Source organism: Lepisosteus platostomus, chromosome 3 (assembly GCF_059453375.1).
Source record: "Lepisosteus platostomus isolate fLepPlt1 chromosome 3, fLepPlt1.hap1, whole genome shotgun sequence".
Taxonomy (NCBI): domain Eukaryota; kingdom Metazoa; phylum Chordata; class Actinopteri; order Semionotiformes; family Lepisosteidae; genus Lepisosteus; species Lepisosteus platostomus.
The window spans coordinates 55,067,350-55,355,707 of record NC_142613.1 but is presented as its reverse complement, the minus strand read 5'-3'; the positions used below and the strand labels follow the sequence as shown (position 1 = coordinate 55,355,707).

Below are 288,358 nucleotides of genomic sequence, written 5' to 3'. Positions count from 1 at the left end.
AATACAATGTACTTGTAAATAATTTTGCTGTCAAATAGTTAAGTTGAGCTGTAATAGTGATACCCAATGTTTCTATTTCTTTAAACACGTCTGTTGCATTTTGCTTTCCTTCAAAGAGAATCCTTTCCCTCCCCTTTCCTTGTTTGCCTAAAATCCCCTGACAGCAGTTCTTTCATCTTGTCCTAATGAAAAGCAAAGGGGTGGGAACAGATCAGTATTAGTGCTAACATCCTCTGTCCCAAGTAAATTTTAGGAGAGCACATTCAATATTAAGTTATATTTCTGTAATTTCATCTTTCAAAATATGCCTTCCTTAGGTATTCCCTGAATGAAACAAGGACATAAACAGTTACGTTTTTATTGATGTGGAAACAACAGATGGAGGAGGATTATGAGTATCAGCAGGGGGTGTTAACTAATCAATACCTCTTTAAGTGGGGTAATTTTGCTGTCTTTCTCATTAGAAGATAACAGAGACCCTTAACCAAAGAGGTAAGTTGGAGCTCAGCTGGACTAGAGACCTCTGACTGATTCAGAATATTGCACAAAAATACATTGTTTGTTCATGTTTACTCATTAATAAATACTCCCATAAATTGGACTGAGAGAAACATGGAGCCTGTGATTTGGAGACCAAAGAAGTAAAATTACCAAGAACCTATTAAGTAATATTTTTGTAGTAAAGTTTCAAACATAAATTTATAAAACTAGTAAATACATAATTATCTTGATTATCAATGTCTTTAAAATTATGTATTAAAATTGTATTAATCCATAATGTACATTTAACAGAATTTCCCTGTAATTAATGTGATTGTGATGTCATGTGGAATTAATAACCACCACACATATAGTTTCAGTTGATACAGATGACATAAATAAAGGGAGAATCTTACAGAAATTGTCAACGTTGTTGGGGCTATAATAGCAATTGAGACCAAATCATTATGTAAAGAGGTAGGTTTTAATTCCTTTGCTTCTCCAGACCCTTAGAGGAAGTTACAAGCAGAACATTAGAACACAAGAAAGGTTACAAATAATGAGCTATCTACTTTTTTTAGTTGCACATGTTACACAGAGATCCCAATACTGTAATGCTCAATACCGTGTATAATAAAGAACACTATTTCTTTAAAAAAACAACCAAGATTTTTTTATAGCCTACTATTTTTTCATTAACTGCACATCCTGTTGCTGTAATGATTAGGCTTTAACTAAACATTTGAAATTATAAATAGATATAAATCAGACCGCAACAGCTGCACATCTGGATCAATATAAAGATCACATCAGGAGAGCATTAACAACAAATTAGATGTTTTTAACCCCAGTGATATAACATGTTATTAAACTCCAGTTAATTTGTGCTAAAGACAAAGCCACCAGATCTTGTACCCACACATCTTTCTTGACTTTGACATATGAGTCCACAGCCATTCCTGATTAGACTCAGCCTTTTTTCCTAGCTTCAAACACCTGGGCCCAATTACCACCATTCCTATATACTGTATGTAGAGGTGTTACTGGATAATTAAAGTTCATGTAACATAAAAATGGAACATAAAAATGGAAGGTGGGAAGAAGTCACTTGAATGAGAACTATGGCAGTAATTCATTTGAATTAGTTTGTGACTCTAATAGAAAGAAAAAGAACTTTTGTTCTGCACTTAATGCCCGTTTCATGACATACAGTATGTACAATATGCACATAATGAATAAAAGCTCCATGTTTTAAACAATAATCTATTTCTTTTCAGTAGAGGTCCCAAGGGCCTCATCAAGTAAAGTTTCACATTTGTTATGATACGATACACTTTATCAATTCCTAAAGGGGGAAATAATTTGTGCACAGAGCTTATAAACTTAAAGTAGAAGATCACAAAAAACACTACAAAGATATGGCATATATTCCAAAAACAGATATATAACACAGTACATTGATACAATTGATAACACAATGCAGTGCACTATTCTTAAAACAAGAAAATAAAGTGTTGTGAAGTGTTAGTGATAAATTGAACAAGAACTGCAGAACAGAACACAGCTGATTTGCACGTTCTCCATACTTTGTAACTACTGTAATGCCATCAGACCCACCTGACTTATTTGGCTTAATGTGCCTCAGCTCTTCTTCAGAGGTAACCACAAAAGGAGATCCTACAACTTCCTCAGTCAAGTTGGTAGAAACAACATGATCCTGTGAGTTGAATCTGTTAAAAATGTATATTTTAGTTCATTTTCTTGCACTGTTATCATCCAAAGAAGACAGCCTACCTACAGCACAATAGCCAGTAATAAGTTTAATTCCTTCCCAGAATTGTTTAACATTATTATTCTCCAGTTTACTAATTCTCAAGTTTCCTCCTATGATCATTTTTACCCTTAATTTGTATTTTAGCTCCTTCTGCACCCTTTTCATTTCTTCCTAGTTTTGATCACAATAAGCCTTTTTTATTGAACATATCCTTTAGTTTCTTAATGATTCACGGTTTATTATTTGGATTACAGCACACTTGTTTCATAGTCACAGCCGTATGAACCCAGAAGTTTCTGTAATCCATTATGTCTTCAATCAGTCCATCGATATCCAGGTTCTGATCCTCAAAGAATTTACTCCAGGCCGTGTTTTGAAAGTAATCCTTCAATCTTTCACATGCATAATGATGAGGTGCCTACAAAATACTAACTCATATATAAGGAAGTAAAAGAAACATACTGTATTGTGAATGAAATAACCCAGAGAAACCAAAGCTTTTGAGATATACTCCCTTTTCATGTTGGCCTATAATAAATCCTGAGTGTTTTCTTATTATGTTGCAGCAGTTATTGTTTAAAAGATGGAAGTATCATTGCCAGTGAACAGTGATTAAAATCACCAAAAAATGAACACTAATTTGAAGCAAAGAATGAGGCCTTTTGTCCACACATCATTGGTTCCATCCCAGAACATGTCATTATCCATGCTGACCAGGCCAAATACACTGAAACAATGACCCCTGAGGCTTGCCAGTTGCATGTGGGCTTGAGGAGCTGTCAGTGAGGACTGCATCTCTTCCCCAACTAATGCCACTTCTCCCCTGTGGGCAACATGGGGCTTGTAGCTTGCAAAATTATGGTCAGAAATGTGGTTCTGACATTAGAACACAAGAGAGGTTTGATGTTTTTATGGTCAGCTGTCTATGGCAGCTGAAAGTTTCTCCTGGAACATTTGTGATGAGTGCAGTGCAACCTGCCCCCGCCTAGATTTGATCCCAGTTGCTCATGGTCTTTGGGCACACACCTCCCTTCCAGTACAGTGGAAAACTCCACCACTCCAGAAGACTAGTCCTCTTTCATGGCAGAGTTTCACTGCCTATATTTCAGAGAAGGTAAAAGTTTCACCTCAATATTTCACCTCTGTAAATGACTCAGTACACTGAGCCTTGTTTAAGAATATAAGAAAGGGGCAATTCCTCCCATTTCATTTGTTTGGTACTAATCGATCCAGCCATTTCCTGAAAGAAGTCAGGGTATCTATTTCAACAATATGTACTGTATGGGTAGCCTGTTTCACACACCCACAACCTACACTCTGACATTTGTACAATCCCTTTTCCCTCTCATGCTGGTCTGGGAGGAACAGTGGTAAGCTGAGCTGATAACATCAGACAATTCTAAATATAAAAAGAAAATACCATGTTTTTTTTTTAAATGTATTTTTTCCATTATATATTGCATTATATACATATAGAATGATATGCACTGATAAATTCAACCCAGTGCTCATATTTGTTTACGATGTACATGACTCTTTAAAAAGAGGAAACAACATTGACTGCAATCCTAGTGCATATTGGAATGTGCTATTTCAGTGTTTCTTCAACCACCTTACACCATGTCTTATGTACAGACAGTGAATCAATGAGGTGGTCAGGAGGTAATATTCTTTTCCTTTCTGTGTATAACCAATTCAAGTATGATGAAAGTTATTTACAGAGCAGCTGATAGAGCTTCTGTGAAATTGTAACAGATATGGGCCTGATTATGTTTAGATTGGATGAGTTGAAGTAGATCATTTGAAATGGAGTTTAAAGTGTGAAGATAAAAACACCCTTTGGACAAGAAGTAGTTTCTTACACTAAGCCACCCATTTTCTCTTTATTTGTCACTTCACTTCAGCAGCTGTTCAGCATTCATAAACTCATAAACGTTTAAGAGATAAATACCATACGACTGTAGGTGTTAGGGGAGACGGTGTTATTACATTTCTTTAACGTACTGTCAAAAACTTGAATTTCCATCTGGCCTCATATCGGCGTGTCTAACCTGTTCAATAATGATGTCAATTTGAGCTAGCCAGGAGCCACACCAGGGATCAAAACATGTACACATGGTGCACTTTGAAGTTTACTTTGAGAGGTCACTAGAGGTTCATACAGTTCATAAATTGCATCGAATCAAAAGTTTACAATTTCAGGAAAACAAACTTTATAGGAAAAAGACAGAGTTTAAGAAGAGTGAAATGGAATAAGACAGATATGGAATCAGTTGGAGAATGAGACACAAGAAGTTAAACAGATTCTGCTTGAAAGACAAAAAAAGATTTGTCCCGAGAATGAGTGCAGCAAAATCTAAACCACAATATCCCAAATAGTTCAACAAATCAAATAGGAAAACATTTTAAATGAGTTAAGAAGAACATTGTTCAGAAAAAAGAAATGGAATATAATGAATTGCGGGCACAGGTATAAAACAGAACTGGAAACGCAGAGAGAGAGGTGGAAAGGAACATTGCTACTGTATGTAGGCTAAAATATATAATAAACAGTTCTTTCAGTATTACAAAAAACAGAAAAAACTTTAAAGAATAAAGTAAAATGTATCCAGGAGAATAACAGCAAACATCTAGACAATGAAAGGAAAAAGACAATTTAACAAAATCAGTATTTCACTGAGGTGTACACTAAGGAAGAAGTTAACAACATCCCTCAGACAGCAGAAGGACAAAGTTCTTTACTAAAGAGTATCTGCAACCAGAGTTTAGATAATGGTGTAGTGCACCCAGTGAACTGAAATTCTTTAACGAAACAAGAAGATCCCTATGATGGCTTGCAGTAGGCAGCACAGTTAAACACAATTAAAGGAAATGAAAGATGTCCCTCTCTCATTTATTTGTTTATATTCTATGCAGGTGGCAATCAAAGTGACAGTGAAAGCAATTATCTTGATCAAACACAAAATATCGTAATCATGATGTCAGCAGAGCCTCTTAATGTCTTCAGCTTTGGCCTTATGCGGGCACACAAAAGACATTAAATAACTCATATTGAAACTCTAAATGAAATTCTCTAGAGCATAGAAGTCCTAGAGATGTTAGAGGCCCCAAGGTTGGCAAATTACAAATAAAAATAAATAAGTCTCAGTTTGCTGTTAGAGAAATCATTTCTTTTATTAATTTTCTTCTTATTGGACACCTGTGCCCTTCATTTATAAGCTCAGGCCTAGAAGGCATGTGGTTTAGATTGAATTCAGCATGTCCTATTAGACAAGTAACGAATGCAAATTGTGCAGGTGTTCAGGGAACACATTTCTTAAGGGTATATACTGTACAGTGGATGAGCCACAGCAGAGGTTATGTTTTAATCTCTTAGCATAGGGCATAAGAGATTTAACATTTGGCAAATACAGTTGTAGTACCAGTAATAGTAACACTAATAATAGTAAGAATAATGAAATTTACATTGCACTTTTCATCCTAAAACTTGCTAGAGTGCTTTACGCATAGAATAGGATCCACTTCAGCCAACTCTGAGGTCCTGACCATAGGATAGTGTACACAAAATATAAACTTTTACAATGTATATCTTACATGCATATATAGAGAAAGACAGGCACTATTCTCAGTGTCTTCTAACAGGTCTTCATCTTCTGATGTCTTACTTGGATTTACGAATATAAATGTATGTGGGGATATTGGCAAACATTTTACATAACTTATTTATTTGAGAGACACTTTTACCATGCACAAATAGTATAGATAAACTTCAGGGGTTACAAAATGCCATTTACACTTCTGATAAGTTAAATATATCGGTATACTATAGGTTGCCTACTATGTAATATGTAGGTGTACTGCAAATGACATCATAATCAACCTCTACTATAGACTCTGACTGCAGACTAATTGCATGTCAATATCAAAGTCATAACCTTAACACTAATTCCAGGGTCATTTGCAGAAGGTAGGTAACATCTGTAATATTTTAATCATTTAAAAATATATTTAATAATATTTTAGAAATGTATTAATTGGATCACTTATTATCAATTTATACCATATAGTTTTGCGACCTCTTAACCAATATTCAGGGAATCTTCACTGAAAAATACTTTTAATTTGTTGTTTCTCCCTTTACAATGCTGTATTTTTTTTCCTGACAACACAAGTCTTCACAAAAGAACACAACATTCTATCTTCCTGAGAAAATTCACTACATGCTATCACCCTAATGACTCAAAGCAAACACAAAATGCTGAAATGCCTCTTCTAGATCAATTCTAAATGGTTGAACACTTACAGTAAAGCCAAAAAGACATCTGATACCTTAAAAAGGTGCAGGAACTTAAAATTCCATTAAGAGGATAAATTGCAGGGAGAGGCTTGAACTGAAAGGGGAGCTTATTTTAGGTATGTAGTGCTATATTTATTCAAGTGGAAATCTGCCTCTTCTCTGTCCTGCTATCCTCTTGCCTTTAAGCAGTTCTAATCTGAGTGTATTCTGAACAGAGATCACTTCATAAAATAATTTTCACAGTTACATTTCTTATATTAATGTATCTGCAGAAGTCTAAAAATTTTAATAAAATGTTGCAACACCAAATTTCAGTAGGACTTGCTAGTAAGAAAATTATCACGTGCCTTTCCAGACTCTGCATTTCTATATTATTGGATTTAGTAAAATTAGAAGAAAGATTGAATTGTGTGTGTCAGTTAAAACAAGTATTGAACTACTTCCTACTAGTCTCCAATTTATTTTAACTGTTAATGTTTGACACTTTTTCAGAGACAAGGATCCTGGTGAGTCCAATGCTAAAATTATTACTTTGAATATCTTGTGTTACAATTGGTTAATGTGAGCTCAGGTTCTAATTTATAGAAACCTTTTAAAAGCTCTACATACTGTAATTAATAATACCCAGAGCACCAGTATTTCCAATAATCTGCATTATAAGAAAATATATTTTAACATGACAAACAGCAGGTGACCATTATCATACTAGCACTGATCTCTGTGGTTGTGGCTCAAAGGTGAACACTGTATTGTAATCGGACTAAAATTATATCAGTTCCTCCTACTATTTACTACAGAACTTACTAAGAAAGTTCTCTTCAAGGGAAGTGAATGGTGTTAACGGTGTAAGGAAAATCACAAAGCAATAAATAAAACAATAAAGCATGCATTTCAATTGCAGTTTCATCAATGCAGTTGAGTCTGACTAGTTTTCACTGCAGTCTTTCAGTACCAAGATGTTTGATGGCAGAGCTCTTAAGGAGTTCTGCTGAATATTGCATATTTTAGAGCCACTTAAAAATATGCAAAGAAGCAGAACTATTCATCTCCCCAGTCTGGGTGAGTATGTACTGTCTGTGTCAGATCTGTTTACAGCTCTGGTGCATTTGTTTTCAAGGGTCATTTGTTTTTTTTATAAATGCTTCAGTACAGGAAATCTATCAGAATATGTGCTACTTTTTAATAATAAAACAAAATGATATATTAAAGTTACAGAATATTACAATTTCAGTGAGCGGATCCTATTGCTAAAATAAATATGAAAGTTAATTTTGGGACCCCTCTAATTTACAAAAGAGTTTGAGAATAAATTCCTCTTTCATGGATCTTACAGGCCATGATGTATTATTACTGGTAATAGTATATCATTTAATATATTATTTTAAATATTATTGTGTACTTGAATATCTACTTGATATGTTACGACATTACTCTGGAGAAAGTACACAGATAACTAATTTCATTTTCTTTCTTTTAAATTTTCGCCAACTATTCTGGTATTTGAGCTTGAACAAAGAGCTTGCTCATCCTGCCCAGAAAGGGGCCCCAACTCACAACTGCCTTATTCTACCGTCATTCAGAAACTTGAGATGAACCTAAAGATACTGATTAGATTTGTGGGTGAACAACTTACAGTTTTTGAGTTAAGCCAGATTTTGAGGTAAAGGCTATTGAAATAGTCCCAGGAACGTAAGTGCTATGGTGTGGAAGAGGGAGAGATGTGAAAAGGTGAACAGAGGGAAAGGAGTGTTTGTTATTTATACTTGGATGGGCTTGGTTCCAGATACATTCCCAGACTTCAAAGAATGTCACATGCTGACAGCCTAAAAGAACTAAATCTTTCTTACTGTTGAACAGGGAAGACTATGACGGCATCTGATTCAAGTAAATAATTCTAAAATAAAATAATCAAGTAAATAATAATAATATAAAGTTTTTAAAGGCACTGACAGCATCTATGGAATTGTAAATGAACAGTGAAACACAAACCAGAGGATACAAATTAAAATTAAAGGGAAGTGCTTTTTAAATCGAGAACATGAGGCACTTTTATACAAAGGGTTGTGGGAGTATAGGACAAGTTACCCAGCCATGTTGTTGAAGTCAACATGTTGGCTTTTTCTGAGACATGGATGGATGAGATCCTTGGATCAATAGCAGCTAACAACCAAGTGGGGCAGATGGGCTGAATGGTTCTTATAGTCAAAGGTCTGATCTAACTCTTCATGTGCTGTTTAGAACTCTAGAAATCTTTCTCTTGTGACACACCACAAAATCTCTGAAAACAGCTCTCATGCCCTCATCCATCAATCAATATGTCATGACAAACTGTAGATCTATACTGTGATTGTGCAGACACATTGGAGTTGTCCCTATGGGACATGCCACTCACAGGCAAACTTATCCATAGAATATGTGTTAAAATGCATATATGTAATAGGGCAATGCATAAAACATTCTGCCTTTTACTATTAAGTAAGACAAAGTGGGTGTAGGGACAGCTGCCACTCTTGCTCCTAGTTTATGTGGAAGTACTGTACTTGCTGGCATTAGGAGTCTTGAAAGAAAAACTCAAATGGTATGGTGGGTGTAGAGTTGCTTGTTTGTGGTTCGAGTCCCAGATGAATGCAATGAAGGTAAGATTCCAGCAACCCCGAATCCAAAACAAAGCACCTGCAACAAAGCAAGACGCAACATGCTAGAAATATGCACTCACTCCATATTAAGCCAGAGAGCTTTTATGTGCAAGAAAGCAGAAGTGCAAAATTAGAATTTAACCTCCATTCAAACTTTGATAACATTGTTCATTTGTAAATTCAATATTATGCACTTTGCTGAAACAGTCATATTGAGTCAACTGTTGAGTAATGATACTGAGTCCTTCAAAAGTGTCTTTTCAGATTAGGGTTTTATTGTAAACAGCTGATCAAATTTACATACTTGCTGCTCACAGACATTAAGCACCAATTCCCATCTCAGCAAAGTCATAATGCTGAATTTACAAATCAATAAATTGCAGTTAAATTGCAGTTTTAATTTCCCGTCCTGCCTCATAAGAACATAAAAACATAAAAAGCCCATTTGGTAGTCAGTAGTTAATTGATCAAATGAACTCATCCAGCCTTTTCTTTAAAGAAGCTCAAGTATCAGCTTCAGCAGGATAGCTTGTTTCACATTCCCACAACACTTTGAGTAAAGAAGTGCCCCCTTAAAGTTATCGGTTTTAAATGCACTTCAGCATAGTTTTTATAAGTGTCTTCCAGTTTATGTTTCACTGCTCATGCAGTGAAATTTTGTTCATTCAGTTTCAAAGTGTCCAAATGATTTTTTGGTCATTGTTTTATTTGGTAAACAAAAACAATATGCATTCTAATACACATTCATGTTCTGACTGCAAAGTGTTCATAAAACATGGCTTCTTTTTATGTAGCATTTGTGAAAAAAAATATACAGCATTCGAACAGGTTGGAAGTGATGACACAATTTGTAGTTATCCTCCTTTATGATTCTGTAGTTTCACAAAACTGTAATTTGTGATGGAGTAAAGGCATGATTTGAACTGCTTTGGCAAATTAATTCATTTGAAATGTTGGCTGAGAAGCATAACAATGTGAATGTAATGATGAGACAACCAGGACTCCTCAGGAATGAGCCAGGAAGCTGCTGCAAGGGTGCAAAAAAATTGCAGAAGTAATCTGGAAAACTGTTCTTTAGACATAGGCAGAGTTGGAAGAGATTAGGGTTTGACTTCCTCAATGTCATTCCATACAAATTTCAGAAAACATAAAATAATGTAAAAAAAATTAGTAATATTGTTACTAATCATGGGAACATGATCAACTGTATAAACATAGGCAAAAATTGATAAGATCAGAGTTTGACCTCTAGCTCTTTTCAAATTTATCATATCATTTATCAAATTTATCAAATCACAAATTCATGTAAATTATTTTAAATTTCGACCACATAATTAGTCTTTGTTTTTATTATTTAGGGTAGGTTTAGTTTTCTTTTTCTTTTTCCTCTGTGACATTGTAACTACTAAATAAAGAACATAAGGAGAAAAATAACAGAAAGGTCAAAGCATGCAGGATTTTAATAAGACCAGGAATTTAGATATTCTTAAACAGTTTCCTGCCCAACACAGACCATCTAAAAGAGGAGTGAGTGACCGAGGAAAGTGATTCATCATTCAGTGTCAAACTAAAATTGACGCTGTGTATCATAAATCTGGATTTATCTTCAAGATTTCTGAAGATTTTTTTCATTGTCACCGAAGATTACTCATTGGTTGTCCTTTGGATGGCACATTAAATTGTTTCATTGTCAGCCATATGGGCCATATGTCAGCCATATTGTCCCATTTTGTAAATGGTACTGTAATAATTGTGAGTTGTGTTATTTAGTTAAAGAATAGACATCTCTTGGTTACATTTCTTGTGACATATTGTCTTCTTCATCTAACAGCATAAGACAGGAAATTCAAAAACATAAACCCATAAAATACAAATCACTTCATTTTTAATGACTACGGTGAAGAAGGACCTTGGTTTTACATCTCATCTGTAGGATGGTGCCATTTTTACAGTGTAGTATCCACATCACTATACTGAGTCATTAGGATCCACACAGACCGCAGGGTGAGAACTCCCACTACCACCTCTTCCAGCAGCAACCTTAGCTTTTCCAGGAAGTCTCCCATCCAGGTACTGGCCAGGCTCACCCCTGCTTAGTTTCATTGGGTTACTGGTTGTGATTTGTAGGTTGATATACAGTACATGCATTCACCACAAATGAGTCTCTTGTTTCTTTAATACCAGTGTTCTAAATAAAACTTTGAAGAACATGGAGCTGAGATAAATTTTTCAATGTGTGGAGGCCACTTTCATTCAATATTACTATAAATATTTTTTCTTTCTTAAGTTACAGTGATTTTTGAATCAAGCACATGGGCTGCAATACCCCTGAATTATATCCAATCATCATGTCCATTATGATACTAGTATGCCATTCCTGTTCTGCATAATGTACCATAAAAGCAACTTCGTTTTGACCAATTTCACAGGGATAATATATGCAGGCAATCAAAATATATTACCCATTCATATTTTTGAGAGAGGAAAATGCATACCTGCTATATTTAACCTTTTAAAGACTAGATCGGAAGTAATCATTGAGAAATTGCATTTAAGCAGACATAGAATGGTTGTACTGGTAATTATTTTATAATATCCTCTGTCGTAATATATCATAAAATGAAATTTACTGATGAAATTTCAGGTTAAATATGTTCTACTATAACAATTCTCTTCTTGTATCTCTTCGTTGCTGTTAAGCTCTGGTGCACCTTGCAATTTCTCATGTTGTTTTGGAACAAAGGTATCATTTTACATTGTTAATAACTAAGTAGTGTATCTCAACTGTACCTCTTTGAAAGTACGCAAAATAAATGAAAATGAAAGCTGTAAATGAAAGATGATTCACTGAATACTAATGATAGGATCATCATAACAGTTATGAACAAGAAGAACCCATTAAGGCCCATCACACTCATTAGACTGTTAGCATCATATTGATCAAATTCATATTGATGAATCTCAACAAACTATTTATTGAAGGACCCTGGGGACTAAGGCTTAAAAATGTGGCTTGATAATTTTTTCCAGACACTTACATTATTGCATAACAAGTGCCTAATTTCTGTAGACATTGTTTTGAAAATACTTGAATTTCTTTCTTCTTGTGTTGTATGAAAAAGACATATAGGACTGTCACTGGCCAAGTGACCAGGTTTGGCTCAAAAGAAAAGAAACTCCCACACAGTCTTCAGTCTTCGAATCCAAAACTGGATTTATTGCCATCAAAATAGGGATAAGACACACACCCCCACACACCCCCCCCACACACCCCCACACACCCCCACACACCCCCACACACCCCCACACACCCCCACACACCCCCACACACCCCCACACACCCCCACACACCCCCACACACCCCCACACACCCCCACACACCCCCACACACCCCCACACACACCTTTCATCCAAGGCACCCTCCCCATACTGAACTCTTCCAGTCCCTTTTAAGGGCCATCCTCTTAAAGGGACTCGCTCACATTTTCTTAACAGAAGTAGGCAGTTTGACCAAATTAAAGTATTTAACCAGAAAAAACTTATAAATTTTATCAGAGTCATGCAACCGTGATATATTCATTTAAACAAAACAAGTAACCTTACATCGGTTATTTATAGATGGCTCACCAGTACCCTTTCCCTTTAAGATCATTTGTGTGATACTACAAACAGGAAAGGTGACTGGTGGCCATCTTGATCAACACAATGCAATACTCCAATGGGGAAACCACTGCAATGATTTTAGGGAAACAACAAAAAGGGTAAGTATCATGCACACTCTCAAACATACCAGAAGGGTAGTGGGAAATATTGGAGTATTTCACATTCAGTAAAAGAAAGAAAAAATGACAAGCACTCTGGCACAAGGACAGTTAAGACATATAGTTTAAGGCACAGAATCTAAAACAAGGGATGTTACGTTTAAATTGTGCAATGCACAAGAATGATCTCATTTATATATTGTGTCCTAGTTTGGTAATCATGAATCAAAAATGTATTGCTTCTCTAAAATCAGAGAAGAGTGTCCTTCTCATATTGATATTTTACTCTCATGGATTAAAAGAACAAATAATGTATTTTTCATCCAGAAAAGAGAGGACTAGAGGACTTAACTGATCCAAGTGTTCAAAATCTTTAAGGGCAATCACAAAGTTATTCCTTTGGAGGTCTTTAAAATCATTGACTCATAACAAAAAATATTTTGTTATGTATGTACACTTGTCAAATCCCTGAAAGTATGATAATTCTCACTGAATATTGCTAAAGGAAAGAGTATTTTTTTGGCTGTATTTTTATTTCTTAGTTATTCATCATCAAGTTGAATAAGAGGCAATAATAAGTATAGGTGGCCATCCTTAGAATTCAAGACACCAATTAATTGTTGACCTCACACTGTGCTTATTACTATTCAGGGCTACAGCAGTTCTGAAATGTTCCATTATTTAAAAAAACGTACTGTACATGAGTAAAGCAGAGCCCATTATAGTCTTGATGTTTCTTGTTAACTGGTTTAATTCAAAGAAGAAGAAATATATCTGTAGATGGCTCTGTATTTGAACTTTAATCCAAATTGAAGAACACAGGGATGTTATTAGATCCAGGCGTAATGTTTAACCCACATGTGAAAAATACTGTAAAAATATAATTATTTCACTTCAGAAATATCACCAGACTACATCCTATGTTGTCTCTGAATGTAGCTGAAAAGCTGATCAACACATTTATCTTCTCTAGAACTGATAACTGAAACACCTTTTTGTACATCCATTTTGAACAACTCAGCAGCCAGAATCCTGACCAGATCATGCATTTATGGACTGAATCAGATATAAAGTCTAAACAATGAAGCAGATCTGTTAAATGCCTCAATTTGCACCTGAAATAAAATCCAGCAGACACAGTGGTTCCCTGGGATCAAGATTGAGAACCACTAATCTAGATGTTTTCCATTACTATCCTGGACACATTTTAATTCATTCTCTACAATTCTTTTGCTGTTTAAATAAATATAGCCCTGCAATGTTGCCTTATAGTATATCTCTTTTTTAGCCTTTGTACAGCACAGAGAATAACACTGTGAAATCTCAGATTAATTACTGAACAACTTATCAGTAATGATATGCTTTAACCTTGAAGCTACACCAGCGTAGCTTGAACTGGCAATAGATCAGAAACAGTCTACTGTATATGGTTCATGTCTGAAAGCAGCAGATTCTCAGGGTGAAGTATTTACAGACAAACTCTACAGTTAACAAAATATTCTGAGTGAAATGGGGAGCCAGCTTCAAGTCATCTGCACACAGCCATTTTCCATTCTCCTCGCCTAAAAACTCTCATGTAATTCACAATAACAAAAGACAACAGACCTCTTCCTCTGTGCAGTACAAGATGCCTCATCAGCTGTTTGTCACACATGGAGATCTTGGAGTGAGGTCATTGATTTGGTTTAAATAATGATTACTTCATTTTAAGTGATCAGCATTTGATGGTTTTAAGCACCCAAGGTTTTCCTTTCCCTATTATAGTGAAGTGCGGCTCTATCCTTACCATTGTCCTGTTCTATGAACATTCCAAAATGTTTATTTCAGCCATAAATGCCTTTTGGCATGTTGTACTTCAAAAGGTCAGGGCAACAGGCCCGGTAAGAAGCATTGCACAACAAATCTGTGTCTAACTATAAATGACATGTACTGTACATACTCAAGGGATATTTTTTTTTAAAACCTCTACTCACAGAACAGCCTTTTAAGAAACAACAACAGGATTCAGGAATATTATATAATTTTTAGAAAATATCAAACAAACAAGATATGAAAGTAGTTTTTGTAAATGCAGCAATTTTTCATTTAATACATGATCAATAATACAGATGACCATGATTTTGTCCCTTTTTAGTTATTTTCTACCTGTAGTTTTAAATGTGCTTCTACAAACGTTGAGATAAGATGTTTTATTCAAAAAGGTGTAATATGGATCAAGAGATTTATTCCTTTGTTTGAATGCTGTGGGGGTCCTCATGAAAAGCAGACCACTTGATTCTTGACCGTTTTCTTTGGCCTTGGAAATGATTAGCTAGTATTTCCCTCTCCCATGCACAGTGGGATTTTTCAGTAACACCCTCCCCCACCTACTTACAACTTAGACCAAAAATAAATAAGCGAAACAAGGATTAGTCATGCTTTATATTGGATTCGGAATTGGAATGATATGAGGCTATAATTCATCTGCAGCAGTGGAGCTTTTTAAAATCCTGCGTGGAGACTCTGCATCTGGTTAAAGGGAGAGTTGGACTGGATAGTGCTGAGTGAGGTTGATACGGCTGTGGAAGTGGTTTGGAAGGAGGGGGAGGGTTAAACTGTGGGTGTGTAGGAATGTGAAATTGCTGTGAAGTACTGTAGCCCCTGAAAAAATTTCCACTGGTGCTTGTCAATTCCTTCAGGAATCCCAAAACGAGCCCTCCTATCTCCCTGGGCAGAGGGATTTTAAGGTTACATCCCATGTTCAAGATTGTTTGAGTTCCATCACACACCAGATGTTGTATTTTGAAAACCAAATGAGGGGAACAGGACTTTTGCTTTGCTTTTCTCCCTACATTCACATAGTACAGAGCCCAATAACATTAACTCTGGTGTCCTTTTTCCTTGAAATATGTTTTTTTTTTAGAAATAACGTGTAAACTATAACAGGTTTCAAATGAACGTTTTAAGAGGTTTTATTGTATGCTATTTTAACAAACCTTGGAATTCCTGTTAAAAAAATTATTAGCAAAATGTTAGAAGAGGAGACCTAAACTTAGACCATGTATACTGGATACTAAGTAAATGTGTCACATGTTTTCAATTAGATCTCCTATCCAATGGTTGTCACTCAGGCAGTTTATATATATATATTTCAGTTTATGATTACAGGCTCTGTTATCATAGGAAAGACATTATGTTTATGCTAATAATGAAAAGAAGTATACAATTCTGATTATAATTTATCTCACTCAGTGCTAATATTGAAAGAGTGATTGAAAGCTAATATTGTGTTTACACCGTGTACATAGAACTCAGAAATGCAATTTAATATGGTATACATTTTTGGATGCGTTGTTCTGCACTCAACGCTACTCCATGTTGACATACAGTAGTGGATATTGCTGCTACTATTACTGCAATACTAGGCTCTTGGGTCCAATTCATCATGAGGTGCCTTCTGTCTGGAGTTTGCATGATTGTCCCCTTCCTTGTCTAAGATCTTGTTTTCACCAGGTGTTTCTGTTCCCTCCCAGCTGTCAGAGATATTCAAGTAAGATTTGATTTGCTATTCCTACTTGTCCCTTTTCAGCTGGGGATTTCCAGTGAAAATTAAAATTCCAAGGCGGCTGTTCCCAGTAAAACCACTACTGGCTATGGGACTCCAAAGAAATAGAAAGAAATGAACTGAATGGCCTCTTCTAAATCTGGTTTCCACTGAAGTCAGCCATTAGTTGAATTAGACCTCATGTGTAATGCAATGTTTTTTCTGAACAGATGTATATAAATAGAGTATTATTTTAATTAATACATTATATTTAATTAGAAAATAAATATCTTTTCTGATTTCTGTAAATAAATGTATTTTCTGACATTGCTGATAAAAGTCTATAAAGATCAGCACTGTAAAAAATGAAGAAAGGTTATGAATATAAAATCCCTCCTCTCTCTCACACGTACATTTTTGCCTTTAAGCATTGGTATTAATCAAAGAACTGTTGCAAACTCTCCAATTTTATTATTCTGGGGCACTCATATTCCCTTTTGATGGTTTTGCTGCTATTTCAAAGCGCTTGTTTTTACTGCAAAATTCACACAATTCCACTTTTACAAATTATGCTTTCATTTTTTAATAGGCCTTCAAACACATGACCTAATAACTGGATCATTTCTACATTCATTTAGAGATCCAGTTATTTAATGATTAAGTGAATATTTTGCCTTTCAGCCTAATTTCATTTGGGGGTTAGGCACCCTAAAGTTTTAGTGTTTTTTTTTTGGCAGGAACATTGCTAATGTCTTTCAAAGGTCAAAAGAAAGTCATTCTCTCTTTATACCCTCTTACTCCATATTTGTGGGCTTATTAATGTATAAACACATTTAATTTATATTACTTATTATTTTTACAACTTTCAGAGGAGATGCATGAAAGGGTACAACTGTTTCTGTGTTTAAGTACAAATACAAACTGGCAGAGTTGTATTAATCTTTATTTTCTATACTTAATATATAAACATTTTAACTTAATAAAAAATACCAAATGTAACAGTAGAAGAATTTATACCAATTTTTCATTTTTATATATTTTACAGTTGTGCCAGGCAGGCAGCATGAGTTTCTACTTAAGAGGTATCAGCTGTCAGGCATCTCAGTCCTGGGTTACTGATAGCAGAGCCCCTCTCTTATCCTGCCTGTTTCATAGGTAGATGTGTGAGGGAGCAAAAAGAAAGCACTGATAATACACGCTGGGGATCTTTCGGATTGTCAGAAGGCAACATTTTGGTTTTCACAAGACAGTCACTAGTATAGCTGTACAACATAAAAATGTGTGAGTACTATATGCATTGCAGTCAAGATGAAGCAACTGAATTAAAAGACTAATTAGCATTTTAAATTACAGGATTATGTAAAATGTCTAAGTGAGTTGGAAAAGCACAAATATCAGCAGGCCCCACAGCAGTGCCGGCAGACATAATAGAACAAGACTATTGAAACTGGGTGAAAACAGCAAAGAAGCAATACAGCATTAGAAATGGGGTAAAAGCCACTAATTCCAGAGTGCTGTGAAACTGGTATTAACTTAGTGACACCGCTATGTGCATGTGTAATTTCTAACACCTGTCACAAAGTTAAGAAACAATCTCAAACAACTGTTTTAATAGAGCTTACAACAGACATAGGGGATGAAGGTTAGATCCTAATCTTTTGCTAGCCTACAGTACTGTATATAAGTCTCTCACTGGTTCTTCCCTTGGCATATCTACACCCTTGCAGCAGCTCCCTGGCTCAATCCTTGCAATGAGGGAGGGGGGTTGGGTGTTTCAGCTGCCATACTGCCTATCCCTTAGTTATGCAAGTCATGCCAAATGCTTTCTATATGTCATCCCTTTATCATCACCCAGCCCTCCTAACTAACTTGTTCATTTTGGAGATTTTAATATATACTATTGGACGTTTCAGTTTTTTTTTCACTTGTATAGTCGATCATTAATGGCTGCAGTCGTTGTGCACTATTTGACAAAAGAGAAAATCCAGTAAATGTATATTACAGAAATTGTGAATTCATATGTATTATAGGAATCTTTCACTAAATTGTACATTTCTTTGAAATACGTTTTGAATAATAAGCATCTATAAACTACTATTAAGATGTTATTATGAATGTGCATGGCTCACAATGTTTAATTCAATAGCCTAGAGCTAATATAAATAGGAGGCCCCTGTAGTTAGAATGTCACCCTTGAAGGCTGTTTACTGTAATTAGATTTTGGGATTCTAAGTAAAATGTGTTTTTTTTTATTTTTTGTCTAACAAGTTGATCCTTGGATAAGCCTCTCCTGCACAGATACTGTATAGTTTGGCTGTCATTTTCATCAAATGATTGATGCTTGTTTGTGATAAATGTATAGAACTGGTAGAGTTTTACCCATTCTTTTCAGATCTCTGTTTTCTGATAAGAAAGTAGGTCACTCCTCACCCTCCATTTTGTGGAACAGGAGGTAAATAGGACCATTCTCAGCTATTACACTACAGCAGAAGCTTTGAAGAATGTGCTTACAGCCACCCGTAGAAAAATATCCTTATGTTAAATCATGTTGCAACCATATAGTTGTGTAGTTTTGAAATTTAAATGATTTCCCTTCCTTGCTTTTATTAATTTCACTGCAAAGGACTCTCAACATGAAGGCCAATACATATGTTGATTTCTTTGCCAAAGATCTGTGCATTAAGCATGAAACACACAAAAAATGCATCATAGATTTGCTTTATACATGTTGTTTGAGTATATCTAGGTCAGGAATTTCTACATACAGTATGTTAAACTGGGATAGCAATATCATGGACTGGATTAGTGTGGTGAGGGCACAGGCGAAAAATGGCAGAACTGGAGTTAAATAACAGCAGATGCAGGGAGGCCAGCAAAGAAATACAAAAGAAAAAAACATACAAAATTATAAAGAAATAACTGTATTACCTCAGCTGGGGTACAGCAGCTGAATGACAGAGATGTTGCTGTTATCACTGTTATATAGTACTTTATATACAGAGTATATCAGTCATGATGAATGCTTGTGTATGCCCCCATGTTCTATATCAATATCAAACTTAAAACCAAAAATGGTTTTGGAATAGAGAGAGTGTGTGCCCCACACATCTTATTACTTTTACTGTTTTGTGTTGGATAGCACAAAAACAGCTCTGGGTGTTAATTGTTCCTTTATCCTTGTCAAAAGAAATGCTCTCTTTCCTGGATATACTGTAAATAAACATATACTGGTGTGCTCATTTGCAATTCAAATGAAAATGATTGTACTATATAAGACAAATTTTATGTACACAAAGATGTGTTATGCTGCCCTGTTTTAAATCTAACGCGGATTTTGTTAAAAAACGAAAGCATTAGCAGAATCTTAATCTCAGTCTCTGAAGGCATTTTCTATTTCCAACAGTGGGGTGAATCTTGATGATGGACACAGTGAGACCACATTTTTACTTCTTGATTCTCATTAACATATAGGTAATTATTTGTAGACACGATTTCCCGATAACAATTTTAATGCTTTTCCATGGTCTCTTTCCATATGGCAGCAGCAAAGCTATTTGTTTCTAATAAATCAGGTTAGTAATCTCTTAAATTCTCTTTGAATTGAAATTGCTGCTTTGTCCTGTATAGACAGCCTTACAACAGGTGCTGTTAAGAGAAATATGTAAACATCCTGGAACACAGATGAGACCGGTCTGTAAGTGGGTTAGAAACTAAGACTGACCTGACATTGTGAGAGACGTTTATCTTTCATCATGTGGTGGCTTACTCATTCTGTTGAAGTACGTGACTTGCTGCCACATCAATAAGGTCCACCAAAATGAATGAACAGACTGTGAACTTGACATATGGCTAATATGCAATTAATGGCACACCACAAAAAGAAAGCTTCTTGTGACAGTAAATTACATTTTCCTGCCCTGACTGTAGTGTATTTGGAGAAAGCTTAATGTCAACAAAATTCTTCGTAGGACACCAGAGAGCAGTTCTGTTTTACTTTATATTTCCTGACTTTGAATTGCAGCTTCACGGGAGAACTTGAATCTTCCTTCAGACAAATCAAAAATTCGAATTGTATTGTTTTGAACAAAAACGTGTTCCCCACTAGCGAAAAAACCGGGTATTTGAAAAATGTACAGTATTTTGAACAATTTATAACAGACATTATTTTTTAATTTGATTTAAGACAGATGAAATACTGCTGGAGACTCCTACACTCGTGGTCAGGAGATTGCTAGTGTGCTACCCCATGGGAGGTGTCTGTTTTTGTAACATCCTGTAACACCACTTTGGCGTTCTGCTCAGTTTTGTTTAAGCTGCATCTTTTTTACTTCCTGAAAGTTGCATAATGCTTTTGGAGACTGCAACCTTTCCTAGTGATTGCCTGGGTTAATAACCACAGATTGACTAACAGATGTTTTATAATTTCTTGTCCTTTAAGGATAAATAGGTCTGAAGCCTTCCCAGGATCTAGAGGGTCATTACAGCAGATTAATTTTCCATGCATGTTCTCCACAGTTATCCCCCAGCTCCGGGGAATCCTGCCAAGTGTTCGATGGACTTGCACAGTTCTCAACAGCATACACTGCAAGAACCACGACTGTGGTCAAATGTCATTTGATGTACAGCCAACACCGGACGTGTGCTCAGTCACAGAGAGGTTTCAGCCAGATCGCTCCATTAAGAATTCACTGCACTTGAACATGTCTGGTGAGAGAATAATAAGGTTATACAGTATTATGGCTTCCTAGTGTTTTAATAGGAGAAAAGATGCATTCGCTGTGTGATAAAACACAGCATTCTAAACGTTTCAAACAAAAAAGCAGCAATATCACACAGTCACACAATCACACAGTAAGATTGAAAATGAAAAAAATTTAAAGCTTGGTAAATTGTCATTTTAGGTACTGTATGAGTGTGCATTGTAGTAACAGTTATATACATATACAGTTATATACATGTCACAGTACATGTATACTGTGTACGCAGTGTCTTCTGAACAATCAGAAAGTGCCACACCAAGGTAAGAACTGCAAAAGTACAGACATTATACCATTGTAAAAATATTACATAATGAAGGCTCTTCGTTCAAAAGACTCCACCACAACTTCCATGTTTTAGTACAGTAGTTGCTGTATGCAGCACTCTGACTTAATGAGATATACATGAACATAAAGGGTTCTCAGTGTGGTTCAATTCTGCTGTCATTTTCAGCCTTTTTTGTTTGGTTATCTCTACTTGTCAAAGGTTTTTGGATTTTTCATTCACTGTGCACCAATGGATATTTCACTGTTACATCATTAACAAAAATAACAACAGTGTCTTTATCACGTGGAGAAAAGGCTTTGAGGTACTTAAGCAAAATTCCAGAGGAAATGATGCATTCAGCCTAAATGTGGCCTGCTCTGAATATGACTTTGGTGCCTAAAGGACACATAACATTTATGCTACAAGCCCAATATTACAATGACTACTCTTACCATTCTTGTACATGTGCAGAATTTTCAAAATTATGACAAGGTGGCCAAACTAAAGAATTGCCATTGTTCTATATGAATTTACATGTGTGGTGGAGGGAAAAGGAGATTGGCCAGGGAATCCCAATTACATACAGGTGTTTTAAATCTAGTAGAACTGGACAAAAGAATCAACAGTTTACTTACTAACTGAGTGGTGAAAATGTGTGAATATTTCTTTCCTTTTCCAACAGCAATGGCTAAAGATAACAGCATGATAGTTAAGAAATATGTTTAAGAAGATACACAGATCAGGCATTTGACTCGGGTCCACAAAGGACAAACTTCTTTTCCTGAGGGGCACCTGGTAGCCACATTTGTGACTAATTTCTGATGCTTAAACCACAAAAGGTAATTAAAAAGAATTTTTAGGGAGAAGCGGACATGCTCGTTTAAGAGAACAGACATACTCTTTTACACCATGTACTATATTACCACACTTTACTACTGCTAAGAGACATAAAACTACAACCATTGTGTACTGGAACCAACAGCATTTAAGCATTTGTTTTCAGTGCCTCTCTGTATAAATTAAAATATAAAGTCCTATGGTGTATGTAAGTGTTAAGGCTGAGATGGGATTCTTTCTTGTGTAATATATTTATGCAATAAATTCCGGGGAAAAACCTGCCTAACTACCACAGGAGGAGAATTATCACAGAAAAGATTTCACTTTGGTTTTTGTTTGGGCAAATTCTAAAGAAATATGGACCACCATATTAGCCTTGCATTTCAGTGGTGAATGAAGTGTCACCTAATTTAGTGTTTAAGGATCATTTTGGCCTCAAACCACAATACAAATGTGTTTAATTACTATATTACTACTCCGAACTGTTCCAAACACAAAATAGCACAGCAAAGTCTGTCACATTGAAAGGAAAAATGTTTACAACTTTCTTGTATGTATACACATTTTCAATATAAAAAAGCACAGAACAGGAACAAAATAGAACTTAAACATTGATGTCTAGTTTTAAATGTTTAACCAAACAAGGTGTTTTGTTTCTGTAAATCTTCAAAATCATACATCTATGTACTGCAGGTACTATACACTTTAAGGAACAAAATAAATGCTTCTACTGTTTCACCTTGACTGAGATTATAGGATAAGTATTAATGAGTTAATTATAGTGGGTAAATACAAGGTTATTATGAATGTTTGGTAACTCGTTGCCATCCAAAAATGAGTCACTACCCATCTCCATACAAAGGGATATAATGTTCCTAATATAGTATAAAAAGATCTTGCATAAGCAAAGCCATGCAGTGTCTTCTGTTCATTGTTCAGCATATGATTTCATGTCATTGTTTAGTTGTATCTTAGCAATGGAAATAAAGCCATCAAGACTGCTAGAAAACTCCCAGTATTAGACATGACAGATGTGATTACAAGGCTCACTAGATGACAGAAGCCAGAAAGATCTTTAAATAATCCTTAAATGCGAAAATCAGGTATTCAAGGTAATAGAAAACAAATCCTACTATTAGTTCATAGGTTGTTAGTATTATTATGCGAATGGACATTGTCCTGAAGTAATCTGACTGAAGGACCTTTTATCAACAGTGCCCCACCTGGGGCTGGAGCCTGCAAATCTGTCTTGTTCACAGCCCTAACCACTGCTAGCTAGTAAAGGGCATACACACATTAATTACAGGGACAGAAAGGGCTATTTATGCCTAAAGTTAAACTTCATTGCAGCCTTTTTGTTTACAGCATTCATTACAGAAACAGATCCATGTTTGAGAAAGCCTTCCTTTGCAGAATTAAAACAAAATCAAAACCAGGAAACAGAATAGTATTCCAGTTCACTCAATTATTAAAGACTCAAGGCATACATGTACTACTGATATACAAATCTTCAAGAGTATTACTTTGAGTAATATTTGCAACAGAGATTCCAGAAAGAAATATACATTGTACTGTAAATATGGTAAAGTGCAATTCATACATTATATATTGTACTGAATTTATTCTACATCAAAGCAAGCTATACTGTAAGTTTTCAAATCGAAATTCAGTAACATAAAAAGATTATACTAAACATTATGTGTGCTGCTTATAGTTTTTACCTATCCTACTGTAATTCAGCTATCCATTTTTAGGTCCAAGATACAGTAGTATTCTTGCTGTGGAAAGAAAACCAGGTGCTATTTTATTGAATACTGTCCTACAATTTGAAATTGCTCGATTCTGAGTTGGTTCTTCAACCAAGACATTCATGCACATCAAATAAGTTTACAAAATATCAGCATTCCCTGATTTTGGGTTGATCTCTCAAATTAAATGAGCTCAGATCATAACATAAAGATTATAAACAAAAAGAGGACATTTGACCCATCAAGCCCCTTTGGTAGTTAGTAGCTAAGCTTAGGACCTCATCCAACCATTTCTTGAAAGAAGCCAGGATATCAGCTTTAATAACATGATGGGGCAGCTTGTTTCAGACTCCCACCACCCTTTGAGTAAAAAAGCTCCTCCTATTTTCAGTTTTACATGCACTTCCATGTAGTATCTTGTGTCCTCTGTTTAATGTTTAACTGTTCTTTTTTGGAGAAATCTGCTGGGTTAACTTTGTCAGATCCTTTGAGAATTTTGAGCACTTGTATGAGGTCTCAGGTCAGGTAAAATAATACAAAAACTTTTTTGATGTGTATTGAATGTCTCAGCAATAAGCACATGTTCTTTAAAAAAATCAATTCAAGTACCAGCTGAAGAAAGCAAGCAGATGGAGAATCATTGTTGTGTAAAGTATATTGATGATAGAGATTAGACCTACTGTACATGTAAGTAATCCAACACTTCATTAGTAATGCACGACTCTTCATTCTGAGAAATAACTACATGCTCAGTTTATAGACACGTTATAGATGTGACAACTTATTCATGTTGCCTTTTGCAGGGTCACTTTACACTCTGTGAGAGTGGAGTCCTAGTTCCTAAAGTCAAATTGGAAGTCAAAGTTAACTCTTTGGGCTGTTAGGAATTTATTATCATGTGTTCAAAATAGGAGAGATACAAAATTAAAAAAACAGATTCAAGAAGAGAAAAATCACAAGTAACACATATCATATACCCAATACACTATGATTCTACATTGCAGTGAATATAAAACCCATTTGTTTGCAAATAAATACTTTAATATATAGTTTTATAACAGTGTTGAGTTGAGAGACCAAGGAGCCTCAGGGTAAGTGCTCTTCCAGTACCACTCCGTTTTAGATGTGATACATCTTAGTCTTCTAAGATGTATTCAAACAGGGAAAAAACTGTGTGGGAGCAGTCACTGATAATCTTCAGAGTTTTCCAATTTAAATGTGTTGTGTATATGGAGGCAACAGATGGTAAATCACAGCCACTTATTTCAGAAGCAGTATGGACCACTCTATCCAGCTGTTTCCTCTCCTGAGTGCCTTAGTTCCCAAACCACAGCATCAAAGAAAAAGTTCATATGCTCTCAATTTTTGCTCTGTAAAAATGGACCATGGCTTTTTGACTCACACCAAACGTTCTGAGCTGCCTGAGAAAATAAAGTCTCAGATGGGTTTTCTTCATTATCTGGTGTACATTGGTCTCCCTTTTCAAGGTAGGGGAAATTGTTGTGCCAAGACTCGCTCCGTCTGACCATCAATCACAAGAGGCTGAAGTTCATTCTTGTCACATCTGAAATCAAAGATTACCTTTTTGGATTTACTAAAATTGAGTTGGAAATGCACCAGCTCACCTTCCTGCTCAGAGATTTGTCATATTATGTTGGATTTCTTTGGCACTGGAATAACAACAGAATCGAAACAAGCAGGAACCCTAGACTGTTGCAGCAACACATTAAATATCTTAGTAAGGATGGGTGCTAGCTGACGTGCACATTATTTTAAAGTTGCACCTGAGACATGATCTGGATTCCCAGCTTTCCTGCCATTTTATTTGGGAAACACATGTCTAACCTTGTGTTCACAGATGATAATGGAAGGGAAAGAGGGCCTTAGAGGTACATTAACTATTTGTTCAAGGCAGTGCTTACCTCAATTAGGATCCTAGGATTAGGGGGATGACTGGAAATAGACAAATTATTTTACATAAAATGACTATTATGAAATAAATACCTATGATAATGTGGAAAATTGTGTTGTTGCTAAACATTCATAATCAGAAAGCTGCATATTCCTGATAAGAGTCGTGGTAACCTGGAACCTATCCTGGAAACGTAGACCAAGAGATGGGATTATACTCTGTACTGGATGCCAGTCGCTCGCAGAGCATACACAGGGACAAGTTAGCAATCAACCTAATGGTGGCTATTAACCTACCCAGCATGTCTTTGAAATATGTCAGCAAACATGGGGACAACAAGAAAAGTCCACACAAATGTGCCACACTGCAGAATCGAACCCAGGACCTGGAGCACTGAGTGGTACTACCGCTTGTAAAACAGCTATTTAACTTAAAAGCTATAGGTGGACTTGGAGACCAGCATAAATCCATAATTTACTCTGTCTTAAAAGAATTATATATGTACCTTATGAATACAAAATTCTTGCCTGTGGATACTTTGATTTATTTTATCTGGAACTGCTAAATGCATTTGTTGTATGTCTATATGAAAGCATAATAAAATGCAATTAAACTCAATGTATTCTTTCAATAAGTAAGTTGCTTATTAAAAATGTTATTTGTTATTTCTTATACCAATTTGTTAAAGCTGATATATGTTTCTTAAAACATGAAATTCTATTATATTGATTAGGCGTGGACATGAGATTTTACTAAATAATACTGAGAATACAATGACGTGTTAATAGTCAGCTTAATGTACAGCTTGTGAAATGATCATAATGTACTTAGAAATATAATACTGTTGGGCTTGAATTTAGTCAGACATTTTTAACAATATGCAAAATATAACACATACAGTATCAACCATGATGGAACTGGAACATATATAAAAGTCTGTAATGTTTTAAGTCCTTGGCTGTCAGCTGTCACCGGCGCAGAGTAAAGTGTGTAAATGACAGACACTTCAAATGGAACCAGCTGCAAGGCAAGCCACCAGCTGTTATCTCGGCTACATGAAAGCTCTTGAGCTCCCTTTTAAGTAGTCACAATTCTCAAAGACATTTCTGTGTTGAGTCAAGGGGGTGTTTCCTCTTATCTCACATCTCATCATGACTACCTAGACAACAGTAAAACTCCAAGTCTAGGGATGATAGTTCCACCCACTCACAGGGACCTTAGCAACTGGAGAAAACAGACGTAAATCAAAAGGAGATACATAAATCACAGGAGATGTACAGTACTGCAAAAAATAGATTTAAAACCAAAATGCACATGGCAGGTGGCGTTACAGACTATATTATAGAAATATAAATGTTTTTAAATATGATTCTTTGCAACAGAAACAATAAATTGATTGCTATTCACACACACTTAAGTTAGCTCATCACTTTTTCTCGTCTCCTGGGTCCAGAAATTAGAGAAAATTATCTTGGAAATAAGAGGGTGAACTTTTAAAATACCCAGCAAATACAGAAAAACAAGGAAAGCAAATGAAAAGAAACATATCTGCAATTATTTAGTGAATAAAACAGTAGTTTTCTTAGGTGAATAACAAATTAAAAAAATCAAAGGCTTTTGATGGGAACAAAAAACAAAACACATTTATTTAAAAAAAACGAGAAGTTTTCTAGCTCAATCTACCGTATGCCAGTATTTTCTGATGTTCAAATCTTTGAGTATTAGCCTCTGAGAGAATAAAATAAGGATCTGGCCGTTCCTGGGGAGTTTTGGCAACAAGCCCGGATACCAGAGCTGCCTGTCAGAAGAAACTCAGGTGCACTTCTGCCTTTTACATGTCAGCTAGTGATTGATGTCCAAATAGGTTTCACAAGAATGAGTAATGAAAATTTAATTTTGGATCTAACTCTTAGAAAGAAATATTTCAGATATTTGAAAAATAATGTGCAGTTTATTATGGAAAGTACAAGGGACATTAATTCAGCCATGAAAAGGGTGCACTGATGAGTACAAATACTGAACTCAAGTTGGGAAACTGCAGAAATAAGCTTTACTATTGTCCATGTGGAATAAAGGGGATGTGAAAGAGCAAAATTAATAACTTTTAAATTGACAGAAATACTTGACTCGTCATTTTTTTACAAAATCCTGTTGGAAGTACAATGTTTGCAATGTTCAGTTTTCAAAACAGAGACAAACGTCTAGGTCTTTTCCTAACAAGGAAGTCTGGTTAGATCAGTAGTTTATATTATTAGGATGACTGTGCTGTACTAGCCTTTGTTTCTCAGCTCCAGGGGTCATGTGGTCATTTCTGTTTCTAAAACATGTCTTAATTTCCTGCCAGTTGTCCTTTAGGCTTCAGACCACAGACCACAATGAATCTCTTGTTAACTTTTCTGATAAGAAACTAAGTAATTTGGCATAGTAAATAAATACCAGGACAACCTATTCCATCTGATATCTTTGGATATATCTTATATTTGAGATTACTGTAAATTAAATTGTAAATTTATTTTTGTTGCATTTATTGCACTCTGCTATAAACAATATACCCTGATATTTTCCTGATTTCTTTCTATTTTAAGTGCATGTAGGTTCATTCAGCTATTTTCAAGGACAGTACTAGCAAAAGAAGAGAAATATACACTACATTTCTGTAGTATAGTGGTTATCACATTCACCTCACATGCAAGGCTGGTCCCCGGTTTGAAACCAAGTGGGAACAAGTCAGCTTCTTCAGGGGCAGGGCAGTGGCTCTGTGGCTAAGGATCTGTGCCTGTGGCTGGAAGGTTGCAGGTTTGTATTCTGCGGCCGGCAGAGGAATTTTACACTGGTGGGCCCCTGAGCAAGGCCCTTAACCCCAGCTGCTCCAAGGGCACCATAAAAATGGTTGACCCTGCAATGTGACCCCAAGCTTCTTTCCCTGTCTGTGTGTCTCATGGAGAGCAAATTGAGGTATGTGAAAAAGTAAAACTTCTAACACAAGAAATTGTATAGGGCCGATAAAATGATCTTATATTAAAAGGTAGAAAACTGATAGAAACATCTGACATTAATTTTGTACCTGAAATACAAGAACAATAAAAATGACAACTAATGTGTCTGCAATTCCTTATTGTGAAATCAATCATGCTTATGCTTAATTATATTTTTAAAACTGAAGCAAGCAGGTGACTCACAACAAAAGCAGTCAGCCACTAGCTCTTATTGTCTACTTTCTCTGGTTAGTTGTGATTACCTATGCTGGAGAGATGGACCAAATGGTCTCCTCTCATTTTTAAACTTCCCTGCTAGAGACAGCCTTAACACAACAGATATGGTAGCCTGAAACCCTTATGTTTCCCAGCAGGCTTCAATTTCATTTTCACCACAGTGAGCTTTTCACAGCATGTTCTCTTAGTTCCTGCACTACAGTCCGCTACAACCAGCTTCCTACAGTGTCTTCTGTAACTGTAGCTCTCACACCTCAGTGCTCCATCCTGGATCAGAATGGCTAGAGCTACTTCTTTTTACTGATATTGCCCTAAATAAGTATGGCAGAGACCCAAACCCACATTTCTGCTGAAGGAATGAGCTGGGGATCCCATTTTGACCAGTACAAGTTTCCAGCAGGACTGATTATTTTTTTGACTAGCTCTACAAACAATTCACAACATTTTCTGTGGGATGGACAGTTTCTTTGGTACAGTGTAATATATTAATAACCCATGTGTTGTATGTGACGTGAGCTCACAAAAGCACTGGAATGGGCCAGTTCCTTATTTCAGGTCTTCAGTATAGAATGGAAAACAAGAACAGATGTTCACGTTTATGTCTTATGAAAAGCCTTTTTGCAATGATTTTACATTCACAGAGGCTTTCTAAAAAATATTTAAATGAAAAGAAAACAAGGTGTAAAGGTGTATTCAATAATGCAGCTGAATAAATATCATTGTATTAACTTGATCTTATCTGAACTTGTGACTTTACTGTCTCTTGAGAGCAGCATTACCATCTTTTGGTAAAAGACCAGGTGGATGCTGCACATTGGTGGTGGTGGAGGGGAGTCCCCATTACCTGTAAAGCACTTTGAATGGAGTGACCAGAACCGTGCTACAGTATATTAGTGTAAGCAATTTTTTTTTTCTTTTAGCCCTGAGATATGCAAGCAGTGTAAGTAGACCAGTAGGTGGCGCACTTCCCTCTGAAGCCATGTGCCTGTTTTCTAACTGCTTTTTCCAACACAGGGTTTCAGGGGAGCTAGAAGCCCATCCCCATAACATAAGCAACAGGTGCAAGGCAGGATACACCCTGGACAGGACTCTAGTCCTTTACAGGGAAAAAACAAACACATGCTCATACCATGGCTAATTTTCTCAGAAACCCATTTACTTACCACCAAATTGGTCAACCTATTTGAACACAGGGAGAACAAACTCCAGGTTGATAGAGCCCCAGGAACCAAACCCAGGGCCCAGTATGCAAGGCAGCAATGCTGACCAGTGCACCACCGTGCTGCCCTCCCTCTAGGACTGGATTTCCAAACCAATGTCTTAGTAAGGTCGCAGGGGACACTATGCATTAAGAGTATCAGCCTTCGGATGTTACATTAAAATTAGGTCCTTGCTATTTTGTCATTTAAATTCCTTGGCTATTTCCACAAAAACAAGAATAGGATTATCCTTGGTGTTGCAGCTAAATTGAACAATGGATTTGCACAATGTGACCTCTCTAAATCTTCCATTAATTCAATTGGTGAAGAAATTTCTGACTTCTCTGCCTGCTATTCTATGATGTGGAGTTGCTGGCACAAAATGGCTGCAGCATATTACCCAGCTGGGCAATGCTCTTTGGTATGGGCCCCTGGCAATATGTGAAGCACTTCAAGATCCTTTGGGACGGAAAGCTGTTTATATAATTGTAATTTTGACAGATTCTCAGCTGCTATTACCATTACTGAAAATGGAAAACAATCATGTCTCATGGGAGTTCGGGCTATACGGTATATCCTGGACCTGTGAATGACAGGAAGAAGTCTTTTAGATAACTGGAGAGCTGTTTGTTCCTGTTGTAGGGATGACAACTCTAAATTTAGTACATGTATTCCCTTAAAAAAACTTTAGATAGGGTATTTCTAAAACATTATGTTTGGAACCTAAAAACAGTTTCTTGTCACTGTTGTGCAGGATATTACTTAACTGTTGAATCATGGCAACATGAAGTCATTTCCACCACTATCCTATTTCCATAAACATATGAAAGAACATGACATCCATATGAAACAATAAGATACATTAACCTGAGAAATACTGCTGACTGATAGTACATTTCTTATATTTTCATATGAATAAATAAAGCTTGTGAAAGAAAGCAGATCACTCAGTGCTTCTACTTCATTAGCTAATTGACATAAGGATCTCATCCAGCAATTTGTTGAAAGACACCTTTTGGCTGAGTAGCTTGTTCTGGACAACCTTTTTTGTAAAGAAATGACTACTGTTCTCAGTTTTAAAGGGGAACTGCAATGCTATTTTTAAATGTTGCCGTTAGAAAGAATCAGCGTTGATGAATACATTTCAAACCACAATAAAAGTAAATGTACACAACTTGTAATTTAAATTTCAAATAACCTAAATTTCCAGGTATGCACGGTGCCATTGTCTGCAATTCAGAATGAGGCAACAAAACTTCCAGTGATGTGTTGCAGCCTTATTACATTGTAAACAAGCAGGTTTGTGAATACATCTCTTTTAATCCAATACAAACATTGCTCTCAATTTTGAAATGGTTTTGCCGACAAATATAACTTATTTGTTAACTCTGCACGCAGATCACATTGGAACATTTCTACGGTTATATGTCTGCTGCACAGCTTGTACTTATTCGCTGATACATGTACATGACGTTACAGTAGCCATTTTGGTGACTAGTGAGCAGGAAGGGCTGCATCTCATTGCAATTCATAAGAACTCATTTGTTTCAACATGGCTGCTTGCATTTTTTTCACAAAGTTAATGATTTTGTGCCTAATTCACAATTTGTACAATTTTTCTATAACATTGATTCATTAATTTTTTTACTGGGATTTAATAACTTCTGAGAAATTGGGACTGCAGGTCCCCTTTAAGGGTACTTGTGTCCTCTGGTTTGTGTTTCGCTGTTGATTCTAAAGTCCACTGAGTTGACTTTATCAATGACTTTGAAGGTAGAACGTGCTAGAATCTGGTATCCCAGCAGTAAAATCTGGGAAAGACTGAACATAAAGATATAAACAGATACTGTAAGTGCTAATAAACTAACATAAATGTGTCTACATCAATATATATGTATATGTATATATAATTTCTTGCTCTTAAAAACCACCCTCAACCACAACCCTCAAGGATATTCTGTTGTAAGATATATTTGGAGCTTTATCTGTTAATATTGTTCCAACAAAATTATTTGTTGTTTTCAATCTACACATACAATACACAAATGGTACCTCTGTCCTTTTACAGACCCTTGATGATTATTTTTTATCATCACTTGTAAAATGAAGTTATGAAGTTTATGGAGTAACAAACTTATCCACTCGAATGTTGTTAACTATATGTCCATCTACAGTACACATCAGTAAATGATCCTGTACAGACTTTAATCAGTTTTCCTTTTGAGATAAAATTACAGAAAAACAATATACTTAAATCAGATTTATAGAGTTGCAAGCAATAATGTTTACTTATTTTCAACAATTTAACAAGCTGTCCAGTGCATTTTATTTGTTGTAAAAGATAAAAGTTTTCATGTTAAACAAATTACCCCAAATCTTTTGTGGGTAACATAAGCCTTTAGTTACCTTAAGTAACTTAATAATATTCCTTTTATTTATATCTAGTACCTTACTGTTCCCAATAGTCATAGAGTGGGAGCACTGTGAAGGTTTGTGTACTAATATAGACATTTAAATAAATAAGAACTTCAACATGTTGAATCTTGAGGGATCTCGCAGCAATAGCTTTTTACATACAGTTCAACATTCTGGCTGAAAAAGTACTTCCTATTTTAATTCATAATTATCCTCTCATTTCTGTCCTTTTGATTGGTTTGCTACACTTTTTTGTTAGTGAGTCAAGGAAAGCAAGAGAATTTTCATCTGCAAAATAAAGGCAGACTTTGGTATCCCCTCCGCATTTTATTAGTATTTTATTTCACAATTGTCACTCACCTTGTTATTAATACTTTAAATTACCCACTGTTATTGTTTGTGCCTTGATTATTTGTATTGTTAAAACATATGTTTATTCAAACATGACTTCTGAATTCTCGATAGCCCTGAAAACAATGGCTATGTGCTAATAAAACTGAGACATGTACAATCACAAGTCCATATATAGTAGGCACAGTGCCATGCCTTTAGGTCTTCAGGACAATTGCTGAGAGTTGTGAATTTTCATACAAATGAAACAATGTGTTTCTTTTTATTTTAATTTTGTTTTACAGACTTGTTATTATGCATTCTTTTAACTCCTCTTCCTGTTCAACTCAGCAATGCTGTTTTTCTAGTAGAAACAGCTGAGTAGAATGAAATCACGCAAGGGTACACTGTAGATATGCAGTGAATTTTACCAAAAGGACAGACAGCATTTTAGTTTTGGAAACACAAAGTGATATGCAGGTTAATGGGAAAAATAAAACAAAAGGCAGAAACTTTATTTTATAGTAACAATCCAAGTTTATTTATAAGTGCTTTTTCAGAATCTCAAAGTACAGTACAATAGCACACTCGCAACACACAAAAGAAGCAACAGGAGAACAATGAGATATTAACAAGCATAACACAATCAAACCTAGAGTAAGGCCTAGAGTTAGAAGCTTTAGTAAAAAGATAGGTCTTTTGATGAGTCGATTGCCAATTGCAGAGTCTCGAATGAGCAGTCTCACAAATTAGTTTCTGCTCATGTGAGGCTCTATCACCCATTGTGTGGAGCTCTGCCTCTGGCAGAGTGAGAGGGCTGGAATCAGCAGAATCTTGCATTAAGACACGGACTATACTTCAGCAGTACATCCTTGGGCTGACTTGGAGCTAGCCCATTTACATGTAGGCAGGAGAGCCATAAAGTGACCTGTAAATTTCACTTTCAGCCAGTGGCGTTTATTGAGTACAGGAGTTATATCCTAATCGATAATATGCCCTAAACAGACAAATTTAAGTGAACCCACTTTGTCAAAACCTCAAATTTGAAAACCTCCCTGTCTCCATCTGTACAGAAGATAACAAGTAAACAGAAGAGTTGTCAGCACAGTATGTAACTCCTTGACAAGGCCAGAGGGACAATAAGTGGACACGCTCTGCACATTCAGGCTCACAGTACGTGCACAAGGCAAGGGGGGAGGGTACACATAACATTGTGTGTAATCCTTTTGGATTGCATGGATGCCTTACTTCCACAAGAGGGAGAGTGCAACTTTACTATGCTACCCTATATTTCACTGTACGGTGCTGTGCTTTATTTTAACTATATTGTATACCTCTGTAATGTGTTGCATTGTGTTGAACTGCAGCACGTTACTGTATGCACAATGCTAATATTCCGCATCACTATTCTATTCAGCACAAATGCTTTGGCAATACCTTTGTAAAAGCCAATAAAGCTTTTGTGTATATTATAAATCATGTTGCTAGAAGAGTATCTAAATCATGTCTGCCATTCCCATTAAATACTGTTTAAACCAGCAGCGTGCGGCAGCACAGCAGAGCACCGGGACCCATGTCGTGCTCCGTCTTTATGCTCCAGTTCTGTTTTTACGCGTCTACGCAGTTAAACAGAGTTCTAAAAACACAGAAATTACCTGTACAATGGAATTTAGAATTTTCTATGTTCCACAGCCTGAATATTGTCCCATTTATTCAGTATGTATTCAGACCTACAAAGGTACATACCAGTGATCCCAAAATAAATTTCTATTCTGTCTATAGGAAGATGTACAGTAATTAACAACATCAAATGCTGCACTTCATTCTTGAAGGAAATTAATATTAAGTGAGGTAGTTTTAGGCGTCACCACATCTGTGGACTTCACTGGACAGATTAAGACTCTCAACGTTTTTAATAATCGGTTAAAGACTGTCAGTCAGTTAAATCGTTTCAATATAGCTTTTAGCATATAATTTAGTTGTGCTCTAGTTTTTTTTTTTTTCTGGGGTGATTTGCTGTGCTTTTCTCCTCTTTTGTATTACAATATACATAGGCTATTGTACATCATTTTGAATCTTTAAAAGCAATTCTATTCCTATATTTATCATTATTTTTTTTACTAAAATGCCTCCTTAAAGGATGCATCAGTTCTACACCTAATGATACAGCATATCCTAGCAAACTATGTTTATGTCACAAAAATGTGATGCTGTAACAAAAACTGTAACAAACACTAGTGTTCTATTCAGAGAAATCCTGCTGTTCACCCTCTTAATCAATAAGATATTGCAATAACATTTCTTTACCAAAATTTTTCAATTTTTCAATTAGATTTTTTAATTCCTCTTATTGTTAATACCCAATTAACATGCTGTTAATATTCCATGTTTTTTTTTTTTTTGTTGTTGTTGTTGTTGTTGTTGTTGTAGTTATAGTTCTGGTATAATTAGACAGTACTATTACAGTATCAGTTGGTCAGTTTTGTGTTGTGTGAACACAGTCATGTGTAAATACTGTAATTAGCTTAGCAAATAAAAACAGTTAACCTTATCAAGTAATGCATTTCATTTGCAAGACTGATATGAGACTAAAGAAGACAATGATGAGATAAAAAAGAACACTTCAAAACCAGATGCTAGAAATAAAATATCCCATTAAACAATACAATAGTGTTTATTACTCCTTCCATGATGAAGAAATTAGTTTTAATGTGATTGCTGTTGCTCCTGGTTGCTTAAGTGACTTTGTTCTGGAAAGCACTGATTCAAAAGTAGGCAATTAGCTTTGGCAATAAAATCTGAAAACACTTCAGTTTTTTCCATTTTGGTTAACTAAGTTCTTCCTTAACTATATTGGCCATCCAAGAAAAACATATCTTTTTTCAGAAATGTTCTTGCAAAGATTCACTGGAATTGACACAGCATCTGATCCCCTGCTGGAAGTCTCTTGGATTGTTTTAATAAGGAGATTTATTTGCAGTCCAATGCAAAGCCCAGTACTTGAGTGTTTTTATGGTCATGTGATGTGTAATTTTGCAATCAAAGTCATGTCTTTAACACCCATCGTCATCTAGGGAAATCACATTTATCTTAATCACATAGCTAATACTAAAAACCTGCTGCCTATATGTTGATTAATAGCAGATGGCTAGGGCTTTCATTATTTTGTCTAATATGTCATGCTGTACTTTGGCTTAAGGAAAATAATGTCATATGTCACTATAACCCAATTTTAAATAATATTAAAAATAAATCTCTCATGACATTTTAGGCAGATCAATCCCACATGAAACCCAGTAACCACTAAATGAGAGGCACAGCTGTGTGGCTACGAAAAAAATCTCCCAAGTTTGCAGCCTCCATGGTCAAGAAAAGAGCCAGGTCAGAGGTTGACCAAGAATGCAAAGTTCTCAGCTAATTGGCCGAAATGCAAATATCCCAAAGGCTGAGCCTGAAGTTGTGTCACACCATCAGAGCTCTTGTCTCCTAAACTTCCCCCACCACCAATTTAGGAGTGAAATTCCTGACATTCTTCAGAGTTGTTATGACTGCTTCCAATACTATACAAGGAAGCATGCCTTTGGGTTACATTATATTGTAGGAAATCTCTGGAGTAAATAGATGGGGATAATATCCTGTTTGGATTATAATACACAGTATATAGCATACACCATTTCACAGTAAAAAATATACCAAGTAAACCCTTGTTTTCTGAAGATTACAAAATGGCAAGATAATTTACAGAAAAGAGACAAGGAATGACTTTAAAATGTTGGTTTTAAATGCAATGAAACCAAATCAGCCTTTTATCTGACTGAGTATGCACATTGAATTGGATTTTATTACTATAAGAAAATATTAAGCTTTAATTCATCTGTTCTTTACCATTATCCTAGAGGATATGACACTCAGAATAGGCACACTATGCATAACACAAAAAGCACCCAGATCAAAAGCTTTAAACAAGGGGCAGTAGTGAGGAATAGTTTTCATGGGTCAGGGCCAGAGTATAGTGAATTCATCTCAAAGGTGAGACACTGCTGGTCTCTTTTGAGCTAAGGCACCTCATGTAAATTGATTCAGCAAATATCATACTGTATTAATAATTCTTTATTATAGAAGATCAGATTAAAATAAATAAATCACAGAATGGTTAATATGCTGGTATTCTGATCTAATAAATTAAATACAAAACTGGATGGGATCTGCAAATAAGAAAATACTATATTAATGTAACTACTTTAAATATAAGATCACTTTATTAGCCCTATACAATTTCTTGTATTAGGAATTTGTCTTTTTGCATACCCCAGCTCTCCATGAGACACACAGGCACACAGAGGGGGAGAGAGAAGCTTGGGGCCAGAGCGCAGGGTCAGCCATTTATACGGCAGCCCTGGAGCAGTTGGGGTTAAGGGCCTTGCTCAGAGGCCCAGTGGAGTAGGATTCCTCTGCTGGCCACAGGATACAAACTGGCAACCTTCCAGCCACAGGTGCAGAGCCTTAGCCACAGTGTCACCGCTCTGCCCCAAATAAAAATATAAAGGTTTGCTTAAAAATATTAATTTATTTTGCAAATCTTTTGTACATATGGCATGGGGACACAATGGTTAGCATTGCTGCCTTACAGCTCTGGGGCCTGTATCTGACTTGGGGTTCTATCTGCCTGGAGTTTGTATGTTCTCCCCATGTTCATGTGGGCTTTCTCTGGGTACTCTGGTTTCCTCCCACAGTCTAAAGACATACTGGTGTGTATGTCTGGGAAAATTGGTCCTTGTGTAAGCGTGTGTCTATGTCAATGCGTGCCCTGTGATTGGCTATCATGTGTGCCTGTTGCTTGCTGGGATAGGCTCTGGCTCCCCCACAACCCTATTTCGAATAAAGCAGTTAGAAAATAGATGGATGGAAACTTTAGTACATCATGATGATATTATTATGGGGGTTATTTTCATTTTAACATAAAGTGTCAATGATAAACCTTAAATTAGCAAAGATATTACAATTGCTGGAGTAGTTCCCAAACTATTTTATGAATTACAAAAAATATTACTAATCCTGTACAAACATGTATACTGTATGGTGTGGTGCAAGAGATAAAAAAGCTAGGTGTTTAAGTTATGCTAGTGTGCTTGCGGTGTAGTGAGCCTTGCATTCTAATGTATGTACTGTTCAGTATATACAGTGAATAATATGGAACCAATAAAGGTTTATTCCATGTGAAAAGAAAAGATCAATTCCTTTTCATATCAATTTGCAACTCCATACTCCAACTTCTTCATATAAATAACATACTGGAAACAATAACCTACAGTAGATTGTTGCTGTAAGCAGATCAGGTGAAGCAGTAGGTGGCTCTCTTCCCTCTGATCCAGAAGGATCAGTTACTGGGGATGTTGTTATGTGCCGTCCTTCCAATGAGATGTTAATCCCATGTCCCATGTACTTTGGAATTCATGATTTCACAATCCAAATTCAATCTACCTAAAGTTACCTAAAATTTCTTACTTCTCCACTTGATTTGCTGTATAGTGGGGCTGCTGGTGCTGTATGTTTTCCAGGTGGGTTCTGCATTTCAGTGGTAGACAAAGTTTCACGCCCTCTGCAGCCAGAGGGCACTCTAACTCTGTCCTGTCTGTTGTTTCCGGTGCTTTGCTGTCCTACCGGTGTCTCTCTCTCTCTGGGGCTATATATTTCTGGGTCTTTCATTTGCCTTTGCTCATCATTGACGTTCGGATGTCCTGGGACCCGCCTAGCACCAGGTCGCCCCACGTCCGCTACCTGAGGGCATAGGTTTCTATACTGCATTTCCTGAACAGCTGAGCCCGGGCTAACCCCTGTTTCGCGGCTATGCATAGGGTCTTTCACGGTCTCCTGCCATTCCACGGTTCGTCCTTTCCAACATCCGTGACAGAATGCTGAGCCATTTTCGACCCCGCGAGCGGCACCTTCTGTTTTTTCCGCAGTTTTTTTCTTTTTCTCTGGTTTTTATTTTTCAGTTCTTCTATTCTAATCACGGGATGCTACTCCTGACTTCTGTGTCTGTGAGCAGGTCAGTCTGTGTCATGCTGATCCGACATACACTCCTGAATACCTGGCTTTCCTCGGTTGTCTCTCCCGGCATCCGTGATTGAATGTTGAGCTGGCTCTCCCATCCTTTTTGCTGGATATCACTCCGGTTTTCCGTGTCTGTGAGCAGGTCCTGTACCTGTCTTTCCTTGGGTTGTCCACTCCGATATCAGCGTTAGTTTGGTGAGCTTTTTGCCGTTCCTCCATTCTTTTCGCTGGATATCTCTCCGGACATCCGTGCCTGTGAGCGGACTACGGTCTGGCTTTCCTCAGGTTGTCCACTCCGATACCAGTGTTAGAATGTGAACGTGCCTATTGCCCAGTCTGTGGTATTTTTCCCCGTGTTTTTTGTTTTTTATTCTTGTTTTTGCCTGATGTTTTGATTTTTCACTTTCTGGTTTCCCCTCCTATTTGGTACCCCCTGCTCCCTGTGTCTCAAAACTTTGGTTCCTACCTGTTTTTTGTCACCCTGGTCTCCCAGGTCTATGTTTGTTATGGTCTTGTGCTTGTGTACTTGTCTTTTTTTTGTTTTAAGTCTCCGGAGCTCTACTCAACCCCCCCTTCCTCTACCCAATAAAGGTTTATACCCCGGAGGAGGGGGCAGCTCTCAACCGTGGACTCCCAGAGGTTTCCTTTCAGTTAAATTAGGTTTTTCCTCCCCCCAGTGCTGTGCAGCTCATTTATTTGTTTGGGCGTCAGGAGCCGCCCATTAAGGGGGGGGGTACTGTCACGCCCTCTGCAGCCAGAGGGCGCTCCTACTCTGTCCTGTCTGTTGTTTCCGGTGCTTTGCTGTCCTTCCGGTGTCTCTCTATCTCTGGGGCTATATATTTCTGGGTCTTTCATTTGCCTTTGCTCAGCATTGACATTCAGATGTCCTGAGACCCGCCTAGCACCAGGTCGCCCCACGTCCGCTACCTGAGGGCATAGGTTTCTATACGGCATTTCCTGAACAGCTGAGCCCGGGCTAACCCCCGTCTCGCCACTACGCAAAGTGTCTTTCACGCTCTCCTGCCATTCCATGGTTAACCTGTCAGAAGCCTCACTACCACCTCACACTGGCACCTTGGACCTAACTGATCCTAATGGACAGCCATCTAACAGATGTATAGAACAAATTGTACAGTGTATGAATCCAAAATGGATAGATTTTAGATTTCAAATTTTGTCAACATCATTAAAAAGGATGCATCTGTCACTCAGTGGATTACAAGTACAGTATATAAAATCACTTTGAAAGATACTGTAAGTGTGGAAGAACATTGAAATGTAAATTGATGTAAAGTGCAATGTATGGTACATTAAATGCAAAAAAAGTCTACCTTTTCAAATGCTATCTAGAGTATATTGCCACATAATGTACTAACTAGACTAATGTAATTTCTTTTTTTAAGATACTGTATCAGTTCTGTCATTAAACTATACATTTTATTTGGAAGGAATCTTTTCATTGAGCAATGAATATGTCTCAAAACCCCTTACTATGAATCATGTTATGTCAGCCACAGTTTATATAGAATATATGATCAAAGAGTGGCTGAGATGCAGAAATAAATTAGATGAAGGTAAAAAAACCACAAGTGGAGATCTTAACAGATAACACTTAAAATATTTACTCTTACAGAAACTGAGTTGCACAGTGACGCTGCAATAGAGAGTAATTTTGTAAACCAGAAATTATTATTTCTTCATAGAAAGAAAAGCTTGCACAACTTCTTAAGTATTTAAAATACTTTGTGGCCAATTTTGCTTTGCATTTTATAGTTTATTTCATCACATTGTGAAATAATAGAATTGTTCATGTGATGTATATCTGAAAAAAATCAATGTCTATATTATTTATGATTTGGAGATTAAACAAATAATCAGACATGCTCCACATACAATATACACTTGTTAAGTCACTTTTAGTTTTACATTCCCAGTCGCTGCTCATTTAAACTTAAAACACTAAAAACAATGGGTCCATTTATTGCTTATATGTGTTTTTTGTATGTGCTATAACAGGGTCAGACATTTCCAGCTGTGAAAATAAAAAATCGTGGTATTGGTTAAGTGTGATGCACAGTAAATGAAAATTGTCTTTAGCTGCTGAATCTGATGTTAACTGGAATATCTAGAGCTGTGGGCCTAAATGAAAGTGCTGTGACAACCTAATATTTAGACAACTTACATTACAATCTTTGACCCACATCTTTATTTTTGAAAACTTTTTCATGGTCTCTGAATTAGCAGAGAATGCAACAGAAAGTAGCAGCAAATCATTTACCAAAAGCAAAAAAATGTTACATTTTTGGAGCTTAAAAGCTATTCTTCCAGCGTGAATAAAAAACATTAATTTTGCTGCTAGGAGCCATACACTTCTTTATTAAAATATGAGCCTTATTTTCCACGTACTTGGTTTCCCCTAATACAGGTTGATTATATTGGAATAGCAGGCCCAGGGGCTGCTAAGGCAGTCTGGGCTTCAGTGCACTTCTAATGAACCAGATTACAGTACAGAATTGAATGGAACTAAGGCTGTGAGTGAACTGTTCAAAGATCTTGTGCTTTTATTTAATGATAAGGGATATATCTTGCCTAACTAACTTACTTAAATTCCTTGATCAAGCAACAACAGTAATGGCAACAAACATGGCACATTTAAATTCTTTAATTGCTTTAAAGATAAAAAAAATCCTCAAATTGTAGGTGACAGGGGTTGAAGGTAATGATTGATTTTTGATTTGAGAGCTGTGTAATGGACAGAAAACAAGAGAGAGTACAGATAATAAGTGAATGCTCAAAGTGGGATTATCTCAGGAACATGATAACTTACAGTATATAAAAGACTTAGATTTTTGTATAGCTAGTAACCAAATTAATTTACAGATAATACCAAAATAAAAGAATCAGCAAACATTGATGCAGAAAGGAAGTTATGAGTGACTTAAACAAAATTCAAGACTGGGAAAATGCATGTCAGATGGTATTTAATGCACAGTATTTAATGCACATAAGTGCAGCCGAAACACTGAGTTTTTACAAAAACACAACATTTGCCATTTGGATATGTGGGAAAGCAATATAAGATAAGATCACTTTATTAGCTATATACAATTTCTTGCATTAGGAATTAATCTTTTCATATACTCCAGCTTGCTCTCCATGAGACACACAGGCAGGGAGAGAAGCTTAGGGTCAGAGCGCAGGGTCAGCCATTGTACAGCACCCCTGGAGCAGTTGGCGTTAAGGGCCTTGCTCAGGGACCCAACGGAGTAGGATTCCTCTGCCAGCCGCAGGATTTGAACCAGCAACCTTCCAGCCACAGGCACAGATCTAGGGGACAATAATCATTAAAATATATATTATAAATAAATGTCAAACCAAGGTAACCGATTCAACTATGCAAAGTCCTTAAAGACACTGACAACGTCAAAGCAACAGACTTCTTCAGAATCAATAGTAAAACAGGAACCAGAAGACACAAATTTAAACTCTGGGGAAGCATGTTTAAAATGGAGAACAAGTGGCATTCTTCTTTCATAAATCATTGTGGGAGTCTGGAATTAGCTACTGAGCCATGTTGATAAAAATGATGCTCTTATTTCAGGGAATGGCTGGATGAAATGCTTGGATCACTTAGCTCCTAGCAACCAAATGAGTTAGATGAGCTGAAGGGCCTCTTCTTATCTGTAGCGTTTCTTGTGGTTAATGCCATTGTTAATGTTAAATGTTACTACTCCTCAGGCTTGTGTGCTGAGACAGTGTAAAGTATAACATTGGAGGTCGGTCCCTTATCCTTCGTGGGGTATACAGGAAGTGGGGAGAGATGTGTAACATGTCACGATAGTGTTAGATGTATTGTGTGAAGAGCTCTTCATGCCAGGTGTTGCCAGCTATAAAGAATGTGCGGCTGAAAGCTTATTGGCTTACACCAGAAAGACTATACACACATGTTACATTACACATGGTACTTACCTATTTGGCAGACCAAGGAAACCATGCATTAAGTCATCAAGGACCCAAAAGGAAACAGATGTACAGTATCTTAGCATACACTACACACTTGTAAATAGTTGTGATTTGTGTATACCTTTTACTGTGGGTTTATGGTGCTTTAGGTATAGGGGTTTCGGTGTTTGGTTGTTGGGGAGTGTGCTGATAAAAATGGCTGCCAGAATGAATAAGAAAGCTTAAATAGGAAATGGTAGAATTAAGCAGGGACTGAGAGGGAAACCCTGTAGCTAATAGAGTCAATCCAGCCTCTCCTGGCTGTGAAATGATTGACCTTAGTGGTATTTGGTTTTGTCACTAAACTTTTGTTTGCTGGAATTTGCTGTAGTGAGTCCTTTCATAGGCTTGGGCCTGCTCCCACAAAGGCCTAACTCAAAGAGAATTTCAATCCAGCATGTCTTATAGGTCATCCTTAACAAATTTCAGAATGTGAAGAAATGGAACACATTTGATCAATTTAGAAAAAGACCCAGAATATCTGTTGGACTGTAACACTTCCAGAGCAGAACGGACCTGTGCACTGCCACATGGCAGAGTTGTGATCAATCCTTATAATTTAATGATTCCACTGCTCTGTGGAAGGAAGAGAGTATTGGACATTTGCAGAAGAACCTACTTCCATGAGACTTGGAAGAAATCGTGGGCAGTGAGCTGACAGGGAACACCTGGGCTGTGGTGCACATTTACAGGAACCAATCTGATCAGGGAGCGTGCACACTGGAGAGAAGCTGCAGGTTGCTTGCTGACAGGTGAGCTGAGTAAGTCAAGCATGCAGACAGATGTGGTGCCGTAGCTAGCTAGGGACCCAGTGGTGCTACAGACCTGTGTTAAATATTCCTGACTCACCTGGAGCTGCAAGATGGTAATTGCCTCCAGGTGATCTGGGTCTCCTGTGAGTTGGTGTCTATGGCAACTCGGGCAGAGTGACAGCTGGGTGAAGCTGAAGCCGTTTTGATGTTCATGTTACAAAGACATCCTTCCTTTAAAAGCATGTCATTAAAAGTGTCATTAAAAGTGTCATTGTGTTTTCACTAAATTATTTTTTTTATTGTGAGCATGAATGAGTTTTAAGATTCAGCCTTCTTCAGCAAGCGTTATTTCTTTGTCCTGTTTGTATAGGATCATGAAATATTTTTGTAATTAGTGATATTTCAAGGATTCAATGATTTATATGTTTATCCTGTTTTGACTTTGATTTACATGGTTGAATTTGTTAGGTAAGGGGGAAGAGTACCTTTGGTACATTGCATGCTGAAGAAAGTTGAATGCCAAAATGCATTTGTTCTTACAATAAAAAGAACAAAAAGCTCTATAATTTTAATCATTTTCGTTAGTTTTTGTCAGCATGTAGCACCCATTATAAATAATTTGAATAACAGAGTTGAGCATGTTTATAAATGAAATTTAATTTGATTCTGTCTTAACCAGATACCACTTCAGCAAAATTTACACATCACCTTCTAAGTATGGGGTGTTTTGTAGCATTTTTTAGCACTGTGCTACAAGACCAGGTTCTAGAATTTTAACACTGTCCCCAGCTTTCAAATGGGGGAGACGTCACTCATCTAACTGGCTCACTGTTGCATATATCACTTGGTACGTTGCAAAACCAACATGAAAGTTATAAGAACTTTAGGCTTAGTGATCAATATCACCTGTATATTCTGCTTGAGTGACTGATAAGGCTCTAACACAGTGTCTGTGATAAGTGAGAAACAATTTGCCTTGTTTTGTATTAATCAGAGAATTAGTGTTTTTAAATGGAAAACAGAAGTAGAACCAAAGTAGAACCAAGCATATCAGATTTCTATTCACTTTAATGAAGTGTGTGCACAGCAGGTCCAGACAACATGGCCACTTCCTCTGGACCATGGGCCCCAGAAGATTTTGCCAAATAAATCACTGTCATCTGATCAGTTACAAGATGATTGGTCAGGTAAATATTTAAAGATCAGGAAACTGAGGCTTTTGAAGTCACTTAATTAATCTCCTATCTAATGGTCAAAAAGCAGATATGCTGTGTGAGCTTTCAGAAGGTGAAGGACTTATCAAGGACTCAAAACCTTAGACTGGAGAATGATGAAACCATGAGTGATTGAGTTTTAGAAGTCTGTGACCAGTGACCAGACTCTGAGAGAGAGAATTGGACTTTGTTTGAAGCCGGTAAGCAGTTTAGTTGCCTAGCTAGGAGAGTCAAGGCCTTGAAACAAGTTAAGTAGTACCTCAATTGGAGCTAAGTTTTTGTTTTTCCTCCACTATATAAAGGTGTGTCTGCTGTCCTGGACCTGCTGCCTATTTTAAGAGACCCTGTTATGATACAAACACGATGGAAACTGTGGATGCTGTGCAAGAACTTCATTAAGCAAATTTTTTTCACAATTCAACGAGCCTTTTCTCGCTTTCTTCACTATCACTATGAGTCCATTCATATACCCAACTGAGTCTAAATTAAACCCATGTGAGAATGTGGCTTTCTGGCTTTCACCAATTATCTAATCTTGTAATATTCTGCATGTGAACCTATTAAGATGCAATAGAGGCTTAAGTAACCACTTATGGCAGGTCAGCTGAAACTAAAACCCCAATTACTATTAGATTGCCACATTATCTTGAACCACAGTTTTTTTCTTCTCTCTTACATAATTACAAGGCCTTTATTACTGCATTCAAAAATATCCATTCAAGCTCATAAACTGTTAATAGAAAGCAGAGCAACCTTGGTGAATGAACCACTGTTGGGCTCACTAGTTTTATATTTTCCAAAATATGGAGGAAGTGTTTGCAGAGTGTCAGTTTTTGCCCAGTGTTTTCATGCAAATACATGCCACTGTCAAACTAGATCTGTGATGTCACCAAACAGGATCTCTTTGATTTGACAGAGGTGGAGAACCACAGAAGGGTGTGTTCTTTATGTGAGACAGTGACTGCAACAATATGCCTGATTCATGTGTTGGCCAAGCAGGCTCAAACAGGACACAAAGTGATGGCTCTAACCGCAATTGCCACACAGGTTTAACAAGTGTGATTGGCAGGGCAGACCCAGCCCAAGGGCTCTATGTTTTACACCCCTGACTTAGTCAGCTATGCTGTAGTTGGGGAGATTGTGCAGTGCAGGGACAAGGCAGTAGGTGCTCTCTGAACAAAATTCCTGGTTGCTGGAGATGTGGTCGAGATCCTGGTCGAGCTGGGGCTGCAAGGTAGCCTCTAATTTTGGCATTGGTCCCAGACCCCCTGGGATGTTTCGGGCTCATTACGGATAGCCTCATTAGGGCTGATCAGACTGTGGCCTCTCTACTGGAGGCAGGAGGCCAATACAGAGGTTACTTAACAGTCCCCAAACCGGAGCTGCATCAGACACAAGGGGCATGATACCTATTTTTTATGCAGACTTAATACTACAATTATTGATTACAATTAGCAAAGTTGAAATGCTTACAAACTATGTGAACTTAAAACATAAAATGAAAGCTTCCTATTTACATTAAATATTCTCTGATAACTAACAGATTGTGGTGTACCCCCTTCATTTTAGAAAAATATCAATTAAAAACCATGTAAAATTGAAAAAACATTTAAAAAAAATTAAACTATTAAAAAAGTCTACCTTTTTTTGCTGTAACTGCAATGTTTCAAGGACAAGAGCTTTCTTTTTACATGTGAATGGCATAAAGAATGAATTATCAAAAGGAATAAGTCCAACATTATATAGGAATCCCATACCAAAACTGTTCTTGACACGACCTATGCAAATTCTGCTCCAAACCTTTGTAATGGTGTGTTTGTATTTCCATCTCCCCATTTCTGTTTGCAGTCTTTGTATTGGGCTTTTAACCAGTAACAGTCAAATCAGTAGTAGTTCAGTCAAATTTTAATTAGCATGACCAGTCAATGAATATAAAATAATAGCTTACTTAATTATTTAACGTTTGGCATTACATATCTTGGCTGAAGCAACTTGAAAGGCATGATCCAGGGATATTGCAAGGGTGAAGATGAAGTGGAGGGAGGAGAGCTAGATAAGATATGCACAAAGGGTGGTCAGCAGCCAAAATATTTATGTGTAAGACAGCACAAGTGAGAGTGCTTCATTTCTTCATTTCTTTCATTTCTTGGTTTTTAACAGCTCCATTTCAATACTTTAGTCAAAGGCTGTAAGAAGACTTATATAAAGGGATACCATATTTTAAATTTTAAGATTTGGCATTAACTTGCTGGCTGTGGAAATTCCCCAAAAAGGATCAGAGGAACTCCAAAACACTGATGCAGAGTCCAGTGATGAAGCTAGCGATGTCAGAGCTTTGTTAGATCAAGTCAATTGGAATTACAAGATTTTGGAGGAACGCTGAGCAAAAGATGTGCCATGTAGGGTGGAGTGAGTGGACCACGTATAATGTAGGTGATGGAATGGACTTCAGTGCAAAGGTGGCAGACACTGAAGCTCTGAGGTGGGTAGCTGAAGACAGCACTGACCTGGAAAGAGTAGCTTGAAGTTGTCTGCACTTCGTAGAATGTAGAAGTAGGGTAGGAATCAGTAGTGAGTAACCACTTGTTTCTCAGTGATCAGGCAGAATGTTAGACTAAGAAAAGCCCCCCCCCCCCACTGTAACAGAAAAGCAACTAAATCAAATGTCCTAAGGGCAAATAGGAGTCCAGGGAGCTTGAGAGGCTGAGGGTGGAAGCTCATGGTGGGAGTGAGGGAAGGGAGGGAAGAGTCAAAGGCCTACACCACACCAGTTGGATACCAGCGGAGCAGGGGGGAGTAGAGTTTGAGAATCATAGCTTGAGCGGCAACTGAAACAGTGAGCAGAGCCTTTGGGGGTTGAGAATGAGGAGCCTTGGACAAGTGCAGATTGACTCTTCTATGGGAACGGTTGGGGAAGGGTGAGAGAAACAACTGGGGCTGCAGATGTGGTGTGTTGGACTATCAAGCAGGTATGGAGGGAAAGGAGAAGTGAGAGAGAGCAGAGTGAGTGTGGAATGAGGAAAAGAGGGGGTAATGAGAGAGGCTGAAGTAGGTGGAACTTCTTTGAAAGCTGAAACAAACTAATTTGTAAAAAAAATTGCACAAAGGATTCTCAGCAGACCAAATATTTGTGTAAAAGAGAATGGAAGTGCAAGATTATATTTTGGCCTTCACCCGAAGTTCTGTTTAACAACTCGATTAAACATGCTGCAGCTGACGTTTTCTAACCTAACTAAACTTCTGCAGTTTAGTAAAAATAAGAAAATAAACTTCTATTTATACATCACATCACATATCAAAATAAAGAATGATTAGTATTTCAAATTGTTTACAAGTTACTTCCTGTTAAAGTTAGATGAAGAGATACTTTCTTATTTTCTATTTCTTTCTACCACTAAATCTGGGGGGCTTGTTTTGGGTTTTTAACAGTTACCAAGAGGTTAGCCATTATTTAATAATATCCTTTCTGCTTTAATATTTAGCAGTTCTTTTGGTATTTATGCTGGCTGCTTTTGCTGTTGCATGAGCTGTTGTGGGTGTTTTTTTTGCAATTGCAGGTGACAAACCAACTTGCCAAACACTTAAAGTTGCAAAATATATTTGCAAGTGATACTTCCCTATTAAGTAGAAGGGATGAGCCACTGTAACACACCCATTTTCTTAAATTGGCAACAACTGTGTTTCATTATTCAAAACATATGTGTACACAATTAAACCATCCGTAGAAGACTTAGAGTTAATGTTTGTCTACTAACCTCACCGTTCACAATTACTCAGTGAGAATATGCACATCATTAACTCCCTAAACGTGTGCAGACTATAAAGTATTTCTAAATGTCTGCCAAAAAATGTTATAGTTTGCCACTCCCTTTCTTGTTCTACAACTAAACAGATATGAAAATATGAAGACTTTATTCAGTGTACTCGGATTGCTCTCTCGACTACGCCTTTGGATATTGTTCAGGTTTTCTGCATAGGGTCCTCACTACTATTTCCTAATCCTTAGCATGTGTTACGCCACTCCCCAGGAGGACTCATCATTCCACCTCGTATTCCAGAACAGTTCCCAATTAGCCAATTATTCCCAGCCTATTTAATGCTGCTTCACACACTCCTCTGGGCTCAGTATTAGGGTTTTCCTGGCTTGAGCTACTATCTTTCACTGCGACTTACTACTTGGTTATTGGCTTCCTGACCCTGGTTTGTTCTCCGACTATGTTTCCTGGTTTTGGTTTTGGCACTTTACTGATCCTGGTCCTGGTCTTGACTCTCGGCTTCCTCACGGCTTGTGGTTTTGTACTTTTTCCCTGCCTGTTTACCTACGGCTTTCGGACCTCGGATTGGTCTCTCGACTACGCCTTTGGATATTGTTCAGGTTTTCTGCATAGGGTCCTCACTACTATTTCCTAACAGCATGCAAACAACCCAACCTCATGCCCAACCTCAGGTTAACAGTCTGCAAATATTGTATGTGCCAAGATCTTCTTGTTTTTACAGAGTTTCACCATGTGGAGCAAGTCTGTACAACTGGCTTATTGATAATGATGTACACTGGCAACAGCACACAGCCCTCCTCAATGAGGAAGCCTTTCTGGACTCCTGAGAGACAACAGGCAGGTTGAATATTTCCAGCTGCTGTGTGCAAGTGAATCAGAGTGCAGACAACCTTGCTGAGCTTGTACGTAAGCAGGAAGACGCACTACGTTCCAGATGTTGCACCCCCTTATTACAGTGTCTTGCTTGTTTAGTATGCCTTTTTCATGCTATGCATCCCTAGGGGATATCATGCCTGTGAAAAGCGCAAAGTCAGCTTTTTGCAGAATGTGATCATTGGGTCCCTGCCTGTTAATAGATATGCCCCTTAAGCACAGCTGACAGCTACTGTATTTCCACCTTTCCTATTGCTACCGGATGAAAGCAAGTGTAAGTGAAGATATTTTATTCATTTTTATTCACCAGGCATTCGGCAAGAATGATTTTTTAAAGCAATGATAAATTTGAGAACCTTATAACTTTTTCTTGCCAGAATAGGTGCTCAAACAGTGTTTGATACTGAAGCTTGTTTGAACCAAAAAGACAATATACTGGCCCAATCCCACTTCTCTTTAAGGAGCAATCCATATTTTTCAATAGATATAACAGTGGAAAACAGCTAATTCTTTGGATTTTAGGTGCGGCATAATCAGTTAATGAAGTCAAGTCATTGATTAACTTGTTCATTCATTTCATTACCATACAATCTGTCAATTAGAACAAAACATAAAATAAAAAGGCTACAGTAGAAAATTTAAAAGAAATAAATTTGGACATATATTTTTCTAAGAACACTGTATTTTTAATACAACAATATTAACGATGATAGTCTGAATGAAGAGAACATTGTGACTTGTATATTAACAGATGGCACTTAGGACCAACATTGTGTAATGGTATAATTATTGAAAGGTATCCTTGGAGACCTACTGGCAGCAAAGGTAACAAATTAAAATTATTTCAAGCAAAACACATGATTACACATATAGGAAAATACATTAAAACATTGGTTGCACAATATCGCAATTCACCAAAGATATCAAAGTCGAATTTTGGACATACACAGACTTGATATTATTAGAGGACAAGAAGGAGGATGAAGAGGCCTAATATAAACTGAAAACACATACAAAGCAACAACTATTGATGAACTTCTCTAGGCAGTCTACAAGCACGAACAAAACAAGAATAGGCTTCAAAAAGGCAATAATATCTCAGAGAATTGGATGTAAATCCAGGTGAAGAACATTTGCTATCTGCATGAGGAAAGGTCAGAAAAACTAAAAGGAAAATTAAATAAGTCCTACAGCAACAACTGCCAAGTGAACTGGAAGAGAAATCAAATGCAGGGGGCTTACCAAAAAACAGAAAATAGCTCTTGACAAAGCAATCCAATCAGTAAAGTGCACCAGACTAAAGGCTGAAACAGAAAGCTTCATCATAGCTGACCTAACATAATCTAACATTGCTCTTTAATGCAATTGCAGAAGTACCTTTCATTTCTTCACATGTGGGACGACTGGCTCATAGTGTTGACCAAGTGTCACCCAGGTGGGTGCTGCATTTCAGTGGTGAATAAAGTGGTCACCATCCTTTATGTAAAACACTTTGGTATTCTTTGGGGATGAAAAATGCTACACCATATAAGGAATTATTATTGAAACATTATAACATTACTCTCACATTTCTTATTAAAGCAATTTTTGTATATTAGCACGGCTGGTTGCCTTGAAATGAAATCCTTTGCACATTGTGAAAGGTAATTTCAGCAGTTCATTGTTAGGAATCCACTGTTCCCTTAAGCGTCAACATGATTCGTAAAGGCTGTAGATAACATAATTAGTTGAAACCTTATAAAGAGACTTTAAGTAACCACAAATTCAAAGAAAAGTTCATGGAGTTTTTATCATTCTGTGTTATAAAATGTCTATATTATTATAATCCTGATCAAGTGACATTTCATAGATTAGGCTGCTTTTTTACGTTACCTTCAGACCATTTTGACAGACAAATGTATTTGTTGTTTGAAGGCACTTTTCATATATTTCATTCAGAAAATTATTTTCCCTGCAGTGAGGAATACTGTAAATCAGCAACAGATTTTGATCAATAACTAAAATCTGTCAGAAAACTGTACAGATTACTTTTCCAAACCACAGAAAAACCAATACAAATATATAATTCAGTGTCAAATCATCTTTTTACTTATTTTTTCCATACAAGATACTTTTTAATATGAGTAGTATTAAAAACAATAATATGGTACTCAGATCTACACTTTAAATGAAGTTAAGGACTTTAAATAATACCAGTGTGATACTACAAAAACATGTTTCAAACTACTGTAATTCTGCCATAAATTTGGCAGTCTGAAAACAATTTCTAGATTTCTTATTATATCATTGTTATATTCTTAGACTACAATTTTAGAACAACATACTTTTGAGTTGAATACTTTGAACTTAGATGACTGCATAATAGCCTTGTAATTATCCTTTACTGTTTTAAGATGATCACATATAAAGGGGATAATATCACTCTTAAACAACAAAGATGGGAACTGACTGACCCACACTGTTTTGTATCGGCATGCAGCTGTTATCTGAACAAATGTTTCATAGACTGTCTGCAGACATTTGCTTTGAAATACCCTATCAGATGTGCATTTCATCACTCTCCGAACAAAGGCTCCACTATTTTCCTATGGCATATACAATTTAACCCAGTGAGACATTAAACAGGAGCCTAGTGGCAATGCAACAGATTATTAAAGCAGTCCCTTTCTAAAGGAAATGATATTCCCTTTAATGTTGCTTGGGAATCAAAGAGCTAATTAGGTTATTTGTAACGGACTCCATTTAATATTCACACACATAGCCATCAAAGAAGCTTTGTGCCTTGTGATGGCTATGCCTTAATTCTGATGTCACATTGTAAACGAAATGGAGATGGGTTACAATTTGGCCTTTTGTTACATTGAGTGAAGGGCTGACAGCACATAAACACAGGGCTTTTCAGATGCTATGCAAATACATCACTGGAGAGTGGCAGCGATGCAGATTGTCTCTACTCTCAGTGCAGTTTAATTTATCGGCATCTATTTTAATTGGAATTGGAGGCATCTCACCTCCATCTCTCCTTCATTTCTGCTATTCATACTGTTAAAAGGGCAATTATTTTGTTGTTTAATATGCTCTGACCATGACTCTCCTAACAATCCTCTGCACTGTACTCCGTTTCCCCATTTCATTCTTCATATTGCAACTTTTCCACAGTATTCCTGTCGTAACGTTTAGATGTTGCGCGGGTGAGTCATTAATTGAATATTGATTGTTCCTCTGCTGCTCGGATACTGGATTCACTGCACATCCATTGATGTTTCCATATATACTACATAAACCATGTTGTCCTGCTAAGCTGTAAAAGATTGTGCTGTGCATTGAAGCTTACTATTGATATTTGCTCACCAACTGAACACAAAATGTTAAACCCAGGACAATCCTGGAAGCACAGGACACTGCGGCAGGATTGCTTCCGCACACTTCCAGGATTTATCCACACAAAGGCCATGCACACACATGAGCAGGCAGGAAACATTTAAAGTCACCAATAAACTTAATGGATAAAAGCATTTGTAAGGTGGTAAGATAAAAGAGCACATTGGACAAAGACGATGGGAACTGATTGACCCACAGTGTTTTATATGGGCATGTAGCTGATCCAAAACCCACAAGAACCTGGGAAAGAACATCCAAACTTCACAAGGAAGGAGACCCAGTACAGAGCAAACTAATAGAAACAATACTAATCTTCAACTCAAACTGCCACACAAAAATATTTTATTGTAGTCATTTACTTATAAAAAGTAAACATGATGCTAATGTTTCCTTCATTTCCACAGACGATCTCTATTTCTTTGAGTTTGTTTTCTAACTGTTTAATACAAGACTTGGTTTCCTTCAGAATCCTCACTTGCTCATAGTATTTACAGAGGTTATTAACCACAAAATTAACAATAAATGGCTTGTGTTGCCTTTCTCGTGTTCTCGTCAGAGTGACTAAAAAAAGTATTTCTATGAAATAGTTATAAATACATTTTATGGTTGTGCTCCATATTGATTGACAAATATGAGCTTGAGGTCAAATGCATTCATTCATGTGAAAATGAAAATAAAACACCTCATCCCCATGTGTTTAGGTCACTCTGATGCAATTTTTCTTGGCATAGATTAAAATGTCAATCTTTAATCCTTAGCAGATCAATGAAACATAAATCTAGGTGTTGAAATTTGCTTTCCATAACAAAACAGCAGCAACAGGGAATTATTTTAGGAATCACATACATCTGAAGATTGTTATGAGCATGAAATATTCATTTACTTCATTCTGTATTGACTTACTGATGTGCTTCTAGTTGTTTCTACAAGACACATTTCTGATTTCAGAGTTAGTTGCCATTCAAAACATTGTATTTCTTAATGAATAAGGGCCACCTTGAACTATCAAAGACATTGAATGAAAAAAACAGATACAATAAAACTCTAAAATAGCTCCCAAAGTGAAGGTAGTGAGTGTTCTAGCCCTTGGGGGTTCTCAGCTCTGTAAAAGCGCCACAGATTGAGGCAGTATTGAATTTTTAATGACCACTGCAGCGAGTCTAATGATTCAGACAGAAGGCACTTCCTAATGGAGTCAGCATCTAAATTATTTGTTTTCAGTGCAGGGGGACATTTTCACCTTTATAGAACTTCACTTAAGTCTGTCCTGGGTATAATATATCCCCCTTAAAAAAACCTTTTTTTCTCATACACATTGTATTAATGAGGTTTTGGTTAGGCTTTTAAGACAATCCTGTAATATCAGATGAATACTTTTTAACACTTGAAAAAACATACTGCACACCACTTACACCAACCTGGCATAGGAAAAATTAACATAGTTTTGCTACTACAGGTAGCATTGTGCCTGTAATTACATGCAGCATCAATTTGAGTAAAAACCCACACACATTCCTTTTATTATGTTACACAGTACAAGAGATTTAAACTAACATTTTCAGATACAGTGCCTAGCAAAAATACTTGTTCACTTTTACTAATGTCCCTTTTTGTTAAATTACAAATTATGTACACACATTTTATAATTGGAAAATTGTCAAAGTGTAAGTTTTTGTAACAAGAAGGACCAAACCACATGGCAACTAGCATAAGAAACCATCTTAGCATTAAAAGTATTCAAGTTGCTAACACAGAAACCTGTACATCATAAAGTAAAAAGAAACACACTTGTATGCTGACGATGTACTCCTGTATATTTCTGACTATGTATTTTCCCTTCCCCATCTGCTGGAGTTGATCCGTGTTCTTGGGTTACACTATTAATTGGGAAAAGTACAGTATACTTATACCTCTTTTATCAAATACAGATTCCAATATTCTGGAGAGGCTCTTTCAAAGTTGTACAACATCATTTCACAGATCTACTGTATGTTTAACAATTCCAAACAATCCAAAGTTAATATTATCAAAATTAAATGGTTTCAAAGTTAAAACAAAATGTTGATAGTACACAGCTCTGCCACTCTTTATGATTGGATGCAAAAATACTACAAAGATGACTTCCCTTCCCAGATCCTCCTACCTGTTTCTGAATTTACCTGTATTTCTTATGTCCTAATTTTTCAAGATGTTTGAGTCCATAATTCCATCATTCGACTGGAACTATAAGACTTGTATTTCTAAAGCTCATTTGCAAAAACAAAGAAAGAATGCAGGAGGTTATTCTTTATTATTATTGGGCTGTAAATGCAAAAGTCTTCACATATTGGCAAACTGGCCTTCCCCATAAATCTGGCATAGATGGAAAACACTCCTGTATAGCCAGACATAGAAAAACACAAGCCAACACTTAAACCTCTTTCCCTGCTCTGCTTCTTTGTGTAAAATCTAAACACCATATAAAATTCTTGGATAGAATTGATTATCCACAATATTGTCATAGAAAGAAATGGATGCATACTACTGTACCACCCAATAAAGAGCTCAAACCCCACAACTCTGAACTGAAGAGTTACCCATCAAGCTAGGTAGGATTCATATCACAATATAACAGTAGATACAGTATATGTGGTCTGTATATTGTGGTTTCTTGTTTATAGCTAAAATTGTATTTCTGCTGTTTTTGGAAGGATTTAATTTCCTTATTTCCACTTGGCCTTTGCGTGGTACAATTCACATATTATGCATCTGCTCAGTCTAATCTAAAATCCCACGAATTATTCTTCATTTTCTGTTCAGAAATCTGCACAATACAATACTAGTAAGTATTTCAACATTTAATTTTTTGATGTCATAAAACCATTACCATTTAAAGTTTAAATTTCTGACATTCAGAAGCCATTCTTCTCATAGAATCAGAAATAAAATAGATAATGGCTGGATATTGTAAAATGAAAAACAAAACAATGTTTTGACGAGGAGTTACTGAAATAAATCTAGTTATGGTATAAGTCCATAGCTGATCCCTGAGTATTTTATATTTCCTAGTAGCCTTTAAAGAATGCAGTGAACTTGGCTGCCTTTATAACATATTAAACATTTAGAATTGATAAATATTTCAGCTAATTCATCTTTGACCATTATCAGGTCTTTCTAATATTTATATGCTTGCGCTAAGAGCATAAAAGACACTTGCAGTTATTCTGAGTTTGTTATCATTTTTATTTTGCAGTGTGTACAAAAGCCTGTAGAAGAAAGAGAGGCAAAGGAGCTTTAAAAAGAAATTTTGATAGCTTCTCAAATATACAGTATAAATTATTCTCTACAGAGATCTATGTTAGACAGCAAATACAGTGAATTTTAATAATTATTTTAATTCATGAACTGTTCTGATTTGTAACATACTCCAGACATACAGGACCATGAAGTGGATTGGTTGTGTATGTTTATTAAGTTGTGTTGAATGGGCATTTTCTGACAAGACTCTGATTTCTTTATATACAGAGCATAGCTGTACAGCATCTTTAAATATTTATACATTTAACAAATAGCTAGAAGTGTGTTTTCATGTATTCCTGTCTTAAAGAGCAAAGCTCTTTTAATTCTGAGGTTTCATGGTTTCATTCATTGAGAGGATGAGAAGTCTAAGCTTTAAGCATGCTAATGTCTGTATTATACTGTAGCAAATTCAGGTTCTTGGGCTTGTGCCCTCACTGCTCCTGCCCCATCGCCAGCATCGCTCAACAGGGGTCTTGCCAGCTGAGGTAATGAAGATCTTCATTAGCCCAAGGGGTCAATATCCCTGTTATGCACAGGGTAATAGAGGGTGGTGCCATCACTGCGCTTTAACCGGCTCGTACTGTATGATGGCCGTTTTGTTACAATACACTTCTCTATATACACTCTGTTTTTGTCCTGTATCACCAATGCCTCAGTAGCAGATCCAGGTTTATCATAACAAGTCATGAATTTGATAGGTTTCTCTGTGCCTTCTTTTTATTAACACATGTTTTGTGATCCAGGAATAACTATAAAATAAACATGGTAAAATCCTGGTGGAGAAGTCAGAACCTTGAATATCTGCCACTGCCACAAATTACATCATTGTTTCATTTCATGATATGACGTTTTGAAATTTCAAATGTTTAGGATGTCACTCCCTAATCTTGCACAGTTCCACCTACCAGTGTCCTTTTAAGACCCCTTCCTCTACGCCAGCTTCACCCTTGTTGCTGCTTCCTGGCTCATCCATCATGGAAAGAGAGGGGATTCTGACAGCCTCGTCGTCACAGATGGGTTGTCATTCTCCTTACTTAAAGTTCAATGTTTGAATGCCTCTTCTCAGCCTTAATTAGTGTTTGACTAAACTCCTGAAATTCGACATGGGACCAACATTAGCTTTCAAATGCTGTTAAGTGCTCAAGATGTGCAGCACTGTAACAGTAGCTCAGACTATGTATGTTTCTGTCCCCACACTGTTAAATTTTCATAGCATGATTTAGAACAGGGATTTCAAATAGACACATCTGTCCTCCACAGTTTAACACTAAGATCCAATTGTGTGGCTCTAAATGGAAAGCTTTCTTAGAAGACACATAGTCTTGCTTCAGTGTAAACAGATGACAGAGTAGTACAAACACACACGTCAGTGGAATAAGTGCTCAAATAACATAGGAGAGTCACTTTGGTTTGCAGAGTGTGTGAGTCGATGGTCACTTTAGCGTGGCAGCCATGTCTGTCTGCTCAGTCCTGTTGCCTCTGAGTTAACAAGTCTGATAATGACAATAAAACACTGTCTTCATTGAAGCACCTTTAATATTTCACACAAATGTGCAGAACATGACACTAAACTAGGAAAAACAACAGACCCATCAATGACTTGACACTGACTGACAATAAGTAGGATGTGTCACAGCAGTATGCGGATCGCCTGTCTTCAGGCATAAAACTTCTGAAGTCTGAACTGTACTAACCTCTGTTAAGATTCTGGCAGCCTATTATTTGCAATAGCAGTGATGCGTGTCAGTACGTATTTGAATAGTGCACCTTCCCTATGTTAAGACCTTTCATTGTCAGAGAACAGAGATGAGTCAATTTTTAACAATGCAACTCTCTTTAACCATGCAAGCAAACCTTTAAAAACATGTTTTTGAATCCAGTACAAATATAATCATGAGATTGCAATAAATAATATTGCTCATATACACCAGGCAGACGTTTTTGGTGTTTGCTGTCAGGGAGGGAGGTGTTGGGAGAGGTTCACCATAGAATATTCAGTGGATAAATTATGATTCCTTTTCTATGGCAAATGAATTAATCATCATTCTTCAGATACCAAAAAGAAAGACTTGATGTTTCTTATTTGAATTATGAAAACAATTATGCTCCACATGTTTTAAATAATTCACAAATTATTGACAGAACATGCCTCTTCAAGAAAGGGCAAGGTAAAATTTTGTTTGTACTGATTTTAATATGTTCTTCTATCAAGATGATTTGTGGATTTTCAACCTAATTCAATTTGTAGGGTTATGAGAAACACGCTTGAAAGTGAGCACATCATTCTACACTATATACAAAATAGTTTCTGCAGCTAAAAAGAAGTCATAACATTTTAAACAAAACCTTTTGGTTAAATGAAACTCTCATAAAATAATCTTGTGAAATTTGTAAGGGCACTGCACATGAAAAAGAAAATAAGTTAAAAAAGGTAGAAGGACAAATAAAATTACAAATCAAAAACCACAATTAGAATTGAAAAATGCTATTTACAACACCATTTTCATTTTTTTTATTTTGAAAGTTCCGTGCTTGTACATTTCAGACACACAATTTGCCTTAGGCAAAGCAATGACTAACACTAAGGACTGCACAAAGTTCTAAGAGAATCTTGGCCATCAAGGCAATCACAGCTGAAGATTTAAAACTAAGATAAACAAATGTCTAGAATGCATGATTACTTTGATGCTATACATTTTCAACTGTGTGTAAAACAGATTGCTTAGCAATACTGGATGAGTTGCACTCTGTTACCAACAGAATATTACCCTCTCTTTTACAAAGCAGTAAGGTTCCTTATGACAGAGGTGAAGCCGAGGTTTTATGCTGGTCAATAAAATCCATTTCTTCCCTCTATTTGTTAGCACTTTCTCAATGACCTATGAAGAAAAGTGCTGAGTAAATAACACACAACAAAGTGCATTTATGCATTATTTTCTTCCAAGTATCAAGAGGCATACTTAATCAATTTCATTTTTATTTACAATAACACAATTATGCACTGCTAGTGTTGGGAACAGTATACAGTACATAGTACATACAGAGACCTCCAGATTAATCTGATGAAGAACAAAATATATCATATATTAGAATGTGTTATGTATTGGATAATGTGCCTCACCAAAAAATCTAATAGCACTGCACAGAACAAAGTCTTATTTCATATACTATAAAGTATTAATTGAATTCCAGAAAATAAGATGTTGACATTTATACATACCTCCAAGTATTCAGCACTTTGGAAGTGCAATGGAAGCCTGTGGATCTATCTAGTGGTTTCCTTTTTCCCTGGGATATAAAAGGTGATAACGCAGAAAAGACATTAAATAGTAACAAGTATCATCATGGTTAAGGTTAGGGAGGTCTTTAAAGACTACAGGCAAATTGTGACTTCCACAATTAGTTAGGGAATGGCTATAAAATAATCAAGAAAAGATTCATTTGCATTTGGCATATTGGACAGGGATGGTATAGTAGTGCATTAGCTAGCATTGCTGACTCTTAGCACTGGGGCCCTGGGATTAATTCCTGTAGTGTTTTCTGCATGGAGTTTGTATGTTCTCCCCATATTTCCATGGGTTTTATCCAGGTACTATGGTTCCTTTCCACAGTCCTAAGACGTATTGGTAGGCAAATTGGTTTGTGGGAAAACTGGCCTGATGTGAGTGTGTGGTGTTTGTGTCTGTGTGTCCTGCAATGGACTGGTATTCTGTCCAGGGTGTATCCTGCCGTGCACCCATTGCTTGCTGGGATAGGCTCTGGCTTCCCCATTACCCTGTATTGAATAAAGTGGTAGGACAATAGATGGGTGGAGGTACAGTATAGTAACCACACTGCAATGAAGAGGATGTAAGTGCATCTTGACTGTCAGGCAGGCATTCTTTCCAGACCCTATGCAGACCACACAATCCAGGGTAGAGTGAGGAAACACGGGGAAAACAGCATGCGGGATTCAGGAATGAAGACAGGGGGTGTCCATGGTGTGCTGGTGGTCGGGGGAGGTGTGGCCGAGGCGAACAGTCCGGAGCTGAGTCCAAAAGGGGAATCCAAAAACGGGGCCAAAGTCCAAAGCCAGGCGTTCCATCCGAGACAGACAAGATAAAAACAAGGACAGGGTCGGAACCGGCATGGGAACGGGAACAGGAAGAAATACGGGAACTAAAACCTTAACAGGACCAGGCACTGCCAGGTCCTGGACTCGCCTGGGATGAAAACCAATGCAGAGCCCGGAATAGGGTCAGCGTCTGGCTTTTAAGGGGAATTGAAAAAGGGGCTGGAACAGGGAGCAGGTGTGGGAGATGAGTAAAAAACAAGCAAGGGCTGGAGCTCCCTTAAGAGGAGGGGTTTACGATCGTGACATTGACACTATGAGCTATGAGATAAGTGATATGGGAGGCAACTGGAAATCCAAAGGCAACAACTGGAGATCTCCAGTACCCACTGGTACCTTCAGGATACAAATTGTCAAAAACTAGTATTGAAAGTCACCTTCATGAATGACTTTCATAGGCTGGATTGTGTAGAGTGTTTTGTATCTATGGGCCAGGGAGGCCTTGTGAAGACAAGGGAAATCACAAACTCTGAAACATACCTGGACATTTTGGCCAGACAGTTCAAGATTCAGAGAAAATTGACATTCTAACATGACAGTAATCCAAAGCAATCACCCACATTAATAAAGCAGTGGTTAACTACATACAAAATACACGTTCTTCTCTGGCTTTCTCAGTCTCAAGACAAGAAGCATTTGTGATCCTAACTCAAGATGGCAGTTCACTAACTGAAAGTAAAGGGTCTGAACGATTTAGATCAATTCTACATGGAGGAATGTTAATAAATTTCCCAAATGAAGTGCTGGAACCTAATAACCCACGTAGGAGTCGTCAATGCAATCTCTATCAGTGGGGGATTTATTAAATGCTAATATAGGGGAGTGAATAAATATGATCTCTGTGTTTTCTGGACTGAAAATAATTATTTGAAACAAATGCTCTTTACAAGGAATGAAACATTAAAATCACTTCTGTATAGTTTCCATCTGTGTCTTCTGGTTTATATTTAACGGTTAATTATAAAGAAGCCTATTGGGTTAATTTTGGCAATCCCATTGAATACATATTTGAAAACGTTTTTTAAGTAATAAAAAACAAATTACTGTGTACTTTCGCACACATAGCCACTAGGATTAAAGTAGGGTGTACACTAAAATCAGAGATAGGGAAGTGTTAAATAAAAGAGGCTGAGCAAAGATGTAAAGCTTGCCACAACAAAATTGCACGTTTAACTTTTTAAACTATTTAAAATGTTCACAAACTCTCAGGGATTAAATATATTGAGCCTTTTCAGAGACGAATTTGCACATTTGTATGTAACCAGGAATTTGCTCCATTTCATTTGTTATGACCAGACTGTAGTCTGCTAAGTGAGACTTATTTTTTTAAACATAAAAACAATATAATAATTTACAGCTGCTGGCATAGACACACTCTTATTGGCTCAGCATCAAGTAGAATGAGTTCCCATGTTTCTGGTGATTATGAAAACAGGACATAATTTAAGGGAAATCAAGGAGTATGCATTGTAACCTAGACTGTTTGAAATATTGCTCACTATCAATAAGAGATGTAAAATCAAGACCGATTTATATTTACCTCTATTACATTAAAATACATATACTCTCATCTACAATTAAATTTTGTTATTGTGATTGAATAGATGCCAATTGATTTCATGCGAATGTGTAAATCAAGTGTAATTTTGCTCTGTCCTGATGTGGAGAGGAGAACATCCTGCTCCTCTTCTGTTGAATTCTGTTTAGAGAGATAGGTTAAACACTCTAAGGAAACAGTGTGGAGGGGTGATTAAGGTTCTGAACTTGAATCTGGCAGGTTTAATTCCCAGCGATACCTTTCAGCAATATACTTCACTCAGATTGCTCAGGTAAAATACCATTAAAAATACATTTTGGATCACCCAAATTTACGATAGTGATATAGTGAAATCTAGGTCTTACAAAAGTGTCTTCAATAATGCTGAACTTATTTTTCAAAAACATAGCCTACCTTGCTTTCCGTCTGGAATCTGGACAGAATTTGGATATCAGTTTGACCTTCCTGTTCAAGGGGAAATCATACTGCCCTCAGACACATTTTGTCCTCAGGATATTACACAGGAAAGCTTCAGCGTTCAACGTCTTGGAAAACAGGGACAGAAAAGTGTTGAATTATTTGAGATGTCTCTTTCTAATAATATAAAGGAAATAAAGGGATACTATTGCCTCCTGCAATACTAAATGATGCCTCATACATCCTATAATAGAGATTATGGCGTACTTTCTTATTATCAGTTAAATTGCATGGAAATTTCATTGAAAGTTGAGTAATTATTGTAATAATTGCGTAGCTTAAATTTCTTCTTATGAAAAATGACCTGGTATGCCGTTTTAATCCTCCAGCCTCTAGGTATGGCTGTCAATTAGTGAAGAGAGCTGTGATCTGGTACAACATTAGAATCAGTTATGGAAAGCACAGAGAAAACACAAGCAGTAAAAATGTTGTGTAGCTTCTGCCTCTTCCTGATAAAGGCTGTTAAATCTAAATCAATTTAAACTCCCTTTCGGAAACAAACAAAACAAAATTCATCACATGGTGACAATAGCAAACAGTGTACAATTCTGCAAACCTAACACCTAGTCACTGCATCATACTCTTATACCTTTATTTCCATGTTACTTGATAACTTTGTAATCAAGATGCTTTTTACTCTGAATCTGAACAAATAATTGATTTGATAAGTATTCGCCCCCTTTGCTGGGACATTCCAAATTGAGCCCAGATGCATCTAATTTCCTTGTGAGATCACTCTTAAACTTGAATGGAGTCCAGCTGTTGCCGATTGAACTGGTTACTGTGAGTTCAGAAGAAATGCACCTGTCTGTACAAGGCTGCTCAGTTCACTGTACATGTCAAAGTAGAAATTCAGCCATGAAGAGCATGGCAGGGTTTTAAAGCTTTTCTGTGACAGAATTGAGAGGAGGCATACTTCTGGGGGAGAATGCATAAAAACATATTTTGAGTGTTGAAAGTTCACAGAAGCAAATTCAGGTCCATCATTAGGAAATAGAAAGAATACAAAATCAACCTAGCTCTTCCTAGAGTGGGCTGTTCTCCCAAAATGAACAACTAGGCAAGAAGGAACTTGGTCAGAGAAGTGACCAAGAGCCTAATAATCTGCCTGACAAAACTGCAGAGTTCCTCGGCTGAGATGGGAGAACCTGTCCAAGGACACCAATCTCTGTAGCACTACACAGATTTATCCTCTATGGGAGAGTAGTTAGAAGGGAGCTAATAGCAAACCTGGGGTTTGCATAAAGGCACGTGGCAGACCCTGAGACCAAGTGTAAAATTAAAAGATTGTTTTATCAGATCCTTGGTCTGACAAAACAAACATTGAAGATTGCAAAGTGCTATGCCTAGCACAAACTAAACACAGCTCATCTCCCCTGTAATACCATCCCCACCATGAAGAAGAGTGGTGGCCAATGTTCCCTGTAAGCTGTGCGCGTGTGCACGCGCACACAATTTATGAAAGCAGCGCACATAGGATATTGAACTGCGCACAAAAAATTTAATTCCGAAAAAATATGATAATAAAACAAACAAGGTCGTCAATTGAAAAATGCTAAATTAACCACATGAGACTGGCTGCGAGAGGCCCAACTTGCTGTGTGCATTATTATTGCTCCTTGATAATCTACATCTATGCTCTCGTAGTCTCGTACCTCACTGCTCATGCTCGCTCGACCCTCGCTCTCTATGACTGGGCTCGTTGAATTGCTGTCCTGGTCTTTTGGATCTCTATGCTTCTATGAGAATGACTATATTAACAAAAAATAATTTCAGGTTTACAATTTTACATATACTCAATTTAGTGCACACCCGTTTTTCTCACTGGGGAAAACAAATTGCACAACTTGAAATTCTTGCGCACACAGACCATTAAAAATTAGAGGAAACACTGGTGGTGGCAGCATCATCTTATGGAGATGGTTTTCAGCCACAGGGACTGGTGCATGTGTTAAGATAGAGGAAACAATAAATAGAGCCAAATACAGACAAGTCTTTGACAACCTGCTTCGGTCAATAAAAAACCTTAGAATGCAGTGAAGACTCATGTTCAAACAGCATACAGACAAACACTGGAGTGGCTTCAGAACAAAAAAGCAAATCTCCTTGAGTGGCCCAAACTTGAATCCTGTTTAGAACTTGAGGGAGAACTTGAAGATTTCTGCTCAGCGACACTACTCATCAGACTTCACAGTAAGCAAGATATTTCCATTTTTCATTTTTCAAACATTTTGGTTGCACAATAACAATATGTGGCCCTTATTAATTGTTTGATATGCTGTGTGAATCACAGGGAAATAAAACAATAACAAAATAATTTAATTGCATTAACAATTCTGCAATTAAACAATCTGGAGTAGTTTTTTTTTTTTGGGGGGGAGGTTTCTGAATGCACTGTAAGATAAACCCCTGGAGGATTTTGCCAGTGAGAATTTCTTTATTTCTTATAGGTAAGAAAGGTTATTAATAAAAAAGAGGGAAAGACATTTCTCAAAAGTTCATATAAGTTTCCGGTTCTACAAACAGAGAGGCCTAGGCTAAAAGAGACTGTTTTAATTAAAGTTTTGGTGGGGCTGAATTTCAGAAATGGGTTTTTGAGAGCAATGTAACTCTCAGTTTGACCTAGTTTTAAAAGCAGTTCTGAGTGCTACGTTTTCTATTCTTTTTAAATGTATCATACCAGAAGCACGACTTGCCTCTCAAATGTCCTTTGCAGATTTCATCCATAAATCTGCAATTTATTTGCCCTCATCACGAAGACAAGTTGATCTCTTCCAATGTGTCTAAAATTATGTTATTCCTGCAACCTGAAAAACGCTGTGTTTAAAAAGAATTGGATCATTGTCAAAATATAGAGACTGTGGATCATGTTTAATAGTGTCTGCACATTTCAGTGTTGCTTGCTCAAAGGGGGGTAGCAGCCTTTTAAAAAGTGTACACAGAGGGACAATCGTTTTGAAAGGGGACCCAGACATTTAAAGAATGAAATTATTTTATTCACTCTGAAATAAAGTGGAATTTATTCAAGGAGTGGCCTCCCTCTCAGAATGGAATTCTTTAAGATGGAAACCAAAAACACCACTCATAACTGGTGCAGGTGATAGATGTTGCTTTAAAAATGGTATTGCAGTTGAAAAGCCACTGTAATAGACTAATTCCTAACTTCCAAAAAAGGGTAAAAATCCAAATGGTCAGGACGTGGTGATGTACAGTCATTTAAGCAATTTGAGATGTATAATTACAGTGACATCCAAGTATATTTACACACTTAAAGAACTTTTATTTTAGCATGAAATCCCAGGTGTGCATTCAATATATACAGTATTCAATCAGTATTTTTCAATCTGGGTTAATCAAGAACAAAAGACATGCATGAATTTTAATATTCTATGTGTGATTATAGCATCTGTCAAAAAGTCTTAAACATATTTATAAATATGACGTGGACAAGACTGGCTTTGATGATCTAAAGGATGTGCTTCCTATAGCAGTTAAATATGTTCTTGAAGTTTTCATGAAGGATAGTGAACCACTCCTCTGTACAGAACCACTTCAGCATGCATGTGAGATCCATTCTTAAGTTTACACAATAGATGCACTCCTCTAAACTGCAGTGACCAATTAAGAACACTAATTATTATGCTCTCTTAACTAGAGGATCATTAAGCTTTATGCTCAACATTTCTACTTACCTTATTTTATTTATAAGTGAGTTTGAGGTGCTTGATAGAAGGAACAAGTTTTGGGCAAAAATATCCTGGTAAACTAACTAGAACACCAGGAGCAAGAAGCAACCCTGTAGCTGAACATGGTTTATGATCACTGTGCATTTAGAACACTGTGCAATAGAATTTAGAACTGTGCATCTGATTCTTTTTAGATATGCTGCTTATATACTATGTGCAGAACTCTTTTTCATACATGTTTACAATAGATAGATACTTTATTGATCCCGTGAGGGAAACTGCAGTGCAACAGCAGCTTAACACAGTCAACACAAAACAGTGTAACAAATGATACAATAATAATAATACAATACATACAATACAAGTGCACTAAGAAGAATTACTCACAGTCCAGAACATACAAAGAACAAACCAGAACAGTACACAAAAAGTTGTATTGCACAATATAAGTATAAATATAAATGTATTGCACTAGTCCCTGGCATATATTGCACAAAAACGGTTGTAAACAGGAAAGCCAGATGTAGCAGTTTACTGTTCAGTCCAAAAGGTCAATGTGAATGTTGCCCCTGCCCAGACGCAAAGTGGATGCGTTGTACAGTCTTATGGCAAAAGGCAAGAATGACCTCCTGTAGCGCTCCCTGTTGCACCGTGGATGAATCAGTCTATTGCTGATCGTGCTCTTCATTTCCACAAGCATGTCATAGAGGGGATGGGAGACGTTGGCCTCTAGTTTGGACATTATTCTCCTCTCAGCCACTACCTCCAGGGGGTCCAGGCCAGACCCAATGACTGAGCTTGCTCTTCTGATGAGTTTGTTCAGCCTGTTAGAATTCCCTGCTCTAATCCCAGAGCCCCAGCATACCACCGTGTAGGAAATGGCGCTCACCACAACCAACTGATGGAACATATGTAGCATCTTGCTACATATAGTACATTGAAGGACCTGAGCTTTCTCAAGAAGTAAAGTCGGCTCTGACCCTTCTTGTAGATGGCCTCAGTGTTCTTAGACCATTCCAGTCTATAGTCTATATGCACTACAAGGTACTTGTATGAGTCCACTATCTCTACGCCACTCCCATGGATGTAGACAGGAGTAGGTTGGACCCTTTTCCTCCTGAAATCTATTACAAGCTCCTTCATCTTTGCTACATTCAATTGCAGGTGGTTCTCCCACACCACTCCACAAAGCTGCTGACCAGTCCTATGTACTTTTCCTCCTGCCCACCCTTGATACATCCCACAATTGCAGAGTCGTCTGAGAACCTCTGCAGATGGCATGACTTTGAGTTGTATTTAAAGTCCGAAGTATAGAGGGTGAAGAGGAACGGAGAAAGAACTGTCCCCTGAGGAGCCCATGTGTTGCTCACTACCTGTTCGGACACACAGTTCTGAAGTCTCAAAGACTGTGGTCTGCCTGTCGGATAGTCAGTGATCCATGAGATCATGGAGGCACCGACTTGCATCTCCTCCAGCTTTCTCCTTAGCAGTAAGGGCTGGATAGTATTGAAGGCACTGGAGAAGTCGAAAAACGTAATGTCTGTAATAATGTAAAACATACAATGTCTCAGGTCTTTGCTTTGTCTAATAACTTCAGCAATTTCTATCCTGCTGCCTTGTATAACCATGTCTTTCCCAATTAAATTGAACCCTTAGCATCACCATATTAACAGTCTTTTAGATTTTTTAACTTATACATTCCCTGTAATATATATTGTAGTTAGTTATTTATCAGAAACTTCCCTTCTTAAAGTTACTCACAATCTTCTTATGGCAGCTGAATCCACTTCTCTATCTATCCTACATGTTCTCACTTGGTCATACCTGTATATAAAAATCACAGGGTCTAAATAATATATGCTGATGACACTCATATTTATGTTCATACTAAATCTGACACTGAAGTAGTTGTCTCTAGGCCTCTGATTGCATCGGAAACCTGGATGACTCAAAATTTCCTTCACTTAAACTGCAACAGAACTACAGTCATGCAACTCCGCACCTCCCTTCACCTACATAAAACCATTGCAGTAAAACTATCTGTGAATGGCACTGTGCTTTAATTTCAATTAAAACTGAACAATTTAGGGGTGATATCCAATCCTGGCTTGACATTTAACCCTCATGAGCAGAATATTGTAAAAATTCTTCCACTTCAGAAACATTGCCAAACTGCATCCTATGTTATATTTGACAACCACAGAAAAGCTGGTCAACACATTTGGTTTTTTTTAACACTGGCTTCCTATCAGATTTTGAATTGACTTCAAAATGCTCACACCTGTAAGGATTTTACAAGGCTGTCATCAAAGGTATACACAGACAATATGGATTTAACATGACAGTCATAAAAGATTAACACAATGTGTATTCTGATTAAAAATAGTGATCCATTTGAATTACAATATTTCAAAAGGCACACAACAACATAAGTAAGAACATAACAAGGGTTTCAAATGAGAGGGGTCCATTCAGCCCACCTACTCCATTTGGTTGCTAATTGCTCATTGATCCACTGATTTTACACAGCTGTTTTTTCGAAGGAAGCCTAGGTATCAGTTTCAACAATATGACTGTGTAGATTGTTCCTGGTTGAGGAGCAATGAGGTGTATATGGATTATATGAATTATAAGTCCCATTCAAGAAAGCTCACATATGGCTAAGCTCACTTTGGTTGAAAATGTGAAACATATGTATTTGGATTTTTTCTTTTAAAAAAGAACGAGCCAGTGGATTGGCTACATAGTGACGACATGCAATTTCAATAACCCCTGAAGCCAAAACAGTTTCACACAATCGGGAACAGTGTCGTACAACATTTTCCCGATTGTGCAGTAGTCTGTAATTGTATAAATGTAAAATACACATAAAGCCTAAAAGCAGTGAACGGGAAATAGTATCTGGAATGGAAGACTCTTTTAATAAAGTTGTAGCAAGAATAGATCCCCTGTGGAAGCCTCATTTCAAAAGATAGGAGGTAATGTATTTGGTTTAATATTAAACTTTATGTTGATGTGATCTCTCAGCCTTCCTTCTTTTTCACTGGAGAAAGCTTTACATTAACAGCTGTGAAGTGCAACGTGTTAAGTGCATCTTGTCTCAAAACTCACGAAGATCACATGTGTTACAGGAAGAGCAGTAAACACTCGTTTGTATTTGACAACAAGTGTAAATTTGCTGAGAGGTCACACAGAGTTCAAGGCTTTCTTCCAATAATATAGTGATCATGAGGTGATATTTTAATGTCTGCGTTAAATGTCACCTGTCACATTTAGCCAGTCCTTTAACCAGTTCTTAATTTGATATAAATCTTGAATTTTATCTTCACCATCCAGACATTTTGGCCAGTACACACTGGACCAACAGTGTAGATTTATTTTTGGAATGTAAACTGCTCCCTTTAATGTCATACTTATGGTTTTAAAAAAACAAACAAACTTTCTACACACTGTCAAGTTAATGCTTCTTGACTCTTTCAAGATTAGATCTCTGTTGTTTTCTGAGTTTTGGAATCCCAGTACATAAACCACAAGGCAAACATCTTACTTTGAATTCTTGCTTTGTGATATGAACTATAAAACAAATATACTCCAGCACAGTTATAACAAGGGTTTGTCTTCACCTATTCCATATGTATCAAGTCAATGAAAAAAAATCCATTTTTTAATGCACAGTGGTGTATTTGAGTGACAGCTTCAGCACACAACTCTTTCCTTACCTTGGCTTTCGTGTAACAATGATAAGAAAGGCAGTACATTGTGTTCTTTGAGATCATAGGGGAGCGGAACTTGTATTTAAATTGTAACACTTCATTATTTGATGACTGACATTGTCTTCAAGCATAAGCAGGACCTGCCAGTACCAAGCACTGTTCTGTAATTGTGCTTGTTTCACACCTCAAGGCCCATTATCTAACACTACTAATTAAATTATGGATAAATCTAGGTCAGTGCTGCCATAGGGTGAGGAGCACTAAGAGAGTCTCTATTTAAAAATAATGAGCTACACTTATTAGTAGCTCTGTGGGGACTCCAGATTTTTAAATTGGGAACTCATATACTGTATGTGTTTTAGGTAACTCACACATACAAGCATTATTTCTTTAGCATCTATTCTACACTGTGAAAAACTGAATGGAAATGGAAATGTTTTGAACTCTTCACAAAAGTGAAATAGCAATGTTGTTTATCCCTTTTTTCTTAAGAAAAGAGAATATTGCCATTCCATTTATGATCTGATAATTTCCCAGTAAAAAGAACACTAACAGGGATTTAGAACTATGTGATTTTAAAATAAGTGCTGCTATGAAGAAAATTCCTTTGTACAAGCTTTTTTAAAATGTAAAAGTGCATCTGAGTTAAAATATTGCATCGATGTATATATGCTTCTCTGTATATATGCTTCTCTGTTACTGTTCTGGGCTTTGTCAGCCTGTCAGTGCAGAGCCTGCAGTGTAAGATTTGGACACTGGTTGGTCAGTCATGTCGGTCGGTTTGATTGCCTGACCTGGCACTGAACCGAATCATCTCAATAGCTCCTGCAGGGCAGACACTGTTGAGCTCCGGACTGAAAGAGGGATGGGCTATTGTTAAACTACTTTCTGGATGAACAGTTTCTGTAACTGTTTTGTTATCTTCAATAACAAAAATAAAAGGCTCCAAATAAATACAAAACAGACTGCAGAATGCTACGATATTTCACCTTTGCATGGGATGTGGAAAAGATAACAAGTCCTTCAAATTACTCTTGCTTTTTGTGTTTTCACATTTGGAGTTTCAGCTAAGGTTTGCATACCTGCCATGTTTTGATTTTGACATCTAGTTAAAATACTGATAATGGGTAATGGCAAATTTGTATTTAATTGTTTAACATTAACCACTAAACTACTCTTTATTTACATGTCTTAAATTATTCAGGAATCCCATTGTTTCACACTGTGCTACAGCATATACTGTATATATTGTAATAATGAATGTGTTGCTTAAAAAACATATACAGAAATCTACCACAGAGACTAAAGTTGTGGGATTAACTAAGAATATTTCAAAGGAATTGAATATGGCTGATTTATTGATTCAAATCTTTTCAGCACTCTTTTTATTATGCAGATCAAATATTTTATTACATTCATTCATGAAAGCTTGTGAAATTGTGTTTCACATACTTATTAAGTCTGGATATTAATTTATCAAACTTCCACACATGGGTAGAAGAGACTGCAGCCCCTTTTCCAATTAAAGTGCTCATCCAGCCAATCATTATCAGCAAGCTTTTTACTTTTGTCAGGGGTCATGGCCCCATTATATTGTGAAGAAACTACACTGGGTGGAGAATACAGCCAATTTGCATATTACAATTCTTTCACAGTAAGACGTTTCCAGTGGAAATTCTGTTTTGTGAAAGGACTGCTTTAACTAACCCTTGAAGCCCGTAATACCCTCCGTTCATAAAACAATATAATACCTAATCTTAGATTCAACTACTTTTTTTAGCCTCTCTTTCAGTCTGTGTGCTCACAAAATACCATTATTACAGAAAGCATTGTGATGATGTGTGGACAGATTCCTTGGCTGTTGCAACAAAAATATGTTTTAGAATGTTTCACCTTGTGAATTATGGTTTGTAATGTATATGCTGTAAGTTTAAAATTAGAACCATTTATTCTGAATAAATGAATTTTGTGCATTTTATTGGCATTGGGTTCTCTTTCAAGCTACCAAGAACATACAGCACACACATTATGAGAATAATATAAATGGACTCTATTGATTATAGCTTTAAATAAATCATACTTCTTTTTATTCTAAGTATGTACCATGTACCAGGCATTCATTCCACATTATCGTGAAATTAAAACAATACTGTATAGATGTTTAATGTTTTTGAACTGTAATATGTTTAATAATGTTTAAAACATTGAACTGTGTTGCTGATTGGGTTGTAAAGGAACAAGCAGAGGTAAGTTTAATATTGAGAAGTAAAAGGAACAAATGTATATGAAAAAAAATATGATATATACTGTATGAAAAAAATGTTTCAGCCTCTTCAGGTATGTGAAGAGAGGGTAGAGATACGAGGCAAAGACGTGATGTAGAAAGGAGTAAAACAAGATACTGGATAGTGGATAGTTAAACAGAATTATATTTTGCAGTAGTGTCTGCAAAATATACTTCTAGTGTCTAGTGTCTAGTCTAGTGTGGTTTTCCACTACATTGTACAAATTTGAACATTCACTCCTTATCTGTACTCTCTGTTTCCTATTTATTAACTAATTCTCAATCCAAATTCACTCGTTGCTCTCAATGCCAACAACATCTAATTTGAGAATTAAACTTTAATCAAAAGCCTTTAGTGAAGGCCTTCTGTAAGTTGAAATTCATAGCGTCATGCTTATGCAAAGAGCTCGTAACAGGTTGTTGTTTAGGGAAGACCTACATTTCTAAATTCATGTAGTTTTTTTCCATGTAGGTGGTAATCAAGTTTAGTTCTAATAATTATTTACATAACCCTACATGTAATAGATGGCATACATATTGGTATATAACAATTTGAGTCAGTTTTAACACCCATCTAATTGATGGGCACTACATGAACTGTTCTTCAGTCCCTGGCAACTACCCCTGTCTTGAGTCTTGAATTTTGGAAGATTTGCGGATACATGTTACTTAATCCTTAATGTTCTTCTTTTGCTGTTGTAGTACAGAAAGATACAGTATTTCAATTATTTGAATATTATAGACTTCCCCTTACTATAGTATGTCCTTACATTAATTGTGCATCATCCACGACTTCTCCCTGTCTCCCTTTATGTTCTCTTTCTGTAAACCCCCATACTGAACAGCACTTTACCTAATAATATGTGATAAACAGGACTTGTTAAAACTGGTCATGTGAGCATAAGTAACTATCAACGTGTTCACTTCCCAAGTCTGCTTCAAAGACTAAGACATACATTTCCAGAACAGCTGTGATTGGTTTGTCTTTTAAAAAATATTTACATTTAGTTTGTAATGGAGACAGGGTCCTTTCTGAAAAGCATTACATTAATTCATATAGTTTTTGCTTTTATTGTATAGATGCCATGAGCACATTTTGATGACATTTTCAGAGCAGGATGGTTGTGATTTGCTCTACATACAAGGACCCATCAAACGTCTCTCTGGTTTTAATGGCTAATGGCAGGCTTTCATTGTATTATTGCAGAGTGGGTATGTGATTTATTTTGCTCTTTTCCAATTAATGTCTCTGCAAAACACATTGCAGCAGACTTGAATCTATAACCTTGCATTATAAAATATTCAGACAACAGAAGTGTAAGCCACAAGACACAGTAAATCATCTACAGTGTATATATATCCACATAGAGTCTTTCCCAGAACAAGTGAGCTCCTGAAAACCAAATTGTTTTCAATCTGGTGATGATCAGCCTGCTGTGACCTCTCCACAATAAAAGCCCCACAATAAAGGATACTGTGTTCTAACTAGACTATATTACTTGGCCTTATTTTTTCTAGGTAGAGATTTGCTATTTCATACAGAATTGTTTCAAGTGCCAAATTGTAGAACAGTTATTACAAGTCTTTTTACTAATGAAGAGGCAAAGCATGACTTTAGAATTTATATTATTCTCTTGTGGAATACTTGTGGATAGCTGGAACCATGCCATATTTACCTCATGTGACACGGTGCCATTGAAAAGTGAAGTGAATACTCAAGACTACAGAATGTTTCATACTTGGCTCTGGTCCCATCCAAGACACTGACAAAGACAACAGTGGACTTCTTCAGAAACAATAGTTTAACATGAACAGGACCACACTAGGGGAAGCTACATTTAAAACTGAGAGCAGGAGTAATTCACTGAGGAGAAATACCAGTGATCTGACAGACATTCATCTGTGACACCACGAGAATATCTTACTTGTCACAACTGACATTGCCCCAGCAACAGAAATGGGAAGGAGATTGATTGCTTGTCATCTGAACTGTGTTTATCACACAATCAAAACCCTTTCTGACACAGAGTACAGCATGATTAATCTAATGTTAATCCAAGGAAACAGTTTGTAGTTTGTTTTGAAAAGATAGTTAGGAAAGTTAAGATGCTTAGAAATTATCTCTGTCATGTAGCTGAATGAGTAACAATTATAACTCCAACATATAAAACCATCTTGACATAAATATGTTGTAATGATAAGAAGATAGATTGCACCATATGTAATTAACAAGAAATGGGTGGTAATGATGAATAAGCCAACAACAAGAATTAGATACGCCATCTTTTTAAGGCTGTGTTTTCTGTTTCACTTTCTGAAAATAATCAAAATAAATATATTCCCTGTGGAATCATGATTTAATAATCTACTAATAAGCCATCCAAAAACAAGCTCTTGGAGAATTCCAGAAGTATATTCTGACAGGTTTTTATAGCTAATCTACTAGAAAAGTGGGTCAGGATTAATAAAAATCAAGTCAGTAATTAAGACATTTTTGCCAGATGAAAAACAAATTGCAGATGTTTCCAAATTCTTTGAGCATGCCTAGTTTGATTTGAAATAGGTACTAATGTAGCATATGGCAGGACCCAATTACTTCAGAGGATATGACACAGGACAGAAAAGCTTATTCACTCCAAAGATCAAAACAACCAAGAGGAGAATATCATGACCACTGCACCAGTCCACAAATAAGAAAACAAAAAAGGGAATGAAGAACAAAATTACACGGCTCCTATAAAACACAATCAACAGGAAGCAGAATGAAAATAGGTTGGCCTGAAATGCAATATACACAGCTTGTAAACCCAGCAAAATGTGCCACAGGGTAACTTAGCTAAGGGTACTAAAGCTCTTGAGCTGTATTGAGAAATGTCCATTTTTACAAATCATTCATTTAGAAATAAACAAAAGAACACAAGAACAGTCAAAAACTAGATTTGGCTACTCAGTCATCTAGCTTGTTTGGTACAGTAGTTAGTAACTAATTCATCCAAGGATCTTGATGCCATCATGATGCCACCATGTCTTGAAGGAAGCCAAGGTCTTTGTCTTCAAGGACTTCAAAACAGAATAACCCAATAGCAAAATGTGAAAGAAAACATTTTTTTACTCAAGAAAGATGCCATTGACAATTTCACAACCATGTCAAAACATCTCCTGTATTCAGGAATCCCATTCATAGCCTATCATTTCCACCTGCTTTTCCGTTCCCATAAATTTTTTACTTTTGCCCCCATTCTGCTTCTCTGAAGAATGCAAGTGCAAGTGAATGAATAAATAAACAAACACTATTTCTTCTTTTTCTTAATGGATCCATAGCATGTCTCACATGAGCCATTCTGGCACACCTTCACCACCCTGTCCCATATTCTTCCATTAGTGCATGATGATGATGTTGCTTTCATGGTTCAAGGCTTATTTGTAATGTATTGAGGCCATTTCTATGATCCATCAATGAATGGCTGAACATTTTCCTCCCTGAACAAAACAAAAACTATTGGGCACATTGAGAAATAACTCAACAACGGGCAAGCGTAGGTCAGCTGAGTAGTATACTAGATAGGAGTTTCACATCAACTGGATCATACAGCATGAAGCACTTCAGCTTTGTTTAGTGACTAAATTGTAACAAACTTTTAACAAGCAGAAATTTTCAGAATGAATGGTGAAACACAAACTAGAGGATACAAAGAATTGTTTGAGGAGGAAACAAAGGAAACTAAAAAAAAGAGAATTTAAAACTGATGACGGAAATGCTTCTTAACCGTAAGGGTGGTGGGAGTATAGAACAAGCTACCCAGCCATGTGGTTGAAGTTAATACCCTGGCTTCAATCAAGAAATGGCTCCATGAAATGAGATATTAACGACTAAACAGGCTAGATGCATCAGATGGCCTACTTTTCGTTGTAACCTTTCCTATATTCTAATGTTCTTACACATTCAACAAGCTACAGTGATTTTTTTTTTCAATTTTTAAAAAGTTAGATGCAGGTGGTAGTAACTACCAGATGAATTTTTAATAACTAGCTTTTTACATTTTTTCCACCTAGCATGGCTAAAGGACTGATGCCAAGTGCTTGTCTTAGCTTTTGGAAATTCACTTAAAGCCTGTCCTAGAACACAGTAACTTTTCTTAATTTTACACTATTAATAACATAGGGGTATATGTCTAGAAATTGTTCTCCCCTCATCTCGGATCAGCCCCCTTCCAGTTACTGGACTTCTAGATGTGATTAAGAACTCAACTGAATGGTAGTACCGATGTTACAAACATTCTCTTCCACAAAGCCATCTACACATGTTTTGGGAGTGTCTTCTAATGGAACACTGTTGTGTGACTTGTGTGTCTTGAGACAAGGCTTGTCACATGGTGCTGAGGTTGGTGGAGACTAAGCTACTCTTAAATATAGTCACTCACAGACATTAATCCTTTGGAAAGGAGTAATGTTAGAGTACAGTGTCAAAAGAAATGTGGTGGCTTGGTCCAGCACTTTCTCTCATTTCAAAAATTAGATTGGTTACCATTTCATATTGTAACGCAGACGGCCACCTTTTCAGGTTGTTCGAGCCAGCTTACCAGCGTGGTGACGTCACCGCCCTTCCCTGTGAATAGCAAAGACCACAGCGGGTGGGCTGATGGGAGATTTCCCTTTAGCTCAAGTGGCTGGGTCCCTGTTGAGTGACACTGGAGGCCTGGGTTCAAGTCCCTGACGGTAAGGGGCCAACCTGAGGTGGCAGTGGTGAGGGCGCATACCCACGTGAACCCTGTAGTATTACATTGGTGTCAGCAGCGGGGTGGGATAGCCCTTTGCTGAGGACGGCGAATTAAGCAGGGGAGAGTGTAACGCAGACGGGCCACCATTGCAGGTTGTTTGAGCTGGCTTACCAGCGTGGTGACGTCACCGCCCTTCCCTGATGGGAGATTTCCCTTTAGCTCAAGTGGCTGGGTCCCTGTTGAGTGATGCCGACCTGAGGCGGCAGAGGCGAGGTTCAGACAGGTAAAACCTGCCGAGAATTGACGATGTAATGAGTGTTCTCCACTGGGCCAGTTTTAAAAAGACAGCATTTTGAAACAACTGTGCCACAAATGGAAATCCTGAAACTCCGTCTTGTGGACGGCATCTAAACATTTTTTTAAAGACCTCTCTGTTATGTAAACTCTATCGTTGAGTATGTGTTTTTTTCTATTAAAAGATTGAGAATACTTTTTTAAATATTTTATATTATTGGTTTCTTTCTATAGGTTTATCAGAATTGACTGAAAAGGCCGTTCTGTTACACAGTAAAATAAGACTTCAAAAAGACAATAAAAACCCGTATGAAGTCTGGAAAACATCGAATCATACAACGGGAGAAATAAACGCCTATCTGTCTGAGAAAATTACCATTTGCAATTCCATTTTGTTGTAGTTTTGCTTTTCCTCATATCTGTGTCCTGAAAACACAACACTCAAGCAGATTCCTAATTTTTTTAATAGCCAATATTTCCACAGTGTTAGAATCACCTGCAAGTCATCTTTAACTTCAAACATCTGTATAATTTATATAAAAAAACGTTAAACAGTAAAATAAATTAATTAAACCAAGAACCCTGCCTGGTAACAAAAGATAACATCATCCGTCTTCAGGGTTGTGTTAATAGATTAAGACAGCATTTTTTATTGGCTTGCCTACGGTACTTTTCTGTGACTATCATATAATTTTCCTTCTTCTGTCTGGTTACGTGACATGAATACTCAACGGCACTGAATACTGTTTTTGCATGATGTTTTTCTGTATGAAGAGAAGAGACAGTTTTTTGTCTTCATGAGTCATCAATATTTTTCATTTCTTATTTGTCGCCGAGATTGTGCTCGCAACAGCGTATCGAGTCGGGAAAACTTCAAACCAAGAGCTTGGAGGAAGAGACGCAATCGTGCGTTGCGGCAGTGTTGCAAACCTGTCACTATTAACTTTTAAAGAAAGTGTGCCAGTCCTGATTGTTACTTTCTGCATCGGTGAAAAGAAAAACACATATTCCATAATCCCTAACGCGATTCTGCATAATGTCACTTTCCAGATGTGCATCTGTCTGCACAGGTGTCTGTCACGGTAAGGTAAAACTGAAACTCACAAAGCACTCAGCTGAATACTGACAAGACAACCCCTCACACAACCATGCCATATAATCATTTGAACTTACGTGTGAGTGCCTGCTTAATTTCTAACTGCACATTGCATCATGCTCTCAACTAACGTTATACTGTATATACAAGACACAGTATATTCCCAGAATGTACTGTTCCCGTGATAAAAACAGTACCATTCATAAATGTAATCATTTATTTTATTTGTCAGACCTTAAAGACCCTTTACACTGAGGTATACAGGTTTTTTTTTTTGGTTAATGTCAGAGTAAACAATGTTATACTTTAAGGACTGCTTGAAAAATAATTTGCAGTTTTGCTACTTTGTGGTCATATACCATGAAAAGGGACTATAATCAGATGTTGTATGTCTCTCATTAATACAAAAATTTAGGTGGTGGTATGCATATGCAATTGAGGGGTGCATTGATATTTCCATAACATTTCCACACATAGATTGGCGGAACGCTTCATGGGAAAATCAATTTCACTGAGGACAATGTGTAGTCATGCTTAAATGAATATCCCCCCACACACATACACTAATCTCAGCCAGTTTCTGCAACAACTGGTCACATGTGTTCCATTGCAATCAAGACTAATTTCCAGATGTGTCACGATTAATTGTTCTTTGATCATCATTTCCCAGAACGCTGGTGGGTACCAAAATTGAATTGTGGAGAAAGATGAGGTTATATGTACTAATTTAAAACTAACCCAGCCAGGATTCACATGCAGTGAAGCATTTAAGGCTCTCAGATTTACAGCTTTTCTCCTCACCATTCAACTGAATGGTGGCCCAAAAGACCTCCTCTCATTCGTAGTCTTTTTATGCTCTAAAACATTTTTTTCTATTAAACTTAAGTGAACGGTAGACAAACTTTTGGAAGTAATTATGGAATTATGGAAGTAACAGAAACAAATGGCCATGAAATGCAAAGAACATGACATAATCTCATTTTACAGATGCCAAAGTGTTAAAGGACAGTGTAAAGATGAAACAGTTCTTGATTCATGGTTTGATTTAGTACTATGATTGACTGTTGTATAAGAAATCAGAGGTTCCCTTCCCCATTCAGAGACAGGGAGAGCATAGGTGGAGGTACTGTTGTTGAGTAATGAATGCTGCAACTCCTGGGAAAGAAATATTACATGCCAGACCTGCAGAAATTAAAGCCTTAACTAAGGAAAGCTACTACATCTAAAAGACTGTAGCCCCTCTACATTTATCAGCAGGAGCTGTATAAAGGACTGAAGGTACACAAAACAAGTGCAGTTCATATTAGTGTGATTTTTTAAGCAACTACGCCTTGCAATTCTGAATGCAGTGAAAGAATTTAAAGGAAATTGAAGAACATAAAGCAACAGGTGCACATAAAAAGGTCACCTTTACCTGTAGTTGAACATATGGCCTGTAGCGAGGTGTGACAGCGTGTAGTGGGAGGCGCCGCAGGGAGCACCAGTAAAAAGTCAACGCCCGGGGTGAGGGGAGAAAAGCGGTGTGAGGTTAGCAGGGACCAGAAATAACACAAAAAGAGTGAAAAAATAAACACAAAGCAAAAAGAAAGGTGTAACGCTGTGCCTCGTTACCTCCAGGCTGGGCTTACCATATTTAACGGGGTCCAGCCTGAGAAAGAAAGAACCGCTAGCACAGCGGTGACCAGAGGGGTCTACCAGATTTACCTCGCGGGGTCCAGTCTGGTAGAGCAGATGCGTTAGGCAAAAACAAAACAAGAACTTAGTGCCTAAAAAAGGTGCGTGTGCCTGCCCCGGTGAAAGTGCGTGATGGGACAGGCAAAAAAAGAAAAGGAAAACCTTATGCGAGTGCAATCCCCTCCGGGACTGTTGGTGTAAACCCCCCCCCCCCCCCCCTTCCACAGGTGGCCTTGCTCGTCCCATCGGGGGTGTCCAGTGTGCCTTTATAGGACCTTCCTAGCTGTGGCTCATCATCCAGAAGCCAGGACTTCAAAGACGAGGCGTCACTCTTCTACCAGGGCTCTGCCTCCACTCTGGGCACGCCCCCGCGTAATACCACAGAGGCAACAACATACTGTATATTGACATCACAGGGGATGGAGTAAGATGACTTGGGAAGAGCTTGGAAAGATGAGTTGGATGCAAAACTCATTAAGAACATAAGAAAAGTTACAAATGAAGGCCATTCAGCCCATCTAACCCACATGGTAGTTAGTTATGATTTGATCCAAGGATCTTATCCAGCAATTTCATGAAAATAAGCTAGGGTATCGAACTCAATAGGACTGGACAGCTTGCTCCGTACTCCCATAATCATTTGTGTTCTCTGTTTTAAAGACCTAGTTTCCATCTGCGTCCTCTGGTTCATGTTTCACCGTTCCTGTAACACTGGTTTGTGCATACTGTCCTTGCATTCAAAACAACACAGCTACTACCTGAATTAACAAATTGCCTTTTGATATAGCTGAGCTGTGTTCTGCTTACTGATAGCAGGTCAATAATGTTTCATCGTTAACAGTAGTAGTAATAATTACAATTTTTTGACTGACATTTTTAGTCAGTTACTTATGTTTGTACTAAATTACACAGCTGCACATTTTATTGAGGCAGCCTGGTTGAAGTACAGTACTCAAGGGTGCAGCAGAGACATTGACACCACTTATGATTCCTCCTTTCTTTGTCACTGTTTTATCTCAGAGATTCAGGGATGGCCAAATCCATTTCTCGTGGACAGCAAGGTCACTTTTTAGAAGTTAAAAAGAGCTTCTGTTCACCCAGCAGATCAAATTAGTCACTCCACTTCATTTTTTATGTGTTTTCTATTAGATGTTTTAGAGGTCTATAAATCCTGAGACATTGGTCCCCAGTAATAACCTCATAAATGCAGGCTTAGGCTATCAAGATATATCTACAGTCTTTTAGTATCACTGAGAACTGTTCAAATTATGTCTAACATTTTCTGTTAGAAAAGGTGACTGTATCAGAGAAGCACTTACTCATCTAGAAAGGTTTTCTCACCTCTCTCTCATCCTAGCGTTAATCCCGCATCAGCAGGGTCCGCTTGTCGGCACACCCATCTCCATTTGGTGGTTTGAACCAAATATTTGAGCTGACGTTGCCTTTAAATGCGACCGAGAATACTCCAACCGGCGCTTCGCTCCGCCTGCCGTGAGATGGGGGGGAGGAGAACAAAGTAATGTAGCCAATTCATAGAGGGGGATTATTAGGAGGACGCCGGTGTTACACCCCTACTCTTTTTGAGAAACGCCCTGGGATTTTTAATGACCACAGAGAGTCAGGACCTCGATTTTTACGTCTCATCCGAAGGACAGCACTTGTTTACAGTATAGTGTCCCCGTCACTATACTGGGGCATTAGGACCCACATGGACCGCAGGGTGAGCGCCCCCTGCTGGCCACACTAACACCTCTTCCAGCAGCAACCTTAGTTTTTCCCCAGGAGGTCTCCCATCCAGGTACTGACCAGGCTCACACCTACTTAGCTTCAGTGGGTTGCAAGTTGTAAGTTGCAGGGTGACATGGCTGCTGACTCAGAAAGGTTTTCTCACCTGATTTTCCTAATAAATATTTTCTTCTTATTGGACATTTTTATCAGTATAGATGCAATCTGAATTGTGGGCTTGGAGCATTATTTTCAGAGAATAAGTTTGATTACCTTGGAATGATAAAAAAAATACATAGAAAGATGTGCATGCAAGAAAGACATCTTTTAACTGCAGACCTGTGACCAACATGAAATGTGTCATAGTCCCTATGAAACAGAAGGCATGAAACCCGAAGCCTTTTTAAGATGTGTTGGAACTGATATCCTTATTACTAGTAAGTTCTTCACAGTATGGAAAACAGAGAGAAGCCAGGTGGAAGCACACTGAGTTGTCCCAAGAGCATTGCTTATAATATTCTGATTTTACCTTTCTATGAATTCCTGTTTTTGTAACAAGAAAGAAAGAAATTCAGTACTCTGTAGAGGTTTATCATCATGGGAGAGAAAGAAAAATAAATTGCAAAGCAGTTCTTTGAAGAAAACAGTGTAGAAAATAAATTTGAAGAAAGTGCTACTGAGTTATACATTTTCCATTAAGTCTGACAGTTCTGCTCCCAGATTGCCTATATTTCATTATAAGCCTGAGGTCTGGAATATATCAAGTGTGGTAGATGGAACTAAGTTCACATTAAACTGTCTTGTCTATGGGTTTTTATTAACAGAGAACAGATAAAAAACCACTAATCTAAAAAATACTTCCTTAAAAACATTGTCTTACTGGCTCCTGAGGAAAACACTATCAAAAAATAAGTTTTTATGAAATTAAAACCTAGATAGAATGATGTAATATTTTGAATTTTAAACCTTAATTGTTTTTCCATCTGGAATCTCAGAGGTTTTTAAGTATGAATGACAATTTTAGATGATTAGCATTTGAAAGCCTTTTATGAGTTTGTAGATTAATGTTTTTTGTCTAAGCTCATGCTGTAGTTCCATAGTTTGTAGATTTTGCTAAGGTAATGGAACAACGGATGATCACAGACAACACATAAAAAAAGTAATTCAGAAGTTAAATAATGGATATAAAAGATTTAAAATGTTCACTCTTTTTCTCACATCTCTTATTGCACTTCCTTATCAGATGTACTGTAATCCCAAAAAGGAGGCAGGGTTTAAATAGGAAATATTGAATTAAAATACTCTGCTTCTGTTTCACGTTGGTACCTGGCCATATGTAACACAGAACATCATTGGAGAAGCTATATTTATTTAATTAAATTTGCTCATTAACAATAGTGTGCCTGATCATTTACAGGTAAAAAGTGCCACACATGGGATTTCATGGAGTTCCCAACGTAAATCCAAGACGAGGCATGACCGCAACCAAGTTCAATCAGCTTCAACTGTCCTAAATCGTAGTTACAGTGCCTTGCGAAAGTATTCGGCCCCCTTGAACTTTTCAACCTTTTGCCACATTTCAGGCTTCAAACATAAAGATATACATTTTTTATTTTATGTGAAGAATCACCAACAAGTGGGACACAATTGTGAAGTGGAACGAAATCTATTGGATTTTTGAAACTTTTTTAACTAATAAAAAAATGAAAAGTGGGGCGTGCAAAATTATTCGGCCCCCTTGCGTTAATACTTTGTAGAGCCACCTTTTGCTGCGATTACAGCTGCAAGTCGCTTGGGGTATGTCTCTATCAGTTTTGCACATCGAGAGACTGAAATTCTTGCCCATTCTTCCTTGCAAAACAGCTCGAGCTCAGTGAGGTTGGATGGAGAGCGTTTGTGAACAGCAGTTTTCAGCTCTTTCCACAGATTCTCGATTGGATTCAGGTCTGGACTTTGACTTGGCCATTCAAACACCTGGATACGTTTATTTGTGAACCATTCCTTTGTAGATTTTGCTGTATGTTTGGGATCATTGTCTTGTTGGAAGATAAATCTCCGTCCCAGTTTCAGGTCTTTTGCAGACTCCAACAGGTTTTCATCCAGAATGGTCCTGTATTTGGCTGCATCCATCTTCCCCTCAATTTTAACCATCTTCCCTGTCCCTGCTGAAGAAAAGCAGGCCCAAACCATGATGCTGCCACCACCATGTTTGACAGTGGGGATGGTGTGTTGAGGGTGATGAGCTGTGTTGCTTTTACGCCAAACATATCGTTTTGCATTGTGGCCAAAAAGTTCGATTTTGGTTTCATCTGACCAGAGCACCTTCTTCCACATGTTTGGGGTGTCTCCCAGGTGGCTTGTGGCAAACTTTAGACGAGACTTTTTATGGATATCTTTGAGAAATGGCTTTCTTCTTGCCACTCTTCCATAAAGGCCAGATTTGTGCAGTGTAAGACTGATTGTTGTCCTATGGACAGACTCTCCCACCTCAGCTGTAGTTCTCTGCAGTTCATCCAGAGTGATCATGGGCCTCTTGGCTGCATCTCTGATCAGTCTTCTCCTTGTCTGAGCTGAAAGTTTAGAGGGACGGCCAGGTCTTGGTAGATTTGCAGTGGTCTGATACTCCTTCCATTTCAAGATGATCGCTTGCACAGTGCTCCTTGGGATGTTTGAAGCTGGGGAAATCTTTTTGTATCCAAATCCGGCTTTAAACTTCTCCACAACAGTATTACGGACCTGCCTGGTGTGTTCCTTGGTCTTCATGATGCTCTCTGCGCTTTCAACAGAACCTTGAGACTATCACAGAGCAGGTGCATTTATACAGAGACTTGATTACACACAGGTGGATTCTATTTATCACCATCAGTCATTTAGGACAACATTGGATCATTCAGAGATCCTCGCTGAACTTCTGGAGTGAGTTTGCTGCACTGAAAGTAAAGGGGCCGAATAATTTTGCACGCCCCACTTTTCATTTTTTTATTAGTTAAAAAAGTTTCAAAAATCCAATAGATTTCGTTCCACTTCACAATTGTGTCCCACTTGTTGGTGATTCTTCACATAAAATAAAAAATTTATATCTTTATGTTTGAAGCCTGAAATGTGGCAAAAGGTTGAAAAGTTCAAGGGGGCCGAATACTTTCGCAAGGCACTGTACTCTTGACGTTATTCCCTCAAGTAAAAAAAAAGCTATAAATACTATAGGTAAGCCCCTATAGGTAAGCCCCTTTTCTCCTTTGCATTTTGCTTCTGTGACAAAACTGCCAGAGTGCTTCTCACATTCTAAAGCAGCAATGTGTATCCCTCCTCCACCCCATCTCCACCTTCCCAGCTGCCCCTTGGTTTACTCCTTGGTTATTCTGAATGGGGGTCCTAGCCTCATCAGCCAATGGCCAGGAGGGTGGCCCTCAAATAAGCAGGTTAAGCTGAATTTCCTATAACTAAAACACTCAATAAGCATTTTCAATACATTTAATTCTTGGGTGTTGTTATTCCTAGCGAACGCATCAGTAGCTCTGCTATAAAGGGAGTGGGATGGTGTTGTGACAAAGCTGACATGTCAGAACAGACAAAAAATAAAGGTTCTGAGCTTGTCAGCAGGTCTGCTTCTATAACAAAACTGCTAGAGAATTTCTCACATTCTGAAGAAGCAATGTTTCATGGTGTCTGCTTATGATGATTTAATGTCTACCACTTAAAGACATAACCACCTCTGTTAGATCCAGCATATGCAATCATTAGGTAATCTGCATAATTTAACTTGTTGAACATGCCTGGGTGATGAATGGTTCACAATAAAAAAATTCATTTAGTAGTGCATGAAACACTGTCCAACCAAATTTCTTATGCTATCGCACAGTCAGTATCTTCCTTTCAATCCAACCTCAGAACAAATGATTAATTTGCAAGTGTAGCAGTCATACTCCTTTTTAAGATGTATTATAGAGTGCTTATTTATTGTCAATCATCTCTGCTTACTTAGCATAATACATGGGTATAGATTAGTTTTGGAAAAACGAATGCATTATTTTAATGACGAAACAGCCCCTAATATGTTGGTTTTTTCATTTTTTTTAATTAATATTGCTCATATAATGAAGACCTTAAAGATTCCAGTGTTGTAGATCTTTGTGTTGTATTTCCGGTGGTGCTACTAAGTAACAAACGGAGAGTAATTGATAAAAATGCCTTCGAACTGATGGGAAGAATGTGAGGTAGGGCACTTCAACCTCTTTTTCTACTCAGATTTCATTGTCCAGGCTTCAGAGCAATACCATTGGCTAGTGTCCTAGTGTCCCCCATCCACACTCAGCTTTCAGGAGCATTTTAAGAATATTCACAGAGTAGTTAATTAGAATGCTAAGTAGTGATCTCTGCAGAAGGAAGGAGCTGTGAGTGTTTGGAATAAAGCATGCTGTGGAAGTCAATTCAAACTGATTGTTCAGGAAGTGGCATAATGAAGGCCCTGCATCAATAGGCTACAGCAAACTAAAGCACTACAAAGGGCTGAGGAGTCTTGTCTCATTGGTGAACTTTTTAAAGCTATGTTCTACTTACAACCACCAACAAATAATCACTCTGAACACACATGCTGGGGTATACGGCAGGCAAGCAAGAGTCAAAGGGAATTGAAAGAACATAATGGAAAAGCCAAGGGTAATTCCATACTAGAAAAATAAAACAACATGTTGCTCCACGGTCCAAATTCTGTGTTTTCCCTAGTCTTACTTTTCTGTCTGGAATTAACCTCTGCATGTTTCTTAGCAACTCACAGACTGCTGCAGCTTCTGAAAGTTAATTGACGACTTCTTTAATACCCAATGATTGCTCTAGCCATTTCACGTTTTCCTTTTTCCCTCTAATACACAACTTTTGACTCTCTTTCACAGATTTAATAGAAAATAATTAATGAACTAGTCCCTCACCCCTGAGAGATGTTAACATGGAAGAAAACTACCTAGGGAAGTTGAAGTTTGAAACAAAATACAGTTCTGTATATCCCTAGTTTTGTAAAAAGTTACTAAAGGTTAAAAGTTAAAGATACAGTATATCAAATGACTGTTTCCTTTTGCTTACAAATAGATGTGGAAAATAAAGGTTATTTTGAAGTTCTTAAAAGGTCTTACAGACCAATATTAACAACTCCAGATTGTTTCTTATTGAATTATATCAGTCAAGAAAAAGCAGATGAATGTGCTGTAAACTAGCTTTTATAAATGTTCTATAAACCTACAAAGCTGGCGGTCAATTATCAGGCTCTTAAAAAGACAACTCCCCTGATGTGTTTATGTCTGTCTCTTTTTAGTTTACATTAACATTCTATAGTTTACACATGGGTGGATTAAAGCTTTTACTTATTGTAAATAAGTGAAAGAGAAAATTATAAGATGGAATTGCAGTTTATTACCAGGAGGGTAATTTGTCAAGCCTTTCATTTTAAATCCTTAATTACCTAAATTCAAACATGGTCATGATACCATATGTGAGTCTATTTAAAGCATTAAGACTAAGGATGCATTGAGCAAGCCACCATGAACTGATTCTAAACATTGTTTAAAAATATTAATTAAGGTGCAGTACACTTTTGATTGCAAATGTAAGAGAAAACACTTTTGTCTGAACTGGATATTAAGGTTTATCCAATGAATTAGATACTGTAAGTGCCAAAACATAAAATGTAGACTGCATATCATTAGGTGTGTTGACATCAATAATTATTACATCTAGTTTTTATTATTGCAAATCAGCTTAGGGATCAAAAGACAGGCTCATTCTGAAGAACTCTTGCTAAGAAGCTTCTCTGTAGGTAAAACTGATAATATCAGTGCAGTTAAGGTCATTGTACGTGAGGCTGAGCGGTGGCTCTGTGGCTAAGAATCTGCGCCTTGTGGCTACAAGGATGGCGGTTCATATCTCACGGCTGACAGAGACATCCTACTCTGTTGGGCCCCTGAGCAAGGCCCTTAACCCCAACTGCTCCAGGTGTGCTGTATAAATGGCTGACCCTGCACTCTGACTCCAAGCTTCTCTCCCTGTCTGTGTCTCATGGAGAGCAAGCTGAGCTGGGGTATGTGAAAAGACAAATTCCTAATACAAGAAATCATATATGGCTAATAAAGTGATCTTATCTTATCTCTTTTACATCAGATGTATTATTTATTCCGAATGTTATGCAAGTTAGAGTTGAGCACCACGGTGGGCAGTTTTAACTGTTTCTAATCAACGCAGGCTACAAAAGAAAAAGGTTGTGCTAAACACGTGACATCGTTCAGAGCATACAGTTCCAGCCAGAAAGTTGCAAGAAAGCATATAACAGTGCAGGAACAAGTGCAGATAGGATCAACCAGAGCTACACCAGGTCTGAAAGATACACGTACAGTACGTCATATGAAGACAGTTTTCGAGATTAATATCTAATTTCTTACAAGAAATACTACATGGAGATATGATCCATGGCTTTCAAAACTGAAACAAAGGTAAAAATGGATATTGCATATATTTATATAGAATGGCAATATGGTGGCTCGTTGAAAGGTGCTGCTGCCTCTTTGTACCTGGATTCCATTCCAGACTGGAGCTCCTCCTCTGTGGAGAGTTTGCATGCTCTCCCTTTGCCTCCTGTGTCCTCCCACAGTCCAGAAGCACGCTGTCCAGGTCAATTGTCAGTTTTTAATTTGCTTCCCAAGTGCATTTGTAAGTGATTATATGGAGATCACTGATTGATGGCATTCACTAAAATACAACAAACATGACCTTCATGTAGCTATGCAGCTGGCCTCTAGCTGCATTACAAATCAAAATGTTTTATCTATTACAAATGGCATATGAGCAAAATGTACCACAAAGACAACTTTTGTGCCAATCTATTATGAAGGAAACTGTAAAGGAGATATTTTATGAGAAAATGTAAACTCCAGGTTCAAGGCTTGTTATAAAGAGAATATTTAGAGCTGACCCTTCAGATTTTCATTGTGTTTCTGTGTTACATACAGTAGTTATCAGAAATACAACTGCCACTAAATATACTTGAAAAAATTCAGTACACATGAACATTACATATGTTGTTCAGTGAAAATGTACTTTGCTTAAAAACCAAAACACTAACAGTGAAATGTTTTTATTAAAGATTTCAAAATGTGCTCCTATAGTTCTGTAAAAGGCTTGCCTGTTCTCTACAACCTGGTATATTGCCATTTCTACTTAAGTTAGATCATCACACTTAGAGCTGGCTTTGTCTCTACAGGAAAATCTATTTTTACAGTAAGTGCAAAACTGACACATTAAGGTTGCATTATCTGACCTGTTGATCATTATCAGGAATCAAAGAGCACTCACAGTCAGGCCATGTCAAATTATTGTTCCCAACTGATGTTAAGGAGAAAGAGTGCCACAAAACGTTCCAGGCATTTATTGGTAATAGACTGATGACAAAGATTAAACTGAGCTTTTCATGTCCAATCTCAATGGAAATATAAAACATTAGTAGTGTCTACTGGAAACTCTTTGAATAATAAATAGAACATTTTTCATCAGCCTTCACAAGTAATAATTAAATAATTTAATCAAAGTACTAATATGAAGGATTTACGTGTTAAATTTAGAAAAGGGACAATCTACAGCAGCTACGCAGAGACCTATGTACAGTAATTGTGATTATGTACTGTACTGTATGTAGCTTTTCTGCTGTTTTATGAATTGCATTTGATGGATATAATAATTCTTAACTATCAACAGGCTTTTTTTTTGCTAACATGCCTAACAATAAATATTAAAAAGCAAGTGTTAATTCCAGTGAAATATATTGAGGTTCCCAAGTTCTAAATTTTACGAATGTATGGTTCTTCTTTTCAAAGTGTGAAATACAGTAGACGCTCTAGTCAATCTGAAACAGAGTGAGCTCATTGTTTCCCTGTGATGTTAATCACAGACTCCGTGTGAGAGCAAGCCGCATTGAGGGTTATGGTTGTGCAAGCACATTGCTGAAAACACATTTACATAAATGCAAATTAATCAGATTCACGTCATAAACTGTGCAATCTCATTGGTCTTGTAATTAAATGTTTCATATGATTAAACTGTCTTAGTGACATTTTCATAGATTTTCCACACTAACTGGGTGTGGAGTTTCCAGTTTATGATTTACTTCTGACTGCTGGATACTTAATAAATAATGAAATTTAATATGCCTACACATTTCTGCTACAAATCTCTAAAGCAGATTTTTTCATTTGGTCCATTTTAATGTGTTTCCAAGCTTGTGGGCTGATACATAGTACCGGAAAGTTAATTTAATACAGAAACAACAGGTAAAACAGTCACTCCCACGGTTTTAGTTAAGTGGATATCCCTGGTAGAGAGCAGAGGCACTTAACTCATTGTTCAACACATAGAATCTCACTCTTGACATTGAAGGTAATGTGCAAGTGAATAACAGCAAAAATAGAACAGCTCCAAGCTAAAATGTTGGCATTTAAACATTCCTCAGAGTACCAAGGAAAGCAGGAGATGGAGAAAACACGAGGATTAAATTATTGTATATCCCTTCAATCAACATAGGTACAGCAAAATACAAAATACAGTATTTTCCTCTCACAAATCTGATATCCATATGAACATATCAGATGCAGTTCTCTGGATATATATTTTTTAAAAACCACACTAAGTAGAATAGCAAGAGTTGTAGTAGTGCTAGTGATAGTAACTACTTAGCACTGAAAAGTCATTCAAACCTCAGAAACAGAAAAGCAAGCAACACTTAACATTTCCCTCACATGAGAAACTATTTCAGTTGTGATAGATATTGTTACATTATATTAATTATTTCCCCATCAATTTTCTTAAACCAATTCAGGGTCTTGGGAGAGCTAGTGCCTATGCCGGCAAGCAATGTGTGCCAGGCAGGATATACTCTGGCTAGGACATCAGTCCATCGCAGGACACACACAAACACACATACTCACAGCAGGGCCAGTTTTCCCAGAAGCCAATTAACCTATTAGTATGTATTTGGACTGTGGGAGGAATCCTATGCAAACATGGGGAGAACAAATAAAATCTGTGCACATAGCTCCCATGGTCAAGAATTGAATTCAGGGCCCTAGCACTGTGAGGCAGATATACTAACCAATGCACCAGTGTGCCTCCCTATTATATTACATTTACCATTTTTTATTTGCTAATATATCACTATACTGAACCAAGGCTGTCTTTTGACAATTAACTAGGTTAAATTGCAATCTACCACTTGTTTCCTCCTGTCTAATTTCATGTTCTCATTTTTCCCTGTCCTATTGAAATTTTAAACCCTTTTTCTTACTGTTTGTGAATAAATTGCTAGATGCCATTTTGTAAGCTCAAGAATAGGTTCCGCTAAATTCCTTTAAAGGAAAGGTGAAGAAATAAGGTGGGATTATTGGTCACAGTTGCAACACTGATTCACTTCACAATTATATTACCTAAAATTTGGCAAGAGAATTTTCAGCATCAACAATTTGGAATGCATCAGTCAATGAATATACCATAAAGCACACAGCACAAGATATGAAAAGCTGTAAATGAAATTAGCCATATAAACTGTCACTCACTGAAATAGAGCTACAAACTCCTCCTTCAGATGACACTTCACTGGGCAAGAGCAGAGAAAATAAGGAATTCATACTTTCATATAGCGCACCCTGTTGTGAACATATATTATCTCAACAACCCAGCTGAGCAGATACTATCATAGGGGCCTTATTTCAGAATGTTTCTAAAGACAAGTAAAAAGTGATCTAAAATTAACTGCATACTCTTCAAGACAGCTTACAGACATATTCACTTTGTACTTCTGATAAAAACAAATAAGAATTTATTTTGTATCCTACTGTATATATTCCTTAGTTAAATCAGCATTATCATGCACAGTTGAACAAATCTGTTTAGGGTGGTTATGTTATGCAAGAAAATATACTAAGATTTTAGTAGCTAAAAGTACGTAAAGGAACGAATTCTCCCTTTGGCAACTAGCATCATTTGTTGTGTATTAACTTTTAGGTCTGATTACAAAAAAATTAACTTCATACAGTTGGAGCTGATTTGCCAGACAAACAGTACCCAAGTTCAGTACAGTATAAAAATATATGCAAATTCACAGCAGCATAAATATAAATACAAACACAGTACCCAGGTCCAGTACAGTATAAATAGGATTATAAATACAGTACCCAGTATCCATGCCGCTGACGACACCAGATTCAGATAATGCTGCGATAGAAGGGAAGTTTCACATTGAATAACCAACAAGGTCTGGTCATGCAGAATGATCCCATTGTTTCAGATCCCTCAACAAGCTTTCATTGCTAATCCTCTTGGATGAAAACTGTTCTTTCTCTCTGCACATGCACAGAAAATGACTTGCCATCAGACACATCTCTCATTTTCACAGGGAGACGGTTGTCACAGCAGGAGCTTTGCATTCTCGGAAGACAGGGAAATTATCGGCCCAGGTAACCATCGGAGGCTTGGCCCTATCAAACTTATACAAATGTATCACACAGGGGCCAAGGAGGGACGATGGGCCCTATCGATGGGCCATCTGCAAATTATTCATGAAGTTTCGGCTCTGGCAACAAACGGAAAAAAAATCACTTTAGGGCGCTTTTCTGAGAGTTATAGGTTTGAGCAGGAGATGCTGCAATGAATTATGTGCATTTGATTTGAGTGACCTAGTTCTTGTTAGCACTTTGATGCCAAGTGTCTTCAGTTGCTCTGTCCTGACTGCCGGGCATACTCTCACACGACACAGCAGTCCAATACCAAGGAGAACTCCACTCCTTCCTCAGGCTTTTTCACCCAAGACATGGCTTGGATTAACTAGGATTAACAGCACACACATTTATACGTCATATTGTAATTCACCTGTGCGGTGCCTGTTACTCTGTAGGAACAAAGGTTGATGCATCACACCACTCTCACTACTTTGTGACTTATATTTAAATAATTTATTACGCTTTATGATATATTTCATATATATATTCTCTGATTTCTCTGAATGTATATCATGATAGGTGCCATCTTGTGCCTGGCAAAATACATTATAAGGATATTTGCCTCCATCTTAATTCTTCGTCTTTTTCTTTACCACAGGGATACTTTGAGGATACTTATTTTACATTTTTTGTTATCATTTTTAACAAGGTCTTATAAAACCATCATGCATTTTAGAATATTATTCATATTCCTGAAGTTCTTTAAAACCACTAAATGGCTAACTCTCTGATGGATAAATATGGACATCCTTTAATTAATGAGAGGGAAAAAAATCTTTAACAAGCCATTTCCTCTTTTTTATCTTACTGTATTGAATTTCTTATCGACAGAGCCCAAAGCCTCCAATTCCAAATTTAAAACCACAAAAAGAAAAGGCTGTTATTTAACACAGCTGTTTTGTTAGATACTTGCCTTAAAATTGTCATTTTAAAATTTAAAAATGAACACATGGGAACACCAATAAAATCTCCAATTACTGTATTTATAATCCTTACTTCAATTAATAAAAAGGGCAATTTCATTTAAGAGGAGCGGTGATGGAATTACATTCTACTCTTTGTACATCCTTAAATTACACTTATATTCGCTTGTACTCATTGTGGCTAGTTTCTTTTGGTACTGCTATGAAATTATGTCAGGTAAAATGTAGAAAATCCGAGGTGTCTACACTGACAAAGCACTAGGGAATGAGAACAGACTTCCCATTCAGGCAACACAGAAAAAGTAAAAATGGGTTCTAGATCTTGGCTGGTTACACAAAAAACTTTATTTTATGACTCTCCCCACCTCCACACTGCCCTCCAGATCAGCCCTCGGTGACTTCCTGGGGCCCAGTGAATTGAATAAAAGCCCCTTATAATTAGAATGAAAGTTCCCTGCAGATTTAGGCACCAATATATTAAAGCCTTAAAACAATTCTGGAGACGGAGTCACAGCTCTTCCTCAATATCAAAGAAGTCTTCAATGTCTTTTCTTTTAGGTTTGCTTTCCTCCCTGCTAACTGTTCCATGTGTTCCCTTCAGAGATTTGCTATCTTTGCCCACGCTGATCCACACTTTCCTACTGTGACACAATAAGACCCCTGGGGCAAAACCTCTGCACAGCATTCAAAGAGACGTGCAATTCTCTTGCTTTCTCACTTAAGACAATAATATTGTTTTCAATCACCCCAGCCACCTGAAGGTTAAGTTACATATTTATGAAGATGCTTATTGTAGTATTTCACTTAGCATGCCTCACTTATTTATCCTTCCATAATGCCAGGTTACCTCAGACTGTTCCGATTTCACAACACAACCTTACATTTGTAATAGTTTAGCAAACAAGTCAAACATAAGGGTGGACTCCCTCAGGTGTCTCTCATTTCATGGCCAAAAAGCTGCAGTCCCACAACAAGCGTCAAACTCACAAAACCAAGAGACCAGTAGAACAACTCAATGGATTTGGAAATGAATACTGCTGCATTCAACAAAGTGGATTCATAACATTTGTTGTCTATATCATCTCATATTAATTTACTGGTCAATAGCTGATTAAGTCTTTGAATCTTGTTATCAAGGTGTTTTATTCTGATTAAGTAAATGTGCATCCAGTGTTTGGGAATTAATAATTATCAAGACAAAGTTATTTTAAATTTCAGGATTGACAATTTGCTTTCATTGCACAGTTTCTTTGTTTCACATAAAACAACAGAGTTTATTTAGACAGGGTCTTAGAGGAATGTCATTCTCAAAGAGTTTAGATGAACTGCAGTTTTTTAGTCCTAAACACATGAAACAACGATGGAGTCTGATAGAAGTGTTTCAGTGCCTTAAGACAACTGGCAAATTCTACCCAGAAGACTAATTCGGGGTCGCATGTAAAAAAATGACAAGTGCATTTAGGATTGAATGCAGTAGTCATTTTCTTACTAAAAGCGTTGTGGGTGTCCTCCAGTACATTACTCATCCATATTGTTGAAGCAGAACCCTGAGAAACTTCACAAAAGACTGGAATAAATCCTTGGATGAATTATTCACTAGTAACCAAGCAATCCAGACAGGCTAAATAGCCTCTTCTGATTTATAAATTTTATTATGTTGTTCATTTATGCTGCAAACCTTGAAGAACGGAATGTTCATGTTTACAGTTGTATCATCTTTCAAAAAACGGGAAATGCAATAATAAGAATATGATACAAGGAATTCAGTGCAACAGCTGTACATTAACGATGAATGACAATTCATGTTAGTGTCCAAATCCCAAAATAAAACTTTTTGTTTATGTAGGATGTTTAATACTGTATTTACTTGGAAAGCAATAGCTTTAACTCTTGTTGTATTCTAAGACTAATTCAATGACCTAAGAACATAAAATGTGTTAAAGCAAGCAGGCTATTCAGCCCTCAATGCTGGTCATTTTCCTGTACACTGAGTTACTCTACTATAGCATCAGGACTAGACTTGAAAGCAGCCAGCTGTTATGTTCTTAATGTTCTGGAGTATTTGACAGCGTGTTCAATTTATGTCATCGGTTGCCATGGAGATGTTTTTCTGTAATAATGGCATGTATGTAACGAGCTTGTAGTGACACAGCACTCTTTCTTTAACAAATAGTTTTTTTTCTAGACGCCTCCTGTCTTTTCCTGAATATACAACACCAGTGTAGTTTCCACCACTGTTTGTCTGGGTTATGCATCCCACACATTGATAATGCTCTTTGTGAAAAACTATTTTATAATATTGGTACAATTGTTTTTGTATGAGTTTTGAATTTGAATTTCATTATGCCCCTGCATTCTGCTTACTGAACTATCGGATCTACTGAACTGTTTCACTCTTTTGAACTACTGAAGCCTGCTTTTTGTTTTCCTTTCAAATTTTGAAGACCTCAGATTCCCTCTCGGATGACTTGTACTGAGACTGAAAAGATTATGTTGCTTCATCCTTTCCTCTTTACTAATCTTCTTAAGCCCTGAAATTAGTTTTATGCTCCTCTCCAGAGTTTCCCCAGTGCTTTTTCTTTCAGAAAGAAAATTCTATACAACACTTAAGATGTTTTTACCTAAATGTCTCTTAGATTTTCAAAATAACTAAACTTTTCTTGAATTCTATAGTGATGCTATGCCTCCAAACTTTTTTTTTGCCTACGTTAGTGCATCTGAGAATTGCCTAAATGCTGAGAGTAGTAAATCTGCTACAGCCGCAGGCCTTTTTTTCCATGGTGAGCTTTCTAACTGCACCTCTCGTGCTTTAATTATGTCCTACATTTTTCTTATATGCCAAACATTTTCATTCTTAATTTTAATTTTCTGCATATATCTGTCTACTTTTGAATACTTCCTGTATTTACTTAATTGTAAAGGAACAAGTAATGGTTGATGTAGATCCCCACTCTTCACCTAACAGTATTGTGGTTTTGGGTCATTCCCTGGAACGTTTTGTCTGAATTTATTTATTACTTACACCCTGAGCTACACCATCTATATACAAAAAAGATCCAATAACAATCCAAATACCTTGCACAACGCCCCTTCCAGACACTTCATTTCTCACTATAACTCTCTGTAATTAGACATTAGAATTAGTGATTAAGGGCCCAGCTGAAATAAAAACCAGAAAACCCAGTAGTACTCCAGGATCGGGTCAAATGGACTCCTCTCTTTGGTAACCATCCTCACATTTTATTCAATTTATTTGTTTAATTCTTATTATCAGAATGTAAGAACCACTGCTCTAGCCAAATAACGTTTTATTAATAAAAATTAGTTTTAAAGAAATCTGTGCATACTTCTAATTCTAGTTAATACTTAGCTATAAATGTTTCTTACAGTAGGGACATGTTTAAGCACTTAATCCACAATAGTTATGAAATAAAGAAATAGGTCAGTTATTTGTGCATGATACAGGGCTTTTGTCTACCACTTAGTTTGTACGGAAACTCCATGTACTGTAAGTGCGATTTAAAGTCCAGTGAAGCTAAACTCCTTTTGAGGTAATTACAAATTACATACCTCAACATATTAGATATTTCGAAGTAATTCACATAAAACATACACACACAGCGAATTCCGCCAGCACAGAGCAGGTGTCAGGATTGAATTATAAATCTTGCAGGTGGTCAGACTCCTCCATGGCTGTCACTCCATGTGACGTTTTTGTGGTTGAGACTGATGAGCCTTATCTAACAACAGAACAGACTGTCTGGCACACACCCGGTTTGAAATCTCCTCTCGCAGAGCTTCTGCCGCTAGGAATTTTCCCTAAATATTGATGAGAAGGAAAATATATATACGGCAATCTCATATAGAAGTTTCTTTTCCTGAATACAGGATTTGGTGCACAGACATTTAATCATGTTTTCCCTTATGTCTTTTCAGATATGTTTTTGAGACTGTGAACTTAACTAATTAACCAACAAGGAATTAGGTATGGAGTAACTTACCACCAAATACATTATTTATAATGTGTAGCTGTAATTAAGCTGTAAAACATGTGGTCTGCATCCAATATTCATTTGTCCTGAGAAAATTCAGAAATTGTTCATCTCCCCATGAGCAATTAAGCCTGAAATCATATTCACCTAATACATTCAAACAAGATGATGACTTGATTTCAACCAATAAACTAACAGGTTGCAGTTTTACTTGATTTTCAAAAACTGTAAAGAAAACTAAATGTATTGAAAAGGATACATTTTGAAGTTCTGTTCTTTAGACTAAAATGGTTTTATTTATTTATGTACACTTCATTTCCCACTAGACTCTCATTTTTTTATTTATATTGGCTCATTTCCTTTGTCATTTTACTTATGTAAGATTATTTGGAAATCAGGTACTGTACTTTTTTGAGTCACCTTGTATTCTTCAGTGTATAGTCTCTGTTCACTGACTGTAGTGTTCAACTGTAAGAAAATACTCAATGTAAATTATCTTTGAATATCTTTCTTTTGCAAACAACAATAACAACATCAACAACATTAGACATTACAGACATACACACAAGTCTTATTTTGTCAATTCCGGCATGAGTTTGTGACCTTAACAAAGAGTGAGTAGTCCGTTCTGTTTTTATTGAGCTGTGATGCATATCAGACAGGCGACTAACTTGTTTTTCCTGTTTGGTCAGACCAGACTTCCTTTTCTGATAAAGCCCAAAACTTTCCTTTCCTTGGCTTTTGGGTACAATCAGCTCAAACCTGTAATATCCTTCCATTGTTAAAAGTATTTATATCTTCAGAATGCACTGTGTGGCTGTATGGATTCTTTGTATTGATGGACAAATCTTGTCTTACTATATGACCTAGCATGACAGTACAATACTGTAAAACACCAAAGAGGGAAGACGTCATAACACTTCAGTCTTTTTTATCAAAAAAATTCTCTAAGGTCATCTAACAGCTTTAAGTCATGTTCTGTCAACGCTAGTCATGATGTGCTCATTGTTTTGTACATTCAACAGGAGTCTTTGAAAAATAAAAGTCCAAAGAAGGGTGAACAAATATATTCCCATGCTCAAAGAAATGTCCTGATACACTGGAAGTCTAAAATACAAGGAGATCGGATTCAAATAAGTAAAATACTCCAGGGCACTGACAAAGTAAGCCCAATGGATTTCTGCGGGATTAACAATGAAACACAAAGCGGTGGACACAAGTGGAATCTACTGGGAAGGGCATTACGAACTCAGGCTCATTTTTTACACAGAGGGTTGTGGGCATCTGGAATGAGCCACCCAACTATGTTGATGAAAGCCCTGCCTTCTTTCAAGAAAAGACTAGATGAGATCCTCAGATCTAGCCTCTTGCTACTAGCAACCAAAGGAGCTAGCTGGGCTGAACACGCTCTTCTCATTTGTAACCTTCTGTATGTTTTTTGTGCTCATCTATAAATAATCCTCCATTCATTTCTGAAAATAAATTAAGGAAGTATATTTAAGTAATCAAGAGCAAATGTGGGATGAGAACCAGAGAACCATGAGGTCTGTTAAAGATGAAGATTACCCATTACTGAATGGAATCATGAGGAGATGATCTAACAGTTTTTATATTTAATGTTCCCCCCTCCCCCAAGATCTTCCCAATACTTTGACAATCTTTGGAAACTGGAATTTTCCAGGATTTAAAGAAGAATTAAAGATGGCTCAGATAAATCATTTGTGCAAGAACATTAAATATTAAATAGTGCCTAACACTGTAGCCAACCAGCAATCTCCAGTACTTCACCAAGGCAATTATTCCTAACTAATCAATACCTTTTTGACCCCTGTCCATGAGTCAGCATAAATATGGACATATACAGTATAAATGAATCAGCAAAGGAAGGTAAGGTGTTCAACAAGAACATTGCAAGCAGAAATAAAACATTTCTAAGAATGCACACAGATTAATTAGGCACCATGTTGGGGAAAAGGCTGATTTACTGTAATTCTTCTTTAATGTGAAATATACTACATGAATAGTTATCAATTTCCTGAAGGTTTAAGAAAGAGTGTTTTATATACTGCAGCATCCATCCAGACTGGCAAACCTTGCTTGTTTTATTTGAAGGAAATACCAGTATTATTAAAACCCTGCAACAGCTCCAGGCATTTTTACATGCATGTTTTAGATGATTCCTGAAACTTAAAACTTAAAATGGTCTTGTTAATATTAGCATTGCCCAGGATCCTTTTTAAACAAAGCACAGAAACCTATCTGAATATACGGTACATTACCTTAATACCTCTAGAGTTTTAGCTACTGTATGTTCAGGCTCATGTAAATATAAATATGAGCAATACTGTGTAAGGAGAGTAACCAGAGAATATTTATTCAAGTCACTGTATTTAAAAAGCAAGAAACAAAATGTGACTTTTTTTTCCATCTCTAAATCACCACTGCTCATGACTATTTTACAGTATTGAATTAAATGTAAAACCTTTAAAAAATCTGTCAAGAAGAATATTTCTCAATTTCTGTCCTTTTATCTTTTAAAAATCTGTATGTTTATTTTTCTTTTATTATCCCTATGCCAATTTCTGAGTTTCTGTGCTCCCCTCATTCAGGTGTGTGAGGTGAAGTGTACCCAACCGGACTTGAGCAGAAGGGAAAACAACACTCTTTTTAGGAGTGTTTATCAATCCCACCTCCACCAATTCATCTTTTGCTGATGACTGATTCGGGGCTTTATATTCAGTAATACAGAAAAAAATTATTGTAAAGTTGAGGAGAGACTATAAAGCTACAGTATGCATGCTGAAGTTGTTGGAAATAATACACTAAGTACATTATTACTAATACAATGCTAAATACTAATGTTATGCTATATCAATAATGCACTATACTATGTAAATAATACGTAATAGGTTTATGCCATGCTGAAAAGAGAAGAGAGAGCTCACACCTGAAGAAGGCTTCACAACTGAAACATTGTGTTTTGTCTCTTCTCTTTTCAGCATTGAATTAATCTATTACTTGTTCCCTTGCAGACTATGCATGCTGACACAGCTACCCACCTGAACGACTATGGAAATAATATACTAAGGCATAATAATACACTTCAGTTAAGGTATTTATGAAATAGAGACTGAGTGCAGAAAGAAGTCTAAACAAGAAAGGAGATCAATTATGTGCATCAATGAGCACCTGTGATTAAGGGCTCAGTTGGCATGAAAACCATCAGACACAATGGGCCTCTAGGACCAGGATTGAGAACCACTTAACCACTGTTGTCACCTTTTTCAGACAATCACACCTTTAGCATCCAGCTGGACCAAAGAGATCACATCATTTATAACGTTTGGCAGTGAGCGGTTATGATAGAATTGTCCAAATGTGTAGCTTTACTCATAATAACAAGCCCTGTTCTTCAGATGCTGACATTTGCCCAGTTCATCAAAGGTTTGTCTGAGAGTTGGTTTCCTCAGATTAGTTCAAAGAAAAGTATACTGTGAGCCAGGCTTTAAGACTGGTATGAGAGTTCTATCACAGGAAGTTGATGATGTACAGTCATCTCCAGATTTATTTAATCTTTTGTTCTCTCTCAGGATGCACAGTGTGTTTTTTCACTGATGTGCTCTGGTGAGGATTTAGTGTTTCAGGACTAGTTTGTTCACTTTCAAAGGAAAGGAAAACAAAAGACAATGAAAGCAATTTCTCAAATGGGCTGAATAGGGTGGCTTGTTAAATTGTATTTGGTGTATCTACTGGCTTTTGGTATATTTACCACAAGAAATACCGATGAGGAGTGTCGAAGATCTTAGGAGCAACTATCGAACTTGACCACAGGTCATTTCAATTTGCCACTGCCAATGACTGGAAGATTTTGTAGAATTAGCTGAAACTATTCACCTTTACATCAAAGAACATTTTCAATTGTATGATTAAATATTTTCTGTCTGACACTTATATTTCTTAATACTGTCAAGTTTGGTAATATTTACAGTCTATTGATTGCTCTTTCTTTCACTGCTCTGTTTTTTACAGGACTTGGATAGTTCATGGCCAGGTAAATAGGAGATTGTTCTCCATTGAATGATCTGGTTAAATAAAGGATTCTTACTGCATTGATACCACTTAGACCATCAAGTGCTTTTAAGTCCAAGGAATAGTGACATCCTGCACAGAAGCATACAGTATTGTACTGAACATTGAATGTTCAGTAGTCTGCAAAGATCTGGCCATTATCCAATGAAGATGACCAAAAATCTAAATAAGGAACAAGTAACAGGTTTATTCCCTGCTGAAAAGAGAAGAAAGAAAACACGTTTCGGCTGTGGAGCCTTCTTCGGGTATAAATATATGACATGACAAAGCAATTGTCACTGATTATAGTTAGGTGGTGACTGAACAGAAAACACATTTTCTGTGTCATTTCTGAAGTTTCCAAATTCCTTTGGTGAGAAAAGCCAGGAAATCCTGGAGACAGAAATAAAATAGAATTTTGTGACCTGGATGTTGTGGTTGCAAAAACAATAGGACATTTTGTGGCAAATGTGAGGATCTCCCAGTTTTGGGCTCCACCATCTTCTGAATATCTTTCAATCATCTCCGGTGGAAAACTATTCATTAGTGTGAAGAACAGCTGCACACAGCTTGACACAATTCTTGGAATAATAAGATCATGACAACTGAACCAGATGGGGAAAACAGGAGTCTCCACTGGTTTCTCACTTTTCTTATTATAATGCATTACAATTTACAATAAAGGACTTTTATATTAATTTATACTGTAGTAGCCAATTAAATATTTAAAGACTAGAATACATGTATTATTAATTACCAAATGTAATAAACAATTTATTTTCACTTTCATGCTACTGGATAATCTTTCTCCAAGAAAGATTCACTTTGTTGTTTGCAGTATCACCTCACAAGGGCCCAACCATATTTTTCAGGACTTTCAGTCAAGAATAGACAGACAAAAGTCAATTTTGTTTTAGGGGCATACTGTACGTATGTTGAGTGTTCATTCCTTTGTATTCATACTCATGCCAATGTCCTTAACATTCACTTACAAAAGGACATAAGCTTTTATATAATATGTACATTTTGAGGAAACTCACTTGCATAAAGACAGAAATAAATAAGATCCCATTTTTTCCAAAGCTCTTATGCAGGGCTTGTGACTCATTCACATTCACTGTGAATTCACAGTGCTGAAACAGCCTGGATTTTCTATCAAGAGAAAAAGCTGAATCACGCACAGGCACAGCAATTTCCCTGGGCTGATTTTTTTTCATGTAAACACAAGAAGCAAAATATACCAAGTAATGCCTTTTGATTGTTCAAGTGATGGACAATGAGCTTAAAACTGCTTACCTTAAAATTCAGCTTCAGTCATCAGCCCAGGTCATGAATGATCAAAAGCTCCAGTGGCCTGATTGTTTAGGGCTTTATAAATCTCATAGTACACAGCGATACAATACCACATGACAACTTAATACTACCATCACAACTGTGATCCATCATCAGGAGTATTTTATTGGAGAGGTATGCTAAATCTTACCTGCAGTGTGATGCCGGAAAACATTGTGCCTCTACGGCATATTTAAATCAAAGTAATTTTTACTACAGCATCTCAGGCAAGGAGAATGGCACTGCTATCTCAAAAAGCACAAAGGGCTGCAGTATTAGGTAATCATTCACACTTCCATGAAATGGAAGCTGTATCTGTTAGTGATTTGTCACACAACCACAAAGTGAGACATTTGCCCCTATTTCCACCCAACAGAAAAGAGGAACTAAAGCATTTTTTTCAGTGATTTGCAATCAAAAGCAAGAAACATTGTTCTGAAAAAACATTTTAGGACAGTTAAAGGTACTTCTAGCAATCAATCTTACCATACATTAAAATTTGGCTTCTCCTGTAAGACCTGAGATACTTGTTCCATTGGGGCCAGGATTCAATCTCCCACCCAGAGGCAGGTGAACAAATCTGGTGAATCTGGTGATCCAAGTGACTGGTCAAGTCATGCGATCAAGCAGGCTTCAAGGCCTTTCCAGTTACATATCTCTCATCAAATAAGGCCCTGTTAAACAGAGTGATGAAGAGAGCAGTAACCGAGAGCAATCATTTTAAAGTAGACATGAACAGAAACAGGTTGGCCAGTGGAGAGTGTGAAGAGGAGGGGTTGCCGTGAGCTATTCTTTACAATTCCTCTTGTACACTGGCTCTCTGTCTCTTATTCTGAGTCACATGCTTCCTTTTCCAGCCATTCTTCTAGTTAATTAGATGGGTTTTTTTTAAATAAGCACGTACAGTACAGACAAATCTAATGCCTCAATTACAGTTTCGATCAGCTGAACACTTCACTTAGCTACTTTCTTCATTTTAAAGTGAGAAGACTGACATTCCAGCTTTAGAAAATAAAGCCATAATCCAAATCTATACAACCCTATATTCTCAGCACAAGTTACGCTTCAGCAATATTAACCACCCATATTGTCATATTATACTGTTAGTTTTCAGATTGCCCTGTAATCCATGTTAATGCCTGTTGTATTCTGTCTTTGCTTCCATCTGTGCTCAAACAGAGACAAGATATACAGTAATGTGTTACCCCAAGCTGTAGCGCACAATTAGCAAAGTAAAATCAAAGGTTATTGCAGTTGTTAGGCTATTGTAATGTTGTCTACTGATGCAATTGAAGAACTACAAAGAAGCAATTAATTAACTGCTGATATGGGTTTTCTCCAGGTGCTTTCTGTGAACACCCAAAGACATGCTGGCTAGGTTAGTTGGCGTTTATAAGGCAGGGATCATTTCCCAGTCCTGAAGTCCAGGAGAGTCTGCAGATTTTCAAGGTCTCCCACTGTGAACAGTGGAGAGAAGATGTTAAATTGGCCCAGTTAAGACAGTTAGGTCCAGTAAAGCAGGTTTAGTCTGTAAAGGCCCGGATAGAATAACACACCAGCCCTCCAGGACCAAAATTGTACCCTGTTGTAAACTGTTTCTATATAGTTGTGTGCATACTGTATGTGCTCTGTGATGTACTAGTATCTTTCCTAGGCTGGGTGCAGTCCTGCCTTGTGCCTAGTGCTTCCAGGATATGTCTGGTGTACAAGGACCCTCAACAGGAATAAACAGTTTTCTGAGAATGGACAGATGGGTGGATGAATAACTCAACAAAAAAATAGCTTTCCTTCATTGGAAAGGCTCAAAAAGTACAAAGAAAACATATCACTTGTTTTCCTACTTTAAACATATACTAGAAATGGTTTCGGTTAGTTTTTACAGTAATTTCATACACGTCTTTGTATATACACCACTTCAATGGAATATAAAACCCAAACAATTTAGACTGGAAAAATATTTTCTATATCCTAATAATGGAATACAAATTCACAAATCATACAGATGTTAGTCTGTAAGAGGGAAAGAAAATCTCTTGAGGAAAATCTCTTAAGATGTGAGGAAGAGTTGATGGTTCCAAAAAGTGACCTGATTCATTGTTTCAGTGAGGCTCTGTAAGTTTTGTTTCACAAAAGCACATTAGGGAAAGAAAAAAAAAGGAGTCACAAAAGCAATTGAAGTGCTTTAACCACCCAGCATGGAATGGCCTCACTGCAGATTGAGCTGTGCTCCCCAGAGGCCTTGGCAGAAACGGCCTTCTAGCAGAGGCATGACAGCACTCACCAGAGGAAGCCACTGTCACCAGCAGACAAAAGCCCTGCCATTCACCTTCGTCCATTCCCATCGTGAAACCTCAGTGCTGTAGGCCAATAATAATACTGTTCCAGTGAAATGAGACTATCGGCTTCCTCTGGCAAACTGAACCAGGGTCTTCACTCATTTCAGTTACATCCAAACTTTTAAAAACACTCAAATGCATGCAGGTAATGTTCAAAATTTAAAATCTACAATGTGAAATACACAGGAATGAGATTCTGTGTTTTATTTTTAGAACGCTTAACATCACACAAAAGGTGTGAGAATATTCAACTGACAATATCAAGACATTTCTAGAGGCAGTCAAAATGCCTAAGCTGTGCTATGTATGAAGTCATTTAAGGACCTTTTTCTATAAGATAGGAAGATACATAATACATCAGACAACCAGCAGTCAGCAACATAAAAGTAGGTGAACTGCTATTTTTTTCAACATTTGCCTAACAACAACCCATTAACTTTATTTAAAAAGGCCATGATGTTTTTCCAAATAAACTGTAAAAGTCATTCATAAAACTCTTTTTTGTTCTTTCATATAGCTGTGTATCCCAGTCTTCTACCCATAATGTTTGTTTCTAGATTACATTGAAACATTTGGTTAATCTCTTTAGTTTAGACTTAAAGAAATTTATTAACATTTGCTAACATTCACTACCTCAAACTGCAGTGCTAAGCATATATCACATCCAAAGGCTCCACAGCCGAAATGTTGTATTTCTTTTCACCATGGAATAAACCTTTACTTGTTCCTTTGCAGCCTATCCATGCTGACGCAGCTACCTACTTTAACTATTTAAATTTAAGGTTATTCTTTTATGCTGTGATAATACCCTACATTTTGGAGACTTTGACTTGATTATGTTTAACAACAAAATTTGAAACTATATCAAGGCTGTAAGAATGTACTGTACATGTTATTATTGTCACACTAATCAGCACGGACTAGTGGTAAAGGATCCTATGGGGTGCTAAAAGGAATCGAGTCAGACTTCCAAGGGACAAAGGACAAAGTTCAAAACAGGTAAAAACAGCGAGGTATCCTAATCCGAAAGACGTGAGGCAGAGGCGGAGTCGAGCCCAGAGGTCTAGGCAGCGAGGTATCCAAATCCGGAAGACGTGAGGCAGAGACGGAGGCGAGGTCGGAGGCTGAGCAGGGTCGGGAGCCCAGAGATCGAGGCAGCAAGGTATCCAAATCCAAAAGACGGGTTGTAGAGACGGAGTTGGAGTCGGAGGCAATGCAGGGTCGGTATCCAGTAAACAGTAACGAAAGAAATCGCACAAGAGAAAGGCTAGGGCTATCTCAACAGTAAGTGAGGAGTGAACGGATAGAACGGGTTTATATGAGAAAACAGGGAGTGCAGAGCTAATTGCTAACAGCGGCGCAGGTGTGTACGGGAGGTGCACGCGGGAGTGTAGTTCGTGACAATTATCAGTTTACTGAAGATGATTTTACTTGTTGGATGCTTTTTTGTATAATACTTTCATTGGTTTTTAATTGACATAGCTACTGCTCCACACAAGGCCCCAAATAATGCCTGTGACAATTTAGGAGCCTAAACAAATTACATAAGTATCTTTAATAAGGCTTGATTCCCTTCAGCTACAGTAAATCTTTCAAATGGTTAATTTATCAAAGGAAGAGTTTTAATGTGAAACTGATTTAGAATTCTACCACAAAAGCTAATTTCCCCAACTGTTTATTGCAGATGAAATCAGAAAAGTAAATCAAAACACATAAGGCATCTATTTGTTTAGCATATTTATTCCAGTCAGTCATTTTCATCTTCAGCATTCTATAATTACAGTTCATCTCCAATCTGGGATAAAAAGATTCTTTAAACAAAATTTAAAATTAATTAGAAAGCAGCTTTTTGATTACTAGGTCTTGAGCTTTTCTCCACATTTTCAGCTTATTACTTCATCTTAAGGTTCTGCTGAACATGAGCATTGTGTATACATACCCAGCACTGTTGCGCACCTAAATTATTTCTGCAAGACAATTGGGACTTTCATTGGGCATCAAACCAAAATCCCTATTGCCTTTTTGTAATTCAATATGAATTGAAAAATCAAGCTTATCTATTACTCATAAAACCGGAATTTCCATACCATAATTCCCTTAAGTCTTTGAACTTCTATTTAAATCCATCTATCAATCCATTGTTTGACTGCTTTATCCCTTACAGGGTTGTTGGAGCTGGATCCTATCCCGGCGAGAAACAGGCATTAGGCAAGTTACACCCTGGATGAGATGCTAGTCCATCATAAGGCACACACAGACACATACACATCACACGAGGGTCTATTTTCCTAGAAGCCAAGTAACCTACCAGCATGTCTTTGGACTGTGGGAGGAAACTGGAGTGCTCATAGGAAACCCTCATTAACACGGTGAGAACATACAAACACTACACAGGTCAAGAATTGATTCCAGGGCCCCAGAGCTGCAAGACAGCAATGATAACCACACTGTCACAGTACCGCTCTTCCTATTTACATGTTGAACATAATTGTTGTGATTAGTTTTCCACTTCTCTGGTATTTTGTTTGAGTCTATAACATTTCCGATTATGTTATCTACAATTCATCAAGTAAATGCCTCTAGTAAGTATAGAAAGTACATTATTTCAGCCAGTTACAACATAACATTAATAAAATGTCTGGATACTGTTGGCTTGCACACTATTATGGTATTAATTTGAAATTGCATGCAATATTTCCACCATGCTTCACAGATGAGGCGGCGTTCTGTAGTTCCTTCCTTTCTCCACCCTTTAACCTATCCAACACTTTGGTAAAAGTTTATTTGGGTCTTATCTTTGGATAAAACTTCACTCCACAAATTTGGACTTTCTCATCTTTGTACTTCCAAGCAAATTCTCAAGCATGAAGGAGCTTTATGTCATGGCCTGGACAGGCATGGCTGCCTCTGGAATGGCTCACTGGTCTTTATTGCTGATGAAACTAATAATTGCAGGAGCAGAATGGATTCTGATGTTTACAGAAACATGAGGTCTGCTTCTGTGCTGTAGAAGAAAATGCTTCCATACTTATTAGACACCATTACACTAAGCAGCTGTGCAGTATTGCACTATTGCAAATGCTACAGTCAGTGCAACCAAGGAGTTCATCAGGAGATAAATGTGGAAAGTCTTAGAGTGGCCAAGTCCAGATCCTATTCTCGAGTGCGTTGAACACTTACTTTACATCGTGGATAAAAAAAGTAAAGTCAGAACACCACAAGAATAGACAAATACTAAAATTAGCTACAGCAAAGGCTTGGAAAAGCATCTCAGTTGATGACACAAAGAGTTTGGTGATCTCAATGGGTCACAAACGTTTTGCAGTTAATGCTTCAAAAGGACAGGCAACCAAATACTTATTATTTACTTGTTACATTATGTTAATGTTTTGAAATACTCAGTCATTTGAATTAAGTGGGTTGAACATACAGTATGTTTTTGTGCTGATATGATCAAACACAGATGGCATATTGGCACATTAACTAGCATTGCTGTCTTGCAGCACTGGGGTGCTGGGTTCAATTCTGGATCTGGGGTGCACTCTGCATGCATTTTGTATGTTCTCACAATGTCCAAATGGGTTTCAACCTGATGCTCTGGTTTCCTCCCACAGACCAAGGACATATTGTTAGTTTAATTGGCTTCTGGGGACATTGATCCTGGTGTAAGTGCATTTGTGTCTGTATCTGTGTCTGCCCTGTGATAGACTGGCATCCTGTCTAAAGTGGACCCCATCCTGCACCCGTCGCTTGCTGGGATAGGCTCCAGCTTCCATGTGACCCTGAATTGGATGGATCAGTTAGAGAATGGATGGATGGAAAGTCAAATGTGTGCATGGATATACATAAAAATAAAATGTGTATTATACTTATCTCATGAGCACAAATCCAAATTTTAAAGTAAAACTTAGTTTAGATTATTTTTCCCAAAGAAATAACTAAATGAACTGAGGAGCATGATGCATTAACTCTCAGAAACATGTGTGAAATACAAAGCATACATTTAGAAAAAATGTATTGTGAAAGTGTGAAACTCTCAACATTAACGCCCTAGAACTACTGAACTCACAGATGCTTTGCCTCTCCTCCAGCACCTAAGACTTGAAAAGTGGCAAAAGGACTCTTCACAAGAATACTGCAAACATACCTAGTGTAATTAATTCACTTTGTGAAGCAGGTAGTTTCAGACCCCTATTTGACCATGATAACTCGCATTAGAAATGACAAGTGTATCCCTCATGCGACATGAGGAGTTGGCATTGCTGCCTTCCAGAACTGGGGCCCTATGTTCAATTCCTGGGGTGCCATAGAGTTTGTATGTTCTCTCCATATATGCATGGGTTTCCTCCCACAGTCCAGAGATACCAGCAGGCTTCTAGGAAAATTATCCCTGGTGTGAGTGTGTCTGTGTGCCCTGTGATGGACTGGCATCCTGCCCAGGGTGTATCCTGCCTTGCACCCATTGCTTGCCAGGATAGGCCCTGGCTCCCCTGTGACTTGATAAAGCAGTTTAGAAAATAGATGGATGGAAGTGCTTCTTCCATTATTGTTCTTATGCTAACAAACAGGCACTGTCTCTGCTGACTTATTTGAGCTTTTATCACTTAGCTTTTTGCACTTTGGTTGACTTCTCAGCATTTTCTCCCCTTTCTTCTCACAACCCACATGGCTAGGGTGTCTTATATCATGATCAAAGAATGACAAATGACATCTGCAACAAGCAAGGTTCTGTTTTTTGGTGAGAAATAATGTATCACAGAATGGGGGCTGTGAAAATCCTATTACAACACTCCCATTACCATCCTTTTAGATCAAATCCATTTATTTCAATCATTAACATCACCATCCACAACTGATGAGAAGCACTCAAAGTTCTGATTTTAATTTGGTTCACGATAAGATTCTACTGAACAAAAGTATTAAGTGTATTCTAAGCAGTTTCTGCAAATATAACCAATTTCTTCAAGAAGCACACAGTTTTATGTCTGAATCCACATCAATATGAAATCCTAATTGACTATTTTCATTTCACAATGAATTAAAAATCAAGTCTGATCTGTTCTCATCAATTACCAGAATTCACCTTCAATGCCCTTCAAAAGGTAAAGGCAGACATTTTAACCTAAGATTTTAAGATGCAGGCAGCACAGTGACATGGTGGTTATCATTGCTCGCAGTGCTCAAACCCTGCGTTCAGTTTGTACAGCATGTTCTCACAGTATCCATGGGGGTTTCCTCCCATAGTCCAAAAACATTTCTTCAACATTTTTTCATTAATCTTTTTTAATTTTTTCTGGGAAAATTGGCCCTAGGTGTGTCAGCCAGCCCTACAATGGACTGGGGTCCCATCTAGGGTGAAGGCAACCTTACACCTATAGACAGGCTCTGGCTGCTCCACAACCCCAAATTGGAAAAGCGGTTACATAAAATGGATGAACAGATTTTAAGAAATCTAAAAACAGGTAAAAACTGTTTTAATAGTTTCCCTCAGAAATTCTGAGATTTGTGGGCGTGTGAGAACCTACTCCTAAAGCTAGCATAACCCATATCCTTGATGTTATCCCAAGCTATCAGGCTTCCTGTACTTTAACTGAAAATCCATGAACTAAAAAAAACGATTTAATGATGAACGTCCATTTTGCTCAAAAATGGCATTTTCAACAACTCAATTACAGTTACAAAAGGAGTCCCACTTTGTGAGTTATTAAAATCTTTTGTTTCAAATCCTGAGAACCAGGAGACTAAACAAAGACTGGAATGTTCCTCTAACAGAATTAGGTTATCAGAGGACAACCAACACAATAGCTTGGCTACACATTCTTGAATATGAGCTCTCCATTTCACAGAGAATAATTAAGCTGTGCAGTTTTCTTTTTCCAGACTTCACTGCCACATCATGTATACAGACCCATTCAAACTACATCGCAGGAGACTGCAAGCAAGGGAGCTCTGTGTGTACTTTGAGCACCTAAACAATCCTGGTTTTCTCGCTCAGTGAACTTATTCACTGGAAGCTGTTCAGTGTTCACCCAGGCTAGCGCACACAGCCCCTCAAAGCTCATAATTCAGTCTACCAAAGAACAGAAACCGCTTGAGAGCTCCTCACTACATGTCCTCAGCTCACCTAAGAACAGGTCTCTGCATTTTCCATCTGGGAACCATTTCTCACCTAGACAGACTGCAGATGGGCTATTTTACATCATATGACTCATGAGCTGTACAGTAGGTACCCGCTTTCAATTACAGACTCATATTCCTATCAATGAACGCTGTGGTTGCAGACTGTGTAGCATTATGCAAAAATGAATCTGTTACGTTATTAGGGAAAAGATGTAACTAGTAAACAAATCCCTTTCAAGATGATGGGCCTCCTCCGGCTCCAGACTGTAAGCATGTCAGTGCTGATGTTCTTGTAAGCATTTGCCAGTATCGCCTGACAATGCTTTGTGATTGACTGAGATCTGCGTTGCTAAAGCATCTCTTGATAGAAAACAGCAGTTAAGCAAGAGCTATTTCATTTTCTGCACAAGCTATGGCAAGAACCTTTTCTGATGAAGCAAAACATTGATTATCACATAAAATTACACTCATTTCTTTGCTTGTTCACAAATCATTAAGCAGCAAAATCAGATTTATTCCACCAATCCAGAACAGGATAAAGACCATATATAGAAAAATTCATTTGAATGAAGCGTCTGGAACTACATAATTAGCAGAAGAGATGTCATAAATATTCATAAACACTGCAGGTACCCAGCAAAAAGTAAATAGGTCTTAAAATAAACAATGGAAGCAGTATATTTATTTTTGGAAGCAATATTTTATTTGTTTTACATATTTCTTTCCTGGCCTCTTTTCAAAGTAATCCATTACGATACTGGATCTATTCACATTAGTTTAATGCAAGATTACCACATAAAACATTTGACTTGTTTACCTTTGAAAATTTTCTGATGACAAATCCAAATAAAAAAAAAACAAATCAGTACAAATTTCAAATTTGTTTGGAAGATTTTTTGTAAAAACAAGGCCTCTGGGATTTTTTCCCTACCCTAGTCTTCAAGATATTAACATCAGGAAATACTACAGAAAAGAATGAGGAAATATTAAATTGGCGATACAAAGCCAAATTAAGAGTCCTTTTATAATGGCATGAAGTGACTTTCAATGACCAGGTGATTTCCGTTTCCAAAACATTTATAAAATCACAAACGCCATGTTCTGATTGGCACTGCCTCTACATCCAAGTGCTACAGCATGTTTGTTAAAGGATTATGGAGATTACTGCCAGGAAAAGCATACCAAACCAGGAGAAAAATTAACAAGAATAATTAATGTGAGCCACAATGTGAGCTTCAGACATTTATTATACTAACTGAAAGCTGAACTTGAGCAAATTCACTTAAGGTGTTTTGCATTCCAACACAAAGGCCAATGGGCAATAGTCTTTAACCCATATAATGCAGATTAACACACTGGTCTTGGGTTCCCAGCAGCGAAGACACCGCAAAGGCCTAGTCTGCCTGCTTACTAATGTTTCCCCTCTGTAACAACGGCCAGAACAAAGTTCATGGGAAAGGATTTATTTCCTCCCCTGTCTAAGCCCACTCAGACTGGAATGATTCCCACAGCTGTTCCAACCAAGCTTGATTGGCCTAGAGAAAAAAAAACCAAGAGAATTTTGCACTCCAGAAGTGTCAGAAACAGCATTTTCATATAATATTGGGTGTATTTCTTTTCTCATACACTAGATTGGCCTTGTTCAAAACAGCAAATATTTTTAAATAGGATTTAATTCAGACACTTTAACAACAGAATTCCCACTGAGCACTCTTGCCGTACAATGGAATTCAGTATATTATACATTAAATATGCCTGCACTCCTGTGCATAAAAGCCATTTTATATTAATGAGTAGCAAATACTAACTGTAATGAACTGGTGTCCCACCCAAAGTGTATCAGTCTTGTACTCACACTGAACCTGGTAAGGATCCAACTCGCAGAACCCAGTATTAAATCTAGCAGCTACTGAATATGGATGGTTACTAATCCAGACAACTTCATAAAGGAGTGGCTTTTTATGTGCCATATGAAAAGCAAATAGCCAACAAGCTTTGTAAATTTTAGAATTGAAAACGGGTGACATGTCAGGCAATCAAAACCAGATTTTTTAGGTGTAAAATAGCATCTTACGTCTGAGTAAGGGAAGATGAATATGGACTCCACACTACAATCTAGCGAGCTCTCCCTTAATGCTAACAAAAACTGTTCCCTTAAGGCATGAAAAGCACAGACACACAACAGCCAAGGGGAAAGCAAAGGGGAGAAAAATACCATACTGGGATTGAAACCATTAAAAAAAAAGCAGCGTCTGTACTCGGTACCAATTATTCATCTTGTGCGGCTGTTTGTTATAGAATTACAAAATGCTGACAATCATGAACTGACTTGACGTATGCCCGACTTCAAAATGCAATGGAATTTACAGCACTAAGACCCAGAAGAAGCTCGAATCGTGAGTGAGAAGTGACCCCACCCTGAGAGACAAAGACCCTTTAAATCGTAATCGATTCGGCTTTCTGAATTGAGAGCGCGATTCTCTTGAGGGTTACAATACTAACGCCCATACCGAATTAAACTAAAGGAAATCGGGTTTTTTTAAATAGTAGTCTGTTTCCATTCACTGTGATTGACATTTGTATTCAGAGATATAAAAGGTGAAGCGTCATTAAATAAAGTTTAAAAACAAAAAGGAAGAAATTTTAAATTAAACGTTTAACTTTTAATATTTCTTTCGTAAAAACTGTATACACAGCTTATGTCATTATGAATTCATGTAAACATCTCATACGTCTTGGAACTTCAGTTTTTCAGTCAGTTTTAAACAAAGACAAACATCCTTTGTACCACTGCTTTAAAGACGTACAAAAATATTATCATACAACAAAACAGACTTTTTAGCTTCCTCTGTAGCAGAGAAAGAAATACAATATTTTACACAAAGACCAGTGCCGCCACTGAATATTTTTTTACATTTTCTCAGAAGCACAAGCCCTTGAAATCGGCCACAGTGCAACAATGAAATATACATCATCCCAAAGTAAACGGTGCCGGGTTTTCATACGCAAACGACTGTGGTTTAATGGATCAGGCTAGTAGCATTACTATAGTAGCGGAGCAACAGGGAAGCAAACATACAATAAGTTACACGAGTGTGAAGTTCGGAGAATGCTACAATACTGATGTTTAAGTGCCTTGCTGTGGCATCGAAAACCTTATTGTGCAACAAGAAATAAAAAAAGGTTATCATTTTCCAAAACCTGACGCCTTTTTTCTTCCTTTCTTTACATCCAGTATAAAAAAAAACAGCAAAAGCAGCCACTTCATCATGACTGAAACAAAGCAGGCACCTTGTTTGCGAAGGCGGGGTGTTATTTTTTTATATCATCAGCCTGCAGGACAAAACCCCGCAGTCCCCCTCCCTCTCCACCATTTCAACAGAGGTAACACCCGCTCGCTTTCTCTTCAGACAGGCATCTCCTCTCGCTTACGGTACAATGCAATCACTTCGTGGGTGGAAAAAAAATCACCTCAAAAAGCCTACTTTCCACCTTTTTAACTAGGGATTATTAAGATGCCAATTTCTTTATAAAGTGGTTTCAGAATGCAATTTGCTTCCCGGGGGGGGGGGGGGGGGGGGGTCCTCGCCCCCTCAGTCTCAATCTTAATGCAACAGACGGTGGCCGGATTTACAAAATAAAAAACAGAATTCCCCACAGATTAGACACCGCCACTAAAGAAACCCGATCATTTCACCCCGATTTCAAGACCTACGTTGCTTTGGCCTTAGCACAGCGCCCCCAAAACCCACCGTCAAAAACTGACCATCACAGTAAACGTCAATAGTCTGGTCTTTAATGCAAGTTCTGCCGAGGGGTCCAGCTCCGCACGACACCCTGGAGTCCTCGGTCACGCGAGTGCAGAGAAGGCAAGTCTCATTCAGTCCCATCTTGAGGTTTATTTCCCCTCTTTTGTTAAATCTCGGCACCAGACTAACTGGAGAGTGCCTGTCCCGTAACCTTTACCGCTTAAAAAATAAGGGATTTTTTTTTCCTTCAGTTCGTGTCACGCAGTGACTGTCCTTCACAGTTCACAAAAGCTTGCAGCAATTCAAACAGCCCCCGGATGGTCTGGATCTCTTCTGCAGTGCGGCCCGGGTGGCGGTCTCGAACACCTCCCGCACCCCTTCCTTGGTTTTGGCAGAGCACTCCAGGTAGTCGTAAGCCCCGATGCGCACCGCCATGGCTCTGCCGTCCTCCGTTTTCACCGGTTCCTGCTTCATCCTGGACAGCTCGTTCCGGACGTTCTCGTCGTTCCGCAGGTCCTTCTTGTTGGCCACCAGGATGATGGGCACGTTGGGGCAGAAGTGCTTCACTTCCGGCACCCATTTTTCGGGGATGTTTTCCAGGGAGTCCGGGCTGTCCACGGAGAAGCACATCAGGATGACATCGGTGTCGGGGTAGGAGAGAGGGCGGAGGCGGTCGTAGTCCTCCTGCCCGGCAGTGTCCCACAGAGCCAGCTCCACTTGCTTGCTGTCCACTTCAATGTCGGCCACGTAGTTCTCAAACACCGTAGGCACGTACACCTCGGGGAACTCGTCTTTGCTGAAAACGATCAGCAAGCAGGTCTTCCCACAAGCTCCGTCTCCGACTACGACCAGCTTTTTCCGAATAGCGGCCATTCTTTCTCCTCAACGCTGTCGGGTTACACGCGGAGTGAAACACGAAGCAATCAGAGGAGTGCAAACGGAAAATCAGCTTATTGCAACACGTAAAGGCAACTGTACTTCTGGAGCTAGCGCTGCAATCTTCTACCACCACCTCTTTCTGCCTTATTTCAGCCACTGCTGAAAAACCAACTTCCCCGGTTTTAAAGACTAGGACTGCTTTCTTAATATAGCAAACCAATGGGAGAGAGATAGGTGAGGTCACCATTTTAGATGGCCGACGTGATTGGTTCTGCCTCCTCACTAGCCCGACCTAGGAGGAATGAATTACTCACCACGAGGATTCACGCGCTGTTCGGGGGATGAGCTCAATGTCGGGGTCTGCGCAGGCGTGAGCGGCAGACTGGGGGGATATGTGGTGGTCAGTGGAAAGCATAAGATTGATGCATCTGTTTGAATGAAATGTGAATTCGTCACCTATCGCTTTGCCTTAATTGTTTTTTTTTTCCTCACGACGCTTTACATATCGTGTAAGATGTGTGGGGGTAAAGGATTCTCAATTTTTGCAAGTTTGATTGAATTGTATTGGTATGATGATAGAAGATTTGAATGTTATTTTAGCAATGTTTTAAAGAGTCAACAGAAAATATGGGAAACTCAATCTAAGTTTGAACTATGTTGGTTAAAAGATTTAAAACGTGTTCTAGTCATAATTAGATAAGATACTGCGTTATATTTATTTGCCTCTTTATAGTCTAAGATATTTTTAATTCAATGATGATCATTAAAAGATAAAAAGTAAAATTTGCTTAAATTGTTCTTTTTGTTTGCAACGGTTTTACTTGAACCGTTTTGTTCCTTGAATTTGAAAATGGAAAAAAATCGAATCGTTGTAAAAGACGTGGAAGTGGCTTCACTAGCTGTGAACACAACTTAGATATATGTATGAAAATTTATAACAGTAAATCAAGGAATGGCTTTGATATATTCAGCTCCTGTACTCCTCCTCCCCTCCTGCCCGTTGAACAACAGTTGCGGCCTGTGAGCAGCAATAGGTCAAAATTAAGAACAGTCACAACCCCCTCTTCACCATTAAACACAGTACTGAGATTCGTGCCGTGGTTCAGCTCTAGACAGGCTCTGTAGAAATTGGGGAACAAAACCTAATCTCCGTGTCTCACTCATCTCATTGGCGGTGAACAAACAAAAAAAACAAATCAGCATATATTATTTATGCTACATCATCGCGCGTTATTTGGACATCCAAGATAAACTGTACTGCAGCTGAGCACTAGCGCAAGTTCATTTTTTAATTGAAATGAGGAAATAGTGACACCCTGTGGAAACCTTTCCTTTGCTCAATTCAAACGTTCAAAAAGCTGTTTCCCATTACTACACATTATTACAGAAATATTTTGCAGTTTGGTTTCGAGTAGTGTTATATAGACCACGTGACTTATTGGGTTTTTTTTTCTTATTTGGTCCTACCTATGGGTTTATATCATACGTTAAGGAACACAATAAATGTGTTCTTATTCCTTCATTATTACTTTCATTGTATAATTTTTATTTTAAAATATTGTATTAATTTCTGTTAGTGTTTAGTCAGAAATTCAGTTTCAGTGGGATTTCATATGTCTTAACTGAACAAAACAATGAGTAAGAGGTGGAGAGAAAGAATTTAGTTTCTAAAAAATACCCTCTGCCGTAAAAAGTTGTTACGGATGCAACACTAGATAAAGAATGGAAGATATGACATCATAATTGCCTGTTGTAACACCAGTTTCATACAACAGTCCATACCATGGATTCCAAATAAATGGAAGCTGTTCTGTGACAACAACTCATTTCACATTGGGGAGCATTGATCAGGGTAAACAAGATGATTTCACTACTCGGTCAAAAAGCCTAGTTCTCACATAAACTGTGAAAGGAAACTTAATATGAGAACAGAGAAATTAGATTTGCATAGAGGGGAGAGTATTAATTCCTTAATACATACATTCCTCATGAATCTTCATGTCTCATCCATTATACCTGAAAGAGCTTCTTCTGTCTTAACGCGCATGGCAAAGGGTTTTTTATTTATTTATAAAGAGAATAATCAGAATTAAAAGAAGACAGAAGGCTCATTAAAAAAACATGAGCCACACATCCCAATAAGTTCTGTGAAACAGAATAGTTTTACTGATTAAAGAGCATAAACGTAAGGTTCAATGACAGCCTGAAAAAAAAATCCAAACTTAAACAGCTTTTTTCAATCAGGGAAATCCGGGTGCTTTTAACGCTGTGGATTATCAAGCTTCAAAAATACCCTTCTTCTTTTATATAGTGTTTAAAAACAACTGGTATTTCTAATTCTAGAATTTCTAGAATTTCTCAGTAGTTAATATCCACATTATTTTTTAATATAAAAACAGAAAAGAAACTTGTGTTAACTCTGATTAGTTTTGATTATGGTGTAATCTTCCATGCATCAACTGTGTTATATTTCAGTAATATGTATTTCCTTAAAGTGTGGGTTTCACAATCAGACATCACTACTGAAAATACAGCATAAACAGTGGAGGGATCTTAATCTAGTTCTAGTCTATACAGTATTTCATTTTAGTTTTCACTCAGCGAACCCTTGCGTGACTTCTGCTGAAGTTTGAAAAGGATGCTGTGCCCTCAGACAGCAAGGAGCAACATGTTGAAATAACACACCTTTTCCACTTTTAAGGCCATGAGGTTGAAAGGTCAATACAAAGTTCAACATGTTGGACTACTCACAATGCTGCATTGTTTTTTCTTGGGCTGCTGAAGAGCTGAGTTAACAACAATCACATGTTGCACTCTGAGGTTTAGCCTGTAAGGCAGGGCTTGTACCCCTAAGGATCAACCTTGGAAAAGAAAAGATGAAAAGGAAAATATTTTTGAAAAAGTCATCTGCCTTTAAGGCTGTCACTAGTGTTTTTCTCTCAGGTTTCATGTGAAGGTGTTTACAGGAAAACAGAAACTTCCTCCCTCCTGTCCCTGCCAGTGTCGTGGTTTGGGAGCGTCTCTCTGTTAAAGGTCATGAGTGATCGGCTTAGCTTTTTTGTCCTCACGTTATTAGATGGCTTCAAATCCATACATTTTATTAAATATACATTTTTTTTCGAATCTGAGTACGAACTCAGCACTTTGATGTCCTTAGAGTGTGCCAATAGAAAATCAAATAAGCAAAACCATTACATTTACACTTCCATTTACATTGATTTTATATGTTGCAGCTATATCTTAAAAGATAAATGCACTAGAGCAGTTGTTTCCCAACCCAAGGGATAAACTCACATGTCTTTCCTCATTTACCACACTAGGGAGATAGGGCCTTATTAAGTGTGTACTCGTGTGTGATTTTCAAATATTGCAGATAAGGAAGATTCCTGGGCCATTAAATCCGATGATCATTATCCTGAAGGGCCTTGTTTTGCTGCCATCTTCTGGAGAGTGAAGTTTAGCACAACAAAGCCCTATTAAGCAGTTGGCTAAACCTGCAAACTTATAAGGCTTTATAAGTGACTGAAATTTTGACAGCATACAAGAAGCATGCTTTAAGTGAGCCAATACTTTTTGTGAAGGAGATTTCCTGATGAATTTTCCTACTTTCAGAAGACCAACATATCTTTTGCATCTGGTCAGGATGCAAAACCATGCCTTGGTAATGGTCTTAGACCGTTTAGAAATGAGTTAATGCATTGCCTTTGCAGCCACAGGTACTGTATCTTCCCATCCTGAGAGAACTTCATACTCCATAGCAAAATTAGTCAACTTTTTTAAGGGATACTCACTGGTCCTGGTCTCAGTTTGTATTTTCTAAAACAGTGAGAGGCATCCTTAGCAATGTGGAGAGCTGCATCTGTGTTGCCCCAGCAAACCGCCAACACTGCAATTTGCCAAAGAGTTGCAAAACATTGTCCCTCTTTATAAATCCGTATGTTACTTGTCACACCAGCTCCCACAGGAGCGCTGGTCAAAGCACTGTAAACACCTCGGAAAACCGGTTGAGTTTCTACTGAAGCCAATCAGCCAGTTGTCATGAAAACAATTAGGAAGAAGATCAGTTCCAAGGGATTGCAACTAAATAGTCACTTACCTCATTTAGCAGAATATTTAAGACCAGTCTCCATGTCATATTCCCATTCAGTGTTTGAGTTTTTACTTTAGTTTCAATGCTTAGTTTCTCTCATGCTTTGCCTGTTTCTCCCAGCTACATTTTACACTTGTGCTTCTGAGTATGTCTCTGGTTCACCTCTGCTTTGCCTGTGTTGTCTGGTGTTTTGACTCACCCTGTCTTGACCTTGGTTCAGATTCATGTGCTTATTCCTAGCTATTAACCTAACTTGTTTACTACAACTACACATGGATTTGCTGTTTGCTCTTTTGCCCAGTCTTATTGGCTTCAAGCCTTGCTTCACTTTCAACTATGACTTTGGATTATGTCTCTCTGTCTGCCCACCTGCCTCCCTGCACTCATCAGCCTTATTGCCTGAATTCATCTTCACGAGGGTTCACCTCATTTCCTCTGACCACTGCTGTCAGTCAGGTAAGAGTTGCAGCATTACATTACTGCTGAACTGTTGTGAAAAACCCAAAAGTCAGAGTTTGGAGTTTGGAGAGCTTCCGGGGAGTTTATTTCTAGACTCACCCAGGGGTCATACAATTGTAAATGCTAAGCCTTTTAAGAGCAGTAATGTGAAGATGAAGTGTAATGATTGTCACATTCACCTGAGGATGGAAACTGGGCAGAAACTAGTGTGGATCTCCAAACAGCTGTCAACATACAGTATTTCCTGAGACACATAAGAACTTACAATTAACATTCAGAAGATGAATCCATGAAGAATGTAGTGCACTCTCTAGATTGGGTGATACAGTACACAGCGGGACAGCGGGACAGGGGAAAAGAAAAAGAAAAGAAAATGAAGGAAAAATGCAGCCTCAAACGCTCTTGTCACAGTTCCCTTCCTGGACTGTCGCTGGAAGATTTTCGTCCCTCTGGGGAGGAGTTCAGTGGGTTTTAAAGGGCTCCCACAGTTGTGGCTCGTCCTTAATTAGCCAGGGCTGCTGTGGTTGCTAAGGCAAAACACTGCCCTTAATCCAGGGCTCCGTCTCCACACCGAACACACCCCTGCATTATGTCACACCCTGAGGAAGAGGGTATTTAAAGATCAATACAACTTCAAATACCCTCAGTGTGAAACCAAACTTATGGTCTACAATGCAGTCCTCATTCCTACTTTACTGTACAGGGCTGAAACAAAGACAACATATAGGAGATATTCAAAAGTGCAAGGATCATATCCCTCTTTAAACACTGTTATGGAATGTTTTATGTATCCCTTAGGTAAACTGACAAACAAATATCAATGTTGTCTTCCAAGCAGGCATCATAAACATTGTGATGTTCATCCATCGTCAGTCCCATTTTGTAGGTCATGTCATCCAGATGCAATACTCTAGGCTCCTTTAGAAGTGTCTCTTCTCCCAAATTAGCCAATGCAAATACACCAGAGGAGGACAGAAGAAGTTATGAAGAAGTGGTGAAAGAAATCATGAAAAAATGCATTGACGGTATCGAGTGGGAGATTATGCCTCTTGACTGAATCAGGCAGACGTAGTATACAGTATGCATGTCGTTTACATGTTTTTCCATGTCCTTTCCATGTACAGTAAGTGGAAAAGAGAGGTCCAAAGAGATCGGTACATTGAAGCAAAGTAAGAGACTCAAAGAGATCTCAGCATGACCAGACTGCGTAGCACAGCACCTGCTCAACCTGCCAGAGAGTGTGTTGAGACCACTTATTAGTTAACTTCTGGCTTATGGAGGACAATAAGGAATAGTAAGTGAATAAAGATGAAACATGTATATACTGCTTTGTAACTTTGTAACGAGTCAATAAAGAGAAGAACATAGGATTAAATAACTTTTTTAATTAAAAATCAGAATTATTATGGGACAGATTATACAAATATAGAAAAATAGATTTAAAAATAAAGTTTTATAATAAAAATGATTCATACATTTTAAACCTTTTGTCACAATATCCATACAGAGTTATGAAAGATATACAAAATAACAACAAACAACAAGAGAGTGATATTCACAGAGGGGTTACTTCAATGTGCCTGATTAAGACTGAAATTCAGATTAATTTCAAACCCCTATAAATTTATTTTCTCAATATAATATTCTGAATCAAGACTGGTTAGTCAAGACTAACCTGAAAACCCTTTCAGATCAAAACAGATGCAGACTTAGCTCCTTTACATTTTTGAAGACCCCTTAAAGCCCTTCCCCAAACAGCAGTGACATGATTTTGATAGTGTCATGGAAATATAACTATCAAGGAAGCCACAAGAGAGAGTTCTCACCTGAGTAAGGTCTTTATTTCAATATTGCAATATTGGGAGCCCTGCTGCCACTTCGCAAAGTGCAACCAGAGACTCAATTTGTTACAAGCAGTACAGGGTTTTTATAAGACGTTGTGCTGTAAAAAAGCTCAGCGCTTTGTCCCTTCTAAAACTTCCCCTTTCCCTAAGACAAAACAGATTACATCATAGAGCGAGAGAAGAAGCACTAGATTTGTTATTCAAAGCTAATCAGTTACTTTCGGCTAATTCTAACGACCCAGACAGCATATATTGTTTTGGTACATTGTCTTCTAAAGTAACCTAAACAGTGTACTTTGTTGACGCACTGTTTTCTAAAATTCTGCACGTACTGTAGCACAGCAATTACATCCTTGAAATATATTATCTAAAAGCACCAATATATTTTTTGCAAAGCTCTCTACATTTTAAGAATCAATTTACTTATTAGATTTCCACTTCAATTCCCTCCTTTTTATTCTTGAAAATGATCCAATACTTGGAGTAGCCCGGCCTTATGGATTCCCTCATTAGGTAAAACAATCACAACATCACATAACTCTGTTGAGTTAGTTTACATAAATGCTATTTCATGCAGTAATTCCTTATAACATGCTGCATTCTGGGCCTAAATTAGGTCTGGGGTGTCCCCCACCCACATCAGTAGTTGAAACTGTACATCTTTTCCCAAGCAGACTGTGACAGCTTATATTTGCTTTAAACACAACCCTTGCACCCCTTCTCCTGTAGCCTCCTGTTACCCGTTAGAAAACGTTATATCACATCTTTATGCTGTTTTAGTCTAAAAACAGGACAGCTGTGCTCCTGTGTCCCCCAGTTACTGCACACTGTAAGATTATTTCACTTTTATTTAAATCCTGAGATAAATTTAGGAAGGCTACAGAGGGGTTTACTAGATTAAAACTGTTCACACACGGCTCTCGTTTCAGCTTCTGACATGTTCTTTAATTGTGAAATCAAGCCTCTTTCTTACAATTTCTCCAAAAAACACCTTTTTTTTAGTAACTGCACACCAGCTTATTAGTACTTTTGTCTTTGGGGTTTTATATCTCGGTATAACATTAAAGTCGCACAATAATTTCGACAAACTGGCGGCTCCCTTTTCTCCTCCTTGGGAGTCTTTTTACCTCCCATTTGCAGCTCTCGCACTTCTGCATGCATGCTTCGCGAGTTATTAAATCAAATCTGTCTCCGCTGTCCGTAATATCAGGAAAGCATAGTTGTACATTCTTGGCAACATCAGGTTTTAACACACTCAAGTAAATTTGTTTTATTACTGTGGAAGTATCTTCATTCACTTCCTTTTCATCGGCCAACCCCGAGTATACTATCCATAAAGCTATAAACCTTTCTGTAAAATCTGAAACATCCTCACTTCCTTCTGCTGACATGCTGTTACTTTTCTCTAATCAGTTTTCGGTGGGTAATGCTCTTTCAAAAATCTCCACACTAATTCCCACCCTTCTCCCAGATTCTCTCTTAAGGCGTTCTATTTCTTCTTTTGCTGTTTCTTTTTCTGCATATATAACTTCGTTTCGTTCAGCCATTGCTTTTAGCTTTTCCATCAGAGATTTTTGCGTCTCATCTATGATATTCTGTTGAATTCTCAAATATTCCTCTAACTATTGTTTATTTTTATCCAAATGTTCATACACTTTTCTACATTCCTGTTCAGCCTAAATTCCGTCTGACAGTCAATATTTCTTTTAAGTTTCACTTTGGATTAATCAAACTTTTTTTTCTTCACACCAAACCATTTTCACGTCTCCCACGCGCCCCGCGGAATCCCCCAGTCGAGACAAACTGACGAACTATCACAATTCGGGAACACGGACCAGGTTCCAAATCCTGGCTTTAAACACACAGTTGAATCGAGTTACCACCCTCGGCTCTTCTGCGAGTACAGTTCTAGTTACTACCTTCAGCCGTACTGCAGTCGTGTACCAGGATGCAACACCTGGATTTTTTCGCACGGGCAGGGCAAGAGACGCTATTCCTTCAGCAATCCCTCTTTTTCTACCCCACCTTCACAAAACAGGCATCTAAAAACACATACACCATTAACTCATTTTTCTGTTGTACTCGCTTCAGCTTCAGGAAAACCCTGAACCCACCACAGCAACATGGAGAGGACAAGAGACTTTTTAGAAAAGAGGAGTCCTTACCTCTTTTTAGAAGCGGCCGCCTAACTTTTCCTCTCCATGTCCGTGTGGTTTAATTTAGATAGATACTTCTTCATCATTTGGGTCACGTATCCGCCAATCTGCCTCCTCCTTTTTAGAGGACGTTGTAGACCTTTAGGAACAATATGATCTAGCAACAAGGTTATGTCACTGTAATTAGGCTTAAGACAATCAAGAACAAGGCTTGCCTTTCTTCTAAATTCTTTACGGTCATCAGGCAATTTAGGAAAAGACTTAACTAATGCAAATTATTCACTAGGAGACCAATGTCAATGTACATATGCTGGAGTTCCTTCTGGACCTGGAAAAGTGCACATTGGCATTTCACGAACAAGTGAAAAGGCTTTGGCTCCGGACCGCTTTCTAATTTCGGTGGAGACTTTTCCTTTTTAGAAGGCATGGCCATGACTTTAGCTGCAGCTTGCTGTTCTTTAGTTTCAAGACTAGTCTTTTTTTAAGCTTCCCATTATTTCTGTGATTCCTCTTTCCATTACATAAGTTTTCCAATTCACTTTCTTTCCTTTCTTCTCCTTCTCTTCTAAGTTTCCCCTTCTTCAGGAAACTTCTTTTTCCTAATTCAACTTTCCTCTGTTCATTCTGATTCACTTACAAAGATCCTTCATAGTTATGGGCCCCTAATTATCATATATAAATTATGTGCAAGTTCCCTTACACCTATTACCCTAGCTTTACAGTTCATGAACATAAAACATTTTTTTTACTCTAACCCAGGCTATAATTGTTTCTCTGAATTTGTCATACATGTACTTTTGCTGGACTGCTCGGTCCCATTTTCGTCTTTGAATTTTAATTTCCCATTTTTACCGATCGGTGCCTTACTTAGAACCTTATCACATTAACTACTCCGCAGAGCAAAAACCACACGTCTGTGTTAAGATAAGTTCTTTATATGAGTCCCAGACTCATCAAACCCGCGTGAGAACACCCCTGTGGCTCGCTTCTCAAACTATTAATTTTTAAGGATCACTTACTGACGTCAGACAGCTGTCAATTCTCCAGACGCGTCTCTGGAAGGATAAACAATTTATCCTCCGAGGTTCGTCCAATTTTGCTAAAATTGTCCGGGTCCGGATGAAGTTTCAGCAGCCGTTCGCGTTCAGGTTTGTGATCCCGGACGAGCCCCCAAATTGTCATGGAAATATAACTATCAAGGAAGCCACAAGAGAGAGTTCTCACCTGAGTAAGGTCTTTATTTCAATATTGCAATATTGGGAGCCCTGCTGCCACTTCGCAAAGTGCAACCAGAGACTCAATTTGTTACAAGCAGTACAGGGTTTTTATAAGACGTTGCGCTGTAAAAAAGCTCAGCGCTTTGTCCCTTCTAAAACTTCCCCTTTCCCTAAGACAAAACAGATTACATCATAGAGCGAGAGAAGAAGCACTAGATTTGTTATTCAAAGCTAATCAGTTACTTTCGGCTAATTCTAACGACCCAGACAGCATATATTGTTTTGGTACATTGTCTTCTAAAGTAACCTAAACAGTGTACTTTGTTGACGCACTGTTTTCTAAAATTCTGCACGTACTGTAGCACAGCAATTACATCCTTGAAATATATTATCTAAAAGCACCAATATATTTTTTGCAAAACTCTCTACATTTTAAGAATCAATTTACTTATTAGATTTCCACTTCAATAGTAAAATATATCCCAAAACCTTCACAAATACTCCTTTTGGAACATGAGTGTTCTAGTACATCAGTGATCTATACGAAAAACCACCGTGTGGCAGTATGGCAGATCTATATGAAAAAATGCTTCCCTGCCAAATATTGTTAATTAATATATATAGCGACCAGGCTCTTCTCTTTTTCATTTAGTAGACTAGCCATCAATCAATAGGACAGTCAATATGCCAGTCAGGAACCCTCTCCATAGGAATATAGGGGCAGTCCACTCCTTACATCACTTCTTTCATTACTCACAGTGGTGACTACATTACACCATTTGGGGGAGTGTGTGAATCTAATTGGAAATGCTCTCTCTAATGTCCAGGGTGTATGCAATACATTATGTCCAAGTAGTACAGTATGCCAAATATAATGAAAACTGTATGTCTATATAGCCATTACAGGTGATTTGCTGAAGAAACTGCAGCTTGGCTATTTAGCAGTCTTATTGCCTGGAAGTAGAAGCTGTTCCGTAATCTGTTGGACTTTGACCGAATGCTTCGGTACCGTTTAACGGACGGTAGGAGAGAAAACAGTTTTTGACTGAGATGACTGGGGTACTTGAGAATGGACCTGGCCTTCTTGATATCTAGCTGAGTGGATATCCTGGATGTTTGGTAGCTTACAGCTGGAAATGAGCTGCGCTGACTTCACCACCCTCTGCAGTACTTTGCAATCCCGGGCAGAGCAGTTCCCATACCAGGCAGTGATGCAACCAGTCAGGATACTCTCAAAAGTGCACCTGTAGAAGCTGGCCTGGATATGTAATGGCATGCCAAACTTCTTTAGCCTTAGGAGAAAGAATGGGTGCTGCCGTGCTGTTTTGACCACGATGTTGGTGTGGTGAGTCCAGGTTAAGTCCTCCCAGGAACTTAAAACTGCTGACCCTCTCCACTGGAGTCCCATTAATGTAAATAGGTGTGTGATCTCCTCCCTGGAGTTTCCTGTAATCCACAATCATCTACTTAGTCTTACTGATGTTCAGCAAGAGGTTGTTCTCCTGGCACCATGCTGCCAGGGTTTCAACCTCCTCCCTATAAGTAGACTCTTCACCATCTGTGATCAGGCCGATGACTTTTGTATCATCCACAAACTTAATGATGGAGTTTGAGTTATGTCTGGTGGCACAATCATGGGTAAATAAGGAGTAGAGGACATGGCTTAGCACACAGACTTGGGGGGCTCCAGTGTTTAGAGTCAGGGTAGAGGTTATGTTGGTGCCCACCTTCACCACCTGCGGACATTCTGTCAAGAAGTCCAGGATCTAATTACATAGGGAGGTGTTCAGTCCCAGATCCTGGAGCTTGATGACAAGCTTTGAGGGCACTATTAAATGCTGAGCTGTAATCAACAAACAGCATTCTCACATATGTTCCTTTCTTATCCAGGTGTGAGAGGGCAGTATGGATGGCAGTGGCAATAACATCCTCTGTTGACCTGTTCTGGTGATAATGGCAGTGGGTCTAGGGTGTCAGGCAGTGAGGAGGTGATGTGTGCTTTGACCAACTGCTCGAAGCACTTCATGATAACTGATGTGAGTGCAGCTGACTCTGGGTTTCTTAGGGACAGAGACGATGGTGGTTTTCTTAAAGCAGGAAGGAACTATAGACTGAGCTAGAGAAAGATTGAATATGTCTGAGAAGACATCTGCCAGCTGGTCTGCACATGCCTTCAGAACACGGCCAGGGATAGCATCAGGGCCAGGAGCCTTGTGTGGATTGGACTTTTTAAAAGATTTGCTGAAAAAAGGTCAGGGGAGGGCTTTGTAACCATCCCGGAAGGGAATGTAAACAACTAACACAGCACTCGTTTTGACCTCATCACATCATCCATTGCTAAAATTGTACCCTATCCACCTGGATGCTCAGTATCATCCAGTTTGGCCATGCTGCAGTGTCATCTCAAATCATCTTATTTTATAGGAGTTATAGTGATGATGGTTCACAGTTCACCTCATGGCTCCTCACAGTAACATGCTTGCAAAAACAGCTTCTGTTCAATAGGTCAAACCCCTTCAACTACAGGATGACTTCCCAACAAAATACTTCCTGATGCCCAGAATTTATACCAGACTCCAGCTGCACAACTGACTGAGGCGGTCTCTCTGTCTCAAGACAAGGTCGCCTGCCTTGCCCTAAACCTTACCCCAGAGTTTAGACATTGATAAGCACAGAAACTGGACACTTCTGAGAAACATCAGCTTCAGCTATCCATACGTAGACCATAAGCAGGTACTATATTGGACTTAACATCCATTTCTCTGTTTCAACTCTAGGATGTTGGGTCAGACTGTCAGTCTCCTAATGATTAATCAATATGATTTTTATAGTCTATGAACAGGTCAATGCTCCCCACGGCCTATTTCAGGGAACTTCCTGGTTCCTGGTTCCAGAGTAGCTAATTTGGTGGAGGACCCTACACCTGTAAAATGAAGAGACACCTAACTCCTCAGGTTTACTAGAATCCCTGCTACAGGTTTGTCAGAAATGTGAGGAGCAGACTGTCCATATATTATCTCAGGAGGTCATGGAGTGGTGTTACATATCTGACTGGCCTGTTGATGAACTGTAGTACAGCAACATCTACTATATATTTTTGTCAACAGGGGCAACTTCAAGGAAAAGCTGTAAAACCACAGTTGCTTTATTAAAAACTCCTGGAAAAAGCTTGAAGTGTATAAAAGGAATATAGATGAGAATACCAACAATAATGAAAAGGCTGACATACAGGTATTCAATCTGAGGATTGTCAACGATTGGGGCCAAGACCAGAAGGACTGCAGCAATTAACATCACGACTGGAATGATAAATGGGACCTGCAAACAATTAGAAAACACATTAGAGGCAAGTGTTGTATCCTCTCAGTATATCCTTTCAGAGTACTGAGAGACAATTAGACAATTCCGGTATTGTTCAGGGTTCAAAACGTATACTGTTTTGCTTTGTACCTACTTCTTATCTTTGGGGTAATTTTTTCCATAGTCAAGGCATCAGACATCAATACTTACCTACTTTAAATGCACGTCCACGCAAAACCTAATAGGTGTCTATACTGTGCCACTGTTTCAGTAATATTAAGATAGTGATGTAATGTTCTAAAGCTGAATTCCTTCACATAATTACATTCATTATTAATAGATAAAGTCTTATCTATCTAATTAGCTTTCTGCATTTGTGCTCCACTAATTGAATTTATTATAATTACGCAATTGATGTAAATGAGGTTTATTGATAGAAATGGGATTGACCTGGCCGTGACGTGAGGACGTGTGGTGTTATTTCTGATCATAGTTTTCTCTTTTGATGCTCCTGTCATCTCAGTACTGTCTTTTTCATGGCTATACCATTTACTTGTATATGTTCTTGTCTTGCCAGTCTGATGCCAGAAGGAAATGACTTTATCTTTTCTGAATTCAACAACTAAAAAATTTTACTAGTGATAGAATATCACTTTTTTCTATGTCACAGTACAATATGGAACCTTTAATGAATGTGCATTCTGTTGCCGTGAACTAGAACTATGAAATTCTTTTCTAACATACATCTGTGTTAGTTTCACCACAGGCAAGAATTCTGTATTGCTTCTCTGTTGATTTCAGCACTTTACAATAGGAATTTTGCCTTTAAACTAAGAATTTATATTACTACGTGCTTACTTGTTTATTCTTGAATAACAGTGCAGTGGGATGTAAGCCCATCTGGAATCAGTTTTAATTCACTCCAGTAACATAACATCATGATAGAGTAAGAGTGGCCATCCTCTCTTAGGTTCAGATTAGTGTCTTATTCATTGAGCCACTTAACTGAACCTGTGGACTGCACATTATCAGTTAGCTCTCTGTAGGTCATAGTTCTTTTAAAGGATGAGTCCTGTTCATTTTTGGGAACTCATTTTAGAGGTAAACTTTAAACAATGTACCTTGTAATAAAAAGTACAAAAACCTGGAAAGTTCAAAAGTACACAAAAGATACTATTACCATGTTAATTGAATGTTATGGTAATCAAATAAACACTGGATATGTGTGAAAATATTGTATTGTAATAGTACTCCTGGAAAATAAAGAAATAAAGGCTTTTGAGGCATCAAAACAGATATGTCCCTTAGGTACAATTCATAAATATGTATAAAATGCCACATTTACAATTAAATTATAATAGGAATGAATAACCTACTTTCTCTACTAAATTACAAGTGATCTCAGAGCGATGACGCTATTCCCTCAAGCAAAAACTGTTAATGACATTTTCCACAGTTGTGGTTCAAGAGGGGAACTGAGTCAGTATCAGAGCCGCAGGGGAACAAGCAGGGCTTGCCTCCATGTGTTAGAGAGCAGTAATAAGTGGCAAATGGATAGTGGGCGAAAGAAAGGGAATGTGAGAATTCTGCACTTCCACTGGAATTTGCCTCGGAGATTTACATTCTTTTTAGACTCTCTGTTCACATTTCCCCTTCCCTTTCTCACACTGCCTTTTTATCTCTTTACCCTTTTGCCTTATTTTTCTGCTCTCTTTTCCATTCTCCTACACACCTGTTTTTTCTTTTCTTTTTACTTTTCTGCCTGGATTTATTTTCTACTCGCTCCTTTACAACAAATAATATGCAAGAGATACTGTATTTCAAATGCAATATTTTATGATTATTATGCAGTTAAGAAAAAATGATAGGAACTTTCCTCTGTTATCTCACCTTGTAAGTACTGTGGATGTTCTGTTTTTTAATCTTTAAATACAGAAGTCCGGCCAGTGTTGTCCCATTAAAGATCCAGCCCATGAAGCTGTAATTACAGCGGTGAAAAATTAGCTGTAATTTACAGATTTATTTTTAACCATTTATATGCATGCGTGTCTGCCGCTTTTATCCAAATCAATTCACATTTTGTATCTCTTTATTCAGTTGTGTATTTTAAGGATACAATCTGAGTAAAGCACGTTGCTCAAGTTTCCAACAACAGGGCCCAGGATTTAAAATAACAACCTTACAGTAAATCCAAAGCCCTAATCCCAGCTCCACACTCCTTTCAGATACAACACCAAATTCACGCAAAGTTAATGTCAATAGAATACAATCAAGTGGCTAATCAGAACCAAAAAGAAAATCTTCAAAATAACATCTGAAAGTAAAATAATTACTTTCCTTTTAAGGTACCAGTTAAAATCTATATACAGAAAGAACTGCCTTGTTTCCTTGTCATTCACAAAATAATTGGGTTGAATAGATGTTGTTTATTAAACCACACTTATCACAAATATGTTTTCAAATATTGTGAATGCCATGAAATTTGTACAATTCAAATAGACTCTTGGGGTGGCCTAGTGGCGCAGTGGTCAACATTACTGCCTTGTACAGATGGAGCCCTGAGTTCAATCCCAGACCAGGGGTAAATTCTGCATGGAGTTTGTTCTCCCTGTTTTTGCTGGGTGCTCCAGTTTCCTCCCACAATTCCAAAGACATACAGTACATGTAGGTAGATCAGCTTCTAGGAAGACTGGTGCTGGTGTGAGTGTGTTTGTGTCTATCTGCCCTACGATGGACTTGCGTTCTGTCCGGGGTGTATCCTACCCTGTGCCCTTTGAAAATTGATGGATGGATGGAAGTAAAATCTTTACTCTCGCTGGAATAAATTCAATAATGTTCAGTATAAATTTAAGAAAAGATCCGATAATTAACAATCGGTAGGTCACCTTTTCAGGCCATAAAGGCCCATGGGGAATGGGGTGCAAGGGCCACCATTTTTGGCCATCCAACACTGGAGGTGGAGGTGATGTGGGCATTACACTCCAGCCAGCCTATTAGCCCTGGAGGGATTAACCCCTGCTACTCATTTGGAAAGCAGGCTTGGTGGACCTGGGAGCCATCTGGAAGAAATTAGAGCAAGCTACATTGCTTGCCCCTACCTGGGATTGAACCCAGTACTTTCCAGTCAGGAGCTAGCCTCTCTTGTCGTCTGAGCTACCGTGGCTCCGCTAATTAACACTAGTTTAACTAAAAGTGTATATTAAATTATATGTATTTGGTAAACGTCTTCCTAAATGAAGAGTCCCACTATGTTTGCCTGTTATTACATTTTACTAGTTGTTGGCTTTTTCCATCACTCTGTTGTCTCCTACTTCCAGTCCAGTCACTCCTTATTTTCCATCATGTACTATATTTTCTATATTCTCTCTGTCTTACCAGCTATCCTGTGATACTAGCCACTACTCTTTATCTCAGAACACATTTTAGTGTCTTCAGAGGCCTAATCTTTTTAAATTGCATATGTGTTTCCAGTGTTCCAATGCCTGTTCTTTGATCCTAACAATTTATCTCCTGTGCCTGACATCTGCTAAAGAAGCATCTTCTTGTAGTTTTATGTTTACTGTAACCTTTGAATGTATGATTCTGAACAATTTTCTTTTTAAATTTGTACCTTGTATTACACTGCATTATGTTTGGCACGTTGACAACCTTTTTTGTACCTCTTCATATTTACACTTAGTTACAATTACCTGTAAAACTGTGCAAATAAATATATCAGCAACAAAAACTTTTGTGATGATTCAAAAGATAATGCAGGAAAATCATGAAGCGCAAAGAGTAAAATTGAGCAAAAAAAACATAAGAAAACGTTTTATAAACAAAATGCCTCGAGAGTATACAACACTCAATGTTGGTGTGATCTCATATCTGTTGGGATGAGGTCGAGGGCACCCCAGGAGAACTGTGTTTGTACCTGGTATAGTTAACGATGCTCTGAAAATCTCCAGGTATCAGCACCACTAATGCTATCACCGTGTTAAAAATGATAGCAGGGGAAGGAGTCAGGCGTCGGGCGTGAGCCATCGCCAGGATGTCCGGCTGAGCAAAAGCAAAACAGAGCAGCTGAGTTACCATGGAGGAACAGCAAGCTCGTACAGATCATACAGGTAGTTGACAGAAAAAACCTGGGTAAATGAGTGACAACAAGTATGTTGAAATCAAGCGCTGTCACACAAGTAGATGCGTTAATTAAGCAAATGACGTACTAACATGCTTAGGATTGTGTAGAAAAGCACTGGAGAGGTCCAGTTACCTATAATTATAGGAGTACCCAAGACTTGCTGATATTTCACAAGCAGCGGTGTCTAAGGAGATGTCCAACTCCAAGAGAAAGAGATCATCAGAAAAGGGTAACAGTGGGTGGAAGTCCACACTCCAAGGCCATGATGTTCATGAACAAGGCAATACAGGTGTTCAAATACAGATAAATGGGCTGCAAATGTCAATCTGGGGTGCCAATTTAATCAGAAACTCCAAGAACTCCACAGGGTGAGTGGGATATCATAGTAAGGCTGCAGGGAATAAACCTCACATATCACCTGGCATGATTGCGAATCCAGTGGCGCTGAGAGCAAAGGCAATTGACTACTGAGCAGTAGAGAAATGGGGTAGGGTCAGATCAGTCTTCCTTCACCATATTCTCAACAAACGCATGAGTGCACAACACCCCGAGTGTTAGGTTCCAACAGTAAAGGGTTCTGGTAGTTCCATAATGTTGTTGGGCATATTTATCTGGCATGGTATGTGTTCCCTCTTTCCCTTATAAGGAAAAGTCAGTGCAAATCACTACTTAATGTTACTGAGTGGTACATCTCCCATGTTGCAGCATTTCTTTCCTAAAGATGGACAATGCCCCCATCCACAGAGCATGTGTAGTCACCCTGTGGTTTGAAAAGCATGACACTGATGTTATCCATACAGTATGACATGGCTTTCTCAGTTACCAGGTCTGTCACGCCCGACATTCCTCCCCTAGAGGGCACTCCACTACTCCTGTTATTAGTCCCATGATTGTTGCCATATTCCACAGGTGTACCCTGTTTTGTGTACTGCTATTAAAGTCTAGTTCCTCCAGTCCTCGGGGCTCAACTTTAGGGTAAGGATGTCGCGAGGCCCGCCTAGCACCAGGAAACCCTATGTCCGTCTCCTGAGGGCAAAGGCCTCATCCCCGACACCTCCCGCTTCCTGAGCCCGGGGTCTGGAGGATCCTGCCCTGTCACCCTAGGACCTGCCTGAGGACCTGTTTGAATTTGGATGCCATTCTTTGTCTCCCCCGTTCACTGTCTCACGAACTGTCACTATTATTTTGTGCACTTTTAAACCCCTGTGTGTTTTCCTATATACCATGCCTCCTGTTTTCTCCAGCTCTTACCTCATCACATAGGGTCCACTACAAGATCCGACACCCAGTTGAGTATTAATGGGATATTCTGGAACAACACCTGAGTTTTTAACCTGCATCAACCAAGTGTGAGTGGATTGACTTCATTGAGGAAGACTGGTGCTGCATCTCTCATGAAGAATTCCAGACACTGGTTGACTTTATACCACAGCACATACAGGCTGTACTGGCCAACTTGGGGTGGCTCAATACCCTATGAAGTGACTTTACATTAGTGTTTCCATTTTGTTGTCCTCTATCTGTTAATACATATTGCTTTATCCTAAGGCAAGTGTTCACTAAACTATTCTTATCTTACAGGAAAAAAAAAACTCTACTGACAGTTTTAACAAATAATACATTATGACAACCTTAAAATGCAACAATTTGATGCTGGTTCATATACTCATTTGCTATGTTTTTGATACCTCTCAGTATATATTAATATTATGGAAAGATTTTCGTATGTAAATTTGATATAATACCCATTGCATTTTCTGAGCTTTTTGTACAAGCAAGAAAGTGTTTTATATTTGAAAAAAAAAACGAATCAATACCAATTTGTGGCAATTTGTAAATGAATGGATCTGGTAATGGCCAGAGGGGTGGTGTACAGTATGCGCACCTGTTCCGGACGATGACTGTGGACAGTTAAGGGAGCTGTGGACAACTGTGGATTACAAGGCTGTGTGATTAGATGTTCGACGGTATGATTGTGCTGTCTGGTAGATGCTTGATGGATCTGGAAAAAAGGCTCCAGTTGAGGGGTCATCCTGTATGTGTTTCGTGGCTGTATGTTGGGTTTTGAAGGTGCAGAAGCTCTTGATTTGACAATTTCCTTACCATATGTCCTTCTCTTGCTGTCACAAAGCACACTCGGCCTCCACTGAAGAGACTCCCGTTGAGACATCCAAAAGCAGACAGCGCAGCAGCCACTGACATCAGCCAAGCCCAGCTGCCGAGCACTTTGGTCCTGTTAATGAACACATAGTTACTTCTGTCCTCATTATTAAATTAATCAAACACTCAGTGACATTCATACAATGGCAGTTCTCTCATACATGTAAACATGCTGGTGCTTTAATTGTGTCCCATGCAGACATCTGTCTTGATCGTTTTTATTTTTAAGGCATAAGTCTTGCTATGCTTCTCTTAAAGCAGAGTTGAGAGGTATTATATAAATATTAAACATGCATTACATACAGTAAGCAGGAAATTAAAAGGATTCACAGAACATTCAGTTTTCCCAAGCTAACAAAGTTTTATTACAGCAATACAGTCGTAACATACACTAATAGAGATGTGAAAGCAACAAGAAAACATTGAGAAGCTGATGTAACCTCATCAGCTTGCGAAAGCAAAGCTACCACTAGATGTCGCCTGAGAGGCAGCCTCAAAGACTCATTCTACTCTGTTCAAGTATATGTGTAAATAGGGAATTATGTAAAGAGGAATGTCACAAAGAACTAAGGGAAAGACTTGGAAAAATTTCTTTGGGCAAAAAGGTGAATAAAGATGTAATAATTGTATGTTTTTTGTCTTGTTACTTTAGTCAAACAGGACAGCCCAAAGCAGACGTTTACTGATGGCTTTATACCTCTATTTTTTTAGGGTACAAAAGTACGGGACATAAAATGATAAAAGAAAATGGTACAGTCTGTTTGGATTTCTAATGTATGATTGAATGTAAGAAAATAAATATTTTGAATTACTTGGGTTAAAATAAAAATTGGTCTATGACTTGAAGTCAGATGTCTCTGCAAAACCCTTGCTATTCGAGTGAGCACATTGGTCTGATCACCGACAGGTTTCTAAGTCCCTTCATTTCATCTCACCCCCATGTGACAGCCACAGCGTTGGAAGACATGAGTTCTCTGGGAGTCATGGCAGCCAGGTAGCTGACATTTACCAGCAGGTAGAGCACTGTTACCATGGGGACGGCTAATATCATAGCTCGTGGCAGATTCACCTGGAAGGAGATCAAAAGAGGAATGGTTAGTGCAGGTCACCACACTGAATCCAATTTCCTGTCCACTCATTACTTACAAATTACTTAGGGACTTGATGATGGCTTTTGTTCACCAGAGGAGTCTTTCATCTATCCAATGTGATTATCTTTAATGAAGCACTATGCCAATTAGCAAGTGGGTTGAGGTTTTCATTTAAATAAGACCTTATGCTAATTAATGGCAATGCTAATTTTGTCATAGATTGTGATGTGATGGGCTGTAAACCAGTAATGGATATTTCTGGTTTCTTTCTTCGTTTAAAAAATATTAAAATATGAATTGTTTTTGGCTGGGTCTTTTTAGTACAATTGTTTACAAAGCAGAAAAGGAAAACAATTGACAGGGGAAATTACACATCTACACTTTTTATAAAAAGGTGAACATTTGATTGTTTTCCATGAGTGTTGGTAAATGTCTATAATTTATGTGTGTTTAGAGTTTAGATCTTTTACATAATCTCTATCTCTGTAAAGCTGGGAATGATTATACAAAAGTATACGTTTTTAAATGTTTATTAAACTGCTGTATACATATAAGGATAACTTCATATTAAGTTGCAATTTAATTTTGATTTTGAGTAAACATTTATCCCATCCCTTTGATTACTTAACTTTAACCTCAATAATTGTCTTCATCCACATCTCTCTACTAAGCACAGAAATACTTATAAAAGTTGACATCATGTTCAGAACACTAAACCTTACAGATGTCATTCTCAGAAATTCATGACTTTACGGATAAATTGAATAGTCTGATGGTTATACAGTACACTTTTGTAAAAGTTTGTGAAATCCAGGAATTCTCTGTCTACATTCTAAAGCTTCATAAGTACTTAACAATACAGTAAGTATAATAAACATGTGATAAGTTGTACGGTACGTTGTTAGGCGTAGTAAGTTGTTGCTAAAGTATCTTTTTGAGGAATGCATGAGTTCAAGTAATAGCTACTCATTGGATTTTGAATTAATAGTGATAGCCTACAGTGGGTGTTATTATTTGGGGTTCCAGGGTTATTGGCAGTTTTAATACAAATGCAAGTTCAAATGTTGTTTAAGCTGGTTGCCATGGAAAGGAGTTTGTGAATAAAGGAGTCCCTATAAAGTGCTTGAAGTGACACAGCATTCTGTCATTTAATAAATGGTTAATTTTTAGACATTTGCATCTTTTTCTGTAAATAAAAGTTAGCAATATAGAAGCACAGCTCTGAGAAGACGCAGATTTACCCTATGCAGGAATGCATTTAAATTATATGACTGCATCTGTGTATTAGTAAAATATTGTGGTAAGTTTGTCCTCATATTCTCAAAAAGTAGAATATTATACAATTCTATTCATATCCTATTACTATCTAGGACATATTCTCAAAAAGTGCATTTTGAAAAGAGTGATATAAATGAATTTTATTTTGAAAAGTCTTACTGTATGTAAGGGAAGCCCCGTAAGTACTGTATCCATTAGTTTGGTGAAACGTATACAGTCCCTTAGGGTACCGTATAACCAGAAATTACAGTGAAACTGGAACTGCAACGACAGCTCCTGAAAAAGGATTTCTCATACTGTATATTGGCTGTACACGTTTTGACAGTGAAAAACACAACCATTGCTTTAAATAGAATATTTCAAAATTTCGGTTGTCTCAGGAATGACCAGGACTGTCAAAGATGGAGGTGTTCCTAACTGCTTTCAAATACAAGCAGTGTGAAATTTAAAAAGAAAATATTCTGGTGTTTTGTAGTGTATTTCACTAGTTCCGCTGTTGTCTGTCATGTTTACAGCTGAACGTGGAAAAATATATTTTGACCAGAAGAATTTTGGGACCACAGTTTTCCAAGTTGATTGCCTGACCCATTCCCGTGTAGCAGACTAAAAGATAGTCTTACTTTATCGGCACATATTTATTTTGAATTGAATGGTACTAGCACCTCACATATCCTCTGATTTACTGAATTTTTGATTAATTTAACTGACCATAATTGAAATGATTTAGTGTTAAAATTAAGTGGACAATAAAATAGTTTTAGTGATTTAATTGAGTCAAGAGGGTGTGGCCAAGAGCACTTTAACATTCAGGTTAAAATAAAAAGACAAAATCAACATCAGCTTCTACGAAAATAAGATATTTAAACATACTACATGATCATACAGTATGATCAACCCATGTTTTATAATAATAATAATTGCTTACACTTATATAATTGCTTACACTTATATAGCACTTTTCTGGACACTCCACTCAAAGCACTTTACAGGTAATGGGGACTCCCCTCCACCACCACCAATGAGCAGCATCCACCTGGATGATGCGACGGCAGCCATAGTGCGCCAGAACGCTCACCACACATCAGCTATCAGTGGGGAGGAGAGCAGAGTAATGAAAGCAATTCATCGATGGGGATTATTAGGAGGCCATGATTAGTAACGGCTAATGGGAAATTTGGCCAGGACGGCGGGGTTACACCCCTACTCTTTTCTAGAAGTGCTCTGGGATTTTTAATGACCACAGAGAGTCAGGACCTCGGTTTTACGTCTCATCCGAAGGACGGCACCTGTTTACAGTATAGTGTCCCTGTCACTATACTGGGACATTAGGACCCACATGGACCACAGGGTGAGCGCCCCCTGCTGGCCCCACTAACACCTCCTCCAGCAGCAACCTTAGTTTTTCCCAGGAGGTCTCCCATCCAGGTACTGACCAGGCTCACACCTGCTTAGCTTCAGTGGGCTGCCAGTTGTGAGTTGCAGGGTGATATGGCTGATGGCAATTGTTTTGGTACAATTCATTCTTTGTGTGTAGGCAGCAGTGGGTTAAAGTAAATAATCCACTTTCTTCTGAGGTAATAGCTAACTCTGGAGCGTCCCAGAAATATGAGAGTTCACCTCTGCTCTTCATTCTCTAGGCCATACAAATGATTGCGTTGCCACTGGTCCAGACCTATTCCTAATAGAATTTTCTGATGATTCAACCTCATCTTTTCCTTATGAATAATAAAGATGACCCCAGTCTGTATCAAAACAGTGTAGATAGTTTGGTTGGATGGTGCGGCCAGAATGCCTTGAAATATTTTAAATCCTAGAAAAATGGAAGAGTCTTGAGGATGTGTTCTAAGATATTAGCACAGCCAGTTGAGCAGGGCTTTCAAACTGCTTACATTAAGAGTATGTTGAGACTAACTTTTACCATCTCTTCTCATCTCTCACATGTTCCGCATGAAGAATAGCAACTGATGCCTTCAAACACACAATTTTGAGACCTCCAATACATACATAAAATAAAATGCAGAATTCCTTTATCCTACATTTGATTTGATTCCTAAAGTTTTAAAGAGTTCAACAGTACCACTAAATAATCAGGCACTATCCTAACAGTTTCTTTCGGTTGCTAGCAATTGTTTCTAACTTCACACTGCTGAATTAAGTGACAATAAATTATGGCGCAGATTTGCAACCTTAGTCCATGACGGCCAAAGCCAGCAGGTATAATTCAATTAGCAACTTATAAAAATCACTTATTGTGCAAATACTTAATTTACTTAGGTAACAAAGGGTCAGTGATGGAATTAAAATATGGAGGACAATCTGACCTTTCAGGACTGGAGTTGCTCGTACCTGTCATAGATTACATTTTCATGAATACATGCATTCTGACACAAAAGGGCAAATGCACACATCTCAGTAGTTATATTCACATTTCTTTGCACAGATTTCAGATGGATAATGCTTTCTTTTGCTAACATAAAGCATAAATGTGCTCACCTCAGGGCGTTTCAGCTCCTCGATTACATAATTCAGATTGTTCCACCCATCATAGGACCACAGACCTTGATAAAAAGCCTTTCCTATGGGGTTCATGCCAACTATTGTGCCTTCAAATGCCTTGTGGAAGCTGTCTGTGTGTCCTCTAAAGAGCAGCAGCACTCCTCCGATCACGATCACCAACAGGGCCAGCACCTTGGCCACTGTAAAGATGACTTGGACGGACATTGAGAACCGAACATTGAGGCAGTTCACAATTGCTAGTGTCAGTATACAGGCAGCAGCCACACTCTTGACCACCAGCTGAGGTGGGTAGCAGCCCTGATAAAAGGGGGCCACAGCATACTCTGCAAAGCTCAGGGATATTCCTGTAATGCTGGCTGGCCTCAATGCAAACGTGGCGATGAAGGCGAGAAGGAAGGCTGGCAGAGGCCCTGACGTCCGGAGAATATAGATGTACTCCCCTCCTGATTCCCGAATGACAGTCCCCAGCTCTGCATAGCAGAGAGACCCCAGCATAGCCAGGACACCACACGCTGCCCAGATCACCAAGCTTCCTCCTGGACTTCCGATATTGTACAGCACCCACTGGGGGGACATGAAAATTCCGGATCCGATCATCGTGCCCGCTATCAGGGACACGGCACTGACCAAACCCACCTCCCGTTTCAGGCTGAACGTCTGCACCTTGTCATTGATCCCTGAAGATGTGTAGGTTGATGTAGAACCTTCCATATCTTGCTTATTTCTGTTGGTATCCATATCTTTGTTTAATCTTCACAATTTAAAGGAATAGGAATCTTGTTTGCAAAGTAAACTAATGTAACACCAATGTATATGAGGTCTGGAGTGACACACTTATAACAATTGGATCAGTTAATGATTACATTTGACTTGTTCACTGCATTTCACAAGAAGCTTGCTGTTAAGTTATTATTACCATTAACTATTCTTGTTTTCTCAGGGAATCATGCAGAACAGTGTTTTCATTATTTATTCTGGAGACTAGAGAGTGTTTCATAGTTAACTAATGACTAAGAATAAGGCTACATTAAATAGTTGGTGGTTAGAACTATTTGTTCTACATCTAGTTGTTGTGATGTTTGTTACATTTTAAAAGCAGAATAGTAAGCTGGAAGTTAACAGGACTAATGTATGACTAAGATTAATGCAGTTACTGGAGTAGTTTACAAAATAAACCAGATAAGATTTTGCTGTGTCCACATCTCCAGCCTCTTGTCTGCCTACACCTCCTCCCTCAACTCCCCCCCCCCATCTCTCTATACTGTCTAGCTGGTGATAGTAATTATTGTTAAAATATATATATATATTTTAAGTGATAACTGGACCTGACTTTCATGCACACACCCTGCCTCCCTCTGTACAACAGATGAAAACTGTAGTACGAAAGCTAGCATTTTATGAAGCAGTGATCAAGAATATTCAAAAGTTTATGCCAAATCAAGGTGACCCAGAAAAACAACAGTTACATTTGGTTTATGCATTGGTTTTGTGTAAACACTACAGTCAGGATTTGAACCGGCAACCTTCTAGCCACAGAGCCACCGCTCCGCCCCCAATATGGCTGTTGGCCAAAATATTGTAATGCATACGGCCACCATTGCAGGTTGTTCGAGTCGGCTTACCAGCACGGTGACGTCACCGCCCTTCTCTGTGAATAGCAGGGACCGCAGCTGTTGGGCTGAGGGGAGATTTCCCTTTAGCTCAACTGGCTGGGTCCCTGTTGAGTGATGCTGGAGGCCCGGATTCGAGTCCCCATTGATGGGGGGGCCAACCTGAGGTGGCAGAGGCGAGGGCGCATACCCACGTGAACCCGAGAGCGCTACATTGGTGTCAGAGTGGGATGAAATAGCTCTTTGCCGAGGACAGCGAATTAAGCGGGGGAGAGTGTAACACATACAGTCACCATTGCAGGTTGTTCGAGCCGGCTTATCAGCGCAGTTACGTCACCGCCCTTCCCTGTGAATAGCAGGGACTGCAGCCATTGGGGTGACGGGAGATTTCCCTGTTGAGTGACGCCTGAGGCCTGGGTTCGAGTCCCCAGTGGAGGGGGGCCGACCTGAGGTGGCAGTGGGGAGGGCGCATACCCACGTGAACCCGAGAGCGCTACAATATAAATCTACAGTGTTCCACTGTAGTGTCATTGGAGATGAAGAGTAAAAACAAAGAGTTGAGTTGAAGTAATTTTCATGAATTTTGTGATGGTACGACACAGAGTTAGTCTAGTTAAATAGCCCACTGCCTGGTGGCGTTAATGTGAATAGTGATTAGTAAAGTGGAAATTGCAAGTGGGCAATACAGATTTAAGTAGTTTGAATTACTGAATAATTACTGAAGATGGAAATTGAAGAGCTCATGAGAACATCTAGAAAGTCTAATAAGTATTATACAGTATGTGCAGCGACTGGTAACTAATAAAGACAGAGAGGGCAGAGTTAGTGAGAAGACCAGTGACTTGTGTGACCAAAAGCTAAACTTCTGCCTGTTGTAAATGCAGGTGAGCAAACTATGGGGCTGTGTATAAGAGACAATATAAAATTGTTTGAAGATCAAAAGAATGTTATATGAAGAAATAATTCAATGTTTGGCTTCTGATACAGTGTTTCCGAGATCTGTTACTCATTATTCTTTCCCTTTCTTTTGCTATTTTGTGTTTGTTACATATTTATTTCAGTAGCTTGTATTCAGCTGTAAATTATGTGGTTTAAACGTATATACCGTAGTATGTAAAATGCATTTGAAGGTGGGTAGGTGTGGTAAAGAAAAGACATAATATTTTGTAAGACATATTATACAGTATTATTGTCAATAATTATTTTTGAATCACAGAAGAATATAAAATTCAACTATTAAAGTAAAATTATTTTCCTGCTTATTGTAAAAGTTTTATTTGCCCCCTTTAAGCAAACTTGTAATGGAATCCTTACACGTTAAAGTTATTCTGAGGTTATACATTCTCCCAATGGCTTTGCAGCCCAGGTGTTAGATGTGTATTCCCAGCAGCTAAGAACTGTTTCAAAAACATAAATTAAAATAGACTGTTGGATGTTGAGTAACTCGTAATAGATCTTTGCAGTGCATAATATTCAATGTTTGAGTTAACATTGTCTGGATTAGTTTATAGTAAGTGGAAACTTTAAATGATACTTCCCATGAAAGACATTGATTTATTTTTCTAGGTTTACGGTAGATGCAAGCTCTACAGAAGAATGAATATGATTCCAACTCAGGCAAACGTCATTGCACAACTCCTGAGGAACGTCTTTAAATGCTAGACACTCTAGTAGTTTGACAGTGGTACATACAAACCATAAGGATGAGTTCACTTTTGTTTCCTTAGTGCCTTGTCTAATAATTCACATTTCAAAATGACTGTTTCAAATCTTGACACTAATTTAATGATTTCTTAAGAAACCAAACAATAAATCATTCTTTCAAAGCCTACAGTTTAACTAAGGTAGTAATATGGAAACCACCTAGTATCACATTATAAAGATTGAGCACATACTGTACTATGTAAATAAGTGAAAAGAAGAGAGCAGCAGAGCATGGGAGTGTGTTAACCATCTAAGAGTGTTGTTCCATAAGAGTCTTTAAAGAGCTATGCATTGGAAAAAAGAGGGGAGGAATTTCAAAAAGTTGCTGGCAAATCCCAAGAGGCTGGCTGACTTTCAAACATCTCTAATACTAAAAATAGTGAAAATTACCTAAAAATAAGAAGTGGTACTGTGTACTTCAGAAGGTGCCAATATAACCAGGCCTAATAGGTACTGAGTCAGCTGTAGCAGTGAATATTCACTTTGGGCCCATTCCTAGGTACAGCGGCAATTATTTGCATTCTGTGTTTGCAAAGGTGTACCCTGGTGCTGTGACTCTAGTGTAGAAGGACAGAATAGGACCTACACAGTGCATACGGGTGCAGCTCAGCACAAATATATAGCAAAAACCATACAAATTAACCCTAGTTAACAAGGGCAGTGAAAGAATAATATCCTTTCCATCATGGATTCAGAAGATGCTTTCAGACATACGAGGGTTTAATTTCTCTTTGTAGCAGCCACCAAATTTTAGTATTGCAGAAACAATCTTCTGAAAGTAACCGAAAGCACAACATATCAATATCTCAATTCTAATAATGTACAGTTTATTGCAATATATTATAATATCTACTGTAGATTATCTAATCTGCAATATGGATTATACTGTATTCAAAATTCATTTACAAATAGTAGACGTGTATAAACACTTTAAGAGGATTCAGACAAGAGGATCCATTCCTTAGGAAGCAGTAGGGAATGACCTGTCATCATCTGACCTATTGGAGGAAGACAATTGGTCAGGTGCCAATTAAAAAATCAGAAGTGGAGGCTTCCAATTGTCATCAGCCTCTTCTCTTTTGTAAGAGAGCTGAGCCTCGGTGATGTGCTGCACCACAGGGAGAAGGGAGTGACCAACGGTGATTACACTGTGGAACTTGGAACCTAGACGTTCTGGAACTTATATAGCTTTTGAGGGGCTTTTGGGGTCTGTAACCAGCTAAGGTCCTGGCTACTGACTAGAGAGGATTTTCCTTCAATAGAAAAAAGTATATTTAACTTTGATTACTGGGTGTTGCCACCTACAAAAAGTAAGAAGTGAAGATCTCCAGGTAGCAATGACATTAGATCGCAAAGTGAGTGGACACTGCATACACTCCAAAGTCAAATGTGAATTGTATGCCATTAAATAAATAATCTTGGCCACATTCAAGGTTCACAGTTGGCAGACTTTTCCTATGTGTAAATGAAAAAAAGCTTTTGTTCAACACATATTTATTCATTGATCTCAGGTAATTGTAGATGCATCATTATTATATGAATGTACAGTATCTCACTCATCATCATTCAATATAAATAAAACTGATAATTTTATGAATGAAGTAAAACTATTGTATATGCATACCTTATGTAAAACAATCATTAGACAACCGTATAACATCAGACTACTCAACATGGGTACATTCAAAATACAGTACGTGTAGAGAGAACAGTCTGGACTTTTTAAGTTTCTCTGCACGTAAATATTGTTTTACAACAATGACATTACAATGAGTTATTTTTCTAGCAATTAAAGCATTTCTAGTGTACACGAGCACTTCTTACCTTTCTTACACCTTTTTTAGGACAAAAACTCAGGCCATGCAGGATAAAAGAAAAAGTGTAAGCAGAGCTCATAGAGGAGCTTAAGTTTTATTTTATGGTTTTCCACAAACTCTATAAATGAAACAGAAAAGTTTTTAGCTTATGCCTGCATGTGTGTCTGTTTTGCAGTGTCCTGCCTATTTTAAAGATCTATGTTATGCCACCCCCTCCCCAGGGTGTACCATAAAACCATAACACATTTGTGTGCATCACACAAGCAACATGGCTAATTGTGAAAGAATGGATGGATCTAGCAATACAAAGACTACCCCTATGTAAAAAATAACAGACGATTCTTTCAGTAGCAATCAGTACCAATTCATGGTAAAAATCATTCACAAAAAGTTTTAAAATATGCTCACTCCATGCCAGACAATAACCAATAAAACATAACCTGCACCTCCGCAGACGGGAGGAAATTGTACTGTGTGACACAGACCAACATAAAAATAGAGAAAACATGCAAACCCCACCCAGATGGGTGCCTGAGACAAGTATTGAGCTCAAGGGCTGTGAGGTACTGTAGCAGCATGAACTGTCACAACACCACTCTGCCTGGGTAATTGATTCATTTTCTGGGTATTCATTGTACCAAGCAAGTAATCAAGAATTCAGATTAATCAGTAACAGAACACAATTCTGTGAGTGTATACAGAGTTTTGTCTTTAAAACTTGTTAAAACCGTCAGGCACAGAGACACTAATTTAACTAAGAGATTTTTTCACCCTGTAGATGAAGACTCACCTGTCTTAGAAGCTCACGGTCCATTGGACCCCACCCTGTAACATTTGCAGCAAGACTTAATCCATAAAAAAGTTACAAAAAAGCACACAAGCACACAAAATAAGGTGTGATGTCTAACCCCCATCTTTATCTATTATACATTTTTGTCAGCCGGAGAAACTTCAAGGAAAAGCTGTAAAAACACTGTTGCTTTATTAAAAACCCCTGGGCAAAGCTTGAAGTGTATAAAAGGAATGTAGATGAAAATGCCACTGATAATGAAAAGGGTGACATACAGGTATTCAATCTGAGGGTTGTCAACAATTGGGGCCAAGACCAGTAGGACTGCAGCAATTAACACCATGATTGGAATGATAAATGGGACCTGCAATCAATGAGAAAACACATTAGAGACAAGTGTTACTTTATAGATAATCAACTCAGAATATTGAAAGCTATTTGTACTGGTACATGTAATAAATAAAAGTGCATAGTGTTAATAGAATCCATTGTTCTCACAAGTGTTATCAATAAAAAACAACCATGAATGTTATTTACTATCACAGTAGCTAGCCACCTCTCATTTAAAATTCATGCTGAAAGAACAATTCACTCAACTGTTTTAAACAATGCATGGGGAACTTCTAGCTACATTTCTAACTACATGACCAACAGCTTTTCATCCTCGGTGTTTTCTTACTGCCCTGCCCATTCCTCAATATGCAAAAATATGAGAGACATGACTACATTTATGATCTGCTTTATTTCAGCCTGCCACACAGGAGCATTAAAGAATGAGAAGGACCAGTAACCCAAATATGTCTCTCATCTCTAGGTTAGGCACTTTTTTATTCAATTCGCATATTGCATTGGTATTCATAAGAATGTATGAGTTATACAAATTGGATGACAAGGTTGTTCATATTTAAATGCATTGTGTAACAAGTATATATTATAAGCATGCACTATGTAACAAGGTTGTTAATATTTACATGCATTGTGTAGCAATATTAATTACATGTGGTCTATAACATGTGTGTATTTACAGTATTTATATGGGTTGTGTATCAAGGGTGGATATATAGGATATATGTATGTGCCTAAACAAGTTGTAATTTTTTGCGTGCTTTTGTGTAGTGGCAGAAAACCTATATAATGTAATAACTATATAAATTATTTGTCAGAGTTAGCTGGATCTAAAACAATGTGCTCTTTTTCAATGGCATTTTTTTTTCCATGTACACAAGTTTGATGCTTTGTTCAGGTTTTCTAAGATTCATTTCAGAGATGGTGGGAAACAGTCTTTTTAATATAAAAAATGTAATGAGCTAGACATAGAAACAAATCATTATTACCAAGAGTATGTTGAGAGGCAAGATTTAGTATATCATATGTAGTAGATAATGACAAAAACCCCACTCAAACATGGGATAAGTTTAAATGTGCTGCCCTCTAGTGCTTTGTACCTCTGAAGGAAATAAATGATACATGAAAAAATAATTATGGAATCAGACATACAGCTCCAGCTGAAGTATGTGTTACACCCGACATCCCTCCCTAGAGGGCGCTCCACTACTCCCGTTATTGTTTCTGTGATTAAGCTACCCAGGTGTACCCCCTTAGGTGTATTATTTAAAGACTAGCTCCTCCAGTCCTCGGGGCTCATCATTAGGGTAAGGATGTCGCGAGGCCCGCCTAGCACTAGGAAACCCTATGTCCGTCTCCTGAGGGCATAGGCCTCATCCCCGACACCTCCCGCTTCCTCAGCCCTGGGTCTGGAGGATCCTGCCCTGTCACCCTTGGACCTCCATGTTTTGCCCGTGTTCGTGTTTTCTCCCTTCCCGGGGATTTTAACCTTGTCGTGTCCCAGGATGAATTACTTGTTGATGGACTCCCAGACTGTGCCCTGACCTGCCTGAGGACCTGTTTGGATTTGGATGCCATTCTTTGTCTTCCACGTTCACTGTCTCACAGACTGTCACTATTATTCTGTGCACTATTAAACCCCTGTGTTCCCTTTTACCACGCCTCCTGTTTTCTCCAGCTCTTACCGCATTGCATATGGTCTACTACAAGACCTGACACGGATTTCAGTCCGTGTGCTTTACAGTATGTTGATAATAATAATAATAATAATTGCTTACACTTATATAGCGCTTTTCTGGACACTCCACTCAAAGCGCTTTACAGGTAATGGGGACTCCCCTCCACCACCACCAATGTGCAGCATCCACCTGGATGATGTGACGGCAGCCATAGTGCACCAGAACGCTAACCACACACCAGCTATCAGTGGGGAGGAGAGCAGAGTAATGAAGCCAATTCATAGAGGGGGATTATTAGGAGGCCATGATTGGTAAGGGTCAATGGGTAATTTGGCCAGGACGCCAGGGTTACACTCCTACTCTTTTTGAGAAACGCCCTGGGATTTTTAATGACCACAGAGAGTCAGGACCTCGGTTTTACGTCTCATCCGAAGGACGGCACCTGTTTACAGTATAGTGTCCCCGTCACTATACTGGGGCATTAGGACCCACACAGACCGCAGGATGACTGCCCCCCTGCTGGCCCCACTAACACCGCTTCCAGCAGCAACCTTAGTTTTTCCCAGGAGGTCTCCCATCCAGGTACTGACCAGGCTCACACCTGCTGAGCTTCAGTGGGCTGCCAGTTGTGAGTTGCAGGGTGATATGGCTGCTGGCAATCAGATATTTACCTTATGTACTGTCTTGTCAGTTTTGCAGCAAAATGTACAAATAATTGTATGTTCTTATGTGCCAACATACAATTTGCTCAACAGCAAAAATGTTGTGTTTCTTCTTTTTACTTTTCAGCATGAAATTAACCTTGACTTTTTCAATAGATATTAAATGTCACATTTGAGCATATAGTAGCAAGCTGATCACAGTGGAACTATCAATGGCATTTTCTACTGCATTTGTGCCATATCCTGGTTTCTATGCCATTAAGTAATTGAGAGATCATGTGACTCCATTCCCTGGATGGGATGCTAGTCCATCACAGGGTTACCCCCAGCAATACAGATTCCCGTTTATATACTTTGGTGGACTGGAGCAATCGAGGTCAAGTACCTTACTAAGATACAACACCAGTGCCTTCAGCAGGAACATGAAACAACGACACACCACAGATGAGACCAGGGACTTACCCTCTACAAAACACTGCCTCATATGTAAGTAGAGTAACACATATATAAAAGTCTCTTGCAAAAATGGGCATAGCTGTTCCTTTACATGGTAGATACCATGGAGTCTCACCTTGTAAGGTCTGTGAAGATGTGGCTTCCTAATCTTTAGATAAAGAAGGCCAGACAGTGTTATCCCATAGAAGAACCATGCAGTGAAGCTGTAATTGAGATCACAGGAAACAGCCTACACTTGGTAAATGTGATAACATAGTTACACAGTCATATCTAAAGTAACACAGCATAAAAGAACAGAAAAACTAGAAAAATAACCTTAACTTCCAAAGCAAAAAAACAAACTTGAAAGGAAAGAAAAGTTAATTGAAGTCACCAATTTCAATGTATTTTGTAAAGGAATGTTTATATACAATTTACACAATAAACCACAGCCTCAGTAAATGAAGGGTGTCTGTAAATGAATGGAAAGACATCAATTGGTCCTTTGAAGCTTATGTGGTCTTTCATGAGCCTGTGGGGTAATTAAGCAACAGACTCTAAAGTGTTGTGGCAAAGGGCATACAAAATAAAGAAAAAAGAATCTGTAACATGCAAAGATTTCATTTATTTTGTCCGATTACTTCAGAGTTGAAAAAACAGTGAGTTAGTTTCAGTGGTTTAATTAATTTGTATGACTATTGATTCAAAATGGATAGTTTTTTACTGATCATAGACGTATAGGCTTTTAACTTTCAAAACCTCACTTCATTACCTTCTTAACAAACGTGCCACATGACCTTTGCAAAATATGAGTTGTAGTTTATGACTTACTCATGGTTAATTCTGCTACAACAGGGAGGGAATAATGATCTAGCTCAGGGGCTGGAAGACTTGAAAGAAAAGCTTGTGTGTTACATTTCAAAATAAACATCACCCAGATGGTTTTATAATGGATTAAGATGATTCAGTTATTAACTGTTTCAAACGATTGCAGCAAAACATTATTGAACACTGAAAAACTCTTGGACAAGAGTAGCATTTACACCCAGGGTATATCCTATCTTGCACACATTACTTGCTGTGATAGGCTCCAGCTCCCCCTGTAATCTTGTTGGGTAAAGGGGAGTTTAACACTAAAGTGCAGCACCCACCTTAGCTACCAGCCCCACCACACAGCAGAACAGAGAAGTAAGAAATTGCATCACTTGTTGTATTGTGGGGGAAATTTAAAGAGGCCAGATTGTTCCAACCGAAAGTCAATTTTAGCCAGGACTCCTGATCTTATAAACAGTGCCTTGTGGACTTTAATGGCCAAGTAGTCAGGACCTTGGCTTAACATTTCATCCAAAGGATATCTTTCTTAAAGCAAATTGCCATTGTCTGAAGCAATGGATTTGAAATTCTGGTCCAGAAGGAAGTAAACCACCTACTGGTATACAGCAACAGGCTGTTTTGTTTTTTTTAGAGGTATCCCTACCGGGACTGAGCTTGCCCAACCTGGAATAGCTGCTAAGGTTTGAAGAGATTGGGCTACAAGGTGGGAGAGCTGCAGCAAATGTAATGTGTAAAATTGATTTGTGTCTCCTAGGATGATGTTCATACCTGAAGAAGTTAACGATAGTCTGAAAGTCTCCGGGTATCAGCACCAACAAAGATAATGTTGTGGTGAAAATCAGAGCAGGGGAAGGAGTCAGGCGTCGGGCGTGAGCCATCGCCAGGATGTCTGGCTGAGCAAAACCAAAGCAGAGCAGCTGAGTTACCATGGAGTGACAGCAAGCTCGAGCACATCATACCTACACACTGCTTTAGCTTTTATGGCAAATGTTCAGTAATGATTTTATTTATTAAATTTTACAAAGTTATACCTTCCTTTTAAAGGCAATTTTTAAGTCTCAGAATATATTAATTGATCACTGAGAATCTGATGGTGTTTTTAGTATTATATTGTCATTAAGAACGTACACGACGAACATCAACCTTCTTTTGGTATTTCCTTTCCTTACCATATGTCCTTCTCTTGCTGCCACAAAGCACACTCGCCCTCCACTGAAGAAAGTCCCGTTGAGAGACCCGAAAGCAGACAGTGCAGCAGCCACTGACATCAGCCAAGCCCAGCTGCCAAGCACTTTGGTCCTGTTAGTAAACACATAGTTACTTCTGTCATCATTCTAATAAATATAATTGACATTCAACAGTGTACAATTCCCCCCTATTTTAATGTGCTTGTATACTCTGGTTGACTTCTGCTTTGAGGGATTATGTAGCTTTCAGGTTGTCTAAACATGAATTTAGGCCAATACAAATTTAAAATGTTTTATGTATCATTAATGTAATCAAAATGTATTCAAAAAGTTTTGCAGATCAACTATGGAAATAAGAACAAACATATTCCTCACTAATTATGCATAATCTCAAAACAGTTAGCCCATTTGTCAACAATACAAGCAAATTCCCTTATAACAGAACTTTTATTCTGAGAATTGGTTAATGGATAAATTTATAGAATTAAGAAGTACTGTATATAACAGACCACATTTTGCTTTGAAGGGACAAGCTTTGAAAATGCCCATTACATTTGTACTGACAGTGTCCTGATGGAGATTCACCAATCGCAGAAAGTGCAATTTATGCACAAATTTCTCCAAAATGGATGAATTCATTTTTATAAAGATATCTTTAATAAGTTGTACAAGGCAAAGAAAGAACGTGTCACGATCATAATCCGCTCCGGCTCTTTGACATTTTAGTTGATTATGTGCACCTGCCTCCTATGCTGCCCCTCCTTATTTAAGTCAGACGCTTTCACTATTCTGGGCTCAGCATTGGGAGATGGACACCTGGAAGCTCGCCTACCAGCGGGTCCTGGAGTGACCCGACAGTATAGGCATCACCACAGCATCCTGACCATCTGGGTCCGGGGCTTGGAGCGCCTGGCCACGTTAACCCGTTTTTATTCCCCGTCCCTGCACCAGACCCTGTTCCGGTTTTTAACCTTGTCTTGTTTTTGTCTTGGATGGATCACCCGGTTCTGGACTTTTGGAGTTCTCCCTGGATTACCCCCTGGACTCCTCTGGACTTGTTTGTCATGGCCACACCCCCCCGAGCACCAGTGCACAGTCATAACGCCCACCTGTTTGTCAACCTGACCAGTTCCTCGTTGTCTCCACTAACTTCCAGATTATACCGTCTGCATAGGGTCCTGTACAAGGCATCGCTACAGAAAATTATGAGGCACATATTTGTGATGTGATATAATCTTGTATTCTTTGATAATTGTGTGTTTTTCAACTCTCAGATCACAGCTATGAACCTTGCAACTGCACACAGGGAAGAATAAGGAAGTGCAGGAAGACTAGTCCACTTTGAAGTCACTTGTGTTTTATTACAGGCTAAACAGCTCCTTCCTAGAGGCAAGGTGTCAATTGAAGAGGTGTGTTTCTCAGATACAGCACCGAACACCTGCAAGTGCCAGGGAGGCTGCAGGGGTTTCTGTGTGGATGATAGTCAAGAGAGCTCCAGCTGACTAATGTCACTGTATCCCCAGTGGCACTCAACCATGCATGCCACCACTTGGGGAATCCTGGTTACAGTTGACAGTAACATAACCCAGTGTTGAACCCACAATCACAGAGTTCAATATGTGTACTTTTATGGCTTGAATTACTCTGGACCCCCAGCATTTTGCCCACTATTAAATAAAAATAAAAAATTCAATCAAATGCATTTATGCACTTGGGCACCTAAGAAAATTTGGTTATACACAAGTTAAATGCAGCTGTTTTATATGAATGATCACAATGTCCTGAACATTGACATGTTGTTTTTTAAGGTTTTGAAACACTTCATTTTATCTTACCCCCATGTGACAGCCACAGCGTTGGAAGACATGAGTTCTCTGGGAGTCATGGCTGCCAGGTAGCTGACATTTACCAGCAGGTAGAGCGCTGTTACCATGGGGATAGCTATCATCAGTGCTCTTGGCAGATTCACCTGGAAGGAGATCAAAAAAGGGCTTGATAATGCAGGTCACGACACAGAATCCACTCTCCTGTCTACTCACCACTTACAAATTACTGACAAGGGACCTAATGATGGCTTTTTGTTCATCAGAGGTGTCTTTCATCTATTGAATAGAAAACCAACACAAAGTACTTGGTTTCTAAGAACTTTAAAAAGGTAACATATGAGAGGACCTTTCAGTTACGATTCTGCCAATTGGTGCATCTTATTTATTTAATAATAATTATAATAATTGCTTACACTTATATAGCGCTTTTTCTGGACACTCCACTCAAAGCGCTTTACAGGTAATGGGGACTCCCCTCCACCACCACCAATGTGCAGCATCCACCTGGATGATGCGACGGGAGCCATAGTGCGCCAGAACGCTCACCACACATCAGCTATCAGTGGGGAGGAGAGCAGAGTAATGTAGTCAATTCATAGAGGGGGATTATTAGGAGGCCATGATTGGTAAGGGCCAATGGGAAATTTGGCCAGGACGCTGGGGTTACACCCCTACTCTTTTCGAGAAACGCCCTGGGATTTTTAATGACCACAGAGAGTCAGGACCTCGGTTTTATGTCTCATCCGAAGGACGGCGCCTGTTTACAGTATAGTGTCCCCGTCATTATACTGGGGCATTAGGACCCACATGGACCGCAGGGTGAGCGCCCCCTGCTGGCCCCACTAACACCTCTTCCAGCAGCAACCTTAGTTTTTCCCAGGAGGTCTCCCATCCAGGTACTGACCAGGCTATTTGATTAATTTCAACCAGTATTGTCTTCAACAACATGGCTGGGTAGTGTGTTTCACGCTCCTTGTTCTGTTGTCTTTACAGAACCCTTTGTGTAAAGACGTGTCCCCTTGTCCTTGGTTTTAAATGCATTACCACGTTCCCACCTGTGCCCTCTGGTTTGTGGTTCACAGTTCATCCTGAAATCTACAAGTAGTGTGTGGGCTGAAGTTTTCATATCAAGCCATATGCTTGTTAATGACAATGTGTAACAACAAGAAAACATAGTTGGACCAGACACTGTAGTTCCTAGAATAAAATATATAACACAAGGATGGACAATCCTAGAGTTGCATGGCAGATATTTGGAAGACGTTTTTTCTCCCCGAGATCTTAGAGATTTGGTCAGAAGCTTCTAGCCCTTTTCTTACCATCTACTAGACATGCAGCAAACTGTCGGCTGAAAGCTGGCTCTCTTCTTCTTCTTCACCTGTGTTGGTAGATCCATGGTTTTCACTACTAAAGCTTCTACTGTACCTTTGCTTAGGTTTCTCTTTCAGCTTCCCAACCATGGGAAAACTTCCAACAAAACTTGACGCAAGACTTAGAGGACAACTCCAAAGACTGGGATTTGAGAATCCCCCTTTAGGATCTCATGTGCATGAGGTTATCTGAAACCTGGAGAACTCTCACCTTGGAGACACAGAAACACCCATCCCCTCCTACGCAGTCCTCAAGGACCCACCCCCTGATGACTGCAAGCTCCACATGCCTCTCAAGTGGCTTGTCCCTCTATCTACCTACAGTACCTGGCTTTCTGGCCACCAAGGACTCATATATGATCTCCTAGCACAGGATCCTCATGGCTTCTGCCTCAAGAGTTTGGGCACTGAGCATTCCAGCATCACCTGGTACAGCCACTTCACTGTGTGGGCTTCAATTGCAAGCCCAGAGGGGACTGGGTAGCAGGAAAGACTCATCTCCAATGTTTTAAGCTCCAGTTCTTCCCAAACACATGCCTGTATCCCCCAGGTATCCACATGGAGTTCCACAGCCGCCTATCCTTAGGTCGAATGAGGTATCAATATTAATCTCTATTTTATTATTGCTTTTATTCCTCATTTACAAATTTCAAAAGTTGGGAAAGGACAGTTTCCAGTCTTTCAATCCTACTCATTTACATTGCATTTAAAACAATCACATGTTATGGATCCTACCTGCCTGGGCATTGTACACCACAATTCCACAAAATCGTTATTTTTCTTAAATAAATGTGAAAAAATCATTAAAAAATCAAAACTTTGGGATTTATTAGGTATTGAGGAGTAGGTCAAGAAAGTGTGTTTCCGAGGCAATGGTCATCCAGGACAGGGCAAATAAAGTTAAAAAAAATATTGTCTTTAGTATAGTTGTAATTAATAAAATTATTAATAAATAATTAATAATTAGCTAATAAGGACCTCAGCTAGATCGAACACCAGAAGAGAGTGGGACTCCCAGGAAACAGATCTACTGTATAAGAGATCTAGAACGGAGGGCATTTGTGAACCAGCTAGTCTGCACTGTAATATCCGATTCTTCCAATTTTGCAGATGGGCATATTTGCTAGACACCTCACTAAGGCCACAGTTCCAAAACTAATACCCAAGTCTATGTAGGTTCCGCACCATCCAAATTAGCAGCACAGACAAGCAGTCTAATTACAAACATGGGAAGACTGCCTGTGGCCCACCCCCACGAAGCCATATAAAGCCTTAATTGATATATTGATCCTGCGAAGTACTAATTTAATAATTAAGAAGCCTGCTATAGCAAATTCCAGAATGCAGCAGATTTTATGGGACATAGGTTGATTTGCACCTTACCTACAGGATGGTCATTCATCTTTAAAGCAATCAAAGGCTTGTTTCAACAACCAGACAGTAAACATTCAGATTTGTAGAAAATTCACTGAATTCTGAAGTTTACAGAAATGTTTTATCAGCTAACACAGAAGAATGACCTATAAGTATAAAGTGCCATTTTACCAAAAAGTGGAGAATCTGGAGCTCTCCGGAGCTGGAGAGCTTCACAGTAATGGTGGATGTCTTCCCCATTTAGGTGTCAGCCATGGTCAGGGATCGGGGAGTAATACTTGATCTTCTTCTGTCTTTTTATCCCCACGTGAAAAATTTGAAATTTGAAATTCCACATTAGAAATATTGCCTGCATTAGGATGCTGAGTGCCCAATTAATGCACTTATCAAGACTTGATTTCTGCAACTCTTTGCTCTATGGGCTCCCAAACAGTAAGTTGCAATATATCCAAAACTCTGCAGCGAGACTTCTAACTCACACCAGACCTTGGCAGCATATCACTCCTTCACTTAAGTCTCTACATCGGTTGCCTAGTAAGGCACAGATTCAATATACTGCAAGATCCTGATACTGACTTTTAATGCTTTAAAAGAGTCTGGCCAGCCCCATTACACATCTCTGAACTACTTTATGTTTCCAATCCCTTTTGAAGGCTCTGGTCAGTTGAGCCTGGTGCTTTGCTCAGTGTATCTAGGAATAAATCTCAGACTTTCAAAAAAACGTGCCTAATCTGTTGCAGCGCCATAGTTATGGAATGCCCTTCCTCAGACTCTAGGAGAGACAAATTCTCTGACTTTCTTCAAATTTAAACCCAAGACTCATCTCTTTATTAGGGCCTATGTCTGATTTATCTACATTCCAGCTGTATGAACCTGTATGTTTTTGTTAATTTTTTTATTGAACTTTTCTTATCTTATCTTGTTTTTTTCCTTATCACTATGTACAGTGTCTTTGGGTTTGGAAAGTTACTTTATAAATGAAGCACCTTCCCAAACGTATAAATTATACGTTTAAAAAAGGCTTTAACTTTGGAGAATTGAGTGATGGTAATAAGTACTCTCACAAAATACTAATGATACCAAAAGAACATTATATTCACATACACATAAGTCAACAGAGTTATGTGATTTTAAGCAGAATCTCATTTTTTTTACAAACATGAAGTGTAAATGTGCTTACCTCGGGGCGTTTTAGTTCCTCAGTTGCATAATTCAGATTGTTCCACCCATCATAGGACCACAGACCTTGATAAAAGGCCACTCCTATGTTGTTTATGCCAACTATTGTGCCTTCAAATGCCTTGTGGAAGCTGTCTGTGTGTCCTCTAAAGAGCAGCAGCACTCCTCCGATCACGATCACCAACAGGGCCAGCACCTTGGCCACTGTAAAGATGACTTGGATGGACATTGAGAACCGAACATTGAGGCAGTTCACAATTGCTAGTGTCAGTATACAGGCAGCAGCCACACTCTTGACCACCAGCTGAGGTGGGTAGCAGCCCTGATAAAAGGGGGCCACAGCGTACTCTGCAAAGCTCAGGGATATTCCTGTAATGCTGGCTGGCCTCACTACAAACATGGAGGTGAAGGCGAGAAGGAAGGCTGGCAGAGGCCCTGACGTCCGGAGAATATAGATGTACTCCCCTCCTGATTCCCGAATGACAGTCCCCAGCTCTGCATAGCAGAGAGACCCCAGCATAGCCAGGACACCACACGCTGCCCAGATCACCAAGCTTCCTCCTGGACTTCCGATATTGTACAGCACCCACTGGGGGGACATGAAAATTCCTGATCCGATCATCGTGCCCGCTATCAGGGACACGGCGCTGACCAAACCCACTTCCCGTTTCAGGCTGAACGTCTGCACCTTGTCATTGATCCCTGAAGATGTGTAAGATATAACAGAATTTTTCCTGCTCATTTTTCAAAATCTTGACCGTTTCAATCCAGCTGAGAGAGATCTCCGTTTTGAAGAAAATGAATTAGAGAGCAATGTTGCTCTGTCATGATGGGACAAAGTCACACTTACAGCAATTTATTCAGTTAATAATTACATTCCCAGGGTTAGAAAATGGGTTGAACTCCACTTGTGCAAAGTGAACTAAAAATATGGTACTAAAAATAAAGATGATGATAATGTATTCCTGCTGTTCCAGAGGTGACCTTGCAGAAGGGATTATTTTCAACAGTAATTTTGTGGTAAAGGATTTTTTTTAAAGTGAACTAATAACCCAGAATTAAGTTACACTGAACAGAGGTTGAGGTGTTTTGATTTATTCCTGCATCAGTCCTTCTGCTTGCTAATGGAATAACAAAGAAGTACACACAAAATTGCAAGATGATTGTGGTTAGTGAAGAACCTTCCAAAATCTGCCACTTAATAATTGACTACATTCATGGGCTAGACATAGCATACATACTTATGTCACACTCTTATCTGTTTATGCTATAATTCAGTTCAACGTCCCTGTTCCAACCTACATCTGCTTGCATTACAAGCCTCCCTTGCACATATAATTCTCTGTGTCTACTGATACCCTTGTCTGCCTTTTCTTTTCCACCTCTGCTGCCCAGCTGATGTTATCATTTGTTTTAACTCTCCCTTCAGTATTCAATTATTGTGTTATTCTGCCCCACTCTGATAGAACCAGCTGCTAGCAAACCCAACTCCATCTCTGAACAGCTTCTGTGACTTCTTCAACAACCACCTACTTAACCTGTATTTGTAACGCCTGCTAAGAACAGGAGGAAGCATTTTGGTCCATCTAGCTCATCTGGTTTTTAGTAGGTAACTGCTATGAGGATTTCATTTAGACATTTATTTAAAGGAGCCAGGGAACTCTCTTCAACAATGTATAGAGCCTTAAAAAATATTCAGACCCTTGAACACTTTTCACATTCTGTTGGTTTCAAGTTTGCAATCATGGCACTTTGAAGTAGCAATGAACATTTATTATATACAAAACCTGCTCTGTAAGTAAACACAAAGACCAAAAAACAAACAAGTAAAGAGATAAAGTGGTGAAACGTATTTACTGTACTTGTACAAAATTACTTCAACAATTCGTTTAACATTTAGTTGAGTGACCTTTCTATGTGTGCATTAATAGTGGTTAACATAATTTAAGAATAAATACACGTCTCTTTAAGATTCCTCAGTCAGAAATGAGGAATGACAAGCTGCAGCATAACGTAATGCTGAGACCACCAGTAGGTATGTTACTGACTGGATGATGTGCTGTGTTGAGTGTGTGCCAGATGTAGCTATTTGATTTAGACCAGTCTTTTTTTTTGTCTGGCCAAAAAAATGTTTGTTACATGTGTGCATTAACATTTAAGTGTTTTGTTGCATTTGTAAAAAAAATGTAAAAAAATAGTTCAAGTAGGTAGCTGCGTCAGCATGCTTAGGCTGCAAAGGAACAAGTGAAGGTTTATTCCATGCTGAAAAGAGAAGAAAAGAAACATAACATTTCGGCTGTGGAGCCTTCTTTGGGTGTAACAAATATAAAGCATGGATGACAAGCACTGTCACTCATGATCCAAAGAAAGCACACTTTATTTCTGAGAACAAAGTGAAAGACGATGTGCTCTACTGGAGCTTGCAACAGAAGAAAAAAAAAGAACTGTAATACAGGGCACGTATTTCGCTCACCTAGATTCCCTCTGAATCCCTAAACCCAGGCGGGGTTCCCCTTTTTATTCTCTATTGGGGAGCTGAGAGGCTTCAAGGAGAGGGGCTTTCACACCAGCAGGAGTGGAGCCCCTTTGCCCTCACTGGACTGAGTCCAGAAATTTCCATCCAACCCCTGACCCCTCAACAGCACAAGTCTCCTCAGCAGCCACACACCCAGGGCTGTGATACCAGAGCAACGCAGCAGCGCTGCTCCCCTCCCCTGACACACAGACATCACTGCGTGCGGAGGGAACTCTTTACACAGTGTTTATGTGGTCAGTGTTAAATTCCATGTTGCATATAACAACATTCGTTATGAAGGTCTTAAATGATATTTTGTATAACAAACTTGCATTTCTTTCTCCAGATACACAACGTGGATTTAATTATACACACATTGTAAAGAGATAAAGGCGAAGGTCAGACACACTAGTTTTGCCCAGTAATTAAAATAAGTAAACATCTTGTCAGAGAGGTACACACATCAGTAATATAAAAAGTTATCTAAAAATACAAATATGATACGAAGGGTTTAACTTTCAGCTCTTCTTCTAGCATTACCTTACTACATAAGAACATAATCTTTTCTCTCGAAGTTAATTTAACAAACTTAAATATACTGTCAATTGTTTTAACACACAAGCTTACATCTGAATAATTTACATTTACAGTTTTACTAGAACAGAAGTTCAGATGCCCAATCAGTACTCCACGCTGCGGGACTAAATATCACTAAACACAGAAAAAATGGGATGACAAAAGGTTAACATCAGGAGCAGGGTTTAAACTGTCTCATTAACAGCATCTCCTGAAGTCAAACAAATTTGTAAATATTAAAAAAAATGTAAATATGTCTATATAAACCAGTTTAAATAATACTACATAAACTTAAAAAAATACTTAAACCTTACAAAATACCGTTTTTCATCAATTAAGCAATTTACACTGTTTCAAATTACGTTAGAAAAATGATTTCCTCCCAATCTCTACGTAAACCGTTAATAAACCTGGATTTTGCTGACCTCAAATAAGTGCGACAAGACAGACAACCACGTGATTTCCTGAATTCTATTTATATTGCCAAATGCCTGCTTCCTTGATGCTGTTAACTAGCGATAAGGCGCAGTTTCTCTAGAGACAGCAAGGGTGATGAGAATTTACCTAAACGAATGTTCTCCTACGTGGGGCGCAAATCTCTAAATAATGCCAAAAACGAAACAAACCCGAAACTCGGTAACCCCCCCGGCTTGTGCCGCCGTGCTGTAGCGGCTCCTATCGCGCAGGTCTGTGGCGGAGCCGCTGCAGCTCCTCCCTCTGCCTCTGTCGCCATGTTGTCGGTGCTCCTCTAGCCCAAGCTCAGTTCGAGAGGGGAGGGGGGAGAGGGCGACACTTCCACTGAACGTACCACGTACAAACCAAAACCATTAAAACACCGACATCTACCAAAAAACAAAACAAAGTGTGTATATAATAATAATCCATCGCCATCCAGCAGCACGGCCTGTGAGTATCCCGTCCATCCCCAGGTTTGGATCAAATGCACACCTTGAGGGACTCCATTCCGGGATTATTGCCAGGGACCGAGTGTTTAGAACATGTTTTATTATTATTATGATATTTCCTTTTGTTTAGCGGGTAAGGCTCTCTGTTTAGAGCAAGGAGGGGGGCCATGTTAGTGTAGTAACCCAGCAGCAATGGCTGGCGCAGGTCTTTTCGCCGAGTTTGTGTTTCTGTTCGAGCTTTTCCGCGGATTGTTTTAAAAGAAGCTGGAAGCTTCTGTTTTGGTTTATAGCTTTCTTAAGCGACATACTGGGGACGGTGGGCAGCTGTATTATTCTGTAAATGCTTTTTGGGTGCTTTTGTCCTGCTTTCCTTTTAAATAATATTGAAGGTAAGAGGCCTCAGCTGTTTGTAAATACTGCTCTTGATGCTTTTTATTATGCTTTATGCTTTCGTTAGACGTTTACCAGCGCGTGTTTATGTTTACGAGGATATTATTTTTTGGATCTCCACTTTTAAGTAAACATAAAATAATGTTTTTGAAGTCATAGTACTGACACCTCGAGAGTTTTCTTTTTGTCTACTTTGGTAGTGATGGATTTCCTTTTATGTGCCATCCTGTGTTATTTATTGTTTGAAAACAATTTGAACTCACTTCACCGTCGTGAGCTGTAGTAAAACTGTCCTGGTACAGGAGAGGTTCGGTTCTGCTTGGCTTCTTTCCCGGTCTCTATTTCCAAGAAGTTCACTTGTTTACCAACAACTGGGTCATTTTCTTTCCGTGCACCTAAAAATATCCCTATGCATAAAGATTTTTATATTTTGTGCTTCCCCATAGGTGTAAAGACCCGTGTGATAATACAGACGTGTGTGCGAAGAGTTAATTTTAATAGCTCTTGCTTTCTTTTTTCTCGATGTAGTTAAATGATCCTGGCTGTCTAACACTTAGCCTGTCTTTACGGTAACTAGGCCTCATTCCTTGTTTATGCTTTGTCTTCTCAAAAGCTTCTCGCAGACAGTGGTGGTTCTGTTAATACAGCAGGCGACCGGTTAATAATACCACTGATACATGTAGGACAATACTACCAGTAGGAACACAGATCAGATTTTGAAACATAAAGCTAATGATGTTGGCTGTTCTAGATTGTATTCATTGCTAATATAAATCCGTGTGCATATAAATGTCTTTGTAGGCTACATGTTATTATTGGCCTAAACCATATGCAGCAAGGGTGTTAAAGACTGTTCTTTCACATTTGTCTGAAAAGTTGTTGCTGTTTACAGTGCAAACTTGCTAACCTGCCATGTATAAAATATGTATTTTACTGTTTCAAAGATGTTACTTTTTTTATGACCAACCTCACAGTGATGGAACTGTGGCAAATACAGCCCGTCTACTCAGTAGGCTGAAAAGGTCATGGTTTTGAGGCACTGTTGTAGAAGGAGTGGGGGGATGGGCAGTTAAAAAAAAAGAATAGTCAGTGCTATTTTATGAAAAAAGCATCTCGCTTTATGTGATGGTATTCAGTTTTTCTCCGTGTATTACACAAGGCAGGGCACATTCGAGTGCCTGATGGATGTCATTGAAGGATATATTATTTGGTAATCACGGAGCAGTGTTTTTAGACATTTTGCAGTGATGTATCAAGTGTGTAAATGTGGAAGTCACGTTGTTAAACAGCAAAACTGAAATATCTAAATTAACTTGGAAGTCTAGTTATGTGACACTGCATGCCATTTTTAACTGAAGTGCATTGCAACAGTGTTGTGATTCACATGCAGTGGATTCAGTTACAGTACACATAGTCCAAGTGCATTAAATATTCTACCAAAGGCAAGAGCATGTCAGATCATAAATTTAAGGAATCGGTTCAGGTTAGTTTAGTTTTTATTGATTGAGTTATATACAACAGGCTGACAGCTCTAGGATGACAGAGGTTATGCCCAACAGATAGTGAAAGTCCTTGTAGTTTTTGTGTGGTGTTTATACTGAAGGGACTCTTAAGCATCTCGAGAGAGAAGAGAGTGCTGCTTACTCTTTAAAGAAGTTTGGAAAAACTTAAAAAATAACTATCTTTTTTTTTGTTTAGAAACACAAAGCCCAAGGTGCCTGGAAATGCAAATAGTAAATAAACATAATTCTTTTACAATATATTATCCATAAACCATCTTATGATAAAACAAATGTTCATGTTTCAAAGTGGATGTTTTGCCACATATGATTATGTTCTTTGGGAGATTATATAGCTTTTTCATTAAAATGAACAAATAGTCCTCCTGTTGATGCATGTATATATACACACCACATTGAAAAACTGTTGAGAAATCCATCATAAAACTTTAATATTTGTTTACCAGCCATGCTTTTTGCTAATTTATGTTAATTTCTGATTTCTCTGTTACTTTGTTCTTGATCTTTGAATGGTTAAACATTTAAACTAGAGAAGGTGTGTTTAAATTGCCCAATCCGCTGTATTCTTGAGCTGTGTTACTCTGAAGATGGTGTGCACAGCACCTTAACTCTTTCTCCTATCTATGTGCACAGCATATAATAAATTAGATTTTTTTACTTGAGGGTAAAGTAACTGTAGGCCTATATTTTTATCAAAATAAAACAAGAGTTTGGAAGATTGCAATTTTCTATTTTTTTCTTGTCAGGTATGATTTTCTATTTTGTTAGAGTCACAATTTCATAGTTTTATGATCGTAGAACTCAGATCTCCCTTCTCTATGAATATGTTTTGCAGGGGACTGTGAAACAACTTTTTACTAGTAGAAGGCAACATTTCTCTTGTGAAGCTCATGGTTATATTTATTAAACTGGATACACCACGTCTCCAAATTTCCATTTAGGATGCATTTATGTGTTATTCAGTTTAAGTGTTCCCATAAACTACATGCTATTATAGAATGTATCCCCCTAAAAACAAAAAACACCCCCATACATCGGAAAGTGTCTCACTAAACTGCTGGCATGAATTTTTATTTGTCAGAATTTATGGAATTTAGACTGGAAAAACAAGTTATTCAAATGATAGTACTAGAGTGGTTGGTATTAGAAAATGACACAGAATACCTGAATTTTAGAAAGTACTTTGAGCCTATCAGACAACATTGTACACAGCTTGTAGTGTATTGTAGACATGGGAATTATTTGTACTTCCAAGCAGCCTTAAGGTCAAGTTACATCGGGAAAAATATGACATCACTTACACTGGCTTGTATAAAAATATATTTCCTCAGCTTGTGAACACTTTGCTTTTGGTATTATTTTGATGAAGGAATCGCTATAATGACTGATCGTGCAAATTATTGCCTGTAATCTGTAATAAAAAAATACAAGGTACGGTAGGCTTTCTAATTATAAGATTTCTGGATGAATGTCCCTGTATTATTTTGCATTAAATGTAATGTCACTTAAGTGGAATTTCCTGAAATCTTTGGGAATTTGTGGATAGAGACCCTTGTTATTATATATTGGTGTTTAGATTTAAATTTTGAGGACATTTTCTTGGCAGATACACTTAACACGACATTTGCCTGTATTAGACATTTATATGCATACGTTAAAACATTGTGAGAGGTTTCTCAGCTGCGTGTGATGTGTAACTGTGTCATGCGGGTGTTTATTTCCACACCCGTCCCCTTTGTGAAAGACCCCTCTTGCACTTGTATTTTTAGTTTGCTCCAGAGCCACATTGGGGCCACAGCCTCTCAAGTTTGAACACTGACAGAAAAGCTTTTTGATGTGGCCCAGGGTTGGCCTAATATATATGTCGAACATACAAACTAGCCCCAGGCCGCCTTTTTGTATCACATTACCAGTGTGAACATGTAGGTAAGTAGCTCCCTCAACCTGCAAGCAAACAAAACATGGAATCAAAAACACTATGAGCTGACAAGTTAAGCGTGTCTGTTTTAACATGAACAATACAGTCATTTGATACTTGACTTCAGCAGTAGTTGTAATTTGGGGATTATGTAAAGACTTCTTTTAAGCATTGAGTAATTTTGATTGCGAAAAGCGTACTTAATGGTATTAGAATTCAATTTAAAACTTGCTTTTGCTTATCGATAAGTGAAAAGCATGCACTGGAATGCTGGAATTCCTTAAGAATGCATTCTTAAGGAACTTAAGAAGATGGAAAAACAGAGGTTGAAAACTGCTTGAACCTGATTTGTTTTTAAAATAAAAGCATTCCTTTTCTTAAAAATTGCTTGGAAGTTTTCATGTGAGCCCTTCAGTTGTACAAACCTATCCACCTGTTCACTGACAAAACAAATTGCCAATAGAATATTGTGTAGATTGGCAGTAGATTTAGTGCAACAGTCTCAACAAGTTTCCCTGAAAAAAAGTAATTTGCAGTATTTGTGATTAGTGGTTGTTAATAGTAGGATTGCATCAATGCACATTTGTATTACATTCTTCTGGTAATCTGGTCACACAGAAAGTAACTTTTTGCTTCATTTGTATTGAAGGTGGCTGCAACAGTTTACAGTTACTGACCAGTAATTGCACATCTTTAATTAATATACATTGCTGCAGTGGTATTTGAGGCATATTGGTTCTTTTGGGGCCAGTACAAAATCCCTTTGAGCACAGGAGTTGTTACAGATGAGAAGTGATTAGTAACTAATTGATCCAAGTTTGTCTCCACTATTTATTGGAAGATGCCAGGTGTTTGGCTTAAACAACATTCCTGAGCATCTTGTTCCATTCTCCTGCAAACTTTGATATTTAAATGTATTGTTGCATTGTAGACCTATGTAATAATGTACATAGGACCTGTAATATCCCGTACACCGCCAGAACTGCTCAAAGGAAACTTGGCAGAGATGTGATTTGTTCAAATGGTTATGTCAGCTTTTTTTGTTGATGATTCAGAACCAGGAATTGAAAACAGTGCCTTATCAAAAACAGCATCTGGTATTTAACAGATTTTAATATGTGGTGTCATTTTTAAGTGATACTTGTTGGCATCAGACATTTTAAAACAGAAATTCAGAAATTATAGTGATGGGTTTAAAGTAAAAGCGGGAAATAAACCACAGTCTGAACCAAGAGCATGAAAGTCTTTATGTAGCAGGAATACTACATGGATCACAGCACCAGCAGTGTTGCAAGGAGTGAAATATCCATCTAGCTCATGATCCTGTCACCCCTTGCAGTCATGGCAATTTACCAGTCAGCATTTCAAAGCACATCTTTACATATTAGTGAGAGCAGTCTGCTGAATTTGGGCTGTTTTTCCCACTCGTGACTTTAAACACACGAGGTCATATGTGTTTCGAGAGTGACTGGAAGGTTGAAAGAAATACCACGACAAATGTGGTGCAGAAGAGGACTGGCCTAAAAGGTAGAAAAGGGATCTATGCCACGCTTGCATTTACTATAGAGGGTTATTCTGCCAGTTCCTGGCTACCTCTGGAGTGGCTGAACATAAGGATGATTCAGGAATGGCCGGTTTCATTGCTGCTGCTAAGAAACGACATGTGCCAGCATAGAGCCATCCTACAAATGGTTCAGAACAGTGGAATACAATAATATGAGTCCACTCAAATATAAGTTTGAAATAAAAAAAAAATCCACATTTGTGTGTCATAATCTTTATTAAATAATAGATTGTATAATAGTTCAGGACTATTTTTTTTCCAATAAACACAATCAAATGAGAAAATAAGAAAGGTGAAAAAAGAGAGGAGGCCATTTAGCACATCTAGCCTGTTTGGTAGTTAATTGTTAGAAGGATCTCATCCACCTTTTTCTTGAAGGAAGCCAAAGTATCAGCTTCAACAGCATGATTGGGTAGCTTGGTCCATACTCCTACTGCCTTTTGTGTACAGAAAGGCCTCCTTGTTCTCAGTTTTCACACATACTTCCATGTAATTCCTCTGGTTTTTGTTCCACTGTTAATTTTTGAAGAAGTCCTCTGGGCTGACTTTGTCGGTACATTTGAGAATGTTTAAAACTTGTATCTAGAATATGTAGGAAGGTTTAGTACCCTGAACACTTTAAATGAAAACACAAAGTTCAGTAAGTAGCCCTTTCCTCTGATTTAAAAAAGTATGATGCAGAACCCTGTATTTCATCATCTTAAGGTATTCTGGTGAGAATTAAGATGTGAAATCTTTTAGTTTTGAATGAGGCGATTGTGTGTAGACCGATACAAGTTAGAGTACCAAGGGCTAAAGATCATCAGTGTTGCCTACAGCCTGACACAGGTGTTACAGCTTGCTGAGTGTCACATGGCGACATTTAGTCCTCTCACTGAGGGCAAAGGAGAAGATCCTCAATCTCTGTCTGCTTTTATCCGCAGGTTTCTCCGTGGAATGAGCATTCCATGCGTCCTCCTAGGCATGAATGAAGTGGCCTGGCAGGACACTCGGGGAGGAATGATGCATGCGAATGGTGCTCAGGAGGCCGGTGCAGTTGGGGTTGGGGTCCCTGTGCCAGGATCCTTACCTGGTGCTGGGGGTGGGCCGGGTCCCGGGGGTGCACCCCCTCTGCAGGTTCTGGGCGGCGGCTCCACCCCGCACTCTCTTCCGCCGGCCGCTGTCGTAGGCGCCCCGGGGGTGCAGCCTCCTTTAAGTGGGCGCTCCCAGGACGATGCCACAGTGGGTTACTTCTTCCAGCGGCAACCAGGAGAGCAGCTCGGGGGTTACACCAGCAAGCACCGCTGGCCCACGGGGGACAGTATTCACATAGACCAGGTAGGTTGGATTTGGGGGAGGGGTTTGCCCCCCCCCCCTTCACTGTAACCAGGGCATCTGCTTGTGGCTTGGCATATGGGGGGCAGGCGAGTCTGATGTACGTTTTAAATAACTCCTTAAATGTCTTTTTGAAATGAAAAATCTAAATTTGGCTTTTTACTGTTTTTTAAAACATTTTCCTGGGGTAGAAAAAAACTGCACAAGGAAGTCAGTAGAATAGTGACAAAAGCAGATTTCAGTGATTCTGCTGATGTGCTGTCCTTCCAGACCACGTTTCACTTTGTTCAGGGCAAATAATATGCCATATGCAGCTCCACTTATGGGTGCAAGTCTTCCGTCAAAGTGTGTGAAAAGTAGAGCACATGAGATAGCTAAAAATGTTTCCAGCAAACTGTTTGGTCTTTTGCTTTAATGTGGTAGCAAATGAAAGACTTCAGTTCTTACAAACATAAGCAAAGAACACACCGTTTTCCTCTCTTTGTTCATGTCTTTTCTGTATTAGAATTTAAGCAACTTAGAGAATAAACCTTGCTTTGTAATCTGAATATGGGTGTCGATTCATAATCACATAAAAAATGTTTTTTATCCAAACCACACAAATTCAGAGAAGAAAGTGAAATAGCATTGTAATTTAGGTATTTTTTATTAGGTGCATCCTATGACCCATTTATTGGAACAAAATAAAATACTGTAGCTAAAACCATGAAGTGCCTGCTCTAACATTCTTAATGGATAAAACATTGTGCTGCACAGTCTATCCCTATGAGGTTATATGAGATAACGTATCACAGTAATGTTGTAAAAGTAATAAAAATGTTTTATGTCTGCCCTCTGTCGGACAGGTGTAGCTACTCCACTCTTCTCTTTAATATCACTGCTGCTATATCGAGTTTAAACTGAACCATTTTGTGAATATTGTTATAATGGTAGAGGCTTTACTTAAAGGAGGTTTTATAAGCTGTAGTAAGAGCCTGCTTACTCTAGTGATGAATTTCATGCTGGGCAGCATGGTGGCGCTGTGGTTAGTATTGCTGCCTCACAGTGGGCGGGCCCTGGGTTCAGTTCCTGGGGTGGTATCTGTGTGGAGTTTGTATGTTCTCCCTGTGTTCATTTGGGTTTCCTCCCACAGTACAAAGAAATTCTGGTAGGTTAATATTTGTAAAAATTGGCCCTGGTGTAAGTGTGTCTGGACTGGTGTCCTCTCCAGGGCGTATGATGCCTTGTGCCCTTTGCTTGCTGGGACAGGTGACCCCAAATTGGGCAAACTGGCTAAAACATAGGCAGTAGATGAATAATTGGATGTCATGGAGACATTCATAATTTTGCATTGCACAGTCCATCAGTTATGAGAGAGCTGCTTCTTCTGGTGAGGATTGTTTCAACCCAAGCCTAACATTGCAAAGTGTACTCTTTAAAAATGTAAATAATATTGCAATGAATAAAATGAACTGTATTAGATATGATCTGTTTGCTGCCATGACGTATTCATCTTCAGCAGTAAAATCGTGTAGTAAATAACTTTTTGGCACGAGTCAAGAGCAGTACAACTGTTTAATGTTGGCGTGACCAGGTAGCTGCAAAGCAACGTGTTTCTCTTTATGTAAGACGTTTTTTTTTTATAATGGCACTAGCAGACAAGGCCCTGTGATGTTAGATTAAATTAACTGCTGGTGTGGCCTTCTGGCTGTTTGTGGGGGCTGTCTGTTTGGCGTTTGCATGTTCTCTGTATAATCACATGGGTTTTCCGCCAGGTCTTTTGGTGTCTTTCCACTTCCCAAGGGCTAGCAGTTTTATTTTTATTCGGGTGCTGTAAATTGTCCATCTTCAAGGTGGGTTTCAAGGGGTTTCCTACTGGGGGTTTGATCACTGTGAAACTAGATTGGTACTAGTGAAACAGAACCAAATGAGCACAGTGGGCCAAACGACTCTTCTGATCTGTGGATCTTAATGCATCATTAGTTGTCCAGCCCCACTTCTTCTAAAATGCAGTGTATTTTCTGTAGTTTTTACCTCATCCTTGCAAATACATTTTTGACAGTGTTATAAAATTGCCATTTAAAGTTTTAGTGGCATTTTTGTAGTAAGAGGAATGGTTTGTAAAATGGAATTGTATTAATTTTATTGCTAGTTTTTAATTCATTTGATGAGATTTCTCTATGAGAAGTTATTTTGATATAAAATAATTATAATGCTTCACACATCTGGCCAAAAAAAAAAGAGGACAGTACTATTACATTCAAAAATGCATTCTTAGATTTAAAGTAAAAAAGTATATAAAAATTGTTTGTGAACAAAAATGATTTTTTTAAAAGTATGCCAGTACTTTCTAGCTATTATATACTAAGGCAGTGGTTCTCAAACTTTTTGGACCAAGTACCACCCCTGATCAAACCAAAGCATCCAAGTACCACCTACAAGTCATCTTCTCATAGGAACCCCAGAAAATCTCATTGACCAACATGAGCGCGCACACACTCACACATATAATAAATATTATTACAATAAACTTTATTTGATATAGCACCTTTAAAGGTGGCTTCTCAAAGTGCTTTACAGAAAAAAAACCAGAAACAACAACAATTAAAAATAATAAAAAAGCACAATATCAGTGAAAGGGGTGGGCCTGTTTAGTCGAGCAAAGCAGATGTGAATTCATTGGTCAAGCCTTGATACAATTCACTACAGAGTCTAACAGATTTTAAATCGTCAGGCATTTTCTTGATGGCAAAGGTCTCGCGGTGAATGTTGCAATGCGTCCATTCAGTTCTGCAGCAACCTCTCTAATTGTGCACCTACACCGGCTTGTCATCGCTCTAGCACCATCTGTACAAACTCCGACGCATTTTATCCAGTCGATGCCATTCTCTTAAATTCATTCAGAAGCTGAAATATGTGCTCTCCTGTAGTTCCTGTTGGTAGCGGCTTACGGAACAGAAAGTCCTCATGGGACGTACCCTCAAACTGGTATCGAATGTAAACGAGCAAATTGGCCAAATTGACGACATCTACAGACTCATCTAATTGCAGTGAAAAGCATCTGCTCATCTTAACGCGCTCTACCAGCATACTTTTGATATCATCTGCCATATCAGTAATTCTACGAGTGACTGTGTCTTTCGGAGTGGGCAGCAGGTCGAGCTGTTTAGCAGCCTTTTCTCCAGACAATATATGTCAGCTCTTTTGCCAACGGTAAATAAGGTTCTTCAAAAATAGTGTGGGGCTTACCTGCTTTAGCAATCCGCTAGCTTTCATTTTCCCCCTTTTCCGTTTCATGAGTCCGTCTCAGAAGTTAAAAGAAGTTTTTATTTCATGTGCATGGGAGTGAAACACAGAGAGGCTTGGTGTATTTTTCTCAAATTAACCTAGAACAGTTCTTAAATATTTTTATCTATCACGCTTTCCTGTGCTAACAAGATTGGCAGCGTTCGTAGCACGCATTTCTATGCATTCCTATGCTTACAACATTGGCATTGTTCCAAAATCACGCACATTCTCCTACCTCCCTGTTTGCTGGAGATACCTTTTTTAAATACAATTGGTCACTTACGTTCGTAGCACGCATTCCTATTCAATGGTATAGAATTACATAGTAGCTCGTGTCCACTCAAGTATTGGCGCGCGCTGTATCGTAGTACTTAGGCTGCGTATTCGACACATATTGAAATAGAAAATGTGAAAACTCGTCCAGATTTTTCAGTGCACACAACAAAGTTCCAGGGTCATATGGCGTAGTGCCTGGCGGCGCTCCACGTACCACAGTTTGAGAACCACTGTACTAAGGTAATCAATCTGAAGTCCACAGATATTGCATAAAGTCTATGAAAACCACTGAACAAGTGCTTAAACGAAAGTGCATGGAGGTGTACAATCCTGTATTACCGAGAGCACTGCCAGAGCAGCATGTATATTTGATAACTCATTGAATTTACTGCCATGTTACATATAATCATATTTGTTGCATTTTTGTGTTGCATGTTTCATCCCAAAAAACAACCTGTTATACAATTCTCAGGTGTGCCTGGACAGTCAAAAAAAAGATATACTGACATTCACAACGTGGGCTCAACCTGTACTGTTTCTAATCCTATTCTCCAAGGATCTTTGCTGGAGAAGATCAAAATGTGAAATTTATATGCCGTTCAAGTCACTTAATATGACCGGACTTTCCCCATTTTTGGAAAATAATGATTGGTGTCTTCAACCTTTTGTCTTAAGCTCCCATTACTAGCAGAAGGTGCAGTCTTTAAATTAACACCACACTTTTGCCTACGTTTTAAGTATAAACAGATAACTGGAATTCCAGAGGGTGCAAGGCAACACAGCAAAAAGCATAGACTGCTAGCTTTCTTTCACCTATATAATACTGTCTGTTACCAGGACAGTGTAAAAATATAGGGTCAGCATCCACAAGGTGAAGCATGGAAGAATTCCTAAGAAGTCAATAGGTTTTCTGCATCCTCCATATTATGCAGAGTGGACTCCAGCAATCAAAGCCTCAATGACAGTAGTGGGAGAAGAAATGTGTCATGTCCAGTCATCCTTCTTTGGATCGAGGTTGTGTTTTGTCCAGATATATGTGGAAGCTGGTGTGCAATGGAGACTTGGAAGACTGAAGGGTGTGGCTTGCTGGCACTGGGGACTATAAACATGTATTCAAATTCCTGCACTGTTGTTAAATCTAGGATTTTGTCTGTACTACAGGGGCAAAAAATGTAATGGGTGAACTTTGTGCAGCACTGTATTGTAGCTGCTTGGTTTCTTTTCTCCGTCTGAATGATATATCCTTTTCTACCTATCCAATATACTGAAACTTTTCCCACTGGTTCTGATGATTAAAACCCCTGTTCTCCAGCCAGATCACTACATGGAGCTTATTGGGGATACAGTAATAAGAATGTGAGAACTCTTTCAATACCCCACCATTGGGTTCCCTGATCAAAAGGGCCACCACTGTTCATACTGCTTGCACAGTATCCTAGTTTTAATGCAAGGGCATGGTCCTTGCTGATGGGTAGGATTTAAGTTGATGAGCTACTCTGAGAACCACAGTTCAGGTTTAATTAATGCAGGCCTCACTTCCTTGTGTCAGGACCATGATATATTGTCCTGGCTCGAGATGGGTGTTGGCGATAAAGACAACAGGGGGTCATGGCCACAATCAGTGAATCTCAGTAGGATCCATATCAGGGTCTGTTGTTGCTCTCAAGTTCAAGTTTATTGTCATTATACTTATATACAGGTATATGGTATAATGAAATGGTATTTAGCTAGCTCTCAGATGGTAAGCAGTACCAAAAAAACCCCAACAATACAATTGTATAAGAAAAGAAAGAGAGAGACAACAGGCAATGTGCAAAACAACAACAGGCAGTTTGCTAAACAAAATCAGATGTGCAAAATCATACATCAACAGAATGTAATAAAGGATATAAAATTATGGGGAGTGAGCTTCTTGACGTGAGGTAGAGGTAGATTTCTATGTGTATTTGAGTTTTGGTAAAGAGAGAAGGCACTGTGAGGGTTCAGATCGTAGGTCAGAGAGGCTGAATGCTCCGGTACCGTTTTCCAGATGGTAGATGGTCATACAGTCTGTAGCTGGGGTGTGTGGGGTCTTTGATGATGCTTAGCGCTTTCCTCAAGCACTGTCTGTCATAAATGTCCTGGGTGGATGGGAGAGCAACCCCAGTGATGGACTGGGCAGTTTTTACCACCCGCCGTAGGGCTTTGCGGTCAGCAATACTGCAGTTGCCATACCACACTGTGATGCAACCTGTCAGTGTGCTTTCTGTAGTGCATCTGTAAAAGTTAGTGAGGTAACTCACTGGATAACTGAAAAGAGTTTAAGAGTGGTAATTCCCAACCAGTGTGAGTAACAACTGTGATTGGCCCACCTGTGGTCACAGGGCTGGTTCATGATGGGCTGTACTTTGTAAAACTAAAAGTAAGAACCCATCAATGTAATGGTAATTGCATATCACTCTCCAGAATTGAGCTACAAGGATATTGTGCATGACTCCATTGAATGTTGTCAGTTAAAGATGAATGTTTACTGTTACTTTGCGTTTTGGAGGGTAGAAGAAATGCAAATATTTGTTTTTGTTTCAGCAGAATTATCAGAATGAATTTTTTTAAATAACATTGCTGGTGGAGGTCAACTTCAGCAGAAAAAAAGCCATTCTGCAGGAGGCTGCTGCAAGGAACATTCTGAGCATGCCAGTGTTGAATGACGCTGTGAGCAGATGAATAGTTGATGACAACAGTGTATTTTGCTATACAGTTGCCTGAATCCACTGATGATCCCAAGGCTGTATGATTGCCCATTTTTGCCAGGTACAGCTAGGTTGTTACTTTGTGCAAAGATGTACTTTTAAGTGATTACTCCCCTCCAAAATGACAACAGAAGAGTGTTTTTGATACCTCTTATGAGAGAGGTAACCGATAAGAGGAAGCAATCTGGCCCATCTAGCCTGTTTGTTAGTTAGCAGTTAATTGATCCAGGTATCTCCTCCAGTCATTTCTTGAAAGAAACCAGGTTATCAGCTTCAACAACATGGCTTGGTAGCAAGTCCCTGTTGCCATTCACTGCCAGGTACATAGTTATCTTTTTTGGTTATGACGGTTGTAAAAATGAATAGCAGAAATAATTTGTGAACATCTTTCAATACTACTTTGCACCATAGTTTGGCTTGGGTAGTTATGGTTGATTTGTGACTGTTCTCATGCTTTCCATCTGCCATGTCTTGCTTGTTTTAAGTGTCTGCTCTTAGGCATTAACTTATCTCTAGGTTTTACTATTTCACTGGTTTCTGCAGTTCCCGAAGGACCCCATTAGGGTGGCTGCATTACTTGTATGGTAATGAATTCAAAGGGTCTTATCCCAATGACTTTAAAGGATGTGTCGCTGATTTTTAAAATATTAAAACGATGATTCCTTCACTCAATCACCCTGCACCTCTACAAATAAAAGGGTACATAAAACATTTGCTTAAATCCAGTAATTTGGCACAGGGAGCCCTTCCCAGAAAACTAGTTCCTTAGTCTGTTTAGAACTGTTTCCCCACAGTGTTTTTGCTACTGTGAAAGTAGAAATGTATTTCCGTATTATCCCTTCACTAGCCAGGTGTTGCACACAGTGCTTCACATTCACATCCATAAACATCCCAGGCTACTCAAACAAGGTTCCAGGAATATCCAGGATTAATATTCTTCGCAATGCATGACCATAATCCCCCGCCCAATTAGTGCCACAGTTTCCTCATTTATCAATACGTTACAGCAGGTGTCGGAACCCTGCAGCACACACATCCCTTTATTGGCATGCAAAAGGATTTTTAACAGCATGTGCAATAGAAGTTTAATGAGCCAGGAAGAAATTTAAGTTTAAGATGATAAAAAAAACAATGCTTGAACTGTTCTGAAATTATCTACATGCTACCCACTGAACGGTCTTTGATGTAAAAAAAAATGATTATTTACTGCATTGTTTTGTAGCAGCACTAGCCTGTTTTTATAGGAAAGCTCACAATCCCATGCCACTGGTAACATTTTTCAAGTGTAAAGTCAAACTTTTTAGACAAAATAGTGGTTGCTAAGAAAGCAAAGTTAGATGTTCACTCATTTCAGCCCTTTTGGAGAGATGAATGGATTTGTTTTACATAAAGACCATGCTGTTTCTGCTTTTAGTGCGTGGATATAACCAGTGTACTGCAATTAGCAATTCTTGCGAGATGCAGAGACTCTGATGGAATTCGAGGAGTGGTGTGATGCCTTAAACCCATGCATGACACAACTACAGGCGAAGATATAGCTAAGATGTTTATTAATCATTTATGTATCATTAAGAAAAAAAATTCTGTGATGACTGACAGTGCCCTTGCTATGGTCAGAAAACAAAAGGAATTCGTAGAGATCATTTTGGATCACATTGGCCACCCCACTGGAAGTTTTAATTGCATTGTTTGTCAGGAAAAACTTTGTGCCAATATTTTGAATTATAACTTAAAAATGCAATGACTGCAGTGATGAAGATAGTGAATTTTCCTTTTGCTTGATTTCAAACTGCTATGAGACTGAGATTGAAGAATTCAGGAAGGGAAAGCAAGGGCAAAGATCACACTTAGTGTTAAGACGTGCACATTCTTAATTTTAGATATGATATTTTAATATTAAAATTTTATTTTTCAAAATGTAATTTGGGCTTTTATTGACTTTAAAATATATCAGTGGCATGCAAATCTGTAAAAACAAGTGCGTGAGCTAACTCTTGGCACACCCCTTCTGAAAGATTGCTGTCTCTTGCGTTAGAGTGAGTGTAAGAGTTGAATGACATTCTGATTCCACAGCCTTTTTTGTAATTCAGTGAAGTCAACCAGTTTGTTGGTTTAAACTGAGGCTCACAAAGTTATTCCTAAAGTGGCCTTTCAGGGTCAGCTTTTTGGCCATGGTTACATGGTTTTTGTTTCTTGTCATATCAGTGGACAGTTACATGAACGCATGTTAAACCCTCTGTTTTCTGTTTCATGTGTCCACAAAGTCTGTCAACCTTGATGGGTCCCCTTCATGTTTAAGGGGTTTCCTGTTTACATTTTTCAGTTTCCTCACTTTCCTCCCAGTCATATATTCATGGAGTGCTCCAAATCAGTATCGGCCGTCAGTATATGCACACTAGTGTCCCTTTTGGAATTTTGAGTGCTTTGTGATCGCTGCAGAGAGTGGACAAAATATGGAAACACATGGGTAAATGAGGGACACCAAGTATTTAAAAAGCAAGGTCTTCCACACAAGCATTAATAGAGAAAATAACATCCTGGCATGCTTGGGGTCAGGTATAGAAATGCTGGACAGGCCTGGTTGCCTATAACTATGACTTGCATAGCTGCATGAGGAGGCCCCAGTGTCTTTAAAAGAGGGGTGATTGTTTGGGCATATTTGTCAGGAGATTCAGTGACTAAGACAGCTCGGCATGCTGATGTTCAAGAGCCACATGTCTAAGGTGATGTAAGGTGGAACTTCAAGTTAAATACATCGTTAGAAAAGGGCAACAATTGGTAGAAATACACTCTAGGATTGCGATATCCATGCAGTGTTCCAAGTACAAAGCAAAACAAATTTCAATCTGTGGCACAAGCAGGTTTGTCAAAAATAGTCCTCCCAAAACTCCACAGAACAGTATTTTTGTTGGGATGGAGTGCACAAACCACTCATCACACCTGGCATTGAAACTTGAGCAAAGAGCACAGGCAGTGGGCTACCAAACAGTGGAGAAATATCAACTGGTTAGATGAGTTATCCTTCAACTTGTGATCAACGAACAAAAATACATGTGTAAAGAAGTCTATAACACAGAGACCCTGGCTCCAACAGTTAAGGGTTCTGGTGTTTCTCTTTTGTTGCAGGACATTTTCCTGGCATGGTTTGAGTGCATTGATTCCTTTAGAAGGCAAGGTCAATGCTAAGCACTACTTACCCAGTCACCCAGTGGTTTGATGAGCATGACACTGATATTATCCATATGTTGTGGCCTTCTAGGTATCTAGCAATCAAACAGAATTGAGATGTGAGGTTCTGAAATGACACCTGGGACAGCATTTTCTGTTTCTGTCAACCGGGTGTGAGTTAATGCTGCATCCCTCCTGCACAATTCCAGATGCTGGTAGACTGTGTTGTCCAACACCTTATTAAGTGACGTTACATGACTGTTTAATTTAATATTATTATTAATAATAATTCCTTACACTTATGTAGTGCTTTTTCTAATGTCTTAACTCAAGTTTAGCAGCCTACGATATCCTTCTGTTTTTAAAAATACTAGCCACTTGGTGCTACGTTGTGGTGTCCCATGACTCCAGCACACCTCACAAGAGTTCTGAACACCTTTTACTTTTTCATTTGACTAGTTCTTAAGGATTTCTAATTTTCTACTTTTCCTTTAACCTTAAATTATCAACTTGTTGTCCGCTCCCATGTTTGTGCTGGATTTGGTTGACAGATGCACAGCACAGCTGTTTATTACTATACTTCTTTCTCATCGTCTTTTCAATAGTTCAAAATTAGAAATTGGCCTATTTTCAATTTCACCCACAACTGTAACATTTAATAAACTGTAATATTTGTTAATCTTTAATATTTTCCATGTTTCCTAGGAACAGCTGTTGTTCCTTTCTTTATTATTCAGGCGAGTCTGGCTGGCTAGACTCGCATGCTGATGCATCAGAGCTCTTGACACACACCAGACACTGCTCAATCTCTAAGTGACTTTTTATGCTTGTATTGAGTTTTCTTTAACCTTTAATCTCAAACGCAACTGTTTCGAGCTTTATCATCAGCTACCAGTGATATTAAACTACTTGATCTTGGAGCCTTCTATGTTACTCTTGTGTTACTTCATTTTTCTTTTATCCCTGCTGTCTTATATCATCCCCAACTCAAGGCCTCTTGTAAGAATAGTGAAAATAAGCATTTATCCTTGATGGAAGGGAACAGGTAAACGTTTATTTCATGCTGAAAGGAAAAGAAAAGAGACAGCGTTTTAGCTGTGGAACCTTCTTCAGGTTGCTCCTTTGACTGTAAAACCGCAGGCGTTGACTGGTGTTCTTTCAAGGTGTCTTTTAACACACATAGGGATTATTCATCATACTTACTGCCTGTTTTCCTGTGATAGTAATGGCTGTTGTACCTTTCTCCTGTTTTTAAAAAGGGGTTTACTGGTGTGGTTATTGAATTAATGTGACAGAAGTCCATACCACTGAAACCCCCCTTTTTCTCACTTGCATACACCGAAAGGTGGTTCAGAAAAACAGATTTGACGACTGTGACTTCCTTTAACTAGCAGAGAAAATGCCATATTCTCAGCTGCTTGTAGTAACTGTGTAGGCATGTCAGTGAGAGAGGTTTCATTCCATAATCACATGATTGATGTGCCAGATATGATAAACTTATCAATGTAAATGTAATGTATTAGAAAAGGAGTTAAATCTGGGAGTAGTCTTGATTTCCGATCATAATGTAGGTAAAATCAACATGACTGAGAATTTGAGTTTATCATGAGAAAGATAATTTATTAGCTCTTTCACCTTGATTTTTTGGTAAATAGCTTTGCTACAGTATTTGGTATGTTTCTTGTCATAATGCCTGACACTCAACAGAAAAAACTTCAGATCATTTTTTGGAGCTTATCATGGAAAGAAAGCAGCAAAATCACATGGAGTTGTGCAGCTCCTGCACTTGCAAAATTGTTTAATATTTATATTCCACTGCATTTTTACAGTGAAGTAAAGTGAACTACAGCTTTCAGTTACTGCCACAGCAGTCTATTCATCTGCTATTAATTTAGAGGTTGCATTTGCACGTTCTGCATATTATTTGTCAATTTCGTATTCTTGCCTACAGTTGTAATTTAAGTAATACTGCCTTTGGTTGCCTTTCATGATGAGTCAGATGTTACCTTTTTGGTTTTATCAACATAGCTTATATTTTGTAATCTGTTGCTCATTTTGTTGCTTAGTCTGTAATTTTCATTTCAGTTTCCATGTAAGATGTAGAGAAGTAACCTACAGTGTGATGTATAGGTGTCCCTGAACCAGTTATTACTTCTGGGACGCTGGTCGTGTGGTGACCAGTTGGGTTGCGAGTGCAGATTGTTTTACTTTGTTTCATTTTTTTTCTCTTTCCTCTTTATTATTGTTCATTCCGGGCCCTTCATTTTTGCATTTGTTATGTTGTCTACATGCCCTGGAAATCAAATGTTTCGAAGCCTTTTTTTTCCTTTGTGAAAGCACTGTATGTTTTTCATTCGCTCACTGGATAACATGGGAATACACAGTCAGCACTCACCTACAATGAACAGGGAATTCATTCGGTGTCTTCAATACAGCGCAGCAGGCATGGTAGACCCGGAAATGTGACACAGAAAAAAAGTATTGATACACCAAATAAAGAAATAAAATGAAAAGGGGAAAGAAGGGTGGACTAAGACAAAAAATGAAGCAATCCATGAGAAGAAGGCCGCTACCATTACTGATTTTATGTGCGCTCATTGCAGAACAAACTGGACGAACTGCAAGGGAATTTCAGTTATCTACAAGAGTACAGGGATGCATCTAACATGGCTTTTAAAGAGACATGGCTAAGCAACGAAATTTCTGACCAGAACTTGTTTATTGATGGTTTTGGAACTCCAGTCCGCCTTGAGCAATATAAAAACAGTACTGGTAAGGAGAGAGGGGGGGTCTGCCTCTGTGTTAATCAGAGAAGGTGTTAAACTGTAGTAGTTCGAGAACAGCTCGTGTGTCATATATAGAGTGCTTGACTGTATCTCTCCACCCATACTATTCACCAAGTGAATTCCCGCAACTTTTTTATGTTGGTGTATAACCATCTTCATGCCTGTGCAAATAAGGCAGCTGAATACACTGTCAGTGTTGTTCATAAATTGGATTTTGTTTCTGCTGATGCCCCCTATGTTTATTTCAGGTGATTTTAATCATTGCTCTCTGGAAAGTGCTTTACCAGTATGTCAAGTGTTATATTCAACAAATGGAACAAATCCATGACAGATGCTATGGCTCTTTCTCTGGAGCATAGATGTCATTCTCTATGCTAGGTCTTGGTGCTGCCAATCCTGCTTGCCTCTGTGTATGAGCCAGTAGTCAAGTGCGCAGAGGCAGTTGTGAAAGTTAACGTATGGTCAAAGTCTAGTATGGACACCTTGAAAGGTGCACCAACTGGGATACTCTTATTGCACCATGCTCAGATCTCAATGAACAAATTTACATGATTTCTTCATGCATTACTTTTTGCATAATTAAATTCACTCTAAGAGCTTCACTGTTAATCTGAACAGTAAGCCTTGGGTCGCCACAGAGCTCAAGAATATTCTGAATAAAACGAAGAGGCTGTTCTACTGTGGATCACTCTTTGTTTTTGCGTTTTGTTGCATGTTGCACCGATGACTGCTTAAATTGCCCCTGTGGGAATGAATAACATCTTATGAATTGAATTTACCTACAAGAAATGGATATTATACGGTGTTAGAAAAACTTTCTGATACAGAATAGTATGTCATTTTTTTAGCTATTTTTGACACCATTATTCATTGCTTATGAATTATGAGGACCTCATTAAAGGTACAGAATTGGTAAATTAGAGTATTACAGTACTTTGTTAACCAGCACGTTGTTACTCATAAATGTGCAGTACACACTGGGACAGAAATTATCTAGACCCTGTTGTTACTCAGGGTTGGGAGGCAATGTGTAGGATACGGCTGTTCTGAGAGAGCAAATCCGCTTCTTTATCATTGAAAGGAGCATTTAAATAAGAAAGATGGTATTGGTGGTAACGCAGTTTCTATGTTAACACCATGGCCTCTGAACAGCCAGGTGCTATTGAACAGCTGACTTTATTGTAAGTGGTAGTCCAAAATTACTTGCAGACTTTTCAGACATCATGCTCAGGGCCTGGAGTTTTTCTTGACTAATTTTCTAACCTGTGTCCTCCAGTATCAAGATGTCAGTATTAACTCTCCTAAAGTCACTTATTAAACAATTGTCTTGATTAATCATTTAATTAATGCAGTTTATAGACACTAGTATATTGCTTAACAATGGTGTGTATGGCTAAATGACTTGTAATCATGTGTCTGATTTAGTCACTAACCCCTGTGATAAATTAAAATGAACAGAATGTACAGTGAAAAGTGTAAAAATTGGGACAGTGAAGTGAAATTTAACATTTTTGCTGTGTACTAATGAAATTTGTATTTCAGATTGAGAAGATTGAGACAAAGGTATAGAATATCAGCTTTTGTTTCTTATTTTGCGTACATATGTATTGGGACAAATGACAGGTGATACCAATTGCTCAGATATTCCATGTAGAAAATACAAAAAAGCTGTGAATGTTTAGCCTTGGTCCCAACCTATGGATTTTAATTTTTGGATCTGCCTCTTGTGTTCAAAGGTGTAAATGAAAATTAAGACTACAGAGTTGTCTGTGATGGAAAAGCAAGCAATTTTGAAGAGGAAAGTGAAAAGGATTACAAATAAAACCTGTAAGAGATTAGATTAGACATCACAAAATCCACAGTATGAAAAGTCTTGATAAAAAAAGAAATAACCTGAGGAGTAACCAATCGGTAAAGACCAGGTCATTCAAAGAAGATAGCAGTTGATGACAGAAATTATTAGAGAGATTGCAGACAATTTCATCCCGGCACTCTGAAGATTATCTCACTACACTGTGTGCACAGAAGATTTTTAACAGGAGATTTATAAAAGCTACTTTGAAAGTTGCAAACCTGTCATCATTAAAAACAGAAAGGCCAAATTAGAATTTGCAAAAACGCTCAAAGATGAGCCACAGTTTTGGAACAAAGTTTGATGGACAGACGAGACAAAGCCTTTGTCAAGGTGACAGAAAGTCAGAAGTGTGGAATAAGAGGAAATGCAGATGATCCTAAGCACTCCTCCTCATTCATGAAACATGGTGGAGGTAGTGTTCACTGGTGTTTATTGATGCTGTAACAGATGATAGTAGCAGCAGAATGTATTCTGGAGTGTGCAGAACCTTTTTTTCTGTTCAGGTCCAAAAAAAAAGATTCCAAACTCATTGGATGACAATTCCCCCTGCAGCAGGACAGTTAACCAAAACAGACTGCTTTTAACCAAGGAGTTCATCAGGAATACAAGTGGAAACTTTTGATCCGGCCAAGATTGTCTCCGGATTTTAATTTTAATGAGCCTGAGTTTTACTTGTTGAAGAAGAAGATAAAATCAGCAAACCAAACAAGCAACAGCCAAAAGTGGTTGCAGATACGGCATTGCAAAGTCTGGTGATGCTGATGGGTCACAGACTAGGTAGAATTCTTTGCATGTTGGGCTTGAAAAAATAGTAATTTATTAATTAGTTAATTGGTAATCTGTCCCAACACAAAAGTATCTAGAAATAAAGTCTGACATTCTGCACTTTTGCCTCTTTTATCTTTTGATCTGAAATACAAAATGGCTGATACAGTATCCTTTTAATCTGAAAATCACATTTGGTGATTAGTTGTGATGTCATTAGTTAAGATCATCCTCCAGATACGATGCCAGTGGATGGATACCTGGGCATCTTATGATTAAAAGTACCATACAAAGTTGTTTTACAGACTCAAGATATGCTGCTTATCAAAGAGGCTCACTTTCAATGCAGTCCTTCAGGCTTGAATGAGCAGAGCTAAACGTTATGCAAAATCATGCATTAAAAATAACAGGGCTTATGGGAAAAATAGGGTTAGGGGCATACCACCCAAAACCTTACCGAAGCTTTACCAAGTTTATTAGTTATCCTAATAAAAATGTTTAAACACGTCAAATTTATAGTGTAGCATTTATGGAAGAGTTTACATGGGCAGCGAGACATTTAGATGTCTACACACACACTCTTTATTACAGGTCTCCATCAGCCTGTTACCAGGCAAAAGAGACCATAAACCCCTTAAACAAAACTTAAACACACAAGGGCAGCAAAGAGAACACTGCACAACCTTAGGGTGGATACGGGTCTTGGGAAGAAAATGGTGGTAAACCGCAACAACCAAGTACAATTTCTTAAAAAAACACTGTTTACATAGCGAAGGTTAGCTAACGGTCAGACCCTAAGACCACCTCCCGACAGTACCCTGACAGTGGTTTCCAGCCTGCACCGCGGCACATAGTTATATAATTATCATAATTATCCAGGTGTGCTTCTGCCAAGACACCAGGCAAGGGCTCTACAATAATAAATACTACAGTGAATTTAGAACTTAACCTTGAAAAACAGTTCACCACCTGAAATTTTAGTATCAGCATCTCCGCTTAGACAAATTCTTATCACCTTGTGCACTCATATTTACAGAAATGCAGAAGATTTAGTGAAAATAACATGAGAATTGAGGAGCACCCCCCCAATTAGCACTTCCAAAACAAAGCACGTAGGACAACTGAACATCATGTGTATTCCTCCGCGGACCGCCGCGTTCAGTTGTATTACTCCACCATGCAAAACGTAAACATGTCGGGGATTAAATCGCTTATAAGCTGACACGAGTTTCACATTACACAGTCATCTGTCTCCTATTTACCAATCGCGTATGAGCCAATTTGCGTTCTGGAATGCAATAGCAGAGATCAGTGTAAGCTATTAAAGACCTCTGTCATTATAAATAGACACATTGGGTGTTTATTAGTTAATTAGTTAATCGGTGAAAGATTAAGAGAACACATTCTCACATGGGTGTAATGAACAGAATGTTTGAGTATAAAGGGCCTCGCATGTTAGCTGGTAGTTAGGAGCTTGGAGAGCCTTGTTTCATATTTTATTGCATTAGCAGCAAGATCTCTGCAGTAAAGCTTCATGTACAGTACAATATCCGTTGTGGGTTTTTGATTGGGTGTTGAGATCTCTTTAGCCACCTTATTTAGGGTTGGAGTCTAGTATCTTCTGTTCCATACTAGCTTTATTGTGATCGTTTTGGAGGCTTCTTGTGCATCCTGCTCTTCACATAAGGCTGTTCAGTTTATCACCCATTTTTACATTCTCTATGAAGTTAAGTTCTTTGTGGAATGGGAGTTGTGCTAGGCATTTAATTCTTTCATTACCCACCTCACTAGAGACACTTGATGGATGCTGCACACATTTCGGTCTGCTGTGGATTGGTTCAGCAGTTTGGGCTTTCCCATCCTAGTGTTGTTAGATTTAGTGCCACTGTTTTAAATGCTCCACAAAGAAATTAGTATTGCAGGGTATATTGTACCCTTTCTTAATGTTTTTTTTTACTTTAGTGGTAGTGAACTCTCAGAAAGACTTGAAGGCCTTTCCAAGGGTTCTTGTCTAGAGCACCGTAGAGCAGTTGTTGGTCAGTGATCTGTTTTAAGCAAAGAAGAAACCCAGCTATTATACTGTATCTTACTAAGACCACTTTTCTGCACAATGTATTCTGAGCGTTTTTGCATAAAACCTGGTTATTTACTACTGGTTTGCAAAAGCTAACATTAGAGGAAAGTTTGGTGAAGATGAAGAACTGCAGTCTCAATTTCCTAGACTGATTATTGAGTCTCAGTAATGAAATAAATGACAGTATTGTAAAATTTTACAAATTCTGAATTAAATGTAAAATCGTGAACTTTGTGAAAGTATTGGATAGTCTACATGTCATAAACCCCTAGTATCCCCATGGGAAAGAGTGAGAGTTTGCATGAATTGTGATATGAAACAGCCTTTCTGCTCACTAGTGACTGTAATGAAGAATGTATTGTGATGTTTGAGCGAATAACTACAGGTTGTGCAGCAGAGATTTCACTGCAGAAATGTTGCAACGTGATCTGCATGCAGAGTTGTAACAAGTTGCATTTGTTGGTAAAAACCTTCTCAAAGTCGATAGTAATTTTCTGTTGGATTAAAAGAGATGTATAAGAGAAGCCTGCTTGTTCACAATGTAATAAGGCTGCTTCACTTCACCACAATATTTGTTGCCTCATTCTGAATCACAGAAGATGGCGCTGCACGTACCTGGAAATTTAGTCTATTTTGTGATGTAAATTGGTTGTCTTACATGTTACTGTGTACATTTTACTTTCATTCTGGTTTTGAATGCACTCATCAGTGCTGATTCTTTCTAACCCTGAAATATAAAAAAAGTGTTGCAGTTTCCTTTTAACTGCTGGGTACTGTTGGATGTGCATTTCCATTAAAATTTTAGAATGAAAGTGACATTTAAGAATGTTTGTTTTATATCATGTTGCTAAAAAATCTTTTCATAAGCACTAAAAAGGGCTACAAAGTGGCCCAAGTTGCGATTCATTTTAGTTATTTTCTTTAAAAAGCACCTTTAAAGTAAAACTGGAAAGTAAAGGAAATCTGAAGGTGCTCTAGCCACCCAGTTCCTAAATTATGCAATGCCCTGTGCATTTCTAATTGCTATTTCTGTTTTTTGTGTTAGATTTTAATTTTATTGTAATTCTAGGAATCATATATGCCTAAAGAAACAATTTGCATATTGGCTTTGTTAATTAAAAAAACATGCAATGTATCAGTTTTTTATCATTTCTTCCATGCTAAATCTTGTTTTGCTTGTCTTAGGCAAACAATTTGATCGGCATAGTCTGTTGGAATCCAAGGGACATTGCAGATTTTTTGAACTTGTAATTGCCAAACTGATTGTATTCCTTGTCCTTTATCTTTCCGTTTATTCCGAGCAGGGTTTATTGTGTTTATTGGAGGTCACAAACATTTAAAGGATATATTGTTTTCATGAGTGGTGTTTAATGTCATATTAATTCTTGGAAAAGGCTTTTAACATTAAAAAAAGAAAACTTGTAAGTTATTATCAAAGACAATTGGCAGTAATTGGGTAGTCAGTATGCCTTTGGGTAAGGTGTTTCTTAATTACTCTGAGTAGACAGTTTCTTAAATAGGTTTTTCTAGAAAGACATGCCTGCAGGCTTTGTGGTGAGGAAAAATAGAACTTTAAATCTAAATCTTGCATATAATAGGTACAAAAAGACAGCATTTTTATATGAGGAAATCTGTAGAATAGGGACATTTTGTTTGTTCTGAAGGACAGCACATGTTGACTCATTTTAGCTGTTGGCATCTAAGTGCTATTGAGTAAAAACTGTGGACTTCTGCGACGGGTTAAAAAGTAGAGCTGAAATGCAGCGTCTTTGAAAATGTAACTCTTCAGGTTGGTTTTTGTCAAACATGAAGCTAATTAGTAGTGTTCTCCCTAACTCTTAAGACTAAATTCTGTTTCTTTCCAGGTTCGATCTGTGGATGAGATGAATCATGACTTTCAAGCTCTTGCACTGGAATCTAGAGGAATGGGTGAGGTATGTAAATGTTTTTAAATCTGGAATTTTGGGGGGGGGCTTCCATTTTTTTGATACAGTAAAATAGGTTAATTGAGAAACTCTCACAAATACTGAGACTATTAGATAGACTACTAAATATTTTCTTTGCATGGGTACCCCTCCGATAGGATGTACAATGAGTAGTGGTATTTTAGTTTTTTCTTTTAATGGAGGTGATCTTTGTCCAATATCTAAAATCTGTATTTTGGTTCCTCTCGTTTCATGGTGTGCTTTAGAAGTAACGCAATATGTTGGTGCACGTTACGCTCACATTGCACACATTCCAGAGTTGTTCCAATACATTTTCAATACATTCAGTAATAAGGTGCTTTTACGGTTGTGTTTCTGCTTCATAAAGGCCCTGAGCACAAAAACAGGAGTCCCACATTGGGAAACGGAACATATGAGTTCCATTTGGTTGCTATGCCATACAACAGCAATATGGTTTTTATATAGTCCGTTAATTACACTTTGGGTATGAGAGGAAAACAAAAAAATTGATTAGGCTAAATCAAGAAAACCAATGTTGTGCTGTATGTTCTATGTAGAACTTTGTGTCATTGTCATGTTGATTTGTAGCAAGTACACTCAGAGCTTGTGGCTAATTTCTGTGTGACTAATAGCAGGCTCAGAAGATGATATACAGAACTCTTCAAATGCCTTATTTCCTGCCCTAATTTCAAAATGAACAAATGACTTCTTCTTGCATGGAGTTTGACGGACAGTTTAACCAATTTAAATAAATTTTAAAGGTTCATATGCATTAAGAGACATTTATTATATTTTAGGAAATTTAATGGATTAAACATTTATTTTTATCAGTCATTAATTATTGGGGCAGAGTGGTGGCTCTGTGGCTAAGGATCTGCACCTGTGGCCGGAAGGTTGCTGGTTCAAGTCCCGCGGCCGGCAGAGGCATCCTACTTCGTTGGGCCCCTGAGCAAGGCCCTTAACCCCAACTGCTCCAGGGGCGCCGTAAAAATGGCTGACCCTGCGCTCTGACCCCACGCTTCTCTCCCTGCCTGTGTGTCTGTCTCATGGAGAGCAAGCTGGGGTATGCGAAAAGACGAATTCCTAATGCAAGAAATTATATATGGCTAATTAAATGATCCAATCTTATCTCTTATCTTATTGAGATTTTTTTATTAAAAAATGAAAATTTAAGATGTAAACTGCCTTTAGGATGATCTCCACTCATAACCAATATGCACGGGTCTTTCATAGAACTATGGAAATGATCTTAGCTTACCTTTTGAGCATTTCTTTTCAAACAGACCTAATGGGACATTTTTGTTTCATTCATGCTTGCTTGTTCTAATATACAAATTTAAATCTGTATTACAGTAATTTCAGAAATAATTACCAAAATTCCTAGTTCCATGCATTGTAAACAATCCGTGAGCCTCATTGAAGCATCACTGTTTTGGAGATCACAGAATTGAACAAAAAAGTGTATTTGGAGTGTGTGACATTTTATCAAATCACTTTCTGAACATTCTTTAAATTGGAGATGATAACTGTGTGATCATGACCCCCCTCCACTTTCCCCAAACTTTCATCTTCACTGAAGCTGCTGCCGGCGAAAAAATTCTGGGAATCCGATGAGCCAACTAAAGATGGACAAAAAGGGATTTTCTTGGGAGATGAGTGGAGGGACAATGCATGGGGGCCATCACGTAAGTGTGTTTTAGTATGGCTTTTCTGAAAGGTGTCCATAACTAACTTAAAACACAAGGTTTGCTCTGTTGATTCTTAAGTGCTGCCCTGTGCAGCAGGTATAGAAGAGGCTCCAACTCTTCTAAAAACATGCACTTATTGAGAGCCTCCAGGAATCAGTTCCTTATCTGCTAGCAGCGTGGAGTGGTGGTTAGGTCTCTGGACTTGTGCCTGGGAGGTTGTGGGTTCAAATCCCAGGTAGGGCACAGCTATAGAAACTAGTACGCATGAGCAAGTTACTTTACTAAAAATGCTCCAATAAATCGGCCCTGCTTGATATAAATGGGCACAAATATTCGTGTTTGGATAAAAGCCTTAGCCATCATAACACTTCCAAAGAATGGTTCCAGTCAGAATCATTAGAAGATAGTTTCTGTCACTCCGCGGCAAAATCATATTTGACATGATCTGATGAACATCTGAAAATATTAAAGTTTTCATATTTAAAAGCGCCGTAGGTCCGACCATAGCTGCTTAAGTTTAAAATTAAATTGCTGAAGTATAGTAAATTGGTGGAATGCAACTTGATATTTTTTATTTTCTTTGTAGATGCTTTATAATAAGCAGTATTGTAGCTTCTTGTTCTTAACATGCACATGCGTGTTTTGTACACGAGGAAACAATCTGTATAGGTAAGCATAATGCTGTGCAAAATGTTTAATTCTTATTTTACTGTTTTCATCATTGGTAGCCCATCTCATTTCAGTGCTCCATGACTTAGTTGCCTTTTGAAAGGGGTTCATATCCATTCTGTTGTTGATTAAAATGATTTCCATTAAATGTTAAATTGCATAGGTAGCACAGCATTTTCTAGTTTTAAGTGCTTTAATCGTTTATGTGTTTGTCACATAGGCGATAATATGAAAGTAATTTTTCTTCACTCAAGACCTTCTGCTTTCAGAAGAGCAGCCTCATTGAACATAACCTTCCACACGGCTCATACAGCACTCATTGCCGATTATGGAGCATCTTAAATAATTTATTCCTATTTCTTTTGCTGCTGTGATGTCTAAACGCGTTAACAGAATGTAAGTGCAGATTTCTGTCTCTCCTGGAAACAGATCATTCTGTATCACAGCCCATTATGGTGCAGCGGCGGCCTGGACAAGGTTTCCATGGCAACAGTGAGGTGAGCTCGGTCCTGTCTCCGCGCTCTGAAAGTGGGGGTCTAGGAGTCAGCATGGTGGAGTACGTACTCAGCTCTTCTCCTGGAGACAAGCTGGACTCCCGCTACAGGAAGGGGGCTTTTGTAAGTCTCAAGCAATCACGTCGTCTTCTGTTACCTTCGTCTGTCTTTTTACTTTTTTTTTTCCTTTACCCGTCGGGAATATTTTGCTCTGTTGTTCACCACTGGAAAATAAGTTAGCTTGTTTGCTAGCCAGCAGAACACCGATATCCTTAAAATAGTGATGCTGAAACATCAGGATGTATTCAAAATTCATCACGATTTTTGCAGGTGTTATCCATTTATCCATATATAAAGACAAATGGTAGCTTATCTGGCTAAAATTGCTTACTGGTGCAGATTTGTGGTAAAAAGCACCATTTCGGTTCTTTTCAACTATGTGTTTCAATAAGAAGAATGAATAAATTGTGGTTCTTCACATAGGATAATAAGGTAATAGTAAAATGTAACATGTATCATTTATAGCTGTTGAAAAGTGTGGGAACTCTCCGCATTTATCTGAAGACCTAAGGATGTGTGTCCCCCAGCTTCTGAGAGGGCAATTAACATCTGGTCTCCTTAGTCTGGAGCCTCCCCTGCCTTTACAAATGTATCGCAGTGGCTTACATTATATCTGATATCCATCAGTTCTCACAGTATATAATCTTAACTGGTTGTCCCATCTTAAAAGAAATAATCAGAATTGTGCCATATTTGTAGCATGAAGAAAATAGTTTTAATGGGTAGAATCCAGTTTTTCCTCTGCATTAGTATTTTGGATTCCCTGTGGTGTCAAATGGGCTCATGTTGTTAAAATAGCATTTTGTCATTGTTAAAAAGCATCTATTAATAAGAATGGTGTTGAAAACGGGTGTTTAAAAATGTTTCTTTTTGGGACAGTTATGATCTTAACGAAGCCTAAGATGTTTTGTCAAATTATTATTGACTATTCTTTTTTCTGGTTGAGTTTCTTTTGTTAAAGGATATGTGGTAAGATTTTCCTCAGACGTAGAGCAGTATTTCAGTTAGTATGGGATACATTTTCAACGGGCATTCTTTGGTTCCTTATGTGAAAAGTTCAACTGACTGCACAGATAATTAGCCATGTAATGTATCAGAAATCCTCCTTTCAGTAATTTTGTTGTGTTGCATTTCAGTGGTCCATTCGTCTTCCTTGTAAATTGTTAAAGCTTTCATCAGTGTGTTTGTACATTTTGTGACAGTAGTTTGCGTTCCTCTGGCAGGGTGCTGGCGATGTGGATGCAGATGGGGCAGAGAAGAGTGACCCGAAAGGCAAGTCATCTCCGTTTGAGGAAGACAAAAGCAGAGAGATGAAACAAGAAGATGACGATGCGTCCAAAGCAAATGGTCGTGGTCTGCCCAATGGAATGGATGTCGACTGCAAGGAATTTAAGTATGGAATTACGTTCGTGACTGTGGGTGTTCTGTAGTACTTAAAACAATGTTTAGTTGTTTTTGCAGATGAAAACAGGATCTTCAAGTACTTTATACTTTAGTGAAATCAGCTAACTTATGGACGTGTGTACGTGTGTCACTTGAGCTGTGCAAATTATTTTTCTTCCAGTCGGACTCCTGGCAGCCGCCAGGCATCTCCAACTGAAGTTGCAGAACGCCTGGGTCCCAGTCAGAACAACACAGAAGGGATGGGACAGCATCCAAACCCCGTGGTCAACAAGGCAGCCGTGGAAGAATTCCAGAATTCGGAGGGACAGAGTATGGACAGCATTGAGCAAGTTGGCATTGAATCGCTACAGTTCGATTATGCAGGCACCCAAGTACAAATGGACTCCTCTGGAGCCCCAGTGGGACTTTTTGACTACAACTCCCAGCAGCAGGTTTGTGAGACAGCTCTGGACATCATGACATAGTCTTTAACAACCTGTGTACATCGTGTTTCTTGTGTAATGCGACAGCTGAGCAGCTGGCATTTGCTGCAGAAGTTTTTTTTACAGAGAAGCAGGAAGTTTAAATTTAAACCAAATGGGAAAACAATAAATTAAATGTTTTATGTAGGAGACGTATTATTCCAAAATATGTATATAAAGAGAGATTATTTTCTATGATCTATAATAATATTATATATTAATTCATGATGTATTTAAATATATATTTATATTAGTTAAGGTGGGTAACTGCGTCAGCATGCGTAGGGTGTGACACCCGAAGAAGGCTCCACAGCCAAAACTTTTTCTTTCTTCTCTTTTCAGCATGGAATAAACCTATTATTGTTCCTTTGTATATTTTATATTATATATGTCAATATAATAAACTGTATAATATTTTTCAGTATACATCAGAACTAGTTCTAGAGGTGTTCACTGCTGTTGCATAAAAAATATAATTCAGGTCTTCAGCTGCTTGCAGGAAGTTGTCAGAAGCTTTGTTACATATATGTTTTAAAAGTTTAGTAGCTCTAAAATTTGCCACTAGTTAATAAAATGCAGCAGACAAAGTTCTTCTGGATTGTGCTGCACTGGATGCATTTGCAAATTGACGTATACTGGATCTGGGATGATTAAGCGTTATGGTAGTCCCCATGATTGCTTTAATACTATCCTTTTTGCATTTAACTGTTGGCAGATGTCTGTGATGTTGCTTGTCCAGTCTTGGTTCCTAGCCCCTCCATGTGTACACTTATTTAACATTTTGACATTTGTTGAGGCACCCAAAACAGTATGATGTCAGCCTCTGATGAACATGGATGTTTATTCATCTATATTTTTTCCCAGCTTTTCCAGCGACCCAATGCACTGACTGTTCAGCAGCTGACTGCAGCACAGCAGCAGCAGTACGCACTGGCTGCAGCTCAACAGCAGCATATAGGTGAGATGTAACAATGTGTGTGAGGAGAAATGGCTCATTTCACCTCTTTGGTCTTATTTGAGAAATGTTCCCATTAAAGGTAAGGCAGTGCTAGGTCCATTTCTCCTTTTGTCTTTTTTAAAAGGAAAGGTTGACACAAAGTTCGGATGAATTTTAATGGAATTTGATCTAAAAAAAGCATGACATGAGAAATTGTTTCATTTGGTGAAGGCTTTGCAAACACAGATGTGGTATATTCTGGTTCTTTAGTGTTTAATTCCCCCTTTAAGTGCTTTTGCCCTTTTTAAGTAAGAATGTTTCATCTTCCGAAAGTTGATACAGATTTTAGTCACACATTACAAGCTTTCGGGAATCTGTTTTAGTACTTTAATACTTTCATACTTTTCCCGACTTATTAATTCCAGATCTACAGCAGATGAAAAAAAACTGTTGACCAGTCTTGTGCTGTGGAGCTACCTGCAGGGGTTGTAAATAGTTGTAAAATGTTTGCTTCTTGTTGACAGCAGGTGTGTTTTCAGCAGGCCTTGCTCCGGCTGCCTTTGTGCCAAACCCATATATAATCAGCGCGGCTCCTCCAGGCACAGACCCCTACACCGCAGCGGGCCTCGCGGCAGCTGCCACCCTGGCAGGTACGACTCCGCTTCCTCGCGCCGCCGTGAGGTCAGCCTGCAGGGGGCGCAGCGCCCGCGTCTCTCTCATCGGATAACAGTTCTGTTACTTCAATGGTTTATTTTTCTGTTAATACTTGTGGAGATTTTTCAATATCCCCGTTTTTCCCTTGTTTTACTTGTTGCAAGGGGGCAGAGGGCTGTTCAAAGTTAAAAAATCTGAGTTAGATTTGGAGATAATGTGAACCTTTTCTTAATTCTTTAGTTCTTAGTTCTTTTCATTTTTAGCAATCAGTAAAAATGAGAAAATCTGGTTATAATTTACTCTGTTGCGTCCGCATGATTGCTTTATGTACGGATAATTCCTACAAACAAAGAACAGTAGGTCATTGCAGTTGTAGGTAGGCAGGTGATCTCCTTGGCATTTAAGGAGTTACTGCCCATCTCCTCTCATGAGTCGCACCCTCTCTTCCGTCCTCAGGCCCGGCTGTTGTGCCTCCCCAATACTATGGCGTTCCATGGGGGGTGTATCCAGCCAACTTGTTCCAGCAGCAAGCAGCAGCTGCAGCTGCCAGCAACTCTGCCACCCAACAGGCTGCCAGCCAAGGACAGGGACAGCAACAGGTACACCTCCAGCTATGCAGAGCCAGGCGCTTGACTATGCACTGCATATCTGCGATGCGCTGTGCTCTGCACTTCAGAACTCCTGGTTAAGAAAGGACCTTGGGAGTGAAATCGATATTTTCCTGGTCCTTGGAGCAGCAGATCTTTGCTGTGCTAATGCACAATGGCTCTGATCTCGGTTATCTGGAGTTGAGTGGTACATTTCTTCTCTTTCAAAAATAACCAGTATTTTTCATAGTCTATACTGGCTGTTTCATGAGAAAATGTATACATCGCCTGCCCTAATGACAGTGATTCCATTGCAGTTAATTAACATTAGTTGTTCAGTTGGTAACTGTCATACAGTTAATTCTTTTCACTTCATGTTTTCAGTGGTCTGTTGTGCGATAGGCTTTTTCTTTAACAAAACCTTAATGAAATGTTTTAGTTTGACATGCGTGCCTGCTATTTAGAAAGAGCCACACAGATGCGTGTCATGTGAATGTCCTGAATGTCAGATGCATAATAAAATAAAGCTTCCTGTAATTCTGCCCACTGGTGGCTTGTGCTCCCTGTGCAGGTGATGAGAGCAGGAAGTAACCAGCGCCCTCTCACTCCGGGGCAGGGCCAGCAGGGCCAGCAAGCAGAGTCACTGGCGGCTGCAGCGGCTGCGAACCCAGCCCTGGCCTTTGGACAGGGATTGGCCACAGGGATGCCAGGTGAGCTCTCCCGGGCACATAGCCGTGCTCTTCATGAGTTTCTTGCAACACTGTGCTTTCTAGCTATATAATCAAATAAAACAATTCAAGCAGCTTTTCAGTAGGTTTCAGCTTTTTTACATCACATGACACTTCTCCCTCTGATTCTCCTCTGGATGCTTCTCACCTACTCTTCTCTGCTTTGTTCTCATTACCTTTCTCTTTCTCACACCTGAGGAAGGCTCAACAGCCGAAAAACACATTGTGTTGCACTTTTTTACTTTTCAATGCGGAATTAACTTTTACTTGTTCCTTTGTGACCAGGACTTCCTGATACAGTTTACGTTCACCAGTCCTTAGAAATAGGTCAGAATTTACTTACAGGGAATCTTATATTCTAGCCATGACACAAAACATATCGTGCACACTTTCCATGAAATTTCTCTACCTTTTTTTAAAAAGAGAATTCCTCTTCAAAAGACTCATCAGTGTACCAGCACCGCACTTACCCAGCGTTCAGTTCTGTCAGCAGGTGTTTGATATGAAGTGGAGAAGTGAATCTCATGGAGTTTTACATTTAACCTTGCAGGCTATCAGGTTTTAGCCCCGGCTGCCTATTACGATCAGACTGGTGCCTTGGTGGTTGGCCCTGGAGCTCGGACAGGGCTGAGCGGACCCATGAGGCTTGTGGCTTCCGCGCCTGTGATCATCAGCCCTGCTGCTGCGCAAGCAGGTGGGGCACAGCAGTGTCACAGCTAGTCCCATTTCGTGTTTTGTTTTTCCCCAGAGTCCTCCTCTTCCTACTGGTTCCTCCTACACCCTAAACTGCATGAGAGTAGGCAGGTGGCACCTTGTCGTGATGTTGTTCAGGTTTTCAGAGCTGTATTGAATTTAAAACCTCCAAGGTTTATTTGCTTTGTCCCTGTTTGGGAGGGTCACTTGTCGTTAAACAGGGGAAATAACTTCAAAAGCCGGAGGTGGTCGAGAAAAGTGATTATGAAACGTGCTCAGCTCGGTTGCTATTGCTAACAGCGTTGTCTCTGTGCCTCGGTTTTGTTGCCCCAGCTGCGGCAGCTTCCGCCACGGGAACGGGGAGCAGCCTGGCCGGAGCCGCCGCCGGCCTTTTCCGCCCCATGAGCTCTCAGCCGCAGACGCAGCAGCAGCAGCCTGCGCCGCCGCCCAACAGCAACCTGCAGTCCAGCTCCTTCTACGGCAGCAGCTCCATGTCTACTAGCTCCCAGAGCAGCTCGCTGTTCTCCCACGGCCCCGGCCAGCCCGGCAGCACCTCCCTGGGCTTCGGAAGCAACAGCTCCCTGGGGGCCGCCATCGGATCCGCATTGGGAGGCTTTGGATCCGCAGGTTCGGCCTGCTTCTGGCACAGTAGCCCCCGTTCTTTTTTTTTATTTAACTGTTTCCAGTGTGGATATGTAGTCTCAGAAAGGACTGAGCTTATCAGGCCGCTGAGTTGAATACCTGCAAATAAACATGATATTCGATGAGCAGAACAGATTTGCAGCTGTCTGCTCCTACACACAGAAGTGGGCTAAGGGCCTGATTAAATGAAAACTTCCACCCACCCACAAGTGGCTTATTACACACCCTGTTGACATGATAATGGTTTATCTTCTGCAAGACGATTCTTGGCTTCTGTTCAGGGGGAATCAGCCATCAGCTAGGTGGAATTTGTTTCAATCCTGGTTTTGGTTTAGGTTGTGGACGAATATGAATCAAGACATTATGATAGTCATGTCATTAAATTAACTTTCATTTTACTGCAGTCAAGGTGCTTTTGCCGTTGTCATTAACCTGTCTGCATTTGCACAGGCAACAGCTACTGCAAAGAGAGGTTTGATATAAAACGCGAGCTTAAATTGTTGCAAACTTTGCCACCAAATAGCAAACGGCAAAGCAACTTTTGTAGTTTTCTTCTGAATCTTGAATCCGCTTCATTTTGAAACATCTGAAGTTGGCATGGGTAATCCGGAATAATTTAAACGGTGACGTGTTTTTCTTTGCAGCGATGTACTGGTGCTTTATCCAGTAAGTACATAGGGGCTGCAGACCCTGTCCCAGCTCTTTCAGTGAGGCTGTTCATCAAGTGTGCCAGTTCAGTTGAAATGCCCTCATAGCAACTTTTGTTTATCCTCTTCAGTTGCCAGCTCTGCGAGCAATAGTGCCTCCCGGAGGGATTCCCTCTCGGCCAGTTCCGACTTGTACAAGAGATCTGGTAACAGCCTGGCCCCCATCGGGCAGCCCTTTTACAACAGCCTGGGCTTCTCGTCCTCTCCCAGTCCGATCAGCATGCCCCTGCCCAGTCAAACTCCAGGGCACTCCCTCACGCCGCCTCCCTCCCTCTCTTCTCACGGGTCATCGTCAAGTTTGCATCTAGGTATGTTTGGTGCTCGAAACGGGCTGGGGATTAGTGGCTTTCCCCATGATAAGAATATTAAAATCATCTGTAGATCTTTTAATTCTGCGTTTACAGTGGGGTTTGTACTCTAGACAATTCAACTTTAGACTGTGTGAATCTAGACAATTTGTACCAGTAATTTGCCTTCCTTATCATTGTTTTGTGTATCATTAAAAAGCTTACCACAAAACATTGCATCTGCGAAAGGCTTAATGACTGTATGCATGATAGTTAGAAAATGCCTTTTGTATGGTATGCATTAAAAGGCACAGTACTATAGGATTTGATCTTTGCTTAATCCATCTCATTACTGTTTTTTCCCCACACCGTGAAGGAGGGCTAACAAATGGAAGTGGCCGCTACATTTCTGCTGCCCCAGGGGCGGAAGCGAAGTACCGCAGTGCCACCAGCACCTCCAGCCTGTTCAGCTCCAGCAGTCAGCTCTTCCCTCCATCTCGGCTTCGCTACAGCAGGTCTGACATCATGCCATCCGGGCGCAGCCGGCTGCTGGAAGACTTCAGGAACAATCGCTTCCCCAACCTTCAACTGAGAGACCTGGTGGGCCACATAGTGGAGTTCTCCCAAGACCAGCACGGTTCAAGGTGACCCTTCAGCCGGCAGCGTTTTTCAGCCCCTTCATAATGTGAAGCACAGTGGTTAGGGCTCTGGGCTCAGAAATAGAAGGTTGTGGGTTCAAATCCCAGGTGGGGTACTGCTGTTGTGCCCTTCAGCAGGGTACTGCTCTCAGTAAAATGTTTAAATGCTGTATAAAGATTTTCATGTGAAAAATAAAAGCCAAATTAATGTGAGTTAAATGAAGGTGAGTGCCATGGCAATTAAATTTTATGTTGTATTTTTTGGTGTGTACATTATTTTTGAAGTTGTTAAGATTTGGCTTTGATGTCTTCTGGCCTCCTTAAACACCCCTCACTGTATCTTATTATTTATTTTTAATTTTAATAACAGACAGTACCAACAGGCCTTCAAACTATATGGCTCAAAACCTACAGTAAGTAAAGGTTTTAAAAACAAAAAGCCTCTAGTTAAAACAATCAGTAATTAGCCTCCTTTGTACTAAATAAAGATTAAATTTAACTAGAATGTTACATTTAAACCCATATTTTTCAGCCAGTTCTATCTGTGAAAACCGCCCTGGAGTTTCCTGAGCAGCTTTTTAAATTGAGAAAACCTGCAAAAGAAATAACTTTTTTTGCAATTTGAATAAACTGAATGCCGCCTAGACCTTTAAATTAACGTTTAGTTGAATGGTCAGTGAAATTAATCTGAAGATCCCTCATATTAAATTATATTACCCAATGATAAAAAAACCAAATGAAGTGGAATGAATAAAAAAACACAAACCTTTTCTTTTGGGGAAATAACCCCAATGGAAAACCTTGTACCATGGTTAGGTTACAAAAACTGGAAAATCTGACTATTTTCACAGAAACCAACACTGTACATTAATGTGGTAAGAAGTGAATGCCAAATCATTATCTGATGAAACTGGATAGTAAGTTCACACAATGATTTTCCAGAGTGAAGCATTTTTTCACTCCAGTATGAATCTGATTATACGCTCAACCTTTTAGGCTGTATTTAACAGTGAATAAGCAATGCTGTATAGGGGCGCATGAAGAGATGCTATTTCCCATTTCCGAAGACAAATTATTAATTTAATGATTAAAGACCAAAGTTAATTACAGAAGTTGAGATTTCTGTTGATTTTGAAAGTCTGCGAGGATTCATAAATCAGCTCTTTAATTAAAGATTATTTTTTTACTTGTCACACCTTTTAATCCTCTTAGGTATTATAGTTTTAGCTATAATTTAGCTAGTAAACAAAGTTAAGTGTTCATTAGCAATGGATGGAAAAGCACAGTCTGTCTGTCTTAATCTGTGATTTTGGACAGGTTTATCCAGCAGAAACTGGAGCGAGCCACTCCTGCAGAGCGACAGATGGTTTTCAGTGAAATTCTTCAAGCGGCTTACCAGTTGATGACGGATGTGTTTGGAAATTATGTTATACAGAAATTCTTTGAGGTAATTTTCCGAACTGAATAGTACTGCCAGTCACATTAGTCAATATGCACCTTCTCTTCCATATCATATTAAAATGAAGTACAGATTCTTGACTGGTGTGCCTTCGGGCATTAACAGACGTAAACAACATCTTGGAAAAGTCGTATTTGAGAAAAGAAATGTTTGAATGTATTAGTTTTGTGTAGTTTTGTTCGGTATATAGACACAAGACAATGGGCACTATAGAGGAATTCACGTGTGAATTGTTTGTGGTGAGAATTCAACCATGAATTAAGTTTTGTTTAACAGTAACATACATGGGCAAGTGATGTGTGCAGAGGTGAGTGGTGTGCCACAAAACGTTTATACTTATGTGAGTGTGCTGAGGGATGGAAGAGATTGAGAAATGCCAAAGTGAAGGGTGGTGTCCAGTGTGTACACAAAATACCATTTTGTGTGTCTGATTTTACAGAATATTAACAGTGCACCTGAAGTTACATGTATAGACATAATTCTTTAAAGACCATATTGTTTATGGAATTACTTCCAGCGCAGGTTTTTTATTTGGTTTTCCGCCACAGTTTGGAAGTCTGGATCAGAAGCTCGCCCTGGCAACTAGAATCCGAGGTCACGTTCTCCCTCTCGCGCTGCAAATGTACGGCTGCCGTGTGATTCAGAAAGCCCTGGAGTCCATCTCCTCAGACCAGCAGGTAATTGTAAGTTAGATATTTTTTTTTGTATTTCTGCAACAATAGAGTTACTTTGTAACATCAGTCTACACTAAAGACTATTCTTTAATCGCTCCACATTGGTTTTTAATTGTTGAGAAGCTTAAATAGTAGAGTATATTGTATATTATTATAAAATAACACAATTTGTATGCCACACTTAACTGGATTATAGTTGAAAATGTTTTATTCTTTAACCTCAATATTTAAGTGAAAAAATGCATGTGAGAGGTATGGATGGAGGTTGAATCTTTAATGGGTTTTCATGGGAGTTTATCGATTTTTATTATTCACCTTGGAAAACATGCGTAAAAATCAGTGCACTGATTCGATTCTTCAGTTTTCATGGTGTACAGTCGTGGCTAAAAATATTGGCACCCTTGCACTGTTTGCAAATAACTCACAATTTTCTCTAAAAATAACTTTAAATTGGTATGTGGTCTCCACAATTCTTTATTTCACTGTTCATATTACAGAACCTTTGTTTTTGTTTCAGAACTTAATATATCCTTTTAAATTAGAAAATGAAAAGAAATGGCATTGACAAAATTATTGACACCCCAGATTTAATATTTGGTAGCACAGCCTTTGGTCAAAATAACTGCAATCAAGCGCTTCCTATAGCCATCGATGAGCTTTCTGCACGTCTGTACTGGCAGTTTTGCCCACTCTTCTGGTGCAAACTGCTCCAGTTATCCCAGATTTGAAGGGTGCCTTCTCCCAACTGCTGTTTTCAGATCTCTCACAGTTTTTCAATGGGGTTTAGATCTGGATTCATTGCTGGCCACATCAGAACAGTCCAGCTTTTTGTCTTGAACCATTCCTGGGTGCTTTTTGAAGTGTGTTCAGGATCATTGTCGTGCTGTCGTTACATGTCAAAACAAACTGCAGTCGATCTCGCACTAATGACCAAAGAAATGTCACTGTATGAAATATAGAAATTTAAATTTTTCTAACTAAAGCATGGAGCAGTTTTTTAAAACATTCAGCCACAAATCTAAAGTTTCTGAATGAACCATAACTTCCAGTTTAAATTCATTTAAACATTTCACATACTTTTCATATTGTTTAAATGAAACATCAGCCCTTTATATGAATTTTTAATTTATATACATTTGTAAAACAGTTTGTAAAGTCAAAAAAGAATACATATATATTTTACGCTAAATACAGAAAACAAGCTACACTGGTAAATCATGGAAGATTGAATTGTAAATGTTTATCTTTAGAAATTCTTATAAAGAAATAACTTATCTGCCCAGGGATGTAATCCTGGGACCTTCCTTCACTTACCACACATTTACTAGGTACAGAACCAGTCAGTAAGGTACCCGTTAAGTTGAAGGAATACAGTAAGTTCATGAATCTCGGCATGCGTACAGCAGACCTTGAAGGTGGAAGCTGGAGCTGAAGGCAAAATCGCTGAGTGAGCCGGCAAACGTGAAGGTACCGCAGCAGTCAGAGATTTCCCAGCATGACAGGCTTGGGATTCCCTGCCACCACTTTGCGGTTATTAAAATGTAAAATACGCCTGTCCCTCTATCAGATTTGGCCTTGCAGTCGCTGTGCTGTAGTAGTGGATTGAAGTCGGGAAAGCCTGTGGTCTACATGGTTATTGTGTATCATTGTAGCTGAGGCAAAGTGGCGATGAACTGTGGGGGCTGGCGTGAAAGTATGTTCAATTGCACTACTGTCTGTGCTGTTCACCGTCTCTGCTGCAAGAGTGGAGGCATTGAATTGCGTTGACTGTGTTGTCGGGCTTTTTCATTGAGACAATCGTTTTTTTTATAGTACTCTATATTGGAAAAAGGATTATCAAGACATTTTAGACTAAAATAGAGTGAGAAAATTACATTGTTAATTAAGTGAAATGTTGAATATTTTGGTCCAAAATGTATAATGTATGGGCAATGTATTTGTTTAGATTCTGGTTGTATTCCTTAAATGTAAAAAGTATTTATTAATCCATTCTAGAAATATGGGACTTTTTAAAATAAAAATTAATATAAACTGAAAACTGAAGGGCTGTATATCTGAGACATTCATAGCAACTGTCTGAATCTTTTAAGTGTGTCCTAAAAGCTGCTGAAACTCAATTGTGTCTTGTTAAGCATGCTTTAGAAAATTAAATCTCTGCATTTCTCTCCAGAATGAGATGGTCAGAGAGCTGGATGGACATGTTCTAAAGTGTGTGAAAGATCAAAATGGGAACCATGTAGTACAGAAGTGCATAGAATGTGTTCAGCCACAGGCACTGCAGTTCATCATAGACGCATTCAAGGGACAGGTAATTATTGACGTGTTCAAATACCCATCCAAAATCTTTATTTGTTTTAAGCATCTTAGTGGTTTTAGTGCTTTTTCACACTTTGTGAAGACTGCGCTTAGAACTTTTAGTACTTTTTTTCAAAATCCTATCCAGAGCCAAAGTTAATTTAAAAAAATAGAAAACATAAGCAGCAGACGCCATAAAATGGTCAGAACAGCTGCTTTGTTGCAGTAGGTTTTTATTGCTATTGAGCATCACCAGCCTCAGCAGTCAGCTGGGCTTCATCCCTTTTGTTTTTCGATGCCGTCACTCAGTGTCTAGTCTGCTTTTAAAGCCAGGTCGGTCTTGCCCCCGCAGGTGTTTGTGCTCTCCACTCACCCGTACGGCTGCCGGGTCATCCAGAGGATCCTGGAGCACTGCACTCAAGAGCAGACCCTGCCCATTCTGGAGGAGCTGCACCAGCACACGGAGCAGCTTGTACAGGTCAGCGGTCTTTCCTGGGCGGGCGGCGGCAGGGGGGCAGGGTGGTTGGCGTGCGTGAAGAAAAATGTCATAATCCACTGCCATTCTTTTTTTGCAGAATGTACTTTTTTAGGGAATGCGTTTTCAGCGGTTTTATATTTCTGTATCAAGCTTTCTTAGTTCACCTTTTTTCGTGTTTTTTTTAAGCATGTTTTGCTTTGTTCTTTTGTTCTCTCTCTGCCACCGAAATTCCAGTGGCAGTCTTGTAAGCATTAGATCAGTCATTAGTAAAGTGCATGTCCTGTTGATTGTCATGAATGTGTCCAGAAGATTTTCAGGCAGCTCCACCTCTATTGTCTTTAAAGAGAAGCATCTCTGTTTAGAAACGTGGGTGAGGGTGTGAGTGGTCAGTCAGGGTCAGGTTGTTGTAATGGAGTCCTTGCATGTTTTTATTTTGTTTGCATGTTTCTTCATTACATAACAATGGACATTACGTTGTTTGTGGAAGAATTAAAATTGAATCCCTATAATATATATTAAAAAACCGCCATGATACAATTCTATCATTTCTTTGAACAAGTGAAACAATCCTTCTTATAAAACACCCCTTATTTTATCTAGAAATATCAAGGAGTTTCATTGGAGATGACAACCAAAACTTTTTATACAGTGTCAAGTGATGCCCTGTTCAAGGTCAGAGCAATTACATTCTCTAAACACGTGAAGGATTTCTAATCCTCAGTTTTTCTCTTGATTAATCTTAATGTGCTTCAGAAATATCTTGTTTAATATACAGAGCATTAAAAATCTGAAACAACAACATACCGTTAGAAACAAAGCCCTTTAATGAAAAACTACTTCTACTTCAAAGTGATTTTGGCACATATTTTCTATTAAGGGATATCACAGAATTACACAGTGCTCGGTCATACATCATAGAACTGCTTTTGAATTAGATTGAACATGTTTTTAATTTCAAAACAGCAGATCCCTCCTACTAGGGAAGATGTTGCCAGTAACACTTTGAAGTAAAATACTTAATTGCATTCAGACTGAATTGACAAAGCTACAGTCTGTGAAAATACATAGAAGGGTTCATTTCAGAAACTGATTACAAAAGGGCTTGGATGTAGTTTGCATGCAGCGTTCTGGGCAGTATATAACAGCACGTCAGTTAGACTTCAGTGAACTATGTGAAGGACTGGGGGAGTACAGCCTTCCACACTTCATTGTTAATGAGGCACACATGAAATGCTTTTCTGTTGTGGAACCTCTGTTTTGATTCACGATGTGTAATACTCTGATTCTCTTGGACTTTTGTCTAATTTTGAACTTATTGTAAAATAAGTCAAATTTTATATAGACTATGTTTTGGTCTACTGCAGTTGAAAGATATTCTTTGTCATTGTATTAAGAGTTGCATATTTTGAATAGCAAAACAATGTAAAGATGCTTTCCTTATGCTCTGTGGTTTTTATTTGTCTCTTTCCTTAATTCTAAATCATGCCATTGAGGTCTAATTTTAGATCAGTCCTGTAGATTGAAATGAACCCTCTTCTCGTAGCTCTTTAATCTTAATGTTGTTGTGGCACAAAATGCTCCTCTTCTTTCATGAGTTCTGTAACCCTTAAAAAATCTTGGCAAAAGGGAGAATTTTTTTTCTTGTTTGTTGTTCATTTTCCCCAACCACAAACCTTATGTATCAAATATTAGTGATCTCTGAAAAATCAAACTTTTAGAATTTGTTGTCTGAGTCATTGAACCGTTGTGTCAGTAGGCTGTTAAGTTGCTGGCAGCATTGCATGTAAACCATGTGCATTTACATTGTGATCCTGTGTCATGTGTAGTTTACACAGGCTTGACTGGCACCAGCTGCAGTCAGACATGGAAATAGTATAGTGTGGATCTGTTGTCTGATCTTAATGCTGTGCTTGCAGAGGAAACGCATCATCACTGTTGCTCAGACATTTCACAGACTTGTTTAATTTGCCACCAGTCAAGTGAGAATGTTGTCTGGACAATTTATCCAGCCAGCATTGTCTTTACTTTGCCTCTTGGTTAAAACAAATGATGCCATTGGAGTCCAGGTTTTTTCTTCTGCATCTGGATTGTGGACTGAACATCCCTGCAGGCCATGAACATGAATAGAGCATAGGAGGTTCATGTCAGCTTATCAGCTGTGGTTTAATTTTCCCTAAAGGTTAGTGTGTCTTATTTGTTCAAAGTATATAAAACTAAATGTATATACCATTTTGCTTTGAGTTGAGCCAGGGTATAAATTAGGATGTTAAAAAAGCAAGGAGCTACTAAGTGAACAGCATCCATAGGAATTTCGTTTATAGAGGTTTATTTCCTTTGGATAAATGTGATGTGAACAAATATTCACCCGGTTTTTCAGAGGAATAATATTGATCCAAATGTTTGTGGTTGATACTATACATCTGCATCAATGCACCAATAGACATGCATGCTTATTTTAAGGGGGAAGAAGTCATTTTTATTGACTTTTTACACCTTCATATTCTGAAAGAGAACCTCGCGTTTCTGTCTGTCCCAACAGGATCAGTATGGTAATTATGTCATCCAACATGTTCTGGAGCATGGGCGACCTGAGGATAAAAGTAAAATTGTAGCAGAGATCAGAGGAAAGGTTTTAGCCTTGAGTCAACACAAGTTTGCAAGGTACGTAAACAGCCCCTGTTTTTGTGGGAAGATTTTTCTTCATGGTTAGGTCTGTGTCATCGGAAAAGAGTTGATCAGATCTCTTGAGGCTTTAAGTTGCCAGTCTGTAAGCCATTTAGCATGTTTTGTTGTTTGTAAAAAAAAATGCAGTTAATTTCCATAATTTTGTAATCCTGATTTTCATTTGCAATTTTGGGGAAAACTTTTTTTTTTTCAGAGAAAGAGTTATTCTTTAAAACTATGAATGCATTAGTTAAAATGTTAAAATGTATTTATATAATAGGCGATGCAGATATAGTCATGTTCACTATAATGTCTTAAGAAAAGTGTCTGATTTCAAAAAACAAGGGAGTGCAGTAAAAAATATGCTAAAAAGCCATTTTGATTTCACTAAATAAATTAAAATGACCTGTTTTACCTCTCTGTTTCTACTTTAAAGATAAGCTTTAATAAGTAGTATGTAGATCCCAAATTCAGCATGAGAAACCAACTGAATCAAGATGAATCAGTTGCTACCTAACTTTGTGTCACCATGATAAGGTTAGAGTCTGGATTTCATTACAGATGAGCATTTTATTTATTTTATTTTATGATTGTATCCAGCTGCTCAAGTCTAAAACTACATAGCACAGGGCAAAAGGAGAAACATGTCAGACATCACTTGAAAAGGTATTGAAAGTTTACTGTAAAGTGAAAAGGGATGACATGAAATGAAGTGAGTCTGGTAATCGTACCGTACATACAAGATCAAAAGCAAAAAGCCATAGTAGCCAGAGTGTTTTGAAGGAAGTAGTGCTGTCTCTGGTTTCAAAGACCTGTCATTTGTTTTGCAGCAATGTGGTGGAGAAGTGTGTGACGCACTCCTCCCGGGCAGAGAGAGCTTTGCTGATTGATGAGGTTTGCTGCCAGAACGATGGTCCCCACAGTGCCTTATACACCATGATGAAAGACCAGTATGCCAACTATGTAGTACAGAAGATGATTGACATGGCAGAGCCAGCACAGCGCAAAATAATCATGCACAAGGTGAGAGGTAGACGTGTGTCTGTTCTAAAGTACAATTCTTAGGAATGTGTTATTTTTTGCTTCTCTCTTACAGTTCACAGAAAAAGTCTGTAACCCTTTAAGATTTTCACTTATTTCATATATTTGAAACCTAAACTGTTATATGATCACAATCTAAGTCATAATAAGACTCTTTTAACATTTATTTATCCCCAGATGTTGCAAAATTCAAAATCTGTCTGAGTCAAACTATGTGAATCTTTACATTCATGAACTACTGGCATCCCCTTGAGCTGAATGGTTTTTAATCGCTGCTCAGCCTCTCACATTTTTGGCCCATTCCTCCTTGCAGAACTCTGTGACATCTGTGGGCTGTTGTGCATGGACAGCTCACTTCAGGTCCCGCCACAACATTTGAATGACTTTAACTAGGCCATTATAGGACTTCTTTTCTCATCTAAGAGTGACCGTTTTGCATCCAGTCCAGGCTGAGATTTTTCTACAAACAGATTCACAAGAGACCATTCATGAGTCATGGTACAATTTGTCATCAGATTTGACCTTTTAAAAACCTACTTCATTAGAGACAGGCTCACAGTTACCATTATTTAATAGCCTTATGAAAGTAATTCCCATGAAATTCAAAGTTTGTCAAATGAATAGTTTATCTTTTGATGTGTTCAATATTGATCAGCTAATAGTGTGGATTCTCATGAAGATTATCATCACAACTGATCTTTTGTTATCATTCAGTATGTTGCATACTAAACAATAAGATAATTTCTGCATTTATGAAATGCAACTTGGAGACACTGAAGTCAAAACAATATGCAGTGTAACTTAATAAGCAAATGGTTCACATAATTTTCATTACATTAAACAAAAGAATGCCTAATTCTATGGTGAAGCACAAAAAATGCTCAAATCATTTATAGTAGTTTTGTCTATGAGGTCCACATAATGTTTTATCTAATATTTAATCTAAAATAATATAAATTATTCTTCAGGTTCAGTTCAGGCAGTCTTATCATTTGTGGAAACAAAAGGCTTAGCAGTGTATCCATTAAGCACACAACCAGCTATTCTGTTAAACCTTTCTTCATACACACAAGATCACATTTTGCATTTTAAAAGAAAAGTACTCCTTTGCCTTCTATATCCATTTTAGATGTGTTGAGTTTAGAGGATTCATGCCAAAATAATTTGTTACTCGTTATTTAAAAACAAATGTTTTTGTGTGCAGATACGTCCTCACATTGCGACTTTACGCAAGTACACCTATGGAAAACACATCTTGGCCAAACTGGAGAAGTATTACATGAAGAACAGCGCTGAGCTCGGGCCAATTGGCGGACCAACTAATGGGCTGATGTAGGAATGTGCACAGGCTGTCAGCCCTTCCAGGAATCAGGTGTATCCAATCAGCTGAGAGGAATTTACCAAAAATCATCTTCACCTAAAAACGCTATGACTCCCTCCTCCCCTGTTTTTTCTGGCCATTTAGGAAAACCGAGAGAATAGTCCATGTATTTTGTCCGGTATTTGCCTACACTTCCAGCACATTGCCAGCGATTTATCAGATTGCTCTGCTGGGTAAAGCACAGAATGCTTGTATATGTGTAATTGTATCAAACTAGTTGTTACATTTTGTAAATTTTTACCTTGTAAATTCATTGTAAAAAATGGGTAGTTTTTAAACTGAGAAAAGTGGTATTCTTACAGTACACCAGCAAGTGACGTGATAAGTCTGCTGGCACAACAGCACAACAGATGCCCCTCATTTTATATATAAATATATATACATTATGTATTGTGCTTCATCTCTCCCAAGCACTGCTAGAAATAGCTGACAGTTAAGTGACAGTTCTTTGTAGATACAGAACGTAGAAAGTTAAGTTTTTTTGTAGTTCATATTTTGTAACTTTGTCTTGGAAACGGCAAAACAGCCTTCTATAAAATCACATGATATAGGCAATTATTTTAATGATTATACTAAAAGCCCTTGGTGGTGAATACTTACTTCATCTCACTTCTTTGAACTGTTAATGTTCAGTAGTTTGAGATGATCAATGCCCTATAATTTTTTTTTGCTGAGAACGATGGTGATGTATAGCAGCTTTGTATATAAGTGAATATTTAATTTTTTGAGGTGGGGGGACAAAATATGGTGGTACTTCTATACGTACATAAATATATGAAAATTACGGTGAGAATTTTAACATTTCCCCCCCCCCCATTTATAGAGCAAGATTTAAGTGCATTTGCATTTTAAACAGGCTGACAGGACATACTTATTTCATCATCCATATTGGTCAGGAAGAGGTGAAGGTCTAGACATTTTTTTATTTCTGCTTTGAAATGTTAAATAGAAATCTTCAGCAGAGTTAGAAATTAAAAGGGGCCATCAGAAGGTATACTTGATAGCTCATTCTGAGGCATGCATGATTATTCAAATAGCCATTGTTTTGCTTCATATAAATATGTAGTGTATATGTCTAGTTAATTACATAGATGTAAGTTTACAGTTTCAAATCTTGAATTACAAAAACTTCTTTCTATGTTTATCACAGGCCTTGCTAACTTAGTAGTGATGCTTTACTTTGTTTGTACAGTTGTACATTTGTAAACCTTGATGCTGTAAATGTAATGTCTTTTACCCTTTTGACAAAAAACGCAAAAATTAGCATTTTAGTGTAAATTCACTCCCTCACCCCTTCCCTTGGCATATAGTGTTGTATACTGTACATTTCTTTGGAACTTTGGAAGAGTGATTTTTAAAAATTCTATCTTTATATGGCTTCGGAATTTGACATTGCATTCTTTTTAACTATTGTTAGGATCAGTAGCTTTTGTTTATACATGTAGTTGTTAAATATTCTGTTAATATGGTCATGAATTATACTGTCATAAATTGTTAAAGTACATTGTGTTTAGAAAATCGAAAGGACTGGACAAGACATTTAGTTACCATGGAAACTTTCCATCTAGCCTGACAGGACTTTCTTTTGTACAGAAGAGTACTGTATTTTGGAACATCTACTAACTTGTAAGTGAAAGAATGTATGATATTGTCAATTATAATAATTTGAACATTTGAGGCTGTAACACTAGCAGACGTTATGTACATTTACAGGTGGCCTTATGTACATTTCCCGAAGTAATTAAAATATCCTTTTTTGCAGGCAGAATTGTGACAAGATATGTATAATTAAACAATTCTTTGTAACTTTTGACTCTGGATATATTTTGAAATCAGATTTGTAAATTCAGTTTAAGAAAATTTTAATCATTTTTCTTGTATTTCACTGACTTTGGTCAGCTTTTTGTATAGGTGATGAATGTTATGGAGGTTTGTTTTTTATTTTTTTCTGAGTCCTCAGATGACTTGGCTTTGGGCAGTCGAAAGTTTTAACTGGGGCTGTGCTTACAAAGGTCTGTCATGGGTTAAGTTCATGGTAAGTTTTAGGGGACAGAGAAATTATGTACATTTAGTTTTTATCCTTCAGCCTTATTGTAGCAGTTTTTCGAGCCCATTTGTGTTTAAAACCTCCTGAAGTAATGCAGGTGACTCTTTTACAGTATATCTTGTCTGGTTTGTTCGAACACTCTCCATCAGACCTGTTTCAGTTTTGTTAGGGAGCACTGCCCAAGTTTCCATGGCAACTGTGTTTGTATAATGGCGGATCCGTAATGGCTCTATGGTGTTCTCTTGGTTGGTGATACAGGGGCTGTGCTAGTTCTGAATTTCTGGAGAAGAAAAATGTGACAAAACCACTAAGCTGTTCCTCTGACGTGTGTTTTTTTTTTTGATGGATGGTGTGTTTGGACCAGTTTGTCATTCGTGTGTGATCAAGTTGGCCACCAGTCTCCATGGCAGTTCTACAAAATTATTTGTTATTTGATCATTTGTATATGCTGTATAAACAAAAAAGAGGAAAAAATGTGAATAACATTGTATGAAATAAACTTGGTCATGTGTTTTCTGTAGGAAAATGCCCATCATGGCTTTTGTTTTGAAACAACATACAGTAATTTTCACAAAGTAGAGATTTGTTCCTGAAGTATTTTTAGATTAAAATCCTCAAATACACATTATAAATAGACACCCCTCACCCCTTCACAAAGCACCCTCACTGAATATGGCACACTAACCATTTCAATCTCGATGTCTCTAGTCTGCACTGGGCTGTTTCTTTTTTGCATTTATTTCCAGTGCAATGAAGACTGAGAATTGAGACGTAGTTATAGCATTTTTTAATTAAAATAGTTCTTTTTCTAGGAGCATTAGTTTTAGGCTGTCATCTTTGTGCCTTCTTTCTCAATATTGTTACTGATTTATCTGACACTTTTACCCAAAGCATCTTACATTTGCACCCATTTATACAGATGGGTACTGGAGATGTTTGGGGTGAAATACCTTGCTCAAGGGTACAACAGCAGTATCTCATCTGGGATTCAGACCAAAAACCTTCCAGTTCCAGAGTCTTGAACCCTAATCACTGCCATTCATTATTCATTCTTCATAATATTGTATTTCTTTGGAGTCCATTTTTACACTTCTTATGTAAAACCAGCAGATGGTGCTGTTACAGTACTTCATAAAAATACACTAAAAATGACTCGATCACATTTCTAAGTTGATACTTAATGCTGTACTAATACGGAAACAGGAATCAGCAGAAATTCACTTGCTTTAAATTGTTAATTTATTAACTATATTAAGTGTCTCCTAATTTTTACTTTTGAGATTCTTTTGCAGACACTGAATCTGATCCAGGTCTTGCACGTGGGTCATGTCACCAGCAGCCTGTGGTCGGAATTCCCCAAGCAGTGTCACAGCTCACCAAAGCCCACTGAGAGTAGGGTGGGAGTTGTCAGCCAGGGCTGTCTCGGCTCTCTGTGACACAACGCCCCCTCTAAATCAGTGTCTGTGAGGGATTATCCTTTCTTCCAACCTGTGATGTTTCTGCACAGGTCTGTGCTGTTTGTGACAAGTTAAAAGATGAGCAGCTGGAAGCTGAGGGAGATGAGCTAATCTGCCTGCTCTGCCTCATCCCCTCCTGTGTGTGGTTGTTGTGAGCTGAGACATAAAAAACACACAATATTTCCAGATTGGGTGGGTGTAACAGAATATTGGGTGATTCCAAAGTTGCTTGAAAAACACTAAGATCCCCAAAGAATCACACGTTGTTTTAACCATCCAATTTGAAGTGCCCTAAGGCTTCTTTTGGACTAAGGTGGACTAACAGACAAGAAGATACAATTGGAAACCACAGGAATTACATTTAAAACTAAGAACAGAAACTGATTTTGTACAGAGTCTGTAACTACCCAGTTGATACCCTGGTTTACTTCAAGAAAAGGCTGGATTAGATCCTCAGGTTAATTGGCTAATAAATGAGCTGAACGAATGGCCTAGTGTACATTCATTTACGAACTCTGTTATTAAAGAACAGAGCTTCATCTTTCCAAAACTAAGTCTGGGTTGCATTCTGACCGCTTTCAAAATATGCGGGAAAAAAGATTTTTTTTTCTTTTCCAATCCCTTTGGAATTGCACTTCCAGTTCCTCCGATACTCATCAAGATGAATTCCCACTTCATCTAAACGTCTGTTGTGACCTCTTGAAAACAGCGTTAACTCCAAAGATTAGACAGTGCTATAGCACGATCATCAATACAAGGAAGGAGATTTAATAATCTCCTACTTACTGACTGAAGTTTTATTTGTAGTTCATTATGGATATACAAAGGTAATTTTTTTTTTTTTTATTCAGTCAGTCTTCAGTAATTCATTCTTTAGGGAGCATTCATTACATTTAATATGCTTTTGTGTTGGGCAGTTAGTTCGCCCTCTACCCTTTGGTTTTCAAAGATGTGGGTTTACACAAAATGTCGATTTACACAAAGGACCTTTTTTTCTCACAGGTGTGGTGAAACATTGGTCATGTTGTGTGGTTTGGCAATTATGGTTTTTCCCTCTTTCTCCACTCTAAAGAGACTCAATTACGGTTATTTTATAAAGAGTGGTTTCTGGGGTGTGTACAGTATTTAAGTGAGATAAAGAGACCCTGAGAATTTTTTAAATGTAGATGTCCATAACCCACATTTATGTGGTTTATTGGGATGGTGGTTAGAATCTGAATAGCAGGTAAGCAGTTTATCTCTTTATTATTTATTATGCTTACACTTTTCTTCATATTGACATTGCCACATCTTGGAGGGGAAAACTCCATTCACATCTTTTTCAACAGCTATTTGAAAACATAAATATTTGCAGATAACTTTGTGCAAAGTAAAACGATGATACTTCTGCTAATTATGTATTGTGTTCTGTGAAACGTCTGAGAGTCAGACTATGGGTGTAGCCAGTTTCACTTGATCAGACTAGACATAGATAACACAAACTTGAGCCATCGGAGGGTATGCTGTAGTTCATTTTAAATGCTAATGTCCTGTAAATGCCCGATCAACTAACACAACTAGTGACCTTTATACACTCTGTGTTTTCTTTACACAACCTTGCACAGAATTAGCTGAAATTTCAGGCAATACTTTACTCACTGCAAGGTGTAGATTTACTATGTTACAGAAAGCAAAGAAAGGATAATGGTAACACTTGTAATTAGTACTGGAAGCTCTGGAAGTACTTCTGAAAACAGAAATGTGGGGACAATGAATAGTGCACTGTTGGCAGAGTGGTTAGCATTGCTGTTTCACAGCGTTGGGGCCCTAGGTTTATTTCCGAATCTGGGTTGCCGTTACTTGCAGGAATAGGCCACCCTGAACTGGATAAAGCCGTTAGAAGATAGATGGATGAATAGCGCACTCAGTAAAGGCCGAAAAAAGTTCAAAGAATTGAAGAAGCATACATATGATTATGTACTTTTAAGTTTGGATTACATGGATTCTGCTTTTACTGTATATGTCACTCCTTAGCCCAATGTTTTTAAGTTTTTTTATTTTTAAATGTATGCAGCAGAGATGCAGAATGCTGAGGAAGCTTGGTGAGGCCTTTGTTCAGTTGCCCCCTGGTGGGGATCATTGCAAAATCATCTGAAATTACTCCCGTTTTCCCTCCTTCCACATGCCCATCAGTCATCTTAAAAATGACTCTAGTGCTTGAAGTTGCTTTGCTGAGAATGAGCCACTTTGCAGCTGCTGAACAGCAATAAACCACAAAGGAACACAGATTGAATGCAGGTGAAGGACAGGCAGTCGTGGGAACTTGGCCTGTCCTTATATCCCTATGTCGAGACAGAGTAGGATTGCAGTAAATAGTAAAGTGTGTAAAGGCTGTGTTTCCAGGTTAGCACCCTTAACCCCATCCCTTCTTACGGTGCAGAAAGGTTTCAGATGTCTGATAAACCTCATTCTGCTGCTGTTCCCAATTACCCTGTGCAATAGTCTGTGTGGGTTACCTCATTAAAGATAAAATACACAGCCATATGGAATAAATCTTAAAAATCCTTAGTCACCCCCGGCAGAACAAAATCCTTTCCCACATCTGCAGTCTGAAACCACTCAGAAGTTAAAATGAATTGCTTTTAAGTTCATCTTCATTTCATTATATACAAAATGGCTCTTTATTGCTTTGTCAGGCTTAGCTTTAAACAAATGGTTGTGGCACTTTAAAGATCTTCCTTTCAGGCACTTAATTGGGGTTTCCTTTTCATTTTTTCCCCTCCAATGCTATCAAATGATGTTTGAAAAAACAGCGTCTCCTAGACTTCATGTCATGATGTCTCATTAAGTTGTCTGGCCAGATTTGCTGAGTCAAACTGTGGACGGACAATAAACCATGACAGGCCACAGGGCTAAGCCACAACATCCTGGGGAACAGAGGTTTCTACATCAGTTTCATCCTGAACCTTATCATGTGTGCTTGGGAGAAAAAGCTGAGCGGCCTTTTACAAACTGTGGAAATACACGAGTGCTATTATTTGCCAAATCCATTAACACAGGGACACTGAACTTGAAGTGGTCTGCCCAGTCCACTCCATTACGGCATTACATTTCTGCCCTTTAAAGTAACTGGAACCCTTATATTGATATACAGATATTTTTATTTATCAGTAAGATAATTAAGGAGATGGTTGTCGCTGAACTCTGTAATGGAGCAAATTAGGAAGAGTGAACTTGGTAAGTCGTGCATTGATATCTGGTTCACTTACACATGAGAACATTAGAACATGTTTTACAAAGAAACAGGTCATTTGAGCCAATGTGCTTATTAGTGGATAATACCAAACTCTTGTACATCTGTTTTATGAAGGCTAGAGGACTTCCCAACCCTGCGCCTTCTGGTTTCTATTTCAGCTGAGCTGCTTCTTAATTCAGCTTAATACCCATTTAATTAAAGTATTATTTTGTAAAATAGTTTCAGATCTCAATAGGACAGATGAGCGATTTGTATGAATACATCACAAGTTTTATTGGCAGACTGTTTTACACAGTGTCATTTTCACCTGTTTCTGTATATCAGTAATTGATAACCAATTAAGAAAATTGTTTATGAGTTAAAAACCATCATAAAATCACAGTAAAATTCTCATTCAAAATCTAGTTCAAATAAGAACATAAGAAAATAGGAAAGGTTACATACGAGACGAGGCCATTTGGTCCATATAGCAAGTTTGGTAGTTAGTAGCTAACTGATTCAAGGATCTTGTGTTCCTTGATAAGAAAGAATCCATGATATCAGCTTCAATAACATGACTGGATAGCTTATTCCACACTCGCACAGTGATGGTTAAAGAAGTGCCACCTTTTCTCAGACTTAAATGCACTTTCACATAGCTTCCACTTGTGGCCTGTGGTTTGTTTCACTTTTCATTCTGAAGGAATCTGCTGGGTTGATTGTCAATGCCCATGAGGATCTCAATACTTATATCATAGTCTTCTCTGTTCAAGATTTAAAAAATAAACTTCAGTTCCTTCAGCCTGTTACTGCAGGACATTTGCTTAAGCCTTAGATTGAATCTGGTTTGCTTTTATCTTGATACCAGACCAGCGATATCTTTTCTATAATATGGTGTATCTATAGTATGGTGACCAAAATTGTACACGATATTGTACTTGTGGATAAGATGCTTGGATCTATGTTTTGCAGTACGAAAAGAACACTTGTAGCTTGATAGGTATATAGAGAAGAATAAACGGTGGAAGGAAAGAGAATCAGAAGGCAATGATGTAATAGGATTTGATTGGTAAATATGATGGATAAGCTACCATAACAATCCATTTTGACAGCTGCTGAATAGTTTACCTTGAGTTGCTGTGCTCAAACTTTGAAGATTCTGATCAATGTACACAATGTAAAGATCGCTAAATAACAAGCTTTGTTTCTTCTCACTCAAACTAAGCTGTATTCATAATCAGAGTTGCCCTACTAGTAGAAAACACTAGTGGATGGTTTCAATAAATTGTACACATAAATTGCAACTCGTGAGTTTTAGTGTCTTAGATGTGCAAGAATTCCGGAGAGTAGTGTCAGTGCTAACGAAAGTTTGGCAATGTGAAGCCAGTTGATCGACTATTTGATTAAATGCAAGTGGCACTCACCTGATAAAGTCATTACTACAGTATAGTTGGAATTGCTGCCCAAATAAAGAAATACTGGGTAACATGAAACACTAGGGAATCCAAAGGAAACCACTTTTTCACAGGCTGTTTCATGTGTGACTGCCCCGGTTATTACCAGACTGTGCTAATGATGATTCTGGATGGCACAGAGAAGGATTGCAGCATACAGGCATTCTCAAGCAAATCTGTCAATAGATTGGCACAGTGTTGAAACATGCTAAGAAGCTGGCTGAAGCACTCTGTCACTTTTGAATCCATTTTCCAGCACGCACAATTAAGAAAACCCTTTATTTAGTGTCGCCACATCTTTATTTTAGACACTAGTCATCCAGTGGGCAAGTAAGGTTGTGCTATGTGTGTTAAACTCTCCCAAAGCTTGGTATATTCAAGAACAAAATGGCTTCTCTAATATAAGTAGAAAGGTCAAAATGTATAGTAGATAGTAGTCATATAGTAGATTTCTGTTTTTCACTGTTTATAAATCAATCAATCAAAGTTTATCAAATGCACAACAGTACAAAGTGCAGCAGTAATAGCTGGCAATGAAATGTCTTTTCTGAGAGCTCACCAAGGGGAAATAAACATAAAAATCACAAAAAAATGTTTTTCAGTTTTGTGCAATTGTTGTAAATGCATAATGCTCTTTGTATTTCTATGATTCTGAGAGTAGATGCTTGCAGCAGTTAATCAGCCAAAGCAATGTGGAGCTTGAAACCCACCTATTAGTCATTAGCCTTCACCATCTGTTTTGTGGTAACTCTGTTAAAAACATATAGACATGAAATAATGAGGACTTTGGCAGTTTATGGCTGAGAACAAGGAAAAGAATGTCCCTCCTACTTTTACTTCAGTGAAAAGAGATTTTACAGTCTGCCGGCTCAAAGCCACATACGGATTGTTATCGAAATAGCAAGATAACAAGACCCAGTCATGACTGGAAATCAGAATATCAATGTTGTAAGAAAACCTGAGCTGTTTATTCCAGAGGAGTTTACAAATTATCCTGATTTGACCTGACTACAAAGCATGCCTTCTAAAAGACAGTAGTCAGTCAAAGAAAGTAGAATTATTTTTAAAAGCTAATTTCTTTCCCATATACTGCATTTCCCCACTAATACATGTTCATGTTGGTTCAATAGTCACCCACAGACAAATGCAATGAAATTCGATTTATTTTTTGCTGTATGTTATTGAGGTTTAAGCCTCATTTCTCTGTTTGGATATCTCTGCTTCAGCTTTTCTAGTTGTTAAAGTTGTACATGTTGAATATTGGAATATTTGTATATCCTATAGTACAGTTCAAAGACTGGCAAATTTTTACAGACAATCCATAAAAGTATACTGTGACAGGTCAAGCTTTAACCAGGTGGCTTGTGAGGCATTGGCAAAAATACTGGACAAGGAGGTTTTATTTTACTAAACTCTTAAAAATGTACACAAAAGGAAATCTACTCTAACAACCCAGTACCAACTAGCCCAGTGAATCCCTTGATATACCATAGGACATCTTAGTTGATTCCATGTGAGAATATGGCTTTCTGCTTCTTCATCAATTTCCTAATTAATCAAATATTTCACCACATGTGAACCTATTTACACACAATAGAGGTCTTGATGCCCCTTGTGGCAGGCGAGCTGAAACTCCTATACTGCCTACTCCAGTCCTGACACAATTACAAACACAGCCAAAAAGATTTAGTGACATTAGGTGGAGCAGCTGAGGTTGGATGGGTCCTGAGTAGCTTCGAGCAGTACCTAACAATGGTTTAAAAATATTAACCAGTTTGTGCATCTGTTGAAAATAATTTGGAGCCTTTAGTTATATGCTACTAGAGTATAGAGAGTGTTTTTTTTGTCAACACAAAATTAAGTTCAGCAGTGAACTGAGTCAAATAGCCAAGACCAGTTTAAAGAGTTATACATAATAAATAATCCTTACCCTTATATATCACTTTTCTGATAATGGGGACTCCTCTCCACCACCACCAATGGGTAGCACCCACCTGGAAGGTAGCCAAAGTACAAAGTGGTATGGTCACCACACATAAGGCAATGAAGGCAATTAATACATGGGGATTATTAAGCGGCCATGATTGCTAACAGCCTTGGGGGATTTTAGCCAGGAGAGTGGTGTAACACTCCTACTCTTTTTGAAAAACGCCCTGGGATTTTTAATGACCACAGAGAGTCGGGACCTCAGTTTTATGTCTCATCTGAAGGACGGCGCCTTTTTACAGTATAGTGTCGCCATCACTATACTCTGGGCACTAGGACCCACACAGACAGGGTGAGCACCCCCTTGTTGGCCCCACTAACACATCTTCCAACAGCAACCTTAGCTTTCCCAGGTACTCCCATCCAGGTGCTGGCCAGGCTCACACCTGATCCTGAGCTCCAGTGGATTGCCAGTTGTGAATTGCAGGCTGAGCAAGATGAATAAATTTGTTGTCTTTGCATCCTAGATCTAATGAAATATTGTTCCAAGTTGTTTCAAAAATAGTAGATTCTATTGATAGAAAAAATGAAGGTGCTCACATCAGAATTATATCAACAAGAAAAGAATATTGACAGTAAAGAAAGGAAAATTGTAGTGCTCAGAAGGCAAGTACAGGCTGCAGTTGAAGAAATTTATCAACTGGAATATTGCTGCAGGCAAAACAATCTTAGAGTAATGAACTTACACAGGGGCATGGAGAAAGGAGATATGACTGGCTATTTAGCTGTTTTAATATCAAAACAATTAAACATTGATCTGACAACTGGAAATATTAAAAGGACACACAGAGTGGGCATGAGAGAGAGAGGGGCTACATTTTCCCAGAACGTGGTGTTTTAATTCTTGAACTACCAAACGAAAGTCAACATTTTGAGAGCTTTGGGAAAAACTGTAAAAGAAATAAAAAGAAAGAAATCAAGAAATCAAAGGTTAGTTTGACTACAAATAAGTTTGACCAAACCTGCCTCATTATTGTGAGGATTGAGCTAAGAAGCTGCTACAAATGTGTAGACGGAGGAGATGCAAGAGAGGTACATGAAGTCTTCGGTGTGAGACTTATATACATAGGCAAGCAGGTTATAAAGTTATAAAGTTTATTTACTCATCTGCAACTTCTACTTCATTGCTCACTAGCAACTTACAATGGGCTTTACATTCTGAAATTCAATAAAGGTTATGAATGTACTCAACTCAGATTTTCTTATCCATTATGTTACTTGAATAACAGTAAAGATAATTTGTTGTTCTTGTATTTAAATTGTGAACAACTTCTGGTATTTGTTCTCAATTCCACCAAAAGAAGAAATGGGGGCTGAAAGTGCTGTGACCAGCAAAGCACATCTTCATCCTACTGTTTGAGCAGTTTTATTTTGAATACTGAACCAGTTCTGTCATTAGCATCTATTCAGTCGTCTGTTGTACTAGACAATCTGGTTACAATGTAAAAGCATTCAAGTAAAAGTATCCCAGCATAAACATACCACTATAAGCCAGAACAGCCTTGAATTAAAAATCTTATTTTTGGTGTTGCTTTACATTTGTTATCTTCAGCATGAACTACAGAAGGTCTTACTGCAGGGCTACACTTAGACCTTAAAACTCCAGACACACCCCCACTACAGCTATTGAGTCTATATTTGTAGCACCCCACCTCCATAGCTCATCTCTTTGATCTGCTAAATGCTAGGGAAGGATTAAGAAAAATGCAAGCACACCCAAACTGGCTGTTATGCAAATCAATGATCAGCTGATTGTAGGACATTCACCTCTAACGGCTCAACCCACAGCAATGTATGCAGACTAAAGAGGAGCACCTAATTTTTTCTCAATTTAACTTTGAATTTCTTTCTTAGTGATGCTAAATGTTCAGTAACAATTTGGAAAAAAGGTTTTTAAATCTGACGTTTAAAGAAATTAGCGGTTAATCAGCTGAAAGTTCATCAACAAATAATTGGACAGCCATTATCCAGCTACAGTATGTACTGCATTATATACAATTTGGTAAGTTTTTGCACCAGCTATTTTTCTATGTTTGGGTAAGTAACCTCAGCAGAAATAAAATAAAACGTCATGGCCCAAAACAAAAAATCTAGCAGAACTTTGGTCAAAATTTCTCAATAAATGTGTCAATCTAGCACATTACAAAATTCCGGTCTTGGAAGTACAGAAAGTTAAAAAAAATGTTTTCGGTGTTCGCATATTTTGAGTATCTGAAGACAATTCTATGGTGTGTTTGACTGTAATATATATAGATATGCATGTATGGTATGAGCTCAGTTTATTTCCTAATGACAGTGTTTGGCCAGGTAGCTACTGTATAAATGGAACAGAAGACTGCAGCCTCCCAATATCTCGTCACACCTACACACTAAGAAAGTTTCAACTTTCTTTGTTTACTTCACCCTGTTTCTCATCAGGATACAGTAATTTGAGCTGCTATGTAAAAGTCATTTGATGTCATATTCATGTTCTTCCAGCTTTAGTGGATGATCAAGTAACTCCAGTGACATTTGCCCAGAAACTAACTAAGCATGAGACAAGCTGTTACTAACATCATAACACCATGGTCTGGAAAGTAGTGAGTCAGATCTCTTGCTCTTTCAATACATTATTATTTACAACAACCCCCCATGCACTTAGGATCAAGGTTTGAGCAGGGAGTTCTGTCAACATGCGTTTAAAATAAAAATTAGAGATTTGTTTTACTTTATAAACATGACTTTTATTTCTTCCATTGACCTCTCAAATGACGTTGGAAGTATTGCGTCACAGGTTCACCAGGTGCTCAGCTGCTAACTTGAATCACATCATCTTGTTCAGTGTGATAGTGCTGGGCCCTCAGACGCTGAGGAAACACTAGCAGACAGCCATGGTCCAATTTAGTAGCACAACTACTCCAGCACACCTCAGCTGTGTACGCTGACGTCATGCCCAAGCCCATTACATTTTGTCAAGAAGACATGCATTTTAGATGTGTTAAACTTCAGATCTTAGCATTTTGTTGACACGTTCTGCCATCTGAAGTGTAAAGCTCAAATATTTGCATGTCCAGAATAGGAATTACAATTTATGATTGCATCAGAGGATTTATTGAAGCAAAGTCAAAACATTTACCCCATTGCATGGCTATATATATCACTCTGGAGGTCTGACAAAGCAACTCTTCTCTGTCATAAAAATGATATTTTTGTCTTCTAACAGATAGATTTTTTTACTCTAACGGGACTTCCCTGCATTAAGGGCTATAAGATTATGGCTTATAGTGTTTTCAGACTGTGAAAGCACCACCTTGACAAGATAAAATTGCAGCTTTCAAACCAAAAAAGCATGTGAAACACACACTTAAAGTTCTATTTATAAACAGTAATTGAAAATCTTAGTAAATCTGTTAGAAAAAAATCCCCAAACAAACCAGCACAACCAGATTTCTGAAAAGCAACTAACCTGTTCTTTCTGTAGTATAAAAAAGTGTAAATAAATGTACTAACTGCTGTATCATTCAAATATCTTTCTGCTAACTATTTGAAATTGTTTAGTCAGGAAAAAATTGGCTTTACCGCATTGGTCTGTCAGTTTACTGAAATTGTTAAGAACGTTGTCACGATCGGGATCCCTCTTCTTAAGGGGTCTCCGACACTTTCGTAATTTAGTTGATTATGTGCACCTACCCTCTATTTTGTGTCTCATTATTTAAGCCTGGCACTCTCAGTATTCTGGGTTCAGGATTGGGAGCTAGATGCCCAGAAGTGCGCCTACCAGCGGCATAGACTTCATTAGTCTTCCTGACCATCTGAGTCCAGGGCTCCGAGCACCTGGCCTTGTTATCCTGGTTTTATTCCCTGCCCCTGTTCCGGATCCCTTTTAACTGTGTTTATTTTGTCTTGGATGGATCCCCCGGTTTTGGACTTTGGACCGCGCCCTGGATTCCCCCTTTTGGACTGTCTGGACCTGTTTGCCCTTGCCACGCCCCCCGAACACCAGATCACTGTCGTCACACCCCCCTGTCTGTCTACCTGTCCGATCCTGCTGTACCTTCCCAAATGTCTTCACTTCCGGATTATACCGTCTGCATAGTGTCCTGAACTACGCTTCGCTGGAGCCTGGACCAGCTCCCGTTACAAACATAAGAAACATAATAACAATACTACTAATAATATATTGTTAATATATACATAGATATTAATAATATGACATTAACATAGTGTCTACACAAAGTAGTCCTAAGAGCCCTAGCAACAGATCCCCACACAAATATTTCGTACCCAGCTGAAAGCTGTAAGGATTTCCTGAAAGATCAGCACTGGGCAACACTATGTTGCTTCTTTAGTGTTTCTGCCTATCATGACCATTGCAAAGATCACTGGACTAAATAAATGCATGAAATACAGAACTTACTCATTTAATTCAACACTCACATTACTGAGTGTAATTAGGACTCAAGTCCTCAAAAGTGATTTGACAGCTATTTGAAAAGAACAATAAATGAAGAGTGTGCTTAAAAGAACCAGTCAAAGGAACTGCACATTATTGAATGACTTGAGAGAACCAATTTTAATTAATTTCTAAGGTAATTAGCCCAAAGTTCCAACAGAAACATGTAAAAACTTACAATATTGTACACATCCATCTCGTGAATTTGAATTAAAGGAGGTGTTGGTTATGTACAACAGATGATGATAACGCTAATAAGGCAAGATTTCCAACTCTCAATAGGAAATGACTTTATTTTCATTAAGAGAATGGATATAAATCCAGGCTTATAGTATCTAAATAAGCCTTAGCTAATTTTAGGTGGCTTTGTTCCTAAAGGAGTTAAAAATCAGAGTTTTAAGGTTTCAGGGTTCCTGTGACAAGAGTCTTTTGGTGTAACAGATTTCAGCGATGTCTGGTGGTGGCGCTGCGTAACCATTGAGTCCGGTTGACCAGTTGAATCCCAGAAGGGCCAGAGTTGAGTTACACGCATTACACCACCTACGATAAGTCTACCTCCACTGTGTCTCTCTGTTCATGAGGTAGAAAAGATCTGATTACACAGCATTTCTGTTTGTCGTTTGAGATTAGAGGACACTAATGGCTAAAGTGATATATCTAGTTCTTCACTTTCAGCCTTTGCGTAAACATTGTATGGCTTCCACAGCGTTCGTGCATTGGACATACTGTAATTGACAAGAGCTGTCACTGCACAGTATACACTGTAAGAATATAAGAGCTGCTCTGGATCATCACAAGCAACAACGATGTGAAGGTAGGCCTAAATGTCTATGTCAGTTTCTTCCACGATTACAGCCCATTTCTGAGTGAGTGGGTGCCATTTTGACATTCTGTTTTCTAAATGAAACATTGCCTATTTCATTTGTGAGCACTGTAGATCATTACAGGACCATGACAGCCTTGAAGGACAACAAACGAAATAGAAAGAGGGGACAGATGCAATGTGTTTCACCTCTTATTTGAACCAAGGCTGAATGAACATTAAAATAGAATTTTCTGTATCTAAATGATGAAAATCTCAATAAAGTATTTTAGAAACTACCCAATGCCACACCTCCAGCATTCTCACCAAATGACCTAGATGGGTCAAGTGTCTTCCTCTTGTCTCTTGTGCTTTTTGTGTGCTCGTAATTACCTGCCTCGTAATGTGAGAGTTGCAATATACACTAATATTGAAACAGGCTAGAATGCCCTGGGGCATCCTATGGCTTCCCTATACCTTGGACGAAATGTCTTCCAGTCCTGAAGTACTAGTGAAGACTGGATCTGAAGGTTATACTAAGGAGAACAACTAATTCAGAGCAGGTAGTTTAATGAGCAGGAATTGGTAAAGTGGTCAGGTGGGTTAGTGAAGGAACACTGCTTGATATACTGAAGAAAGATAAGATAAGATCAGCTCACTTTATTAGCCATATACAATTTCTTACAGTAGGAATTTGTCTTTTTCACATACCCCAACTTGTTCTCCATGAGACAGTTTGGGGTCAGAGTGCAGGGTCAGCCATTGTACAGCGCCCCTGGAGCAGTTGGGGTTAAGGGCCTTGCTCAGGGGCCCAACAAAGTAGGATGCCTCTGCCAGCCACTGGATTTGAGCAGGCAACTTTCCAGCCACCGGCACAGATCCTTAGCCACAGAACCACCGCTCCGCCCCAGAATTACTGTAGGGTTTTAGTCTGTCAGCAATCAGTGCTGTAGAGCTAACACCAATTTAAGGGCAGAATGAATTTAAAACAAATTTATTATTGCTATTTAAAATGGATCGTGTGCTCTCTATTCAAACCTGTCAAGACAAAAAGATTTATTTCTTTTAGACCATTAGTGTAGGAAATTCATCTGAACCCCCGGTTCCCTCAATTCACAGCAGTATCATCATTTTTGTAATTTGGTGATCAAAATATTCACATTATTCTAAATGGGGACCTATGATTGGTTTATTCTTACATTCTTATTGCCTATTTTATTGCTTCTCCACAATGTCTAGATTGAAGATAAAAATTATGTGCTACATAAACATTGAAGTCATAAGTGGTCTCTTTATGCGTGACATTTCCCACTTTACATATACTGTAACGCTTACGGCCGACAGGTACTGTGTAAGAGCCGGCTTACCAGAGCAGGTGACATCACCGCCCTTCTCTGTGATAGCAGGACTACAGCTACTGGGCTGTAGAGAGATCTCTCTTTAGCTCACCGGGCTGGGTCCCTGTTGAGTGATGCAGGAGTCCCGGGTTCGAGCCCCCGACGGTGGGGGGCCGACCTAATGTGGCAAGGGCGCCCGCCTGAACCCCTGTTGCGTTACAATACAATTTTCAAATTGTTGCTACTTTTAAGCAACATCCCGCAATTGTCTACTGTATAATCCACCAGGATTTTTTCTCAGTCCTGAATTTAGTCTTAGTTTTGTCAAAATTAAAATTCCAGCTTTTACACTGTTTTCCAATCCTATTGTGGTATCATATGAGAATATCAGTAATGAAATAATTGTACCAGAATTTACATAATGAAAATCAATCAGGAAGAGCAATGGTCCGCATACAGATCCCTGTGGTACTCCACTAATTACAAGCATTGTAATCCAAGTACAATGCATGCCAACCATCTGTAAATTGGGAAGTATTAGTTTATGAGGAACTTTATGGAACGTCTTCTGAAAAATCTAAATATTTCAAATGATATCTTCTGCAGATGTACATCATACAAAGTACTTTTAAATTAATTAAGAACTACATTTTTATATCCATGTTGATTATCTTCTAGAATCATATTGCCTTACAAATTTTCATCTGTAGATATAGTTTAGTTCTAATTATTGTTTCCTTAACCTAGTATGTAACAGAAATAAGATGTATTGGTCTAGAATTAGTTGGTTCCATTTTGTCACTTGTTTATGAATGGGCACTGTATTAGTCAATTTCTAGTCAGATGGTACGGCCCCTGTCTTGAAAGTCTTGAAAGTGTTGTCTTAATGGCTTATTGTTTCCTGACGTACAGTAACTAGAATACCTTCAGGCCATGGAGGTATGTTTATCATATGGGCTTCGAGTACCTTTAACACTTCAAAGTTAAGTTCTTAAGTACAGAACTTGTGTTTGTTCAGCATAAGCCTTGTTGTCTATTCTCCTTGGTAAACACCCTTCATTAAACATAGTCATAAAGTGTTTTTTCTCCTTAAATTATTTAAAAGTGTGCTTTCAAATACAATATCTAAATTATTACCATAAACAATCAGTTTTATATTGATTCCACATCAGCGCTGTCCCCTTCTACTTCTCCTTCGTTGTATTCCGTATTTTTAATGTTATGAAATTTCGCTCGTTTACGTGTTAGTTTCTTCCGATAACACAAAAATCACGCATGTCAGATTTTTCTCCGGTAGTACTACCCTCTACTAAGGAACGGATGTGTCCAAATTTGGACTGAGGGCGGTTCTTGCAAGCTCACCTTGACTAGACAGAGCGCAGGGCATCAGTTGGAGGGCGGAGTCCTGCCGACGAAGTTATTATAATCTTCGCTCTCACTCTCTATTCTTAATTCACCACAAGCGTGACAACGCTACTGGGAGTGAAGGACAGAATTGTTACCCGGTTGCTTATTTTTTTTTTAATTAAGAACAGAGTTTCCCAACATTCAAAGAAAACTCGCAACAAGACAGAATGAGGATGCATAACACTGCAGTGCTGCTATTGTGTTTGGGATTATGGATTCCTGTTGCCTTATCGGTGAGTTTAACCAACTCTTTCTAAATTGTTAAAGACTTTCTGTGTTTGAAAACTAAGCAGGAGAAGAGGGTGCGTTTGGTTTGCGGTTGTTGTTTCTTCAGTCTCATTGTGTTTCGGTGGTCGATAAACTGGAGAAACAAGCCTGCAGTGGGGGGAAAGATGAAAGACAAACGGGTTTAATATATCTGTCTCGGAGCTCGTCAGGTGATGGTCTCTTTTGTTAGGTATATACAATTCCTTTGAATGGAAACGGAACAAAGTTATCATTTGACTGTCACAGAAGGCCAAGCAAAGACGAAACAACTAACAAAGGGAGTGCACACAACTTTCGAAAACACGACACTTTATTTTGCAAGATGTTTTATTTAAAATCCCCCCACTTCTGTTTTTAGCGGTGTTATTAGTAGTAGGACCTGCTTCTTTATTTTTTCGATTTTTTTGTTTTTTACTTTTCCGTTTCTGTGTGATGGAAATACAACTCATAATTCCTTTTCTTAGTTTTCCCCACATTGCTCTCTCACAAACATTTTTCAACTCCGTATTGGGACACTGATTCTTAAATGAATCCTGTGTTTGAGAATTGATCAGCTGTTAATTTAACATTCACTGCTTGCATGGTTTGTACTGGCATGTAAATGGGGCTTTTAACTCCTTCGATAGGTTAAATGTGTTTAGGAATGAATTGAAAAGACTACTGTTCAGGATTCCATCTAAAAAAATGACATCTTCTCAAATCCTGGTGTACACGCACGCAGTCTGTCATTCAATTGCAGAACAGCAGAATGTGAGATTCCACGTCTGAGTTTCGGGCGCTTTGAAACTGCACCGCTGTAGTGCGCTTTACAAATTGTTCTGTATTCTTTGTGATGTTTATCGGTTTTTGTAGTATTGTTGTGTTGGACTGCCATAAAACAAATCTCCACAGGGGATGATAAATCTTTGAATTGAACAGGTTAGAGGAAGTTAAATCTTTAAAGACCGAACCCATCTGTATAATCGACAATGCAATATAGTGGCTTTAAGCTTGTGTAGCAGTAATACGGTTTAGTCAGACTTTACAAAACTGATTCTTCTGTGATTAACTTCCAAGATAAAATAATTTAGACTTTCTGCACAATCGTAATATTACGCCATTAAATGTTTTGTTTATTGCATTGTGGATTTATTACCCTTTAATCTAAGAGTTTGGAGTAAAATGTATATTAAACTCTAGCAACAGAAGCGATAGAGCGCAATACATCTCATTTCCTAACATTGGCCGGCTGTCAGAATTGATCTGTTCATTGCTTTTTCATCTTGAAGGAGTAATTGCATTTAAATTAAGATCCCTCTGTTCATGTCAGATGGCAGGAACATAAAAAGGAACACTTTTTTCCCCCCTGTAAAAGAATCTATTAGGTCAGTTAGTTGAAAGTTAAATTTGACTATTGAAAAATAAGTGTCCGTTATGCAAAATAGTTAGCAAATTAGATATTAAAATAAATCCAGACCCGATGTCAATAGACAGTGCAGCCTTTTATTCTGAAGATTCTGATTAGCACTGCTTTGATTAGTAGAAACGTATTGCTTCAGAATATACTTTTAAGATTTACTCAGTGAAATATTTTCAATTCCGTCCTTCGCAATTTGTGACTTGCTGCCCCTTTAGCTTTTTTCAGAGCTACAACAGAGTTTATCTATTTTCCTATAATGTTTGGCAAGAACTAGCACCACAGTACTATTGTTTAAGGTAGGCTTTAGTAGGGTTCTAAGGAGAAGGGACTAGATGCGTTTCCATTTCAGAATGTTACATCAATTACCACTGTGACCAAGCCCTTGCTCAGTGGTCGTTTACAGAAAAAAAATGTTGGACTTTTCCTGTGAAATCTCATTTCCATTGAAACCTCCCCTTTTCCATCTTGGTTTGACGTAACCAAATATCTTCCTGCAAGAAGCCTTAAGGCTTCTGTTTAATGTAATTTCAGTAAATGTCAGTGATGAATCATGCACAGTCATTGTTCTTTAATTATGTAATCTGTACATTCGCTTGAGTCTCCTATTATAATGTGCCCAGCGCTGCAAATATGAGAACTGCTTTGACTCATGAGTTTCGTGAAAAGTGTTCATTTTTATTATTTAATTTGTACTTTATTTTGTTTGGATTGGTGTGTGTGGGAGGTATAGGGATTTTTAGTTAGCTTTATTTAAAAAAATATGGTTTGCAGTCTCTGACACTTCATATATTTCTAAATCTGAAATTGAGAGTAGGTCACTTAAACACTCCTTAGAGGTTTTAAAATAACGAGTTCTAGAAGTGTTTAGGAGATATTGTCCTAAAAGATGGTAGAGGTAAACTGCACTGAAACCCTACAAGAAAATATTGAAAATAAAATGGAAATTTACTGCTTTGCATCCCCTGTGTAATTGCAATAAATTTCCTGAGACTTTGTTTTTCTTTCCTGAGAGGTTGTAAATTTGTTGTGACTGGATACGAATGATTACCATGTCTGCTCTTCAAGAAAGTGGTCTCCATTTAAATGGCACTTCAGCAATTCTAGGCAGGCTGTGAGCCAGGGTGTTTTTACTGTTGACTGAAGACATACTTTTTTGTTTTAATGTGACAGATACCTTTCAGTGCCTGGTGTTTAACCTTTTATATGATGTAATTTCTGACTGGTTTAGGCATGCCATTGATATTCTTTGCAACAAAAGTGGTCTTTTTTTCAAGAAAGTGGCAAAATAAAGGTTAAGCACAAACTGTATTAAGTAATGTTTTGTCTTAAATCTAAGGTGCATCATAACTTTGAGAATTGATATTCTGTGTTGGTTAATTTTAATGTTACTGCATTGGTGTTTCTTGTGGCAATAACATTTTAATAGACCAAATTTAAATGAGAATAATTCTCATGCTCTGTAATGTACAATGACTGACAACCATTTACACCTTTGAGTAGAACTCGTAATTATGCAGATGCTGAAATTCGCTTGGTAGCAATAATCTTAGAGAGTGGCGATTTCCACCTTAATGTAGTGTGCAGTAGGTTATACGATCTGCCTTTTGATGCTGTGGTGTTAGGTTCAAAATAACTCGGAAAGCTCTTTCAAGGAGTCGTTAACATCTGATTGACACAGTATGTCCCCGTCTCCCTGTCAAACACTGGGAAATACTAGGCCTAAGGCCGTGATTCAGGGAGTCTTTCTGAATTACCATGCTAGTGTTGGTCACTCTGGACTTGTTGTTCTCCATTCAGGCAGAATCTGAAAGAGAAGGAGTGTTCAGAACTTAAGAGTCTTAAATTCTAAACACCCCCTCACTATTGACAAGTTTCACATAAAGTACTGTCTTTATAAGACACTGAATTAGTATGTGAAATGACAAGATTTTACAGGTGCCTTAACATTAATTGAAATTTTAATACTAAATCAACAGGAATGGATGTCTCTTTCTGTTAGACTGTATTGATAGGCTATTTGATAGACTATTCAGTTGAGATTTAGAAAGTAAAGGAACAAGTAAAGGTTTATTCTCTGCTGAAAAGAGAAAAAAGAAACGCAATGCTTCGGCTGTGGAGCCGCCTTCTAGTGTCATTTAGAAAGTATACAACTATTCACTGGTAAGAGGGCAGTGTGCTGCACCCTTGTGTTTTTCTAGGACGTGTCCATTATTAATCAGTGTGAGGAAGTTACTCTTAAATTTAGTTTAATGATATATTTCCAGTATAGCCAAAAAAATATATAATTATGTAAGCACCTCATGGCAGTTGCATAGATAGAAACCTTATTTTTTATTATCCCGTTGAGCCTGCAGATTAAGTTTGTGGATAAAATTAAGTAAACTTGCTCTGCTTAAAGCTGAGGACCTGCTGCATTTTTTTCTGATTATAAGAAAAGGTACAAATGAGGGGAAGCCATATGGCCCATCTTCACTTTTTGGTAGATAGTAGTTAATTGATCCAAGGATCTCATCCATCCATCACATTAATGGGCTAAAGGAACTATTTTAATACCATTGCAAATGCATCCTTTAACTCACTAATGCTTAATTCACACACAGTGAGTCACTGATAAGATACTGTACCTGTCCTGAAATTACTTTCACACTTACAATGTGTCAAACCTTTACTGTACAAAGGTTATAAAGGGATTCTAACTATGAAATGTAGTGAATATTTTTTTTTATTGAGAAGGGTGTTCTTTGGAAAAATGTTATTGGGTCTTCGATTATTTTCCAGTCTGCTAATGGTGGAGACAGGATCATCAGTCATCAATCAGATGGTAATGTCTCCATGAAATAACTTTCTGAGTTAGTGATGCAGTGAGAAGTTTGGTTTCCCCTCCATAAATCGCAGTGTCTTTGACCATTATCCTGTGGATGACACATTAGTACATATGTATTTAGGAAGTGAGCATGCAGTGAATGTTTAGACCCTTTGGTTTCCTGTCTGGATGTTGCTGCTTTGTGTAAGAAAATTTCAACATCTCAGACATAATATGAGGTGAGTTATCCATGATAGGACTTTCAGTTAAAACCTTTAAACTATGACCTGCTGTACATGTCCATGTTTTTCAGTGACATTCTGTACCGTATTCACATAATAGACTTCCCATTTCTCCACTGTTTAATAAATAAGGAACAAGTAAATGCTGAAGTTACTGCTGTGAGATAGTCAGACAGTTTCTGTTAATCAGTTTCATACAAATAATCATCAAATGTTTAAACTCCAACCTAAATATCCAGGCTGTCATTCAGGGTGAAAATGAACATTTGAGCTGGTGGAATGGAGTTAGTTACAGTTTGCATTTTTTTTTTCATTTTGTGTTTTTTTTTTACCATGGGATAAATTAAAACGTTACAAACAGAAACAAAATTGGAAAGGTTGGTAATCAAGCAGTTTTGGAAGATAGGTGAAAGCATATGACCAGACTGTTGACATTTTTGCGTTCATTCAAGAATTACAAATGAATGAAGCCGTGGGCCTTTTGAGGAGAGAGCTCTTTATAAATTCTATTCTAAATGTAAAAATGTGATTTCCTATTGGACTTTCAATAGCCCAGTCCTGGACAATAGAATATTTCTAAGTTTAATTTGCTAAAGTCTGAAAGAAATGTCTTCACAAAGATGACTGCTTGGAGTCTTGTATTTAATCAGTTTTAATTACGTATAATCCAGACACACTACTGTATGTTCATGAGCAGACTCAGGGCCATAATTGTTGTAGATGAATCTTTAATCTCAGCATTTCTTATCAGGCACCAGATAACTTATTACCCTTCCATGTCCCTGTGGACTCTCCACTTTGATACCATAGTATTTTAACAGACTAATGCTCTGTTCTTGCCTGAATTAGATTTGGATTCACGAGGTCATATAAGGAAGCCTCCCGCCAGATCTATTTTCCAGAATTCTGAAATATATTTACTGGATTAAAACATTTGGGTGGTTTTCTTGTCAAGTTGTAAGTCAATACTTGTGTAATTGTTTACTTACTCTTTTTATGTACATTTGTGAAGATTCCCCACAAGTTGATTAAATTGATTTTCGTCCAACAATCGGTCACGGTGAATGTAAATTTTGCCTCTTCTGCTCCATAAATTAAATTGTATATGTTTTCAAAGAAAGACCAGATCAAAATGGTATTCAAAACCTAAAATGCTTTTTACTGTATCATTAGAAGGTTATATTCAGATCTTCCTCTTAATATGGTCTTCATTCGCTACTAGATATTATTCATAGTTTTTTGTAACATTGGGGTTATCAGTGTTGTCATACTTTTTCACTGTCTGTAGGCATATTTACGTAAAAAAGGTCTTTCATTGTGAGGCTTCTATGTACTCTTCAGTCTGTTTCCTGTCTGTAATCAATTTAATCTATTTCATATTATATGTTAAAGATGATGGCGTTTTCCTACCACAATGGCTTTGTCAATATTTTGCTGTACTGGTTCTTATCTTCTTTAGCTGCAGATATTCTCCTTTTCTGTCTATGATCCTTTCCTCTACAGAATATCTTTGGTTCATGGGTTCTTTTTTCACTTGTGTAGATTAATTTTCCAGGGTTGGGAAGGATTTTCAAGATCTGTTTTTTAACGAGTCAGTTTTGTGCAGGAAAGGCAGTACAGAATGCTTGTATGCAGAGGTCTAGACAGTTCCATCTTGATACTAGATTCCCACACCAGATGGGACTCATGCAGTCTGTACCAGTTAGGGTTTGTGTGAACCTTGTGTCCTAGGGGTAGTAAAGCTGGCAAATAGGTTCAACTCTTGGTTTTGCCTGACCTTTAAACGGGCCTTTTTTGTATGAGTTAATCCCTCTTCAGTTCTTCAGTAACAGACCAGAAACATCTGTGAAGGCTGGAAGTGGTGGTTTCAAAGGCTCCTCTTGATGATTTGAGCTGTGCTCACTCACAGTCATAATTGCGCACACCCACTTGTTCTCTTGATGGAAAACAAACAGGGTTCACCATTACTTTTTTTTTCAAAATTCTGTCTCGTTTGTTTTATGATGTCTGAGTTCTTCTAGTAGTGCCTGTTTCCCCTCTTGGCAGGGAAATATGCAGGAAGTAAACCAAAAATGGAAACACCAATGTAAAGTCATTTAATAGACTATTGGGCCATCTTGTTTTGCCAGTTTGCATCATGGCATAGTCTACCAGCATCTGGACTTCTGCAGGAATGACATGGCTCCATTCTTCCATGTGAAAGTCGATCAATACACGCCAGGTGGATGGTAGGGTAGTGGAAAGTGGTTCAGGCCATTTCCTGATGTCAGTCCACAATATCTCTGCTGTTCAGCTGAGAAGGCAATGACACATGGATCCCTCTGTAGGAAAAATACTTTAACATGCAGTATGATAAATATGACCATTATAGTACCATAAAATAGTGATTGACATTGACCTGGCCTTAACCCTATGAGTGTACTATGTGTACATCCAAGCTACACCAGGGAAATGCACCCCACAACATTATGGAAGCACCAGAACAACTCAGGGCTGTGGTTGTATAAGTTAGTGTCCACAGACACATGACAAAGAATGATTCATCGGACGATATCTCATTTTTCCAGTGCTCATTAATCAATTGTTTGTGCTCTTTGCACTGCTCGATTGCACGTGCATTGCCAGGTGTGATGAGTGGCTTCTGTACTGCAGACTGACTGTTGAGTCTCACTCACTCTGTGGAGTTTTTGGATGACTGTTTTTGATTAAACTGACTACTCATGTCCCAGATTGACATTTGCAGTTCATTGAGCTGCATTGTTCACCTCTATTACCTTGTGCGTGAATATCGTGTGTGGAGTATGTGCTTCTGCCAGTTGTTGCTCTTTTCTGCTAAGGCCTTTCCCTCTGACTTCTATGCTGACATCACCTTAGACACTGCTGCTCGTGAAACATCTGCAACTTGGGCTGTCTTGGTCACTCCTGCCAAATACCCCCAAAATTACCACTCTTTCAGAGTCACTGAGGTCTCCTGTTGGAGCCATGCTCGCCATAATTATAGACGACCAGGCCTTTACAGCATTTTTATATACAACCTCATGTATGCTGGTATGTTATTTGCTTAACAAATGAGCTACACCTATGTGAATATTTTTGGTGTCCCTATTTACCCAGGTGTTTCCATTTTTATATCCAATACATGTGTGTAAACATGGAAACTAAATTACTGTACATTATTGAAGATAGACCTAGTGAATTTCAACACTTTTACTGTTACCACTACTTTTGTTAAAAAACATAAATCTTTATCTGCAGAATCTTAATCCTAATATTTAGAGGCAATTTCCATTTCCAACAGTAAGGTGATTCTGAAAGTGATGGGCACAGTAAAAGTTGGTTTGACTTCATCATTCTCTTTTACATAAATGTTTACTCTGATTAAAAAATCATGGGTGAAATAGTAGTGTTCAACACGTGGTATACAGGATTTCCCAGGCAAGATTTTCTATGCTTTTCCATGATCTCTCTCCATATGGCAGCAGCAAAGCCATCTGCATCCAATAAAACAGGTTAGTAATCTCTTAAGTACAATTCTCCATGAATTTAAAATACATGATGGTTAGTCTTATTACAACAGGCACTGCTAACAAAGATGTAAACATCCTGGAACACAGATGAGACCGGTCTGTATGTGGAAGGTTAGAAACTAAGACCGACCTGACATTGTGAGAGACGTTTATCTTTCATGTGGGGGCTTACACACTCTGTTGAAGTATGTGACCAGCTGTCACATCGGTAAGCTCAGGCCGACCAATATGAATGAACAGACTGTGTCCCTGCTTTTATCTTTTTAATGGAATGCCACAAGAAGAAAGCTTCTTGTGACAGTAAATTACACTTTCCAGCCCTGACTGTAGTGTAGTTGGAGAATGCTTTGTCCATGACATCCTGGTAGGACACCAGAAAGCATTTCTGTTTTATGTTTCATGTCTTTGAGTTGTATCTTCTTGAGGGAACTTTGCTTGAGATTCCAACAGCTTCACAGGTTGGGCCCACTGTTTTGACAGAAGAGCTGTCAATGCAAGTGGCAGTAACTTTGACAGGAATATTTTTTAAAAGGTCTGGACCAAGCTTAAACTAAACTGATTTTCACATTGTCGGTGACACCTCTGTATTGGTGTTCTGAGGTATTAGCCTTGGGAGAGAGAAAAAATTGGTCTTTGAACTTTTTTGAATAAACACTGTTTAAAATGATTGCATATGTGGTTCAGTCTAATGATTTACAGTGAAATCAAATTTTAACCTTGATTATTTAAGGTATTCAATGGTGGTAATGTCTTTGGAAAAATATTTTTAAAAACCAATATTTTTGGTCGTTATATATCCTATAGATAAATGTAGAAAATGAGTATATTTGTAGAATACCTTCCTGTTTTGTATGTTGACGTAGGCCTTTCTTGTAAGCTTGACATTTCTCCTGCAACTCCAGAAAGCTGCACAGTGCACCGAGTCCCAGCTGTTTGAGGCAGTATTGTCCCATTCTACCAATTCTAGGGTGATGCCCAGGGTTTGGCAGGTTAAAACAAATGCATTTCATCAGCAGCACAGTTTATAGTTTTACTGGAGCTGATATGAGCTGAAGTATTTCAGAATTCTTTAGAATTCAGTCTCTTAAAGTTTCTTGGAGCAAAGGCCACTCTTTCATTTTATTTCTGCAAGGATTTTGCCCCTTTTGGCACGATGCGTGTTCCGATTTCTTTTTCCCAATCCCCTCCTGCGGTGTGAGTCTTTTGTTTGCTGGAATCTCATCTCTGACTTAGACCTCTGCATACCTTAAACCCCAGCTAGCTGATCCACTTGGGTGATGACAAGGGCTGTCATCAAGACCAATATAGTATAATTCCCATCTTGATAACTGCACATTCCATGGGTGCCATTGATGGAGTCCTTCAATGCTCCCATTTATATCAGCAACGCGTTTCCTATACATTCATGAATCCTTGCCAGGATGCTCTGTGTTGAGAGTGCTAGGAAAGGCAGGGCTGCAGACACAGCATATCTGGCTCATCTCAAATAAAGCTGTGAGCAAATGGATTAATTTTGTAAAACAGATAATGATTATAATGATGATTCAGTGTAGCAATATTTGTCTCTTGCAATTATGTCACAGGCTGAGATAACCATTGAAGTTATTTCTTGTCTTTAAATGATGAAGTCTTTTTCCATGTGAGTCTTTATGTACAGAGACACGTAAGGTGCATGTCTGGCACTTGCAGTGGAGATTTCAGTCAGACTGAAAGCAATTACTGGTTCTTCCACGCCTTGAAATATTGCAGTAAGCTTCAGAGAATTGTTTCTTTCATTGCTTGATGAGCAGAATATAGTTTTTAAAAAGAATATTAAGTATTGCAGTTATCTCTCTGACAAGATTGCATTGCACCTGTTTCACAGACTAAATTATTAGCCTCGGTGATTATCCTGGGGCCTTTAAAAGCACTGTAGTTCTATTGTAAAAAAAAAAGACAGGGTGGGACATGCTGTATAGTTTTGTGTGCCAAAAAAGCTTCAGATTTCTTTACTGTAAAGGTGGCGTGAAGAATGAGTCATCAGATAGCTGACGCTTGTTCACTGATCAGGATATAAATTGCTTTATGGTTTAACATTTCCATTGAACATTTTCTGATGTTAATTTCACAAAGTTTAATCTACCCTTGCTGTGCAAAAGGAACCTGGTCAATTTTTTGCAGCCGGCTGCATGCGGTGTATTTTGTTTGGTGAAATGTGCAAGGCTGTGGCTTTACTGAAGGAGAAGGGAGGGACCTGGAGAGAGCAAATAACTTTGGTTTTGTGTAATGAAGCCAGTTTCATGGAAGGGAACCTGAGGTTTTAAAGAAACGGAGTCCCCTTCTCAGTCCTTTCTTTTGCTCATTAGCTAATGATTTCTATTGCAGCTATCATTTTATTGCAAGGCTCCATAGGGAGCTTTATAAAGCAGTGAGCTGTACCTGGTTTGGTCAGGGCCAGAACTGGCATCGTTTCCATGAGTTATATATGCAGACTTGGAAACGGGCCTCTTATTCATTAAAAGCTCTATTCCAATAGATGAATACAGTACTGTAGTACAGTGTATGTAATTGGGAAGAATTCTTTCTCTGCTTCTTAGCAATAAGGACCTCACTTGATAGCAGGCAAATAAGTCAATAAATGATTTACCCAGGCCATCTGAACACAGAGACCGATTTACAGTATATTTATCCAGAACTACATTTATGACAGATCATTTCAGTCTGTTAGGCTTAATTACAGCATTAAAACCTTTAGTGGCAGAGCACATTGCATATAGAGGCAGCACACCTCTGTATGATGCATTAGAAGGAATTCTCAAGAATAGTCTGAGCACAATAGAGTATTTAAATTGTTTGTTGTTGTGCTGATCAATTTCATGGTTTTTATGGCAGTGGGTATGGACTCTCATTTGCATTTACCTTGTAGATTCTTGCCAATTTTCTGCTGTAGAACGTGTTAATCTTTCAGCATATTTTAAATGAGCAAATAACTATACTATGGTCTTTCTCTAAAGCTTTCCTAATTATGCTTCCATTTTCCTAAGTCCCATACTAATGGCCAACTTGCCAGTACCTGTCCCTTATTCGTTCCCCATCAATCGCTTTGTGCAATGGAATCTTTGATCAGTTCACAGCCCTCCCCTGAGGATGAGGTGGGACTTAGTTGCATAATGTCACTGAGTTTTGGAAGGTATTACCACATCACAGCTAATATTCAGGTCTCAGCATGACATCTGATAAAGCGAAGTAAAAAAAAAATGTATTGCTCAGCTTTCAGATTTAGCTTTCTCAGTTAAAGTTCTTCCGATACTACCTTTTCTTGCTGTATATCCTATGGTCCTTGTTTTTTCTGTTTCAGACTGATTTAAAGGACTCTGGAATTTGTTTTTAAAAGATATTCCTTTATCCTTTACTCCTAGATAAAGCTGATACAAATAAAGAGATCACATTGCATAGAGATACACCTACATGTAATCGCACAAGGCTGGTTAAGAGCTGCAGCACCAGCCCATAGTCTCAGCCTGAATACCTTTCAGAAACTAATCCCAATGACCTTTGCACTAAATAGGCCAGAATGTTTTTTACACGAGAGAGAGATCCTCTTGGTCGTGCATGCATTAATTTAAATTTAATATCAGTTCCCAAATCGCAAAGGACTTGTCTAAGGTTGAACGCTGTAGCAGCCTTTCAGCAGTAACCCTAAACCTTTCTGCTGTTCTGTTTTATGTTTGGCTGTTAAACCTGAAACACCTTGAAAGGTAATACACCAGGATAATAAAGAAGGCTGTTGATTGTTGCCAGCAAGGATAAAGCTGCTGCTGTTGAGTTGAGTATTCTAGATCAGTGGCAGACAAAGGCTAAGGAGCCTCAGCATTTAATAGTCTATCCATCCATTTAACCACTTCATCCAATACAGGGTCTTGGGGGGAGCTGGTCTCCTTTTAGAATTGTGCCAAGAGGGCATGCACTTATGTGCCTTGATAGGTTTTGCAAAACACTGCAAAACCAGCCAGGCAGCCTACATCTCCAACACTGAGAACGCTTAAGACACTGAGAAAAACTGCTAACTGCATTTCTCCGGATAGTCTGTTGTAAAACTGTAACTGGGGGTGTTTAGGAGTATCTACACCAGCGGTCATTTAAGGGGAGGTTCTACTTCTCTCTGCAATTTAAAGTTAAGAAAATGTGAAAGATGTGTGAAAATGTATAAAACCTATTAAGAGTGAAAATTGTGAATGTTACTCAATGGCAAGGCCAGCTCCTCACCGACAGGATAGTGCACTGCTTGTGGATGTTATTCAGTCACCACCGGGAGAGGTGGAGAGGTCACTGTTTTTAAGATTTTGTTTTAAGGTCACTTTTTTTTTAAGGGAAAGACACCCTCTGCCTCCAGTCTCCCTTCTATCTACAGACTTCATACAGGCTCCATGCCCTGCCCCTTCCCCTGTCACCTGATGCTGAAAATGTTTTTTGATTGGATGAGTGTTTTTTAAAGTAAGCAAGACCGTAATTATCTGCTTCCTCTAGGTTTCGGTCTGGCCTCTGCTGTGCATGTGCAGCAGCAGGTGATCTCGAGGATGAGAGAAGCCATTTTTGGAAGACTTGTATGTTAGTTTGAGGATTTCCAATTCAGGCAGACTTATACCTTTTAAATTAGGATGTGAAATGATAAAGGAGAAGCTCAAGCTCAGACTCATTCTGAGCTTCTTGTTGTGGCGGACAAATTGGCATGGGGATAGGACCTCCAGATTTAAGTGTCATGTGAGAAATGTCTCTGAGCCATTTTGTATGCGGTCAGATAGGTGGAATGCATGTTCCGACTTAATCAAATAAACTAACAGTGTTTAGAAAGGCATAAGATTTAGACAATTAAAGGGAAATGGCAGATGTATTAAATTATTTCACTCTGGTATTTACCAAAGAGGAAATAAATGTTACAGGTATGAGAAGCACTTAAGTGAATATTCAGGGCCTAATGGTATATCCTCTGGGCCAGATGGTATTCAGCTTAAATAAACACTTATAAACCATTACCAAACCACTTCAACAGTCTCTCAAGATGGGGGTAATACCCACTTACTGGAGAATGAACGTAGTTTTCATCCATAAACAGTGTGACAAATCTCAACCAACTAATTATAGACCAAAACATCTTCTATTACATGCATGTTTATGGAAGCTGAACTAGAGAAGCATCTGCATGAGATTAAGATCCGAGAAGTTGGTCAACATGGTTTTAGAAAGGTAGATCTTAACTAAACTTTTGGAATTCTTTAAAAAAGAAGAAACATTAATGGATTAACATCATGCATTGTGGTATAATTGGATTTAAAGAAAATGTGTGTTTATGCACCTCATAAATAATTACTTGCCAAAATTGCATGCAATAGACATTCAAGGAAATTCGTTCCTGGATTGAGAACTGGCTAAAGGATAGAAAACTGAGTATGGGTAAGAGGTGAATATTCAGTAAGCGGATCTGTATTAGTATTACTGTATTTCTTAATTGATTTCAAATATCTAGATTCTTGAATAGTTAGTGAACTATAGACGATTGTGGCCACTGTAGATGCAGCAAAGGAAATTGGGGGGGAAAAAAGTAGACGGAATTCAAGACAGGCAAACACCTGGCAGATGGCATTCATAGAGTACAGTGTATTTACACAGAGATATCAAAGCTATAAAGTTATTGCTTCTCTGGAATCATTCCTGGGCTTAAAGGAATAGCCTAGGTTAACAAGCTGAAAAAACTAAACCTGAACAGAGAAGACCATCTGAGGACCTGATTCAAGTCTTCAAAACCCTTAACGGAACTGAAAGTCGACCCAGCAGACATCTTAAGAATGTAGCGAATGAAAAATTAGAGGCCACAAGTGAGAACGTATGCTTGAAGAAGTGCCCCCTGTTCCTGCTTTGAAATGCACATCCATGGAAAGATTTGCCTGAGTCTGGAGAAAGCGATCCACTCCTGTTTTGAAGCCGATACCCTGGCTTCTTTTAAGAAATGGGAGCCAAACAGGCTGGATGGACCAAATGGATTTTTCTTATTTTTACCCGCTCTTATGTTCTTAAAGAAAATGTGTTTTTGGCTTATCTTTAAAAACCATGTTTATGAATACAAAGATTTTCTTTGCAGAAAAACTGGGACATTATGTAAGCCATAACAACATTTATAAATGATTAGACAGTAGTGCAAGTATGTCTTTCATCAAACCTTTTGACAGGTGCCAAGTCTCCTTTTTTATCCATTTTATTGAATACGTCACTCTTTTGTACATTGTGTATGACAAAGAGCTGAGAAAATCGCAAACATTTAAAAGGATGACTCTAAGGAGATCCTTCTTTGTACACAAACTACTAAAAAGTAGTAAAAGGTACCAAGAGGGATATAGATTACTAGGATTTTCGGGGCTTCCAGTCCAGAGATCTAGCCTGAGAAGCGTTCAGAAACCATTCATCTCAAGAGTCTGGCTCCTCACATGTCTCAGGGCTCTGCAACAAGGAAAATAACAGAGCACCTTGTGCCCTAAACACAACTCCAGCTCCTGGCTCCAACCCCTTGAGCTTGTGAGTGGAGAAATGGAGAGAACCCAGGCCTTGCTCTTCGGACACCAGTCAGATTTAACACACGATTCAAAGAGAATCCTTGGCTTCCCCCCACTATAGCAATCAGACCAACAGTCTCAGATTGCTTTTGTTCACCTGCTGCTGAAACAGATGGGCTCCAAGAACGATACTGAAGGCTGTAAATTATCATTATCATTATGACTATTTTATTTCCTGTTTTATTATGGCAAGCACAAAGACTTTCCTTCCAAAAAATTATCATTAAGTTAAAAGACAAAAGTCAATGAGGTAAAAAGTTGGTTCTGGGAAGATTAAAACAAGGAGACTGCTCTCTAAAGTGATTTGTTTTCATAATATTTCAAAAGCATTGCAGTTTGCTTAGGCAGTCATGCAGCTCATGGGAACTGTTGCACAGACCATACCTGCCATCTCGCATCTCTTCAAGTTTTCTCTTGGGCTCAGTTTTTGGCCAAAGATTAGTTATAGGCGAATGCCATATGAGACCAGTATCTTGAAGATAAGGTACCTGAAAACACCCTCAGCTGTAATAGTGCATTGGGGATTTTAACAAAACACTACAGTGAAACTGAAATGTGTACTCTAGTGTTCATTTTGAAAGATGTTTCTCACATTTATGTGGGGTTGAAAATCCAGTATCCTTTCTGTTTAGGTCTTCTGCACAAAAGCATTCCTTGCACCGTGCATTAATGTGTTCTGTTTAGGTCTAGTTTGGCAGATTTACACATAAAGCTATAATTGAACTGAGTGGCGATGAGAATGTTCAGAGTTGTGTACCCCATATTGCTTTCACTTTTATACCCCTAATGCACACAATGTACTGTATACACCTCTATACAGACAAGAGAAGTACCACTCTATGCATGTTTTTGATTAAATTTTGTAATAAACATACAGAATTTGTAAACTGTTGTTCTTTAATTACGTCAATTTAACACTCAGAATTGGCCATGAGTGATTTAAGGGCACTTTATTAAGGGGGGGGGGGATAAAGTAGTTTTTACAAAACACAGAAGTCTGTTTTCCCAAACTTCAACAGTATTCTTGAAGCCATCCTGAGGTATAGTTGCCTTAAATGTAGCTGGGGTGTGATTTATTAATAGTTTGGTTACCCCCTAAACTGTGTTCCTAGACTGACAGCTTGCACCAGTACAGGTTGTGGACATTGTCAAAATGTTTGTGGTAAAAGATATTTTGCAAATGATGGTGTGTATTTTAGAGGAAATGTTTCATTTATTACAAGATATGCACCCATGTCACTAAAGATGAAAGTGTTGTAAGATTACCATATGAGCCCTATCTCAATCATTGTCAAATTATTATTCACCAGAATTCAATTCCTCCTGAAGACCTGGATGGATCATCAGATGATGAAGATTTCTCTGGTTCTGGAGATGGCACTGGTAAGGTTTGTCTGTGTGCATTGACAAAGGGGAGGATGCTATTAGTGGAGACCTTAAAAATTCCTTCCTCACTGTATCTAAAAAAAACAAAGAGCAGTAAACAGGAGCCAGAGGTTCTTAATGGCAGCTCTTACAGAGCAATCCAAGACTCTGCAAAAGCTCCAGGATGCTCTGATCCAAGACGCTCTTATTTGGATCCTTCACAATTTTTGCACTACATCTGATAAGTAGGATATTCTTTATGGGCCATTGAGACTTTTATCATGACAGGGTTTTATTAATTTTATCCTCACAGACTGTTACCAAATAGCCCTAATAGCAGATTAGTTCACCTCTACCTCAACCAAATGTAGAACGTATACCTCTGTATTATATGGGAGTGACTGTTCTTCTTGCAGCCTGCAGTTTTACACTTCCTGTAAATCCTAAGAGCTGTCTGAATTAAGGCATAACCCAAGTGCACTGTTGCTGTCATTTGTAGACCACCAGCATGTGCACCAACATTCATTCCTCTGAAGAGGCTACTTCCATCAATCATCTTTCACTATGTAGAGCTTGCTAAGGAAAGGATAAGCTGTTATTGTGCAGTCAGTTCTCGTGGAATATGAAACTTACTGACCCATTCCTGCAGCTTTGGAGAGGATGAGTCATTGCTTTGGGCTATAGTAGGCAGTACAATTAATAGGGCTGTGTAAAATTACATGTAAATACCTAGGGAATAGCATTTAAAAAGTTAATGATCCACTTATGTTTTTTCTAAGAGGAACCATAATCTGCTACTATTGAAACATTTCTGACCATGTAGTTTAAACGTTTTTATGTGGCAGTAAATAACACAATAATCAGTAAATGACAGTAGATTAAAAACTTGTGAATTTGTATTTAGAAAGGCTTGTACACTGAAGAGACAATTAGAAAAACAATATTAAACATCAGTCCTGACAAACAGATAGGTCAGACAGATAAAGGTAAAATTTATTTAACAAACATCATTCAAAACTAGGAAGAGGACATCTGTCCATGATCTGATTTTAATAAGTAATTTCACACATAATAAGATGCCATGTAAATATCTATTTGTAATATTGTTTAGCCTTACAGTTTTTTTTCCCATTCCCAGTGTTTGATACCCCAACTCCCTCTGAAGACGAGCTTCGTTTGAATGTCACTGCAACTCCCATAGTCTTGAAAACAACTGAATCCCCGAAATTACACGAGGCTGAAGAACAAATGACCACGTCATTGGACCCCGTTTCATCAAGCAAAGTTACAACCACGCCTGTCTCTACAGCATCTCCTGATACAACGGTGATGCCACAGATCCCCGTTCAGGAGCCCACCTCTGCCAAACCAGAAGCAACAACCCGGGATGTCGCCTCCCCTCCTATTGTTGATGTGGCCACCTCTGCGCCCAGTGCTGCAGACACCCCTCGTGGCAGCACTACTGCTGAAATGGATTTCCCACATCCTGAGGACCTCGAGCCCACTACTGCAGCTCACAGCACTTCAGCCACTCTCCCCAGCGATGATCAAAGTGCTGATCCTTTCGTGAAGGGGACTTCCGTCGTCACTGTGGCTGCACCTTCACAGCCGCCTACCACTGCTGGAGCCGAAGATGTGACCTTCAGAGAAGACTCGGTCCTGTCTTCCACCATCCCCGTTCACACCACACAGCCCTCCATCGAGCTAATTCCAGAGAATGAAATTCATCCGAATCCCAGAATGGTCAACACGGAAATAAATTCCATTTTGGCCACAGTCAAACCAGAAAAACCCATAGAAAAGGTACAGAATAATATTTGTCTGAAGTTCAGGTTCAAATGCACCTGTTTTGCCCTTTTTAAATAATTACAAGGAAGCACCTATAAAATGAACCTTTGAAGCATTTAGATAGCTTTTAATTGAATTGGCAAATCCCATATATTCATATCGTCAGTTTTATTTTTTACTGCTCTGGCTTGCTCCTTTGTTATTTAGCCTGTATTCCTCACCTTTTTAATATAATTCAGTTTTATTCTCCTGTACGTTTGCATGCATTAAATATATTTTTAATCATCAGTTGTAAAGCCTCTGCACAATTCCTTTATCGCAGAGATGCGAATAAATAGAAATTCATGTTGGTCTGGGATGGAAAAAGTAAAATGGCTTTGTACTTTGTCTTAAAGGTTGATTCTGACATATACTTTGCGGAAGAGCGTCCTTTAGACTCTGAAACATCAGAACAGGCTGCAAGTGAAGGACTCCTGGAAAACAAAGAGGTGCTGGCAGGTAAAAATAAACCCGTTTTATTGCAGGTTTTTAATTGGTGATCCTTTGCTTTCCCATTTCATCTTAGAATCTTGATCTAAAGAAGAGGAGACATGTTCTTAGTATGAAATTCATGAAAAGGTTTCTTACATCATTGTGCCACAAACTTAATGAAAAGCTAGTATTGTTTTTTTGTACTAACATTTTCATAATCGTGTAGATTTTTACTTTGGGGAGATAGTTGGACTAAAACAGAAGATTCGCCCAATAAGACATTACAAAAAGAAATGGTTCATTACAAATTGCTCCTTGATAAGAATACAATATACTGTACTTTTATTATAAGACATAGTATGCACAAAATGTTATTCTGGGAAAACTGCTGCTGAGAAATAATTTGGCATATGGAGGTTGTAATGTTGCCTAACACAATTAGCTAAGTCAAACTTGGGTTACAAAGTGTTTTTAATTAACATGGGAATAAAATGTATTTTAGGGTAAAATGTTAATAATTTTCCAACAAATTACAGAAAAGGCAGGAAAACAGTAATGCCATGGGTATAAGTATTAGAAGTTTGTATATTTAAGAATGAGTTTCATATTGTTTTTTGCAGGTGTTATCGCTGGTGGAATCATTGGTCTTGCATTTGCTGTACTGCTTGTAGCCTTAATGGTGTACAGGATGAAGAAAAAGGATGAAGGAAGCTATGCTCTGGATGAACAGAAACATTCTAATGGGGGCTACCAGAAACCACAAAAACAGGAGGAGTTTCTTGCATAAACTACTGGGACAAATACTCTTCTTAGATCTTAATTTCTGTCCCTGAAATATTTCTTCTTTGTGTCTGTTTTATCAAGTGACAGACTTGTGGGCACAGACTTAAAACGTGGTCCTGCAGCCCAAGTCATTTCTGACGTTTTGGAGGAGAATTTGGATGAATCATGCGCTTATTTAAATAAGTGAGCCTAAAGACACACTGAGCTTCTGACAAACATGGATTTTTCTCTATTTTTTTTTTAAAGAAACAGTTTAGTTTATGATTCTTCTGTGATTTTTTTTCTGTTGCTGTTGAACTCAATTCCTGTGCTTGGCAAAAGGGAATTGGAAAACCAGTTACAGATTGCTTTTTTCCAGTACAACATTAGCATTTGTTTCATCGTATGACTTTAACTCTGTACTTTTTTCCCCTCAACATAAACAAAGGTGATTTTTTTTAGAAGAATGGTTCAGCATCAAACCCATTGATGCATATCTTGGCTCAGCAATTGTCGCAAAGGATCAAAATTCTCATCTTTTTCCACAGATGACAGTAGTAGAGCACATTTTGCACATCTAGGCAGGTGCTTGAGGTAGACTTTCATACCATCAGGCATTGCATGATTCAGTTTAATAACTTCCCTGTTCCTCCAAGAGTGGTTTGTCCAAAGAAGCTGCTGCTTCTGTCTTGGAATACTGGTTTCTGTATACAGTATCTTTTCTACACGGAGCATCCTTGTTTAGACTTGAGGTTTTGTTTTAGTTTAGGAGACCACCTGTCTTTATTAAAGGGCTATTATTTTAGCCTTCTAGCTATCACGGAGACTTGCTGAAAAATGAATCCATGTTTCTGAAGCATTGTAACATTCTAATTGAGACATGCAGTGCAGATTTAAAAAAAAACATTTGGCAGAGAAAGCACTGATAATCATTAGAAACTGGATTTAAATTGTAGAGAACCTTCAACCGCGATACATAAATACTCTTCCAAGCACATTTCTGTATTGGAACAGCAATGCATTGAATTGCCCAATAGTATTTGCCAGCAAGTTCCAGACTTTGTTGGGAACTGTACACAAAGGGCCTAAATAAAGCTTTTTCTCTCTGCACCAAAATCCGATTGCTGCCATTGATAAACATGATGTTGTTTTGAGGCTTTCTTCTTTTGGCTACATTACTACAGTACTATATTAAATGGAGTAAAACATAATAGTATGGAGATTAAGTGTATTTTCAAGTTGAACTGGTTTCTTGAACCAATGTGGTATGCTAACATCACATTTTGTTTTGGCTGCTGCTTTTTAAACTTGTAAACTATAAACTGAATTACAGCAACTAGTTGGTAATAGGTTTACAGAGCCAGATCATTTCAATCAAGCCTTGATTCAAGAAGTCTTTGACCATTTTTGTTTTTGAATGATCACTATACTGTTTACTATTACAAACACAACAAATGAGTATTGAATCCAATATACAGTCGATAATATTATGTGAAAAGTGCCCATTGCCTAATCAAAATCTGTAGTATCCCGGTGATACAACTCTTAAAGGACATGATTGTGAAAAGGTTTTAAAGTTATTGTGGCACACCTGGCACAAGTGCTAACTTTAGCTTGTTGCGCTTAACAGTCTTAGATTATTCCATTTTTGGAAGTCACGATGGGATGCAATATGGGAAGAGTATGGTTGTTGTACCACAAGAATGTAAAATGTAATTAATGGTGTAAATAGTTGTACAACCGTTTGAATGCCAACAATGGATACCCCCTAATCCACTGCTGTGGACAAAAGCATTATCTTTTTATTTTAATGTGTATATTTTTCTTTTTCTAACTGTTATGGACTGATACACTGTTTTTTGTAATGTCGTGCCACAGCCCTTTTTTTATATTCACTGCTGTATTCGCTATAACAGGTAAAAAGTGTCAAATTCCTTTTATCCTCTGTGCTTTCACTTCTCATAAAAGGTCGGACTATGCAAGTATGATACAAAATGCCTTAAATTGAAGTTTTCTAGATATCTGAAAATGAAATTTAGTAGAATACTGTGGAGAAATTGATAAGTCCAATGTACAATGATGTTAGTCTTTCAGAGTAAAGAGCATAAAGACTAATCCTGAGCTGATTTTTCTGCAGTGTAATGGATAATTTTTATATTTGGAACAATTAACTTTTTATATATTTGGCTCAGACTTGGAATTGTATAAAGGTTTCTATTTATTTGTGAGTTTCACAATCATGCAATAAATCTGAACATTATCACAATTAAATGGCAGTGCACTTTCTTTGTAATGTTTTCAATTTTGTATGTTATTGCTTATGTACTTCTGAATATGACATTTACAAATAATAGGTAAATGAACTACAGTGAATCTGTGAATAATGCAACAGTTTTTTTTCCTAACAATCCCTTAGTAGTTAGCCATTGAACCATTCTGCCCATCTAAAAAAGCTTATGGTTTCAGTGGTATCTTTTCAGATGATTTCAGATGATTTCAGATGACATTAGAAGTAACTTAATACTGCCTTTGTGCCTTTGTTCCTGTTCTATCTTTTGATAGTTTTTAAAATTGCCCTCTGGCTTCCTTACTGATCAAATCAACTGCATCACCAAACACCCCTCTGTGCAAAGATACACGACAAGATAGCTCAAATAGCTCCTTTAATATGCCAGCAATGATTCTTAGATTAAATCTTGCTAAATCGGATTTTAAGTGAAGGAGTAATCTCATACAGATACAGGTATACAGTCACTTTGAGGGGGAATACAGTATAGGTGAACTTGTTTTTTTTTACTTGCTCTGATGTCAATGCTGTGAATGCAGTAGTAGAAGTTCGGTTACAACTCCGGGTTTATTATCCATACTGTTCTTTCTGTCTGTATAAAAAGCTTGATGAGAGGTATTTCTCAAGCTTTCTTTTTTATATATTGCATGCAAAATTCTCTGGGTAAGGTGAAGACATTTCCAGGAATTAATCATATGTGTGATGTCTCTTCACATACTTGCTTAGGCTCATGGTGATCTCAGTGGTAGATGCACCCATCCGCCACCTGACATCGACTCTCCAATGGGGTACCCTTTTTAAAACATGTCAATAGGTAAAATGGTTCAGTAGGAAATGTAGGTTGGAGATGCATGTCTGTACTTTAGAAACAGCTTTAATAGTGTTATTTTTTAAACAAATTTGTTTTGCAATTTTGTTTTACTTACAGTAGATCAAATATCACTGCTGTGTGACAGTCAGGCACCTTTAAGCATTCTTTACCTAACACAGGATGTTTTTCAGACCATTACATTGAATTCCATTCCTTGCATTTACTGTGTTCTTGAGATTTATTCATACTCCACATTAATTTATTGCTTGGACAATGTTCTGTTCAAAACAACTGTAATCAAAGATATACTGTAACTTTAATAGCTTTACACAAAGCAAAGTCATGTTTTTCTTAAGTCTCAAAAACATGAAGATCTCATTCATTCACACCTCTGTGGTTAGTGTTTTGTAATTGCTCATGAATGGAGTATGTATTACAGTGACATGATGCTTCATGTAGTGTTATGATGTTTGGTCACTTCTGAGGGTGATATTTGACCATTGTTCCAGAAAGAGCTGCTCACAGTTTTCAGACCCATTTCTGTGTGTCCATTGCCCCCATGTGATTTAACCAACAATGTGTAATTGGGTTGAGGAGATTGAGATAGCCCATAGAGTACATTAATTATGACAGATATTTAGTCCACCAATTAATTGCAGTACCCACCTGAGTGATGCACAAGAGCAGTTACTTGCAGTCCCACTACACAGAGTTTAAACAGGGCATTACCCTTACACTTTCAGAAAGCAGTGTAGGATCTTTATCGATCAGGCACTCATGACTTTAACTTCAAAATCAAAATACAGCATCCCCTTCAGCACAATGTCCCTAGACACCACACTGGAGCATTGGTTTGGAACAGAAGAAAGACCGTCACCTACAGATCCACCAGCACCATTTGCAGTAATCCCCATCAATATGGGATGTTTCCCAGTACTGACAAGGCCTATCGTTTCTTGCAGTGAATTTCAAGAGTAGAAGTCAATTGTTCAAGAATGTACTTATAAATAGTAAAAGGAAGTCAGTGGAATTAAAAATAATTTGTTTTTCAAGAATAGCATAGTTTTTTTCCTAGATCATTGTCTTATGACATGTCTACAGAATGCTAAATTTTGATGACTCACTCAATTGACAAGGTATTTGCAGGATACTACTTGTTTGGTAACGCTCACCTGTGAAGAATCTTGAAAACAACACGTCTTTCTTTGTTAAGTTTAGTAACAATAACTGCATTTACATGGTGATTTTCAAAGAATCCCTAACTGTTTTAAATGTAGTAGGGGACCCACTTAATAGACCTATAAAAGTATTACCCTCTTGGTTGACACAAAGTAGCTATTTTGTGCTCCTCTACACAGTAGATCATGTAACTAAAAAAACCCAACTGATTGCTTCACCAGTTGAATCTCAGAGAGGCCAGATGGTTCAATTCCAGACAGGAACTTAACTAGGCCACTGAGGTTAGTGCCATTACTCTTTTAAAAAGGGCCCTGGGATCTTTAATGACTATGTAGCCAGGAGCTCAGTACAGCCTCTTATCCGAAACATAGTACTTCCTAGAGAACATTGTCCCTGATCACTACAGTGGGGTGTTAATGTGTTGGGGCCACTCTGGACCAGAGGGGAGAGTACTGCCTACTGGTAACCCATCACCACTTGCAGCAGTTACATGGTTTTCCCTAGAGGTCTCCAGTCCCCGCACAAACTGGGTCCAGAATTGCTCAGATTGCTGACAGAAACTGTTAACACTGTTGCTTACGTAATGCTGTTATTTTAATCCTTTACTTTTCAGTAAATATCCCCAAAAGGAGACTTTAAAGTCTTAGGATAAAACAAAAAAAAATCTCTCTTTCAGTTTAAGTAAAACAATAATTGGAACTTATCACCCTCTTTCCTCTTAGCACAACATCACAAGGTGGTTCCACCTTGGAATACATAACCGATCTTCACATTCAGCTCACTTCTAAGTTTTAGTTTTACTTGTCGCCTGAGATTCAATAGCTAAGAAAAGAACTGAAATGAGTCCAAGACCTTTCTGTTTTGCTATGGTATTTTTCAGTAACATTTTCCTGTGTTACCTCATGATTTATTACATGGATTATGAAGACACACTTCTTTCTCCAGGCTGGTATCTAAGTAATCTACCCAAGCTGTCCTTTTAAGGCTTTTTTGATTTGCTTTTTTGATCTATTGCAAAAGAAACTCAGAAACTGTTCTTCGGGTCCTGCCAGAATCAGCATAGTTTCTAAATAGGGTGGTTTTAGACATACCAAAAGAAAAGTATGTAGTGCTCACCAAACCATGCTTGAAATTACAGTACATATTTGTTCCCCATTAATGGAAAGCAAAAATTTTGCTACTTGTGCCTTTAATCAAAAACAGGATAAATAATAGTCATTTTCTTCTCTTTATTTTTAGAATTAACAATACGTTTTGTGTATAATATATGCATCAGAGTGCTAAGCAGTCCCCAACATGATATGGGTATGATGCTTATTCAATTTAACTTAGATCTGCCTATATTACAATAGTATGTTCACAATCACAGATACAATAATTAAATATGCCTAGGACACTTATTAATCAATATTGTATCAATAGTTGTTTACATTTATAAAGAAAATGGGAGCCAATACAGCTGTCTTATGAAAAAAAGACTGTGATTATTTTTTAGCCAAATGAATTTCTTTTTCTGCATGGTATGCATTAAAACAAGTAACATTTAATTCCACTCTGAAAAACAGAGAAACACAACATTGTGAATTGTGAAGTTATTCACAATTTATTATGTTGCGAATTCTAACATAACACATACATATACATAATACATAACAAATGCAAGAAGTATGTTTGTGTAGAAATTGAACAAATTTCTGTATAATGTTAAAGTGGATTGAAAGTTCTAGTAATTATTTTACCTGTTATTTAAAAACAAATGCTGAAATGTCTCAAAGATATTCAGCCCTTTTGCTATGACATTCCAAATTGAGTCTAGGTGCATCTAATTTTCTTATGAGACCACTCTAAAACTTGAATGGAATCCACCTGTGGTCGGTTCAATTGGTTCAGTTCAGAAGAAATATTCCTGTCCAAGTTCCTAGACAGTGTATGAGAGCACAAACTCTACCATGAAGATCATGGAACTGCCCATACATCTCCATGATGGAATTATGAGGATGACAGAACTACATAGTTCCATGGCTGAGATTGGAGGACCTGAACAAGGACAACAATCTTTGTAGATTTAAACAGACAGAGTTTCAAAGAAAGCACGTGGCAGACCTCAAAATGATGTGGAAAAAGACAAAAACTGAACTCTGCAAATTGCTATGGTCTAGCACAAACTGAACACAAGCTCATCACCTGTGCAACACCCTGCCTACCATGAAGCATGGTGTTTATCGTAGTGATGCATTTGAATAGCAGGCACTGGGGAATATGTCTGGATAGAGGGAACAATGAATAGAACCAAATGCAGGCAAGTCTTTGAGAAGATCCTACTTCAGTCAATGAAAGACCTTAGACTGAGGAAAGTATTCGCATTTCAACAGGACAATGATGCTAAGCCAAATAGACACTGTAGTGGTTTCAGAACAGGCAGGCAAACATTTTGAGTGGCCCAGACTTGAATCTCATTGAGAATATGTGAAAGATGTTGAAGAATATAGCTCGCTGATAGTTCCCCATAAACTTGACAGAGATTGAGAAAATCTGCAAAAATCTGAATGAGTGAAAATTCCCAAATCCAAATGTGAAAACCTAATACAGATATACCCAAGACAACCTGAAGATGTAATTGCTGCACAAGGTGTTTCTACAAAGTACTGACTCAGGGGGTGAATACTTTAATAAACAAGATATTTCATTTTTTCATGTTTAGAAATTGTTGTTATAAAGTAAAAGTATTTTTGCCCCTTTTACATTGTTGTGCATGTTGTACTAAGGGAAAAATATTTCAGTGCTTTAAAAATTCAGGTTGTAACAACAATACTTGCAATTGTTTGTGTGTGTGGGGGTGTGAATATTTTCAGATGGCACTGAAGATACCCATGACACATAACCTGGGAAGGTTTGTTATCTGCAGAGATTAAAGTGCTTTTATTTAAAATAGGTCCCATGGAAAATCTGACTGAATAAAGACAAATTATGGCTCCAAGTGGAGCCCCAATAATGAGTATAGGGTACAGTTTGCAAAACGATACAGACTAATTCAAGAAGAGTCATAAGGTGCCTGTTGCCTGTGAGCTGTTTTCTCTTTAAAGACAATAAGCCTATTACCAGCATACTGCCGATGAACAGGTGGAGGTCTTTGAGGGGTCCTGACGCAAGGATTCAAAATCCTCAAATTCACTTACAAAGGCAATATAAGGTTTGTCTTGAAAATTAAAAGTGAAACTGTTGACAAAAGCAGCCCAGATCAAAATGAAACATAAACCAAAGGGCACAAGTGGAAACTATACGGAAGTGCATAAAATCAAGGACAGGAGGCACTTCATGCAAGCCAGTAAACTAGACGCTATTCATGCTTAAGTAGTTGGAAGATGGTGAGATTATGGTTTGATGTCCTCCTTAACTCTAGTTTAGTTATTTGAGAGAAATACTGCAAAATATATATTTTGCATTTCTGACAAAAGTGTGATATGTATATTGACAGAATTGTGCCTCACGTGATCTGCCTCAGGCCTTTTTCAAGGCTGTGACAAATATACTATCTGTCCTTGTTAGAAGGATGGCCTTGATCTTGATAAGCCCAAGAGACATTATTTACATATAAGTTTTATGGGAGCCAACAAACAGTTTTTAAAGAAACTTTGCAGCTGGAATAGATCTGGAACAGGTCCAGCCCCTAAGAATGAAAGGGAACAAGTCAGGTTTTGTTTGGTCAACTTGTAGAATCGTGTCCCCTTTGTTAGCTTAACATCCCAGAATTCAGGAAATGTTTGGATTTCCATTTCTAAAAAGTCAAAAATGTATCTTTATCTTCATAGACATGAAAAACACTTTAAACAATGCATATAGACAAGAATCCCCGTGATTTTGATAGATAGATAAGACTTTATTGATCCCGAAGGGAAATTGATTTAATTGATATTTTTATATTTTTATATATCTTTCTCATCTGCCCCATCATTTTAATATAACTGACTTCCCAGAAATTAATAGTGCATGTTTCTACCATGTGATCTTGCAAGTGCCTATGTCCACAAGGTACAATATGTATTGACTCACTTGAAATGAAAGAAAAACTATATTTAAAATTGAAGCAGATGCAAAAGGAAAACAAAAATGGCAATTCACTATCCATTTAATCTGTATATATCTATTATCTATTTATATTACTAGTCTGGTTGCAAGACACACATACAGTACAAGCACTGCAACACTGCATATAATAAAGTTTTTGTGAAATAATAAATAATGTTCTGTAAAGTCTTGTCAGTGAAATAATCTCTTCTGAGTTCATGATGATGTGGTTTAGATAAGAAATGGTTCAGTAAGTTATCTAATCTAAGACACAGGGTAATAGTATGTTTGTTGAAAACTTTGAATGGTACTGTAAAGAAGAATAATGCTTTTATGGACATTTTTTCTTACAGGAGCCTTCAGAACTTCAGAACTGAGATCCTTTGTCATGTTTTGTCAAATATTCTAGGGTCTCTTTTGTATTGAGAAAAGACAGAGAGACTTGTCCTTCTAGTTTCTGGTCTTATCAGTGAAAACATCTAGATATAGTCTCACTGCTAATGAAAGTCAAGTTTTCCACACGCAGCACACATTACAAGTTGGACAAATATATTTTCACAAACGACACACCATTTCTACACTTTTATATGCTCATATTTTGCTCCAAATGCCAGGATATTCATCCCAGGATGAAACAATTTCCCTCTCTCTCTGTCAAGGACTGTGATTGTCCATGTGTACAGAACACAGGAATGTAATCAATAATACAAGGAAACTCTTATTTTATACTGCACCTTTAAAAGAAACCATGTCAAAGTGCTTCACAATACACAAAAACCACCGCACAATAAATAAATGAAAAAATTAAATAACTTACAAATCCAATAACACACAGCAGATATTGAAGATAATCACAAAAATACTTTCTGAAAAATTAAGTGTACAAGCAAAAATCTCTGTCTCCCACAGGGTGTGGACAGTCAGTGAGGACACATCGTAAACCAGACCAGTGAGGACACAAGGAGGGGAGTATCAGATAACCTACTAGCTAGATACTGGTGGACAAAAGTCAAGAAGAGCCTTGATTAGAAGCAGAAGAGGATTAAAATCAATTCTAAACCTAACAGGAAGCCAGTGCAATGACTCTAGGAAAGGAGTGAAGTGATCACTTGCTCACGATCTAGTCAGGATTCGAGCTGCTGAATTCTGAACATATTGTAACTTGTCCCTGCAAGCAGGGAGTTTCAATAATCAAGCCTTGAAAAATAAATAAATGCATGAATCACACCATAGTCACAGACTGTAGAAGATGCAACCAGGCCATACAGTTGGAAAGATCTGTCAATCCAGGATCAAAGACCATAGCCAGATCCTTTAGGAATTTAAAATGATCTTTTTTCCATTTCTTCCATATCCACATCAATGTCTTATAGCTTTTTTACTTTTAGTGTTCACAAAAGCTTTTGGCAGTGGGTTTATTGTAAACATTAGAGTAACACTCAAAATACAGATATAAAAATTTAAAATACATTAAACTGTAGAGAACACTGAAGAAGAAAGAACAGACTGTAAAGGACACAATGTTCTTATAGATACAATGTTTCTGACAGCAGGTCCTTTCCTCAAATTTCAAATATCCTAGTGTACCTTCTGTATTAAGAAAACAGAGACTGTTCATTTTTTTACTATATATTATAGTCATCTATAAAGCTATAAACATCAATACATTTGAAATGTTGCCATGCATGTTTCTGTTATTATATTAAGAATCAGAATTATGTCATTCCATTTTTGTTTTTCCTAAATAAATCCAACTATAACTCCACAGTTCCTAAGGCTCCTTTATCATAGAAACTAATCAGTTTTAAGATCCATATGCTCTCAAGATCTGAGCCTTTGAGATTTTAAAGTTCCTTTCAGAAAATCAAAAGAAAAGTTTGATCTGGCACACAATGCTTCCTAGAAAATATACCCAGTTGGTATTTACAAATCTGCTTGTGTTTCTTCATTAGGCAGGGTAAAATTACAGAAAAAAGAGCAGGAAACACAGTTGCTATGACAAGTAAGTTGCCATAGTAACGAAGTGTAAAAGTTCTCTTCGTTGTCCGCTTGAACCTAGTGTGAGTCACGGTGTGCTGTGTCATCTCACAGGTCTCCACACGCATGTTTTCACCACCTTAATCCTCAATCCAAATATGCCTGTCTCATCGTTTTTTTGTGCTCGTATTCATCATTATGACTTTATTTGTTTGTCTTACACAATAGCTAATGAGCTTGGAAAGAGTCATGTTTTAAGAGGGAAGGAAAAGCACTTTCCTAAGAAGTTAGGCTGGAAACTATTTAATGAACTAACTTTTTCTCATGAAATTTGAAAAATGACTTATTACACATAAATGAATTCAACTTAACATTAGTGTGACCTAACTACATTTTTGGAGAAATGCCCATTCTTAAATGAATTTATAATCAAAAGGGTGCAGGCCTAATGATATTTCTCAACAAAGCAGCTTCACTTCAGTCAAATGTCTTTTTAAAACATCTTTATATTAATAACAGTCTGGTTATGTACTCCATGGAAATGAAGCTTTGTTGGCCTGGTGAACAGTGCTGTTGGGACAAACATCTGTAAGTATCCTGTGGCACTACAGTCCCATGCATAATCATCTATCTGTCTGTCAGTCCATATGTTAAAAACTATAACATAGATTGTGATCGTGTAATTGATAAGCCATTTTTACTGCATCTTTGGTTGATTTGTCAGTGTTAAAGTCTGTCAATCTGTTAAGTCTATTTGACCGGATAGCTGCAAACACATACTGTACTTATACTTTATGTAATCAATAAATGCCTGGATTTCTATGCTCATACTGTACATGTGTACACCATGAAAGGATACTGAGACCACACAATCTGTATTCTTCTTTATTCTCCCTCTGATCCATTATACAACGTTCACTACCATTTATTATTTTCAATAACATTGCAAATGGGTTTGTGCTGTGCACCAGGGCTTCTGCTCAATTCATTATTGAAGCAGGATGGAGGTTTCGTTTAAGCCCCTCAAACCCCTCATGGAGTTTTTACATAAATTAATGAGAAGTTCAAATACTAATCTCACCCACTTCTTAGACACACACACATATAGCCTCCTGAACTTCTCTCTTAAACTCCTCCTGCCACACCATCTTCACCCTTGCTAATGGAAGTGAGGGAGTTTTAGTCAGCCTATACTTCCTATTTGGCTGCTATTCTCTTAGCTAGGCCAGGTATGTCAAACAACCTCTGGTACATTCCATCTTTATATCACACTTATTACTCTAGGTAATGACGGAGGTACTGATGTGGGTATTGGTACCTATATGTACTGTATCCCAAACCTCTCACTCATACTGTATCAGAGAAATCGTCAGTTTCAGTGAGACTTAATTGTCAGAAACAGACTAAATGGCAGGGGCTGGGAAGGGCAGGTATCAAGCATGAGTTCACAACCATAGCTAAGGCAAATATTACGTGTCTGCAGGCTGTTTGCCTGTTTGAGCAAAGAACCTTTCATATCATTATGACTAATGAGGGAGCAGGAACCATATTTGACTCTTTAGCAAGTGGCTTGCCTCAACAGTCATTTCAGTTTTCAACAACTCAGACTTCATGAAAATTAAAAGCATACATTTGATGCAGTACATGATACTAATTCATGTATGGCAAAAGTCAGTTTATCTGGGAGTATTAGAAAATAATATACATAATATATATATATAATATATATAATAAATAATATACATTGGCCTGATTTAAATGACTTGTTCTTCAGTCATTTCTGATCCAGAGGTTTTAAAAATATTCATTGTGCAGTTTTAGGCTACACTAGATTACATGGGCACAATCTGTATCTCACTTGTTTTTTTAAGTACGGCACATAAAGAAAAGGTAACTCTGGTTTCATTCTGGACAAGAACACACATGTCGACCTCCCTCAGGGGCAGGTGTTGCTAAGAACCTCATTCTAAGAGGAACAATAGCAAGTCCAGGCCAGCCATCTTGATCTCTCATTTTACACATTTGTAAATTTGTAAATTAATCTGTACATGTGTCTTTATTCTTTGTTATTGGCACAATTTTAGCTGAATCCCACTGTAAATAAAATTTGAATAGAAAAAAATGTTTTCTTCACATGTTAAACATTACCCAAGAACCAATGTGTCAATGTCCTTTTTGCTTTGACTATCAAATCATTTATCAAATTGCACAAATAAACACACAAACAGGAAATACATTTCATGTTAGTTTTTTCTTTCTTTCCATCTCTAATCTTCCAGCCCCCTATCATCAACGCACACACTCTCTTAAGGAGTTTCATATTTTTATTCACTACAAATTATCTGTACCAGTATAAATCTGCTTGTGTTGTGCATCTCTGTTCAAAACATGACAACAAAGCCAAACTCTTCTTTGTTCTTTGTGAGTGACAAACTGACATTTTAAAGAAAATAACACAAACAAGTATGTTATTTTACTTTACTTCCTCAACACATGATGACATTAGAAAATCTGTCATTATTCTTAGGCAGTAGTTCATAAAAAATAGATGCATTCATACACCGATTCTCTTAATTAACACTTAAATTTACTCAGCAGAAAGGTCAGAACAGAATTTGGTCTTCGTTCAAGGCTGTTATTCAAACACAGTTACTGTACATGCACAGCAATGGTGCTCCAGACAATATTTTGTTCTGGCAGAATGACCATAGGATTAGAATATTTCAGTCTCCTCACAATCTGATTCCCGGCAGCAGCTCCACATGGCCAAATCCATATTGTTCTATATTTTTGTGCTCTGAAAGGTCTGAGTAAGATCAAGCAAGGTATTCTCATTATCGTGTGGTGTCAGTTTACAGACATTACTTAACTAAATCATTAAAGAAGGGCTAATCTTATGTAATGCCAAGTCTGTTACAAATGAAAAAGTTACATCATTCCATATTCCTGCATAAAGGATCAAGAACAAAAGGTTCCACCTCATAATAATCAGGAAATGCATATGTCTTGTCACATGATAGCATCAAAGATTGTTCTCAGCCTTTTTTATGGTTTTCTTGCATTGCCTTTAAGCTGTGGAAGACAAATCCACAACATCTCTCCGGGGACTTCTTAGAACTGTTGTTTCTTCTTTAATGCCACACATTCTGTTTATTGAGCTCTTCAGTGCTGCTTCAGCATTGCCCAAAAGCCAGTGGCAGAACTGCTGTTCCTCAGAATGCAAGACGCAGAGCAATAACTGACTCTGCACTTGGAAATTGTCCAAGCATGTTTGGTCCCTCACAGATGTAGAAGATTCATCAAAGCTTATTAAAGCTCTGTACCAATGATTTCTGTGGGGGGGGAGGGTAGATTGAGAATCAGTGAACATTCAGTAAGAACATAAGGATAAATGCAAGTGAGGGGAGACCATTCAGCCCATCTAGCCTGTTTGGTAGTTTGTACATCATGGCATGAGGATTGCTTGTAACAGATTATCTTGTAGTAATCTCTGTTCACGACAGTTTAGTTAAAAAGTTTAGTTCTTTCTCTCTGTCAGTGTTGGACATTCCCTTTCCCTTAAGTGCAGGAATGTACTGTATGGTATGTGATTGCTCTTCTCTGGAGTAATTCAGAGTTATTTTATCCAGAAAATGTTGACCGCAATTGTACACACTATTCTTAATTAGGTCTTACTAGAGCATGGCAGAATTTTATCCTTTCCCTTGACTTCACTTATATGCTTATATCGTTACATTTTGATGCACCAAACACTTTTGAGTACCCATACTGGGTTTGTAAGTCCCTTCTTCCAATTCAGGGTCACAGGAGAGCAGAAGCCTATTCTGGCAAGCAACAGACACAAAGCAGGATACACCCTGTATGCCAGTCTATTGGAGAGTAGACAAACACAAGCAGAGACTTGCACACAATCATACCAAAGCCAATCGTCCTAGAAGCCAATAAACTTACCAGTGTGTTACTGGACTGTGGTAGGAAACCAGAGCCCCTGGAGGAGACCCACACAAACACAAGGAGAACATACAAACTCAACACAGACTGCACACAAGGTACAGAATTGAACCCAGGGCCCGAGCAGTGTGAGGCAGCAATACTAACCACTGTACCACCATGCCACCTGTGATCAATAACCACTTTTTTTCAAATGAAATTAACATCTAATCAGAGGAGCTCGACTATATTGTTTCTTTCTACATATCCACTTCAGCTATATAGACAATTTCATTCAATAAAATCATTATTTGTTAACTCCTTTGTCATATGTGAGGGTTCTTAGAATTGATTAATAAAAACATTAAACATCCTGGAAAAAAGAATATCCAGTTTTAATGCAGGTGCAAAAAAAAACATAATCTCAACAAAGCATCTTCCTCAGCAACTAAGGAAACATTAAAGGGTTTGCCTTAGCAACACTGAAAACACAAGACACTTGTCACAAGCCTAAACTAGTATAGAGACCAACTCGTAAAACTGTGAACCATTACCACAATATTATTCACTCACAACCCCATGTACTGAGTTGAGAAAATTATGTGATTATTTATACAGTAGGTGCTCCAGGAATGTTTCAAAACAAAAATTTCTCAATATTTACAAAACTGAAGGTGTGTTGCACTTGTGAAACCCATTCGAATGTGTAATCAGTACGCATGCTTCCTGCTTGCAGGCACCCTTCAGAATGATTCAATGTTCAGACTCTGGAAGAACCAATTGGGATGAAATGCGAACATTCACCAGACCTTGACATGAGGTTCCACACCCTTGAGGAAAAAGCAGACACATCTTTACGTGGGCCAAGGTAAATTAATCACACCTTGAGGGGATAATTGCTAACATCCGTATCTTTCTGTTATTTTCTTTTTAACTTGTCTAATGAAGCTATTCAAACCGTACATAAAGATAATGCCTTTCCTTCTGATTTTTGCACAACCCATTCATGTTCACTTGAGCTCTAAACAGTGTGTCTGTGAACATTATTCTCCTTAGTTCTAAAATGTATTGACATCTGGCTAAATTTGCAAAACCTTTGTTTGAAATTTCATCTTAGATGAATCTTGTATCCTTGATTCTTCAGTCTTAATAGAAATAGAAACCAAGGATAGGTTTTTGGTTTGGTTACCAATTATTTTATTTATTCGCAACTTGTTAGCTTGCTGAAGTATATTTGTGGTCCTTAGACTTATGATGCCCTATGTAATGTCCTTTGTGGTGACATGTAGTGTTAAAAGATGCTAGATGTTTGGTCAGAGGATAATTTGCTGGCTTTCAGTTCAGAGCACTCCTTTCAGAAGGAGTCTATGCAAACATAGTCAATATGGAGGAATACGAATCAGAAAACAGAAACTCCCAGACATTCTTAATTGGCAACATAAGTGGATAGAACTGAAAGATGCAATTTTAAAAAATACAGATTAGAAATTAATGTTACATCATTAACACATTTTTGTGGTTTCAATATGCAGTATGAGCTATTCCACTCAGACAAACATGTCTGCAATCAACTGTAATGCTGTAATAATACCATAATGAATTCCTGTAGAACATTATCACAGTAATGGCAACAATTACCCAATTTCAGAAAAAGGTGTTGTCTAGTTATCTCACTTTTCTGTGGGATATGGTGCCTGGGACTGAATGCAGTACTCTAGACTGATGTCTCCTAACTGCATCAATTTATCACCTCACAGCCTATCTGATCTTATAATAAGTGTTCTGAGATGTAAGCCCAAGAATAATATTTTGCATATCAAGATTCTGACAGTGATTAATATCTAAAGCTTTTTTTCCCATGGGATCCTAGCCAGCTTTGTGCCATATATTATGTATAGATTTTTGTACAGTATATAAAGTCATCATATAGGTAATTGTTTTAAATGTCTAAACTTCAGTTGTTGACTGCTGTGCGAGTACAGTCTGTGGTGTTAATATTAATATCAAGAAAAAGGACAGCAAACATCATTGGCTAAACTCATGTCCGGCAGCCTTTAATTTCACAGTATCCCCAGACTGTCACCAGAGCAATGATTTATTTTTTGATCTTTTAATTGTAACACCATGTGTTAAACAAGACTGAATGGACATTATAAGGTACATTTCAGGTGAAAACTTGTGTCTAATTTGTTTATTTATTCTATCCTTATAGATCTGTACTATATCAAGGGAACTAGAGATAAAAACAATATCATCCCAGATTTCCCTAGTTCATCCAGGGAGTGATTAGGAATGGACAGACAGGTGATCAGATCCCTCAGGAGGGCTTGAGTGAAGATTGGGCAAATCAGGGTCTAACACAGATTTGGGGAAAGGGATTTCCACCCAGTGATACGGTCTGTACATCCAACTTTCATTATTTCCAATTATGCTGGATAGATCACTGGATGCTGCACATTGGTGGTGGTGGAGGGGAGTCCCCATTACCTGTAAAGCGCTTTGAGTGGAGTGTCCAGAAAAGCGCTATATAAGTGTAAGCAATTATTATTATTATTATTATTATTATCACTGGGAGGCAGGTGAAGATGAGGTAAGAATGTGATAGCAAAATGTTAAAAAGGAAGAACTGGGCATCACCAGTACAGGAGCAGCATGAAAGACTGCAGAAGAGAGAGGAAGACAATGTAGAGGGAGGGAAAAAAAGGTGGGGGATCCCAGCACTGAGTCGGAGCTGACACCACGCAGAGAGAAAATGGGGTGAAGGCAGAGAGCCACACTGCTGGTGAGGAGAGAAAAGATCCCTGTGAAAATCACAGCAAGCAGGCAAGTCTCGACCCAAGAGGAAGGAGTCAAGACGTACTGTATGTAGAGAAATGTATGGAGATCACCCGTATGTGATCTCCTGTCACAACCTGAGGAGCAGTGAGTCTGTCTCCCAATAATGCTCCTTCTGTCTACAGTATATGTAAATATTTTATAATATGTCTTTGTTGTAAATGTCTGTAATATGTCTGTAGATTTTATTTTACTTTTATTTTTTGTTTTGTTTCATGTGAATTTCATTATTTTATTTGCTTTGGCAACACTGATTGTACCCATCGGTCATGCTAATAAAGCACCTTGAATTGAATTAAATTGAAGGGGGGGGTGCACACACATTTGGGAGTGAGGGGGTGAGGAAGAGGAAGTGGGAGAGTAGCACTGAGGATTGCGAAGAAGGGTGGGGTGGTAGACAAAATCAGGAGGGGGAGGAACACATTACGATGAAGGTGTGGAGGGAGTAACGCTGAAGATTTCAGCAGATTAGTGGTGTTGTCTAAGAATAGAAATACAGTACTTTGCAGCTACAATGAATTTGTACATTGTAACACACAATACCAGGGATAGATACTGTATTTCTTACCTTAAAACTTTTTAGATAAGTTTTTTCTCTTTGATGAATCTGTCCTTGTTTCCAGTGTTGGGGAAAAGTATGTTTAAAAAAGATCTATTTCACTTCCAAGATACTTTTGAAAATGATTTTTTTTAGATCAATAATTTTAGGGGAACTGCATTTAAGATATAATGCACAGTAAACATACACACATGTAGATCTGTAACTGATGCATTTGAAAATTGCTTGTACCCACCATTTTGTTAATTATAAAAAGCTGTCCCCTGCACACGTACCTTGAAACTGTATTGGATTACTTTCTAAAATTAACTTACCCAAGACGGCTAGCTTTTAATTTTCCTTAGCAGCCAGATGTTGTATAAAGAGAAAAAAATATTCTTCAAACATATGAATTTATAAACATTTTCAGTCTAGTTTCATTGTGGTTCTTCCTTGAGGATGGATGTTGCATTATCTTTGTGTAGAGTACTGAAACAATGGTAGGAATTTATAAACATCAAAGCCTGCTCACAGCATGTAGGTGTCTAGACCATTTTGTCACCACTTGACTGCCACCCACTGTGAACTACAATGGCTCCTCTGTATGGCCCAATGGCCCTCTTGGGTAAGGTAAGGTGTATATTTATTGATTTAAAAAGGAAGACACTACTGTAGTGTAACAGGGGGCAGGTCCATACCTGAAACATTGGTGTTTTTCCACAGTGGACTTGCGCTTATAGTTTTGGTCCTTTTTGTTAGTACAAGAAAAGATGTACTGTATTCCACTGTGCTATGAATCCTGGTCTTATTCCTTCTCAAGAGAAAGCATCTCAGGCATACTGGGAAGATTTCAGGCTCTTACCATCAGCTGTACTAATGCTCGTGCTATTCACACAGATTTTTAAGAATATAAGAAGGCAAGGAAAGGTTATTCTGCCTTGTTTTTTTACTAGCAGCTAGGATCTTATCCAGCTATTTCTTGAAAGAAGATGGGTTTGCAAAACAGGGCTGGATAGATTATTCAAGGCTGCCAGCCCTCTTTGTGTGCCTCCTGTTCTCAGTTTTTAAATGCACTTCCCCTTAGTTTTCTCTGAAAGTCCTCTGGTTTGTGTTTCACTGTTGATTCTGAAGAAATCCACAAGGTTGAATTTGCCAATGCCTTTGAGGATTTGGAATACTTGAATCAAGTCTCCTTGTAGTTTTATCTGTTCAAGACTAAAAATATCCGGTTGTTTAGCCGTTCAGCACAGGACATTCTTTTGAGGGTCCTGTATATATATATAATCAGTGTTCTCTGCTGTAATTCTATTATCTTATCTGTAATGTGGTCTATGATGTGTTAACAGAGCCTCGAGTCTGAATAATAATAAGCAGTTTCTTTAAACTCAGTGTTTCCCATCTTATGCTTATGGTTTATGTTTTTGCTTACCTGAATGTAACTTTTCTGCATTAAATGTCATGCGTCAGATGCATGTGTCATGGTAAGGGTGACCCCCAAATTCAGGGATTTCTTTACTTTGTAGACCACTACACAACCTAGCAATTTCAGAGCATGCTAGTACTCTCCTTTCCATGCCACAGGTTCTATTCATCTCCCAGAATCAACAACACAACACAAGTATGGCTAAAGTGCCCTTTTTATTTCCTGGAGGTTAACAACATCCAACATTGTCTACTCAACACCAAGAGCATACTATAAAAAAACACAACTCTAAAACACATATTTTATAATAATCCCCCTCTATGAATTGGCTACATTAATAATCCCCCTCTATGAATTGGCTACATTACTCTGCTCTCCTCCCCACTGATAGCTGATGTGTGGTGAGCGTTCTGGCGCACTATGGCTGCCGTCGCATCATCCAGGTGGATGCTGCACATTGGTGGTGGTGGAGGGGAGTCCCCATTACCTGTAAAGCGCTTTGAGTGGAGTGTCCAGAAAAGCGCTATATAAGTGTAAGCAATTATTATTATTATTATTATTATATTCCAGATTGGTCACATGCACCCCATTGGACCCCATTTACACAACAAATGTCCAAAATAATGCAGTCCAGCAGTTCTGTGCTCTCATAGTTCCTCAAATAGCTCTTAGACATCTTTTTCATTCCTGGAAATAATGTGGTTCCCTCATGTTTCCCCATACTTTGATTTCTCCATACCCAATACCAGGTAGGGGAAGGAAGATCATTCCAGAGCCTTCCTCAGCTGCTCCCTGTAGAGTCCTTGGTGTCAGTGTCCTCTCCTGGGTCCAGTGCTGTGATCTGTCCTGGAAACCTTCCTCCAAAAGGTCCCTGGTCTGCCTTGACTGGGGCTTTTAAAGCTTTCTTAACAAAGGCTCTTGATATATGGGTGCAATGCTTTCTGTGGGCAGAGCCAACTTCCCAGGGTTCCTTCAGGAATTGGGTGTAGACAGATGGATGACCTGGTGCCATGATGCTTTGATCCATCACATCCTGTCCTTAGGCCCAACTCTCAATCACAGGTACAGTTAAGCCTGAATACAACCCACACATTACCCCTAAATTATGTTGTAATTGCCCTGCCCTTATGTTAAGAAGGCAGGAAACTCTCACGATAAAGCATGAAACTGCACCAACACTAGGGTGTTACTGGCCCTTCAGTGCACAAACAACCACCTTTTTCACTCTGTGACACTTGTCTAGTCTTTTGTTCTGTCTAAATCTTTATGAATTTCATCTGCTGCTTTTACAATGTTTGCCAATACCCCTAATTTGGTATTTTCTAAATATATAAATATAAATATTGTAACGCATACGGCCACCATTGGTTGTGAGAGCCGGCTTAGCAGCACCCTTCCCTGTGAGCAGCAGGGACTGCAGCCACTGGGCTGAAGGGAGATTTCCCTTTGGCACAAGAGGCTGGGTCCCTGTTGAGTGATGGCCTTGGTTTGAGTCCCTGACGGTGGGGGGCTGACCTGATGCAGCAGTGGTGAGGGTGCCCATGTGAACCCTGAAGCATTACATTATATATATTTGTTATTTGGTAAATATATACCAGTATCTAGATCTTGACAGAACAGTTAGAAAGAGCAGTGTTCCTAGTACAGATCCCCATCCTACTCCAATAATTCTGTTCACCCAATTTAACCAATCAAAATTAGTTCTATATGAAATAGAAGATGCTGTAGCGTGAGGCTATTGAGAATCAAAAACAATGGCGTGTACAGATAAATAGTTAATCATCGAAACTAGAACTAGTGTTGCAGGTTGGGATTTACTAAACCTTGCCTCATCTTTCACACTTGCATCAGTGTCATTATAACACAAATTACCTTAGACCTCTCTTAAACACTTTAATACCTCAGCTGAATCAAACTTAAGGTTACTGTTAAGGAGAGTCAGTGTTCTTTTAACAGTGTTCCCATTCTTGCTTGCTATTCCAGCTGCCAGAATTATTTCGAGATTCCACTGGGAATCACATCTCATCTCTTCCTCCAGTGCCCTCAGCACACTTTGAATTGCTTTGCAGTCTCTTTAGTGTTGCAAGCCTACTATTGCCAGCAGCAAATATCTAATCTCTGATCTCTAGTAACATCTTTTACTAGAGATCAGGGTCTGAATAGAAGAGTGAAGAAAGGCAATAAAGCCTGCAGCATCAAAATGGCTGCTTTTATTTTGTGTGTCACTTTGTTTTGTGATTCATTTGATAATGTTTTTTTGCATTGAATGGTGGATTGATGAAAACACAACAGGCCAAAAAGTTGAATTTGAGTATTGTTTATTAAATAGAGATCTATGCATACAGTGACACTCTCAATCTTCACCCTGGGTTCATTCCAACACCTGGAGAGCACATACAGTTTGAGGACGTTTCCTTAGGGTTAGGGTTGTTTCATGGATTAGGTTTAGAATTGTGATGTGATGCGTTCAAGCACAGCAGTGCAGTTTGCTACATCAAATGGAAGTTAGAACACATTTTAGAGCCCCAGCTGGCAATGGCCCTATCAGCTAAACACACTGGAGTCTCACCACAGATTCCGAAGCATTTTAATGCTTACAAGGCAGACAGAGTCTAGATGTAATTAGTTATCAGGAAACTGTACCACCCCAAAGTCCCTCTTTGCAGAACTGCAGGGTATTGGTTAGGTTTTTCTTCTCCAAAACAAAGACTGACAACTCCTGAACCACATAAACCAGAATGCAAGACTGAACACAATTTCTGGACAGCTAAGCTCTATTATGAGGAACTGGTAAAAAAAACTCTGCTCATTTTCAGACTCTGTTTATTCCTAGAATGGAGAAACGTGTCCCTGAAGTGGTGAAAAACTTCGTATTAAGTTGTGTCCTTCAGGCCGAGCTTCTGACAGTCCTTGGAAGGATTTCAAAGCAGGTGTTCAATCCAGATGGAGTCAAGGAGAAAATTATCTTTTATTTCTCTACCGTAGTTCTAGCTTATTCTATTTCTCTCAGTGGGACGTTAAAGTAAAGTGCTCAGTAAAGCCTGCTGCTAAATAACATCTGAAAAGAATGTACCAAACTGGATTCTGGTAGTCACATTTCTTGTGGATTTGTTAATTGGAGTTTGTGTGCATGTGTGTGAGATGTAGATAATATCCCTTCACCTACAGAAATACAATACATTTTTACTTGTCATGCATATTATAGTCTAACAATGTAATCTCATAATATTATACAGTAAATTTAATTTGACTTAGTTAGAGTAAATACCTTCTACGCAGAACCTGCCCTGAGGATAGAAACTTTAAGGATACATCGAAGGATCGTAAACTTTGATACTGTTTATCCTAATACAAACTCACTGCTGTGATTTTGTCAATGCCTTTGGTCAGAACACAGTAGTAATGTGAAAAAAAGTATTTTTTAAGATACAATTAGCAATTTACACAGATATTCAAATGAAATTGCAAAACATTTAATAACTTTAGTCAGCACAAATATCCTTAGATTCAAAACAATCACTGTATAGTAAACAGACAAGGATAAAATTTAGTTTGTAAGTAAAATCACAACTTTGTAATGGGTTAAATGAAATTTAATCCTCTTTGAAATCAAATTATAATGAATGGTGCAAATGAACTTTTTGAACATGGTTGTTTGCAAAAATGTTCAAAACATATTTTGTCCACTGATCAACGAGCTTGTACTCCAATAAATTACCTTTGCTGCCAAATCTCCAGATCTATTCACAGAGACATAGACACTTCTTTTTTCCTTTTTCTGATCTAGAGCTGATTCCAGTGAGGATTCACACTGCTGTTAATATTGTGTTTACTTGTAGGCAGTGTTTGTCTCCTTCCCCTGTTGATGCCATCCCAGTCAAACCCAAAGTTTAGAGATATGGTGAAGAGATGCACAATAACAGAAGTGGTTACAAGTGAGAGGAGGCCATTCTGCACATCTAGCCCATTATCTGGTTAGTGGCTAATTGATCCAAGAATCTCAAGATGAGTGTTTACAGGAAAGCAATGTTAACAGTAAATGATGCCTCACACCCACTACAACTACAATCTGGTTGACAGTTTAGAGTACCAAAGGCTACAAAAAACATTTAAGATAAATGTCATTCATTCCAAGTGCCGTTACTCTTTCCAAATCTGATGTATTGCATTTTTAAAATTGTTATTTATATTGCATTGATTGTACACATCTTGTAATATCCTCTGTATGTTTTATGCACTCTGCATTTCACAGTTTTTATTGTTGTCTCAGTGAAGCCAAGGGAAAATGCCCACTGTATGTGGACAACAAAGCAGATTCTGATTCTGACTCTGATCCCCTTCCGTGATAAGCGTTAACCATTGAAGGACAATAAGCAATGGTGAGCCTGCATATGTGCTTTCCTGTAGCTTCTTTCTCACTCCCAAACACAGCTAGGGGCAAATAAGGAAGGATCATGAATGGTGGAGGTGGTTAGAAAGCCCGGTCTTGGAGCAGATCGCTGTGAAGAGACAGAATGCTGGTTTAGTAAGTAGTTTAGAGGCGGACAAGTAGCCCAGGGAATAGGAGAAGGAATGATGAAGAGATCTAGAAAAAGCTTTAGAGGAAGGCATAGGGGGTCGCAGCAGAAGTAGGTTGAAGTACAGTAGTTCAGGTGGGTAGCTGTGTCAGCATGGATAGGCTGCAAAGGAACAGGTAATAGGTTTATTCCATGCTGAAAAGAGAAGAAAGAAAACACAACAATTTGGCTGTGGAGCCTTCTTCGGGTTTAAACTATCTATATATGTGTATATATGTGTTCACACAACAGCTAAGAAAGGATTGCTTCCAACTTACAGAAGATTCAAGTTTTTTAGGTTGCATTTTTCTTGTTGTTAAATTGCATACAATTGTACTTCTATAAGACCATTGCACCAGTACAAGGATTATCCTTTTGTTTTCTCACAATAAAACTAATGCATTTTAAATCTTTTGTTCAGCTCAATGCCAGATACTGATATCCTCCTGGTACAGTCATTGAGTGTCAACCCAGTTTATTCACTAAACGTGAATATCATTGTGCATGGTTAACTCCTAGCAAAAGCAGAAAAGTAATGATCTACATTTCCGGTAAATTTCTTTCGAGTTTCTTTTGAGTTTGTTTTAGGTTATATATCTTCCTATTGTTTTTTTTAACTTTAATATACCACTTTTCCATTTAAAAATAGACTGGGTGTTCCTTTCACTCACATTTTATAATTTGTTATTGTTTTATTAATGTAGCAGCTGCTCTTACAAAACTGTACCATTTTTCTATCTTTAATGACCAAGTAGTTAGGACCTCAGTTTATCATCTAATCTCAAGGATGGCACCTCCTTGAGCACAGTATGCCTGGTCACCAAACTGCTATATTGGTTAGCAAATTCTGGTCCAGAGATAGGAGCGACATCTACAGGTCCACCAATACCACTTGCAGCACCAGTATGGTTTCCCTAAGAGGTCACCAGCCCTGGTACTGACTGGGCCCAACCTTGATGAGCGTCTGACTAGATGAGGCAAGAAGATGGTAATTATGCTGTTACCGAATTTCCACATGTAATCTTAGAACATAAAACAAAAAGATTTGTTCCAATTTCTTTAAATAACCGGTATAGGAAAGACTTGTACAAACAAGATTCCTAATGCCAGACAGGGTTAACCTTTATAGGTCAGTTAACAGTCTGAAATCTGACTCACCGGGACCACAGGCAAAGAGAAACCTTTAAGACTGAATTATAGCTTAGCATTTTCATGGGTTTCACATTGCAATAAAGAATGTTCAGCCATTATCACATTATCAGCCAATATCACAAGAAATTTAATTTGTCTCTCCTCAACCTGAAAAAAACTTTTACAAAGAATTGCATTTATATATTAAATGTCTTTGAGGCCATATTTTCAAGTTTTTAGCTAGCAGAAAAGATCACATAAAGATAAAAAAAAGTTCTGATTTTTGTGCACCTGGTTAAATTTATAGTCTGCAATTGTTTATATATTTTATTACACAGCTTTCACAATTATTGCATTCTGCACTTCTTTTATTGTACTTCCTAAGTCATGGTACTAAGTAAACTCCTGGACTGTTCTGTGTGAACTATAAAACGTTTTTATTGCACTGGGTTACTTATTACCTTCCTCTCCTACAAGTGCTTTCTCTTTGTAAGTTTTTTAAAAGGATTTGCATTTTGTAATTGTATTGGTTATAGAGTAAGTAAATCAGCTTGGAAAACAGCTCCAGTCAATTGCATTACATATTGTTGTTATTAGTTTTGTTATTAGTTGTTATTAATTTTTTAAAGAAATAATATGAACCTCTCTGAAATTGGACACTTGGTACCCAGATGGCTTTTTGTCAAGGATCTGGTAGTGTAGGAGTAGGACACAAATCATCACAAACTTCAGAAGCTAATTTATTGTGTGGGGTGCAAATTATTTTTTTCTGTCTTTCAGTAGTCGTTGGGGGGCTGAGCCTTTTATTCAATTTTTTTTCTTTTATTCACAACAGCTGCTATATCTGTTTCTTCTTAAGCTTTTTTTCATGTGCTGTAACTACCCTTTGTGCCTCAGTAACATCTGGCTATTGGGTTCAGGATAGAAACAATGGATGCAAATTGTCCCATCTCTTCTGTTTGTATGGTTAGCTCATCTGTTCTTGGTAAGTTTAAAACGTCTTATATTAATGCAGTATCTAATCCTTTAATGTCTCAAAGTCTTATGAAGAATCCAATATAAAGATGTTATGGTGGTCTTTCATTCATGAAAAATTTCAGAACAGCATTGTACCTCAGATGATGAAGTGGACCCATTGTCCAATGTTCTTACAGGGGCAGAAAGTGATGACTGAGAGAGGGAACTGTCTATTCTCTACAAGACAAGTTACAAACGTTTCTCTCAAGATGCCTTAGCAACTGTACATGTAAAACAAAATGCAGATACAAGTAATGACATTGATTGATTGACTAATCAATTAATTGATCATAAATAAATGTATGATTTGCATGCAAAAATGCTTTTTAAGTAGTCTGGTGAATTATTTGTAACATTTTATTTTATAACTATTTTATATACAGCTTCTCAATTTTATATACATTTTGATTTTATAATTCTTTACAGATCTTGATAATACAGTGTGAAGTGAATAAAACACTTTGTTAAATAAAGAATTGTTTGCAATTTTAAAAATGGTTATTTTAATAACTGAACAAGATAAACAGACTGGGAAAACAGAAAACTGGGAAAGACAAATGTACTTCCTGAGCCCACTAAGTGTATATTAAGCACCACAGCATACATATCAAAAACATTCCTATACTTGAGACAGCTTTAAGTTGCCTGCCAACTAATTTGTGGGCTCAGTATTGTTTGCAATGAAAACAATAACAGATATGCCCACCCAGCTTATCTCTCCTCTCCAAGAATGAAGAAATAGCATTTTCATTATGTGCTGACAGCTCAGTTTCCTTTCCTTTTCAGTTGGGTCTGTCCCGCTAGAGTTTATCAGTGCTGGCTTCCAGTTTGTTTTCCTCAAGGCTTTCTCTGCAGATGTATGCTGTAATGTGAAAGCTCAGCTAAGAAAACTCAACAGAGGTACGTACACAGGGTGTGAAGGCAATCCCTTCAACAGAGGGGCACAGAGTCTGGGTGCTAGACCACTGAACATTCTAAATGGTAACGTAAAAGAAAAACCAAAGCAATGTTAAAATACATTGACTGAATATTTAAAATCTAATAAGAGAAAGTCAAATAATCAACATTTATTTAGTCTCATGTCTCTTTGGTGGAGCCCAGTAAAACGTACTTAGATCTTCCACAAATACAAACTAAATAAAAGATTACAAACATGACAAGGCCGGCCAGCCTGGCTTGCCCGTTAGTGTGCTAGCTAGCTGTTTATTGATTGAAGGAACTTGCTGAGCGTTGAAGGATAACAGCAAATATGTTTCAAAGGCTTGCAGGGACATTTTGTTCCAGACAGCATTGAGGAAAGTTGCTTTCATGGAGTAATCCATCACAGATATAACATACTTGTGTAATGGAACACTTTTTTAAAATGAATGAGAATGTGGGAAAATTGCTTTAAAGATGGTAATTTATTAATGCAAGTAACTGTATACAGACTACATACAGTAGATCACTGTATTTTTCTTATTTTTCCCCAAATGTATGTTGATTTTTAAAAAGAAATTCCTTAAACAAGTAAATTGTAATATATTACTTTTTAAAAGTACCTTTACCCAGCACTTGTCCCATGCACTCATAACCCATTGTGTGAAGTGATTATTCAGGTCTCTTGTTTGTTGTCCATTGGGTTATCTGGACTAAATGTGTCAGTACACTTCAGGGTGTAGAATGATTAAATCAGAACGCTTTGTGAAGCGTCTAAGGCTAAAGAGATGTAGTTAAGTTTTGCATTACACACCCTTAAAACCAGAAAATAACCTGTTTGCTCTTCTTTGAGCTTTTCCTGGACAGGGCAGAAATGTCCTTTTCTAACTTTAATTGCATGCAATATTTTACATGAGGTTGCACCTATGCCTACCACCAATTAAATGTTCCATCATTTAAAACCTACACTATTCCCATTTTCAAACATTTTATCAGCCTTTTCCTGAATTGTTGGGAAAAAACTGAAGACCTAAATCTTTTTATTCAGTTGTTTTAAGATCAGTGCCAAACATCTTTGCTTTTTTAAAATTAAAATCAAAATTGTTATTCTTACTACAAACTCTTGACAAACAGGCCTTCCCTCCCTTCTCTCCCTGGTACTAAAAGAAGTCAGTAAAATACATCACAGACTGTTGGCAGTTAGCAGCAAGGAAAGATTAGTAAACAAATAAAGGTAACACTTAGGAATATATATGTTTACATATAAAACATTATAATATACACAATGTATTAGTAAATACAGCACATTGTTGGGGGGTATACAGTATATAATCATTTACACATAGAGTTTCCCATTGGGAATGAAAAAATAAGTAAATATACTGTACTGTATGAAGAAAAAAGGAGTTATAGTTTAGGAGAAGAGAGAAAAAAAGGTTTTCTATCATGTACTTTGATGCAGTTGAGTAGAATTAACAGAGTTGACACATTTAAGGAAGTCACCCCAAAGGCTTTCCCTTCAAGTAGTAATAGATCTCATTCAGCAGTATCGTAAGACCTGGTGGAACACCAGGTATTAAGTGGTGTTTTAATAGCTGATTGCTTTTCCAAAGTTAAAGTAAAAGTTAAAGTCAAAGTTAAACTAAAATGCTATCATTGCTGTCTTGATAAACGTGACTTTATTCTTGCCAACATCTTCTTAAGGTTTAACAATATTTTGTATTTTCCATCTAGTAACCCACCCAACATGGAATTACTTGTTACTTCATCTTGACTTGCAGCAGTGATTCCTGTGATACAGTTGAAGAATGTGGGTGGGCACAAATTTTCCTCCATTTGTTGACTCACTGTGAGCTCCACAGAATCATGCAGGTGAATAAGCGCCAGCTGGAGGAGTGTTACATCTGTCAGTGATGTGAGTGATGTAGGAAATGGAAAGAGCTTCTGTTTCAGCAGTAGAGTCCTGGACAAGTCATCCCTACCCTACCACAGCTGCACTGTATTAATAGTGTACCACCACTTGGAAGGTCCTTGTCACGGTCAGTTAATGGCATCACTCAGACCTCAGTTCATGGCGTCTGGGCAACAGACTGAAGCCTAAGCCTGAATCAAGAGCCTTTTCTGGCTAGGCTGCTCAGGCTACTCAGGAGCCTTCTGAATTTACCCAGATTTTGTTCACATGGCTTCTAAGCATGTTACTCTTTCCTCCATTTAGAAGCTCACTCATCCAGACAGTCCAGAAGACTTTAGTACTGACCTATATAAATTATTTATTCTGTCACTTTGGTTTAGCTAGGGCTGTTGTCAAGGCAGAAACATCATTCTGTTGTTGCCACCTGGTTTTGTGTTCCTGCTTTTCACACAATGACTTTGTACCCATGCCCTTTTTATCACATACCTGTAATTATTCATTCTTCTTTTTTTTCTTCTTTGTCTAAAGTTCAGGTTTTAAAATGGGAAGGGCAGGCAGTTCGAATGTGGTGAATTTTAAAGGACAGTCTCTAGACTATTTTTCTGTGGCATGAATATATACTTACTAAAACCTAAGTTTAAAATACACAGCACAAACACAACCATTCAAGGTGGAATAAAACTTCATAAAGTACTGTAGAGAATTGTAAATAGAGTGGAAAGAGTCATTTAATTTTAATGCTTTTCAAAAGAGGGCAGTTATACAGAGTACTGTATATGTTAAAAAAAAACCTTAAGTTTGTGTGATTTCTGAAATCCAAGACGTGTCTTTTTTTACAATAAAGGAGATCGTTTTAAAACTTTTTCCTGACAAGCACCTGGTCTTTAGTCATACTGTGGAATAAATCTAATTGCACAGCAATGTACGCATACCTGCATTTCAGTGCACACTGAGTCATGATTGCTCTAACTGCTCTTGCAATATCAGACAAGAACAGCTTTGTTAGCTTTGCTAAATACTGGTTCTTATATGGTTATACATCACATTATATTTACTGTGTATACTGTATATATGGTGCTTATACTGATTAGTATAACAAGTGCTATACAGTACATCAATGTTGTGAATCTCCTTCAGATGGCTGTCAGCTCTAGGTTAGAGTGGGGCCTTCTTCCTGTTCAATATTCCAAAGCACTCATGCAAAGCAGAAAGGGCAGGTCCAGATTCAAGTTCCCTCATGTTCAGGAACAAGTGGTGACAGGGAAGGGGATGGGCAGCCTGTGAGTGTGCTCAGTGACGCTGCTGTGGCCCTGTTCACAAAGAGGGGAGTTCCCTCCGACACACAATGAGCAGCCTTCACAGAACAGGGGCAGAAATCACCTTCCAGGCACATTAGACTATCATACCATGTGCACCTGTCTGATTCATTCTCAGCTAATAGAGATTGTTCTGCCCTGTGATTTTCCAAGACCGCCTTGAAGTCACGTATTTATAGTGGCAGGACCCCAAAAAAAAGCAAACCTTGACAAACAGAAAGGCTAAAGAAGCTGGGCAAAGTGAAATGCTTTTGGAATTATTTGTTACGTGAGAAAAAATAGCTTGTATAATGCACTCAGCACATAACATTCTGAGCTGGAAGTCACCAATGTCTTTTAAAGGGTGGACTTAACTAAGTGTCTAGGGGTGACTGGCTTCCCAACACCAATAATGGAACATGATGATTGACAAATGGACAAGACATTATAGACATTACGTGCTGTATAACATATTACAGATTTTTATAACTCTGATAATATTTTACTCCATAAGTTTGCACTTGAACCTCAGCAAATGCCCATGCTTATACAGTGCTTTGTAAAAATATTCTTCCCCTTCCCAAATGTCCCATTTGGTAAAATTACAATTGATATATGTGCATGTTCTGCAGAGAACATATTTAATCAAATGTTGAATGTAAATGTTCAAACTGAACAGTTTTATAGGTGAATGAAGTTAAATGTCAGTGATATTTTGATTAGAAATATTCACTTTGAAAACATATGTATGCGTCATTTGTAATTCAACAAAATTGGAAAGTGACTGGAAGGGGTTGAATACATTGCAAAGTAATGTATGTTATATGAAAAAAAAATCATTCTCAGTAGCGCCATCTACTGCTTCAGTAACCCAACAACTCTTATATATGAACATCCACTTTCTGCTCCCTTTCCCTGGTGAGGGTCATGGCACTGCCACTTTTCCAAAGATTCCCAAAGAGCTTCACATAGAGGCAGGGACCTACTTCATCATCCACCACTGAAGTGCAGCACCCTCCTGGGTGGCACATTCTGCAACAACAAACCCACTGCAGGACAGATCAAGCAATGAAATGAGACACTGAGTTCAATTTGAGGCTCAGGTAAACTGGATTGTTCAAAACAAGAGCAGGATTGATCCAGGATGCTGGGGTTAACACCCCTACTTTTCCAAAACAGTGTTGTGGGATCTTTCACATTCAGAACGCTAGTTTTACATCCTTTATCTCAAGAATGAAACAATGGAAAACATATCACAACATATAACAGTAGTGAATGTATTGCCCTTCTCCCTTTGTTGTATTACCAATGGATATGTGACAAAGAGAATTTTCTGAAATATTATCCACTCATCTAGACTATGCAGGAAAGCAATTTAAAAAGCAAACAACATGTTAGGATATGTAGATAAAAGTGTAGAAATTAAATTGTGCGATATTATGTTCAAATTGTATAATAGATTAATAGACCAATAGGCTCTTTTGGTCAACACATTATAGATAAGATGTAACCTCCCTGAAATCAGTCCAGGATGAGTAACCAGATACTTACTGGGACTGAAGGGACACTGACAGACTGACAGAACTGAACCTATTTAGTCTTGCACGGAGAGGATTACCTGATACAATACAAGTCTTCTGAAGCCTCAAACATGTTGATAAAGTCAACCCAGCAGAATTAATCACAATTAACACTGAAATAAGAACCAGAGGACACAAGTGATACCCTAGATAAAGTACCATGGCATCTTTCAAGAAAATGCAAGTTAAGATCCTTGGGTCCGTTAGCTCCTATCAACCAAACGGGCTAAATGGGCTGAATGACCTCTTATGTTACTGTTCTTATGTTCTTATCTTTATAGGAAATACCCTGAATGACAGGGCTTAGCAGTGATGACAGGACTCCTTCCTCTGCAAGGTACAGCTGGTCAACATCAAAACCAATGAAGTTCATCCCAACATCCATCAAACTGCCACCACCCCAGATCATTATTTACACAGGTTCTTGTTTTCCACTTGTTTGGATTGCAAAAGTCTGGACTGATTTATGTGGCCTTAATGACAATTTTTCACACACTGTGAATACAGTGTCTGCTTCATGCACAGAGCATCAACATAAAACTCAAAAACATGTTTTGCTTTTCACAAACCTAAGTCAGATTCATATTTTTCTCAGCCTATGGCCACTATAAAATAAAGAAAACGAAAGATTCCTGACATAGCTTTGGAAGAGCTTTTGTTTTCATCTTTCATGCTTTGAACATAAAAGGCACATTAAAGCTTAAAAAGGCTGTAAAATTCCAAGAGTGCCTTACAACAATTATTCAGCTGAGTGAAACTTTAAATCAGGGTTGTCCAGTCCTGGACCCAGAAACCCTGTATATCTACAGGTTTTTTATTTTAACCCAGCTCTTCACAAGCTAAACATGTTGGTTGCTGTCCTATGTGAATCACTTTAACAGCTTCTCCTAGCAATTCAAAATGGTCAGAGCAGTGATGACAGAAAATATGAAAACAGTTAGTTGTTTCATATGCTCAGAAACTGAACAGTATCTCCAAAAGACTCAAGTCTTCAATCAGAATGGTTGCAAAGTGTTCAGTAATCAAGGATCCACACTGCAGAGTGAAGCTGACATGGACCAGGAAGAATGTGCATCCAACAGTTAAGACAATATACCATGTGTACATGAACCAAGGTACTGCAAGCACCTCATATGGGTAGTGAAAGACCTTTTTCTCCAGACTTTCCATCACTGAGTTATGAGGACAGGGGAATGAAATGTATCCTTAAAAATGTTTTTTTAGGAGTCAGAAGGCCTAAAAGGTATGACATACAGTATGACATATTAGTGAAGTGTCAGAGAGGCCACAGATTCTAACGTCCCACCCAACAAGTCCTCTATCCCCTTTGAAAGGGGGGCCCAAAGGAGACATTTATCTGATTAAGCACAGGAAAGAAGAAAAAATATGATTTTGCACATGGAGGACTGTCACCCCAGGAAATAATTTATTGTGGTAGTAACCTAGGAACTTAAGCAACCCCCAATGCAAGCCTCACCCTCCAACACATGTTTTAAAAATGCCACCTTTATGTTGAGTTTCAATATTTCTAATAAAGCTATTGCAGATTCTCACTTTTATAGAACTGTATATTCTTCACATTGCAGAGTTGCATGAAAGAGATGACTCAACTGAGAAAAACTGAGAAACCCAAAGTGTGAGGGTGGGCCTATCACCCTGATACGTTATTCTTCACAGAACTCCTTGGATAGTTCCGCATTTCTCACAATTAGAACTATGAGAGCTTGCTAAATTCATGTACATCCATCCATTTTCTGACTGCTTTATCCAATACAGGGTCACTGGGGGAACCTGAGTCTATTCTATCAAACAACAGGTGCAAGACAGGAAACACCCTGGACGGGATGCCAGTCCATTTCAGGGTACAGACAAACACACACACAGTCACATCATGGACAATTTTCCCAAAAGCCAATTAACCCACTAGTATGTCTTTGGACTGTGGGAGGAAACCAGATCGCCTGGAGGAAACCCATGTGAATGCAGGGAGAACGTACAAACTCCATGCAGAGAATACACCAGAAACTGAGCCAAGGGCTGGGATGCCAGTACTGCGAGGCAGCAACACTAATCAATGTACGACCTGATTTGATTTACTGGTAGGCCAGTAAGAAAAACAGGGACAAAAATTTAACATATAATAATAACGGCTATTGCGTTGCATCATGCAACGCAATAGCCGTTTATACCAAATTATTGAAGAGGGATATGATGTTTAGACAGAGTTCATGGATCAGTAGTATGACTGCAACGGAGCAGCCTTGTCTCAGCCATCTGTGATGGTATGGGCAGCAGGTAAACTCTTACCTGCATTTGTGTGACGCAGAGGGAGTAAGATCTGCAGTGTCTTTTTTGATCATTGTTCTCTATATAAATCTCCTTTTCTTAATGTCTCTGTGTCTAGTCATTAGTTAAGGCAATTTACCATTAGACCACAGGGGAGGTTAAATATTTTCAGTGAGTTTGGAAAAGGGAAAAGCGGACTGGCTCTCTCTTCAATTTAAAAAAAGAAAAATATGGCTAGCTTGCCATGATGAGTGTTGTTAAAGAGGAGAAGCACAGTGCTGCTCTTCCATCATTTAAGCTAACATTTACTGGGGAATATAGACCAAGTCGAGGCGCCAGGCCAGAGCTCCAGTTGTACAATTCCCCAGGGTCATCATAAACGTCGCACCAAGTGGGGTGCAGAGACCTTGCTTTACAGAGGATTTACCTGTATGTGCAGAGGTCCTCCACATGATGTGGAGACCTGCCACACTGAAAAATTGACAGGCTGCTTTACTTGTTTTGCATTTGTGAAAACAGGTTTCAGCAGTCCTGTTTTTCTCAAACCACATGGTATTAAGCCGTTTAGATTCTTTTGTCAGTTGTGGTAGGGGAAATGAATTCCCATGTCCTGTTCTTGTTTGTTTTCTCCTACTTCAAAACTGAAGTCAGACATATACAGCACGCTTAGATACAAAGGTTTATTCCATGCTGGAAAGCAAAAAGAAAGAAAAAAACAAGGTTTTGGCTGTTTAAGCCTTCTTTCTTTTTACTTTTCAGAATGGAATTAGCTTCTAAGAACATAAGAAGGGTTACAAACCTTTTTTGGTCCTGCCCTTTGTAGCTCACAAAATAACACAACTCCCCATTCGAAACTCATACTGTATATACAGTATATGCAGCTGGTGATGTATTTAAATTGTGTATTTAAATTAAATTCCATCATTGATTTTTATACACCGTGATGTCATGTTTCATGATTAATACCAGGCATTTGCTTTACTAGGCTTGAGAGAGAGATAAAAATGTGCAAAATATTGACTTAGCTATTGAATGTACTGCAGTGTAACAAAAAAAAGGTACCCTATTAGTGATGTAACAACTTTTCTTTCACTGATAAATGAAGGAATAACTCACTCATTAACCATATAGATTATTAATCCTGAATAGTTATTTCCAAATATTACATCTTGCTATGGAATATGTGCATATGGTATTCACAAATGCTTCTCCTACACTATTATCACTAGGAACACTAACCTGCATTCAGGTGTCCCAAAAGAACTTTGGGCTTGGCATGAAAAACAGGCCACCCCCATAAAGTATTGATGCTATGAGAGAGTGCACATTAACTTAACTAAAACTAAAACTCCTGATAGTATCTCTGAACTGCAGGTCACATATTTCCTCATTCACTGCTTTTAAGAGATCAGGTGCTAACCTGACAGGATAGATATAGTACAAGGTAGGTAGAACCCCCGAGGAGGAGGTCCTGTCAAGATAATGATTCAGTGTCAGTTTCTGTCTCAGGCAAACCAGTGATTCACCAGTGGCTGTTGTTGTGGGTTGTCTTTGTTAATTAATTTATAATTTCTCATGTTGCTGTTGATGTTGGAAGTACAGTACATATGCAAATATTAACGGGCACATTATGTGTTTTGGTTTCATTTTTAAGGGAACAAAAAATACATTCAAATTTTCTGTTATTTTAAAAAGGGCTTTTAGTTGGTTCGTTTTAGTACTGAACAATCATGCCACTGATACATTTCCCCTTTTGTCATTTTAAAAGGAATTTTTTATTAATTACTAAAAGACATGCAAACCCTTCTCATTTTCTAAGCAGGTTTATACTTTTATAAGCTCTCTAATGCGGCACTGTGTTTAGCATTGCTGTCTCGTAGCACTAGGGCCTTGGGTTCAGTTCTCGGGGTGCTATGTGGGTGGAGTTTGTATGTTCTTACTGTGTTCATGTGAGTTACCTCCAGAGCCTCCAGTTTTCTCCTGTAGTCCAAAGACATGCAGTACTGGTAGGTTAATTGGCTTCTGTGGAAACTGGCCCTGGTATGAGTGTGTTCGCGTTTGTGTGCTCTAAGGTTTTAACCTGTCTTGTACCCATTATTGCCAGGACAGGCTCTGGTGATACCTGTCACCCTGTACTGAGTAAAGCAGTTTGAATGCATTCAGAAATGAATGGATGGATAGTTCTCTAGAATCTTTATATTGTAAAGAACACAAGAAGATGAGAAAGGTTACAAATCAGTGTGCATTTTGGTGAGAATGGACTGCACATGATTAGACTCCAGAATTAGACAATGTATTTTTCATGCATTTTCTTAGGTAAGGTAATTGCAGATACATGACTGTCATACTTTATCTCCTTCTTTGGGATTATAAGGATTGCGTATCACCTGTGCACAACATGGGCTTGGTACCACAAAGCTTTTAACATTGATTTGTCAATGTAGGCCCATTTGGCCCGTCTTATTTGGTAGTTAGTGAATTGATCCATGGATCTAATCCAGCTACTTATTGAAAGCAGCCAGGTTTCAACAATATGACTGCACAGGTTGTTCCACACTCCTACAACCATTTCTGTGAAGAGGTGCCTCCTATTCCTGATTTTAAATGCACTTTCACATTTTAAGTGCATTGAAAACCAAGAAGTATGAAGAATAAAGAAATATGCTAGATTGACTGTCAATGCTCTTGAGTGTTTTTAAAAATTGTATTAGAAATTAAAAAGATTCAGTTCCTTATAACATATGACTTTTTCTTCTCTGGCACTGCTCAGGTGATAGAGTATTAAATCAAGCTCATATTTGACAGCACATACTAAAAGTTTGTAACAAGACTTACCAAAAGACATCTAGGTATGTTGTGTGCATTTCAGAGTCACACAAAATCACATTGTGAGTGCAACACTGTAAATATCTTCTTAATCTCTCACATACACAAACTAACGAAAAAGAATTTCACAAACTGAAGAAATACCGTAGTTTACAGCTGTTGAAACCACTTTCTTCAAGAGAAAGGCATCCACTTAATTGGGCACATCAGGTATTATGTTTGCTCTTTAAAACATTGAACCCTAATTTTTTTTCTTTTGAATAAAAAATGCCTGAATAGCAAAGTGTTGATTTCAGGGTCTATTGAAGCAGCTTATATTGGTTTCCAGTGCTCTCTGTTTTCAGCTTAAACCTGCTTATGTAAGACCTGTATGATTTACAGAATGTTTCTCCATGCCTTACCGTTTCATATAAAGACTTCAACTCAAAAGGCACAAAAGCCTCATTCATAAGAGAGTGGAATTTGAGGTTATGTCTTGGAGGAGCAATATGGATTCAGACATAGTACAATTAAAACCCTTGAGGTGTAATGTTACAAGAAATAAACACTGCTTTATAGCCAATAAGCTTCTATACTGGGTTATACTGTAAGTGTAGTCATCTTTTTACAGAAGAAGATGGGGAAGTGCAGTTTCGTGCATCCTACACATTTTCATCATTCAGTAGAAATATAGTCAACACAAAAGTTAAAAAGTAATGTATATACAGTGCCTTACAAAAGTATTCACCCCCCTTGGACTTTTTCACATCTTATTGTGTTACAGCATGGAACCATGATGTATTTAACTGAGAATTTTTGCCACTCATCAACACAAAGTACTCTATAATGTCAATGTGAAAAAAAAATCCGGACATTTTGCTAAATTAATTAAAAATAAAAAACAGAAAATAACTGAACGCATAAGTATTCACCCCCTTGCTTTGAAACAGCTTAATTACCTCTGAAGCTCTGAACAGCGTTCTGTTTGAGTCACCACACCACAAATAGCATATTTTAGCCGTAGACGTTCAAAAGCATTAATTAATGTTCTAATTGGGATTGTAATATATGGCAAGGTAAAGGGAGTAAAATTGTATTTAAATATGTTATGTGGACTACTTAACAGTCAGTACAGTAGTTATAACTGCAAACTAAGGGAATTCATTTCAAGACAGAGAATAGGAAATGGCCCTTTACACAAAGAGTTTACACAAGGGAAATCTTTCATTTGGGCGGCAAAGGAAGATTCTTAAGATGGGTGACTTTCTTCAAACATCATTTCATCCAGTATTGTGATAAAACTGTACAGTTTTCTTAATGAGGTCTTACCATGCATGTATAGTTTTAATATAACTTCCCAGACTAGTCCTCAGACCTTTCAGGTGTGAGGAACCATATGAGCAAGATGGGCTAAATGGGCTTAGTGTAGTTTGCAACCATTCTCAAGTTAAAACATCCTAACTGAATGTCTTTAACAATAACTCTATATGACAGGACGTACTTCGCATGTGCCAGCAAGCTGGGTGTTGTAATCTTCTATCCTAGTAGAGAAATAGTCAATTACATCATTTTCTCAACATACAGTAAGACGTGGACAAAAGGCCTCCAATTAAGTATATTTCTTAAGGGGAGGTAGTACATCTCCTTGGTTACCATCTCAGCATGAGACTCATGGCTCACATCAGGATCAATTATAATCCTTAAATTTCTCACCTCGGGTGACTGCATTAATCTAAGCCTGTGAAAGGAAAATGTGTAAGTTGGTACAAGTCACTTTCCAAAGAAGATAATAAGCCTGTGAGAGGTACACCAGTGAAGTTATGGAAAGCAAATCTTTAGGTAGCCTGGATAAAAAAAAAGTATTCTCGAATTATTGTGTGTGTGGTCTTAATCTTGGATTAATCTTTGCATTTATGTATTCTACCCATTACACCCATTGAGCTTTAAGGACACCAAAACACTTGACATTCCATTTAATCATTTTGAAAACCAGGAAGTGCCACAGGTTTTGTATTGAAATGACAGAGGCTGTAACTTCATCCACTTTTCTTGATCACTGTTCTTTCTGACTAATACTGCAGATCATTTCTAATATCTGGTAATATCTGGTAGAGTAAAGAGACGGTCTTTAATTAAATCTCTATTTAAGCAAGCTTTCCTGATGTGTGTGTGAGAGATTTATTTAGTGATTCATGCTGTTTGGGAATAAAGAGGTTAGAAGACCGACTTGAAGATCCCATCAGAAATACTAATTACATAGTTCCTCTGTTGTAAGAACCCGCTGAACCTTAGACTAATACCACAAAATTTCAGAGAACAGATTTCTTAAATTGGGAAACAGAAGGCCTCCCACATGAACTCTGGAGCCTGTTACGCTTGTATTTATTCAATTTAATTTTTAAATTTATTCAATTTTTCTGTTTCCTTATTTCATTGAAAGGATTGTGGTTTTTTTGGGACATGAGCATACTTTCACAGTCTCCAATAAAACTATTACAGTACATTGTATGTGTAGTGATTCTAATAAATTGAAGAAAGTATTGGTATTTACATTATTAAGCAGACCTTAAAACGTTTTAAAAAGTATCACCAAGTAAGATCCCAAACCTAAGACAGCACACTTAAGGTGTGCCCCTATAGTACCTGAAACCTGAAAAATCTGAACATATACCGAAAAATTAATATGTGGTAACTCTCTTTGGAGTCTGATAATTTTTTATTTAAGCTTTGAATAAACTTTTTTTATGATGAAACTACTGTGGTAAATGCTGTCATTGGAAACCCAGTCTTCCTGCGGTTCTGAGATAGATAAGAAAAGGTTCTCATGTCAGCAAACCACAGCAAGGAGTCGTGCCAGCATAAGATCCAAGACTGCACTGCAATTGGGGTACTACAATACCAATGGCATACACCTGCAACACAGCAACACAGGCACTTTAGAATAGACCAACCTGGAAAATCCCAAGACAGAAAGTTGTTTTGATGTTCACATGTATTGTACTAAAAAATATCATGTACACTGTTGATATTATACAATATTTCTACAATTCTTTGGATGTGTCTGTTTAAGATGTCATGCAAATGAATATCATTCTTAGTAAGTTACACTTTCTCTCACAGTGGAACAGGGTTCATAATGATACAGTGTACAGTTTCTTGGCAGCTTCTCTATGTTTCATATTATGAAATAAAACTAGATTACCTGTATATAAGAGTATTGTGGAATTGTGGACAGGGCTCTTGACTCCAGACCATAGGGTTGTGGATGCAAATTCCAGTTCAGTATTTCTAATTAATCAAATTGTAATTAATCTGATGGGACAACAAGAATAAAGGTGTAGCACACTTAAGAAGTTGGCATTAACTAGTCTGGCTGTGGAAATGATGGCGTTGGCAGAAGCGTTGGAGATACATCAACCCCTTTCCCATGCAAGGAATGAATGAGGGAGGCAGCTTTAAGGTGAAGTTGGGGTGGAAGGTAGGGTGCTGGAAAAGATTGAGACAAAGAGTGCAATTCAGAAGAACATATACATATAGCAAGAGGGCATTTATGACACACTTTCCATTTCGAATAGTTTTTTTTCTAAGCATATGATTTAGAATTCTAGAACTAGAAATATGATCATACTACATTTCTGACAGAGTTATTAATGTTGCAATGATAAAAATAAACCTACCCAGGTGTACTCCTGAAAACTTTATTTATGCAAAATAACAAATTTCAAAGTGAAAGGTAGTTAATAAATAGTTAATCAGATCACAGATAAAGGTGCTTATAGCCCAATGGGTAGAATTTAAATACTAAAATGTTTTGAACATAGGTCCTGTTTAATTTGCACTTTCTCTTTTTTTTGTTCTTGGAGTGTTTTTTACAATGGTGGAATTATTATGAAACAGTTGAAGAAATCTAAGCGTTTAGACTGTACTTGGAGCAAAGAAAACATTGTGTCTCCTAGTCTAGTCTGTGTTATCAACAACACATAATCCCACGGTAAATTTCTGTTCTGTTTGACCTAGGATGGTAAAGAAAATAATGACCATTGTAGGAAAAAAAACACTGGCCTGCTGCCAGAAAAGCTAAACATTAGTTTTCTATGTTATAGAAAAGGTGGGAGGATATCTGGCAGTCTTTTCTTCCTAGATTTTTTTTTATTTACTCTGGGAAGGTAATAGGAGAGTTATGTTTGAAAAGAGCCCTTTTTAAATAAACAGTTGTGCCTTACAACTGAATAGACACAACTGACAATAAACAAAGGGATGACAGAGGGTAAGGTTGTTATGGGATTTTCTTTGCTTTTCTTAATTAAGGTCTGTGTCTGGCTCATATCTTATGAGCTATTTAAACAAACCTCCCAGTTTATGATTAACTTGTACAGACTTTCAGTGTGGTGGAAAATTAGGGCCTACCTCATTTATGCCAATAAAAAAGACAAAGGTGTCATGATAATAAACCCAGCTTTAGGAGATGTTTTGGAAAAGCACTGTGCCTTTAAAACTCTGCAAAAGGATAAAGTTGATGACTGAGAAGGTACTCACTCTCTCTGTCATAAAATAATACTTAAAGGCAGGCTGTAGGAGGACAATATAAAAGGGGTGCCCTCTATGAACCTTAAAGAAACAAGGAGTTTTTTGTTATGCAGTAGCATAAAATAAAAAGCCGTAATTCGTTCACAAAAATGCTGGTAAGTAAATTTCATATTTATTATCATTTCTTATTTGGACAAATTCCCAATTTTTATATTTAAATTTAGATTTGCCTAATACCTCATTTGTTTATGAATCCAAATATTAATAATATTAAGCTGTGTCATCTTGAGCATGCAGACACCATGCAAGTTAAACAGGTCTTTGATATAATTAATTACATAGCCACATCACATGCACTAAGGAGACTACAATGTAAACACTTATGGTTCAAGTTTTCAGATACATCCTGAAGAAAATATGAACTACATTCAACTAAAAACACCTCTCAGCAAGGCCAGTGACAGAGAGTTCACTCACCCCCATCAGTAAATAATGAGGTGCATGTGCTGGTTTTATCACATCATTTTAAAACACACTATCAGAAAGAAAATGCCTAACCTTCTTGTTACAGATTTACCCAGTATAAAAGTATAAAACATTGCAATTGAAAAACATTGTAATAATGAAACCTTTTTTACAATATTGTGCTGCCACTTCATTCTCAAGTCTTGCCCTTCAGGTCTGCATGTGTAAGGAAAGGGGAGCAGAGAGAACCTGTTCACCTCAGTTTTTTATGAAGCCAGTTCAAACTGCATGATTTAGACAGGTTTTTGGAAGGACAGTGAGATGGCAGTGTAGCATTGACACAAGGCTAAGATGGGGATTAGAAAAATATTTTCTAATATTTTCATCACACCTGAAGAAGGCTCCATGGCCGAAACGTTGTGTTCTCTTTCTTCTTTTTTTCAGCATGGAATAAACCTATTACTTGTTCCTTTAGAAAAATATGGTAACATTTGTGTTTTACCATAACAAAGACTTGATGTGGCCACTTCAGTCATGTTTTGTTTTCATGGTTTCCTGTATGGGTAAATAGAGGAACAGGAGTGTGGGATCCCAGTGGAATCAAACATTATTAGTCAGCAATTTCTTTCTGTTTCAAAGAAAATCCATTGTAAGGATTCATGGGGATTTCCCTGGAAAACTGTCAGCATTAGACTGAAGAACACACTGTTTTACTGGCAGCACTGCAATGCCACTGTCCACATGGAATATCTAAATTTGCAGTTTTACTTTTTGATATTGTTTAGTGCTATCTCTCACTGTAATTCTGTGAGTTAGGCCTTCTTGAGAGAAGCCTCCCAAAAGTGAAATAACTCACAACAACAGATTCCCACCAAACAAAAACTAGGTTAATTGAAGAACGCAGACACCATATGTCAGATTTTCTTAATATGAAGAGGCTAAACTCACCTTTTGAATATCTCCAGGTGCTCTTTATATACTTGAAACCTCACCTCCTATTAACTACAGGCTTTCCTACTCAGTCCCTGCACTCATTCCACCATTTCCTATATTGGCTTCTGGCAGCCATTTTGTCAAATAGTCCTATACCTACAGTATACTCACAATCCTACACACCCAAAGCGCCATAAACCCACAATGAAAATTTAAAAAAATCACAAATCACAACTATTTACAAGCCTGAATGATTATACAGTATATATATATATTACTACTTATTTTATACACTCAGTTTTACCAACTACTTTATCATTGGTGGAGGTCTTAGTGAGGTGGAACCTAGCCTCAGGCAGAGGGTGGACAAGGCAGGACCATGTGCTGAAAAAGGACAGCAGTCCTATACAAGGCACACAGGGGACAATTCAGAGATGTCTGGCAACATCAACAGCATACCTTTGGACTGCGGAAGTAAGGTAAATAAGTACCTGGAGGAAAGCAATGCAGACATGGGAGAAATGTACAAATTCCACACAGACAACACATTCTGGAATCAAATCCAGAGCTCAGGAACTGAGAGGCAGCAGCAGTAACCACCAGTAACCATATTTTATATTAAAGAAAACATTAAAAGTACAAAATTTAAAAAATTCTGCTGCTGTTTGGTGTTGCCATCTATGCTTCCTGATGGCCAAATATTCTTATTAGCCAGGTTGTGGGTTAATTTGATGGTTCAGAACTGTGACAACATTTGTGGTGTGATCATTTCTTATTAATTATTACATTTCCAATAACATCATATAGAGCTCTATGGAGAATCAGTGAACCAATTCAGAGAAGAAACCTGCAAAAGAAAAGCTATCCTTCTCTGCTAGAACAGCTCACAGTAGATGGTAGTTGTAACAGTAGGAATCCATTATGTAGAGTTTTGCTTGAGATGGCTTTATTCACACAGTTCAGGTGCAACCTACTGAAATAATGTGAAAATTACAAGTGGTCTGAACTATGTGAACTAACAAGCTCCTGTGTTTTCCATACCAAGAGCATTAGGAATGTAACTGCCAGACACTGCACATGCATATACCTGTACCATTCTGAAATCTCTAAAAACCAAACAAGATCTTTTACTTCAAGTATTAATGTCAAACATTTTGGATTTTTGTTGTACCAAATATAGTAATTAATTCTGTTCTGAAGAGAATAAGGAAAGGATAGAAGTTCACATCAGAACTTTAGAATATGATTCAATGCATTCCAATGTGTCATTAAAATCCTTTTTAAAAGTATAAAACTATCAAATCACAAAAGACAAAACATATTTACAACATCAAGTTATTTAAAGGCTATGACCTACAAAAGCCGTGTTAGTTATGTGGTTTTGTATATTTTAGGTGAGGATGCCAAAGCTGCAGAATGAGACCTGAGGCCTCCAGTCGTCTTGGTCTCCGTGTCCTTGGATCAAGATGGTGTTCTTTCAACATGGGTGGAAGCTGGCATGCAAGTTTCATGCACAGGCACCCTCCATCCAAAGCACATTCTGCAGGTCCTTCAGTGACCAGCGAATGGTG

At 38.1% G+C, this 288,358-nt stretch overlaps 5 protein-coding genes and 2 long non-coding RNA genes across 20 annotated transcripts; 3 read left to right on the top strand and 4 right to left on the bottom strand.

The window, feature by feature from the left end:
- Positions 1 to 58,950: 58,950 nt before the first annotated feature.
- Positions 58,951 to 62,669, bottom strand: LOC148675112 (uncharacterized). Its single transcript, XR_015935446.1, has 3 exons — positions 62,543 to 62,669; positions 59,701 to 59,768; positions 58,951 to 59,359 (listed from the first exon to the last, which is right to left on the bottom strand). It is a non-coding gene; the product is annotated as an uncharacterized LOC148675112 (long non-coding RNA).
- Positions 62,670 to 113,733: 51,064 nt separating this feature from the next.
- LOC148675111 (rho-related GTP-binding protein RhoB) lies at positions 113,734 to 115,915 on the bottom strand. Its single transcript, XM_088626143.1, has one exon. It carries the CDS (start codon positions 115,712 to 115,714, stop codon positions 115,124 to 115,126), a length of 591 nt encoding a protein of 196 aa, XP_088482269.1. The 5' UTR covers positions 115,715 to 115,915; the 3' UTR covers positions 113,734 to 115,123.
- Positions 115,916 to 121,639: 5,724 nt separating this feature from the next.
- Positions 121,640 to 140,780, bottom strand: LOC148675110 (b(0,+)-type amino acid transporter 1-like). The gene is made up of 6 exons (XM_088626134.1): positions 139,929 to 140,780; positions 136,002 to 136,135; positions 135,010 to 135,139; positions 132,700 to 132,824; positions 130,677 to 130,764; positions 121,640 to 128,804 (listed from the first exon to the last, which is right to left on the bottom strand). The coding sequence occupies exons 1-6, from the start codon at positions 140,688 to 140,690 to the stop codon at positions 128,574 to 128,576; spliced, it is 1,470 nt and encodes a 489-aa protein (XP_088482260.1). The 5' UTR covers positions 140,691 to 140,780; the 3' UTR covers positions 121,640 to 128,573.
- Positions 140,781 to 144,072: 3,292 nt separating this feature from the next.
- On the bottom strand, positions 144,073 to 157,628 carry LOC148675109 (b(0,+)-type amino acid transporter 1). The gene is made up of 6 exons (XM_088626135.1): positions 156,766 to 157,628; positions 152,851 to 152,984; positions 150,998 to 151,127; positions 150,597 to 150,721; positions 149,131 to 149,218; positions 144,073 to 146,237 (listed from the first exon to the last, which is right to left on the bottom strand). Exons 1-6 carry the CDS (start codon positions 157,504 to 157,506, stop codon positions 146,007 to 146,009), a joined length of 1,449 nt encoding a protein of 482 aa, XP_088482261.1. The 5' UTR covers positions 157,507 to 157,628; the 3' UTR covers positions 144,073 to 146,006.
- Positions 157,629 to 160,556: 2,928 nt separating this feature from the next.
- Positions 160,557 to 209,546, top strand: LOC148675108 (pumilio homolog 2). Of its 14 annotated transcripts, none has more exons than XM_088626124.1 (23): positions 160,557 to 160,761; positions 167,076 to 167,469; positions 186,252 to 186,320; positions 187,912 to 188,017; positions 189,119 to 189,306; positions 190,467 to 190,636; positions 190,808 to 191,078; positions 191,973 to 192,066; positions 192,588 to 192,695; positions 193,156 to 193,298; positions 193,858 to 193,996; positions 194,565 to 194,708; positions 195,041 to 195,334; positions 196,128 to 196,364; positions 196,720 to 196,987; positions 198,299 to 198,428; positions 198,989 to 199,123; positions 201,285 to 201,422; positions 201,762 to 201,887; positions 202,488 to 202,559; positions 204,427 to 204,548; positions 205,382 to 205,574; positions 206,797 to 209,546. In XM_088626124.1, the coding sequence occupies exons 2-23, from the start codon at positions 167,089 to 167,091 to the stop codon at positions 206,926 to 206,928; spliced, it is 3,660 nt and encodes a 1,219-aa protein (XP_088482250.1). In that variant the 5' UTR covers positions 160,557 to 160,761; positions 167,076 to 167,088; the 3' UTR covers positions 206,929 to 209,546. The 14 variants fall into 14 exon arrangements, with proteins under 14 accessions (XP_088482250.1, XP_088482249.1, XP_088482247.1 ...); XM_088626123.1 differs by having other exon boundaries at positions 192,585 to 192,695; XM_088626121.1 differs by having other exon boundaries at positions 192,573 to 192,695.
- Positions 209,547 to 225,096: 15,550 nt separating this feature from the next.
- On the top strand, positions 225,097 to 246,588 carry LOC148675107 (syndecan-1-like). The gene is made up of 5 exons (XM_088626116.1): positions 225,097 to 225,342; positions 241,242 to 241,314; positions 242,435 to 243,099; positions 243,480 to 243,582; positions 244,176 to 246,588. Exons 1-5 carry the CDS (start codon positions 225,277 to 225,279, stop codon positions 244,340 to 244,342), a joined length of 1,074 nt encoding a protein of 357 aa, XP_088482242.1. The 5' UTR covers positions 225,097 to 225,276; the 3' UTR covers positions 244,343 to 246,588.
- A 24,025-nt stretch (positions 246,589 to 270,613) lies between these two features.
- Positions 270,614 to 276,407, top strand: LOC148675106 (uncharacterized). The gene is made up of 3 exons (XR_015935445.1): positions 270,614 to 270,966; positions 272,719 to 272,856; positions 276,053 to 276,407. It is a non-coding gene; the product is annotated as an uncharacterized LOC148675106 (long non-coding RNA).
- Positions 276,408 to 288,358: the final 11,951 nt, after the last annotated feature.

What these genes read in the sequence shown, in the direction of transcription:
- LOC148675111 (XM_088626143.1), bottom strand. Translation starts at nt 115,714, where the DNA reads ATGGCCGCTATTCGGAAAAAGCTGGTCGTAGTCGGAGACGGAGCTTGT.
- LOC148675110 (XM_088626134.1), bottom strand. Translation starts at nt 140,690, where the DNA reads ATGGATACCAACAGAAATAAGCAAGATATGGAAGGTTCTACATCAACC. An exon ending in GCTGTGGCTGTCACATGGGG is followed by an intron (nt 135,140 to 136,001) that starts GTGAGATGAAAT and finishes GTTCATTAACAG; the next exon opens with GACCAAAGTGCTCGGCAGCT. An exon ending in AGCATCGTTAACTATACCAG is followed by an intron (nt 130,765 to 132,699) that starts GTACAAACACAG and finishes CTGTAATTACAG; the next exon opens with CTTCATGGGCTGGATCTTTA.
- LOC148675109 (XM_088626135.1), bottom strand. Translation starts at nt 157,506, where the DNA reads ATGAGCAGGAAAAATTCTGTTATATCTTACACATCTTCAGGGATCAAT. An exon ending in ACTATCGTTAACTTCTTCAG is followed by an intron (nt 149,219 to 150,596) that starts GTATGAACATCA and finishes TCTCAATTACAG; the next exon opens with CTTCACTGCATGGTTCTTCT. An exon ending in ATCTTCACAGACCTTACAAG is followed by an intron (nt 146,238 to 149,130) that starts GTGAGACTCCAT and finishes CATTGATTGCAG; the next exon opens with GTCCCATTTATCATTCCAAT.
- LOC148675108 (XM_088626119.1), top strand. Translation starts at nt 167,089, where the DNA reads ATGAGCATTCCATGCGTCCTCCTAGGCATGAATGAAGTGGCCTGGCAG. An exon ending in GCTACAGGAAGGGGGCTTTT is followed by an intron (nt 189,307 to 190,466) that starts GTAAGTCTCAAG and finishes TTCCTCTGGCAG; the next exon opens with GGTGCTGGCGATGTGGATGC. An exon ending in GGGAGGCTTTGGATCCGCAG is followed by an intron (nt 195,335 to 196,127) that starts GTTCGGCCTGCT and finishes TATCCTCTTCAG; the next exon opens with TTGCCAGCTCTGCGAGCAAT.
- LOC148675107 (XM_088626116.1), top strand. Translation starts at nt 225,277, where the DNA reads ATGAGGATGCATAACACTGCAGTGCTGCTATTGTGTTTGGGATTATGG. An exon ending in TGGTTCTGGAGATGGCACTG is followed by an intron (nt 241,315 to 242,434) that starts GTAAGGTTTGTC and finishes TCCCATTCCCAG; the next exon opens with TGTTTGATACCCCAACTCCC. An exon ending in AAACAAAGAGGTGCTGGCAG is followed by an intron (nt 243,583 to 244,175) that starts GTAAAAATAAAC and finishes TGTTTTTTGCAG; the next exon opens with GTGTTATCGCTGGTGGAATC.